Source organism: Anomalospiza imberbis, chromosome 5, assembly GCF_031753505.1.
Source record: "Anomalospiza imberbis isolate Cuckoo-Finch-1a 21T00152 chromosome 5, ASM3175350v1, whole genome shotgun sequence".
Taxonomy (NCBI): domain Eukaryota; kingdom Metazoa; phylum Chordata; class Aves; order Passeriformes; family Viduidae; genus Anomalospiza; species Anomalospiza imberbis.
The window spans coordinates 46,566,792-46,825,064 of NC_089685.1; the positions used below are offsets into that span (position 1 = coordinate 46,566,792).

The 258,273-nt window shown below is 42.6% G+C and overlaps 2 protein-coding genes and 1 long non-coding RNA gene across 12 annotated transcripts; all 3 read right to left on the minus strand.

Annotated features, from left to right (window-relative positions):
* Window positions 1-5,192: 5,192 nt before the first annotated feature.
* Window positions 5,193-138,050, minus strand: PRR5 (proline rich 5). Of its 9 annotated transcripts, none has more exons than XM_068190554.1 (10): window positions 136,379-138,050; window positions 66,277-66,415; window positions 54,577-54,690; window positions 46,284-46,364; window positions 40,671-40,719; window positions 39,956-40,013; window positions 34,757-34,848; window positions 32,797-32,937; window positions 9,090-9,228; window positions 5,193-6,348 (listed from the first exon to the last, which is right to left on the minus strand). In XM_068190554.1, the coding sequence occupies exons 3-10, from the start codon at window positions 54,678-54,680 to the stop codon at window positions 5,798-5,800; spliced, it is 1,215 nt and encodes a 404-aa protein (XP_068046655.1). In that variant the 5' UTR covers window positions 54,681-54,690; window positions 66,277-66,415; window positions 136,379-138,050; the 3' UTR covers window positions 5,193-5,797. The 9 variants fall into 9 exon arrangements, with proteins under 9 accessions (XP_068046655.1, XP_068046654.1, XP_068046661.1 ...); XM_068190553.1 differs by lacking the exon at window positions 136,379-138,050 and adding an exon at window positions 88,910-89,048; XM_068190560.1 differs by lacking the exon at window positions 136,379-138,050 and adding an exon at window positions 54,767-54,836 and having other exon boundaries at window positions 66,277-66,409.
* LOC137474166 (uncharacterized) lies at window positions 23,556-28,816 on the minus strand. The gene is made up of 3 exons (XR_010999209.1): window positions 28,447-28,816; window positions 25,271-25,335; window positions 23,556-23,729 (listed from the first exon to the last, which is right to left on the minus strand). It is a non-coding gene; the product is annotated as an uncharacterized lncRNA (long non-coding RNA).
* A 996-nt stretch (window positions 138,051-139,046) lies between the features above and the next one.
* ST8SIA1 (ST8 alpha-N-acetyl-neuraminide alpha-2,8-sialyltransferase 1) lies at window positions 139,047-243,397 on the minus strand. 2 transcript variants are annotated; one of them, XM_068190562.1, is made up of 5 exons: window positions 242,814-243,387; window positions 216,543-216,687; window positions 188,352-188,461; window positions 184,429-184,521; window positions 139,047-141,193 (listed from the first exon to the last, which is right to left on the minus strand). In XM_068190562.1, the coding sequence occupies exons 1-5, from the start codon at window positions 243,056-243,058 to the stop codon at window positions 140,707-140,709; spliced, it is 1,080 nt and encodes a 359-aa protein (XP_068046663.1). In that variant the 5' UTR covers window positions 243,059-243,387; the 3' UTR covers window positions 139,047-140,706. The 2 variants fall into 2 exon arrangements, with proteins under 2 accessions (XP_068046663.1, XP_068046664.1); XM_068190563.1 differs by lacking the exon at window positions 184,429-184,521 and having other exon boundaries at window positions 242,814-243,397.
* Between the last annotated feature and the right edge of the window lie 14,876 nt (window positions 243,398-258,273).

A 258,273-nucleotide genomic window follows, 5' to 3' on the forward strand; every position in this document is an offset into this window, starting at 1 on the left:
TCATCCATACCTGAACTAAAAACCATAAAATTAAAGAAGTAGACCATATACTTTATCATACACCAACTGCAAACAAAATAAAACAATACAAAAAATTATTTAAAACCACCTTAAAACCACTACATAAAAATACTTTCAAAAATTAAAATCTGCATCTAACAAAAGTCATCTAATAAATTAACATCCAAAACTCCAGCAGCCAAGCTGCCCCTACCAAATCTATATGTTTATATAATAAACAATTTTTTTAGTACAATAAACAAAAACAAAATCCCAATAATACAGATCAAAAGTCTATTAAAGAAACCTATTGAAATTAATTTTTCCTCAAATACAAACAAACCCATCCAATAAAGTTATCTTGACTCAAGAACCAAATTACATGTAAATAATACCAAAAAATAAAACAACACATTATAAACCACCAAAAAAATCTAATCTTGAAGAAAAGTGGAACAACAACAAAAAAAAATCAGTTTCTTACTTTTTTTTAAACTAACTTCTCACTTATTAGCTAGAACGAAAAATTTTGCCAGAACTGTAATTACTTTTCTTCTAAAACTCTTCAACTTTACTCCAATGCAAAAAAAAACAAACTACCACCAAAAAATCCCCACACTGCCGCCCAAAAACTGGGCAGAGAGATGATTCATTAGCCGGATTGATGAAGCCAAGTTTAACCATTTGTTTTTATGGCACAACTAGGCCAACAGCACAGCACCTGGGGGAGTTCACATCCACTTGTTTGTGGTATTCTGGGGCCACATAAAACATTTGAATCACTTTCTGGGGCTTCTCTCAATAGCTAGGGGAATTCAACCGCTTGGTATATTCTCAATCCCCCACAGGTCCCAGAGGTCATGCCAAAGAACAGGCAGAGCCTGAGGTCCTCCATGCTACATGGAAAGACTGGGATCCACCTTGGATACCTTCAGTGCTCTTCAGCACAAAATATATCTGTTTTCCTTTCAAAAGTGTACTTTTGACTTTGTGGAAAGGTGCAAACAAGACTACGACTGCAAACCGGGCATTTTGTTCTCCTGGAGAGCATGATGTCGAAGATTTATGTTTTATTAAAATGGCTACATATGTTCTTTGCAGCATTGCTGGCTCGATTGATACCTGGGTTTCTGTTCCCTGCCTCCAAATTCTGGTACTTTTCTCAAAGTGCTGGAATGACAGTTACACCTCTGCAGACCACAGCTCAAAAATAACACTAAAGAATTTCTGAAACCTTCATTTTTAAGATGTTCTTACAGCATATTATCCTAGTAAAGGGGCAATCCATACATCTCTAACCAGAACTAGAGACAGAGGTTTCAGTTATTTTCACATACTCACGAGTCTATTATGGCCTTAGGAGAAGTTGGCACACAGCTCTTCTGTTACCACACCTTGGAGGTTCAGATTTAGTCAAAAGCACCATTGAAACCAGTGTGCCAGGAGCTAACTGAATAATGAAAGTAATTTTCTCCATTTCTATGACAGAAAAGCCCTCTATTTGGACAGCATTATTTGCAGTCAATTATTCTGCTACTTCCAGCAGTGCTCCAGGGAGCTGTATTACTTCTTCACAGAGCTCAAGAGCTGTTCATTAGGTTGATCTCTTATAGTCTCCCAGTTCCTTTTGCTTGTGTAATGTTCACCCTGCAGCACCATATGACAGGAGCTTTAAGTGCTATCTGTTGCTCCATGTTACCCTCATAGGACTTTGGAACTCATCCCAGCCAGGGAAAGAACAGCTTTTGATTCTTGGATTAGGACATGAAGTACACTAAGTGCCACATTTTATCGTAACAGTGGGAGCATAAATAGGAATAACTGGCATACTCAGAATGCCACTTTAGGGCAAAGCTCAAGTGACACTGCCCTCTAGCAGGATTTGAAAAGTTCAAAGTCCATCACTTCATAAATGCATTTTGGCAAGAACCTTCACTATTCTCTTTGACATGTATTTCTCCTTTGTAATAACTCAGTGGTTTGTCTCTAGGACTTCCATATCCCTGACACACTTGCACTGGGATTACTAGCAGGAGGATCACAAATTTAGGTAGTCTCATATCTGTGCAGCATTTAAAGTCAAGGAACACTGGACTTGGCCAGTAAGACCATCATATCCAGTTTTACAATTTTCAATCATATCTGCCTACACCTTTTAACATAAACTTGAAAAAGAGACAAAAGTCCACCCTACCACTGTTGCAATAGGGAACTGAATTCTGATTTCGGACATTTTCATCCTGCTTGAGCAGGGTGGTTGTACCAGATGACCCCACTGGTGGGTCCCTTTTAACCTTAATCATTTTGTGATTTTCAGGGTCTTCAGAGCAAGCCTGCTGAGTTTATAATGTTTAATTTAAAAAGCTGGAAGTGTAGCTCGAACCCTGAAAGTCAAAATGCATTTATTCCTTACTTACTCATTACCCTCCGAAGAAGAGCTGCAGCTCAGCAGACAGAGAGGGACTTCTGTGAACACTGCATTTGTCACCTGTGACTAATTTAATTCAGCAAGCTCTAAACCACCGCCATTACATTACATTACATTACGTTACATTACATTATATTACATTACATTACAAACCATTACAGCATCATCAGGGCAACTTATATTAACTGAAGCCAACTGACAGCCTCTTCATCCTAAAGAGGACAAATATAAGCCTTTTACTTCAGCTCAGCAGAACTCATAGTTCATCCTAACAAGAGGTAATGAATCCCAGCAGGTGTCAGTGAACCCAAGCTCTTAAAATACTCATTTAACCCTACCTCAGCTGGTAATCAAAGTTTTGAGGGTGAGGCTAGGCTGAATTTCTCTTTTCTGTCCTTCTCTGGAGTAGTCCTATGAAGTGGCCTTGGACTCTATCTTCTCAAGAGCCTAAGTGCTGCTAATGAAAACCTCTAGGAGATTTTACTCATGCTGCTGCTAGAGCTGTGACTTTGAAGACCTCACTCTTAAGAGCTAGAAATGTACAAGCTAATTGGATGTGCTGGGCTGTGATGCCCCAAAACCCCAGGACAGCCAGTTCCCCTAACAGTGCATGTGAGAAGGTGAAGTGAACCCATGCCAGGCTGCCTGTCTTGGACAAGTGGAAACACTGAAGATAAGGCTATTTCCTTCTTGAGGCTTTCTGAAGTGGCTGTTAGGAAAATTTCTCTTATGCAGTCATTCTCTTGAACCCAGTCTCTTAATAACCTTCTAAAACAAACTGAGGAGGATTTTTATTCACTATCTCCATGTGTGCAAGGTAGGAAAAGTTAGTTAATTGCCAGCATACCAGAGGATTCCATCAGAGGAATCCTCTACACCAAGGTCTTCCATCAGAGCAGAAGGCACTAACCATGCAAAACCTCCAGTGGGAAGGATCCTAGCAGTCCTCTTCTCTCCTCCAGTGAAAGAAACTGTGCTTAAACATTCCCCAGTAATTAAATATGCTTATGACTCTTAAAACATTTAAAGTTCCTTAAGGGAAGAAGGTGTGTGGAGGCACTATATGATCCACTGTATTTGTTATGTTTGGGGTTATGTTATATTTTTATGTAATGGTTTGAACCTTATCTTTTCCTCCCTGCACTGTGTCCTTAGAACAAGGCTGTGGACACTCTTTTTCTCCAAATAAAATAATAGTTTAGGAAACAGAACAGTGTTTGTCAGAAAGAATGAGGGTAGAGACTGAGGGTGCCAGCACGCTGACTTGTACCACTTTAGGACACTTTAGGAAATCATCCCTCCTGTCAAATACTGGATCAAATTTCAGCAAGAGTTCCATTCTCTCCTGTGGTTTCCACAGGGCCAAATAAAGCAAGAGTTCCTTGAGATTGAGGGCTCATCATGCCCTCCAGCAAGGAGAGGATGGGAAAGACCCATCGATAGGAAATGGATAAACCTCAGATTGAGCAAGTTGCCAACATACTCTTGAATGTGCCGTGGAGCACAGCTGTGGGATTGTGTAGGTGTTGACATGGCCAGGGACAGACCAAATGGATGATCTGATAATCTGCAACTTAAATTTAGCTGCAATTCCAGAGGGATAGTCTGATAGCCTGCTTCCTAAGACATTTCATTTACTGGACTTCAAAGATCCCCCCAGGCACTGGAGTTGCTTTCTCTGAGGGTATATTGTGCCACACCTGCATTTCAGGCAGTTGGTGTTTAGTCCCCCCTCACTGATTCTGCCCCACATCTTCTGTTCCCTGGCTGAGGTGGGAGACTTGAGTGTAGAACCAATTCTTTATCTCTGCCTAAGAGAAGCTTCTAAGTATAATCTAACTTAAATGCCTGCCTGTAGGGCAGGCTGCACAGCTGAACTTGCCAAACATGGAGAAGCTAAACAGGCACCAAACCCTTGCCTCATTTCTGGGTGAGGCCCTCGGATAGCTTCTGAGCTTCTCAAATCTCTGCATTACAGGGAGTCTGCACATCTCTCCAGCAACTGAAATCTTGAGCAGGAAAGCAGGGTGGTAGCAAAAGACTGAGCTAACACATCGTGAAGCCAAAGGAAACTGAGTGTCAGAAGCACAGCTTTGAGTCTAGAAACATAATCAAAGCCTGGGGAAGACTGGCAAATGCTGGGGTCAGCAGTTTAAGTACAGAGCAAAGCTGGACAGTCCCTGAGCAAAGCACCAGGCACTGCCCAGACCAAACCAAAGACCAGTGTCTGCTGAGCAGCTCAGGAGACATCAACTGACTCCTTCCACCAAAGCACAGGCACAAAATGGAGTTGCCTTCACTGCAAAACCCCCTGATCAAAACTGTATTGTGCAGCAGGATTTCTGCTTCACCTTGGTATCACATGCACCAATCCTCTGCAAAACTACTGATCCAATTCCTACACCACTGTGTTACTGCAAGGGAAGAGCTGGGTGTGCTCAGGATAAGAAGAGCTGCAAGGTTCACACTTCCCAAAACCATAACTGACAGCAGATGCATTATGGCATTTCTGTAAGAATATAAATATATAATGAGGATTTCCCCTGAGAGGCCATATTTTCATTTATTTAGGAAACAAGTAAGTTGAAATATGATAGAATCTCTCCATACCACAGATGCTTCAGAAGTTGACAGTACAGATTTCTCAGAAGTGCCACATTCAGAGCAAATTAATTTCGGTCTTGAAAGCCAATTTTGAGACAACTCTCCCAGACACAAGGTACTGGCTGAGGAAACAGTGAAACAGAAAATGAGACACTAGGCATTGTGTGACATCAGGAAGCGTATTTCTGTTTATTTGCCTTTCTTCAAGAACTCTAAGTCACCATTAGGCAAAAGAGTGCATACAAGGATGTACAAGAAAAAGATTAAAAGAGACTTTTTTATTATTGTATTCTGTGGCATGAAAGCCCAAAGCCTTTTGTGTTTCTTTATTTGTTTTTTAAAGGACATGTTTCTACTCTGGCTGAGGTGTTACAGTTCAGAGAACAACCTACCATAACCACAACCTCTTTAGAAAATCAGAAGTGAGTAAAGCTATTTGCTGAGCTGTTTTCCTGAACAAACACTGCCAGCTGCACTAATAGTATTTTACCAGACACTTGTGAGTTTGTGAACTCCTAAGTTTATAAAGAAATATTAAATCCATCTGCAGGGTGACAGGGATGGGGAAAAGCAGTTGGAGATGCTTCCCCCTCAGCAGATTCCCACCTGCTATAAACAAACGGTGTTTGTTCAGTACAGCCACGATGACCTGGCAAATCTGCCTTAAATCTGTCCAGGCATGGATGGCTTGTCCAAAGTCTGACACACTGTCTTAGTAACTTTCATATATTATATAAAACCCCACAGTTTGTCTCCTAATATCCTTCACACAATGCTCTGTCTGTTCACATCCACATTGTATGCTGATGAATTGGAACAGCCTCGGCCAAAATCAATGAAAATGCCTTCAGAATCAGAGTCGATGGACTCCAAAATCTGATCCACTATGTTCTCAGGGCTGGAAGAGGGAACTGGAAGTAAGGAAGTGTCTCTGTCTAGCTCAAAAGACCTGTGCGGGTCGCCATTTGAGTGGAAGAGTCCTTTCTGTTGCTCAGCTGTGCTGAGTTTGCTGGCACACTGCACTGACCCAGTGCTGGGCCTCTCCTGGTCTCCTGGCAGTGAGCTTTTCATGATTGTCATGGAGCTCTTGGAACCGTTGTCCATGATGGTGGTAAGGTTGGAGTACCCCTGGAGCTCCAAGCAGGAGGTCATTTCTGAGACGGAGTGCCTTCGGATGCCGGTTCCGTTGGCAGCTATGCTCTCAGTTTCATACTCGGCCACCGGCGTCAGCAGTGGATTGTTGTAGCTCTTTGATCTCACCACGGGGTTCTTGGCAAGGATGTCACCCGACTTGGAACGTCTGAAGAACCGCTTCTCTGTAAACAAACATCCAGAGTAGTATCTGCAAAGTCTCCTATTATGGTACTAATAATTATGAGTGTTCAAAAGAAATGTGAAGTCCTGATTATTCATAAGCTTTTCTTGAATGAAACTTTTCTAGAAAAAACATTTTGCTGATTTTGTAGATTCACAGGCTTCAGATTTCCTACATTTCTTTAGCATACTGAAGACCCCAAAACTATCTTTACAAATAATAACTGAGATTCCCTTATATTCACACAACTTCACCAGCTGAAAAAAAAAACAGTAAATACAGTGAGAGAGGTGATAAACAGTTGTAAATACTTCCTTTAGACAAGAACAGAAAGTGCAATTCTGTTCTTTTTCAGGCTATAAATGTTTTTACTCATTTCTAGTAGCTGAATTGTAACTTTCCCATCCTCGGAAAATAAAGTCTCTTCAAATTTGGAGCATGAGGATTAAACCAGGCAGTTTTTCTACTAATTCTGGAATAACTTTCAAAGTTCAGAGACCAGATGGGGGAGACCACCAAGAGTGATTGAAAATGTTAACTAGAGGACAGTGCCCAGAGAAACCTCTTTTTGGGAGAGCAAATCTGCCTTAACTCCTGCAGTGATTGCCTGAATGCTGTTAACCAAGTGGGATTTTCCCAAAAAATAAGCAGCAGATGGCAGCAAGTGAGCAGAGAGCAGCCTCTCTGGCAGTAGTTTAGCATTGGAATGTCCTGGCAGTGTGAATAAAGTGGCCATCATGAGCAAAACTACCACCACTCAAACTCTGTGCAGGTCTCAGTGCTCAGATTCACTCCTGCTGTCAGAAGAAAAAGTGGTGTGAATAATAGGTCTCACTTTTGAAGCTTTCTTTCTGCTACTCTCACTTTGCCATCCCATGAAGGAGGCACAGCTGGACCAGGGGATCAAATTACTCTCTGGAAGTCAACTACAGCCACTGCAAATAAACTGTCTGCTTTAAATCAGGATGCTGGTATATGTTCCCTGCAATTGCAATTGCAAACTCTGCAATTTCCTATACATATTCCAATCTCTTAAAATTATGCTATTGTGCAATTATGTGCTTACCTGGACACAAATTCCAATTATAAGCTGTACTACTAAAAAAGCCAATTTCTGTATTTAGGATTGTATTTTGCAGCTGTGTCTGCCTCAGTAGTGAAATAATCTGATCCAAGTTCATTTTTTGACTTTTTCATTGTTAGGAGTTTAAGCTGGTACTCAGAAAAGGTTCCTAAGGCTATGAACTCTGGTAACAACATGCAACATGCTAGCAAAATAGTTGAAGAGAATTAGATGCATTAGTTTAAAAGAAGTAGCCACTTACACACTCAGCTCCCTTGGATCCAGGTTCAGTGATTACAGTGAGACCATTTCAGGAGTATTGCTGCATCTACAACCCAGACCGCAGCAAGAGGAAGTGCCCAGCCCACCAAAACCTTCCTTTCTTCTGTAATCATGTAATCAAGACATTTATTTGCTAACAATTTGTTTCACTGATGCTTTATTCTCTTTGGGTGCATTTTTTCTATCTTGACATACAAAACATTGTATTTAGAAAATGTCAGTTTGAGGGTCCATTTAAATGCTTGTGGCCTTTTAATGGCAAGCAATGAATACAAAGTGGTAATCCTGAACCATTTTCCATAAATAACCAGCCTCTATTTAGTCACATAAAACTCATTTGTTTCTTAAACATCTGCTGCAACACAACCATTTTGCCATTCAGCTCCAAGGGAAAATCAACTACTTTACTGACCACTGACAAGCAAACAGACTGAATTGTGTGCAGAGAAAACATGCAGTTGAACTTATCTTCCTTCCAGTCTGCTCTATTTAATCAGACCATCCCAGTATTTACAATAAAATATTAAGGTACTACCACATTTCATTTTTCATTTACACTGGTAGTAACCCCCTTGTATTTTCAACAGATTGCATTGCTATGTAGGATATTCTACCTTCATCCTGGCTAAATCTTGCCATCACGGAAGTCACCAAAGGCTTCAGAGCTCTAAGAATCAGAAATTAAGTTGGAGGGAACCCAAGCTGCTACCAGGCCAGCCCATGTTTCCCCCTTGCTCCTTTATGGATGCTGATGTACGTGACAGGTAAAAAATGTCTCAGCAGGAAAGATTCAATAATCTTCAGAGCAATTCATGTGAAATCAGAGATTTTTCCTTCCACGTAATATGAATTCTCCCTGCTATATAAGACCCATTCTGTATTTCTTATCTCCATCGGAATGGAGAACAGCTTATTACCTTCTACTCTGCAGAAAGCCTTTACATGCTTGAAGGCTTATGTGTTAGTCTTCTCTGAGACAAATTCCTACTCTCTTCCCTAATTTTAACAGCCTTGTATGATCTTTGTGTACTAATGAACACTAATGAAAATGAACTACTGAGTACTTTAGAAATGGCTTCTTGCTTCTTCCTCTCACTGTCCATAAAGCATCCTGTGTTAAAGCTCTCTTGTTAAAAGGTAGAATGGAAATGCTAAACACACTCTAGATTCATTTTACTGATATTTTTATTACTGAGCACTTTTATGATGATCTGTTTGCATCTTCTGCCACTGCAAGTTTCACTGTGACTCTGCACCTTGCATGGTCTTAGAAGAGAAGCCTGATGTGCTCATGTAATCACTGGCAGTCACCTCTTGTGCAAGCCCTGGGCCCTACATGGAGCAAGGTTTTGGGAAGTCCCCTGTGCTGTGCCAAATGGAGTCTGTGTTGTTCTTACCCAAGATACAGGCAGAGTGCATGAAGGGTCCGTCACTGGAATACAGACCGTACGTGCCCAAGTAAGGAGAAACAACTTTCTGGATCAGGGATTCCAGTTTCAAATAATCTTCAGAGACACCTTTTGATTCATGAACCCCCTGAAAAAGAGGAAATACCCAAGATGAGCACTGTCCCCTCCAATCACAAGGTCTCCTGGCTCACCAGGACAACCAGAGAAGGACAAGCATTTTCACTGAGTGAAAGCAAAGATGCCCTGCAATGTGATCCAGGTTTGCTGGTACAGCTGATTCCTCTTCTGTAAAGCCAAGAGATGTGAATCAGACCAGAGCTACTGCCAGGACATTTAAATCCAGGAAACTACATCCTACTTAGTGCACAGCATGCAGGGAAGGATAGAGGACATGATCTGTAGAGAGGAATTAAAAACATCCCTGGACTTTTTGCTATTGCAATCTTACAGTGACTTCCTGAATTATTGCATCTGGTACCACAAGGTGTCACTGCCATCTTGGCAATACCAACAGCATTAAGAAAAAGAAACTAAGACCCTCAGAAATATTTCTTCCAGGATATTTTCAACAACCAATATTTACAGTAAAGAAGTTTGTTCTCTTTCCATCTCCTGGCATCTATAATTTTCAAGGTAAAAGTCACATTATAATTAGCATGGTGAGAATCACCCACAGGCAAAATGTTTAGCCTTTAGCTGTCAACTCTGCACTTCCACCCACAAGCAGACTTGTTAGGCTGCAGAGGTGACAGAAGAGCCTTTGCAGAGTTGTATTCTCCCTTCAGCTTACAGTTGCAGAGTGTGTGCTCCTGTGTGGTCTGAGCAGAGCCCTGTACACTCTTGAGTAGGATACCTCTTGCAATATGGAGCAAATTCACATTTTCCACGTGCTCAACACATCATGCTGCAGAATTAAGATCCTAAATGCCATACTCAGCAAGAACTCTGCCAGAATTTAGGAGATTTCATAACGTGTTCCTGAGCTACTGTAAAAAGAAACTGATTGGGATGAAAACCTCTGGAGAGCAATATAAAGACCAGATGAGTAAAGTTGCAACACTTCCTTCAGCGTGTGAAAGGATCCTGACGTTCAGGATGTGTTCACAGCTCAGTATGACTCACCAGCCAGAGTCTAGAGGGACTCTCAGATGTGTTTCTGAATGGATGACTCTACCCCCTGGTTGCTGCACTGCCTCATAACTTGATAAAAGTTTATGAATGGAAAATGAATAATGGCTAACAGAGAATTCAAATTTGGACAGAATTTGAATTTGGACAGAGTTTAAATTCCAGTTCAGCAGGTTTTGAATAACAAATAACAATCTTTGCTGATGTGCTATGTCCTGAAAATCTTTGGGACAGCCACAAATACAAATTTGAACACAAAGGCATATCCAGTGGATCCAAAAGTTTGCAAACATCAGAGGAACAGCAGAATGAGCCCACAGTTATTCCACCAGGCAAAATTAACATTGGAATAATTCAGAAGACTTATTGAAGGTACACGTTTTATTTCCAAGTCATTACTGGCCTATTGAGATCTGTTCCAGGGCTTCTTGCTGGGATTTAGTCAAACCCTCAGAAAGGCAACACGCCTGCTACCTTACTACATATTTGCAAACCCATCATGAGCACATCAGGCAAAGGCCAGGGCTTAGGACATCCCGCATCAGGCTCCCACACTAAATACCTCTGGAACTGGTCTCCTAAACATGACATATATGAGTGACAGAAGCCAGTGATATTTAGCATTTCCCATACTCAGGCTTTGCTGTAGAGCTTTATTTACTTTTCTACCATTTTAGCATTTTTTATATTTGTGAAAGACAAGTAGCTAAATATCAGCTGTGGGTAAAGAACCCTGTTGTGTCACACGGTGGGGAACTGTGAGTTCTTTTAAAAATGGATGGTCTAGAACGAAATAGAGTGAACTGAGACAACGTCATATCTGTGAACTGTTTCTTGGTAACCAAAACCAAGAACAACAAGAAAAGAAGTTGCCCTACTAAAGAGGGCTACAAAAGACAGAGAAGGAGGAGGGAAAATGGAAAAGGAATGGGGGGAAAGAGAGAACGAGAGGGAGAGGGGAGACAGAGAGAGAAAGGGGCACTACCACCAGCAGGACGGAGTGGCTGTTGAGGTCCAGGCAGCGGGGTATGAGCTGTGTCTGCTGGAGAGCCTGCACAGCTCCCAGAGAGGCATGGCCCCACAGGCATGGCTCCCCTGCCATGGCCCCACAGGTGCGGCTCCCCTGCCACGGGCGGCCGGACACACCGTGAGTGCGTGGGCGCTGGGAATGGAGCTGCAGAACCCGGGACACGGTCACTGGCCGAATTGGAGGCAGGCAGGGCTGGACGCAGGTGCTCAGGCAGGGACACAGGGACAAAGCGGCAGGGCAGTGGCCAAGGACACAGGGAGGCAGGACAGACGTGAGGGCAAGCAAGTGCCAGCAGGGGCAGGAGAGCCAAAAGGCAGGCTGGAGACAGGGAAAAAAGGATAAAAAAGCATACTAGGGCCAGGTCAAAGGAGCAGACCTCAGCAGGCTCCTCAGCAGGAGCCAAAGCAAAACCACAAGACTCAAAAGGCCCCCAGACTCAAAAAGCCCCTGAGTCCCCAAGCCCCAAGAAAACAAGTCTGGAAAGGCCCCCAGAGCTGGTGATGCAGTTACTTTTATACCTCCTGGCCCCTCACCAAATCCACCTGCTGGCAGCAGACCACTGGCCCAGTCCAGCCTTCCACTGCGGTCCATGGGTGGAGACCTTTAGCCAGCTGATCGGAGAAGCATCTCTGGGGAGTGCTGTGTCTCCTGCTGTCCCATGTGAGCTCTGAAGTGGATGCCTTGCCAAGTCCCCCTAGAGACAAGGCTTTCGTCCATCTTCTACTAGTTGTCTCATGTACGTGGCACGTGTGCACCCTCTCCCCCACATGCCTCTGACAATCAGCGTGGAAACAAATCAAAACTAAATTGGCTCCTCACAAACCCCAGTAACTCACTAGTGCCACACTGCTCACAAACCTTCTCTTACCACCATCAGAACTGTATGAGTAACAGAAGTGTCCTTGCCTGGCGGCACCTTAACACTGTCTGATTTCCTATCAGCCTTCAGGTCTGAAGAGTTCTTTTGGTTTTGAATTGTATGTTCTGATGAACTCCTCAAAAGCCAGAGCTATATTCTGCATGGACAGCTGCTCTTGCAGGAATGCAAGGAGACTTCCAGCAGCTCTGCTGGGCTGGGATAGGCTCCTGTGGTAAGATGAGAGGATGGAGACTCGACCCCCAAGCTACAGCCACTGGGACAACTCTCCATCATGGGGCCAGGGAGCTGTGCAGGGCACAGACTCACCTCATCCTCAACACTGCTGTCCTGCAGCTGCTGTACCTGGAGAGCCCACTGGCTCTCTGTTCCTGAGAAACACTCTCTTCTCTCAAAAACCCAACTCCCTCACCACCTGCATCTGCTTCTTCTTCAGTCTTGCCCTCAACCTTCATTTCTGCTCTCTCAAAGCATCGTTAATCTCCACCTCTTTTTCATTACAGCATCTTTTAGTTGCCATCTTAGAGGTGTAGAGGCCACTGAATTCTACCATTACAGTGTAAAACCACTCAGTATTGACACAGCCTTCTATTAGTTTTAATCCTCAGTTCTGCATTCCAAGGGATACTTTTTAAAACATACTGAAAACTCATAAAATATGTGGTGTTCACTGGAGCCAGTGCTGACTTCTGCACTGTGCCTTGGCACAAAAACGCTCTATCACCTGTGACAGCTCTCCTGCATTGACCATTGTTCAAAGGTTGATGGAGCAACCTCCTTAAACCTTTTACTTGCTGTGGAGCTTCTGTCAGAGCAGGAGCATAACAGGGTGAAGATCGTGTCCTGACTCTGCGAAACACTGGTTGATACTCAATGACAAACATCCTCTGGGCCTCTATGTTACCAAATACAAGTACATGCCAAAGTTTAGCAAGGACAATTTCAGCTTTCCCAATCTAAACTTTCCATATGATGTAATGACACTGTCACTTATTTATTAATCACTCCAGCCCACGTAGCCTAGAAAAGTGTCTGCTGGCTCAGAGCAAGCTTCAGGAGCCTGGAAGAAGCTTGTTTTGATTTAGATGCCAGGCCCAAGACTGCGTTTGAACCCCTGTCTCCCCACCAGAGGTTTCTAACCCATCCCCTGTGCCACATGTGCAATGCCCTGTTTGCATAACACAAAATTCAGCAGAAAAGCACTTCTGATAGAAGCTTAAGAATGGAGGAAAGTATGTAAGTATTATAAATGTTTCATATATCTGTATGTAAAGATAGATAAGTAGATAGCTAAATATGTATAGACATCTGTACACCTATCTACATTGGTATCTATATGAAGTCCTTTTTAGACCCTTCCCCAAATTTGTAAGTGATTGGTGGTTATAGAGGCAAACAAAGTGAACTTTGAAGTTAAGCTAACTTGGATGGTTGTGTCACAACAGTTTCTGAGAAAATGATGACAGGATTTAAAAGTCACCAATAGTAATAATAATAATGATAATGAAGTATTTTGCTGTTATTTTGGCAGCTTATGCTTCTTGTTGTACTTACTGCTCGATGCCTTATTATTTCAGTATTTCACTATGAAGCAATAAAGCAAAAGTCATAAGGCTGGCTGCTTAGCTTACAAGAAGCTCTATCACAATTTGGAGAAAAAATAAAACTTGGAGCATTATCAGTAAAACAGAAATTCTACCCATATCTTTATTGCAATATTTGCTCTGCAGACCTGCAAAAACTTATTTTAAAAGATAACTGTGACCTTTCATGAACCCAATCTCATTTTAGCAGAAAAGTTTCAAGCTTTTCTGTGACTGTGACATGCATCTACTAAATTCCTTTCAAAGGCCTTGCCTGACCTATTTATTTTGCAATTGAGAGCCAAAATAGCTCAGTATCAAATATCTGCAAGCACCTTAGTACTTTTGGAAGAGTGGAACCGCTCAATCAAATCCTCACGCTGATCACACTGCTTCAAAATGCAACAAGGGTCACGTCATAATGTCTCCATTTGGAAAGGATTATAATGTAAAATTATGACAAGAGCCTGCCCTACTCTGAAGGCATGGGGATAATGGGGATTTGAGTCCTGAATATGTAACTACTGTCACAAATGGAAGACATCTATCAAGAACAGAGACATGCATTACTGCATGAGATACAGTACCCAAGTCCCAAACTTCATTAACCTTAATTAAATGGTTTTGAAACCAAAATTTTTCTGTAGTAGTTCAAATGCATTAAAAGGGCCCTATGCATGAATAGTTTTGATATGTAAACATGCAAGCACTCCCAGAAGGGCCACATCCTTGAAGACTACAGGTTATTTATGTATTTACTTTATGAAGACACTGCCCCATCTGCTGGATCAGCCATGCACACGGGCCCCACTGCTACTCTTGAGTGTGGCACTGGAATAAAACTTTTCTTGTATTTAGGAACAAAACCCCATAAGTCAAATCCACTATCATACCAGCAAGTAGGGATGCACCAAACTGCTCAGGTTTCCATCCCTGTTAATTCTGTAAACTGACCATGAACTCCTACTGAGCTTTTGAAGGGTACAAGGGCTTCTTGTGCAAGCACAAAGGAAAGAATAAATGAGTAAACAGGTATGTTCAGAAGAATAGGTGGGAGATTTGTATCTAAGCACATAAGGCCACAGCCTCCTTTTTCAATATGTACAATCATAGAATCAGAGAATGGTTTGGGTTGGAAGGGACCTCAAAGCTTATCTCATCCCATCCCCTGCAGGGACACCTTCCACTAGACTAGGTTGTTCCAAACCCCATCCAACCTGGCCTTGGACAATTCCATGGGTGGGGCAGCCACAGCTTCTTTGGGCAACCTGTGCTAGGGTCTCACCACTGAAACAGGGAAGAATTTCTTCTGTATATAGGATTTTTTTAAGCTTTAAAGTCCTAAAGCAGAGGCCACCTCAGACAGGCATTTACAGATGTAAAGAGTCCTTCTCAAAAATAACCTTAAAACATGTTCAATATTCATTAACCTTTTATATGCTGTGTTGGAACCCAGAATGTCCCTTGGACACTCTTGGATGTTCCGGGCCCAGGTCAGAAGCATTTGAGACCCTGGAATGCAGCCACAGACCCCTGTGGCTTTGAACTCGATCCATGGAACAATTTACCAACCTTGCAGGAAGAACAAGAAATCACAAAAGTTTAGATATTATAGTAGAAGTAGTCACAAAGTGAAGGGAAGAATTTTTGAGTGCTGTACAGGGGGGTTTTAGGCCTTGTACAGAGGGGTCTGAGTTTTGTACATGGGGGTCAGAGGTTCTAAGATGGAAGGATTTGAGTGTGCCCTGTCCTCTTTCTTTCTCCTTCCTAACCTCCATGTTCATGGTGATGTTGGCACTCACAGATTGGTTTAGAGTAGAAAGTCACTGTTCAATATAGGTGATAGGCATTGGGGAAAAACCATAAACATTTAACACGTAATGTATGATATGAAAGAGGGCACCAGCCCCCTGGGAGTCAGTGTGTGCCTTTGCCTGACTGCTGAACAGACCGCAGCAGCTCAGGCAGAAAATCTTTTAGATAATACACATTAAACTACCTTGAGACTGGACGACTGAAGACTACTGAGTCTTTCTTTGGAGGCACGGGTTGGAGGAGAGACTTTTCCATCTTTCAGGGTCACCCCAATCTGGGGGTGAGCCCTGTCAATGCTGTTCACCAAATATAGAGTGCTTTGAAGAATTTTTAATGAACACAAATTTTAACAAAAAATACTGCTAAGCCATTATTAACATTGTATCTATGCACAGGCTACCTGACTTGTACAGCTGCCAGAAACCTAAATGCTTCTGATAACATTTGCCACAATTTTCTTTAAATAAATGAATTTTTAAAAATCATCAAATGTCCTTGTTTTATTTTACCACGGAAACGAAATAAGCACAGTCACAAGTCTGCGCTTCTGTTTCCTATTACATTAATTTTTCCCACCCTATTCTTCCCTCAAAGCAGTGAACATGCAGGCAAGTAATCCTGCCATTGCTCCAACTCAGTGGAGGATACAAACCTGCCTGCAGCCTCTGTCCCTCTGCAACTACGTGGCCGTTGCTGCACCCAGGCTCTTTATTCACCATTACAACATAAATACTTTCTTTTTTTTCTTTTAAAAAGACACCTAACATTTCACCAGATGGCATCAGCACTTCCAAGTGACTGTAAACCAGGCTGCCCAAGCCCAGCCCATTGGGGAGCTGCTCTGACTGTGAGTCACAAAGGAATCCAGAAATTAATCACCTGCCTTATACCACTTCTCACCTGGTCTTGGCTACTTCCTTTCCTCAGGCTCTGGTAAGACACGCAGACATGATGCAATGCCCCAAAGACAATGACAGCCATGAAAAACTATTTAGGCTGCTGATAGTTTGGTCCATATCATTAGACAGTCGGACTGAATTAGGACACAGAATTTTAGGCTCCCCACACTCTTCTAAGCAGAGGTAGGGTGTGTTATGTTCCTGTCTTGTGGAAACCTGGCACATGGCAGAATGGGAGTTGGGTTTGTGCATCCTTTGCTGCTTATTCCTCTCCTTACCCCAAAAAACTGGACGTGAAGCTGCAAATCTTTTTACCTGTATTAGGGAACAAAGAGGTGGCAAATCCCCACCATTAATAGCCTGCACAGACAGACCAATAACGAAATACAACTGTACTGGGTTTGCATGGCAAAGCTTTGGTAGCAGGGTGGGGGGTACAGGGGTGGCTTCTGCAAGAAGCTGCTGGAAGCTTCCTCCATGTCTGGCAGAGACAGTCCCTGGCAGCTCCAAATATGAATGTGCTTCAGGACAAGGCTGAGCCAATTAGAAATGGTGGTGATGCCTCTGTGAGAATGTATTTCAGGAAAAAAAAAAGTTTTTGCACAGTTGTAATTGCAGCCAGAGAAGAGTGGAGTGAGAGTATGTGGGACGAACAACTCTGCAGAAACCAAGGTCAGTGAAGAAGCAGGGGAGGAGGTGTTCCAGGCACTGGAGCTGGGATTCCTCTGCAGCCCATGGCACAGGGCATGGTGAGGCAGCTGTGCCCCTGCAGCCCATGGAGATCCATGGGGGATGCAAAGATCCACCTGCAGCCTGTGGAGGAGACCCCTGCCAGAGCAGGGGGATGCCTGAGAGGAGGCTGTGACCCTGTGGGAGGCCTGTGGAAGGAGGGGCCCGTGCTGGAACAGCCTGTCCCTGAAAGACCTACCCATGGTAGGGTGATCCATGCTGCAGCAGTTTGATGGGAAGCGTTGCCCATGGGATAGACTCACACTGCAGCAGTTCACAGGGATCTGTTGCCTGTGAGATGGACCCATGCTGGAGAAGTTCATGGAGAACGGTCTCCCATGGGAGAGACCCCATGGTGCAGCAGGGGAGCGACTCCTTTCCTTGAGTAGCAGGAAAAACAGTGGGTGATGAACTGAGCATAACCCCCATTGCCTGTCTCCCTGCACAGCTGGGGTAGGAGGTAGAGCTGGGAAGGAAGGGTGTGGGAAGATGATGTTTTTTATGTTTTATGTTATTTCTCATTATCCTGCTCTGATTTTGTTAGCCATACATTCAATTAGTATGTCTAATTAGACTCTCTTTTGCCTGTGATAGTATTTGATGAGTGATCTCTCCTGGTCCTTATCTCAACCCTTTTTTTGTATTTTCTCTCCCCTGTCCAGCTGCAGAGATGAGTGATAAGAGAGGCTTTGGTGGGCGCCTTGCATCCAACCCACTACATGGGAGCCTGCTCCTGGATCATGGAGCAGCTTCTGCCCCACTGCTCTGGGAATTACAGCCTGTTCACAAGTACTTGCTAGCACAGCACTATGTAGAACAAAGATGAAATTTTCTTCTTAAGTACTTCTGGTAGCCACCAGCAGAAGAATGGTTTATTCACCACCCCATCCAGCTGCCTTGAGATGTTGGCAATTGGTGGGTTACACTGATGGAAAAGATATTTACCCTAAAAATCCTGCAATGCACTAGACCAGAGAACTAAGTACAGAACTCACAAGAGCTGGAGACAGAAGAGCTACAGCTAAAGCTATCACATCCTCTGGTCATCATGCACACCCTAAAGGATGTCTCATATATGGCAAGAGACCAGAAACAAGCCTGGCTGCTGGCTGTTCTTGCTACCCAGCTGATTTTCACTGATGTTTGCCTTACATAATTCCACTTCAGGGCCTTAGCTTGATTTCCATCTGGCCATCACTCTCTCATGCCTGATTCCTTCAGTTTTAAACCTCTGCTTCATCCTTTTGACATCTGCTGTTTTGTAATACCCCACACCCATCCCGAGCTCCTCTTTCAGTCCCTGGGCAAGACCCCTATCATCTGCTGAGCTCCTCTGCCACATAAGCCTCTCTGCATTCACCTTCACCAGAGGCTGCTTCAGTTCTGGCTGGACAGCTGCACACACATTGCCTCAAGTAACTTCTCACTCATCTGTGTATGAATATAATCATAAAACACTATTAATAAACACCCAAACTGCTTTTAATTGACCAGCAGTAACTCAGTGTTTTGCTCAGTACTTATAAAAAGGTCACAGTTCTGTGTTTCCCAGTTCTGACTAATAGTACCCACCACCTGTAACACCTAGAAATGGCAGTATTGCTCAGCTGCTTTTCACATCCCTCTTTAGCACAGGCTATTAAGAGACCATTTACCTAATAAATTATACATTGAAAAGTATCTCTAGGGTCTAAAGGTACCTTAAAAACTGGACACAATGGAGGAACTACTTCTGAAACTTGCAGATGTGCTAATTAAAGGCTGGAGCACTCACCTTGAGCTTTAACACTTCAGCTGATCAGCATGTGTACATGAGTAAGTATTGGTGCAAAGGATTGTCTTCTGCTTCAACTGACAAACTGCTGGACAGCTTTTAAATGAAAACATAAAAAAGAATAAAATAAAACATAAATAAAATCTGTACTCCTCCAGACTCAGGGGAACAAACAAACCAGACCTGGACCCAAACCCCAGGCCCTGCCAGTAACAGAAACAGCACTAAGAGACGCACAGCATGGCTTGGTGCTTAGGTTACCAGCTTCTGAACTCAGGAAAGAAAGGAGGAAAAGGCAAACTTCTGGATTATTTAACAAAGTAATTTCAGCAATAATCACTCTTGGTAAGTTAATGGAACAGAGGAGCAAAGTCCTCTGCCCACAGACAAGAAGTGACTGTGTATGGCTCAGCTCATGGCCACATAACACACTCTGGACCTCAGTCTGCTGGAGCATCCTCTGTATGGGGACATCAGGGGTAACCTTGATGGCTGGACTCACCCTTGTCTACCAACAAAATGCTGAAATAGTCCTGACCTGGTGGTATGTGAAAGGAAACACTGCCAGAAGCATTTACAGGATCAGTTATGAAAGCAAAGTGAGGTCCTGGCCTCATGTACTGCCCTGTTTTAACCACACAGGCAAACAACTAAGAAATGGAATTGTTTTCTGCTTAAGAGCAGCAAATTCCTTGGAGAAAAGGAAAACTCAATATGACAAAAAGAAACACTAAGGCAATGGTGATAATCTGACACATACTGGATAACAATCGTTGCCCAAACGCTCCCAGAAAAATGGAAAAGTGGAAATTAAAAGTCACAAGGCAGATGCAGAATAATATCCCTTGTGAAAATACATTATTCAGCCAACACTGGTGGCGGAGACTTTTGGTGCAGTGCAATCTGCACACCCTGGTGACCACATAAACAGCAAGATGTGCTGCTTGGCATAGCCAAAGAGAGAGCAGCAGCCTTGCTTGTGAGGCGTTTGGAAACCAGTGCCCTTACAAGTCAGGACTTGTTATCCCACTTTCACTGCATCACAACCTTCTGAACTTGAGTAACACAGACCAACCCTGCCTCAGGGCACACAAGAAATCACTATGGGGACGAGCTGGAGACAAATGGGTCACTAGTCCTTGCCACATGCATCACCAATGGCACAGTATATGCTCCCAGTTACACTGTGGGTCACATTCTGGATGGAGATCTGCAGTCCATCTTCCTTAGAAGAGACAGATGCACACACTTTACAGCCAATCATCCAATTTGCACTGATCTTCAAGACAAAATCACAGACTACTCACAGACAAACCTATGGCAACGAAGTTACGTTATGGTTTACTTAGTGGAGAAGAGGCCTCAGGAGTTGTCGCCAGCTATGTACAGCTTTTGTTTGCTCTACAGCACTGTTTCATTGTCTAACCCATCCAGCATATGCTCTGGACGAGACCACGGTGGTTCTTGGAGCAGCAAGCGTTGCCCAAGAGCTGAAGCCTTCCTCTAGCCCACAGCAGCTGTTCAGGAGCTGCTGCTCTTACTGCACCACAGAGCATTGTCCTGAAGTCTCCTGCTCACATGCCCTCCATCTTCAGTGGCCATGCACAGCACTCTAAGGAAAAGCTCAAAGATCTCGCTCTTATACCCACTGTAGGAACTCACACACAGGAAGGAGGACGTACTGGGCTCTCTCACCTCCAATGCCCACTTTGTTCCCAGGATGTCAGTCCTGCAGAGCAAATCCCGCAGTATTATACAAATTTATAAAGCAGTATTATACTCCATTTGTGTAGCAACATCTGGCCTCCATTTACACATGCACACAATGCAAACTGATGAGTAAACTCATGGAAGTATTAATGTGATAATGGATTCTTCTCAGCTTTGGTAACTTGACACAAAGGATAATGCAATGCATAGAAAACAGCCATGCCGTTTCAGACCTAAAAGTTAACTAAATTCAACATTTTCTTGCTAACAATGGTAGCAGGAGAAGTGCACAGGCAAAGAAAGGAAATAGGGCAAGCTCAGTGCAGGCTTTCTTAGAGGATATGCAGGTGCTTCTAGCGAACAGGGATGAAAAACATGCTGCATGGGACTTTGCAGTAGCCCTTAAGCATAAACAGTCTGCGCTAGAAATTATTTAACAATCAAGATTAAGATTGTCAATAACTGATAGAATAACTAATTTCCAGAAATAAAGAACCAACTTAGCTATTGAATCCTCTGAACAGAGGAGAGGATGGATCTCTTTGGTACTTTTGCAAAGTGCATTTCTTGTGTGGTTGCAGCTTCCCTATTTAGGAGTTGGGTGAATGCAGTTCTGAATCCTTCTGCTCAGTCACCCTCATATACAATGTTTCCTGATGTTCAGAGGACCTCCATTTGCTTCAGTTTGTACTCACTGACACGGAGCACCACTGAGAAGAGTTTGGTTCCATCTTCTTTACATTCTCTCTTCAAGTAATTTTAACTGGATGCCTATGAGAAATCTCTTCTCCATGCTGAACAGCCTCAGCTCTCTGAATTTCCTCCTGTCCCTTTACCACCTTCACAGTGCTTTGTTGGACTCTCTCAAGGAAGTCCATGTCTCTCCTGTCCTGAGGAGCCCAGAGCTGCACAAAGCACTCCAGATGTGGCCTCACAAGTGCAGAGCAGAGGGGCAGGATCACTTCCTTGACCTGCTGACAATACTTTGTCTAACGCAGCCCAGGATACCACTGGCCATCCTTGCAGCCAGGGCACACTGCTGGCACAAGTTCTATTAGTTCAAACAGGGCTCAGCATTTCTGGAGGACTCTACTTGAGAGCTTCAAGTCCCATAAAAGTGCTGAATAAACTCACTGTGAGGGATTACGAGATCAACTGATGCATTTTGGAGAGACAGCTGGATAATGAAATTCTCTGCATCCAAGTAAATGGGAGCAAGGGACAATGACTGAGAATTTAATGTACCTGCTCCTGCTAGTTCTAGCCCACTTGTCCATGTTTTCCAGGCTTTGTTTGCCTAGAAAACTTTGGGTACTTCCTCCTGGGTTTCCCTGATGACTCATGCTACTTTCATCCCAAGCAAACAACTCCAACATTTTTTACCCTTTAGGAAATAGATTCAAAACAGAATCAAAACTGCTTCAAGAAGGGACTAAATTTTGCTTTGATGAACCCTGTGTTGACTAAGCTGACATGATCTGCTGGAAGTCTGCGTGTCCCCTTCCCCATGGCAGTTCCTCTGCCACAATACAAAGGCAAAACAAGAAAATGTGCCTGGGCTGGGAAGAAACAGAAGCCACACCTTTGCAGCCTGGAACAAGCTTGAATAATGCAGTTTGCCCTCTGAGAGGGCTCTTTGAGCCAGGTGGAGGGGGATGAGAATTCACAATGGACTCACTTTTGGTAACCCTCTCATACTATATCATGTGTGCTTGCAAACAGGTATTACCTCATGGCAGAACGAGGTGGGAAAAGCAGGACTTGTACATCACACATTCTTATATGCCACAAGCCAGAAAAAACCCTGTTAGGTTAGTATTTTTATACCAGTTTACAACCACGGGAAGCTGTGCCCGATGCATTACACGTTCATTCCTAGGTATTGGTATCCTTTTTGCACATGCTGGACAGATGCAGCTGCATCACTCATGGTTGTACTGTTATGAGCCCTCGATAGCCTTGCCTCACATTATTTTTTCCTCTCCCCATTTTATCCTAAAGCACTGGCACATTGGTAAAGCCTGTACCTCTTGCTTTTCTTACAGCAACAGCAGTCACAGGAGGGAGAGGCAGAGGAGCTTGCCATTGCCATATTGACAGAAGTCAGCACTTCAGATCCATGTTACTGCCTCAGAAAGAAAGATCTTGACATATTTGCTTTAATCTCTAGCAAGTGCCAAATTATGTCAGTGTGTGAAGCTGCTCTGTCTCTTCCTTCCTTTCACTGGTGGCAATGAGGCACAGACAAAAGATAAGGAAGACAAAAGACCCAGCAGCCATGGTTTGTGTTCAGCTGGTGAGTTTTTCAAATGGCTTGGCTGCACAAGGATAGGCAGCAATAGGATTTTTCTTTCCCGAAAGAACCAAACACTAAAAGCAGGCTAGTCTTTGCCTGACCTACAGATATCCAATGTCTTATGTTTCTTTAAACTGTCATAAAACATTTTATATGGGACTGCAAAAGAAAAAGCAGAAGATAAGGACAAGTAAAAGATAATAAATTATTAAAAGTAAGGAACTTAACTTTGAGGCTTTAAATACAGTGCTTAGGATTCTGCAGAAGCTGAGCAGCCAGTTCATTAAATAAGACCCAACGAAAAGAATGGTATGCATTTCTTCCTTTTTTAAGTTTAGGGCTAGAGGTGTCCATTCCCACCTAAGTGATTCCCCTGGGCATAGGCCAGAGCAGTCTTATAAGCTCCTGTAACCTTCCAAGAACTGAACAAATTAATCAACATGAAGATAAGTGTATCTGAAGAGCTGTTTATGGAATACATTTGAGCTGGACTTAGTTTATCTGCATTCACAAATGCTTTAGGACTGTCACATTATACTCACAGGCAAATACACACATGCACGGAAAGGCATGTGCAGCCCCATGCAGAGATCACCTTAGTGATATGAGTTGCCAAAGAATAAGACGTAATGTTTAATGTCCAAGAGAATAAATCTTCTTATTTTTTTTTAGGCTCCCTCCTGAAGTTGTTGCTGATCTATACACTTAAGGCTCATCTAACATTGCTGGGGAATTGATGACTTTTAAGTCTGAGCATTCAAGACTTTTACCCAGCCTTGGGTGTTTTCTCATTTATTTTAAGAAAATCCATCTTATATTTATTTTCAGTCAGCTACTCAAAGAGAAAAAAGGAAGGCACAGCCCTCCCTCGGTGCATCCAAACTGTTTTGAAGAGACATCCAAGTAAAGCTTTTCAAGAGCCACAAACATTAACTTGACTGCTGTTACCCACTTGTGAGGATTTCTGACATTGCCTTTCAGTGACATTTCCCTTTTAAATTATTAATAAGCATCCTCTAAGGTGCTTCACCCTTCCAAGGTGACTGAATCTACTCCAAGAATTTTCTTCTTTTCTGAAATACACTTGAATAGATGGAGCAGACATGTCAGCTGCACCTTCTGTTTTTTTTTTTAAGTTTTACTATTTCTGGTAGCAACACCATTTTCATCACCAGTACTCATCCCTGTGAGCCAGAAAGCAGCAGATCATGTGTCTATCCTGACACTTTGCAGCTACTCTTGAGGAGGCTGAGCTTCCATCAGTCCCAGAACACATAAGTTTAGGAGTCCAGGAGCCTGGAAGCCTGGGTTGGAGGCAGCCCTCCTGGCTTGTTACAAAAGCTTTGCTGAAAGCAACACATTCCTACATAACATTTTAATTTCAATTAAAAAGTCTTTGCTAATTCAAAATACTTGGAAAGTAACTCATTTGATCTAGAGCGAATACCTTTTCTCAGCAACCTAATGTGTAGAGAAAGCAAAGAAATACTAGCATACAAAATCTGAGATTATAGCCAGTGCACTCCCCAAACAGAAACAGTCTGTGGATTAGGATTAGCCATCAGCAGTGGCTCTGAAGGGCTGACTTTGCTTCATCCATCACCTGCCCAGGATACGGCAACTCCACACTCTGGCAAAATTCAGAGTGTTCAGAATTCTTATAACAACCACAGAGAGCCACATGCAATGGAAACCAACAGATGCCCTGACCTATCTCTTGGCAATATGACTACTACTGAAACAATTTTTTTTTTCCCCTCTCAGTGCTGGCTAATGCTTTAATTTAACCCACATAATATCATATAGCCATGTCCAGGGAGCAAGTCTTCTCCTTGCTTCTGTTTTAAACATTATCAACATGGCTATTTGTACAACCATATTCTAGAGCTTTTCAGGCAACTATTGCCCAATTCCACCTCTAGCACACCTGCATTAACTTCATACAGCCTGGACATCTGTTCTCACACGTTCAGAGGAGAAACAATAGAAATATCCCACTGCTTGTTCCAAAGTTTTCTTCTCTTCAACTAAACAAGGCTCATGTGTGATACAGAAGGAATGAGGGAAGTATTTTCTTCTTGGAGCCCAACAATCAACCTACAACAAGAGGACAAGGAAGCCTCTAGGGGACTTCTGACCACTGAGGTCAGTGATATATTATTATTTTAACAGTCATAAAATCACTTTTATGTTATTTCTCTCCTTGCTTCCTTCCATTCCCTGTTTGTCCATCCAGATACATCTACTCTCTCATGTATCAGGCTGCACAATCTGTAGTGCAGAGACCATGTTTTCATTGTGTTTATACAGTGCTCAGTACAAGAAGACTCTTGTCTAGCAATGAAGGAGGCTTAGGGATACCTGGTGTCCAGTAACAAAAGCAGCTGACAACTCTTAGCTCTTCCTCAAAAGAAATTTCATTTGTTTTATGCAACAGCCACTCCAAGTACAACTGCATTTTGCAAAGCACTTTTCTGACAGATTTCAGCCAGGCTAAATGATGACTCTTCCTCTTGTCAGAGGAAGTATCCTTGGTTTTTCCTTTGCATTTGGATCAGAAAAGCACTAAAGCACAAGGCTCTGCCTAATGACCTCAAACCAGAGGCCTCTGGATCCACTCTCAAGAGCACGCTCCCTCTCTGTGTACCTGCTTTGTCCCACCACAGCTTCCACCCCCTTGACGGATGGTCATTCCCAGCCAAACCACAGCCATGGCCAGCCACTTTGATATCATGCCAAAGCCATAACTGAGAGCACTGGGCAGAACTGTCCACATAGCTGGCATGATCTGTCACATCACTGTAACCTCACGCTACAGAAGTTTTCCTGCCACTGCCATGTAGCTCACTGGTAACAGAAGATTCACAACAGATAAAGGTTTAAATCAAATAACATGATCTGAGCCCTGCTCTACTAACATGATTATCTCTTTACCTTTTAATTGCTTGTAATAATCAGGTAGTGTCACATTAATGAATTTCACAGTACATGTCACATATCACCTTGTTACATAGCTGTTTCTTCTGCATCTGCAACAAAATTAAGGGTAAGACTGTGAAATTACTCATAGAAGGCAATTAACAGTGTCTACTCACCATGGTAGAAAAGATACCTCCAAGAGACTCATTCCATCATTCCCCTATCTTTGGCTAATTACAACAAATTAGCCCTTTTTATTTCTGGAAGAAATACACCACAAAGCAGCTGCCCTTCGCGGAAGTCCCTGCGCCACCAGTGTAGTGTCACCATGGTGTACGCATGGGCTGCTGATTCTGGCACTGGCAACCAGAGACCAGGAAAATAGAAGCTTGGGGATGGGGGCTTTGTGGTATGCCAGAGAAGGCAGTTCCATACCTTTCACAGTTCTTTCTCTTCTCAGTGCACCTTCTGCAGAGTAGGCCGAAGCTAAGACATTTTATATAAATATTTTTGATCACCTTGTTAGCTTAAGTGGAAACTTAAGTCTTCCCATAACAATAAAATTCTATAGCATACAGAGAGAAACAGGCAAGCACCAAAACCCCAGGGATCACTCCCAAGGGAAAATTAAATTCAGTTAGGGATGAAGAGAGTCAGAAGGCAACATATTGGAAGGTAAAAGGACAAGGCAGCCAGCAAAATGATGGGAGAGGAAGCTGCGCTATCAGCAAGTACCAGTGTTCAAAACGCAGGGAGCACTGTGCAGCCCTTTCTCTGCCAGGAAAGGCCCATGAAGCAGAAGAATGAGCACATGGGCTGCCTGTCAGTCTCCTAGCAGGAAGCTTCTCTACTCACCTAGTGCCTGGACAGAAAGCTTTGGGCAGTAAGAAGGTAGAGGCATGGTGGCACCCGTTCAGGGACGAGCCAAGCTACAGCACACCCTGCCCTGGTTCAGTGCTGGGAACCGATGGTGACCTGGCTACAAAAACCACAGGAAAGATCATGTTTGCAACACTAGGAAATGACCCCATGCAGCTTTTCTGTTAGAAATCCCTTTTGACATTCTTCTTGTGAATAGTGCCTGGTGAATCCTACCTGGACATAATGGGACATGCTGCAGCAGTGACCCTGACCACAGGCTTGGCTGTCCCTGCTACCTGAATGGACACAGCTCGGTCATGGAGGGAAAATCTTTTGTGCCAGCAGTGTTTGCCAGTGCCAGGTGCTGGTAAACACTGCTCAGGGTGCTGGTGGTACCTGGGATGGCTCAAAGCTCTGTGGTCTGTGATAACAGTCAAAAAGTGCATGCCACCTCCTGAGGACCCCCACCTGTAGTGCCCTGGGCAATTCAAAAGCCACTATTCATTCCCTTGTGCCTTTGTCTACCTTGGGTCATTCAGGGAAATGAAAATACACTAACTGAATTGGGAACAGAAATCTGTTAAGATAAATTATGCTTAGGCCTCTGATGGAGAATTGAAGCATCATTAATTGCCTCCCTTCCTACTCCTTTAATTCTCACAATGAGTGTCCATACAGACTTCCAATGGGGTTTAATTAATCTTCCTTAAAGGTAGCTTAGTTTAACTTTCTTCTATGCCTCCTGCAGACAACTCATGAATTACAGTATTAAAGCACCCTGACTCAAAGGATTCTTGCACTGTGGGAACACTTCCTGCTCTGAGTTTTTCAACAGTTAAAATCTCTATGCTATCTTTTATGCCAGATTAATCTACTAGCCCAAATGGGTCCACAAAAGACATCTGTATAGATGGATGCAATTAGTTAAAATCTTCTCCTTCTCTTACTCAACAAAGTTATTGGGTCTGCAACGACATGCTAATTCAAGTTAAGAATGATTCTACCAATTTCACTCTATTTTGATAAGGATTAAGGATTTGCCTAACAATGTACTTGTACTGGTTTTAATAAACTGGTTTCATCACTAGAGGCAAATTCCAGGAGACATTTATTGTAGTTTAACCAACTCTACCTGAAGACATACCTTTGGTTAAGTAACCAGTATCCTTCACAGAACTGACTTACCTAATATGAGGTACTCTTAAAATGCACCATGACTGTAGTACCCAAAGGGAATCTGCACAGTGCAAACTGCCTTCAAAAATAACTGTGTTTAATTGGTATGGACAAAGTTATGGTTGTGTTCCGAAAAACCATCCTTCTGCTAAAGATGAGGGACAAGATGCACATTTAAATTACTATGACATGGTGTGCATGAGACAGGTTCACATAGATCAAAGGAAAACTGCATAATTTTATTATGTTGCTTTCCTGTTTTTCCAGTGCTTAAGTTTACAAAACTGGCAACACATGGTGTTGTCAAATATGTTGAGAGCTAGTTTTGGAGAGTACTCGATCTGAAAATAAAATCTCTTTTTAGGTGGCAATTGACTACCACTGTCCTTAGTTACAAAGAGGGTCCACGTGAGTGCACAACTGTTGAGGTCTGTGGTGCAGAAGCACAGGCTATGTTGCAGTTACTACTGAACAAGCCCCTGCCAGTCAGGAATGGTCAGGAGTAACCACCAGTGCTCCCCCACCTCTGCCCCTAGAGACACAACAACATGAAGAAACTCAAAATCAAATATGACAAGTACTCATCATCAGATGCTATGCCTTGTTAAAAATCCCAGCAATACAAATTCATTCCAGGATAACAAACCTGTGTCAATTTAACTTCTGGAAACTGCACTTGCTGATAGAGACAATAAATAAACTAGAAAAAAAGAGAATATTGCACAGAAGTAAACGTATCTACAAAATACTCTGAAGTGTGAATTTTGAGGGCCAGATTCCCAGGTTTGCATGTGTGAACACAAAGCAACAGAGGGCTCTTCCATTTGTATCCTGGCTGCAAGATTTCTTACCTGACTTTTCATGGGGCTGATGCAAATAACACAAACAAACCACCCTTTCACCAGGAAGGAAGAAAACATCCCAATTTATGCACAACCCAGATAAGTATAGGTTTTTGATACAGTGATTTATATTTAAATAAGGTCTACAATACATTTATTCATTGGTTTCCTCTTTATGTGTCTTCTAAACCAGGAACTCAGACAAAGGAAAAGAGAAATTAAAAGATGTGGAAACCTCACACCCACACCACTTTGTTCAACCTACTCTTCAGGTCTAAGAGACTTAGTAAGAAAACCTCCTAAAAGCAACCACCACTTGTGAAAACCTGTGGCCATAAAGAATTGACTACAACTAGCATCACAGTGTTACAGCATCTCTACAGCTGCAACTTTCTGATAGCAAAGGGTATTTTGTTTTTAACCACTATGCTGTTCTTAGTTTGATGTGTGGCAGCTGAGATGGAAAAACAGTACTCTCTGCATTTCACTTTCAGATCTTGCAATGTACTGTTCCACTCCTTTAAAATGGAAGGAACTTTGCAGAAATAACAAAAAGGTCACACTGGGCAGCTTATTTTGTCTTCCTCAACAGAGAGAGACAATGAGCTAGGGAGTTCAAATGAGGCACAGAGAGCCAAAGAGGAAACCACAGGTTTTATTTTTTTCTTCAGAGCTTGTATTTAGTGAGGCCTCATTCCCCAGCATGAGAGATACTGTGTTATGTTTTGTGAGGCTTCCTCCCTCAGCACAAGAGATACTGTGTTGTGCTCTTCTTGGTTTTTCAAATATGTCAGGTCCCCCTGAGAGATTCTGTGAATTCAAATAATCCTGACCTTAACTGAAAGATGCAGATGAACACTCTTTAATTCTTCTCTTTCAGCTTTCTCAGACCTCGGGAGAGATACCTGGAGATAAGATGCTCCAGTTTCAGCAGCCAGGGTGATCTCTGACACATACTTTGGGAAGCAAGTCGGATAGTGGTAGTTTTGCTTTTTTGGTTCAGGAAGTTCTTTTCTAAACTCTTCCTCTGCTTGCCCCTCTCCCTCTAGTACCCTCATTTAACGCAGACTTGAGCTCCTGTGCATCATTCAGTAAAGAAAAGCAGTTTTAGTTATTTTCCTTCCTTCATCCGTAACTCTGCTCTTGAACTCCCTGCAACTTAAACAGGAGCATCCTGGAGGCGCTTCAACTTGTGCTGCCTCTGAGCAGCCACAAAGGATTAACATTTCAGTTTGTGCTTTGTAACTGAGTCAGGCTATGCTGGCAACTCACAGTTTGAGTGAGTTTCAAGCTGTGATAAAACAACCACCGACTGCCAGAACAAGAATATCATTCCTCCCAGAGTTCTCTCTTTCCTGAAAGATTGCTGGTTTGTAATTCCAGCAGGTTACAGCACTGATGAGAAGTAGCTCTATTGAACTGAAGAACCCAAGTCTAATAATTAACCTGAGAACTGATCTTTGCTCTTTTAAATGGAGCAGTTCCATTTCCTCTTAAAAAAATTTCCCTTTCTGTCCAATAAGGAAAGTGTCTTCTCCTGACAAAGTAACAGAGCTTTTCCCCAATATCCTGAGAAGCTAAAACATAATACCAGATGCACCTTGCCTTAGTTCCCAAAGCTTTGCCACTTTAAGCCAGTCTAACAGAGTTGTGCATTTCAACCTCTGACATTACAACTGCTGTCTTAAAGAACATGAGCTATTCCTTAATCACATCACACAGCTGCATGAGGCTGTCAAGGACAGAAACCGGAAATCTCAGCACTAAGTTCAACACTTGGTCCAGATGCCATTACTGGCAACATCTTCTATCCATGGGAGTGTGCTCCAGTCACCAAGTTTCTTATGGAAGAGGTATTCACAGTGGTCACAAATCAGGATTAGACAACATCCCCATCAAGACACCATCTCTCAGTCCAGGAAATCAAAGCCCGCAAGACCACCATGTGCTCATTGGACAGCTGAATTGCTCTCTTCCAGTCCTATTAACAAATGGAGTTCAACTAAATAGAGAAAATTTCATTATGTCACTAATTTATAAAATTTGCTTTTGTTTAACATGACATTTGAATTCAGAAAAAAGTCTTTGCTCTGAATTCCAGCTACTGACTAACACCGCTAAGAATGCAAATAGCTAATTCCCAGATTTTCTTCTGACCTTTTCCCACAATTTCCATTAGGTTTTAAACCACAAGATTAGCAGAGCTATTGCCAAGAAAAGATTTTCACCATCCCCACCACACAACTGTAGACAAAGTATGCAGAAATCAACACCCAAGGGAAAATTCCCTCTCACTTGGTTATTGATTACCATTAACAGCATTGCAACAAGAATGGATTTGACCCTTTGCCCTAAACAGGCATTCACGGTGTTAAGACTTCAGGTTACTGAAGAAAGCAGATTTGCAAAGAAAAAATCAGGATGGTACTCAGTTGCCAGCTCACCACTGAATCCATTCAAAGCCAGATCCTGCTCACAGCCAACACAGACTCCCGAAAGTAATCACAAAAAGCTTGCAGACCTGTTAGCAACAATGCTGCTGAAGCCTGATTTAGAATGGGCAGTTTACCTAACACCTCAGAAGGGCTGAGGCCTAAAAACATCCCTGTGAAGAAGGTTTTTGCAATGGTATTGTCTCGTGTGGAGTCTCTGGTGTCTGCTAACACAGCTGGGTTCATGGCTCAATCACTGTCAATTCCTTGATGCTTCATTACACATTTAAGTCCACGCTCCAGCTTTTCCCTGAGGCTCCTCTCCTCTCCAGACACCAGTTTCCATGAGACTCCCATACTGCTGTCACTGTGTCACAATCAGCCAGCAGTTTCAAGAAGCTTCTGGAAGGTGGGGGCTATGAGAAGGGAGACAAGACCAAGTAGACATTCCTGTATGATAAGCACTTTTTTCTGAGACAATCAGGCTAAACACACCATTAAACACCCCAACAAATGGACACTGAGATAGCTGAGATATCACTGATTTCACTGAGAGGTGAAATCCCATTTCTTGACCCAGCAGACAGAATCTTACTCCTTTCCTCCATTTTCAAAATTGGCCTCATTAGATTCTCCTGCTCTTCAAAACAATTTCAGATACAGAGTTAATTCATACTGCAGTGAAGAGCAAAGAAACATTTATAAAAAAATCAGAAGCCATGAAAATATAAATTCCCTCACCCTTTAAAAATCCACCCCTGGTTGTCTCTTTCCCTTCTGCCTCATTCCTTTTCTCCACATCATACCTCAAGCTTTTATTTAATTAAGCAAATAAAAATATCTTAAAATAGCCTTTTGCCTGGATTTTCTCATTTTGTTTCTTCTACTACTACACACACACACACACACAGAGAAAAAATCTAACACTGAATTCAAATACCAGTATCTGGTCCTACTGTTTCTATATCACCAATTTTGATAGAATTTGGTTCCAGTGACCAAATATGACCATGATTCAACCATTGTTGTATTAATTGTATATTCACTTTGATGCAACTTCCAGATGTGAAGCTTCATATCCTGAACTGGTAATGCAGCAACATACAGCAACTAATGGAAATCATGTCATCACCACACACCTGTCAGCTTGCAAAACTTCATGTTTCAAGGCCTAGTTGCAAAACAAGTCTGTGCTCTCACACTCTCTGGATCTTATGGTATCTCTATAGTCCCTACTTTAAGATATTAGATAGTTTAATTATTACACTACAATTATTATATTATTTTATTATACCATTATATGTCACATTATTTATTATTATATTCTATTATTAGCTGTTCTATACTAGATGACATATTAATATAAAGTATATTATTATTATTATTATTATTATTATTATGCTATTGGATAATTCAGATATTAGGTTAATAAGATTTTTAGACACTAGACATTCAGATATTTGGATACTAGAATATTAGGATTTAGATATTATGACCACAGGAGCACAGAAGCTCTGGCATTCTGGGTAAGACATTTTCAATGAATGAGCAAAATCAGAGACTGTTTAAGAATACTTCAGCAATGCAGTACAGAAAGACAGGCTGAGAAAAGTAACCAATTTACCTGAAGTATTAACAGCATCTGAATAATAGAGGGTGGAACTCTGGCTCTGGAACGGGATAATGCATCTTCCAATTTGATATTGAGGGTAATAATATTCCTAAAATGCAGAAGAGCCAATTGCCGAACTGAGGGCTCCTTACCCTTGGAAACACAAAGAAAACAAGAGAGATTATAAGCAGTGTGAAAATGAGTTTCAAAGTTCTCTGTTCAAATTCCTTCCTCCACACCTGAGGGATTACAAGAATGGTAAACCTAAATGAAACACGAAGGAAACAACAAAGGACAGAGAGCAGCCCCCAAGTCTGCACAGTAAATTTGATTTGGCAGTAATGAACTCTACAGAAGGTGACTGTGTCTGACTGCATGGGGAGAGGATGAAGGGTTGGGGTGGGATGAGAGCTGGATGAGATATGAATATTTTGTATTTTAACAGTTCATCACAAATTAAATGTATCATGAGTTAAAAAAAAAAAAAAGGCAGGGCTGCAAATTGGTTGAATTTCCATAATTTGTAAGATTTTGAGTACTCCCTGTTTACTGTCTCCAAATTTGGCAGGAATCCTGACTCAGCCCACCTGTGGATCCTCCTCTCTGTACAGTGTGAGAGACTGCACTATAAAGCAGGAGCAGAGCTGAAGTTTCATACTTCATTTTCAAAGCCATCTGTCTTCGGCTCAGCAATACCTTCTCACTGAGGAGGACTCCCAGCTGAAGAATACAACTCCAGCTCTGTCTGCAGAGAATAACGGCGCCTGCCTCATGCAGAGCTGTGAAACTTTTCCTCTTTCTGGCATTAGGGGTTTTCCCTTGGGTATACTTGGCTGTACATATGGGAGGTTTGGTATTCAACTGGTGTTGACTTAGGTCTGGAATAAATAAGCCTGACCCAACCCATTCCTTTTCACTTCCTAAATTATTTAAACTGAAGTAAAGAAGGCCACAAATCTGCTTCAGTTGCTAATGAATAGAATTTACAAGACCACATAAGCATCAATTGAGCTTTTGGAAGAAATCTCAGAACACGAGCAATGAGATCTATTTGAATTTACATGGGACTTAGGATTCTTAAACCCTCAAGGTTCTTTTGGAAATTCAAGTAATTATTTCCATCTGATAGGGGATAAGACTTGTGTTACTAAAATATTTTCAAAGGCCTCAGAAACACAACAGAGTCTAAATTCAGACTTCATACCTGTAACTGTCTGAAGATGCCAATGGTAATATCATTATCATTTGGGCAGTCACTTTAGGCATAAAGTCCACTTGAAAAAAAGGGAGAAGGTTTCTGAATTTTCCCCAGATATATTCAGGCACTCAGTTCCCACTAAAATCTTGGTGTGTTCTGCTGTAGGCATCTATGACCAACTGTAAAGATCACTTGCACCTGTCTGGTACAGATTTCCTTGAGACTTCAGTGATAAACAATACTCTCTGGCTATCACTACACTAGAAGATCAAGTACCTATTGTGTATTTAAAATTACTGGAGTCAAAATCTGTGCTCATCAAACTCCATTGACTTTTGCTGTCCACTTACAATAGCACAGAATTTGATCTCAGAAATACAATTCCTTTTCAAAAGCAGAGATACTTCAAAGACAAGATTCACATTGCAGAGAAGGAAATGCATACATTTAAATCAACACAACTCCATTTATTTCACTGTGCAACACTTCAGTTTATCATTCATAACCTTTTTTGACTTTTAGTGTGATTGGCAGATGGACTAACCGGCCTCCCTGCACTCCACTTTTGTTTTCGAAGTTCCCCTTCATCTTTTCCACCTGAGCACTTCAAACCATTTGCATAAGTAACTTATTTGCATGACATGACTAAACAGAACAGCTACACTGGGCTGGCCCCAAGGAGAGAGACTTAAAGATTGCATCAATCTGCTGATGAACCTGTAAAGTTGCTTCTTCTAGTTTTTCAAGATTCTATGATAATAATTTTTTTTTTACCTGCACAGGATAGAAAATAGCCTGCAGCATGGGCAGGACATCACTGAAGAAAAAATCCCAGGTTTCAGCTAAGGTATCCAGTAGCTTCTGCCCTGCAAAAACAAAACAAACTAGTGAAGAGTTCTGGTTGTAAATTAGCTAGCTGCAAAAAGTAAAACATGCAGGAAACAATGTGAATCTGCTACTATATGCTAAGATGAATCACGAAGCAGCTGCTATTAGTAGTATGGAATTAGTTTTCCATAGTTGTGTATCAGATCCTTCCATATTTGTGTCTTTCCAGGTGACTCATCTAATGCTCTTAAATAAACTCAGAGAGTCTGAGGTTACTCAGGAAAACCCTGTGAAGAATGAAGAGTAATGGCCCAGGTTACATCTTCCTCTTGCAGTTATACTTGCTGGACAGGACTGTGGAGGAGAGGGGGAGGACACAGAGGGTTAAAAGTGGAAGTATTCCTGCAGAGGAACCTACCCAACTGTGCTCCCTCCTGCCTTTCAAGCTGCAGGGCAGGAGAGCAAACCACGCTCTGTGGAGATGCTCTGTAAAGCATCCTCTCAAACTGATCCCTTGAAGCTTTTCCACTGTTCCCTTTTCCACTTACACAGAAAAACTCACCCAAGTCCGTGGAAAACAAAAATCATGTTAGGGCTGTAATTTTTTTCGCTAACTTTCAAATAATGCAGTTAGAATTTGCTACGGGGTGAGTTCCCCATGGTCCTCACAATAAGGCCACCTCCATGTGCATTCCTTCCCAAGCTGCAGCCACCTGGAATCCTCCCCAGCAGAATCTGGAGAAGCTCGGGCCAGGCTGTACAACCAAGCTGGATACTGAGCTCCTCACAGAACATTTTATACAACACAGAGGCAAATGCAGGAGCCCAGATCCACAGAGGAAATCTGGTTCAATAGATGGGCTCTGGCTTCAGATACTTGCTCTCCAAAATGGCCCATATGACCTTGGACAAGCTCTTTACCATTCCTGTGACCCCAACCCAACTGTGAGAGGAGAACAATGCCACTGCACCTCCACCAGCAAGTGTTGTAAAGGAAAACACATCAGAGATTCTGACTTATTCAGATAAGACAATATGACTTACCAGGAAGCAAATTCAGTAGCAATCAACCAGTATTGCTACTGGTGTCAGAATGTGAAGCTATTCTTAATTTTTTTATTAGAGCATTACCCCAAGCCTCAGCTAGGGAGTATTTTGTCCAGAACTACACACATATCACAAATAAATTATGCATGAAAGCATTGACACTGCTAACTGCACTCAGAGTTAACCAACTGCCAATCTTTACTATTGGATACTTGATCCCCCTGCCTTTTTAAGGACATGATGAATAGCATCAGCTCTGGTGAATCTGCAACTCCTGAATTATTTCCATGTGCTTTAAGTGCTTTCAGTGATAGATGTGGATCATCATGCTATACTGCAGCTGCTGGCTTGTGGAACACACCAGGGTCTTATTTTCAGCACCACCAGGCAGGAGTTCTTTCTGTCCTGCACACTCATGCACAAGACTGAAAAGGGTGTTCTCTGTTTCCATTTTTAAAACATTTCTAAAAAAATCTGTTTTTCATTAGTTCTAATGAAATACAGCAGGGAACGAATTCCAAAAATTTCTAGCAGCTGTAACAGTAGTAGTAGTAGTAATAATAACAATGATAGCAGCAGTAGTAATAGTAATAATAAACATGTGCTGGATTTGGCTGGGATAAGTTTCTTCCCAGTAGCTGGTAGGGGCTGGAACAGTGCTGACAACACATGGATGTTTTAGTTATTGCTGAGCAGGGTGTGCACAGAGCCAAGGCATTTTCAGCCCCTCTCCCACCCCACCAGTGAGGGGCTGGGGGGACACAAGGAATTGGGAGACGACATTGCTGGGATAGCTTTTCCCAACAGGCCACAGGGACATCCCAGACTATATGGTGCCATGGTCAGCGTACAGAGCTGGGGGGAGACAGAGGAAGGTGGGACATTTGGAGTGACTGTGTTTGTCTTCTCAAGTCACCACGGTGAATCATGGAGCCTGACTTTCCTGGAATGGCTGAACACCTGCCTGCCCATGAAAAGTGGGGAATGAATGCTATTTTGCTTTGCTTGTGTGCATAATTTTTGCTTTATCTATTAACTTGTCACTATTTCAACACACCAGTTTTTTCACTTTTACCCTTCCAACTCTGCACCATTCCACGAGGAGAAGCGAGTGAATGGCTCCATGGGGAGGAGCTGCTGGCTGGGGTTAAATCACGAAAACAACCTTGCATTTTAACATCCAGTATTACTGTCTGAAATACCAAAGTGCTCCCAAGATATAAACTGGATCATGAAGGAGAAGCCCAACCACTACACCTTGAAGGCAGAGTTTTAGAGAGTTAAATTTAGTTTGATTTAAATTTAGTTCTAGTTCCCACAAGGTGAAGTTAAAAGCCCTTATAAATCTGGTCCTTTTCAAATCTTGCTGCTAGAATAGGATGAAGTTAATTACTCTGTTGAGGTAAACATGCCTTTACCATCATGCACTTATTCCATCTTGAGGGCAGCTTGTTTTGAGAGGTAATGAATTTCTGTACAGCAACTCAGAAAGGCTGCAAGTTGAATGACTTAGGTGGGAAGGCTTTTTATTAAGAGCTGTGGAAGAATTCCTATGATTTCTTGATGATAAGCATCTTTCACATGAAGGAATGTGACTTACATATGCTATCAAGGATAGATCCTTTTCTTACTGTCAGGCAAAGATCTCTACACTTAGTGTAAGCATTTGCTGGATTCCAGGAAACTGGGTTACTCTAAATGCTCATTTTTATGAAGCACAATATAGTCAATTTTGTACGGCATAAAAATGCATTTGGTACTTTTAACAGGGCTTCTAAAGGTTAATTAAAACTCATGAAAGAAAGATAAGAATAAATAGATATTAGGAAGAATTTCTTCCCTTTGAGGGTAGTGAGGCCCTGCCCCAGAGAAGCTGTGGCTGCCCCACCCTTGGAAGTGTCCAAGGCCAGGTTGGACAGGCCTTGGAGCAACCTGGTCTAGTGGAAAGTGTGCCTGCCCATGTCAAGTAGGTGGATCAGGATGATCTTTAAGGTCCCTTCCAACCCAAACTATGCTGTGATTCTGTGATTTCCAAAACATTCTGCAGGACAAAACCCCTCCAACGTGTGGTTTTTTTTTTTCCTCTTATTAAAACTTCAACACCAAGCAGAGACGGAAACTCAAACCATGGGATGGGGACAACCTGAGATTTGAGGGCAGGACTGCTGCTTCTGCAGACCCAGGAAGCAAGCCCTGCTCAGAATGGGAGCTCCAAGACTTCCATGCTTCCAGCTCTGTCTTGGGTGTTTTGAGAGCCACAGGGACACTGACTACAGGATGGACTCTGGGGCAGGGCTGCATTTGCTGCCAATAAACACAAATGCCAGCCTTGGAAACTCAAGTCCACCAGCAGCTCCCCAGGAAAGCTGTGTGTCAGAAACAGCTCTGCCTCTGAAACAGATGCCTGAATTACTGCTACCCTCCTGTGACTTGCCAGTTTTAGAGAGATAACATTTTCGATCATGGACTTGGAAAAAACATGACCAGCTTAATTCTCACCTTACCAGAATTTCTGACCATATCTTAAGGGGTAACCACAAAATGATACACTAAATCAAAAACCAAAGAGTTTAAAATCAGCAGCTTGCTGAAATTTGGTATTTCCTAAACATGGTCCTATATTTGAAAGCCCTTTAGTGGCCTCACATTTTAGGTTTTCATCTAAGCTTTGATCTCGAACACCAGCTATAGTATTTTTGATTTTGAAGCTGGTAATACTAGGGGGGGTAAAAGGATTGGATGTAGGTAGGTCTGTATCTCATTTGCTGATTTACTTATAAAACAACTTCTTTTGTGATTTACAAAGCAGCTATAAAGACCTTGCAATCCCTACAGCTCCCCTTGTGCTCTCCAAGCTGTTATTTTATATAACTGTGGAATTTGGTGTTCAGATTAAGGACTTTTGGTACTTTTTTTGTGGGCTTCGAGGTTTTTAATGTGATATTGGTTCTCTTTTTGCGATGTTCAGGGCTACTGTCTTTTCATCAGAAAAGCTTGATTCTATAACACCACCTTAATCTGATCAACTGTACTGTCAGTAATGAAAGGTCACATCCAGGATTTATAGATAGCTGAAAAACAGCTATCTCCAAGCTCCTGCTTAAGCAGTATATTTAGACTAAGTGACATTATAAAAGGAAAGATGCATTTCTTTGAAACTGCCTTCACTACCCAAAGATCTTTAGAATGTTTACACGGGCAATAATTCTTGAAGCTGTTATGAAACCATTTCACCATCTGAAGTACTGAATCACAGATTTAGGTTGGAAAAGACCTCCAAGATCATCACATCCAGCATGAACCCAGCACTGCCAAGGCCACCTCTAAGCCATGTCCCCAGGTGCCACACGTACATGACTTTTAAATACCTCCAGGGTTAGTGACTCCACCACTGCGCTGGGCAGCCATTCCAAGACCTGAACAACTCCTTTGGTGAAGAAATTTTTTTCTAACATGCAATCTAGACCTCCCCTGGCACAACTTGCATGCCAAATCTAGGACAAGACAGCATATTTAACAACACATCTAAATGCCACATAATAGCATAAGACCAAAATACTGGTGACTATAAAGTGACACACTGGGTGGAAGTTTATCCTTGATGTTACTTCCAGAGGTGGCACCTCCAGAAGGTGTAGACAGCTGAATGAAGCCTTGCATTTAAAATAAGACAGACAGTGCCTGACCTCATTTATGTCAGCGTGACTCCAGAATAACTCTTAAAACAAGGCTACAGCATTATTTTGGACTTAGATACTTAAACTAACTGGGATATTTGTGCTTAGTTTTCTGTTTATTACATATCTCAGTCTACTTTCACTTTTCCTGAGCAGGATGTAACTGAAGGAGAAGGAAGTGTCCTTGCTGGAGGCAATCCTTCCCTGACTCCCTCAATGCTGCTCTAGGCAATCACCTCCCCTGTATGAAGGTTAATGAGAGCACCAAGGCAGGACCCAACAATAGACCGTGGGAATGGATTGAGACATAATCCATAGTCCCAGGAAGATAGCAGAAAGCATTCCAGTGCCTCCAGAGTGCATTTGCTAAAACACCTGTGACATACTAAAATCCAAGTTACCGTGCTAAAATCCAAGTTACCTTCATAAAACCGGATCTTGTCCCTTAGGATCACCATGCCTTTTGTGAGCAGCTGATTCTGTAAATAAAATATAGACTACATTTACTCAATTCTGTACTTCTCTACAGCCATGATATTTCACATTTTGTTCATTCTTAACTTTAGACAGTGAAGGGGTCTTTTATTTTAAAAATTAATCATCAAAGAACTCTTGTGGTGTCCATCTTACTTAACTCACTCGGGACACTTGTGAAATGATGCTATAATCACCTGCTGTTTTTAGGACAAAGGATGTATTTTGTGCAGTACAAAGTGCTTCTTGAACTTCAAATGACTGACCTACAAAACACGCACTTAGAGAAGCAGAAAAAATATTGCTTCAACAGACAGTGATACTTAACTCCCAAAAGTTTTTCCTAGTAACTCTACTGCAATTAACTTCACTAGTTTACTCAAGGACTTCAATTTTAAGCTAAAAACCAATGTCTGAAACCTCAAGACAGCCAGCAGTGACCTACAGAAACACCGTGACAGGTTGGGCTTTCCCTATCTAACTATATGTATGTATATAAAATCCCAATCTCATTAATCCTTTCATTTCAAAACCACAGAGAAGTCAATGGACATCTCTGAATGGTTTCAAGGGTCTCCAGGTCATCATTTGGAGTGGGCAAAATTATTTTTCTCAGTAGCATAAAACAGAATTGGATTTAAATAAAGAAAACAAAGGCCTACCTGCAGATACTCAGTGAAAAATGATCCCAGTTCAGTTTTCAGTAACTGCCTGTATTAAAAAAAACAAGAAAAGAATCTGTGTAATCAGCAAATCACATTAGCTGTGCACTGCATGAATGAGGGGAAGTCACTAATAGCTAACTACTTTAGTATGAGCACAGAGACTGTCATTAATGACTAACTACAAAGACAGCGAACAGGGTCAACAATGTCAAGACTCAAACCAGCATTTTTGCGTGTTGAAAAATATTTGCTGTCATTTTAGATGCTTCAATTGCACATTTGAAAGGAAAACAAGATTCCATGAAAAGAGGATGCTTTCCATCCTACATCCACTCAGGAGACTGGACAGCTGAAGTTTCATATGGTTTCAATGAAAAGGCAGGGAGGAATTTAACAGTTTAGCTCTGCCTTTCATGATCCCTCTACACAAAAACCTACAAAGCAACCTCAGAGAGCAACTCTCATGAAAACTCCCAAGCAAAATAAAACTCCCACGAACTCTCAAATTCAGAAACTGAATTCAATTTGGTCCATAAGCCTGTTTGTATCCAGGTAAAATTCGCCACATGGCTAAAAAGGTGTGTTATTTAAATCTCACATGCTGGATGCTAGGTAGCTCTTCTCTTCATTCAGGTCACTATTTAGATGCATAAACAACAGCTCGGACCTCACAGAAATGCAGCCCCAGCTGGGTTTTCTGAACACATCTAAATCTCTTGAAAACCTGTCTGCGTGACCATGTCAGGTCCCATGAAGAAGTGATGTCAAGTCTGACTTAAAATCTAAACACTCACTTCAATTAGGGTAATTATGTGAATTACATATTCAATGGCATGTCATCTCTCCCTTTCTGTTATATCTTTAACTGACAACTGATAAATCAAATTATTTAACTATCAAATAATGAGACACCAAACCAAATCCAGCATATCCCAATATTCCAGGAAAGTCTACAGGACTTGATTCTGTTGTTTTTCCGACACATGCTTCAGCACAGCCTCTTGAGATCTCCTCCAAGTTCAGGGAAGAGAAGATGTCTGTCTTGAGGAGGCTGAAATATGGTATCTAGGTTTATTTATCCTTAAGCACACGTCACACTGACCTCACAGCTCTGGAAGGTCTAGGCAGAAATAAACAAAAAATAAACAGAAGGAAGGGCATTTTCAGATGCTCGTAAGCATCTATGTCCTTTTCAGCTAGAAACTTGATTAATTTGGACAAACTATTTATGGAGAAAAATTCTGAAAGCCAGCTGAGGCATTATCCACAGGTCTCCTGCTGTCAAGAAGAGCTGTTAGATCAGCAGCCCCCTCGGCATGTGGCTGCAGTATGTGGGAGAGGACAGCTCTGGCAGCGCCCTGAGATTCTGCCCTCAACAGTAACACTGACAAGCCCTTGGCAGGGGTTAAAACTCCCCTCACTCTAAGGCTGCTCAAGTTCCAGTGCCTTAAGAGAAGCCAAGGAGAACAAGGTTGTGACAGCCAAATTGTAGTGTGTTCACTCCAAGTGGAGATTTACTTCCAGTGAGGTGACTTTTTTCTAGATTACAAGTGATGACACCACAGGTTCATCATACTTTGAACATGGATAGACAGACCATTTTTAGGTTGCATTAACAAGAAAGTTGCAGATTTTAGTTTTCCTATGAAAGTGACAATTTATTCTCATGTATCTCTTTGCGCCACTGTTTCAAGAAAATACTGGTGCTTTATGCTGACAGATCTTGCTTAATTTTCTACCCTCTCCTCACACTAGCAGCTCCAGATGGATTCCGCACAGTCTTGAAGAGGTGATGTGCAACTACCTTCTCTTTTAGTATTTTAGGTTCTACTGATGAATTCTGGTATTTAGGTCAGGAAATAAAAATGTATGTTCTACTTATCCAATAGTCAGCTCTCTGAGAAAACAAGATCCCACCACAATTCCATTTTGTCAACTGAAATCAAACAACCAGCTTGTAGGTAGTTAGTTATATGCACTGGACTGCACCACACCAAGCCTCCACTAACGTCTCTGTTTACAGGGCAGAAGAACTGACAGCACAATTCATGCATCTTGCTTTTTGAATCCCTAATAATACAGATACTTCAAGCTACTTAATTAATTTCTAGTGAAAGTTCTACTGAGGCCCTCGGGCCAGATCAGAACACTGGTGTTTGATATTCTTTGTATATATTAATTTAAAAGAGATCCACAGCAAAACTGGATCCAAGACATTGCTTGTAATTTCTTTTTCATCCTTGCTTAATTTTCTTTAACAAAAACCAGTTAGGCTGTCAGATCCTAGATAATTTCAATTACTGACCAACCTTATCTAGACATGTGGACATCATGGTGGAATCCAGGTAAAAATCTGACTAAACCTAAAAGAGATCCCTGACCAGAGAGCAGATCTTATTTCAAGTACATCTGATTTTTAAAGCAGGCATTTTGCACTCATAAAGCTTCTCTGTCACTGATATCAGGTCTTCATTGCCTGTTAAACAACCTAATAAATTAAGATGAAAACATAAATTCCCTTAAAATGTGCTAAAATAGCTCCTGAGTTTTTCTTTTCCCTGATGCTGCTTCATTGGTTCATTTTAAAATTAACTCTTGCAACATTACTCAGAATGGAAAGTGTAACACTGCATAATAGATGTTAAATAAAGTTAAATGAAGCAAACAAGTGATTTGACTGGGTTTGAAGTCTGGCTGCCAAAGAGGAAATGCCACTAAAAATGTGCTTTGTTTGCATCACATCAGTATCCTGAAACTCAGAAAAGAGGCAGCTATAAATATGCATTAGCTTTAATACAGGACATCCAGCTTCCACTGTGTTTCCCTTTGCTTCTTTTTCTTCTTTGTTTTAAAAGTGGTCAAAATAAACACTTTGAAATGACATATGGTACATGAAATGAAAAAGGAGAAAACACTATTTGATTATTAATACTGCAGACATGGACCAAGGGAAAACTAAACAGTCCATATGTGCATGGAGATTTTTATTACTAGACTTTTGACTTAATCTCCTAATAAATCACCCAGTAAGGGCCCAGAAGAAGGAATGCACAGGTCACATATTGGTGACACTCCCAGTTGCTGGGACTTTACTGTGCTTCATCAACTTTAGCAGAGCAATTCAGGAGTTCCAGCAGTGTGAGAGAAACTCAACTCCCACACTGGTTTTATTGCAATAGGGATTCTGAGGGCTGTGTGTGTGATTCTGTATTTAAGGCCACTTTCTAATGCCACAGGAATGCAAGAATGGTGTCAAAAGGCATTGGTGCAAACAAGTGGCAGCTCTTATGAGCCAAACTTAAAAGGAAAGTAAATGGTACTGTACAGATTTGTACCCACTGATGTTTCCTTAAATAATCAGGGTTCAAAACCTCGACATGTGTGTTCAGGAGAAAATTTACATATTTTTTTGCATATATGTGACATATGGTAGTTGAATATACATGACATTCCTGAGTCAAAACGATGGTGTGCAAATATTGTTCAAATATTTACACTTGATCTGTGAGTCAACTTGGATATTCAGGGGTTTATTATGAAAAATATTCCAGAATCTGCTCCAATTAAAGTGGTAAAGTTAAATAACTTCTTTTAATGCCCTGTAACTATTCAAAAAAGTAACTAACTTATTCTAACCATTTACTTGAATGCTTCCACACTTGAATTCTGCCCAGTGGAAATAACGGACTTGCATCTCATTTTGTACTCATGGGAAAATGCATCTAAAACAATCATAAGGCAAGTATACACTTGTTCCCCTTCTGAGTCATGTTTATGTAGCAGGTATTTTTATACTCAATAATTACACTAACTCAATAAAAGTTATTTTGAAGTAAATAACAAAAGCAGTAAGACAGGTATTTTTGGCATGTGTCAAATCAGCAGTTTCATCATCAGCTCAGGTATGAGGTACCAGGCATTCTCCCTGAAGTGAGCTATCAGCCGAGATACCAACAAAGCAGCATTATCCCTACCCAAACAAAAAGAAATGGGCCTATCAAGTGGCTGCAAAGCCCTCCATAAAATGGGAAAAAAAAAAAATCAGTGTATTTCTAGTCAGCTTGCATGCTCAGCCACATGAGATGCTGCAATGAATTCAACTCAACTATGTTACCAAGCATCATCATGGTGCAGGGTTTATAGCCAAGTAAATTAAAGCAAAATTTGGGCACATTTCTATTTGTTGGTTTATACCAGATTATATTTGTCTGTCACATCAGCAGTAAATTTCTTCTCTTCTGTCCCTCATCAGCAGATGAATATATTAAGGGAAATGCATTGGGCCAAGAAATCTCAGTCCAGAAGCACCTTTTTTTGTCATTCAGATGAAGCTGAATAATCCTAAAGGCACTTATAATAATCACACTGATTAACCATTATTCCAGTAAGTAACTCAACATGATTGATGGATCATGCTAACTGACAGACATCCTAGAAAAGCTATTCTTTGTATGCCATTTTCTCACCTGCAATGTAAGAAATAACTGAAGAGTAAGTTTATTTTAACTTCAAGAAGAGCAAACACAGGCCCACTATCATCTGCCTGGACTTTTCTGAATATTTTCACAATTAAAGGAACCAGAATGGGCCAACTATCCCAGACTGGGAATCAAACAGGGACAGATAAACCCCGAATATCTACATATTCTGGGGAATATACTGGAGAGTCTGACTCCAGTGCCCAGACAGAGTAGCAATAAGCAGTAAGGGAAAGGGAATAACCAAAGATCATATCTGAAGACAGCTAAGGAATGTAATAAGGTGTCTGTCTTTTGTAAGTGCAGATTCTTTTCCACACTGGACAAATTTCTATAAGGAAATCCGCTACCTTGCTCTTGCCAGTGAGAGGGTTTGGTAAGTAATAAGAAGTGCTTAAAAAGTAGTAAAATGTGAAGTGCTGTAAATCCAGTTATCAGCTTATATCTTGGTAAGTTTTCTTTTCAACTGTAACGTAAAAAACTCAAATGGTAGGATTTTCACTTTTTTTTTAAAGGGAGAAAAGTTCCCATCATACACCTCACTGGCCTACAGTTAGTCTGCTGCAGGTAGTATCATCAGAATATGGGGAAAAATTGGAAACATTAACAGTGTTACCCAGGCCATAGTGTTCAACGGGACAGCTTTGTCACTTCACATATGTTCATGCTGTGGGGAAGGAGCAGTAGATCTAAGGGACCACCAGGTAGGACATCCTTCCTTGCCATGTCTCACTGAGTGCTTGCAAGCTTTACCTCCTCCATGGATGCAAGGGAAGCACCTGAGAGTGGCACCTCTGGAAATGGCATTATCACTGCCGTGCAATAGGACTGCATCACTAGAGAGGTCCAGGTTTTCCCTTCCTTAGTTTTAAACCAGCACATCAAGAGGGACTCTGAAATAAGCCCTACTGCTCAGGGCTGAATTCCTCCTGCAGAAAGAGGGATCAGCTGTCGCCCACAGTGAGGTGCTCACACGCAGCAGCAGCAGAGATTACTGAGGCAAAACGGACTGCGCTGGTCAAAACTGCCACTGGGAGAAAAACTGTAACGCTCTGCAGAAGCTGAGAAGTGTGAGGGCTGGCAAACAGAACTGAGCACCTGGCTGAGAACACCCTGCGGCCGAGTCTCTTACCTGACTCCTTCATTGAGGTTGTAAAGCTCATGGTCTGGGAGACCCTTACGCTGGAATACTGCTATCACTCCATTGTGGATACTGAAAGAGGACATGAAGAGTCATTAGTGCCCAGCAAGATTTGAGAAGGGTATCACCTCCACACTTATCCTAGCATTTCTGTCTAGACACTTCAGGACCTTTTAAAAGTCATAGGTGACTTCTGGTACTCTACCCATCCCAGATGCCTAAAAGGAAATGACTGCCTAGAAAATAGATAACATCTTTGAAAATCAGGTCCTTTTGATTTGTTCCAGCTCAGTGACTTCAACAGCTGCACATCTGAAATCAGTAATTTCAAAAACTTAGGCCAGTATTTTTAAGTACTTCAAGTATGTCAACTATAGCTTTTAACACACTCACATATTAAGTATATTTGAAGCATTTGAAAGTATAGTTTTTATCTCTATGGCTCAGTACAGAGACAATTAACAGCTTCCATTGCACTGGAGTCTGTGCAAGGCGGCAGCAATCATCTTTAGAACTCTGGAAAGCAGGACAAGGACCAGATCTGCCCATCCTGTACGTATGAGGGTGTGGGGTTGCTGTGCCTTGTGAAGAAGAGCTAAAGGCGGTTGGTATCTGGTATAAGGTCTCCAGGGGATTCCTGCTGGTGGAAGAAGAGCTTATCATAGAATCACAGGATGTCCTGGGTTGGAAAGGACCTAAAGATCATCCTGTCCCACCCCCTGCCATGGGTAGGGACACCTTCCATTAGAGCAGACTGCTCCAAGTCCCATCCAACTTGGCTTTGAATGCTTCCAGGGATGGGGCAGCCACAGCTTCTCTGGGGACCCCATGCCAGGGCCTCACCACCCTCACAGGGAGGAATTCCTTCCTAATATCCAATCTAAACCTACTCTCTGTCAGTTTGAAGACATTCCCCCTTTTCCTGTCACCACATGTCCTTGTAAAATGTCTCCCTCCTCCTTTCTTGTAGGCTCCGTTAAGGTGCTGAAGACTTGGTCAGCTCTGGCCTGACCAAGGGCCAGATCCAGCTGCACAGGGCTGCTCCCACTGCAAGGGGATGTCATTGCAGGAACTATGCCAGGCAGCAGCAGAGATTGCCTTGGGAATGCCAGTGTCCACATTAAACTTTCCCAGGCCCATGATAAGACAGCTCCTTTCAATGTTGGCTGGGAACAGAGGACTGGTTGGAAGGTGAACTCCACACTGTTCACTGAGAGATTCAAAATGCAGGCACACAATAGCAAAGAGATGCACTATCAGAAAAGCTCAGCCACCTTCATCTAAGGAAAAAGGAAACTAAAAGCAGCAGGTGAAGGGACTGGCTGTGGAGAAATACAGATGCAGACAGAAACGAGAACCATTATCCTCTTCTCTCTTTTGTTCCTTTGAAGACGTTTCCGAGGCCTTACACACAACTGCTGCCACAGCAGTCCCTCTTTCTCCTCTCCAACCACAAGCACAGACATACATTCACAATCTAACCCAAGATTATTTTGGCTGGCTCATACAGACACACTCAATTTATGATTACTTGAAAATCAGCAGATAAATGTCTCTGGTATAGAGTAAAGTGACTTGAGTATTTTAATATTATGAGTAATATGGGAAATAAGATCAATGTAGTGAATAAAACAGTCTTTTCACGCTCTTCTGATTCAGAAAGGAACTTTGCAATGTTCCCTGCCAGACTTCTGCAGGAAAGAAATATCTCTCCTAAAAGGCAACGTGCTCTCTCTCTTTCCCTCTGGCACCCCTTTCTAAATGAGGGAAGAGGTCTTCTCTCTCCAGCTTAACAGGTCCATTATTATTCCTCAAAGAAATAAGAGAGAGAAAGCTTTCTTAACCAGAATTAAAGGGGACAGGTTGTGAGCATTAAACTTGTTGTCTGTATAGTAGAACAGCATCTACATAAAACATCCTAGCAGTGAACTTTTAATCTGCCTGGGATCTCCCTTGCAGTGAGGGACAATATCCTTGTCTGGAAAACAAGTCTTGGCCTCATTAACTTGACCACCTGCCTTTCCTTCCCATCACAGGCAGCAGTGCTTGTATGGAGGGTGCAGGATATAGCCCCCTGCCTGCAGGTTATATGGGATGCTGTTGGTGGCCTCAGTTGGTATAAAGATAATGAAGTTTGCTTAAATCTTCTTAGTTACCTTAAGCTAATGAAAAAACCAAACCCAGACCTTCATTAAATCAATGGGTATCTATAACAAGTGATTGCTTAAAAAGAATTGGTCAGAATGGTTCAACCTTTTGGTGTAAAGAAAATCTGAGCTGTTGCTTACACATAGAAGTCCTGAAAGATGCTTGAGGCGGGTGGATCACTTTACCTGTGCCTGCAACCAGGCTTAAGTCAGTGATGTACATAATTAAACTTATATTGCAGTAGTTAACGTGAACTGAAAATGCCTTGTAAACTCCCTTCTGTAACTCTTTTATAACATGAGAGTTAATAATGTGTGCCCTCATGTACTAATATTACTGTGAACACCTTCTCTGTATTTGCTTTTTGTGTAAATGTGTGCACAGGAACATGGTACTGCAGGAAACAAAAAAGAGTCCAATAGAACCCAAAAAACTGCACAGAGCAGGCTCTCTGGAGAAGGGGAAATCAGGCTGTGATAACTGAAGAGCAGGTTTTTTGGGGGCTGCCTTTAGACAATGACAACAAAATGTCAGATGGCTCCAGCAATGAGCCATCCATCTAACCCATTAGTAGCCATTGTACTTACCCATCTCACGGTAGCTAGAGATTGCCAAAGAAAATTACCAGCAACCAAGGCAGCACTCACAGCCACAAAAATCAACTCAGCAGCCTAAGAAACTTCATCTCTTTCAAAAGACAACTCATTCCTCATTTGACTGAACCTCCAGAGGACGAGATGGCTCCAGCTGACCAAAACATGGTGAATGGCAGCTCCAGCACACACAGCACAGACTTTCCCCACCACTAGCTTCACCATGAAGGGAACTGGAAGGTGTAAATCCCTGGAGCACAGAGCTGGATGCTTGCTGATGGCATCCCCAGCCAGCCCAACAGGGGCAGGGTCAAGGTGGGCATGGTGGGGTGGATTATTCTAATTTTTGCATAGTATCAATCTATTATAGGCTACTGCCTACAGAGCTCAATACCACCAAAACATACATTTCTCCTGAGTTGCTATTTGTCCATCCAGACACCACTGTGGTGGGAGGCTGGCTCCCTCCAGTACCACCCATAACTGTTCTTTTACTGACATCTGGAAGCCAAGAAGGAAAAACTATCGCGATTAAAACAGTTTTCTGCCAGGTCAGAATCAGTTTGGCCACAGAGATGAGGAACAACTCCAAAGCTGTATTTGCAAGTCTTTTTAAGTCCTGATCTTCTGTGTGTTTCAACTGTGGCCACGACCCTCCCAGCCTGGCATTTCCTGGCAAAGCAGCAGGAATGGCCAGTGTCAATATCCCATAAACATCACACAGATAATTTTAGTTCTCTAAAGCAACCACTGCCTTTGTGTGCAAACATCATAGGTGAAAACATTGCTGTGATTTTTATGTAGTGTTTGCAAATTCTGCCCTTCCCAGAGCTCCAGGTGAAGTCCAGAAGAAAAAACAATGCTGTGTGAATAATCACATTCTCTGACTACCAGGCAGTTAAAACACAGTATATTCACTTTCAAAAGGGACTAAATTAGTTAGGGCAAATTTCTTCTGCACAGTTACATGAACAGCTAATTAACAATAATTAACCTGATATACTTGCATCAAAACCTTCTTGAAGACACCCTTGTTCTAGAGCAAAACGTGATTTTTCTGAATTAGTTTAATCCAATTGGGAAGAGCCAAATTTCAGCACAGCTTCAGTCCAGCTGCAACTCCACCAGCTTTCCATGAGGCCTTGACCCTTCCAACATAAGCCCGCAGATACTAGTTTACTTATGTTCCTGGAACTTCTACCCAAAGTAAAGCAACCTGCAAAGAGGGATAGCCTGCAATTAAGCACTTGGTCATACAAGTGAAAATAAGCTGCTCTGGAAAACTCCCTCTTCAAAGAGTTTGGAGGCATTGGTTCACTCACCTCACCAACTATGAACACTGCTCTTACACATCAAGAAATGGAGACAGACAGGTGAGAGGACTTCCCAGAGGTGTTACTAAGAGTCAGTATCTCTACAGACTATAGGATGAAGACGACTGGTTTCCTGCATTCAAGGAAGTCTAAGTTATTCTGGAGGGCTACTGAGAGCAGCAATTCCCTATTACTACCACCACCTTCTGTTCCTGTAGTCATGGCTGGAAAATGCTCCATGAGGAGCAGTGGTGGCTGGGCCAGTGGGAAGTCTCTTTCACTAGCCCTGTTCTCCCTCCCACCCTACAGTGAGATTCTGTCTGCTCCCCAAGCATACAGAGTGCCAAACACAGAGGGCTTCAAATAAAGGGTCAGGGGAAAAAAAGGTGATCCTCAGACAGGCAGAAATATTTTAAAATACTTCTAAATAAAAGCTTAATAATGGAAGAAAGAGAAAAATATGCTGATCTGGAATATCTTCTCCACTAGAAAAGTCTTCCTGTGATCTGAATAAACACTAATCTTAAATTAGGAGATGAAATATGGTTTTCATGGCTGTAAAAGTTATTTTATAGCAAGTTGTTTTGCTTCCTACAACCCTGTAAAAAATTAGCCCAGGCCATAAAATCCTTTCAGATATGGTATGTCTCCTCGGATTTACTGCTGATCTCACTAATGTCACAAGCAACTTACCTGTTTTCTTCACCTTTTCTTTGCTATCTCCTACACCTTCATGTCTCTGTGAATTTTCCATATTTTCTTACATCAAAGAGAGTCTAAGAGCCTTTGACTAGAGGCTTTCCCAGAGCACAACTCAGTAGCAGCTCCTGATTAGGCAGTCTGTGCTGGCTCAGTCAGAATGAAAACCCTGCCATGGATTTTATTTATCCATGGATTTTATTTATTTATGGGCCTGAGTGGGCCCCCTGACTTGTGAGCTCAAGATTAAAACCCCTGGGTTCCTCAGTCCAATTGGTTTAGTCAGCATTCAGCCCTCACTTTTTGCCTGAAGCAGAAATGGGGGCTTGGGGGGAGAACAAGAACTGAATACAGTGCTAGTGAAAAAATCTGAACTATTTTAATCCAATGGAAATTCTGTGAGCTGTAATGAAGTATATTGTTCCGCGGTGTTGCCATTGGTTGCTAGTTAACTGCACTGTCAGTGTTTTGCTGCACAGATCTGGGGTCCATGGGAAAGCAAGCTCTGAAAAAGCCATGATATAATGTCTCATTTGCCTAATAGCAGGCAGCAGCTTGGCACCAATTTCCCTTTGATGTCACAGTGCTGAGAAGTTTCACTGCATTTTAGTTCAGACGTGAAGGGAAGTCCTCAGGGAGGAAGTTACTTCCTTGCTACCGCAGTGCTACATTCCCCCAATAGGCTGAATTTGGCTCCTTCAGGTTGCCCTCCTCTGGTGTCTTAACGCAGAAAGAATTCTCAGGCATGAGTATTCAGCCTGAGCTGAGACTGGTGTGAAGGGGGCAGAGGTGGCAGAGGGGACATCACTGGACCACAGTGGGCACACACAGAACAAGTGCAGAAGGGCAGCCATGCATCCACCCCCTCCTCTGAAAATGCCCGCAGTGACAGAGCTGCTGTCCTGCAAAAGGCCCCACAAGCAGCACTTCAGCTTTTCAGTCCCTGGCATGGCCAGGGGCAGCATCCTTGCTCTGCCTCAAAGATCTGCCTTTCAGCGTGGGATCAGCCTGTTTGTGTGGGGCCGAACCTGCCGCGTGGTGCGCTTCAACTCTCCCCACTTCAGTTCTCACAAACTTCATTCAAAGCTTCTTTGAAAAGCAGATACACACATGCCACACCCAGGCACAGCTGCTAACATTAGGCAAGAAAACAGCAGACATTTAAATATAGAATAGCCAGCCTTGGTGAGAGGGGAGAGGTCTGCTGGTGCATCTTGACTTCCTTGATCAGCAAGCTCTTATGCTTACACAGAATGAAACAACACAAGCAATCATTTCATTTGGAAGGAAAAATATTCCTGTAAACCAAAGTATGCAAAGTGTCCTATGTTGGGTTGTTTCAATTTTGCAGGAGAAAAATAAAGAAATTCCACAGCCCAAAATTTTAAAAAGCCAGACCAGATTTCTGGTGAGTCACACTTTAGATGTCCAGGAACATTAGTGTCCCCAGGAGAGAGGAACACAGATTCCCTCAGGACTAGACCCTGCTATATATGTCAGGATGGGCATGCACTGGTTTATAGGCAGAAGGTACAACAGATAATTTCTTAATCTATCTAATTGCGTATCATTTAAGACCTGACCTTCCTCAGGATAAAGACCCAGTTTTACAGCCTGTAGAATATCTGACTTTCTTAACAGCAACAGATGATACAAGTCTTTCTGAGCCTGAAAGAAGAATTACCCTCACTCTTTCACTCCGAAGAAAGCCTTGCCCTGTGTAATAAGAAATCAAGGACCTTCCCTTTGCCCATGCAGTGTAACCAGCTCATATCTGCAGTACCTGCCACAGCTCTGGGCAGCTGTGAACACAGGCACACGATGCCCACTTGACCTGCACCTGCAGCACTACCCCACTAGTGCTCTCAGGTGTTTCAGGGGAGCATGACATCAAAAGGACAGCCTGGCAACCCACTCACTGGGAAAAGCCAGCCCAGGGGTGGAAAGCACGGTTAGGTCTGAGTTCATGCAAAGAAGTGACAGTATGACTCATGGACACCTAGTCAAGGAACAGGCAATGGGACAGTTGTGTTGGATGAAATGTGCAGATGTCCAGCTCATTGAGCTCCAAGCACTTTTGGCCAGAGCTATACCTGTCCTGTTGAAATGAAAAGTTATAAACTCTCGCTTGCTAGCAAACTCATCTCAACTAGGAAAATCCTCTAGTTTGAGTATCAGCAGCCCCAAGCCTGGAACTCTCTGCCTCCCAGCAAGCCAGGTGCCTGACCTGCTCTCCATTCACATTGGCCTCCATAGCTCCCTCCCAACATGCAAAACCTGGAAAAACTAACCTGTGCCAACAAAAGCTGTCAGCACACCATCACAGAAAGGCTCTAGGGACTCTATTCCATCACCTTGATCCCCTCCCAGGAGTCTTACTCCCCGCTGCTTCCCTTAGGGCTACTGGTCATATAAAGTCCCAACTGGCACAACTCAAGATGGCCCAATCTATCCTTTAACTACCACCACCATCCATCTGCACATCAGGTACAACTCAGGGTCATACAAACAGCATGATATTTGAAAAGAAACTCAGTCTCTTCTGTGATCAGCACAGTTTCAGAGTTTAGCACACTCTTGGCATTCAACAACTAATTCTTAATACAGACATGAAACCACAAATCGAGTGGTGAGAAGGACAGAAGATATAACATTTTATATATTTTATTTTTCTCAGAATTTTAGCAAATGTGTCTGTAGTTCACTGGTATTTTTCTTCCTACAGTTGTACCACCATACAATTATAAAATACTAAAGATCACACTTTCCAAGCTGTGATCCAGGAGGTGATATTTCATTTTCAAAAATGACCTAAGAATTTAATTCCTAATGGTTCAGAGACTTAGATTCATCTTTTAAGATTGTCACCAAAATGGACATTAAGATGCTTTCTGAATAGCTGAGCTAATTGATACATTCACAACATAATGTTTGCATAGGTTTTCATGTAAAACAGCCATAGAATTAAAATGTATAAATACAATAAAACAAACAATCAGGGCTTATTTTCCCTGTCCAAAGTGCAGGTGCTTGCATGTGTACATACCCACATGCACACATCTATTTGTACTAACATGAGTAAACTTAGTAGAGTTTGTCATAACTATATCAACTACCAGCAACATAGATAGGCAGATAAAAAGTATGTATTTTAATAGCTGTGCACATGTAATTTAAAAATAAATAATCTAAGCCAAATAAACCTTGAATGAGAATATCTAGATAGACACAAAGATACATTTGTAGCTGGACCCTATGAAACAAGTTGTTGTCTGTCACAAAGGCTGAAGGGAAGGCAGGGACGCCTCTTTGTTATGAGCCTTCAGAGAAAGATTAAGAGCACGGGGAAAAAAGGCACTCCTGTGTTTATCTGAGTGGGAGCTCCAGTGCGTGCACCAAGACAGCCTGTGAGCCTGCTGAGGTGGGAGCCAGGCAGCCCAGCCTGCAGCTCACAGAGCAGCCACTTGCACGTCAATCCCACGGCAGGAGCACGGGAAGACTGCCAGGAGCCAGCAGAGCACGAGACCTTACCTGTTCCAGGTAGCGTTGGAGCAGGCCCGGCGCTGCTGGGTCCCCCGCTCATCCAAGGCTGCCTGCTCTCTCTTGCCCAGATCACTGAGGCTGGGTGAACTCATGAACTTCAACCTGCGAAGAGTCCTCATGGTCAAATGTGTGTTTGCGTGTGGCAGCTACAGATACACCATCCTGTTTACACACATACACACGCAGCTGGAGCAGCGGCAGCAGCAGCAGTGCGAGCAGTTCCCTCCGTCTGCTGTTCAAAAAAGAAACTTAAAAAAAAAAGAAGAGAGAACCAGTCTCTACGGAGCACACCTCTGCCAGCAAGAAAACAAACCTTTAATCAGATCAACTCTGACGTCATCAACTGTGGTTAATAATTTCTCCAGTCCTTTCAAAAAATAAGTCAAACTTCTGGCTGCTGCTACAGCACATTGAAGGGGCCCCTTGTAACCACAGCAGCCCCAAGTGTGAAGGTTTCCCTTCGCCGTGGCCCCGGGCACCATGTCCCAGGAATCTCGCTCAGCGCTGCGGTGCTTCACCTGTCATAGGAACTGCTTGGCTCCCTCAGCAGCCTGGGGGTGCAGGGGGGCGGGTCTTGCAGCAGCATTTCCCAACCTCTCCCCCCCTCTTCCTGCACTCATAAATGGAAACAAAACTGGAGGGCAACAGACAGGAAAAAAAAAAACCAGAACACCAAACCTAAGTAACCAGCACTGACGCACTGAGACTTTATTGTGAAGTTTCATAAACTGCCCGTGCCCTGCCACGTTACAACATTGAATACTCGCACTCTCACTCATACATCCACATCCACACCCTCAGAGGCTGCTCTGGCTCAAAGCCTCACACAAAGGACTCGCAAGCAATATAACTGGGGAATGAAAGCAATGGTCTGGGGTTTAGCATTGGGAGGAATTTTTGGTGGCGCACAGAAGAACCAGATGTTTTGCCTTTCTCTGCCTTTTATTGGTTTTGTTTTATTTTTAAATTGCAGTAACAGCTGCACAACTTGGGGCATACTAAGTTTCTACAAAAGCCCCATGTGTCTTATCTTCAAAGGAAAAATCTCTCTCTGACTGCGGTGGTGGAGCTGAAGGATATGCTGCTGCAAGACTCCACCCCATGCTTAATTCACTGTCACTCACTTGCAGTTCTGTTTTAAATCCAGGAGTACTTGGCAGTCTTCTGGGATAGTTTGCAACAGACTGAGCCAGAACGTAAGAACAGCTCTTCTGTCGTCACTACAGCACTGATCTGCAAATACTCTGGTAAAAGCCACAAAGGCTCCTTGCAGAGTAACCTCACACTCAGTGCAAAGGGGCTGCAATAGAAGAACCTATCCTTTTTTTTTTCTTTTTTTTTTTTGTTTGGTTTTTTTTTTTTTGTTTGTTTTGTTTTCTTCCTGTTTTCTACTTACTCTTTTCATCTGTAATAGCCTATTGTCTAGATTCAGGCTATAACCAGATTTGTTGGTGTCCAAATAACAAGACAAAGCTTACATTACAGGGAAACTCAATTTCTCACAGAGAGCTCTGCCCCATGTGCATCATATACTGACGTGTTTTAGTAAAACACCAATTCCTCTCACTATTCAACCGAGGTCAGGTAAGTTTATTTCATATAAATATTTACTTCCAAAATTTGTATTTGGTGTTAGCTCCATGGGAACCAATTGCAGAACTACTTAGAGAAATAAATCTATTTTTACCTTGTGCCAGTTTTAGCCATAGTTGTTTTATCCAGCTGCTTGAATTAGCATTGTATTAATTGCCCTTCCCACAACAAAATTCGAAAGTATACAAACAAGCACCACAGTAGATGGCATATAACATTTCACTTTGGAAGGGACCTGCAGCCCCACAACTAACCTATGGACAAAGACATTACTATTCCCAGTCTCTTCTAGATGTTTAAATCCTTCAAACAAACAACAATCTATTATGCATATGGCAGCAAAAGGAAAACAAATACAACTATATATATATATATCTATATCTATCTATCTATCTATATATATATATATATATATATCCTTATTTTAAGGGATGAGACATCTTCTACAGCATACAAATGAGGGAGCAAACACAGCTCCAGCAGAACACTTCTTTATCCAAATGGGATGAAGGGCACTCCTTTTCTGTGGACAATATGGCTGGGGAGAGCAGGGGAACACAACTCAACCTAAGCTTCTGCTAAGGGCTCAGATAAAATGCTTGTCTGCCCTGTTAAGTGAAACAACTAGTTAGACAAACAAGGGGCAATGTAATTCCCTCTAATTTCATTTTCCACCTAGCTCAGTTGCTTTTCTGCTTCTCACTTGCTGTGAATTTGAAAGGTTTTGCAAAATGTTATTATACTGGATTAGATCTTTGGATTTTTTAACTCTTTGATTCCAGCTGTATGGTGAAATACTTACTACACCTGTAGAAGTCACTCTATTTATATGCCACCCCATCAATCTCAGTAAGCAGTACTAAACTCAGAGTCAATCCATGCACAAAAACACAGGTGAGCCAGCATTTCAATCTCCTGTAAAATTTTTAACAGGAGACAGGCTTTCTCTACACTCCTTTCTCCTTTTTATGATTTCACCTGACCAAATGTTGATTTATGATAAAATAAATAAATGATAAAATAAATTTATTTTATCTAAAATAATTTTCAACAAGGGCTACCTCCACCCATAATTGCAGAGTAATACTTCATATTTATACCATGCTGTGAGTCCACAGACATGCTTGACTTCATGTCATTCATTAACTTGACCTAAGCAGCTCTTGGGTATGAAGGGAGAAGATAAAATCTGCACTTCAGCATTACGAGTAAAGAGAGAGGTGGTGTGACTTGCCCAGGCCACCCCACAAGCAGGTGGCAGAGACATCAGGAGATCCTGGACCTGTGTTTCCCACTCCAGCAGAGGAACGAGTGGATCCTGCAGGGAATAGGCAGCTGGGGATTTCTGGGGCCCGGGAAGCCAGGGGGAGAGAACTCCTGGGAAGGGCTTGTGCTGAGCTGCGCTTCTGCAGCCCCTGCGGAAGAGCTCTCAATACAGTAGAGCACTGCTTCCAGAGCAGCTCCGCAGCACAGATTGCTCGCCACTGGCCACGGAGAGGGATGAGGGCACTGTCGGACTTCCTGGGAGGCAGGGGAGACTGGGGACTGGGGGGAGACCTCCCAAAGGCTCAATAAGGAGCACTACAAGCTTCTTAAACAGAACAACTGTACTCAGCACAATCACAGAGCTGAGACAGTAAAGTACTGGTAGGTTAATTCATTTAAACCCAGCATGCTGTACGTGGTACTACCACTATTTTGCTCATACAAAACCTGCAGCTCATAGCTTAAGTAGTTTAACCAGAGCTGCACAATCACATCAGTGAGGAAGGCACTGCCAGCCCTAGCTCCTTCTCTTCCCCTCCAACATTTCTCCGTGTAAAAACAGGCCTGTCTCTAATAGAAAGAATTCTTTGATCTGTGGGGCCCACATCCTGCGAGTGACTGCACAGCAAGTCCCAGAGGCACCAGAGTGCCAGAGCCATAGGGGAATTTCTGCTTACCTGGACTTACTTCTATCTCAAGGCCTAAGACAATATATAGGTAGATAAATACAGGCTGGAAATTGAAGAGGGTTTATGCTTTTACTAAAAAATTTTGTTAACATATAGATCCAGGACCTAGTATTAAACACTGCTTTTAAAATCACAAGGGTTACTCCACTGTTACCTCCAGATATGTCAGTTATGTCTGCAACATTCTGACTGGGACCTGTGGTTTAAAGACTGTATTGCTGTGCCTAGAAAACATTACAAAACAAAATCTGGGCAGTCATCCCCAAGCATACACTTGGTTTCAAAAGAATGAGATTTGCTGAAAAAAATAGAAGAAAAAGAAAGAACCATACATTTTATTTACTAATGTTATTTTTTACAGTTTAATTGTACTGTCTACTTCCAAGTTTCTTTTTGATCATGACGAGAGGGAAAAAGAAGCAAAAAGTAATGTTCTCAATGGGAAACATTAAAAAATTCACAATATATGAAATTCATAATAAACCTGTGACTGCTATGAGTCAGCATGTTTTAGACTACACCACTCTGCTACTGCAACAACAGATGAGCACTGCAATGGTATTGTGGGAAGATATAAACAGTAAGAGAATTCGCCATCTCAGTTTTATTCACCATTCAGAGCTTTGCCATGAAACAAAACAACTCAATAAATAAAAATTTTAATTGGAAAAGAAAAAAGCAGCCTACTACTTCACTTCATCTCCCAATCTCTTTTGGAGAAGAGACCAGAACTTCCTATAGTGATGCTGAGTGGTGTACACTTTGCAACCAAAGAAGAGAATGGTAAAGTGTCTCTGTGGCAGAAAGGAGTTAAAAATCTCCCTAGAAAAATGCATTTTAGTTTTTCATGAACTACACCACAAAACTTAGGGCATGCCTTGACACATGCCAAAGCTCAGGAATTAGTCTTCTGACAGAGCAGTGCAGCCTTCTTAAAGGCACAGCACATCCTGCCACGCCAGCAGATGAGGGCTGAGGCAGAAAGGAAGGAGATACAATCATCAGGAAAAAATAAAAAGAGCCAGGAGGAAATGAAGTTGTAAACCTTATTATTCATCAATTCCTTTGCTATAGTATCTACATAAAGCTCCTTTATCATCAGAAAACAAAGAATAAAGAGAGTAAAGAAAGTATGAAACTAAACAGGGTCTATTTACACCCTTCCTCCTCCATCCCACTGACTCTCCGCAACCTCTGGAGATAAAGGCATTCTTAAGGATGCCTTTTTGTTTATTGAGGTTAGTCCTAGGACACCCTTGGTTATGCTAGTCCTTTATCTTATTTCTGCCCTCACCACAGCCAAGCACTGATTTGTAAGAGAGGACCTGGCCTTACTTGGACATCTTCCCAACCTTTGGAACACCTCCTGTACTTCTGCATCCTGTGACCAACCATGTCTGCATGACCACAGCTGCCTTCCTCTGGACAGAGTAGGGCTTTCTGCCCCTTCACCTCCATGTGGGATTCACACATGGTATCTGTCTTTTAGGTTGTGACAAAGAAATGCTTGTGACAGTATCTCCTCCCTAAGCAATCACAACGTGACACCCAAGAAGAGCGCTTCGACTAGGGCTAGAAAGGGATGCTCTGCCCATGTTGCTACTTCTGCAGGTAATAGTCCACCCTGGAAAGCTTCAGACCTGACCTTCAGACAGCCCACAGCTGCTGCAGCACCACTGCCTGCCTCAGAGATAACACTGGCTTCTATCAAACATGGCCATCCATGCCATGGCAACCTGCAGACAAACAGGGCCTACTTCCTGGACCTTCCCTTCCACAAGTTTTTCAGTGTGAGGCAGAGCAGCCTGAGTGTGCCTAGGAGATTTTCTCAGCAGAGAGGCCTGCATCTGAGCAAAGAACCATCCAGACTGCAGCAACCATCCAATTCTATTTTCTTTCCACAGTCTGCTGATGGATGACATTTATTACCTGTACATTGAGCTCCTCACCTTGTTTCCTTCCTGCTTCTCCTTCACCCTTTGCTTTTGTACTCCCTCTTAGTTTTTTGTCTCTCTTGGCTAGCTAATGCTTTCTCAGGCAGTTTTTAAATATAAAGGGAAATGAAAATAGTTGGTACTAACACAATAGTTGCAAACCACTCTTCAGATGGCTCTCAGGGAATCAAGGCTTCAGTTCACCTGGTTGGACTGTGAGCTTTTCTTTACCCTTTTCACTTTGGGGATTCACACTGTTCTGCAGCCAACAAAACAGGGTCCTGAACTCAGATATAGACCCCAGTCCCCAGCATAATCTAACACAGGTTGTGAATAGAGCAATAACTGCTGAAAGCATCCATGAAATCCCACCCTCTTTGTCAGCAGTTTTTGGTTTTACAGAGCACAGCAATACAAGCAGTTCTTGAAATAGAGTAGACAGCTAAATCTTTTTTGTCTTGCTCTTCAGGATAAAGGCACTAGGAGAGAATTAGGACAGGAATAGGCCTTTTACACCCCCATCCAAAATATCAAGCTTTCCATGATAAATCAATTCTCCTGGCATGTAGTATTGCTCCTAATTATCTCTGTAAAGGTTCTGGGAATTAAAGACAGTGGTCCAAAAAAATGCAATGGTTCTGCTGGAGGAAGTAAGGACCAATGTTCTGGATTATATGACCTGTGGCATTACCTCCTTCCACTTACATGCCCCTAGGAAAGGAGATGGGGTTCTGAGTGCCAAATGTACCTGTTTCAGGTATTACTGTTGGCCACTCAGTGAAATAACAACCCATTGTAACCAGTGATTACTCCAAGACAAGCTCACAACTTTGCATTTAAACAGAAGTCAAATCTTAAATTTTGATTTAGAAAGCAAGGTCTCAAGAGTTCTGATCAATAAGTAAATAAAACATTTAAAATACTTTGTGCTCTTATTACAAGATCATGAGATAGTGGAAAATTAATCTTACAAACTAAATGAGCTCATAATACACATGATTTTTTGCCTTCCTGAGCTCTATGTCAATACTTTCCTAAATTGCCATCTTGCATAATTTTAATTGGCTCCCAGAACACCATGACCTTAATGCAGCAGCTACAGTATCTCAGTGCTGTCTTCTACAGTTATACATGGTACCATGCCTTCCAAATCTGTGAACCCTGAGAGATAAGAAGCATGTGCTGCACAGTGCTATTTTTCTTATATCTAAATATTTCTGATTCAAGGTCTTCCAAGAAGGCTGTGATTGCCTTGGAAGGTCACCAAGATAAAGAACCCACTGCAGCAACTCACTGAGTTTCTAATGAACTGCACTGGTGGGCAGCTGTTAGTTACAAGTAATATCCTGTCTTTCTCTCAAAGCCAGGATATTGCTTGTGCAATGTTCTCTCTGAGAATGGCTAGAAACATGAACTGTGCCTTAAGATTACTGTCCCCTCCTGTACCCAAGTCAGGAAAGTTACTTCAGACCTGAGCAATGCACAAGCCAGCTCTGCAAACTTGGGGAATCTTTGACTCTGGTGGTATTACACTGCTGTTATTTGCATGGTACTATATAGCTCTTTGGAACAAATCCTGTAGTCCTGCAAGAATCAACAAAAGCCTAGTGTTCAATACAAATGGATTCTTTCAGAAAATTCATCATTCTCCCTTTGTCTCACAAGGATATCTTTCTGAATGGAAAAATTGCCAGAGAGATTGAAAAGACAATCCAAAATTGCAGTACCTATCTGTGCACTTGGACTCTGCAGCACTTAGTGCGATGGAACTTTCATAGGAACTTAAAAATGGGGACTTTTTTCCATCCTTCACACACATATCCTTCACACTTTCTCATGATGAGACTGTCCCTTCAGACTGACATATTGGGCAGTGGAAAAAGCTAGAGTATAAAAAGCCTTAATTACACAGATTATTTTACACTTGTACCTTTAAATCTTCATTTCACCAGGTCAACAAGTCCAGTACTATGACCTCTCAAGTATGTATCACATTCTGAGTGTTTTCTCAGTATGCTCTGGGAAATAATTTATCTCAAAGGGCAGAGTGATGGAATTTTTAGACTCCACAGCACGATATGGAAGAACTCTTCACTGTCACTGCAGCTCATTAGCCAGTCTCAGTCTTCAATTGGACACAACATGATATCAACATCTGAGTTACCACACAGGTGGAATGTAATCCTCATCATTTAACTTTTGAAGGATTATTCAGACCTCAGTGATGTGACCTGTCCCCCTGGAGAAAATGGAAGAGGAATCAAAGGTACTACTTTTACCTTTCTTTATTACTGCAAAATTCAATGTAATAAAAGTAAGACTTAAGCTGTTATATGGTAGAATTATTTCACATAGTATTAACAGGTGGATCTATAGATAGAATATTTTGCTTGTACCTACACTTTACTACTGCCTGTATTCGTGAGATGGCAAATAAGTAAAAGGATGAAAACTGGAAACAGTTTGAATTACTTTCTTCCTTTTGATAAATTCTCCATAAGAGCTATGAAGAGAGACAAGACACTCATGACCACAGCAACAGCAGTGTAGTGGCCTGGGAGGACAGAACTGGAAGATGCATTTAAGACACTCTTGAGATAAAGTTCTGTCGTTCCAGTTTGGTCTTCCATTTTTTTTTAAGCTCATTCAGCTCTAGATACTAGAAAAGTACAGGAAAATTCAGATCTCATTCTGTAACTGCTGGAGAAAACTGGGCATATTCAGGGTGCAATGCATCCTTTAAAGGTTATTTCAGTCTGGTGAGGAAGGTCATGCTGGATATGTGCCTGTTCTCTCCACTGGCTATAAAGATATTATAATATGAGTAGTTCGTATATGGACATGATATTCCAAGCTGTACACACCTAAAATTAGACGACATGAATGTCATCCCCAAGATTTTTTTTTGCCTGATTGATCATAATACAAGTGCAAATAATCTGACATCCAATTAACAAATATTTAATTTCCTCAAGTACTTGCTCTGACCCTGGATGAAGAAATCTTCGAGAGCTATCACTGGTACAAGCTCAGCTTGTATTTCAAGTTGGGAGATATTAAATTAGTATTTCTAGGAGAATCTGCTGCTGAGAGGCATTGAGAGATTGAGAGGGGAAGGACAAAGGCTTTCATGAGACAGCCTCAACAGAAAGACTGGCTAAGAACACCTTCTGGCTAGGGAATCAAATGAAATTTTAGGAAGACTTCAGCTCACAGTTACACCCTCCAGCAGAGAACAATAATGGAACAGTAAATGAAAATAGTGCCAGATTCTCTTCTCTGTATTTGGAGGAGGTGAAAAGGGGAGCAAACAAAGAATCACAATTTTGCCAGGAATTTCCCATAATCCTAATTACTATAATAATGAGTGTTCCTCTGCTGTGACACAGTAAACCCTTCTAATCTCCTTTATTATCTCAACTCTCTCCTACTGACTTCTGTCTCCTCATGAGGACAGCAAATGTGTCACTTTGCCATTCCTGATTGGCACTGACATGCCAGTGCTTCTGCATATGCTGGATTTGAAACCTGTGACATTTCCATGAAATAACACAGGACACAACCAGAAAGTAACGTACAAACCTATGTACATATACTACCTATGTACAAGCATTTACTAAGGCTGTGGCCTGCAGATGTAAACTAATGGGGGCCTGAAGCCCTCAATGCCTGTTTTCTATGGCCCTGTTACAGTACAGCCATACTCCTAAGATCTTTAGATTATAGCATACCACAATGAAGAGCAAGTAATACTTGTGACTATAAAAATACATTGGAAAATGAAATTTGAATACAATAAAACTGTAAGCATTGCTAAAAGTTTACTATATTGCCAGCCAAGTAATGTATTTTTGCAAATAAAGAAACCCAAGTGGTTATAAAATACTGGGTTTGCAGTGGGAAGGCAGTGATTTTTCATAAGATGTTGATATTTCCAGTCAGCAAACACTCTGTCAAGGTGCTGGTAAGTTGCTCAAGGCATAATGTTTAATCATGTCTCCTCGCACGGTGGGAACTCTGATCTGACTGTCCATCACAGTAAGGTTACACATTACATGGCAATCTATAAACAGTGTATAATAGGTTAGTTTGCAAATGCTGCACTAAGAACAGAGGGCTTACACGTGTCTCTATTTATTCTGAGTTATTCAGAATACCAAGAATAAAAAGTTTTACAATGAACAAACCAAAGACGGGTTGTACACAGTGAATGTTTAAAATATTCCAGTGAAGCATGAAAGCAGCTTTTAGTTCTGCTGGCAGTGGCTGAATCTTCCTAGGAGTATTTGGAGTTGCAGCTGACAGAACTCATGTTTAGTAGCAGATTAATTGGTAGACTGTTAATTTACCTAAGAGCAGATGTGGGTATTTGTTTTAGGGAGGGTTGTAAAGTTCAGAAGCAGAAATTTTCTGGGTATGCTTGAAATAATGCAGGCAGAGATAGCAGGGATTTCCTGCCTGAGTAATTCTTCCCTCACCATTTCCAGATGAATAACTCCTGAAGAGAAAAGTGATGCCCATACTCCTCATGACTTGGGACTGTTAAGTTCCCATTGTACAATATCCCCTCTCTGCTACTGACATCCTTAACTCACGTGTCAGGGAATCCAGAATGGCAGTACCTAAACAGCACCCTCAAAATCCTAAGGGACAAGAAGTGCAGCACAAGTAAAAATGAGTGGGCTTATTTTCCCCTTAGTTTGAAACATCTGTGCCCAGTTTATAGCACAAGATAAATTCTGCTCTAGGCTTCAACCTTGCACACATCCCTGGAAGTGTTCAAGGCCAGGCTGGACACGGCTTGGAGCAACCTGCTCTAGTGGAATGTGGTCCTGCCCATGGCAGGGAGATTGGAACAAGATGACCCTTAAGGTCCCTTCCAACACGACACTGTGACTATGATTAGAGCCAAGCAAGGCTCTGGCAAACTGCAGTTTATAGGGGACCATTTACTCCTGCAGCCTGGGATGAGACCAAGTAACACCGTAGGAAAATGCAGCTATCACTGCAATAAAGTCCCACAGAACAGGAATTCCCACCATTCCCACGCCACACAGACTGGGAAGAAAGCATGCATTACTACCAAGGAAATTGAAATAAAAGTTTTCAAGAGCCAACTCTTTAGGAAAGACCTCATTCCTTAAGAAACACCCTTTAGAAAAGACTCCATTCCTTGAAAAACAAAGTAAAAAACCCGAAGCCATGGCAGAGGTTAGATTCTGCAGTTTAGTGATAAAGTAAATAAATCTGCATACGTGCAGAAAGAAAATTTTTTTGCAGGAGGAAATGGACAACTGTTTTCTGGGAAAATTTCTAAGTTGTTTCAAAAAAACCAAGAGTTCCTAAGTGTAATGATAATGTTAAAAGGAAAACAGAACAACATCAAAGACAGAGTAAGCACATTTACTTTCTCTTCACATAAATGCACTTGCACACCACCATACACACTCTCCTTTGATGACTAGCATTTAACAAAAGTGATTTCAACAAGTCATTAAAAATTTTTTTCTTCTAAAAACCTTGAATCTCAAACAAATCCAATTCTAACAATGAGTATTAAGAGTTTGGCCAGGCCCCCCTGCAGAAAAGCTGCAGCTGTGTAAGACATTGCTACAGCTCAGCTGTTCAGTGTCCCTTCTTGCCACACCCATATATAAATAAATCAATCATATATGGGTCATTTGAGAATCCCTTGTTGCTTTAGTGCACAGCCAGCCAGGGCAGCTAAATCTATTTCTGCAACACTGGCTGTGATCTTGGTGATCAGTAGCTGAATGCTCTTGTTCAGCATGAGGGCACTGTCGGGGGGTGACACCCCAGCTTTTCCATCACCCACTCTGGCTCTCCTCTTCAGGGCTTTTTTCCTCAAGGACATAAAGTTATTTAGAGGTTCCTCTCAGGCAGCAACAATTCAAGCAATTTTCTATATTGCTCGCTCACAATCCTAATTCAGCTCTAAATAGATTCCCAACTGAAAGTTCATGCATAGCATTTTTTGCGTTGCATTAAAGCTAGATGGATGCAGACTGACATGCACTGATGCTAAGGACTCCAAAGTACTGCACTATTATTCAGGTATTTTCCTGCGGCAGAAATTTTGGAGGAGAGATTTTAACCTTATGGAGTCCAACAAAATGAACTCTCCAGGTGTCTGAATTTGGAAACATTTTCCAGTTGGAATTAGTATTGAAGAAACATGTGCTTACCTGCTAAAGGAAGATGAAAACAGCACTGAATAGTAAACAGGGAAGACTCTGCAGCAGGTTTCCGAGAGTCAACATGAAAATTATTGACAGGCAATACAAACTGGTTGAAAAAAGTCAGGCCCTTGCAAAAAAGTCACCTCTGCAACAAAAGATGAACAAAAGAGCAGTATTGTAAATATTGCTATTCTACAATATATTTCAAGAGTGCACTAATAAACCCATATTGATACACACATAAGTAAAATAAGCACAATAGCCAGTGCTGCTCTACCTCACTGCTGACTCAAATATTTCTTCTTGCATATTTCCCGTTTCTGTTTTATTTTCTTCATGGAGAGCAATTCACTGGCACCAACATTAAAAGCTACACTTACCTCTAAAGAGGGCAAGAAAGCTTCCATGGGCACAGACAGTGCAAACAGTTCTGTGTCCCAACATTAAGGAGGTGACAGAAAAAGGTTTGAAATATGCTGCATGATCTACAGCAATCAGCTTTGGAGAGTAGATGTCCTGGAAGGCCCAAGTAAGATTTAAATGCATCATTTAGAAGTACTGGGAATTCTTTCTTTAGGGCTTCAAATGATGGGTACAATATCACTGCCTGCCCTGGGCTGGTCTTGAAGTGTCCCTCTGAGGTGACTATTAACACAGTTAACAACCCCAGAGCGGATAAATAGGTGAAGCACAGAATTAAGAATTATGTCATTTCTAACTCCAACATAAACACCTTCATAATTTAAAGATTATTTTTGCAAATAACTGGCCAATAAATATAGAACACTATTAGGAAAATAATAGACGTGTGTGTGTGTATATATACACACATACATACATATATATGTATATATATACATGCACATACATACATACATACACCATACACACAGATACACAGTAGTATTCACATGCATCCACATTCTCAGTACAGTTCTTCATGCCTTGCACTTTGCATAGTATTTAGTACCAACTCTAACACACTGCTAAATTTAACAAAAAATATGTATATGTCCTTTTTGGTTTAGTTCATCCAGGGTATAAATCACTCTGGCTTTTGTTTTGTGACATTTCATACTTACTTTCAAAGGATGTGACTGCATGTGTTTAAAAATATGCATTTTAAAGTTAATCTTTGCTGCACTTGAGAGAACAAAACAATCCCCTTATATTCCCCCTTTGTCTGCTTCACGAGTATCAGCTTCATTCTGTTACCCTTTATTTTAGGAGATCTTAGAGGTGTTAGCTTAAGTCAGAGTGTTGGGCAAGGTCAGTGCATTTTGCCTGCAATGCCTTCAGGAGCACAAACACAGCAGCTCAGCAGAGGGCTGCAGGACTGGAGAAATCACTCTCAGCTTGGAGGCTGCAGAGCCCTGGACTGGTGTCCTGAGCACCTGGGCCAAGGTCGGGAAAGCAACCTCTCAGCAGCATGCGGGAGATAACACATCAACAAAACCGACACGAGGGACCGTGGTGCAAAACCACAAGGTACAAACATCGTCACCCAGAGCAACAACAGTTCCTGTGGACACAGCTGGACATTGCAGGAGTGTATGAAAAACTGCTCTAATTTTATGAGAAATTCCGTTGATGTGCTGAGGCCCGAGCAGCAGGCCTCAGCCAGAGCTGACTTAAAAGATGGGCAAGATGTGGCTGACACCATCAGTATTATTTAGCTAAAAATACATGACTGAGACGCTGATGCTATCTGTTTAACACCAAACTGACTGCTTTAGAAACTTTCACATAACCTTGTGTAGTTCTCTGCAAGAAATCTAGCATTTTAAGAATCTTTCCCAACTGACATGAACAGAGACTTGGTTGTAGGGTATTTTATGGGAAACCCTCCCAGCCAAGGCAAGGGCCCTGGCCAAGCCCTGGTCCCTCCTGACTGGGAAGTGTGCCATCAGATCCAGGAGTTTCTGTGATAGAATACCATCAGGCCACTTGGACTTGCTGCTCTGCGCCTATAAACGCTGGACCCGCTTTTGGGGTGAATTTGGAGACCTCACCACTGTGGGTGGAAGCACTGTGTAGGATTTTCCCAATTGCCAGGAAGGGCTCTCCTGGACCTCGCTGTGAAACAGGGCTCCCCAGGGACTGTGGGCTCTGGATGATGGTGGAGTATTTAGGCAATTGGTGATGTATCTCTCTCAATCACTATCCTTTCTCTTGTATAGTAATGATTAGGTGCATTACCTTTCTCACTTTTGCTTGTTGCTAAAGCCAAGCCTGCAGTTTTACTGGATGTATCATTTTACTTTTGTGTTGCCTTAAAATTCGCAGTAAAATAAGACCATTCTTTCCATTGGTGTCTGTGTCCTTTAAATCGCCCCCATCGATTGGCAGAACACACCTCCTGATTTCTGACAGATATTATCAACAGAAAGCACAATATTAGGTAATTGGTTCTCAAAAAATGAAGTGTTTATGGGTATGAAAATTGTGTTTTGCTTGGAGAACTTGCTTTGACATTTCTATGCTAGCAGATTAAAAAAAAAATCCTCCATTTTGCCTATAATCAGTGATAATTTGATCAGCCAGCATAATAAACCTATATCATAATGCTACTCTTTAGGATTTAAGGGGGCCATTTCAGAATAAAATTCCACTGCCTTCTTTACTTAAACTGACCTAACATTGATGATTAAAGCTCAGCTATTCCATCAATACAAGGATGAAGTATGGTTTGGGATTTTTTTTTAATTTGTTGAAATACATTTATCTTGCCTTTATCTAACATTCAGTATATCTAAACTACTTATAGGTTCAGAAGAAAAAGAGAATGCCTAGAAAAACCCAACTCATGATGCTGTTGCATAGAAGTTTCAGGAGACTGTAATTACATATTCCTTTTTCCAGCGGAGCAACTGGTGCAGTCTTTGGCAGATAAAGCAAATGAAGATTTCATTTGTCATCAAGTATTGATACTATCCCTTAAACCAAGCATTTCCCAGAAGCGGAATTTCAGAACACACACTGCTGGCCTACTTTCCCACTCCAGGGATAGCAGCAACTCGAGGCTCTCAGAAGAATCCCTGCTAATGACCCAAAATTACCGTCAGGCTGGAGCTTTAGAGACCTCCTGACCAGCATGGAAAGAAACATGACTCCAGAGGTTTTTGGACTGTAAAGCTGTCACAAAATCCAGACTCATCTCAAACTGCTCTGAGCCACAGGGCAGTACAATTTCCAGGTAAATGCTACATGTGAGGCAGAGGAGGAAAATGTATAGTGTGCTTAATGATGTTGTTTGTGAATTTCTTCAAAACCAAAATGTTACTCCTGGCAGCCTGATTCTGTTGCATGTATTTTGTTGCATGTATTCTGACTTTCTTTTCTTTTGCATTAGTTACACTTAGTCTGCTTTTATATCTCTGAGGACATAAACTAATGAAGATCAAAACCTAAAGGAAATAATTCTCCTGAAAATTCTTTGTGCTACTCTTAAAAGATCAGCATTAGAAAATGTCACATTTAACTCTGGAGACAAAGAGAAAGCTAGAATGTACTAAAAACAAAAATGAAAATTTAAGGGGCTGATTACAGGATTAATACGGTCTAAAAGCATCAATATATCCCCCATCTTATCTCAGACTATCACTTTTTCAATACTCAAGGCTCCTACTTGAAAGCTCTCTTCACACTCACAGCTCCAGGAATTCATATTTAGAATCTCTCATTCTTCACTTCCCATAGACTGACTCTGAAACATTGAGGACTAACTGATCACAGGAACAATGATGCACAGATCCCTGCCAGCTGCCTACATGGGTGAGAGCGGTGATGCTCCACTTTGCATAGAGCACCAAGTGAACTGCCTTTCACAGCACCCCAAGCTGAATTCATATTCAGCTAAGTGAAAACACCTCGCAAGTGAAGCTTCCAAATGCAACTGCCAGCATTTTCACACTGTAAGCAGGCTGTGAATTTAATCCTGGAGGTAGAAGAGTATCACATTTTTCAAGGGGTGAGCTACAATTTAACAAAACAGATAAAAAAAAATCGTGATGGCAATGTTCCTCAAATTCATAAGTGTCTTTATAGAGTGAGATTTTAAAATCTTTCTGCACAGTCTTAACTCTGCCTTAATTAAAAACATAGAAAAATATTGAACAATTTCAGCAGGAAAAGACTAGAAAATACTATTCATAGTGTGCATAATTCAAAGTTAAATTCACCTTTGAGGTATTAGTGCCTTGGTATACAGGCTGCCCATTTGTAAGTCTCACATTAAAGTCAACATCCCACAGTGATTTCAATAAAACATTAAAGGTTCAGGTTAACTCAAGGAGAAGAGCTCTTGGATGGGTGAGTGCAGCATAACTACATAGTAAAAGTTCCTTTTGAACTCTCCATGAGCTCTTTCAGGACAAAACAGAAAAGTGTCTACTTTGCTTCCATTAAAGCACTTGAACTCATGAATTTTTGAAGTAGTGTTTAAAGGGTTTTAATGCTAAAGGATTCAGTGAGTGTAAATGAGGTCATTTTGCAAGAATTTTAGTCAAGAAGCCACTGGATCTCCTTTCCTGGCTCAGTCACTTCAGGAATCTCAGAGACAAAAACTGTCAACTGTCTTCCCCCTGAATTTGAAAACTGAACAAATCCTGGCAGCAGCCTGGCACTACCTCTGCAGCAACACTTCTCTGCCCACCAAAAAAAAAGCATTCCACTTCATCTTCCTTTGCTTTTGACTGAAATGCCAAATGCCAACATCAACATTTCTTACTGGCTTTCTTCCTTATTCCCAAGAACTGTAGGAGGTGGGAAAAGAAAATGGGAACATGTCAATTTGTCCTCCTTTTTATAAACAATTCCTGCACCGGGAGGGGTCCTGCTCAGAGTCTTCCTCACCCAATGAGCCCAGTGCTCAGCCTGTCTGCTGAGGTGTCAGACCCCATGTGGAAAACATCTTCAGGAATAGCAGCTTCCCGTTAAGAACAATAGCAACCCTATAAGGAGATTAAGACAGTGATGGGTCCTGGGCAACCTGGATTCACAGCCAGCCTAGAGAAACAAATCTCACCCTTCTCATCCAAGCCACTGCTCCTGGCACGGCCAGCAGCGAGCAAGCTTTGGAAGGAGCATGAGAAGAGGGGGAGAGAGGCATCTGACAGCAGGGCAGAGCCAAGAGTGACTTCCAGTGCAGCAGGAATTTACAGTCTGCATTGCAAAAAAGGAATTATTAAGTCATAACCCACAAACCCCCTTGATAACGTTATCTGTCTCTTCACACTTCTGTAGACTTTACTGAACACGCTCTAAGGATCACTGAGGTTATCAGGAACATCTCTACTCAGACCACCAGGCTTCTGGCACACCACCTTTCAGAAATTCACCTCTCACATGGCTCTATTTTCAGAGCAGAGCTGGGCTTACTTATTTCCATGGTGGGGATCACAGTCGATGCCAGCAATAGCACCAGACACAGGCATATGGAGAATATGTAGTGGAGTTTTACAAGAGATGCTCACAAGGTCCCAGTGGCAAACAAAAACTCTGAATGGATGGCAGGGATTGGGCGAAAGGAAAGGAAAGGAATGGAAAACATTGTAATTCTCAATTCCCAAGGCTACTATGACTACAGGGAAATTAAAAAAAAACAAAGGAAAAATAAAAAGAGTTCAATCCTTACATGGACTGCACTCTACCGTCATGAATCCTGAAAACAGAAGTAATTGTCACTTGCACTTAATAGTATTAGGGAAACAGGAAAAAAATTAATAAGAATATTAAGCAGGCAGTTCATCCTAAGCTCATTAGAGACGGCTTTCAAGTCTGCAAAGAGAAACTTAAGAAATGATGCCACTACTATCACTTCTGCCCCTCCTCCTGCCCTACCAAAGCAAGGATGGTCATGGGGCTGTGTTTTACTGTTGCTGTGTAAATCCAGCAGCTTTGCTGGTATCAGCTCTGCTGCCAAAGGAGGTGAAGCTTTGCTGAAGCTGCCAGATACAAGAGTAAGATAACTTTCTGCTCCAACAGCCTTGCAGATTTTGAAGAAAGGCAGCAAATAGCTGGGGGCAGCAACTTCTTATATTTCCTCTGACATTTCTACCACATTCTGAGACTCAGATTCTGACTCTGCATGAAATGGCAGCTGCTTAGTCAAAAGCTTCCCCAGGAAACCCAGAAATATGAGAACACAGTCTGCATCTGCTGCTGTTTTCAGAGCACACACTACTGCCTGAACCCCTTGAGAATAACAGAAGAAAAGGATATAGAAGAAGCTTTTGCCTCCTGTCCAGTGAGGATGATATGCCTGGACATCAGAGAACAAATTACCGTGGGAGGAGACAGAGCAGGTCTCTCAGCTCACAAAGTTGGGGTGGTGTGAGTATAGGCCTTGGACTTCTACAGAAGCTGCCAAGTTCATGGCTCCACTGATTCTCCATAACTGAAAGCAGGGAGAGGCTGGATAAGCCATGCACCAAAGTTAGGACTTGGTGTGCTGGAGGCAGTATGTAGGGAATGGTTAGGTGGGAAATAAACTAACAAAAAAAGAGGAGCGGAATAGAAGTAGCAGCAATTACAGGGCTATCATAAAAAGCACTTGGATTCAACTCAGCTATCTTTTTGTGCTCCTGCCATCACTAATTTATAGTCCCACACTGCAAATATATGTGATATAAAGCCTGCCATTCCATCATGACCCCTCTGAACAGTTCTAAGAGACACCCTGAGCCCCTAAACCATATTCAGATCTTCTGTAATGACTCAGTTGCAGAGCTATTCTCAGGGATTAACAACTGCCAGAATGGTCTTTCAGGCTCAGGAAGGGACACTTGCCCATGGCTCATCTCTGGAAAATCTTTATCATCATTAATAACTCCAGGAGAGGAGTATCCAAAATTGTGTTGTGCTGGATTTTTTTTTTTTTTAGGTTGGGTATACAAAGTATTCTTTTATGGATGTCAACAGTATTGGATCAGGACCCAGGTTGTCATGAGACCACCTCAAAGAGCCTGTAGTCTAGGAGAGGAGAAGCAAACCCCACATTCCTTGCCCTGGGTGAATCCCTCAGATACCTCCTGAGTGCCCAGCTGATATTTCAACAAAGGTATTTACAACCATTCACAAGACCACACTATACCTTGGGAATTTTTGTTTAGTTTTGTGTCTGTTACCTTGCAGTTCATGCTTGCCTGTTTTCCACAGCTCTTGATGCAAAGAGCATTTTCTTCACAATTAAAAGGAGAGCATCTTCCACAAATCCCTGGAACTGGGACTGTCAGAAACTGTGCAGCCCTGGGTAGCAGACAGACCCTGAACTAATGAAGCATTTAAACACATCCTTAACTAATTTTAAGCACAGTAGCAGTACCAGTGTACCTCCAATTGGCCATTCCCCTTTGTTTCTAAATAACCTATCAATGTTCCAAAACTGACTGTGCTGCAAAGACACGGGATTTGATCCAGAAAAAGCATGTGTGCTGAAATGTTTGGCTCCCACATGGTGTAAGTTTCTGAAGAGAAGTGTGAATCGACAGGGAGAGGATTCTTAAGGTTTTCGAGCAGCTTTGCCTCGAGGTAGATTTTGTGACCAGGCTATTTAGTAGTATTAATCTTCAGCTGTTTTGTTCATGATACAAGTCATTTGGCTGTCTGCACTGAGTGGAGAGACAGCAACCTATCAATGGCAGAGCAGCTGCACCACTCCAAGCAGACAGATGGCAAGGATACAGCTCAATTCTTTCCCCTCTTTATTTCCTATTTCCCTCCTATCATCTTATTTTATCCAACCCCCCTCTCCCCCCCAGTTCTTTCGGCAGGGGAAGGAGATCTACTTGGACCTCAGTGTGCTTAAAGAGCAAATTATGTTTTTGATCCAATTACTTCCCGAGTCTTCCTGAGTAGTAGCAATCTGTCCTCACCCCAGACAGAAAGCAACTGCTGTTGCACAGCTGGTCTGGCACCAGCAGTGCTGGAAGATGAATGGCAGGCAGGTGTGATGTCGGTTTGGCTCACGAGCTGCAAAGAAATCAAGGAAGAAATCCCTGCTTGTTGCAGAGGGAAGTGTGATTTGGAGCTATTCCTGCAGAGTGGCTGGTGGTTTAATCAGAGAAAAGCCTAATGGATGAGTCCACTAATTCTTGGATCGTGCCAGTTGGCACTGGGCCTTTATTGGAGAACTGAAGAAGGCTCTCAGATCCTCACTGGCATCTAGCTGCCATGGTTGTGGGCACACAAACACGAATGCCTCAGGATCATCTTGAGGGCAAGACTGGTATTAGATGAATTAAAGATAAACAACCTTACCACGAAAAGAAGGTAGTAAAATGAACACCAATTCATCAATACAAAGAACAACCTAGGACTTCTTCCCCATTCTCCTTCACTTGATAAAGCAGCAAATTACCTTGGACCACCCAACAGGTCGCCAGCTTGGCTGAAGTTCTATATATCTTCAAGCTTTTTAAAATAAAACCCTTTTCAGTCTGGGTGGTGGTGTCTTTTGCTTCTTCATTTTCATTTGCCAGGCTGGCCTCAGAGACTTTCACTGTCATACTGTCACTCCTACCAAAATTTTCAAGACCACTGAAATTTTCACACACAAATGGATGGATGAGTTTGTTTCCAACAAAAGAAGAGGTATGACCTCCTGAGAGAACACAGGCCTCCTGCTACTAACATGGCACTCTGTGAGCCTGTATGAAGGCACATGGACAAAAAAGAGACTCAGCCTCAAGCATCAGCCTCTCACCAGGCAAAACAGAGGCAAAGAGCTGATAGAAAAACAATACCATTTGGAGAGGAATGTAAAGGCGAACACTTTGCAGACTAACATGTTATCCAAGCTCACAGGAACCCTCCAGCACTGCCAGAACAGTTAAATAGATTTATCTAAACCAGTCAAAGCTTCTGCTTGGACACTGCCACCCTGTGCAAACAGATCCCTTAGTGGGTGCAAGCAGGAGGGTTAAAGCAGTCACTAGCCTGGGAATCCCTCCTGCTTGGCCAGAAGAGGAGCAGCCAGAGCAGAACTAGAACAGCCACCCTCACTGAAGCATCTCCTATCCATGGGTTAACCTGAGCTTTTTGATTTTACCTCAACTGGCTCTGTTCTGCTAAGCAGACACATGCAAGACTAACTGCTAACAAAGGGCCTCTCCAGAATTTAACTGGAAACAGTAGTTTGCAAAGTTGATAGCAGTGCAGCACCGTTGCTGTGCTTTCTCTGAGTCATCCATCAAAAGCCTCGATGCAAGTTTCTGATGGGGCAAGAAGAACACCAACCTATGAGCTTTTTAAACACTAGTTCCACTGCCCTATTGCAAGCAGGTGACAACACTATGCAAGTAGTAGAAGTCATTTAAAACCTGAACAAAACTGCTTCTTCAACAAAGATGATACTGAAGAGTTTTCAAGCTTCCATGAAAACAGAGGAAACACGAGAGATCTGATATGACAAGTAACTGAAGAACAACATGATTTAGATTTTAGATCCAGTGGCACAACCCAACCAGAAGATTTCGCTACATATGAAACCAAACTTTGGAAAATCTTACAAAATGACAATAGCAAAAATTAGGTGATAACTGAAGAGAAGGAAGAATCTGGGTATCAAGGCATACTGGGGAGCTTGTTGAATCTGTGATGGTGGACAATGCCAACCGGTAAGAGCTGTAACCTTCACAAAATGCTACCACTCAACCTCTGTTGAATTGGAGAGCACTGTTTCTCCACACCTTCCCAGCACGTCAGAGAACAGTGCTGGGAAGCTGCCAAGGGTCCAGGCAAAGCAAACTAAGAGGGGAAACTCCCCAAAAACTAACCCCAAACCTGAAAGATGCTCAAAAGCCTGCACAAACCTAAGCACCATTTCTTAGTCTTTTAATTCAGGGAAAACTCTCTCTGACCATCAAGGGCAATCACACATTGAAGGTGTGATTACACTCAGTAAAAATTAACTGCAAGTCAGGCAATTTTTTCCCCCAGACCTTATTGAGCAGGTTCCTAAGAATTTACCAAATAGCATAAAAGCAGTTGTATTGAAATAAGACATAAGAATCCTAAATCTTATTTCTTAGGGATTTTTTTTCATTATCCTCAAACTGTGGAACACTCACAGACCAAAATTCAACAGAGGCAGATGCTGTGGGAATGCAGCAAAACAAAAAAAAGATAATTAAGCATTAAGCAAAAATAGAAGCATGTGTTCTCCCAGGATACATTCTAGGCACAATCACTTATGGGTAACTAAAGAACAGTGAAAGTGTTTCCACAAAATCTCACAGCAGGAAGCCAGATGACTCAAAAACAAACCTGAAAACTCCTATATGCTTTCATTTTCAAACAACGAAGGAGAAAAAGACAAGATGTCACAAAAGGCTGGTGGACTCCACTTATGTCATACTGAGTCAGCATCTCACTAAATTTCAAAGATGTCACTGAGATGATGATAGGGCAGCAATTCCCAAGGAAAGATGGGCCAGATCCTTGATGCTACGTTCCCCACACAGGGTCAATGCAGCTTTTTTTACTCCTCAGCAGCACTTTGCTTAAAGGTAATTTAAAAATGAGTTCCATGCCTCAAAATTAATTTTGAAGCCTCAGAAGAAGCTGAAAGACTACTATGAATACTGTATGACTGCTATTAAATCCAAGGTTTTCCTTAAATTTGTTTACTCTATATACACACCAGAAATATCCTGATTTTGCCAAAATATTGATGGGATGATGTTTAGTAGCTCTCACCTGCTAATTAAAGGGCAGGAAAAGAGAGACCGTCTTTCTAAAAGGTTACATTTCTGTCATGACAGTGATGCTCAAAGAAATTAAAAAAAAAAACCAAAAAAAACTAGACAAACAAAAGGAGCCCTCAAAAGTAAGGACAAAATCAAAGTGAAGGGAACATTCCTCCCTCCCAGCCCTCCAAGTCCATTTTCTTCAGGGATGGAGCAGGCTTTCAAGAGCTGATTAAATATGCCACCTATCTAAGGTGGTGGGATTTGACCAGACATCTTCAAATTTTGCTAAAGAAAAAAATGCAAGAGCCCCTCTTGCTCTGTCTGTCCTACTACAGTAACAGAAACAGGCTGAGCTGGATCTGGCATGATATTAAAAAAAATCCAACAGAATTAAAGAGGGATGTAAGTGCACTTTATTTCCCTTCATAGTCATCTTCAAGCCTTGAAAACTTGGGTTAATCCCTCTTATACGTATTTGTTTCTAATCTTTACCAAATTTGACTTCCATCTTGGGACAAAGCTCAGAAAAAGGAGGCAGATAAAGGCTGGAAGAGAATGTGAAACCACCTGCAAAATGAGAGATTAACACAGATGCCTTTGTGCTCATGGAAAACATACAAAGAAATGTGACAGGGAGCCATGAAAGCACAGCTAACAGCAGACTGCAGGAGGCAGTAGGCAAACACACCGGAGGGAGTCAAGGATTTTTGATTCAGTAGAAAGCTCTGCTTGTTTCTGTTTGAGTACAAATATTCTCTGTGGAACCAGAGGACCTCCAGGCTTGGTATTCCCATAAGAGGAAAGCTCTTCCCTCAAGATGGCATTAGCTAGACTGGCTTCAGGCCCCAACACAAAGGCATTTTGGTGGCTGATCCAGAAATAACTGAAACAAAGGCCAGAACTTCTGTTCTCCACCAAAGGTGGTGGGTTGAATTGGTGAATTTTTAAACTCCTTTAGCTTCATGGTGACTTCAGACGACCCAGGTTTTCTTGGGAATCCTTTCTGCCCTTGTTTCCTGCTGCCACTGTCCCCCCACTGCACAACCTTGCTGGGACGAAGCATAAGCTGCATCCAGCTGTGCTGTGCCAGTATCCATCTTTCACTGAGGCACCAGAGAGCTGCACTGCACTTCACTTAGGTGAGGTACAGCAGGGCTGGCATTCTGCATCCTTCCTTAAGTTATTCCATGCATAAAAGATGTAGTAAATATTTCCCTGTATTTCTTCAGGCTTGCAGTATTTGCTCTTACTTTTAGTAGAAAGTAAAAGCTTTCAACATGACCTAGTACCTTAATTCACATGATTTTATCTTTAAGGCTGCTGCACAGTTCCATTTATTAAAATGAGCAAGAGACAAACATAACCCCAGAGAGTAATAGGTTTACTGTAGTAATTTACAGTTCTTACATGGAAGAAACTGAAATGTAATCAGAGAGGGTGGGGAAGAAGGAAGGATGGGAAGCAGGACAGTGCCATAACAGAGCTGTCAGTGCTGCAGGATTCAACTACAGCGCAAGACAGTGCTCTCGGCATGGAAAAGCTCCAAGGAAGAGGGCATATGGTGCTGCTGTACCTAAAAACTCGGTACTGAATAACTGGCACCTTTGGCTATTCTAAATGCACGGGCATCGCTCAGCTTCTCCACATTCACTGATTTCTTACCCATGTGCTCCTCTAGAATTCACCCAAGTCTGCAACAGGACAGTGCAAGCCCTGGGCCATCACACCCCCATAGAAGCTACAAGACATGAACACTGAGATCTGTTTGCATTAGGGCTGGAGTCACTATTCCCAGACATCTCCTGTCACCTCTCAAAGAGCCACAATCCATTTAACTTCCTTACAGTAAGGCAAAACCATCATAAATTAAGAACAAAACTAAATATTGGTCTCGGCAGGATCTGCAGCACTCACATCCTAGAGATTTCTCTTCCCAAGGTAGGAAGATAAGGGCTTTGCTGTAGTCAGCAAAAGAAAGTGTTTTTAAAGCATAATCAAAGCAAGTCTCTCTTAAACAGCTTCATATATCCCCTATGACTATGCAAATCCTAACTAAGGGCACCATCTTGCAGCACTTGATTCCAGCACAGCATACTGCGCTGCTCAGTGGTATGAACTGTCTTCAAATTCCACAAAATCCACTGTTCTTTATCAGCCTTTCTTTTTCCTGTTATTTATCAGCCTAATAAACCTGCTCCACTGCTGTCTCATTCATACAGGCAGGTGGGAGAATGTGCATCATAGCAGATGCTGGAGTTAAAAAAAAAAAAAAAACACTAGTAAGGGGGAACCAAAGCAAAGGCTTTTATTTGCTCATATCTGGGATCCTGGATGCATGCACAGAGCTCTGCAGCCAGCCAAAGCAGTAGCAATGACTACCTAAGTTCTCTCATGTCCCTCCAGGAGGTCTCCTAATCACTGTGGCCATCCCAAACCACAACCCGCCTCCAGACTATATGGGATCCCATAAGGAGCTGGGTCATACCCAAAGATCAGATCACTGCCCCAAGTTATGTAGATATTGTTCAGTAAGGCTTGTGGATAGAAAGACATTCTGAGCTCTTCAAGGCTCTAGAGGTTTTGCAAAACTCAGATGGATCGAGCAGGAATCCCAACAGATGTGGCCTTCACAGCTATGCAGCATTCTCCACATTCCCTATAGCAGTGTGAAGCAAGGAGCATCCAAGGGTATGTCCCAGAGTTAAAGCTGCATCCAACCTTCCCAGCAGCTGATGGGATCACCTCAGAGAGGCCATCCAGGGTCTGGCTGGACATGCCATCTCCTGGCTGAAAAGAATGGCAAGCCTCGAACACATTTTCCACCGGTTGTGTTGGTAGAAGAAACACATCATATAATGTGTGCTTCTGGAAGTCATATGCCACGTAATTCCACAAACAAGGTTACACTAGGCCCTAGGGAGGACACACTGCACACCCAGCAGAGTGGAGACCGCTGGTCCAAGAGTAGTGGCTCAGCTATCATGCTCAGTCTGTAAACACCGTATGTCTGCATGTTTATCCATGCACATGTGTGCCCCTGCATGGAAAACCAAAGGAAAAACAAAGAATGCTTAAGAAATGCTTAGGAAAAAGCCTAGCTAAGTTAACTGCTCTACCATCCACAAGCTCTGCCTCTGAAGCCCTGCTGCCCACAAAATCGCACTCCAGGCTCAAGTTGTCCAGGAGTTCAGCACGCTCCACACACAGGAGTCTGTGTTCAGCAATGCAATGATCTGCGATTTCAGTGTGCTTTTATAATTCTTCTAGCCATAACAGACTTTAGGACAAGAAATTAACCTTTCTAGTTTGACCATCTGTGGGAGAAGCAGGACACCCTCCTTCACAGGACTACACAATATTAGAGTATTTTAATTTTATAAGTGTGTTTCTTCTCCTGTTGTTTAACACTGTGAATGGAGAAGCTGTTGAAAGAAGGCAAGCAAACAAGAAGGCTAACAGGAGAGATACACAACTTCCAAGCATTTATCAGCCCATTGGCTTGAATGAGAGCAAAAGCAAGGCAGAGAAGAGAGGAAAGGGCATCACATTTTTGCCTATGCATGCAGATGATAGTCTTTATAAACTTAAATTCTTGCATCTTCCAACAAGCACAAGAATTCTTTTCAGCAACAATGGTGTTCCATTTTAATTATTTTTCCCCTAAGCTAGAGATTTACTTTCTAAATGCAGCTGAAGTGGCAACTGAGTGTCTGTGGAGGTCTGAGTACAAGGCAGTTAAGAAGAATTTCCCTCACATAGCCATAAAACAAAAGTGTTAATGTGCAAGGCAGGGAATGCACTTTGCTTTGTGTTTATACTCTGCCTAGCACAGGGTGGTCTTAGTGCCTTAGCCCAGGGGTTTAAAGGCAGAAAAAAAAAATCACCAATAAACAATAGATAGTAAGGCAGATAAATGAGGAACTGGAACTATTTCTTAAATAAGCATGACAAAGGCTAATAGAATTAGCATCTATGGGACTTTTCTTATGCTACAAAATAATTACGAAGGCCAGGATTAAAGTGTGAATGATCAAGAAACCTTCATGAGAATTCAGCAAAGATCTCAATGTATTCAGAGAGAAGTAATAGCTCTGCAATTCAGTTACATCTCTCATTAAGCATTGTTAAAATCTCCATGAAAGGGAAATGAAGTTAATTGAATTTAAATCAGCTAATAAATATTCTTTTACATACTCTTTTCCAAGAAAAAAAAAATTAAGAGAGATGATGCCAGAAGTGTATTACCAATGTTAAAAACAGCAAAAGAAAGAATTTACTGTACAATAAGCTAAGCATAAACCTTGTATCTTATTCATGGTTGGGATAATTCTTCAAATAAAATATTGAAGTAAACTGAGAAATGGTGACTGAAACACAGTATACACAATACATGGAAAAAATTTACCTTTTAACCTGGATTACTATTTTCTGTCTGTGTAACTGCAGACAATTCTAGTAGTCACACAAGCACACACTTAAGCCTGAGTATCTCCAGGAAATAGCTTAATAATGATAAATGAACTGAAGTCATGCAGAATAAAATAGAAAATCAACTCACACTGGAATTATACATGACAGAATTAATTTGGGGAGCATGCTGTAATGCCAAATTTGATTCATGCAAGCAAATCTCACTAATTTGGGCCAACATCTGGCTTCTTATCTGAACTTTGCAAGCTGCTTCTCAGTTACACAAAACTGGCTTGGACAATTTATAAGAATGAAGTCTTTCTCAAATTTTCCAATACTTTCTGTCATCAGGGATGCCAGAATTACCACAAGTATTTATTTTTCCTGGCACTATGAACTGGATTGATCCAGATTTCACTGATAGGTGTCCTGGTTTGAAGGCCAGGTATCTGCCGAGGAAGGTGGGAACCTTGGCATGGAAAATGTGACCCCCTTCCCACCAAATCATTTTAATTTTGAAGTTAAGGGGCTTTTAGGCAAAGAAACAGGAAAAGAAACAGCAGTTCCTTACTAGTATGTAGATAGTGTATAACAAGTGTATAATAGTGCACACAAACAGAACACAAACCCAGTCCCTGCCTTGTCTCGGCTGCAGGCACTTCCCCTGTGGCGCAGTTCCGGGCACGGCCAGCAGGGGCGCTGCTGGCTCACAGCCAGGCAGGGTGCAATGATTCCCCCGCGGCTGCAGGGGGCGCTGTGGCGAGAGCGCCGCCGCCTCTCTGCACGTGGGTAACGGCGGGCAGGCTGGAAAAGGGGCTTCCTTTGCCAGCCCACAGGGGCAGCCGGTCCCGGTGCCCCTCTGGATGGCGGGATGGGCTGGAGCAGGAACCTCGGAGCAGCGGCTGGAATGGCAGGGATGAGCCGACCCCAGAGCAGCAAATGAAATGTATCAGAAACTGCACAGCTGTGGCAGGAGCCGCGGGTGTCCCAGCAGGCAGGGCTGCTGGGTTACAGTGTAGTGAAAAACCCGGAGCAGCGGCAGAGAAGCGGCAGGGCTGGGCAGCGGCAGCCGGACTCTCGAACGCTGCAGAGAGAGGCTCCCTCAGAGGGGCTCGGGGTCCTGGGTTTTCCCCTGAGGCACCCAAGTGGATGGTGAAGGTCCTTTCTAGTGAGGTAGGGTGTTAATAAGGTCCCAGTCCAATGGCCACTCTTAGGGGCAAAGGCTCACTCATGGTAGAAGCAGTAAAAGACAGAGCTCCACGTTGGCAGCAAACTGAATTCTCCCCACAGCAACTGCAGACCGGCAGTCTCCCCTCCAGCCCAAGAGAGAGAGCTGAGCCCAGCCCCTCACCTCCCAGCCAAGATCTCTTATCTCTGCCCTTAGAAGAGAAAGCCCCTCAGCTACAAGAGGGCAGCCAGCTGCACCCTTCCCCCCTCCCAGGCCACTTCTTTTTCTCTCTATTAAGTACCATTTGTTACTGTCCCTTAGGCAACAGATGGGACAAAATTCCAGAAGAGAAAATAAAAAAAGAAAAGGAAAAATCCTAGCCTCCAACAATAGGATACACTACAGGATAATTTATACCAGGAACTTTATTTAGGAGCAGTGGGTTTTTTTTGTGCTGGTCCAAACAAATCATCTGATAACCCACTGACAGCAAGCAGTCTTTGCCTAGTCCTCCACAGCAAATATGAAAATATATTTTTAAAAAGTCCAAACACCACAAAATGCAGCAAAATGAACAAGCAAAACCATGCCAACAAAGTCACGGTAACCATCAGCGCAGCAGACAGGAGTGCACCGAGACTCTGCATTGAAGATCTTCGGGCCCATATTTTAAAAACTAATTGTTACTATAAACCTAAATCATACCTATGTCAACAACAGTGGGTATTCCTTTTAAAGGGAAATTAGAAGGCAAAATTTATTTACCTGATAATCGCCAAATCCAATCAGTTTACTGGTATTTCTCTAGATCAGGTTATAGTAGTTAATAAAGGAAAAGAGAAGTGGGCCTCCACTCTTCCTGGAGAGAGCCTTAACAGAGTATTTTACAGAAAGAAAAGTTAGTATTATGTTGAAAGGAAAAGCAGCAGGCTTTCGGAGGGGTTGGATGAGCACATCCAAGCTGGGAAGTCGCTTAACTTCTCTCAGCTTTCTGATTTCCTTTGCAACCAAGACAATGAAATCTCAGAACTTCTTTTCTTCTAAGTCTTCACTACAAATGGATGATGCAGGAAGTGAAAACCTTATTCCAAGTCACCAGATGAGGAACTTCTGTGACTCAAGTTACACTTAATTAAAAGAGGTTCATCCTCAAACCAGTGTTGTAAATGCTTGTCTGTGTATTACCTGCCTGCCCTTCAATAAACCATTCATGCTGGAGACACACAAACTGTCTCCAATTTTTAAAGCAGCCACTATGAATCAGAATAAACATATTCCTCCCTATCTATCAACAACATACCATCTTGGAGCCCTTATAACTCCACCAGTTCTGCAGGAAGAGCACATCTAATTTATATAAACTCTTAGTTTATTGTGGGATACCAGAAATTCAGTGGGGGAGAGATTGCCTGTCACAGCATCAAATCACCCAGGAGACATAGGTTATCATACACTGTACTTCTCAGTGGTCTAATCAGACTTTTCATGAACCGACCCACCTTGTACCTGAAGAGAGAAACAGAACAATATCATGACTGTGCAGTAACACGATAAAACCCAGAGCTGCACAACCCTCTGAAATGGCTCTTCACATTTTACCAACAAGTTGTGCCTGTTACTGGGCTTGGCAAAGAAAGAGGCAACTACTGTCCAACTCTTATCCATTAGGTTTTGTTTTTTTTTGCCAGTAATGGCTGAAACTTTAAACAGGAAAACACCTCAGGCCTGTTGCTTTCCAGTTTTTCTTTAAGAGGAGAATTCAGCATGGGTCCAAGAACATAAATTAACAAAGTCAATGCAAACCCAGTAATATTTCTAGCCCAGCCTGCTGTGCTCACCACTGGAGCACCTTCTATCACTTGCCTCCTCCCATATTCTCTCACCACATGATCAGAACAGAAATCAAGATGCTCCAATGTTTGTTTTACAGAATAACAGCAGCCAGCTATGCTCATGTATTTCCTGGATCAGAGGCTAAAGATGAAATGAGGCCTATTAATTCATCCATACAAATCCAAGCTACCAGGGAATGACTGCCCTTCCAGCAGACTGCAGAAGGGGGCTTAGCAGCCAGCTCTCAACAGAGGAGCTGACTTGGCAGACTGAAGAGTTTTGTTTCCAAAACCTCCACCCTAATCACCAGGCACAGCTCAGCCAGGGAAGATACGACTCCAAATGACCAGCCCTGCAGAACATTTTTCCCAGCTCTTTGTGAGTGTCACACAATACCAAACAACATTACCACCATTTTTCATAGATTATCTAGCTTCATTGCAAGCAGCTTTTCTTGATGTTCAAGCTACCTTCTCTTTTGCAGCCCATTATGTCTAATCACACCCTCTTGCAAAGGTTAAGAGATTATGTTTCTTGAGTAATCATACCTGAAATCAACAGAGTCTTTGCTTCTCAGATGATCTATATTAAGTATTTTTAATAATTCCTCAGAAATCAGTCACTTTGCTCTCCTAATCAACTCTTTCCATTCCCTCAGAAGGAAACCACCTTACAGTTATGCTAGGGAGCCAAATATGCATCCAGACTGCATAGGTAAAGCCTGTTATTCTTCCATTCAAAACTGGGATATCATGGACCACTGTGCTGTCCGTACAACTGCTGCACTGCAGCAGCCACAGCCAAGCACAGGCCCTTGATTTGTTCCAGCCCTGTGACTGCAGGTGCCCTTTCACACCCAATACACACATTAACCTACCAATCATTTTCTTCTCTCTTTCCAACCCTCAGTCTCCTCAGATTGTTCTGCATCGTTGGTGTGTCTGCACAGCGACAGTTTATTGCCAATAACTGCGGGCACACAGGTTTGACACATGAAAAGATAAAACTCACCCATCTCTTCTGATGCCCTTCATGGTTCCTTTCACATTCCTTCCCCAGTTGCCATCATCCTAGCTTCTATATCTCACTACTCCTAAGCAGAAACAGGTTTTACTCTTGTTCAGGAAATGCATCACCACATTTCCCAGAAGAGCTGCTACTTTGTCTGCTTGTACAAGCAACGTTAAGGTACCTCTGTGGTGATACCCAGTATCTTTGGGATCACAACTGTCCCCCTATCCACTCATCAGCCTCCCAGGCAGATTGAATTTCACCCTAAGCAACACAAAGGAGTATATTCTGCCCATCAGAGACTATCTGATGGGCAGAAAGGGATTTGCATTTTACCATTTCTGAGAGTTTTCAAGCTGTTGTAGGGTAATGTGACAGAAAGTAAACATCTTTCAAGTGAAAATATCTCAGAATAATTTACATCCCTTTTGTTTTCAGAACCAGCCTTCATTTCAGGTACATAATCATTAAAAGAAACAATCTTCAACTCAATTGTGTGAGCAGAGGAATGCCCAGCACCACTGTGTGGCGTTATCAGTTAGCTGTCAGGTTTCATTTAGCATTCTGCACTGGTCCTACAGCTTGGTTAGCCTGGAAATTTTAAATGCAAATGTATTTCCAGGATGACCTGAGAGAACACTATCAGAATTTTACCTCACATGACAGTTCCTTGCTCAGTTCCAATCAACTCCCTTTTCCTCATTCCCATATACACAGATTTGCTGCTACTAAAAAAAAAAGGCTTAAACAAGAAAAATTTTACATACTATTTTTTCCTGTTGAAAGACTTTCCCTCACTCTTCTGCTTAAAGAAACCTAAACCACAGCTTAAATAATGCTTTAAAATTGCTTAGAGCTCCAAACTGAGATACAGAGCTGGCAAGGAATTTCTTTAATAGCAGGGAATAAAAGCACCTATTTCAAATCATGTCCATACATTATTTTCCATCTTCCAAGGGCTAAATATGCACTAGCTATGACTCTTTTAGCAACACTTCAAACTCACCGGTCTTATCCTATGAATCTGGGGAAAAGCAAACACCATCAAGAGGATGTGCTGCCGGACAAGCATTTGTGATTTTGTTCTCTTCTTTGTGCTCAGTGTCAATGAGTCCCGGGCCACACATGTAGGCAGATAATCACCAGCTCTCATAATTCAGCAGTTCCTTGAGAGGCTGTGACAGGGCTATTGGAGAGGCAAATTTTTCACTGACCTTTTTATGAAGGCATTTATTGAGCAGTGACATTGAACCACTTCAAACAGTGTTAAATAATCAGAACCAGACCTAATGGTTCACCCTGGCACAGAGATGTTGCTGCCCACGTGTGAGACCAGCCACTCATGTAAATGGAGGCACAACCTCAACGCAACTCAGCAGTTTGTGCTGAACTACACGGGATCAGAACACATTCTAGAAATTACACTGCCTTCATGGTGCAGCAAAACATGCTCCAATTTTCACTTTAAAGAACAGCTTTTTGATTTGCATTTGTGATTTATTATCAAACACACAAAAAGTGATACTTTAAAGGAAAAGAAAGAAGTAGGCCACGTCAGCAAGCATGAATGATCTGAGCCTCCAGCTCTGGACCAATCTATCAAGCTGCAGTTAATACCAATATTTAACTCTCCCGTTGAAAGAGGAAATACTATTTTTAGCCATTACCTATTACTTTTGTTCAGAGATTAAGTGCCACATACTATTACTGTATTTACAGAGATGTTCATCAATCCCAACAGCTTCTACATTACAAAAAAAATTAATTAAAGTAATTTTACTGGCGTGCCTTATTGTGGCTAGATTTTACAACTGTAATTCTATCTGTTACACAAATTAAATGGAAGTGCCTCCAGAATGGAAGTGGTAGGAGTTCCGACTGCAACCCAAGGATCAGATTTTTTTAAGTGCTCAGGGTGTGATTTTCTTATGCACTGAAGATAGAGAATTTGGCTTACAATAGACACATTTCCCTCACTGTCTCCCAAAGTACTCTGGATATAAAAGTTTGAATACTGAAAAGAAAGACCTGAAAATCTAGCAATTAACTCTGGAACCTAAATACAAGCTAGGAGTATTCAAAATCTGGCTATGTCTTGGGTGATGAGTAAGTACTTCTGGAAATTCCTCTTACACTCTGTCTGCTCTGCAATGTCTTTTTTACTGAGTTCCACTGGGACTGTGTCTTAATTCCATATTCCTTCCAGAGTTTTCCCCTAATTAGATTATTAATAAGAAACAGTGTGATGAAGCATGAAGTCACTCAATCAACGATGTATGTTATATATATGAAATCCCTGTCAATACATATTTCATAATAAGCCACTTATCACTAGTCTACCACAGAGGAAATAGATTTATACACTGTATTCACCTGACTCCTAGAATTAAGTTTTAGCTCTGCTTTGGCTGTGGGAGAAGTTACAGAAAAAGAACAGTTTTGCCAGGCTGTACCGCAGTTCTACATTAAACTACATACGAGACAAGTGGGTCCATTATTCTATAGCTGGCCTATAGTGAACTATTCCTTTAATTAAAGTTCTAAGAAAGCTGCCTAATCATCACCTAATAATCGTCTTTTCCTAAGAGCTAACAGGTGCAACAGACAGAAGAAATTACAAGAATTTATTTTAAATGAAACATCAAAATTTAGCTTTAGACCTATCTCCTATTATTCATCAACGTCCTAGTAAATACAAAACCTAATTTTCTCCTGCAATTTACCAAGACTTGCTTACAAGCATGTCAGCTAGAAATGATAAGCATTAGGAAAGCTAAACAATTTCCTTTAATCTTTTTTAAAGGCTGTTCACTCTTGTTGCTTCTGCAATATCAAAACACAGGCACACATCCAGCTTAATGCATTCCTAAAGAACACGAAGACACCCGACCTTTACCAATGATCACTTACGAGCTGCCAAAACTAACAGCGACCGCACACACACACACGCACTGAAAGGGACAAGCCCATCTCCTGCATGAGCCATCGGAGACTGTGCATTTCAAGGTGGAAACATGCAAAATCATTCTGCAAAAAATATTTTACTCATGCATGGAGGTCTTACTTGCGTAAATAAAGCTTACAGCAGTCAGACCACAGGAATCACATTTACAGCCAAGTCCAGTTACCTGAGATCGCTATTGCAGACTGGAAGAGAAGGAGAGCAGTGTCTGCACAAACGCTGAATACTCAGGGAGTAAAACCTGCGACCCCGAGCTCCAGCATTCCCAGGGACCTTCCGAAAGACAGCCAGGGCTGTGTCTCACCGCAGCTCACAGCCATGAACAAAGCCAGGAGCCCCCGCGCCCACGGCTCCCACCGAGAGCCCCCGACCTTCCGCTGCCGCCCGGCCCGGGGGGTGCTCGGAGCCGCTCCCCGAGCCGCCGGCATCGCAGCCCACGTCCGCCCGGCGGGGGCCGAGCACAGACCTACGCCCCCTTCGCCCAGCTCTCCGCGGCGAGCCCCGGTTCGATGGACCGGGCGGCGGCATCACCCGCTTCCCCCGGACCGCACGACCCCCACTCACCGCGCCCGAGCCCGGACGGCGCCCCCGAGGGAAGAGCTGGAGGCGAGGCCCGGCCCGGCGGGTCGGGGGGCTGAGGGGCCACGAGCCCTCCCTGAGCTCCGCCCGGGCAGCGGCTGGCGCACAATGCGCGGCCGCGGAGCCCCGCCGGCGGGGCGGGGACGGGCGGGGCGGGGGGCGGCCCCGCCGGGCGGAACCTGGCTGTAAACCAGGACCTCAGAGCGCTGAACCCGCCCAAGCCCAGCCCGGCCGGGCCGCCGGGGGCACCCCTCAGCCCCGGAGTGGATCGCGGCGGGTGCTGCGCCACGGCCGGCGCGGCGCCCCTGGGCTTGCCGTGCGGCCCTCGGTTTGTCCTGCGGAACAAGCCCCGCCAATGGGCCCTTCCCTGCTCCAGCCACAGAGAAACAAGGGAGCAGCGGCCAGGCAGCTACACAGACACAAGAAAGGTGCAGGTGGTAGGCAGCAGCGCATTCACGCGTGTCAAGAAGAAATGATGCTGCTCCAGGTGCTCCAGTGCTGGAGGAGCTGGAAGGCCACTAGGAAGCATCACACCTTCGTCCACTGGCACACAGACCCGGCTATGCAGCGGTCCTGGCGAGGGTTTTGCTGGGACACGCAGTGCAGCGTGGGACTGGCCGGATTGTGCTTCACGGCCCCTGTATCATCCCAAACCGGTGGTTTTGTCGGGGCTGGAAGGGCTAGTTTTGATCTGAGGTATGAGATTTTAAGTACACCTTGCAAGGGTTACACCTTGCAAAGGGAGTTTTATAACTCAATTTCACCTTGACTTTAAGCCACATCAAATCATAGCTTGGTTAGGATATCTGGCAGGCACTGGTCTCATACCTCCTTCAGCTGACCTGCTTGAGGGAATGACAGTGCCAATAAGCAAGTTCAAATGACAGCTGTGTTTGCATGTTACTGCCACTACATCACATCACAGTACCATGGATTTCAACCTACACAGTCTTAGGGACTGCTCATGCTTCATAGTCTTCCAGTGGAAGTGGACATCACCATTTACTGAAACTATTTGATCCAGTTCGCATTCCAAGTAGAATGACTTTAAATGGTGACGGTATATGAAGGAACCTAATGGAGGAGAAATAAGGATCACATAAAGGATTCCTCTTTGGCAATGTTTAGGGCAAATTATTACACTTTAAAAGCAATTGTTATCTATTTCTTGAATGCAAAGAAAACAGCAGCAGTGTTTGAGTTGTTATTGGGTCATCATATATACCTGCCAAATTCATTAAGTCTTTCATGATTAAATGGTGAAACAACCAAGTTCATGACTAAGTAGTACAAGAGTCATATAAGCCATAAAGCTACAATCCAGCATAAAAGTAAGGCATGGTTTTTCACAAGCTAAAGTGACCCAGAAATCTGAGAAAGACAACTTTGCCCTTCCAAATCTTTGGTGGAGGAATGAGAGGAACTTCCCTAGTTGCCCTTGTCCCTGAATGCAAGGAAGAGTTAATCTTAGAATTGAGGAGCAGTTTCTTCTCCAAATCTGGCATTTTTTTCAAACAGCAGGTCCCTGGGACAAACTGAAGCCTGTGGAAGACACATTTTCGTCACTGTCTGTTTTAAGTTGTCTCTGTTTTATAAAATCTAAACCAAATTATTAAAACACAATTATGTATCATGCAAAGGAATCTGAGTTGGATCTTTGACCCAAGTGTTACAGAATCACTATTGGGCCATACTTTTTTGGTAGGGACGGGTATCTGAACTTGTCATCAGAAGCCCCAAATACGTTCATTTACAAAGCAAAAAATTCACAGGTTACATTCTCTCTGGAAGTTTTCCAAAAGCTTTGCTTTAAAAACTACAAGTAAACAAAAACCCAAGAGAAATTAGAACTTGCAATGAACTTCAGTGATGACTACAGGATCATAGCTAGAGCTGAATGAGCTCTGTACTTCTCCACAGCTCCGCTGGCTTCCATCAAAACTAGCATGGGCACTAAACTTCTGTTAGGAACGTCTTATGGGATCAGAGCTTCGCTTTGCTGGATTAATTTGTGATTATGCTAGGTAAGTGAAATACCACCCCAATATGGTATCTTGATGTGAGAAATATTTAGTTTTCACAGCAGGAAAAAACACCAAAGATTTCAAATAAATCTTGGTGTCAGATGGAGTCACATCAGTCAGAATACTTTGCTACCAGTCACATGAATCCAGCTGCATTAGAAAAAAAAAATCATCACTAGCAACATCTTCCTGCTTGGGTCTAATCTGCGTACTTACACTTCTTGCTAGTGTAAGTGCAAGAGATGATGGGCAGAGTTTAGTACAGCAGAACTACACTGGAAACAGTTCTAACATGGAGAATATATTTCAGAGAAAGCATAAACTGATTTTATTGCTCCCTGTCAGTTCCACACAGATATAGGTGCATCAGGAAGCAGACTAGGAGTGCAATAAACTTTAGTCAGCCCCAGTTCCCAGGACAGCAAAACTGCCTGGTGGAGAGTTATCTGTACATAGGAACCAAGCATTAATTCTTCCCCTGCCAACCATGTTAATGACCAGGGCAGCCTGAGTGGCAGCAGTAAAGTCCAAGGTGAGCAGTGAGAACATCTGTAGAAGTCATACTGGGCTGGGCTGCCAAGCTCAAGGCACGTCTTTAAGAAAGAGTTTGTAGGGCTTTGGGCAATGAAGAGTGATAGCTGGTAGTGCATTTTTGTGTCCTCAGCAGTTCCCAATTATCAAAACAAAAGCAAACCTCTTGCCTCCTGAAGTAAAAGCTGCATAACAAAGTTGTGGATGGGAGGAAATTCACACCAGAACAAGCACAGGAAGCCACAGAGCTGCAGGAAGGACAAGTTAATGGAAAAAGGCTGACGTCCTGGTACTGGGTAAAGGTTGTGGAAGAGTGTGATCTCACACTGTGGAAGAATATGACTGCCACAGTGGCCTTGGTTTAGCTTTAGCATGCCCACTCCAGGCAACTTCATTCCACAGGTATTACTGGAGGTAGATATTTCCCTCCATCTGCAAGAACAAAAACTGACTACCAGTCATCTTTTTAAACTCTTGAAGTAAAAGCAGAGACAGCTCAGTTTTCACCAGCTGGTTACAATTAATATAAGGCCAGATTTACTTTATTGGACACAGTTACAGTGTTTGTGTGCACACTTGTTCTACATGTCCCTACTGTTGCATCTAGGCATTGTTATCAGGGAAGTTGAAGATGGGAAGCTCAAGTGTCAAGACGAACTATAAACACAACATTTTAAATAGGGCTTATAGTACAAAAGTACAGTCACAATGAGTGGAAAAGGGAACCCACCGAGGCAACCAAGGCAGAAGTGATTAAATAGTTTTCTCAACTGTAGGACTCCCGAGATAAAAACCTCTAACTTCTAGTTCTTAATGGAGCTGTAGGCCTTTAGTTTCCTCCATAACTGAATAGTTTAGAAGTTGGATGCTTCTCTCAGGCTTCTTCCCTCCTCTAACCACAAAGTAATTAATACCTTAGCATGGAAGGATTTCTGTTGTTTCTTGGCTAGTGAAACTGTTCACCACAGAAGTTTTTTTTTTGTTTTGTTTTTCGTTTGAAAAGGACAAATCTCTGATTAAGGATGCCTTCTGGCAACTCTGTCTTGGTTTTTGCCATCAGCCAAAGATAATACAATTATTTAGGAATAGAGTGGAATTTTGATTTACAAAGGGATAATAATTTGTTTTTCTCTAGTGTATTTTATCCAAGAGTACCAAATGCTTCACTAATGTTAATTAATTGATTCTGTCATAGCATCTAGCTGAGATGTTGATAACTATTTTACAAAATAGCTGCAATAGCTAAAACATCAAAATGAATGGTTACAAACATCAAAATGAAGGTTACTTATAATAAAAGAGGTGGTATGAACTGCTGAAGGGCATGTAGCAAATCAGTGATGTACCACGGATGTGTCTGAGACATCCTATATCGCATCTCCTATTGCTTCTCAGAGGTTCAAGAACTTTCCAGCATCAAGGTATCTCCAGGTGTCCTGGTAAGTTAAGCATAAGTACAGCAGTAGATGGCTGCCACCACAGCTTCAGCACAAACAGGTTTGAACATTAGAACCACTTTTTGTTTTGGAGTTGTTTTGCCAACACTGGAGGATATATGAAATAAGCCAGAAGTTTCAGCTTGACAGCAGGAAAGGAGAAGAAACTATAGTTCAGCTGACATTTCAAAACCCAGCATCTTTGACGATGCAATTCAGTGCAGTGTCAGCCTGAGCAAAACTCCTTGTAACAGCACTGTAGTACTCTGCAGAGATGTTGGTTGGGATCTCTGCTCTTTCTGTACATAGCGCTGCTTCACCCACTCAGTGAAGTCTGGCAGGGGCCCACAGCCACAAAACCACCATCCCAGACAGGAGATCAGTATGAACCACAGTGGGGAGAGAGAACCTCCCGTGTTCGAGCTTGTCTAAACTAACTGGCATTGGGTAATTTTTGAGTGAAGCGTTCTTTAAGAAGATCTGAAATTTTTGATCCCAGTCAGTGAGTCTGCCTTGAGAATACACAATGCACCTGAGGGCTGAAAATGCTTGTCCAGAATGCCAGGGACCCAAAGTCCTGCTGTGATTCAACTGCTGGATTTACAGGCAGGTCTCACACAGTGTCTGTAGGAACAAAACTACAACAGTGATTGGCTGCTTGAGGGAGGATCCATCTCTGACTTTTCTTTGCAACTATTAATTTTAGTGGAAATTGTTCCCTATGAACTGGGCAAAGAAACAGGCTCTTTCCCTGTGACCTTCCTGTTGGACATGAGAAAACTGCACAGTGACAGTGTGAATCCTGTGAGTCCCTAGCACAAGATCTACCAGCAAAAGGAATCTACCAAAGAAGCTATTGCTACCCTCTCACCCCATTCCCATCCATACTGGCAGGACCTGTGGAGAGAAGGACACTTTTCCTCATCCTGCAGTAGGGCTGCACATACCTCTGCCCCCTTGTCCTTTCATTTCCCAAACCTCCCACATTGTGCCTGCCTCTCCCTGGTGAGCAGGTATTGGGACTCTGCCAGCCAGGACACTGTCTCAAGACCTCCTCAAAAGCAGAGAAGCTCTAATAAGAACTAATAAACCAAAACCAACCAACCAATCGACTGAACAACAACAAAAGAAACCAAATCAAAACAAACAAAAGATAATAATTTGAATTTTGAAGTCTTGCCAGAGGTAAAAGCTGTTTCTGCAGTGTTCTGCTGCACATACTGATGCAGGTAGTTTTTTGCCATCATGCTCTTGCCCTTCCAAATCAGGTCCAGATTTGGAATTGCTTATAGGATTTCTCTGGGCATCTTTCTAAGATTTGAGCTGATTAATAAATTTGGACTGCTGTGGCCTTGCTGCTAAGGGTTGCCACATTTCATGCCAGTGTTAGCTACATTTCCCTGATTACAAAAAGGGATTCTTACATCTCATATCATTAAAAGTTTAAGTGCTAGTGGTGTCTTTGGCTAAAGAGCCCACATGCATAATTTGCAGGGATTTCAACTTTCTACAAAAATACTTTAATTTTAATATTTTTCATTTTATATTTTTGATTTGTTTTTTGAACAATTTGTTTATTGCTGTTGAGACTCTTCCTTAAGGGAATCTGTTTTCTTTTTTAAGTACTGTTTTTAATACCCTGAAGAACAAACCTACAGTAGCCCTATATAATAGATTTTAAATACTAATAGCAGTACACTAGTAATGGTGTAGGCAATGATAATATCTTCTTTAAAATCCATTCACCAAAATTACCTCAATAAATAACATTATTACTCTGATACTAGACTAAAAGTAATGTAATCATAAATCCTTGCATATTTGCTGTTGGTTTAAACAATTCTTTTAAAAAATTACCATAAAAGATCTAAAGTTTCTGTAAGACTTCAACAGTATATCCCATATATTTGTCTTTGAACAGACACTACTTTTTCCAAACTAAAAAAAACAGTGTTTGATCTCTCAATGTATCCAGACATACTGCTCCCATAATAACTGGCTGCCCAGAACTGTTCAGATCTGTTCTACCTCATTTATCCTTTGGCTAACACTTGTTTGCAGCAGCACCTGTAGCTGACCTTTTTCCAACAGCAAATATAAGTCATATATTTGAAGGTTAGAAGTTTTTTGAGCTTAAGCTGCTGGCTCCATAAAGCAGTGAGGCATCAACACAGACACCTTGGAACAACCCCCTGTGAGGGAGAGGAGCAATAATGGAAGACACAGAAAATTCCAGCTGTTCATGAACAGTACTTCCTTCAGGAAGGAGCTGAAGACTTGGGAAGAAAGTCAAACGTCAGTAGGTAGCTTAATACTCCATCAAGATCCAAAGTGTGTAGGTTTTATATTTTCAGAAGGCCAAGTCATATCCATGCAGATAAGTACATACCTAGATAGGAATGTAGCATTCCTGCCTAAAGGACAACTTTGCCGTCATGAACAACTCAGCTTCCTGGTCAAAACATCAGGACATCTGCAAAGAACAGCTCTGTGTGAGAGAAGCATCCTTGATGGTGAAGCAAGGTACTGTTAATAAGGCATTTTTTTGTGCTGATATCCTGAGAAGTTCAAAGAAATTTAAAAGACCAAAATGCTTATCAGTACAGAAAAATGAACAACCTATTCAAATAACTGAAGGAAAGACCTGTGTGTCATCAGAAATGCTGCCTGTGTAATTTGATTTCATTGGAGAAGGCCTTTGCTCCATAATATGACCATTATCCAGCAGCCAAAACATACGCAATTATAAGTATAACCTTCCTGCTCTTATCTAATCTGGGTTTTTCAACCTCCTTTTAGCTTTGCAATTGAAGCATCTTCCAAGTGACTGACTCTGCAGCCTCCTACATGCTGAATGAAACCCATCTGCCAGGAGGATGGCTTTTGTGCTTGTACCTTTGGGTGGACACCTGAAAATCACAGACATTCAGGAACCCCCAAGGAAAGAAGTGAAAGGTACTGATTTTAAAAGCTGCCCTCGAGGAGCAGCTGGAAGTTTGCTGCATGGAGCATCCAAGATAAATGAGGCAGAAAAGCATCCCAAGAGCAACAGCCAGAGATGAATGAGGTGGGTGGGAGCAACTGTAGGGCATTTGCTGTCTCCTACCTTCTCCCATGGTGGGAATCCTGCACCTAGGCCTCAGGCATATGTTGTACCTGCCATTCACACAAAAGCAAGGTGTGTTCTAAAGACTCGTTAGAGCTTCTTTCCTCTGTACTAGAGATGTTATCTATGCCACATGCTGCTCTAATACCTTTGTTTAATGAATAATATGTAGGGGACGATTCCATGATGTAGAAGACTGGTTAGAACAGCTACAAATCCACTGAAGAGTTTGAAAGTGATTTGTATAATATTTTTCAAGTTCAGCTGTGTATTACTAATGTTGATTTTTTTTTTTCTGTGGGAAGTACCTATTTTCTCTTTACTGTGGTTCTTTCTCACGGTGTAAGATTGTTTGTGCCCCAAGGGATACCAGTGGAACAGAGATGGAGAGGAGAAAAGCCATACAAGGAAAGGTTCACACACTTAATGTGACCACTTCTCCAAGCACTTGCCAGTGCCCTCTACCCCTTAGGACAGAGGAAAGCATAACCCACCCCAAAATATTGCAAAATGAGAAGAAACATTCTGGGGACGCTGGTTCTCAGTGTTTGAGGTGTACAATACGTGATGAAGGAGATCATTAGGTGTCAACTGCTGTGCAAAGATCAAGGTCCTCAGAGCAGATCTGCAGAGACCAGGCACAAAGGATGGAAAAGCACTTAATCTTTATGGTGAGCTGATGATTCAGTCCCACAATTTTCCAAAAATTTTGGTAGCAGGAGAACAAAACGTCATTTACTACTAAAAATTATTGTCAATGCAGTCAGATTGCTAATTCATTTTATGAAAACCACCAGATTGTGTGATGGAATTGCAGACTAGACCTAGCTTTTATACAAATCTGTTGACCTTTTCTTTCACAGGGAGTTCCTCAAAGACAAGCTAGAAGGTGTGCAAATTTAGTCTTCCCTACACCAAAAACCTGACTTGTTGTCTTTTTAGATCAGACAATGACAAGTGTTCTAGGAGTCACTTGGACAGAGGAATAATTTAAGAAGTTTATAAACAAATCCCTATCAATTGTGTCCTAGAAAAGCAGACCATTGCTCTCAGGCTGTCTTTTAGGGGTTTTTGGTGGGTTGCAGCTATGCACACTCAGTTCTCTAAGACATTTTCTCTTACATAAGCAGAGCTTGGAGTGTGCTCATGGCTTTGCTCAGCAGCCTTTCATTTCCCCACTATGCTGCAAATTGCTGCTTTGCAGCTGCTTCCTCTGGTTTACCCCAGGACACAAATCTCTCTCTTGCTTGGCCAGATTCAATTGCTCCCTATGGGAAGGAGTACCCTTTCTTTTTTCAGAGACCTCTTTACATATCTACTCTCCTCTTACAGAGAGATAACCTACAAAGCAAGCACAATCAAAATGCATACTGTCTGTCACACATAACTGTCAATCTTAGTCAGCACATGACAATAATATTTGTTACTGGTCACCACGTGATCCGGTGACATGACATGACTTTCCAGCCTTTGCTTGTGGCAGCTTCCAGGACCAGCATAAGCACCTAGAAACTCACTTTCCAGCCTCATTAATACCCATAGGCAGGCCAGAGGGGTGTGTGCAGAGGGGATCAGCCACCAAGGCTACAGGGCAGGAACAATTGATATGCTACAGATGAAGATAAAAAGAGAGGACATCATCAGATCCTCCCACAAGCTAGACTTGATGCATCTGAAAAGAAATTTGCAGCATCCCAAACTTGGAAAAAGGGCATTTCTAAAGAAAGCCACTTGCTTTGACAGTATTTTAGGGGTGGGTGTTAGATTTAGAGTGTTGAGACGTTGAATTTGTCAAAAGACTGGGGAGATGCTTCAGCCAAGAAGCCCCAAATATCTGTTGGGAACAGACTCCTTTTTCAGATCTGATGGAAGCTATCAAAGGAGTCAACTTTAAAATGGTATCACCATATCTGCTGCCAGTAAAAGTTCTGGGAGTTTGCTATAAAACTAAAACTAGACTTACTCTATTAGATCTTATTTTCTGCCACAGTGGGCATCAGATAGGGCTGCAGAATCACACAATAGCACAATCCTCATTTTTTCAGGAGGTTCCATAAATGTATAGTCAGTCATTGTGTGTGTATGTGCTGTGCATGCCAAAATAATTGTCAGCAAAAGCTTGATGACTGAAGAAGTAAAGAACAATCACTTCCTTGTTCTGCTAGCAGTTCAGGATTTCAGTACTTCACATTTTTTTCCAGAAAGCACCTTTATTTAACTTATGCTGTACTTGTGCATGAGAAAATAATTGCTACACAGGAATCCACATCTCAACTATACTATGGAGGTCTCTGGAGCACCACCATGATAACTGCAAAGTGGGTAGAAGCTGTTCCACTTGCACAAGCACTGTGTTGTCTGATGACCAGAGTAGTCAGGAATTGTCTCATCTGTTGTCCCCATTAAAAAAAAACAAAAACCAAAAAAAAAAAAAAAAAAAAAAAACAAAAAAAAAACCAAAAAAAAACCAAAAACAAAAAAACCCCACCATTGTCCATAAAAAGATCTTTCTGCCCAGGGGAAAAAGTTCATGCTCAGCCCCAGCACTGCAGTTTCTGCAAGGTGCCCTTAAAGGAGCAGGAAGATACCAGAACCCATCAATGCTCCCCCAGCAGTCAAGAGTCTTTCCACACTGAGGAGGCTCCTTCTGCAGTCCATGCAGAGAGAGTGTTACAACCATGTGTAAGCCAGGCAAGGTCAGCAACATCTTAAGAGAAGCCCCTGAAGCAGCCAGGCAAAAGCTGCCCAGTTCCCTGGGATGGTGTTTGATGACAGAGACACTGTAGGAAAAAGCCTATGGATTCTTGCAGGAAAAGTCTTCACACCACAGTACTACCTCCACAAGCCGTCTCTTCTCAAAATTTATTTCTGCTGCACAGGCACATTATTAATGCAGGCAGTAAGCTCCTGGGACTACCAAAGTGCTGTCACCTTCTCCCTCTCTGCTCATTTAATCCACTGTGCCTCCTGTGGGCGTGCAGCTTTCCAGTAGGAGGGCTTGTGGCTGTATTTTTAAAGATGCAGTTAACTAACTGTCTACAGGCCCAGAGCAAGAAGCCCTGTAACTAAATGAAGACCATTCATTACAGGAAGTGGACGCATCCAAAACTGGCTGAAACCAGGGGCTTCTGTGAGTTCCACCCATCTTGCCAGGTTTTTCCCCCAAAACCACTAAATTAATTAAGAAAGTAAGGCAAAAAGCCTCAGCAGCACACATACCACACTGCAGAAAATTATTCCTCGCTCAGCCAAAAAAGGAAAGTGAGTAAAACAATGCAAGTAATTTATATAATTCCACTTGCTTTTCAAAGGGCTGTGTTAGCATGCTACAATTACTCATTTTTAACTGTATCTCACTACTGTTATGGATTCTGTGAGCTGTCTGGCTGAGGCACCGCTGGACCATGATATCCTCCCCAGCCCTGCAGAGACCTTTCACAAAATCTCATTACAATGTGTATAACTTTTGTAATAAAAGAAATTGCTTATCCACAATGGCATTACAGCTGGAACAATGAGCTGGGGGAATCCTGTGTGGAAAAGCACTGGCTCAGCTCTCACAACATCCAAATTCAGCATTTTCTATCAGGTGGCCACAAAACATGGAGACACAAGGTAAAGTTTGTACTCTCAGAACTTCCTCAACCTACCATACTGTGAGCATCAAGGTATCAGTATTAGCCCCCATGACAGGGATAACACTAGGGAAGAACAAAACACTTGAACAAAGAAGAAAATGGCCTTGAAAAACCTTTCTCTTAATCTTGCCATATATTCGTTAAGTCATGCAGGTACAATTAAGCACACCTCTGGGCAAGCACGTGGACCCAGAAGATTGTCAAATCCTGTCGAATTTCAGTGAAACCAACAGTGGAGAACATACACACCCTTTTGAACCCATTTTCACTTCTGAAACAGTGTTAAATAGCCCCACTGTAAACAAAAGTTCTCTTTTCCTGAACTACCTGGGCAGTAGATCACAACCTGTGTTATGCGAAGGGTAGCAGATATTTAATTTTCCTCCACACAGCAGTCTTGCATATCACTCACGGGTATTTCTACTCCTTCATCTGGACTTTGGGTGAGCACCCTCTAATGAGCCCCTCTGCTAATGCCGTGTAGTTGTCAGGCACACATGAAAGAACTGATCAAAATCTTAGATTTCTTCTTGAGCTTTAACTGATGTTTTCCTTAATTAGAGCATTCTTTTGTTTTTTAATTCCTTTTTCCAAATGTCAAAGCTGGTTGCTTCAAAGGATCATTTCAGTCACCCTTGCAAGAAGAGAGAAAATTGCTTAGAAAGATTAAAGGGAGCATGAGAGAGGGAGGTGCAGACTGACAGCACAGAACAAAATATTTAATGAATGCCTGATCCTATTCTCCCCACAGTGACTCCGCAGAGGAAACGGAGAGAACAAATAAGATTTTTGCATCTTAGACACAATCATGACAATATATCAGAATAGTAAATGCAACTTTTGTGACATTCATGAGAGATCTTTTGTGAAGTACCTCTACTCCAGTAAGGTAGATCCTGGCAGTTCCCTACACAGGTATCATATTGCTGATACTCATTCCAGCTCAGAAGAGCTTCAGAAAAGCCAATTTTAACTCTTCATTCTCAGTTCTTTTCTTCTTTCTCACAGCAAATTAACTCAAGCAGGATAGGCCTTAAATCACAACACATCATTTTCTAAACACACACCACATAATGTATTAAAGCTTTCAGATAGAAATGTACTGTTTGACGAATTTCTGGTATTTTCATGCTCTGCAGTAGTTCCAGTGGGTTTCTGTTGTAGTGCACATTGATAGAGAAATGTGTACATGTAGAAGAATTCAGAAGAATGAAGTCCAGCTGCATTATTGTGCACATATAAAAAATATTATTCTTGCTTCATCCTAGGCTATAGTGAATATCTGTTGGCTGTTTTTAACAGCCAAAGCTGTGGACCTGATGTTTCAAACAGTCTGTAAATACAAACCTACTGACTTCAGTAGGTCTTCTGCATTGGAATAAGAATATCTTTCACAGCACTGCACTATTCCATGCAGCCATATCCAGAAAGGAAAATTCACACCAGCTTCCTCAAGCATTCAGCTTAAGCTGCTTCCCTATTTGGAGTAATGCTTATGCTGCCTATGCAGCTCATAAGTAACAGAGGCTGCATTTTCCGGTGGGGAAGGGATGACTCAAAAACGGACTTTTTGTGCCAAAAGCAGCCAATTTGATTAAACTTTCCTAAAAATGCTCAGCTTAAGTGCTGTGAAAGACCAGGAAACTTTAAGGCACTAAACAGACCCAGACAGCTCCTCATTCTTGTAGGAAAAACCTACCCACTTCTAAAAATCTTCTTAGAAAAACATACCTGCATTGTATGAGTCTAAGAACCATGGATATTTCTAGTCTAAGTCTGGTATTTTCCAAATACACAGACTTCGGGAAAAGACAAATTCAATAGCAAAGATGAAAAGACTCAAAGATTATGGTCTCTCAACTTTCCCCTTTCCCATTTACAAGCCAGCAGTTTATCTGCCCATGACCACATTTCAAAGAAGCCAAAATAAAGCATAAGGATGAAATGTGTGACTTCAGGACTGGAAAGCCTGTCCTCATTCCATCACAAAAGTTAAGTACTTGAGCAGACCTGATAGTGATCTAACAATCCCCAGCAGAGGAGACCTGTGATACAAAATGGATAATTAACCTAGTAGCAAATAGTTCTACAAAATGCATTAATTGGAAGTTGAAAAAGTTCATAGCTAGATTAAAGATCTCTTTTTTTGAGGTACCACGCCATTAAAATGGTGACCAATGAGGGAACTACTACACTAGCCTCACTTCCCATGTCCAGCTCTGCAGTGACCTAAACACACTCCAACCCCAGACATACAGCTGTCATGTTTGACTTAGTTACCTCTTTGGATGCATTACAGGTGTAAACATATGTGTGCAGTCATATAGGTACATACTCAAAAATGCCACCTGAACCTTGCAAGACTACTGCTTTTCCTGGCTCTAGCCAAGAAATACATGGTCTAGACAAAGTAATAAACCTCATAACCATCCTTGCCTCGTTTCCTTGCTCTCTCTTGTTCTTTAGCTGGGACCAGGGATCTCCTATTCAAACAGTTTCTTTTGACCCTTTGTTCTTCTTTTTCACCTGAGTATTCAGATCCTCCAGCATGATGAGTGGCAAAAGCCTCAACCCAGGGAACTGTTATTTTGTTCAATTTATTGTCTATTGACAATAGACAATAAATTCCTGATTGACCCCAAATTCCTGATCGTTAATTGAGGTCAATAATTTGACGGGAAAGAGTACAAATACTAGAGACCTTTTTTAAGGTTAGGCATTGTAGCAATCTGAACGTAAATCTATTACACATTTCACACCTTGCTCCTGTCGCCTAGTTCACCTAGTGTTATAATACCTGCTGCAGACTCTGCACCTTAGTCCTGTAAAACACACAAGCAAGAACATCATACCGGTATAAACTACTCATTAAACCTTAGCATAAAACATACAAACTTTGTTCCAAGATTAGTGTAACTACAATGGATACTAATATGTCTGTAAGCCCAAGAGGGCTTTGTCCAGGGCCCAAGGGGGTGATGAACACTGTTCATTTGATAAGCATGAGCCTTTCCCATTTTGGGGAGTAAAATGATGCATAGAGGGGTGCAGCTCTCCTGGAGCTTCCTGTAGCATTAACTGAGATCTCACCTTGTCCCATCACTTGCAATTCCTTAACCCTCACCTTGAATTCTGCAGGGCTTTTCCTCTTACTTCATCAAACCCACTCCCTCTTCATAAATCTACAGAAGTCCCTACAAAAATACTAAAAATGCAAAATATTTTCTTGCATTTACAACTCCAAGCAAAGAAGAAGTTGAAGAGAGCAGCTATGGTGTTCCAGGCAATTCTGGGCAAAAGATGAAGACAGATTCCTGACTGGGATTCCTAACATATATCTAATCTTTACATCTCTTTGGCCTCAGAAAGAGTTGTGTAGAATGTACAGGATAGTTTGCAAATTTTTTTTCCTTCTGCTAGTCTGAGGATATGATGCTCATCACAAACTGAAAAAAAATTAGATGGGAGAAGCTGCTTAGATTATTGAAGTATTAACTGTGGATGTGAAAAAAGAGGCCTCTTGCTGCCAAAAATCAGGCTACAAGACCTTAGGCCATCTGCAGCCAGGGTGGAAATTCTAATGATATCACAATGAAATAATAATTTGCTCCATATTTACCTGCTTTTCTCTCTCTTAAAGAAGGAGACAAGTAAACAGTGAGGGCAGTGGGCTTCAGAAATGATTTCCTAACACAAATAAATAAGTACATAAATAAATCTTCATGCTTGAAAACTCAAATGCAACAGACAAGAAAGCAATTAAGGTATTTGTCCTTAGCCTTCCCCACAGCAAAGAAGGCAGAAACACTGCTGCATTTCTTTACTTGGCATGCCCATATGGCAAGTGACAATCCTAAATCTCTGCCACACTTACTAGTTCTTTACATGTGCCAGGTTTTGCTTTTCACTCTATTCACAGACATTCTCTGAGGCAGCCCTCTTTCAGACAAATTTGCAGATGAAAGAAACAGGATATATATTTTTAAGAGACCTACATCACTTCATGCAGGGGCCCTCCAAACTTTTCTAAGTCAATGCATTCTTCATCTAAGCTGTTTATCATTAGATTATGCAAAAAAACCCAAACTGAGAAAAGAAAATAAGAAATACGATCATGAATGGGAATACTGATATTGACCTGCTTGCAGAGTTGAACTGTTCATGTCTTGGGATGCCGACATGACCTGAGGACATGCCTCCTTACCTGAAGAGGGGCAAGTTTGAGATAAATGAAATCTAGATAGCAATAAAAATACTGGCTGATACAAAACCTTCAAAAATTCCAAAAGAAAGGATTACTTTTTACAAAATGAAGAAAGTCTTACGCTCCCTGTTCAAAATTAAAATTATAAAAGATACATTTTTCATACAATGAGCTCTCCAAAAGAAATGGCATACACTTTACACAATCTTTCCTTTTATTATCTACTTGTATCTTTGACTTAAACTTGCATTCTGGAAAATGTTATTACAAGGAAGTAATAATTACATTAGTTACTTGTTATTAATTCTTTTTCCATATTCTATTCTCCTATTCAAGGATTTTGGACTAACTCAGCAATGTAAAACTCAGGTACAAATCTTTGTATCAACACCCAGTAAAGACAAGGCTGCAAAAGCTGCAGAAGGGATTTGGTGAGCAGTTATGAACCGCAGAGCCAGTGCTCTAAATTGAATTCAGTTTGTGAAATATTTGGAAGCCAGAAGGGGAACAAAAACCAAAAAACCACAGTCAGGGAGGATTATTTTGGAATGCAATGCAGTAACTGTGATAGTCAACCTATTTTCAATTATAAATTCCTTAAGATGTCTCATATTTCTTGTCCTATTTACAGCAGAGCAGTCATCATGCTACTAGGTATCAACAATACCTAAATGATGAGCATGAAATTAAAGCAATGAGTAAAGAGTGAAAACTGGAATAACAACTGTAATCACAAAGAAATAAAAAATGAAATAACTGTAGCTAGGTTGTCAGGGACAACTCAAAGACAAGAATATCTCCCATGTAAAATGCCAACATGTTTTAAAAGGAAGGAGCTTTAACACACTATGAAATTGAAACGATTAAACAGATTAATTTTTCACAGTAATATATAATGGCTGAGGAAAAGCAACTCTGATAGGCCTTAGTTTGTCAAGGTGAATAGGGATGCCTTTATGCATATACTCACCAATACACGTATTCTGAAGGTTTGTGAACTGCAGTCTGTGATCCAAACCTGTATTCATTTGGCTGCTACTCTGAGCTCCAACACACCTATAAAATACACTAATAGAGACTGTGACTTATAATAAAAATATTAAATACCTCGATTTGGGTCACAGAAATAATGGTTATAATAAATTCTTATTATTGATGATAAATTTCCATGCCATTCATTTATAAATAGAAATATATAATTATGGATCCAGTGCATTTCAGAATAGTTGCATTAAAAGTAAACTGCTACATCTGTTTTATGAGTGACCTGCATACAATAAATGCAGGGGTTTTTTTTATTTAAAAAACCCAACTTTCTATATATAAATGCCTTTTTCTTTTCAGACTGATTTTTCTGATCATTATTGCTGACACAAGCACATTCTGAAAACTCCTATATAAAGCACAAAGGCACCCTGACAATAGACACCCATAGGTACCTGATAAATTCCACATGATTATCTAGTCTGTTCCTTGCATTCATTATTGCTGATTTGCACTGGAGATTTCCATCTGTCCAAAGTTAGAGTGCTGAAGAAAGCAGAGATTTTATCCACTTTTCTAAAAAAAAAAAAAAAAAAAAAAAAAAAAAAAAAAAAAAAAAAAAAGGAAAAAACAAGAAAGTCTCGTAACAGGCATTCATGAATAACTGAAGTTTACTGCCTTGGCTGAAATTCAGATGATTTCTGAATGGGCAGCCTGCCTCCATCCCACACAATGATGATGTCATTTTCTGCAAACCCACTCCTTGACTTGCCTAGCCCTAGCTAGCCCTCCCTTCTCTTGCATTGCCTTTCGTACACATCTCCTGCCTTGATCTGCCTCCTCCTTTCTTCCCATGCTTCGCCTTCCTTCCCCTTGACTTGCTTTGTCTTTTCTACCCCTCCCTTGCCTTACCTTGTTACCCATTCCCTGCCTTGACTCACCTGCCTCTTTGCTGCCCAGCTTTGCTTTGCCCAGCCCTTCCTGTCCCTGCCTGGCCTGGCCCTCACTGCACTTACCTGCCTGTGCCCAGCCTTACCTATGATTTCTGGGCCTTCTCTCACCTACCACCCCACTTGTGTTCCCCCCATGGCTGTGCCTTCCCTACCTCTCCCATGGCTTACCTGGAGTTGCCCGCGCTTCGATTGCAGCGCTTGGCCTGCAGAAGCAAAACAAGGCAAGGCAAAGGGCAGCAAGCAAGGCAAGGGGCAGTGGGCAAAGCAAAGCAAAGCAGCGCAGCTGTAGGCAGGGCAGGGCAAGGGAGATGTAGGCAAGGGAAGGCAAAGCAAGGTAGCAAGGAAAAACCAGGCAATGGTACTGAAGGCCAGGTACTGACTCAGAGTCATTTAATGATGAGGTACCATGGGCAGGTAAACTACAGCAAGAGATTTCTTGTAGTTCCCCTCTTTGCCAAATAAAACAACTTTGGTTGTGCACATTATGCGGTCTTAGTGGGTTTCATGGCTTTTCCTAAAAGGCAGTTCTATGGGCTAGAGCTGTTGAGGTGGCAAGGCAAGAGCCAAGCTGTTGAGCTTTTTGTCCTGGTACCTTTACAGTCTGAGCAGCCTCAGGTGCTGTTCAGTTTAGATCCTCACTCTGCGAGACTAAAGGATTACGATGAGATACACAGAGCTGAGAAGGAAAGCACAGGTGCCAGGGGGTGTGCTGCTAGCTCTTTGGGTGCAGCTGAAGTTGTGAGCAGCAAGAGCTTTCTCAGCTGGCACTTTAGTGAGCTCTGTTTGTGCCTGATGTTTTCAAGTTTGTAGCCAGACTCTGCGAGAGCGAAAAGATTTCCTAGGGCAAAGCAGTTCGTATTGCCGTTTGAGCGTGGTGCAAATAGGAGCGAGTCCGTGGAAGGTCAGCGAAAATTTGTCCTGGCGCAGCGGATTGGAGAGCAGTGACATTTTCAGCCTGGCTCTTCAGCACGTGGGGTGTTTCCGAGCTGGGCTCGGTGCGTTCCCTTCTTTTGCGAGGAGACATCGCCGTCGTGTGGTGGCTCTGATGAGCGCTGACAGTGCCCGGGGAAAAGACACGCGCTCTCCCGGCCCGGCCCCGTTCGTGCGGGAGCTGTGCGGGGCGGAGCTCCGCTGTGCATGCTGGCTCTCGGAGACTGACAGCACGGGCTCCTGCATGCGGCGGGGAAGGAAGAGGAATCCTTGCCTTGCTGGCTGTGCAGTTTGTAGGCTGCCAAAGCAAAAGCAACTTCCAGCACGGCCTCCTTCTTTTAGAACCTTTTCTGTGGGAGCAGCTGCTCAACAGGTAACTCACAGCTACTGAGCTGCATCCTTTCCCTCAAGCACTATGTACCACTCTACCCTCTCACGCTCAGCTGATCTTGAACCCCTTCAAAACATCCAGCAGTTGCTTGCAAAGAAAAAGTCCAACAACAAAAAGCCAGTGCTGGGGTTCATTCTCCCCTTGCAGGCTGTAAACTAGACCAAACTGCACTTTCCTTCTCAACTATGCAGAGAGCATCACCCCCTTCTCTCACATTAGCAGAGTCCACTGCTTAAGCTATGTGTTTCCAGCTGAGGACTGCAGGTCCATCAGTCATAAAAGCAGCTCCCAAACTATCCAAACGCTTCAGAAGGGAGGGTTGGCAGCTCTCTCACATTCTCTCATCCACAAGTCTCACACTGCATCCATCACATTAACAGAGCAGTCCACAAGCTGGAAAAATAATCCTTCAGAACAACACCAAATATATATTCTTGACCTATGCAGCTGAGATCTGGCAAAATCCCAGCCTCCTTGTTCTTACAAATCCAAGAGAACAGTCACAGGTTCCAAACAATTCCTAATACAAAGACATGGGGACCGTAAAGTCTGAGAGTCCTTCAAAAGTGACTGGGAAAAAGCTTTCTCCCTGTTAGATTTATAATCTGGAAAGGCATTACAAAATTCCTTTTTCTCCAATAAATTCCACATCCTCTTTTAGCTTTCTGATTGATCCACAGGAAGAATCCGTGTTGTCTAAGTGCTACGCCTGAGCTCAAACACCGTTTCCAAACATGATGTGAAGTAGTGAGTGGAGAATTGTGGGAAATGCCCATTGAAAAACAACCTGTAAAATTTTCCATAGATGAGGTAGATATGAAAGAAATCCACAGACTTCAGAGAACCATAGAATGGTTTGGGTTAGAAAGGACCTTTAAGATCACCTCGTTCCACTAGATCAGGTTGCTCTGAGTCCCATCCAACCTGGCCTTGAACACTTCCAGGGATGGGGCAGCCACAGCTGCTCTGGGCAACCTCACAGGGAAGAAGTTAATCCCAATATTCAAACTTACTCTCTGTCAGTTTGAACCCATTCTCCCTTGTCTTGTCAGTCCAGGCCCTTGTAAATAGTCTCTCTTCATTTATCCTGTAGGATATCTTCAGGTACAGGAAGGCCATAATTAGGTCATCCCAAAACTTCTCTTCTCAAGGCTCCTCCAGCATTCCTTGCTAGCAAATGCTCGAGAAAAAGGAAGGTTTAGGTAAACATTTATTGCTCTGACAGCTCTCAGCCATGTTTTTGTCTGAAACCTAGTTTTTTAATCAATGTGTTTAATCCTTTTGCTCATCATTTTAATTAAAGGATTCACGCAGAGAACATTTATTTTGAAGGGATTTAAACAAGATTCTGTGCAATGCTGGAGAATGGATACCCAGAAGGTAAAATAATGTTGCTCAGTATGGCCCTTAACTCAGACTCCTGAGTTTGTAGCCTAGCTCACTAACCTCCAATAAATATCTTGGGAGACTGCAGCATGTCCTGCTATTACAGAGCAACACCAAGAGGGATCTGCATCCTAGTTTCAGCTGGGATGGAGTGAGTTTTCTTCCCAGGAGTTGGGGCAGTGCTGAGGTTTGGATTTAGAATGGGAATAACATTGATAACACACTGATGTTTTGGTTGTTGCTAGGTAGTGCTTACCCTAAATCAAGGATTTCCTGGTTTCTCATGGTCTGTCAGTGTACAAAAAACTGGGACAGATGAACCAAACTGGCCAAATGGATATTCCATAGCAGCATATAAACTGGGAGATGGCCATGAGCTGCTCGAGAATGGGCTGGGTGGGGGAGTGGTGTTTATTCCTATCTTAGGTTTTATTCCTTTCTTTCTCTTGTTTTCCTTAATAATTATTTTTACTTTGTTCCAGCTATTAAACTGTTCTTACTTTTGCCTTTTTTTTCCTTTTTCTTTTTTTATTTTTCTCATCTCACCCCACCAGATCAGTGTGGGGGAAGTAAGGAACTGGTACTTAGTTGCTGTTGCCACAAGAATCTGCTGAGCAGTTCTCCTAATCTTGTCTTCTTCTTGGCATTCCTGAAAGGACCAGTGTGGAAGCCTGCACGCAAACATGTTGACATTTCAGTTTTGTTTTCTCATTGAATAAAATAATAGCTGCATCTGGTGTATAATTATTGTAAATGCAGGTGAACCTGGCGGGAAGAAATGATGATGTCCAACTCCAGTTCAGAAGGCTGAATGATTTCTTTATTATAACTATACTTAAATACATTAATATACTATTTAAAGGAGATACTAAAACTACAAACCTACTTTTCTAACTACTATATCTCACTCACAACTCGTGACCCTCTTGCTAGAGTCCAGACACAGGTGGATTTGATTAACCATGAGGCTCAAGCAATCCTCACCACAATCCAATCAAGTAATCACCCCAGTAAACAATTCTCCAAACACATTCCACATGAGAAAAAAAAAGAAGCAGAAATAGAAATTGTTTTCTCTTTCTTCTCTCTGTGCTCGTCTACGAAAAAATCCTGAGAGAGAGAAGAATATGCCTGCCACATATAATTATGACATTTAGAATTCACTTTGCACCAATCTTGTGTTTCTCTCTTATGACATGGGTGAAGTGGAAAATCATAGTGTATGGATTTTGAAGCCCCAGCTCTGATTTACACATTGCTCTAAGGTAGGAATTAACGCTCTTCTCTGCTGCAGCCTCTTGGTGGCAACATCATAAGGCAACATTTCTGAAAGTGTACCAAAGGCCACATTTTCCTATGTTTTGTGTTAGGTAGAAATTCCCCCTGGCAAGTCTGGAAAAAGAGGTAGTGTCTGGAAAAGTTTAACTCCAAAATCCAAAGAAACTCACCTTTTCTATTTAGTCATGAGGACCCCTTTCCTTCTGCTCCCACCTTCCCAGCACTGACACCAGTGCCTGGCTTTAACCACATACGCACTATTCCAAAGGAGTTCTGAAGGAATCCCAAGTCCTCAGACCTCCTGGGCAGCTGTGCCAGACAAGGAGCAGTGTCCAAGTCAGAGCAGGCAATCATTTTGTACCGAAGTGCAGGCTCTCAGCCCGTGCAGAAGGTGAATGCCAGCGTTAAATGCTAACAGACCGCTGTGCTGACAAAGGCTGCATTCAGTCACCGGAGTCCACACAGTAATATTTAGGGGCTTGATTACTGGTTCCAGTGACCTCTGCCTGAGAGGCTGAAGAGCTGCAGCAATTACTGAATCTCCTGTACATTACAAAGGAATTTCTATTTGACAAGTGATCTTCACTTGACAAATCATTTTCCAGCACAGTAGGAGGTTAAATCTGTTGCCAGCTAACTCAGCTCCTACACGACTTTCCTTGCGGTTGTACAGGCACTTTCACGACTCTTTGCTGCCCCTTAGAAGAAAAGTGCATTCATGGAGCGTGACAACTTAGGGACTTCAGTTCCTGACAGGTTTTACCAGCCTATTCCTGCTGTGGCATTTGCATTTAGTTGAAACAGTGAATTGCTATTGAACAGCATTGAACAGGAAGTATTACCAGCTTTTCCAAAGAAAAATGAACACTCAGGCAGGCAATTTTTCCTTCTGTATTCCAGGGTATGGCACACAGACATATAAATTGACTGCAAATCCAAAAAAGAAGCTTAACAGAAAACATAAGCTAATATAAGTAGCTAAATAGAAGTAAATTTTCTTTTTATGTTTTTTCCAGAAAGACACTAAGTTTATAATTTAGTTAGGAGTTAGTACCTCCTTCTCATTCCTTTCACAACCAAGCCCATTCTAGGATTCTATGATCAAATTTTGAAATAACCTGATGCAGTCATTATATTCCACCTGTTCTAAGTCTTAGAAAAGTTTAAAAAAATAAGAATAAATTTCTCACACTTCTGCAGCTCAGATTCCTATTGCCTAAACTTGCATAATATAACATGGAAGATTCTTTAAGTTAAATCAAAATAATTAAAACTATGATTAAGCAATAATTTCACTGTAACATTAAATATACTTTCCTGCAGTGAGAATGATTCATCTGTTCTGTAATTTTTTTTCTTTTTTAGTAGTTTGTTCTATCACTAAATTAGACCTACAGCTTAGAGCCTGTAATGCACTGTGAGGCAAATCTGGGCCGTTGAAAGCAAGATTTATATGCTTAATAATTAGATATCTCTCTTCCCTTGCTTTAATTTAGTTTAGGAGACAACTCATATTTTGGTGTCAGAGTAATTGAATCATTACTTCTATTTTAGAAAAAGCCAGTTCTTGCAAAGGAACACACTGATCATAAGGGTGGCACAGTGTCTATCCAGGGGGTTATTTTTACTTGCTAATTCCATATCCCAGTGCAGCTGTGCCTTTACACCAAGGACACATCAGCAACACATGGATCCCACCTACTGCTATTTCATCATGTGTCACCTCACCTGTTCCTTCTCTTTTAGGCACCAAGAAGCCCCAGTAGTACTGAAAATGCACCAGGTCTCCCAGTAAAAATGAATTTGGCACACCAGTCCTAGCACGGCTTGGTTTCAGCTGTGGCCAAATGAACAATGAAGTTGCCAAAAGAAAGCAGTGTGGGGATATGGGAGCAATGTGGAGCTACTCCACCAGAAAAGCTTGCTGGGACTCTAAATGAAGTCCATATAGACAGCAACAGGAGATGGGGGTGGGGAAAACCCATCAGTCATATTTTTTTAACAGTAATCTCACTCCAGTTTCTAAAGAAAGAAGAAATTATCTCAGCTCTTGTGTCGGGGTTTAGGTTTCATCCCAACTGGCAACTACAACCCACAGAGCTACGTGCTTGTTCCCACACCAGTGGGGTCAGGAAGAGTTGCAAGAGTAACCTATGGGTTGAGATAAAGACAGTTTAATGGGTTAAGCAAAAGCTGTGGACAGAAGCAAAACAAAACGAGGAATTAATTCACTAGTTCCCATGGGCAGGCAGGTGTTCAGCCATCCCCAGAAGAGCAGGGCTCCATACAAGCTGAATAACATTAATAGAAAGCACTATTGAGCTGAAATTGTCTTTTAGGAGCACAGAAACTCAGGAGAAGTGATACTAAAGAGCATCAAACACGTCTTTGAAGGGGAGGGTGTGTGAGGAAACTCCTTCACGAGGTTTTTGGTGGGAAGTACTAAAGAGGTGCAAGATTTCACCATGCAGAGAAAAGAGAAAAAGGAATGGGGAAGTGGTCCCAAAAAAGTGGGCCCAAAAAATAGGGGTTTTTTCCTATTTTTTTTAAACTGAAAACAATGTCAGCAGATTATAGTTCTATCCCCTAGCTCAGGTCCCCTGTAATTTCCCACTGAAGCATCCTGGAGTCCTTATGATCCATGCCAGCCCACTCTTGCACGCCTGGCTTGCTGCAATACAGCAGGTGTACGTTTCATCTGCCCAAAATATTCAGCTATCAGAGATGTGAAGACTTCTGGCAGTCAACTGCAATTTTCCCCTCTGATCACCAGACCTTCAGTTTTGTTTGTAATAGCAAAATCACAAGTGATTAATTCTTGATGAATTTATATTTGTCCATGAAAACAGAGACTGATTGGGTGGAGGTTGTGTCCTGAATCAGCCAAGCTAAAATCATCTGAACCAACAGGTCCATTTTCCTTCAGTCCTGGATGTTTTCCCCTGACATGTAAATTCTGATGCTACGCTTTCCCTAAAGATGAGCTTTCATAAGCATTTTTTTATTTGGAAAATGTGATTCAGAAAAATAACATTTTATTAGAATTCGTGTATATTCCCCATGCAGTGGGAATAACACCAGCATGGGGAATTTCAAGTTTGTTGAGTGGTATTAGTTAAATGCTTGATATGTTTCCCAAGAATGTTTTTCACTTGAAAAGACAATTAATTTGTGCCTGTTGTTCACATCTTCAAGTGTTTGCTCTGCACAACAGCAAAACATCTGCATTGCTCTAGGCCAAACTAATATGAATTACCAAAAGAATTGTAATTTACCCATTTATACAATTGCTGTCAATGGTTTGACAGCTGAAAAAGTTCCCTGCTTTTTAATTACCCCTGTAGTCAGTCTTGCCCAGCTGACTAATTGCTCCATAAATTATGGGTTTTCCATGAAGGTTCACACTGCATGGAAAAGAGGCAGCACTGAATAGAGCTTGATTAGCCAAAAGGTAATAGCCAAGTGTTCCCCATGGGGACAATCAAATTAACTAAGTCAACATGTGTCTTTTTGTTTCATCACTGATTATAGGAATATACCTTGACTCTGTGTGTGTGAACATAGAAAATCTGGGGCAGATTGTCCAATAGATACTAAAAGCATATAGAACTGCTTGTGCTGCTTTGGAATGTGCAACTACTGTGGCTTCACAAACCAAATCTAAATTTAAATTGAAAAATAAACCTGCTCAGAGCAATGGTCTATATTTTTGCTTAGTATCTTGATGAGCTTTTAAGTCTAGGCTTAATCTGTGGAAAAATGCTGCACTCTAAACATACCCATTAAACCTGATTTGACATATGACATCTATAAGAATATTAAGCTATCACCATATAAAAATTAATTATAAACAATATGAAGAAGGAAAGAAATAAAAACTTTTTCCTGAATTGATGTAATTAAATTCTAGCCTTCTGTCAGGATAAAATGCAGACAGTAATTGTTCCTTCTCTATTAATTCTGCATTAATACTGGTACAAATGCTTTGGGAATATTACAAGCTGCTTTGCTGCCCACATTTCAAGAAAGTGAAAAAGTAGAAGACTGAGAAGAACAATCTGGGAATTGTTGAAGTACTACAAACATTCTGCAGAGTCTTGAGGAGCTTGCATTTAAATATAGTGAGGCAGCAAGGGCATGATGATTGTAGGTCTACAGATACTTCTGGGAAGGAAAACAAGTGCAAGTACAGCTTTCTGCAACCTAGCAGGGAGGCACAAGAAGATCCAGGGACCTTTCTATGAACTCAGATGGCTTCAGAGTAGAAATGAGGTGCACAGAGTTCCTCTACAGGAACCCTGTAGCTGCTAATATTAACAATATTAACAATTTTACTCAATCTCTTCTTTTCATGAACGGCTTTAGCCTATTTAGCCTTACCTTTAGCCTACTCTTTATCACAACTCAAACCCAGTTTTCTCAGTAAGTGTGATCATGGCCACACAGCTCTGCTGACCCAAACTGGGGAAGTTTTGGTTCTGCTGGGAGAACATCTTATTTTTGATGGCTCTGGGGAAGGTGGGGGAAAAAGCTCTACATAATAAAGGATATTACAAGCCCCATAAAGCAGGACTTTTCAGTGGTCATTACAAGAGTTTCTCTGGTGTAGGTTCCAGATGCTTCAGTCCTGGAGAGGCAGGGAACCATCTCAGCACAGGGTGCTAAGAACACTGAGGAGGCTAACACGTAGGTGTTAAAAAATCATTAAGTTCATTTACCTCTCTAGTAGGCAGCAAATCAATAACTCAAGGAAGGTGTGAACTGTGCTGCTGAGGGAAAGAGAACACTGACCTGTTCTGTGAAGCCTCTACAAAGAGTCTGGCCTTCCAGTGAGAAAATTTAATTGATCTTTCTCCTCAAACAGAGCCAAACTATTGACACACCCCCTCCACCTCAGGTGACACCACTAAAAACATTTGTCCTCAGAATCACAGCTTCCCAAGATGAGGTGTGAGACCATTTCTGTGACCCTGGAATAATTACTGAGTGAAATTACTGACAGGGGCTTTGCAGGGCAGCAGCTGGGGAAGCAGCAGAAACACCCCACAACCAGGTGATAATTTTGCTTTCAGCTGCTGAGGCATCACAGCCAGTTCAACACTGGTGAAGGTGCTGTGTAAACCACTCATTAATTTTTATCCCAGCACTGACCAATGGTTTGGAAAAGCAAGAACATAATTTTCCTCCATTGGGTAATTGTCTCTTTAGGAAGACATTAGTAAGAATAATTCTAATAAAGTTTGTGGGACTATTCCAAAGAATTCAGTCATATCCTTGGGAAAATGTTCAAGCTCTCTTAAAATATTAAGGGAGAGTAAATAGTATATAAAATTTAGAGAGAGTAAGGTGCCCAAGTTCTTAACTTGTCAGTTAATTCTGAAAAATAGGTTAGATTGATACATGGGTTGAATCACAGTTCCTGAGACAGAGCATCTGTAAGATATTTTTTACAAGTAAACATTGTTTCCAAGTCATCCTGCCTCTACAGATATAAAAGAGAAACATTTCTGCAAGCTTCCTTGATGATCTGCTGTCCCATATTTTGTACACAGCCTCCTGCTTATTACATTTCTGATCTAATTGAAATGTATTAATTTATTTTTCAGTATTACCGGATGACACAGACAGGCAGGATTTACAACCTTGAGCATTCAGAAATCCCCAGAGGAGAGAAATCCACCTCTTCTGCTATTTACAGATACAGCAAAGAAACCCAAGAACTATAAAATGAACTGTAAAACTTTCTTGGCAGATTTCTGAAGACAGAATAATGTAGTACTTCACTAAATCCAAAATTCCCTCTCTGCAGGGAGTGCAGAAGGAGTCAGGAAGACTGGCACCACAAAGGGACCCGCTGATGTAGGCACACAGGAGTGTGCAGGCTGAAAGCAGCAGATTTTGCTACCAGCACTGGGAAAAGGGGAGATGCAACTTCCCTGTGGAACAAATTGTGAGGCTGGAAAAATGTCACTTGGCATAGCTATGGCAACTATTTATTAATTGCTGTAAGGAGCAAAAAGGGTGTCCTGACTTCGTGCATCTCAGCAAAACATTGACAGTGGAAATGGTGTAGGTCTGCTGGAGAAAATCCTCTATGCCTACACCTGAATTTCAGGATGACAGTCAGGGGACGGCCTTACTTTCCCCCAGACTTCTTTCCAAACAGCACACAATGAAGAAGAAGAGATTCAAGCACCTGTGTGGGAGGTTGTCTTATCAGACAAGATAAAATGCATGTGTCAAATGGGTCTGGAAATGAAACCAAATCCTCTCCATCTTAGGTCTTGAGGCAGAAAAAGAAGTGAGGAATTAGGGGGGTATGGGTGGAGGGGGATGGGCAGGGAGAAAAGAGATGAATGTCAAGACTCTAGGGAGCTGTAAAAATTTATCGTCTTGAAAGTTGTCTCTTGGCGACAGAACAGAGCAGAGCATGTGGAGGTAGGGTGTGTAACCAGTAATACCTACCCCTGTTTGTTAGAAACTAAGAACTAGGTGCTTGTCTGATCCTACCAGTCCATGGCAGGGGTAGAGATGATCTTTAAAGGTCCCTTTCCACCCAGGCCATTCCATGATTCTCTTTGCCCGTATGTTGTGCTTACTACACACGTACAACACGAGGAGGACACTAAATACCTTCCTGTTCAGGGAACGCCAACAGAACAAGCCCTGGGACCCCTGACTGCTTTCAGAGGGCCCCTGTACCACATTTAGAGCCACTCTACTGGCTCTGTCACAAGGCCACTGTCACATATTTAGAACCACTTTTAGGGGAGAGAGTAGAAAAAATGCTTCAGAAAGCTGTTGCTGTGTGGATTCTGTTCCACAGCTCCTGTGAGAAAGATAAAATTTCAGTCTCATCAGAGTAACCTTCCAGTAGCCAACAGTAACCAAAAGCGAGTTGGATCTGGGGGTAATTTTGATTTCACTCATCTACGTTGAGGCTACACTAAAAGAAAGCTTATACCATTGTTTTCTCTCCTTCTGCCAGCCCAACACAACCAAGGAAAAAATCACAAAGGCTTAATTGCCCTTTTAAAGAACAAAGCCCTGCCACTCACACACATGCATTTCAGGACTCCTTCAGAACAAAGGCAGGTGCTCCAACTGACCCTTTTCTGTTCCTACCACAGTCCCATGTGAGGTGATTTTTACTGGCAGAAGATTCTGATGTTGGCAGATGCTCCCCTCAAAGCTCTGTTCACCCTGGCAAAGATCTCCACTGCTCTGGTGTGGGAACAGGGTGGCTGACACATCCTGAGAGCCGTGACAGGGCTCGCCACCTTGGAACAAAATCTGGACACTTTGCACCCAGTCTGTGCTCTAAACAGCTGAAAATAAATAAAAGTACCTGGTCAAGCACAAAAGCCATGTTTGGCTTCAGATCAGCAAAACTCATCCCTTTTGCAACATGGGAGGGCAGTGTTTCCTTGGGAGCATCGCGGCTGTGGGGAAATCCAGCTGCAGATAACCTGGAGGTGAAGAGATGTGGAGATATATTATTTTTATGCTAGGAACCATTTCACTTAATTAAAGATGGCAACTACTTTAGGAAGGAGGCAAATTGCAATTTTGGTCACAAATAAATCATCCCAGTAGTGTCCATAGCTGGACAGTCATGACATGGATGTTGTGAACAGAACAGCAGTGGACAGACTCAGCTTCTCGGCTGCCTTTGGACCAGCACACCAGGGCTGCTATCCTGGAATTTTAACAGAAGAGAGGGGAAAAAAAGTTAGAAATATGAGCTGCATCTGAAGTACATAAAAAGAGGAAAAAATAATAAACCACAAATTAAAGAGTCATATCTACATAAAAGATAGGTTGCAAAGTGTCAAACTAAATCAAATATAGATAAAGACAGATTATCTTGGCTGCACAGCAGTGTGACTTTTAGAGAGAAAATGAGTGCAGAGAGTTTTCAGCTTTTCTTTCACTTCCTTAAAAGTTTGATAAAATCAGGCAAAATAATTCACTTCCATGGATGTTCCCCCAATATTCTCATGGAAATAGAACATTCTGCTACATGTTTTACTCTGTTTTCAGAAAAATATTTCAGAGGAACTCAAATTTATGTGTTGTTTTCAACAGTTTGACATTTCCAAGCCAGTCACTAGGAAACAATTCCCAGCACAAGAGCTTCTCTGTCTTTGAGCCAGTCTCAAGCTGCAGTTCCTGTCCTACCCTGTCCTGGGGCAGGACCTTTAAAAGCTGCTAAAATCGCTTGTTTTCTCACATGGGTAAGGCATGGGGGATGTGGATAAGCTCTGACTGACTCACCTCAAACTGAGTGAATCCAGGTGCTGTTCTTCATGCCCAGCCTTGGTGTCTGAGGGGGAAGAGCAGGAAGCACTGAAGGATCTCTCCACCTTGTCTCTAATTCCCCTGGAGCTGCCAATGGACTGATGCGCACAGGGGCAAGGGAGCTGAGCCTGCTGCAGTGCACCCAGGTCTCAGCAAGGCATATTTCTGCATTTTGTCAGCTCTAATGCTTCTATTGAGAGACCTGCCAAAATTGGGGTGACCTAATTGTGGCCTTCCAGTGCCTGAAGGGAGCCTACAGGACAGATGGAGAGTAGTTCCAGGGTCTGGAGTGACAGGACAAGGGGAATGGCTTCAAAATGAGATTAGATTGGATATTAGGAGGAAATTTTTCCTTTTAAGGGTGGTGAGTCACTGGAACATGTTGCCCAGAGAAGCTGTGGATACCCCATCCCTGGAAGTGCTCAAGGCCAGGCTGGATGGGGCTCTGAGCTACCCGGTCTGGTGGAGGGTGTCCCTGCCCATGTCAGGGGCTTGGAACAAGATGATCTTTTAGGTCCCTTCCAACCCAGCATCATTCTATGATCCTATGATATACCACAGACCATAGTACTAATGGGTTTTTTGATTTGAGGTAGAAGATATAAAGAGATATTCTTCATCTTCTATAAAGAGAAAGCCCACAAGCCATGAGAAGCCCATGCTTGGGAGTCTGGGTTCCCACCTGTGCAAATCCTGAGTCAGCCCTCATGGCTGATAATTGTGGTGCTCCACATCTTATCGTGGGGATGTCAAAAGTCAATCTTAGAAACTAAAAATAAGAAAACTCCAACCAATCTATTGCTTCTTCCTCCCACGCAGACCCAAAACTACTTCACCTCATTTTATAAATGGCCCTGTTCCCAAGTCCAGATCCAGAAGACTATGAGAGCTTTGCAGATGCCTTTGGTTCACTTTTGTCTACCATAGCTAGTGACAATCTCAAGTTTCTTGAGATTTGCAAAGCTAAATGTATTATCCATTTCCAAAACCTTCTTTGAACAGATGGACCCAGAGACTACACCTATACCAATAAATTATGCCCAGTGATTCCCTTGAGTCAGTCTTGCCCACATCTATAATTAGTATAAACTTTTGCCCAGAACAAGAGCCTGGTACACAATGTGCTTTTGGGAATGGTTCCTGGATTATCCTAACTTCTAAACTGTGCCTGGAAAACATTTGGGAGACCCCCAGCTGACACAGGCATGGGAAACATGCTGACAGCTTCCCCGTGTAAGTGGTTGCGTTTCTGTCCCTGGGAGCCAGCCCAGACACTGAGGAGTTTACTGGAAGGGATGCAGCCATAAAGTCTTGGGCAGTGACAAACCATGGATCATAACTCATCCTCACTTCTCCAGCATGGGAATCCACAGAGGACAGCCCAAACCACCAGGAGTGTTACATTACACTCAGAACATCTCCTGCTGAAGTGAATGCTCTTACTGCTGCCATCAGGTCATCGTGAGACACAAAACAGCCTCACAGGTAATTAGACAAAAAGCTTTGTGCATGGCCCCCTGAGTGCTATACAAACTCCTCCCTACCAGTATTCAGGTGTCCACCAGTGTCAATAGCTGTGAATGATGGTTCCATTAAACACTTCCACAGGATTTGCCCTCCTAGGCCCCCGAGTTTGCTGGTTAACTCACCTCCTGCAGAACGACAGGAGAGCTCTGCAAGGGATATTTGCTTCTTTCAGGAAATCAAAACAAGAAGTCATCTCCAGAGCCAGCTGTAATTTTTGGTAAGTTTGCAAGGATCAATTTTTGCAAGTTTAAGAGCCTGTCCAAGAGCAGCTCTGCTCTTAAAAAGCATAAAGCAGACAGCTGCTGAAGACCAGGACCCAGAAATGCTGCAGGCTAAATTTGGGGACTTCCCAGAATTTAGCTAAACTACCACTGGTTGTGTTTGAAAATCCAGACTGTAATCTTCAGTTGTCATAACAAAAATCAAGATTAGATATTTTGCATTCAGATTCTCACATCTGAAAAATGAGATGTCTACAGAGTATCCAGTAACTTCCAGCTCTAAACTCTCCTAAGGATTTCTATGTCAGATGTACTTCTCCAATGCTGCTCTGGTAGCACTTGACTACAATTTAATCTTCCTCTGGAAGTCTGCCTTTGAATGGGTGAATATACATTAACCCTTTATGAACAATGATCTGAGTCAGACAGGAATTTTAAAGGCTTGGAGGGATGTTGATAATTCCTAACAATTTTAACAGAAATGTATACTAGTGGTATATAGAAAGATTTTTCTATATTTATTTCTGGGCAGTTTTATTTCTGCTCTTCTCAAGCCAAACTGAAAAAGAGTTTCTAAAGTTTTTAATTCCATCTCCTTGAGATTTTTAGTGAACTGAGCTTGAACTCCTCTTACATTTTTATTAATGCTGTGTAATTTTTCTGGAAATCCTGCTACTCTTCCCTTTAAATTCAGATCATCTGCCCACAAGTTTTTTAACACAGAATTGAACTTTTCCCCTTACACATCCATCTGAAATCAGAAAAGTCTGGTTCATATTCTGTTTCATTAATTGCATGGCAAAAGACTTATGAATTATTGAAAATGGATTAAAACATGAACACATTCCTTGTAATCACATTATATCTTGAAACAGATTTCAACAATCATTTCTTAATGAGAAGCAGAAGGGAAGAGAAAATATTTTCTGGCAAGTTATGAAATAGTAAACACCCTGTTCTGTAATCAAACTGGAAAAAGTGGAACCTATTCCTTCATGTGAGGAACATTTCCACCAACATAGTTGGCCCTGTATTAGTCCATTATTAAGGAAAAACATATGTGCATGTCTACATGTAGCAGGCAGGTTTGATAAGATATTTTTTAAAAGAGGATAAAAAGAAAACAAAAATAAGAAAAGAAACATGGATCTAAAGATCTTGCCTGAACTGTTTCCCTCCTGGCAGAGCACTGCTGATACAATGTCCACACAAGGCTCTTGCTCTGTGGAATGGACCAGTGACACGAACCTGTCCAAGCAAGCCCCATCACTGGTTACTCAGTTATTCAACAATTGAAAAAGAAACTACTACCTAGCTTGAACTTGAACCAAACACAGAGTATTCTAATCCAGAAAACCAGCCAGCTGAGACAACAAAAAAAGGATGCAAAGTCAACCAGTTTTAGTTACTAGACTCGCAGAACTCTTTTCTATTTACACCCCTCTGACTCAATTCCCTGTAGTGCAGATACCTTCTCAAACTTTACCTATTGACCAAATCTATCCCACTATCAATTTTACACTGGAAAACAAGCAAAAAAAGCTAACAGGATGCTAAGTAGCATCAGCAAGGACATGACCAGCAGAGATATAAAAGTCATTGTCCCACTCAGTGTTTGTCAGGTCATGCCTGGAATATCATGTCCAGTTTTGGTTCCCACTACACAAAAATGATATGGACAGTCTGGAGAGGGTCCAGAGCAGGGCACAAAGATGATCAAAGGGTTGGGAAGCTGCTACATGAGGAAAGGCTGAGAGAAATAGATTTCTACAGCCTTGAGAGAAGAATGCTTAGGGGAGACCTTAGGACCACATTCCAGTATTTAAAGGATGGCTACAACGAAGGTGGAGACTCTCTTTTTACAAGGAGCCACATGGAAAAGATGAGGGGCAATGAGGACAAGTTACATGTATGGAGATTCCTATTAGACACAAGAGGAAACTTTTTCACAGTTAGGTCTGTCATCCCTTGCAGTTATGTCCCCAGGGACGTGGTGGATTCATTAACACTAAACATGTATAAGATTCATCAGGACAAAGGGCTGGGCCATCTTATCTAGGCCATGCTTTTACCAAAGAGACTGGACCAGATGATCTTTGACACATCACAGACATTGCCTGTGATACCAAACAACAACCCCACCCTGCTCCACAGGTTTGTGCTGCTATCAGTAAACCCTCAACATGGCCAGCCTGTGCCAGATATTTGTGGAAGAGTTTGCATAATATTTATTTCCATTTTCTAGGTACATTTGTTTTGAGCCCTGCCGGGTGCCAGCAGCATTTGCAGAATTAAGCCATGAGGATCTATGAACTCAGAACTGCACATGCTTTTATAAAAATTAAGTTTCCTAACAGGCTTAGGCAGTAGATAATACCCATCTGAGTTATGGATAGATACCAGTATTTGTCAGAAGGATGATGTTGGCATCATCTTCAAACACACTTTTTCAGTAGTATTGGTTTTCTGTACTCCTTTTCCTCTTTTGAACTTTTTTTTTTTTTTTTGCCAGACAGGATTTTCTTCTTTTTATGCTGAATAAATAGTTATTTATGCCTCTTTTATATTCAATGTGGTTGTCATGAGCTTTCTAGAGTTCAGACCATCAAAATACACAGAGATGAAAAAGTATTTGCTTCCTCCAGGCTACTTTTAGGATTTTTTCCCTACAGCATCTGCCTTAATCTGTCAAAGGTCTTTAATGTGGAGTGGCAGCTTTAGCAATGCCTCTAGGGATCTGAGTGGGAACAAGTTTGGGGCTTAGAGGATGTCTCAGACTGGGGGGAGTGAGCAGGGAACACCACAAAGGGCAGGGCCCTAAAGGGAAGTAGAAGTCTGAGGACTAAAAAAGGAGCAAAAGGTAGGAGATGAAATGGAAGAAAAGAAGAAGAAATGCAAAGTACTCAAAAAATTGGGAAAGGTGATAGTTCTGAGAGGGCTTGGCCACGGGGGGTAGAAGCTGGAAGGCAAATGGAAACCAGCCCTCACCCATCATGACCCAATCCCACAGAAACATGAAGGGAGATACTCCAGCTTCCCATTTTCAGCCACCCTCCCACTGTCCCACCAGCTGAGGACACATATACCCTCAGCGCTGCCTGGTTGTCCTCCTCCATGTCAGTCAGAACATTTGTACTTGGAAAAGCCAACAGTGAGATTTTCTTGGGCTATTGAACAGCCCCAGTGAAGAAACAGCAGCAGTCTCACTATGGAACTTGTTGCCAAGCTGGCAGGGATCAAAGGAAGTACTCACAGTTTGAAGAATCATTTCAGTTGGAAGGACCTTTAAAGGCCATTTGGCCCAACCCCAACATCAGATGTTGATGGCAGAGGTACAACTGACACCAAAGAAGGCCTGAAGCATCAGCTCTTTATTGTCCTCCAGCCCAGCCTTCTATACCCCTGATGCTGATGCACTGCACCTGTGTGCCCTCTGTTCCCTCTGGGGTTGGGCACCTGGGCACTCCATGGCTCCTTCCCTTCAATGCTGCTCACCTGTCCTGCACAGCTGGGGCCAGTTAGGGATGAGGCTGGGCCACAGCCCCACTCCCAGTCACCACTAACCCTGTGCCTACAAGATGCAGCATTCCAGATGCTGATTCAATTACTCAATTACATGGGAAAATTCCCTGTCTCAGCCTCCTGGCCACACCACATGGTCACTGGCCATGGCAAGTCTGCATTATTGGCTTGATACCCAATTTGCTGCCCTCCCAAGCCCTCTTGCCACAGGAACTGTCCCTCATAAACACCATTGCCCTTGCCATTTTCCTATTAGACGTGAGCTCTGAGGACACCTGATAACTCTAATAATTATCCATCCCAACAGCTGATAATTCCAAGAGCTAAACCACAGCTGACAGGCCACGTGCAATCTAAGCCCAAAGTGTTGTGCCATTTAATGGACCTAAGGCCATGGTGTTGTCACTCACGATCTCCTTTTGTTGTCATGTTTTTGTCACACTTTCCCCACCCCCAGACATGTCTGGTGTGCCGCCAAAGCTGGGATCTCTCACTTAGCATTTGTTAGCAGCCGGCTGGTGCCCCCATGGCAATGAGTGGTGGATTTGGAGATGGGGAGTGTGAGGAAGGCAAAGCACCTGATCTACATGGATGGGTTATAAATTGCACGGATGGATTATAAATTTGTTAAATTGCTTTTCTGAACTGTTGAAGCCTTCAAATGAAATTTTCGTTGTAATAACTTGACTGAAACAACTTCTGTGAGACTTTTCTGAAAGGGACTCTGAAAAACACATTAAGTCAAGATAAAAACACTCCATTATGGCACAAGGTTGTTACAAGACAATGCAACTGAACTATTTTGAACTTTGTCTTCTCTCTCACATGCATATTTTCAGTTTCATCTCCTGACTGGAAAATCTCACACTCGCTTGATTTTCAAGTACTTTGTTTTATTTTAGAATACTTTTTAAATTTAAACACCACACAGAGCCTGATGGTAATTCAGCATACACAGTTGTATTTTATTTTTAGTATCATGGCAGATAATTTTTATAACAGGGATTCTGAATAGCTTTTCCGCATCATCTATAATGTTTTTTGGTAGTAAGCCTGCAAAACACAGTAAAAAAAAATTCCTTTTCAGGAAAGTACTCTATGTCTCATGAAATATTTTTGCATAATAACATGGGTATAGATTAATTGCACCTGGTTGATCTGCATGTATCACCACTTGTAATTCTAAAGAGTGAATACAAAGTCCCAAGAAACTGATGCATAAATCCTGCCTGAAAATTATCTAGAATCTTTTGTTAATGGTATTGACTTTTTCTTTGGCAGTATATACAGGTACTTGATTTTTTTAAAACATTTTGTAAGATCTATGCAATGCTGGTACTGGTTAAAAAAACTCTGTTTTTTTATCAGTTATGGGTACATAATGTAGGAAAAATACAAAGTGGTTGAACTGAAATCAAAATATTGAAAATACTACAGTGATATTTTTGAGAACTGGATCAAAATTTTTGAGACAAGGACAGAGTCTAAACCACATTACAATCTTACCCCTATTAAATACCTACAAAATAAAAGAAGTCTGTAGCAGAGTGGACCAGAGTAAATGATTCCGCCTCCCAGTATCTTTTGAGATAATTAAATGAGTTCTTTTTCTTCTTTACAAAAGGGGCCCATGCAGACCTTTTCATGGAAAGTAGTTAAGTCTGAACGTTCTTTCTTAAAATTATCCAGATATTCAAAGGGGTTGCATTTAAATCCCTCTTTAGTAAGAAGTCTACTTCAGGTGTCTGACGCCTTCTCACCAAACCCCAGGATATATATGTGCACGTATATATACACACACATATATATGTATACAGAAATTAAATAGAACAATTAGATTAAAGAAAACAGAAAAATGTTCTACTTTTAAATTTTAATTTCATCTGCTTAGCCCACCAGACTTGCAGTCCTTCCCTGAGGTTCTCAGGGAAGAGGGTAAAAGCTGGAGATGAGTAAGGCCTGATTTGACAACCGCTGAAAACAGTGAAAAGAAACCTTGTAATTGAGATTGCATGGAATTCTAAGCCTTTTATCTCAGAAAGAAAGAAGGAGGACCAGAAAAGACTGCAGAGAAGAGTGAAGAGCAACAGGGATAATAATGACAGCTGCTGGATGGCTTTCATCAAAAGCAGTGAGTAAATGGGGAGTCCTGTCTGGAGGAGACACAAGGCCTTTGTATTGATAGATGGAGGAAAAGCCACACTACATGATGGGAAGTCTAATTACCCAGCTGACTGGACAATACAGGAGGATATTTCATGAAGTAGCAGTTTAATTGAGATGGACATATGCAGTACCTCATGGTTGAGGCACACTTGAAATATTGTCTAAGCAGATAAGGCAACACAAAATGTCATGGTGACCTGGGACCAGTGTTCAACTGGAGGAACTTCTGGGCAGGGCAGCTTGTTTCTTTCGAGTCTCCAATTCTCTTTGCCACAATTTTTGAAGTATGTTAAGAATATTTTACCTTAATATCTGAGAGACTGCAAAGAACTGATCCTTGTCGAAAAAAGTACAACTTGACATTAAGTGGTTGATCAATTTGAGGGGGTAAGGAGGAAATCTGCAGTAGAAAATCACAAAGTAAGGTTTTTGTCCCAAGTCCCACATGCCTTCTGGAAAATCTTCTTCTTGAAGTTGTTACTCATGTTACATGCAATTTCTGTGCTCATTAGGAAGACAGCACGTGCTGCCTGATGAGGCTGAAATCTCATTGTTGCTGAACAGGCTCAAGCAAAATGTCACAGCCAGCTAATAGATCCTGGTGTGCCTGATGCATCAACTCCACAAAACCTCTCAACCTCTCAGAGTTAGGCAAAATTGCACCAGATGGCAATCTCTCCATTAACTCATCCACACCACTGCAGCTGTCTCTGCCAGCTGACCTTCACATTTTGGAGTGTATTTTCTACAACACACCCAGATCAAACAATAGGAGATGTGCAGCACTTTTGCTAAAATGCCACGAAGGGATGAACTGGAAAAGCACATCAGTGAAACAGATACTTAAAGCCAAAAAGTAACAGCCACACCAGGCTGTCCAAGTTGGGTACGTCATTGCGTGCTGGAAATCTGGATGGAAGAGGATTTAAAGCGGGATACCAAGAGAATTTTCTGCATTGGATGTGCTTCTCTTGTCCTTCCCTATGACATTCAAGCATCTCCTGTCAAAGCCAGATGGAAGGAATTCTAAGGCCCTGATACTGACAACATTTTACCTTTTCACAGAATATTTTCCTACAAGGAATGAATATCAGTGTGCCAAGGCTAAAGGGTCAGGAAGAAGAGGCACACAGCTAAACAAAAATACCCGGGATCAGTGGTGTAACTAAGGAAGGATTCCTTTCCAGAAGGAAAAACTGCAAGACATCACTTTCAAGTAGCATTTCACCAGCTCTAAGTGCAATGTACCTTCAAGGACTTGGATATTTGACCGGGTTTCCCACACTCCAAGGCAATTTTGCCTCCACAAGGAAGCACCCACAGAGAGAGCCTGCACAGAAGTGGAAAGCTCCCCTGGCAGGAGTTGTCAGAGGCAGGGAGTTCTCATTTTCTGAGCCCTCACTGACATCTGACCCTCCTTGCAAAAGGAAGTAATCTAGAGAATCACCTTGATAGAGATGGTATATTAAAAAAAAAAAAAAAGAAACATTAACAGAGAAGAATGAGGAGCTCTCATTTAATCACTGTGTAGCAACATGCATTTAGAGAAAGGCAACGAATGTGTGACAGAGCCAAGGAAAGCTAAGGCACAATCTGAGGATTTCTAGCATAAATATAATCACTGGCATATCATCCTTGACTGGCTTCAGCAATTTTTATCTGCCCACATCTGAGTAAACTGGAAGTTAAATGGACTCTAACTCATCTTGAAACACAGGTTTTTGAAAAAGAACCACCACAGCTGAAGGAAAGCTGTCTGTCTTCCCCTCTTACCTCAGCAGAGACCACATTTGCTATGGATAATCCTTCCAATAAAATGATAGCAGAGATGTTTGCTTTTTGGTACCTACCAGGCTGAGGAATCTTGCTCCAGCTGTCCCTGCAGTGGCCAGGATCATCTGCCCCTTTATCCTCGTTGTTTTTAAAGGGGGCTGAGGTGGGGAGGTTTAAAATGTAAAGAGGAACAGGAAATTGCCTTGATTGTTTGGACATACAGGGTTAGAGAGCGAGAAACAGAGAAGAAAAAGAAGCCCTGCAAATACTCTTTTCATTTCTTAAAATGGCAATATTTATTTATTAAGATAATTAATTTCAAATAATGAATAACATAATAGTTAACTCTGAAAAACTTCATCAAAATTAAATGAAACAATGAGCCTGTCCCTTCTGATCATGCTCATTAAGATTCTGCAGCTATGAAAAAAGGCATGGGCTACTATAAAATCATTATTTGTTTCCATCCACTTGCACAAACATTATAAATAAGACTTTCCTTATAAAAATCACAGAAGATGCTTGTGGCACATTTTGTAAAATGCAACTAGAAAAAGACAAGATACTCTTAATAAATAATACATTCAATAACAAAGCAATTTTTGCTATTAAGAGACATCTAGACTTTTTGTCACCATGAAACCACCTGAAAAAGGGACATTCTTCAAAGAAGCACTACACAGTACTTGAAAAGTGAACAAATTCTACTGACATAATAATAGAAAATACATTATTGCAGGGCAAAGAAAGAGATTCCCTTAGTCCTTGAGTAGCGTTGGCTGACAGCAAACATTTGCTACATTGGAGAGTGAATTAGATCGAAGCCCTAATCACAAGACTAAGAACAATAGCACACTTTGGGATGTTTAACACACTCCACACAAGTACCTTTGCCCCTGAGCATGCCAAAAAACCAATGATTTGAGATTTCACCCAAGTGCTCCTGTCATTTAGACACGATATCCAGCCTCTAAAGCTTACACATCAAAAATAAGACAATAAATATTACATGCTGGGCACTGGAGGCAAAACAAATTCATGGAATTATGCAATGTCAGAGGCATAAGGGTTTGCTTATTTACTTTAAAATCACCTCAAGACATCGAACTACCACATTACCACCACATTTTTTCAAGAAACTGGGCAAGAGAAGAAAGAATGTTAATAAAAGTACTAGAATTTAACAGCTAACATTGACATCCCACATCATATGGCTCCTTTGGGAAAATTGTGTGAGAGAGCAAAAATGGCAACTGTGCCCAGTTCCTAAAGAACCAAGAGAAACCCTGTGTCTGTCCTGCCAGGGCTTTGCATACAGCAGTCCTGTAAACCACAGACTGATCCCGAATCAGCTTGTTTTATCCGAACACTGAGCTCCCTCCCAACACCCGTTGAAGTTTTGGCAGCACCACAGATCCAAGCACCACTTCCCTGAGCACTGCTCAGGGAAGCCTTGCCCCTTCTCACAGCCAGAGTCAGCGACAGAGCAGGAGCTCTGAGATGGGCAGATGGTAGCTCAGGGAAGGTGACAGCCAGCACCTTGCAACTACAGGGAGAAGCCAAGAGAAGCTTTCAAGCAGTGCTTCCTGGGCTGCTTGCCTTCAGATAACATACTCTGCTCCCAGGGTAAAACACCAGGGACTTGGGACAACCCCAGTGATATTCCCTGGTCCCCTGGCTGGGCAGATATTCAGGACAGCTGCAACTCCAACAAATATTGGTGCCTTGTGAAATCATTGACTTCTCGTGAATACCTTCGTGAGGTAAACGCAAAATTAACAATTTTGAAAAGCTTTTGCCCAGCCCATTTCTGTTCTGGTCAAGCACAAAACTTCGCATGGCTGTGCCTACAAGAAATGGAAGGGATTTCTCAGAGTTTTAGTTTGCACTCCAGCTTCTAGCCGTAAGCAGCAAAATATAACAAACCACAGTCACTTATCTCCTGGCACAGGCACACACTATTGGATGCAGGATGAGGGCAGGAAACACGTGGCGTGGCATCACCAGTGAGCCTGACTGATCTCCCAGCCAGTGCAGCCCCATGAGCCTGTGCCTGGGAGTAGATCAGATGTGCTGGAAATACAAACAGATTGTCCCTCACAGTGCTGGAAAGAAGCAGATTTAACTTCAGGAACAGAGCAGTTTGTTTATTACTATCCTAATGGTAAGGGCCATTCTACCAAATCCAAGTCTGAGAAGGAACAGCAGTCAAAAGGGGATGTGGTTCACTGCAAAACCCGCTAGAAGTATTGTCTTTCCACTTCTCTTTTCAGTATTTTTACACTACAGAGCTCATACTACTAATCCATCTCAGGGAGACAACATTCACATAAAAAGACATGCAAGTTTTTACATTCATCACCATCCACATGCTACATTTCACAGTTCATTAGCAGAGCAATGTACCACTCTAGAAAAACATCACAGCAAGGCACCTTTCATTTCCTTGGTGTCTTTGTTTGCTTGCTTTTCTCTGGAGCGTTCAGAAATAGTCAGATGGAAACAGCATTAACACAGGCTAAACCCAAGTGTCTGGTATGTGTAAGAAACAAAAAAGTTTACAAGTCCTTTTAACTTCCACGAGACCTAAAATTAAAAATACTTGTATTGGTGCCAAATGTTTTTATTATTTGGGGTTAGGGTTAGCTTTAAGTTCCACTTTGGAGAAGGTCCAGAGATTCCTCATGTTACCCAGCCCAAGAGGACTGGACACATCTGCCCTGCTCCAGTCTGGAGACTGGGTCTGTGTTAAATGGTGGGACAGTTACCCTTGCAAGCTAAGTGGAGAGGACCATTCAAAGTCCTAACTACTCTCACTCAAGCCAGGGTTGCTGGCAGGGAACCCTGAATTCACTGCTCCCAAGTTAAGAGACCTCTCTCCTGAAACAACTGGAAAAGAGTGACTGATAAAAATCAGGATTATGTTATTTAAATGGTTCTTTTGTGCCTGTTATATGCACAGTTGTTTACCATAGGACAGATTTGGTCCCAAAATTTGCATGTAGCTTTAGTCCAAAATGCATCCAAAAGCTCTTCATAAGAACAATTTGAATATGTGAAAATTTGGTCTGGTAAGTTTTGCCTCTAGATAAAGATCAGGCCTGTGCCCATGGGGCTGTAATTCCAAACATAATATTTGATCACAGTAAGGATGACTGAACATATTGAAAAGCAAATTTCAGACACAATTTCAGCCTTACAAGAAAAAGTCCATGATTTGTCTGGTATAGTTTCACAAAACAGAATGGACTCTCAATTTCCTAGTAGCTGAAAAATAATTAACACTGGTTGTTGTTCTTATGTAGATCAGAGTGAAAGAATTATTAAGGATTAGGTTGAAATTTGAAAGCAAACTCAAATTCTACATCAGGTAGCTTTCAAAAGGCCCATTGAACTTTGAATATATCTTTGACATTCTCACCTCATGGTTATGGAACTGGGCCTGGATAAAAGGAACTGTTCATACTACCTATATCTCTAGTTATTCTTTAAATAATAGCTGGCTGTATGATACAGGGGTCTGGTTAAATATGGAGTAGAGACTAGACAAGGTAGAGTCTTGTTAGTCTCAAAAAATGGGGGGAAATGATGCCAAATTGATTTTTGCCTTTTTCCTTTTATATATACTCTCTGTATTCTTTATTATATATATTCCCTGGATTTTCTCTATTTGTAGTTATGCAGCCTGTTATTGTATTCTAGCTAGTTTCCCCAGTATATTTCCCTGCCCTGATGGGCAGAAAGGCAAAACACTTCCAAGGCCCCTGTCCTATCTTGGTTCTCCCTAGGAAGCAAGGCTGAGACCAGCTCTTCAAGATATATTTTTATAAACAAAGTTTAGTTCCCATCTAAGAAGAGGTGGGGGGGGCAGGATTCAGAGAGGATTGGACTGAGGGAAATTGCTTCACCACTTATGTCTCTAATTGGTGATTTTTCTCAATTATGCTAATTTGAAAAACTTATAAAACTGTATTCAGCCCGTGGGGGGAGGTGTGGGCATTTTGTGGACATTTTTCATGTCTGCCCCTGGAAGCCTCCAATAAATACCAGCCTTTATAATACCTCCTATACTAACATTATCTCCAAAGTGTGTTGTTTTCTTTCTAGGTTCTTTAAGGCATCAGTATCACCATGGCAGTTACAGGCCCTTAAGGGGAAAACTCCTTGTTTTTAACTGAAGTCGAAAGCCATTTTTGAAATCAACCTCTATTTTATCGACACCTGATTGAGTATGAGTGCATAAGATACACCAAAGAGTCAAAATGTAACTATGTTCAATTTAGGATAAAACCCAAAGACACTTGACAGTTTCATAAACTGGGGTTTATGCAAGTCAAAAAATCTTTCAGTTTTTAAAGAGGAAGATAATTTGTTGAGATTTCATCACTGAAAACATAAGTACTGTTATGAAAAGAAAATATTGTGCCCAACAGAAAAAAAGCATAAGACCAACTTTTTTAAGAAAACTAGCATTTGACATTAGAATAATGCCTTAGACATAAATTGTCATTTTAAAAAACAAGAGAGAAGAAAGAAATATTTCTTCCTTGCAAACAATATCAGAAAAGAAGAATTGCAGTTGAAAAACAGAGGGAAAAGATAATCCCATTCCTTCAAAAAATTTTAACAAAATTTGATGCGTGGAAACACTCGCAGACATCAGATCCATCAAGAATAATAAATTACTTGAGGATATCTAATTCCCAGTTACAGCCAGTGAATGGTGAAGCTTTCCAGTGTAGAAAAATCCTTTTTCATTTTCACTTGGCTCATCCAATGCACTTGACAAATGGAGCAGCTCATGGATCACTTCCATGAGACAAGGACATGACACAGATCATGACTGGATTTCAATCTGTGATGCCTTCGTGTGGCAGAAGTTTGAAATGCAGTGAGGTATGTGCCTCACAAAAACAACCAACAAACAGCATAAACTGCTCAAGGTCTATACTTGTGGGGAAAAAAATTGGTAGATTACAGAATAGATTACAGAATTATGATACTTTGACTTAGTATCATAATCTGACAGTGCTTTAAAATAATTTCAGATTTTCATAGGATGAATTCCCTCAGGTTTGAGAGCAGTCAACTAGTTAAAATCCAGGCAATTCTATTGATTTGATTGAGTCAGAGCAGTAAAAGAGAGCAGAGAATCTGGTTTATAAATTGAAGGGTGTGGCTGAGAGGAGAAAACCTTTTCTCTTTATAAATGCACAGCTTTTCTCTTTCCTGCAATCCAGGTGTTCCCTGAACATAATGTTCCTATTGCACTTCCTAACAATGGTGGAGGATTTTAACACAAAAGCATAAATTCACTCAGATAAAAAGGGTACTTCATTTGCTTGTTTTCACTGTTCAAAACAGATAAACTAAATAAAATTTCTGGGATTTTTTTTCACTTTAATTCCCAAGCATGCATTAATCTGAGCTAAAAGTAATCTCCATTCACCTAACAGAGAAATCACCACAGGAAGAAAGACTTCAAAACTCTGGGATAAGTAGTAGTTTCCACTACTTCATTTAATTGTGAATTAATAGAGTAACTAGTACTAGGAGGATATAAAATGCTGCATACAAATATTGATAAACCTCAAGTGGTTTTTGCCTCTCTGTTAATTTTTTAGGTTTAGGGCCAGAGGAAAGTTCAGTGTAGTGCAGAGAAAATGTTAAGCAACTGGTGAACAGAGCAAGTTTCACCCCAGCACAAGAAGATCTGAGGGAAAGAGAAGCTAAAGAATAAAGACCTAATGTCAATTAACAACTTTGGCTTCCAAGCATTTAAACCTATGCTTCCATCCCTTTACCAGAAATACTGTGTCCTTTTGTTCATTCATCTCCTTTCTGATCTTTGCCTACTTCTTTGGCCACCACTACTAAATGGCAGCACATAAGCAGTCAGAGTTTTCAGAAGAGCTGAATCTGTCCTGGGCTTGCTTTTTTTTCTTTTTTTTTGGACTATATTTGGAGTATAACTTTTTTGTTGTTTCTTTGGTGTGTTTTTTTTTTTTTTTTTTGTTTTGTTTTTTTTTTTTTTTTTATGGGGTTTCTTTAGTCTGTGGACATGGGAAAACCTAGAAGTGGAAGCTTTGCAGAAGTACAGACTTCAATACAAAGTTGGAAGTGCAGAATAAGTTGGAAACCAGGGAAAACTCCCATATCTTTTAACATAATTTCTTTAGTTATTAGTGCATTTTAGGAGAAAAAAAAAATAGGGGATTTTTTCACATGTAAAGTTTTTGCAATTTTTTTTCTTCTAAATGATTTGAAAGTAATTATTCAAGACAGTAAGCAGCATCTGAGCTTTAAACTTCAGGCTGTTTTGTGTATATTTATGTAACTGTGTGCCTATCTATTATTTAGGGAGTCTCCAGAGACCTCTGAAAAGGCCAAGAGCCCTGATTGACTTTTTGTTCCATTTTCAATGCAAGGTGACATGCACAAACAAGGAAAAAAATCTCCTGTTTCTGCCTTTGCATGGAACAGTTATTGGAAATGCTTATGGAGTGGAGTTTATGCTTATGCTTATGGGAGTTTAAAGAGCACTGAAAGCTGACCTAGTCTAGTATTACCTCAACGGGGATTTGATTATTGATAGAAATAAAACCACAGTGATTTCTGCACTCTGCAGCATAAGGCAGTCACCTTCCAGTGACCTCCTCTTATGTGCAAGTCTCACACTCACGTAAGATCGCTTTTGGATAGTCAGATAAAATTATTTTTATGTATGTGGTTTTTAACAGGCCAAATGCTGCAGTGACCAAATGATAATACACTAAAGGACATAATTCCCAGGTTATTTCCATGCTCCTTGTAGCTTTCAATACAAAGCCCAGGCCTTCAAAAGCAGTCAACACGTGACTGACCTGTAGGATCAGAGTCCTTGAAGGGCCCTCACAGAATGAAGAAATATCACTCCACAGTGGGAGACATCAAGAAGGCAGAGCTGTGGCTAAAAGATTTTTTTTTCCTGTCAGTGCAGCACACTCTGTAACATCTGCCCAAACTCTACAGCTCAAGAGGCAGCACTCAACTCAGGTGCTTAAAGGAGTCCTGCCAGCCTACTCCAAACCAGCATTTTCCTGAAAACTGGACATCTTCTGGCTCTTTTACTCAGCATATGATGGGTACCCAAATAGAAACTTGTGTTCCTGATAAAGGAGGGTTTATTTTCAGCACGTGGAGGGTTTATTAAAAAAAATAAATTCAAGCATTTCCTATAAGAACACACGCACAGAAGAAAAAATAAGTTGTGATTATGGCAATTTTGCAGAATACCAAAAACTTTGTTGGAGATATCTGAGTAGAGACTCAAATTGGTGTCTCAGTACTCCAGATGATGCATTTATTTTCAGTGAAGAATTTTCATTTACTATCAAGATAATCACCCCATAACAAAGCTTCCTGCAGAAGGAAGATTCCTTAAGTTCTTGGTAAAAATTCAGCTTGAAATGTAATACAGTTCTGTAATTGTTTCCTTCCAATTAATAGAAAATTATGCAACTCATCTCTGCTATGGGTCCCATCTGACTAAAACAATTAATTGAATATACAATTAGAAATCAGAAGGAAGTGTCCAAAAGGTCCTCCAATGTTTTTTTGAACACCATCTTTTTCATAAACCCAGAGAACAATTACTAGTGGCGCTGCTTTCTTAAACTCACTCTGGATTCACTCACAGGAGTTAAATCCAGGATAAAGTGGGAAAAGAAGGGTTTATCTTGGAAGATGAAGGCATCAAATAACACAGTAAATTCCACATGGTCGGTGTGCTAAAGGTTCCCTTGCTTTAGAGGGTCCCAGACAGGATAAATATGCAGGTCAGCAGAAAGCTGACCCTCTCCACAGCAGAGGGAGTACACAGCCAATAATTAAAGATGCAGCTTTATTAGGCCTTCCTGAGACTTGCCAGGGATTTCAAGTGCTGCTAGGAGCAGGCTGGTCTCCAAAGGGATGAGCTACCACCATTTCCAGCAAGCCCAGCACTCCTGCCTGTGAAGCAGGACAGGGCTTACCATGCCATGGGTAATGACCTGGGATCATGAGCTGGTCATGGAGCTGCATTGCCTGGAACTGAGCCCAGGCATGGGGGCACTGCTGGGCACTGGGCAAAGCCACAGCAGTGGCTACAGGAACAATCAGCCTTTTCCACCAGGGAAAAAGCTCCAGCTCCTGCTATGTCCTGCACAGCTGGGCCTCACAGCCACAGCTGGAGTGCTTTCACAGTCCTGCTGAGAACTCAGAATGGCCAAAAGAAGCCTGAATCTGGCAGTGCCTCTCTCCTGGTTGCATCAAACCAAGCATTTCCAATTAGCAACACATTTTTTCCCCCCACCATAACAGCTGAAAAGCAGAGTGAAATTCATTCTAAAGCACTTGCATTAAGCTGGAGAGGCTGAATACACCCGGGCTCGGCCTGCTGCAATGAAAATTGATGAAAATGAATAATCAGAGAGGAATGAGTAGCTGTTTAAGTTCTCACTGCTGCCAAAAAATATTAGCCAGGGAGAATAGTTAAGCCTCCTGTTGGCTCCTTGCATTCCACTTACGGAAACGAGCTTGCTAATATTTAACACAAAGAACTCTAAGTCTTTTACTAATTGTTCTGTTCAGAAACTACAAAAAAGTCAAACATATGATAGATTCCAAGAGATAAAATATGGGCAATTCAAGGGAACAGGTATTATTTTACAACAATTGCCTTGAAAAACACATCCTTCTATCCTCTTTCTGTTCTCCAGTGAGGGAACTACCAACACCTGTCCAGAGCCTTATTTTTTACTTTGAGCTCTCGGTGGATACGTCAACAGTTTAAAAGAAAAAAGCTTGATCAAACTACAAAACATATTAGCTGCCTTATGGCAGGGTTTTTAAAAATCACACTTCTATCCCCAAAGGGAATAGTTGTCTGGAAGGATAGGGAAGAGAGATCCTTTAGGATGATGGTTTGGGGCAGAAATAGAAGTCCACATTAAGAGGAGGTGTCACTGCACTCTAGGACAGCTACAGTACCCAGAAAACCCCTCAAACAATCATGGAGATGGGGAATAGGCATTTCTGGACAAAGCCTGATGAATTTTACTTACTTGGAAGAATCAGCTAATGGAAACTCCCCCATGTGAGCTTTTGAAGGAGGCCATGATTCACGACAGCAGCTGGTTAGTCCATTTTATATCGGTGTTTTGATGGGAGTGGCAGGAAAGAACAGCTTGTCCTTCCTATAACCTGGACTTCTTCCAATACTTACCAATCTATTAAGCTGAAGAAGAGTCAGAGAGGCAGCAAATGGTGAGATTGCCGTCACCTCCTTAATTTTCCTCACTTCTAGAGAAAAAGTTCCCTTACACCTTAATTACAGGCCAGGGTGAGCCCAATACTAGGTTCGTATTCATGAAGCTGTTTCCAGGAGTGGTTTTCTATAACTACCACATTTCAGGACATTAAGTTTCAAAAAGCAGATACTTTGCTTAGTTTCAGCTCTCACAGAGGTGTTAATGCAGCTGCCTAGAAAACAACATGAATTTTGAGGAAAATAACAAAAAGATGAAAGTAGTCAAGTCAAAAAAACAGCCAATATTTCCATATTCTGTAAAACTTCAGCTGTAACAGAGGCTTAGACCTCTGACTTTAGTAGCTGCCTCACACCAAACTTGTTATCTTCATTCCAGCAAAAATATAAAAATACGACATTCATGAGCAAGAGTTCTTAGCACTGTAACAAAGTCTGTGCCAAAATTAGAGATGTTTTTATTCTCATGAGCACGCCTCCCACTCCCTTCTCTAGGATTTTGCTGGTTTCTGTTTTGCTTCTCTGATCTAGAAAGAGCTCCAAGAGGCTTCCCAATCAACAAGGAGGAAAAGTTTTACATAGTTGTGTCACAAGTTCAAAAATTGGTCTTGATTTCATCAAGAACATATACAGCCCCAAAAAGATTGTATCAAGAGGGATTTCAGTGCATACTTTTCTTGTAAAGGTATTTAATTTATTCTCCTTAAAAACATGGGACAATGATTCCTAGCAGGCAGAGCAACATTCCAGCACTTCTGTCCCTTGTCAGCTCTATGATAAAATTAAGAACTATGAATATTAAGAAATCATTTGGCCAGCTTGAACCAGTTTTTATTGAAGATGAACAGCAGTAGCTTTCAACCTGGCAGATTTGTGCGGCTTTAGCTACACTAGCAGGGAAACTCAGGGACTGGCAGTGGAAATAGAGGTGCTGCAAGAGGGAATTTCACTAACAAATATTAAGATTTCAAAAACCTTCACTAAAAATACAGCAACACAAGCAATGACTTCCCTCCTGAAGATGGATAAATTCTCAGGCCCTTCCATGCCATGCCGTATTTGATATCAGTGATCCTACACATGGATTGCCCTCCTCTGAGACATCCACAAGGCAAGCTCCACACTCCACATGGATGGAGAGCCTTCACTCCAATATTTTCTCAGGTAACAGCCACTCTTGTGTTCCCAGCTACTTAATTTTGTCTTTTTGAGTGCTCTTGCCATGAAAGACTTGCAGTGCTCTCCCACATCCCTTTTTACCTGCTGGGCAAAAGGCTGATTGCTGGCCAGTGTTTCCACAGACTGACAAGCTAAACGAGATTTTGCCTCTCAAAGGTGGCATTTATTTTTGTTTCTCTCCTTTTCTCAACTGCCAGTTTTCTAGAAGTTATAGAAAATTGTTTACCCTTGAAGCCATTACTTCCTCATCAAATATGGTTGCTTTTGTACTGTGTGTACCATACTCACTGTACGTAGGTGTGAACAGAGGCAGAACTATAGATTTCTCCAGCATCAGCCACACATCATACACAGCCAGGGTCTCTCCTGCCCTGGTAATTCCTTAGAAGGTATCTCCTAGCAAACATCAGCACTGCAGACACCAGAAGGGACTCACAAAGGCCTCAGGTTCAGTCCTACAGAGGTGGGGAATACAACACCTCCAGATATCCAGGGCACTGGTTGTAAAGCCAGACATTAAGAAACACTGGACAGAGTTTTCCTACAAAAACACTTGTTCTTCTAACCCAATTATTTTCCCAACACACAGAACAAACAATTACCAAGGGGTTGGAGAGCTGTACGAGAGGTTCAGAAGTGAATTCCTAAGTAAAACCACCAAAAGATGACCAGCAAAGAGGCAGTTCCCCCTTACTCTCCTTGTTCCCTCCTGCCCTCAAGGAAATTCTGGCATCCTGCTGATGTGCCATCATATTCCAATTGTTGTTTTCACAGATAATGTAATCTATAAAGCACTAAAAAGTGCAAACTTGATGCACCCAATAAAAACCATATAGGCACCTCTTAGTCTCCAAGAAAGGCAGCTCAGTCAAATTCTGCTGTAACAAGCAGCAAGGAAAATATTTTACTTTCAAATCTTTCCTCACCGAGTCCCCACATCATAGATAATGCACTAATGAAACTGAATTATCAGTGATATTCCATCAATGTGCTGACTGTACTTTTAATGAAAACATGGACAAAGATAACATGGGCTATGAGGTACATTCAGATTCTATCAGAACAATAGCTAGAACACTCCAAAATCTCCACATTACCCTTTAGCATTGCCCTGTAATCCTACAAAACAGTGCCCACTTTATGCTTGGAATATCCATATTCCAAAAGAAAATTTTTATTATGAAACATAGGTTTGAAAAGAAAAACATGACTATTTTTCCCCAGTTTCCTACACAGAGAGTTGAACTATTAATATTTAAAGAAGAGCCATGGATTTCACTTTAAAAAAAAAATTATTTATATCTATAGAACTTGCAGCTGGTAGTCTACAAGGAGAGACTTTATCAACACTTGAGAAGTCACATCCCCCAAAATACTCGAACTTTGGAGCTAGAACAGCAGAGGAAGTTGTTGAGGAAAGTTGATGACAGTTTTGTTGTTCCACCTTCACTAGATTTTCAGTAATAAGGTAATAAGAAAGAGAACTCTGATCTGGGTTTTTCAAGCTAATGGTAGTAACATCTTGCAGCTTAAACTGCACTGGAGACTGAGCTGGGATTCTCCTCTTGTCCTCCAGTGCTAAACCAAAGCAAACAAACAAAATGATTTCTCATTTCCACAGTGAGAGGACCATCTGCTGCCCAAGTAATAACCCAAAATAAAACAGTCCTTCAGGCACTGTGCACACTGACAGAATTCACCACTGCGAGCAGGGCTGCCTTGCATCAGGCATGCCCTTCTCTTTTTTCCTTTTTCTTGCTGGCTGTGCAGCTTTTAGGTGCTCCCAAAGGCTGTTTTATTTCCCAGACTCTCTTTAAGCAGAGACAATCTCGTGTGAGAAGTACAAGTCTTTAAGGCTTACGTTACAATCCAAGCAGAAGAGCAAGTCGCACACAGAGAAACAATTTTCAAAGCTTTGACTAATTTTAAATGACACTTACATTCATTTCTGCAATTTTCCTGCTGTAAGCACATGAAGAACCTCATTCTACATTCTACTGAACCCCTCAAATACCCTCAACAGTCCATGAACATCTGGAGTCCAAATGAATACAGAATTAATCCCTAAGGCTGGACAGAAAAACAGGTCAGGAATCATCCCTGCTATGAAAGCCACTGCGGAAATCTTGCAGCGGGTCACTGAAATCAGGCTGCACTTCACTGCTGGTTTTGTAACGTGTTTTCTTTTCAGACCAATTTGCCTTAATCAGCACTTGCCCACAGTACAGCACTGGCATAGCTGTAAGTGCAATGACCTGAACCATCCTGATAATACCTACAACACACAGGTCTATCCATCCCCAGTAGCAAGGCATTCCTATGACATTCTAACCAGATCTTAGCACCTTCACTCTCCCAAGAGTCTTCAGAGGAGCTGACGGTACTCAGCTCCTTGGGCTTTTAAGCCCTTCCTTTTCCTTCCTCGGGGGAGGGGGCAACACATCAAAAATAAAAGGAATAAAAGGAAAAGAAACAAAGAGTCAATGACACACACATGCTGTCCTACACACACACACACCCAAACAGAGGAAAAAAAGCAAGGAAAAAGGAAAGTTCTACAGGGTGCTGATCTGGAATGAAATGGAATTTGGAAGAGATAGTCATATTTGGCACTGTCAGCAGAAGCTTATGAGTAGCCCGGTGACTCTCTGAGCCTTAATGCCCTTTTTACACTTGTCACTTAAAAACATCCCTGGAAAGTTCAGCTGTGCTGCTTCTGACATTTTTTTCCCACCGCTGCTGAATGGACTTGATGGAGAGATACACTTCATCCTCTCCCAGTTCCATAAAGCACTAAACAATAAGGACATATTCCATTTGGCCTTCAAGTAGCATTTTTATGGTCCATGCAGATCCCTTTAAAAATAACCAACATAAAACAGAGCTCTCTGTTGGAGAGCATGGAAATTAAAAACTATTGATCTCCCGAACTGACTCTTATGATCCTCAGGCTGAAGGCTGGGTTAGAGGGTCCTCACATGGTTCTAGCTGCATTCTCAGTACACCGCTTTTGTGAAGGAACCAGAGCTGCAGAAACTCCTCTGGCATGGCATGGAACCCCGAGTCAGGCAGGACATTGTCATAGTAGTGATGGCTGATGAACTTCCCGTGCAGGTCCACCGAGAAGGGCCAAAAACCGTAAATTGTCACCTCCTCACACAGCCCGAGGGCAGCGCTGACCAGGAAGAGTCCTGTGGAAAGGCGCTTGGCATGGATACCTTTGCTCTTCCAGAACTTGCCGATGTCCCGCAGGAAGTTGGGGTTGGCAAAGAGGACTGCCTGCTTGGCACCAAAATCCTCCAGGGTGTAGTAGACACGCAAGGAGGGTCCTGTCCCCGTTTTCATGGAGAAGGCTGGCATGTAGATGTAGCTGTGGTTGTAGACCTTCACGCTGTCCACAAAGGCTTTTCGGGACCACAGCAGATTCTGGAACCTGGAAAATCACAAGGGAAAATGAGCTGGTCACACGTGGGTTTTCCCAGATCTTTCATAATCCACCTAAGGGCTGCTCCTCATACCCATATTTAAAATTCACTGCACACCTTTTCCGAGCCCAGAGAAAGTCCAGACAAACTTCTGGCTGTCTGACACTGCCTGTCTTTTGAAAACAGACACCTGAATAGACAGTTGAGAACTATCTGGTATCCTGCTAACTCCAAAACCTTTCTGATTTCATCTTCTTTAAAAAAACCAAATGAACTCTGACAACATTCCATAAGACTCAATCCTTTTTAGCAGTATTTTTCATCTGTCCAAAAACCAACTTAGATTTTTCAGGTATGGGAATCTATAAAAGAAATTTTCAAATCTGTTCTTGTTCCTAAAGGCAGACTAAAATAAGAAGCCAAGTTAGATTAGGAGAGCAAGGTATATGTACAGATTATTTCTTTGATATCAAAACAGCACGTTACAATTTGTTTAACTGTCAATAGCTATTTGCGGATGGCTTGTTTATTTCTGATGTTTGACTGACAAACTGCTCCACAACCAGTCTCATGGGCTATAAACTTTCCTTGCCATACCCCAGAGGTGGGGTTTCCTCCCCACCTTTATCACTTGACAATGTCAAAAGCCTTCAGAGTGCGAAGCTCACTACACTAAAAACCACTTTTGCCCTTTCACTGCAGCTAGGCTGCTCCCCTGAATGTGATCCCTCATTTTTTCCTCAGCTCCCAAATGCCCATGTTGCTGCCTTGTCTCCCTGTGTCCTGCAGCCAAAGCAGATGTGTCATGACTAATTCCCTAGTCACACACCAGAAGAGTTAGAACAAGAAAGTTAAGAGCCAGAGTACTGTTGGTTTTTTTTTTCCTTTCTGTTGTGCAGGCAGAAATAGGGATAATAATATGTTTTTAAATGGTTATAAAGAGGTCAATTTTATGTATAAACCTCTTTGAACTATAACAAGAATGACACAAACAGGTTTAAACAGAATGCCAGATGACCTCAAGAAGTATTAAACAAAATTTCAGCTGAGATGATTAAAAACAAAAAAAACCCAAACAGCTTCAACAGCACTAGAATATCTCATAATATATGCCAGGTCTTTTTATAGTCTTGTTTTGGCAAAAAAAAACCCCAAAAAACCTTGACATATTCTTGATAAATTGAAAGGTTTAAGACATTTTTAAAATTAATATTTGGTCTTTCAGTTGGCTACAAGGTAAGGTTCTTGCAAAACTTCCTGCACATTGTATTAGAATGAAGCTGTTTTTAGTTTCAAATCTGAAGTCTGTCTGGCTCTTCATTGCTTCTCTGCTCTGCAGATCTGCTCCTACTGCATGGTGCTATTTGCTAATGGAGACAGAGCCACTGGCTTCCAAGAAAGACATCAATTCAACCCCAAACTACAAAAAAAACCCCCAGTAATTCATAACTTATTGTATTTGGCATTCTCTTCTGTAGAACCAGCCAAGACACAGTTTAGTGTAGAAGGCCAGCCAAGACCAAGGTGCCTTGGCAGCAATTCATTGTCTGCCTGTACCTCTTCACATGGGCCTCTCCCTCCATCACGATCAGACCTATGACTGCTCCCCAAAATTAGCTTTACCAGCCTCTCTTCCCAAGGAGTAGCAGGACAACCTGCAGATTACCAGGTACATGAGTTGGCTCCATCCTACCAAGCTTATTTTGTTTCCATCAGGACAGGGGAAAAAGGGGAAGAGGAAAAAACAAAAAAGAAACTTCAAGTTTAATTCTTTCAATATTCACCTAAGTGCTCAGACCCCCAGTACCCAAACATTGTTCTAATATCCCTAATCACTTTTGAAAGGCCAAGAGCACTTCCTAAGGCCAAGAGCAGGCTTTCAGTCCCCTTTCTGTCACTGGGCATTGCAGGCTCAAACTTCCTTCCACAGTAAAGGGGTGTTGAGCAAACACCTTGATGTTGTGCGTCCTTGCACCTTGGCTGAGGAGGGGCCAGAGGCACCTTCACTGTCACTCCTGAAGCACCACATCCTTTCCCACTTAAAACTAGTCCACAAATTTTACTTCAGAGGGCAAATAGTTGTGGTTATTCTAAACCTGCATTTTCTAGCAAATTTACCATTCTTAGAAAAGCCCCACGCAGCTCAGGATGAACACATTAAAACTCCTCAGCCTCACAGGGCCAGAGACTGTCTCTGAATATTCATTTGCTATGATTGCCACAATGTTTGCAATTCTTCTTGATAAATCCCCCCAGATGCCTTAAAGTAACAGGAAGTGAAGAGCAGTGCCGTGAGACCAGTGCATGAGAGGGACTCCATGCAGAAGGGACAGCAGCATTCATCACCCTGCTGCAAACTGTCCTTTAGGAACATCATCACCTCCTGGAAACCCATGCCTCGTTCCAGTGGTCTGGATGGCGGTGCTGTGGGCATCCTGCCCAGTTCAGCAGGTGAACATTATACCGGTGGCCAGGAGCCCATGGAGAAACATAAAACATGCTGATTACGGCTGGGCTGACAGTCCAACAGCCAAAAAGCTGCTGCCCATCTTGAGCACCTCATGAGGGGAGATATAAGAAACAAATGAAAATTTCTGTTACCAATTTGTAAAAATGGGAGCACTCTCCAGCATTCTGATACTTCACAGGCTGGACAGAAGCTGAGAAATCTGGGGACAAATTCTGTGCATCAGCAAGTTTCTAGAGCTGGTGCTGGAAGCCCAAGTGTGTTTTTCTTTGACTCCCAATCCAGACAGGGAGTCCTGCAGGCTTTGAAGGTAGTACAGCACACCCATCCCAGCAGGCAGCGAGAAGGCCACTCCATGCTTGACAGAGAGACCAGGAAGGCTTCTCCCTTGAGGCTTTGTAGTGCCCACAGGAGCACGAAGGTGTTTGTCTCCTGCATGTCCTGGCACGGGCACCGCCAGCCTGGTGCAGCCCTTGCCTCCACATGGGCACAAATGCCTTCCCTTGTGCCAATCCTCACCCAGAATGCGGAGCTCCTGGTTCCTGGTTAGTGCTGGCCTCTTCTGAGCATTCAGTCCTCTCAGTGGCACAACCCAGGAGCTGTGCAGCTCCACCACACACACAGCCTCCAAAGAAATGCATCAAATGATCTAGAGCTTTGCACAAGAGTGCATCTCAGGCGATGTTATCTCCCCAGCACAGCTTGGAGCAAGAAATGGCTGAACTGCTGTCAGGGTCCTGCCCTGCCCTTCTGCAGTCAAGCTCACACAAACATGTGGTGAGTTGCTAGCATCTGGATAAAACTGGAGCTGGAATCTTCCAAGCCCTGAGCACCTGGAGACTCCACAAGCAGCTTGGGAATCTGTAATGATTCCCATGAGGGGAATCTCATGCCCAGAGAGGCACGAGAGACTGTGAACCCTGGTGAAAACAGATCACAGCAGGTCCAGCCCAGATGCTTCCATTTCCACTGCACTCATCAGAGGACAGTGAGCAACTCAGATCATCAGCACCACATTCTTCTGTCAGGTTCCTAGGAAGGATCAACTTAAACCCAGCAACTTTCAGCAGCATGTGGAGGCAGAGCTGCACAGATATCACAGAAATAATTTCCTTGCTAGCAGCTGGAGAATTCCCTCAAATGCTCTGCTCTACTTTTCCAGAGAGAAATATTAATCCAAGAGAAAACTGCCATGACACATTGTCGTAAGAGAACAACCGAAGACTTAAGAACATTCAGTGTTTTGGGTTTTGGTTTTAATCTGTTTTTAATGTTCCTATTGATGTCCTTTAGCAGATATTCAGGACTGGGCTGGTACTGAGAGACAGTTCTCAATAACCACAAAGAATTTGCTGCAGTGACATTGAGCTAACCTTCTTGCAGATAATTATGGCAGCATTCCCTTGCATCTTGGTTTCTTTTTGATCTCCCCAGAGAGTCGCTATCTCATGCCTGTGACGATATCCCAGGCACAGACTCTGTTGGCATCTGCAAAGTCACAGGTTCAGCATCCTGGATTACTTGGGAGTTGACTTATCAGAGGGGAAAAATAATATTACATAATGAGGGAAACAGCTCAGATGCCAAAGAAATAGTGTATTATTTTAAAATTATGACAGATAGAGCTCAAGGGAATAGAGCAGAAGGTGTAAAGACTTATGTTTGTTATGTCCCTATGACAAACAATAACCTCACAAAAACTATTTAGATAATTTGATGTCAGCATTAGCCAAGAATGATTTAGCAATTTGCTGCAGCTGTTCGACTCTGCCTACAGCTGGGGTCACAGGAAGTCAGCTTGCAAACACACATCTGAGCCTCCTCTGCTGTGACAGAGTGGTTGTACTGCACTTATTTCTCAAGAGTGCTTTTCAAACAGCAATGTCCTCCTTTATGCCCTGTGCTCTCACTCATATCCAGCTCCTCTTGATGATGTGCCCCTCTGGGGCTTGTGCAGACACTCTTACTGACACACAGGCCGTGTCCCAATTAACAAATTGTTTCCATGTGCTCATTCCACATGTGGGCACTTCTAGCATGCTTTAGGTGCAAGGTAGACCTTCTACTTCTCCACACAGGAAGCCAGAATTGAGCGCTAAAAGCACTATAGATGGACCCCATTTCTTATTTTATCCCATATTTCCCAACAAACCACTGTTTACTCACCTTAAGGACAACTACTTGACTTAAGAATCAATTTTAATCCCACTAAAGTCAATGGCAAAACCAACTCAGATCCCCAGTGTTCTGTCTGACCTCATTTCAAACACCTTCAGCAGGAGGGATTCTCTCCTGCTCTCACTCTGGGTCCCTCCACAGGCACCACAGGTCACCCAGCTGAGAGCTTGTGGCATGAGTGGGGTGATGCTATTCCCATATTTTCCTTCCCCTTTGCCTTTCTTCCCTGTTGGCTCTTTATGGACCAGATGCTTGCTCCTCTCAGGGGTGACTGACTCCCATACTCACTCCAGCTCATCCCTTCCATGCATCCTGCAGCCTGCTGAGACCCCACACTGCTTCTTCTTATGGACAGGGGCTTCTACAGCCCTGTTCTTCTCCCTGTCCTCTCTGATACCAATAATTAAAGACAAATTTGCCTCATTCTCCTTTTCATAAAACTTTTGAATGGTGTTTTCCAATACAGGGATTCTAGGTACTTCCACCATCATCTTTAAATAGCCAAAAGCATGGGAGAACACTCTTTCAAGTGACTTTCTGGGCTAATCTGTTTATTTATGAATCACTGTCCTTAGCACATGACCTTCACAATAATTTGATGCATTCAGAAGGTCCAGTGAGACATGACAGAACTATGTTTTAATCCCCATGAAGAAGTAGGCTCCTTTTCTGACCGAATTAAGCATTAATTAGAACTTTTTAAAAACCTCCACCCATTCCTCTGTGGCCCTGGAAATACTAGATACAGTGCCAAGGGAGAGCTGACTTTTTCAATGGAACACAGAGCCAGCTATCCTGTGCAGCAAAACAATGAAACATTAAAATCAGTGTTCACTGGTATTTTGGGACTGTGTGTGATCCTTATTCTGCCAACTCAAATGAAAATGTGCTTCAAATAGCTACTCTTTCCAAAACCAGCAGAGGTAAACATCAGTCCTTTCTGTTATCTGACAGCTTGGATCTTAGCTTTCAGAAGATGAGCTGCTCATCTTAGTCTGACTCTTTGAAAATTGTGGCTACTGTAGTCACACACAGGTGGAAATAATAAAAAAGGATAGGCAGAGCAGCATGGCTGTAAATTACTTGTATTGTTAAAATTGCTGCCTGGTGTTTCTAAGTCTTCTGAATATTTCCAAACTCTTGCAGCTGGAAGTCAGGAAGATGGGAAAGTAGGAGAAGCAATGAAATCAGCTAGGCAAAACCCCAAACAACACAGAACTAAGTCTGCTATCTTTGGCATTGGATTTCACTGGACTGCATGCCAGAGAGAGCTGAGCAGAAACATAACCAGATTACACATTTCCTCAGATTTTAATGGAAAAAGAATCACAAAAAAGCCCAGACAGAGACTTCAGGAGATTTGCTTTGGATTAAGACTGTGTCCCTAAGACTGCTGTGTCTTTGGGACAGCAACAAAACAGAGAATGATCTCCTGGATCTTTCACTCAAATACATTCCAGGCACAGGTCCCTGTGGATCACTGCCCACAGGAGCACTGCATAAACACAAGGCTAATAGCATTACACCTTCCTGATTGTGCTGGTCTCGTGTGCTTTGTCACCCAAACATAAAATCTTCCAAGTGACAGCAGTTATGAAAGACCTATTCACAGCTGAAAACACTTTTGCTGAGTCTTTGAGTTCTTTCTTTAACGTCATGACATCCTTCAAACATTAATAATTTGCAAATATCAGTGAAGGTGACATTCAACTACATCCTCTCTTCAGACTCTTGGAGCCCTCTCCAAAAAAAAAAAACTGGAAAGAGAGAGGAAAACAGCAATGTTTGAATGTGTATTCTTTTTAAATGTGCTGTCTGCTACAGAAGTTATAGACTGAAGGAAATAATTTAAAACAGTAAATGCTTCAACAGGGATTATAGCAAAAACTGTAACTAGGATGTGCTCTCTTCAGTATGTAAGCACCCTTTTTAAACATTAGCACATGAATCACTGGTGCTGAGACCATGCCACAGCTGCAGCACAAATCCTTCTTAAAAACTGTCAACTAGAAGCTTGGTAAGAAGATCAGAAATTCAGAGCCCATAGGAATGTGTGGTGAGTCTAAAATATTTGAAATGGGGTAAAACAAATTCACACAACAAGTTCTCTGTATTTTTTCTGTTAGCTGCTCCCACTGGGCAACCTCCCTTTGCACTCCTAAGGGGACAAGCATTGCAACTGAGCAATGAACTAGTGGCCAGCAGAGTATAAACAGTGGAGGTGACAAATTGATCTGGATCCAAACACGAGGCTGAAATTATAGAGAAAATAGAGAAACAAACAGTTGTCTGACAGACAAGGAAGTCCCTTCCAGTCCTTGGCACACAAAAGTTCAGGCCATTTGTAAAATTCCTGGAAATAAGCCAGGGGAATTCAAACCAGCCCAAGGATTGCAGCTGTAGACCTTCAGAACAAAAGGTTTTCCTGCCATCTAATACCAATTTACAGCCGTCCTGGTGCTGTTCAGTCAAGCCTGGAAGCATTAGATGCTCCTCAAGGCTTCCAGCAGGGTCCAAGGTGTGTTAATTGCTGTACGTTGGATCTTTGAAAGAGCCTTCTTTCCCTTCTGCAACTGACACACAGACCCTTAAGGAAGACTAGAAACAAAACCAGTATATTTTCAACTGCACATCCAAGTATTTTCAGCTCTGATTTCCTGATACTGGTGTAGGTTGTCAAAGAAGTAACCCCAGTGAATCTTACTTCAAAATATCTGCCTAATCTGTTATCTTTTGCATCCTCCTAACCAATTATTTTACCAATACTTTCCCTCTTACTTAATGATTGCATCAATGCCTTTGTCCAAAACCTTTTAAAAATTAAAATATACTCTATCTACTGGCTATCCACATGCACCTATTCAAAGAACCCCCAAAGTTTTGCAAGAGCACATACATTTATTCAGGTGTTCACTAATACTACCTTTTACTGTAGTCTCCACCAAATCAGCTGGAAGAGATATCAGGTTTATAGATACAGTTGAGCTATTTTTAATTTGGACTGTTTTAAAGCACTGATCCCATTTCTAACACCCTCCAGTCTTCAATTACCAAGGCAGTTTTCAGTGAGGAAGTACACACACTGCTCTTCTTTCATGGGTGAGCCCAGTTCTGCCTACAAATTCACATCCATCCTGTATCTATACCTTAAATTCACTTAAAATTATCTCAGTCTCAGCCTGATGAGCCTCCCCATGGGCACAGGGGATGATCTCAGTGTCTACCACAGTGAGCAAAAATGCAAATAATTCATACAGCCTCCCTTTCATACCTGTTTTCTATAGCTGGCCATCAACTAACCACACACACATAGGTTGGGGTGGGTGTTTTCTGCTTCTTTTTGGCTTGTGTAGTTGCTGGAAAGAGGCTGTAGCACTAGGCTTTCATCTCTCTGATTAGTTGGTCTTTTTGTACCTGCCACATAGATAAAATATTTCATCAGCCAGAGTTTATTATAGATTCAATTTCCTCTGGAAACAGCTCCAGATTTTGGTAGGATGTTTCTCTGTTTCCACTGATCACCTTTTTCTCTGTTCTTTAGTGATGTCTTTTAGAACTTCCTGCTACCTCTTCTTAAGGCTTAACAGATGCTTCTGGAACTTTGTCCTGTATGATACCCTTAGAAAAGTCCATTTTTTTGGGTACATCATCCAGATGCATTTTCTAAGATGCTTCTTGGTGCTTAAGGCTGAGAATACCACTTAAACTTCTTTTCAACACAATCAAACTGCCAAGGTTTCCCCGCAACTCTTACAGCAGCCTGTACTCAATTTCGATTAGCTACAACAATCTTGACCAAAATAATAGAATAGAATCAAAGTACAGATAGCTGAAATATGCTGGAGCTTTTTCTAATATCTTCAACTATTTTGATATCCGTGCAAGTTCTAGTTCCTACACCTTTTTACCCTTCGCTAACTTCATTTAAAGGAGACAAAGTGTAAAATAAGTAAAAAGCAAACTTTTTTCCTAAGGCAGCAGGAAAGAACTGCTATTTGCTAGGACAAAATGATGCTTTTGAAAGCCATTGAGTACTTTAGAGCCCTCTGTGCACTGCCTAAGGAAAGTGGAGCAGAACATATAATTCCCTATTTCTTTTAGTTTCCAAATGCCAGTGAAGATTCAGTGGCAGAGATATTCATATTATTTAGGAGCAACTTGGTAATTGTGGTTGGTGGTTTCCCCTATCACACATCTAAAGATTCTATGGCTCTTCTTTTTTATATAATGTGCCATAACTCAGATGTGGCCCCACCTCCTCACAATCTGAAACACCATGCAAAAATACCTTTCTCCTTTTTGCTCTCTACCTCAGGGAATAGTCAATCCCAATGAATTGTCAGAACTGGATGGAGCTTGACTCCAGAAGACACCATTGACACTTCTTTCAGATTCAGGCAGCACAAAAATAAGCTTCTTTTCTTTAATGCTCGGGGCATTTAATCCTGAATTGCAGTAGAAATTCTATCAAAAGACTTCTGAAAATCACATTAATACTAAATAAGTGCCACGTGCCTTATGTGATTACAATAAACACCAAAGATACAAACACAGATTAAGCCACTGTTTTGAAGTATTACTGACTAATCAAACAGGAACAAAAGCTACCATTAGTGCCTTGGCTCCCTGAAGCAGTAGTAACATATTACCTAAAAAAAAAATGTGGATGTGGACCTAAAAGCCAGCTAAGGGTATTTTTGAGGGAGGAGGGAGGTATGGCCTGGCGTCTACAGCACAGGACACAGGAAAAGAGAATACATTAAGGGCACCTGTTAGAGAAGGCCAAAGTATTTTTTCAGACGACTCCAAATTGTAGATTTCAAAGTAGCTATAAATGTCAGCAGCTGTCTGTCAGCAGCTCCAAAGAACCTGAGGCTGGCCATGAATCAGTGGAACAGTCACAGCCATAAACTGCCCTTTGAGGAATCAGTCACACTCTCAGAATAATTCCAGACAGTGGAATGATCATTCAGGGATGGTTCCTTACAGATCTTTGTATCCCCAGCTCAGCACACATATTCCTAAAGCAGCAACTCAAACAGCACAAGTGGTGAAATCCAGCTCCATGTTTTCACACACCAGGGCCAGAATAATTTTTCTGGTGATGTGCAACACTGGGAAGCTCTTGCTGAGGTTTACATCCACAGGCTTTACCCAGATAATGATATGAAAAACAAACACAGTTTTTAATAAGTGACATATCTTTATCTGAATTTGTCTCAGGGCCAGAATTTCCCTTCCTTAGTCTGCTGCTCCAGCAGACTAAGCCCCAGTGCACAGTGCTGCTCTGCTTCACCAGGCTAGGCAGTAACCTTACACGCTCCAGTAAATCCAGCACTTTGCTTGCAATACCAACTACTCTTTAGACTAGTCTTACTTGCTCTAAAAATCAGACCATTTTTTCTACTTTCCCCCACATCTGCATTTTTATGTTAAAAATGACCACCCTAAGGAGCGCTGTCAAATATGACAAATCCTTTACTTTGAATATACTTTGACATGGAGAAATAATGCAAACATAAAGATCCCGTCTGGAGTCTTCAAATTGACAGAATTCCCCCAGTATCCGTGGATTTACACCAGCTTTCGTCAAATTGGGGTATAGCTCAGTCTTGATGATATCAAATGCCAGACAGTGAAAGTTCCAGGAACCACCAGCACGCTGCATTATTCAAGAAGCACACTGTGAACATACAAGTAAAGACAATGACATCATCTGGATGCACAAGGCTACGGAGATGATTCACCCAGCATAATCATTTGCATTCCTGAACCAGGTTTAATGTACCAGGGAAAATGAGGGATGGCAGTGACTGTGCTGGAGCATGAAGTGAGAAAAATAAACAGAGCACCAATGCTCTGGCAAAATCAGTCCTGTGTGCTGCGTTCCAGAAGCCATTCCCAGTCCCATTTCCAGCTTAATGGGCCTAGGAGCACGCAGTGGAAAGCAAAACAATTTGCATGAGAGCATGCTAGTGTGCCTAAGGGATTTCCTTTCCCAAAGCCAGTCTGCAGAAGCACTTCAGCCCACACACACCACCTCGCTCCTGGCTGGATTTTCCCAATGCCACCTCTGCACTCCCAGGTGCTGGAGCAGCAGGTACGAAGGGGCAGGTGGTGACCTAGTTCAGCTGCAGAAACCCAAGGTCCCCTGGGTAAGCCCAGCAGCTGGAGCTTTTCCAGCACCATCTAACTCCAATTGTTCGGGAACAGGTCTTTGAAGGTAGCACCACCTACAGATTTCCCCAAGAGTCAGGGAACAAAGGATCACCTGGATTTAGGGCTTCTGCTAGGGCTGGGTCAGGGATACATGTTCTGGCAGAGCTGAGATGCTGCAAGAGAACCCAAGGAGGAGCAGAGAAGATGCAAAAAGCTCCTTGGAAATCCTGTACTGTCAGCGTTCTAAAGAGATGCTGACTTCAGAAGGTTCTTAATGAGCTTCCAGCAGTCCTGAAATGCTTCGTAATGTCCTGTAACTACCACAAAATCTGGGATAAAAAAAATCAAATGCTAGACCGCCAGATGCTGAAAAAAAATAATATGAGCGGAAGAAATCGGGAATATCACCAATGTCCTCTTGCCTCTAAACTATGATGATATTTGCTATATAAAAAGCTCACAGATGATCTTATGCAGCTATCTCTTGCTATATTGCAAAATGTATGAGTATATTCACAATTCACACTCTTGACATGGAGAAAAACTTCTTGCTCAGCCTAGAGGCAGAGAGCATTTTCCTTACAAAGTCAAACGTACAGACAACTGAGTGCAGCCACACCATCTTCACTCTAAACCTTGCGCTAAAAATCCTTCCTGAGAGAACAGCAAGAACTTATGCAAGCTCCCATTTTCAGGACAACAAGTTTTGTACAGACTTCCCGTATAACAGCTAGGGACACAGTGCTGTGATACTGTGAAGAACTGATTGTCCCCTTTCCATTCAGAAGGACCTCAAGGCCAGCAGTAGGGCTGGATTCCCAATGGCTCCAGATACTGGCTGCAGGAAAAGAGCCAGGGCGAGCCCAGCTCAGGATGGGTCGGGGCAGAGCAGGGCTGAGCTGTCAGTTCAGGGAGGGAGGACCCAAGGAAGGACAGGAACTCAGTGCCTCCCTTTGAAGGGTCACAGCAATGTATTCCTCACGCTCACAAGAGGGAATGGAGTCTTGTGTAATACCTTTTACAGCACAGTCTGTGCAGTGTCCACAGTTTTTTACTTTATTTTTACATTTATGCTGACTATAGTGCTATAGACTTTCACATGCTTTCAACTTCCACATGCATACAAGTTCCCAGTAAAATATCCTGCTTGTCATCCTCCTGAGTTTTATTTCCTTTGGGAAAGCTCCAAGATTCAAGTAGCCACCTTCTGATTTACTGTCCTGAATTGGGAAAAAAAACCCTCTACTTTCTTCTGCAGCATTCTGACACTTGAGAGCATGTTATATTTTCAGATATAATTAGCAATCCATCCCCTCCACATAAATAACTCATAAAAAAACATCATTGCCATGTTTGAAAACCAATGATGATGAAGAATAAAATTCTGGGATCACAATATTCAAACCCACATTCAAACAAGTTATGTTACCAGCTCAACATTTCTAAATATACAGCAATATTTTCAAAAATGTTCCCAAATAACTTAAAAAACAATTTGCAATAAAAAGCTCCCTATTTACATTTCTTCAACATTATCCCTGAGCATTCACAGCTAAGCTGTAACTTAACAAGAAATCCAGTATGTAAGAATAGCTTATTACAAGCATAATGGAAGAAGTTACTTCCTCATTTTCCTTCCAAATCCTCCTATTTCAGTGCCATGAAACTTTTAAGCATCTGCACTGCTGTTTGCATGTTTGAAAGATTAGTGACTGTCCTTAGTGAAGTACACTTTAGCTAAAAAAAAAAAATCAAGAGAGAATTTTGCTAAGGGTTTTTCTCCTAGGAAAATTCTCCACGTGATTCACATGTCAGGAATTAGCTACAGAAGTAAATAAAATCTCTCCAATCTATTTTTCCATCTTCATTTATTCTCAAAGTTCCCTGAAACAGTTATATTTTTTTAAATGCTACTAAAAGAAAATGCAGAGATTCATGTCCTAGTTTTTATTCATTCTGGAGCAATTTTTCTGCCACGAGAGCCACGTTATTCTCTGCCCTGCTGAATTGCACTGTACATCCTGACAGCTTGGTTTGCCCCACCCTGCTTTATCTTTCAGCAGTACCATTTGGTTCTCTTTCAGCACAATGACAGCTTTTGGTAGGTTTCTGTTTCCTCTTCCAACAAACAAGCTATTGTGGGAAAAGGATTAAACCAAGATGATGAATTCCAGTGGATCAGCTTTAACCTACCAAATTGCTCCTTATATCTTGAAAACCACTGTCCTTTCTACACTTACTCTTTCAAATCAGGAATGGAAAAAGCATCGTTGCCAGAGGCGACCCACCCTCCCCCCCCCCAAAAAAAAGGGGGGACAGGAAGTAGAAATTAAGTATTAAAGTGGCATATTTATCATTTAATTAACTAATTCTGTAGAAATTCTTGCCTGTAGTGCGTTCCAGACCTGATGGCAGAAAACTGCTATGAAAAACTGATTAAAACAAACTTCCTCAAAAAGAGAGTGGCTAAAATTAATAGGGAAGCCATCTATGCCATTTATTATGATACCCAAATAAACCAGCCAGAACTAATTTCAATCATTCAACTTTTCACCAAAAACTACATCTCAAAGAGGGCTCTTATCATGATCTGCAATAAACAAAATCATTTGCTGACCTGGAATCTGACACACTTATTTTTGTGTTTTTACTTGGATCTATTTTATATTTGCTTCTAGACTTTCAGTTATCACCACTGCAGACCATTTAGAAAAAGTAAAAATCAACTAATTTTTTCAATTGCAAAAAATACTCTCCTGAGAAGAACCTGTAAACTGCTTTTGAAAAACACAAAAATAGTAAATTTTATTTTTCAGTGAATAAATTATTCTTCTGAAAAATGTACCCCAAAACTCAAAACACCTTTAGAATTGGATTTTGCTGTATTAATACTGGAGCAAATCATACACACATCTGGGATGATCAGTGTATAAACAGAGAATGTTAATGAGCAAACAGTCCTGGTAACCCTTGAACTGATGAACCCAGATGGAAGCCCACCCGTGCTGACTCTGACAGGGTACACACAGAGACAGCCTCCCAAGTATGTTGTATTTTCAATGAAACCAAGTGAAAAAACACTGCATCAACTCCATGTCTCATCAGCTCAACTGGAGATCCAAAAGAGCTCTAATGAGAGCAAGGGAAAACAGCCAGAAGCAGTCATTAAAATGCAAGTAGAAATAAACAGCTCAGAGATGGTGAAATGTGGAAAATGCCAACATAGTCTAGAAACAGATGCCATCAAAGAAAAGAGACCTCTTTCAAACAAAAGGGTCTGATCCCACACAGAGTCCCTAAAGAAACTCCTGTTGACTTCAGCATACAGGAACACACAGCACAAATCAAACAGGATACAAATTTTCTGCAAGGGAAGCTGTTATTTGATGAAAGAGGACTTACAATCCAGCTGCATCATTATCATAGCAAGAAACTCACCGGGATGAAGTTATCTAAATCTAACAAAGATTAACTCAGCATCACCCTCATATAGATCCCAGATGCACTTTTGAGACGATATATATCACCTTACCTTGAGGCACTGTATTTATCCTTGTAAATTCAAGGGATGACAGATGGGTCTATTAGGCACCAGCAGTGCACCCTGAACATGTTATGACAAGTAATCTGCTTACAAGCAAGGAATAATCCCTTCTCTAATGCCAGGATCTTACACTGAACGTGCTGCTTAGACAACAAAATCATTGATAACAAAGAAGTCTGCTTTATTTCTGCAAGTGCAAACACTGACTACATCCAAATCCCTGAAGTGCTGAGGCTGCACCTCCTGCTGAAGGATGGTGATCACTGGATGTGGTTACACACCCAAACTGGGACTGGGGAAGTGTGTGTGGCACAGGAACAATGGATGGAAACTTCTGCCTGGGCAATGCTGCTGATGTCATGTCTGACTCCAGTGGAGTCACTCCAGCATTTTCCTCATTTAGGGCACAACTGCCAATTACCCCAGCAGCAGCATTTTGAAACGTGCACTCTCAGGGGAAGGAGTAAAGGAAAGGAAGAGGGATGTTTTTCAAGCCTTTTAGAGTCAACAGCAGTCCAGCAGCCTCAGCTAAACCCCGTGCAAGAAACGAGCCACAGTCCCTGAAGGATGACCACTCAAAAAACTTCCTTGGCCTTTAAATGCTGATGCCCATAAATAAATAATGAAAGGACACGTGTGGAGATGTCTGTCATGCAGGAGAAAATGGAACGATGAAAACAATTTCCCCACAGTTCAGGGAAAACACTGCAGCTGCAATTGTGGATAAAAACAAAGCCCCAGCAGCACAGCCTGAAAATCTGCTTGTACAGCACAAGTGCAGGTGGCCAAAGACCAGGTTTAAGAGTGTCTGACCATTTTTTAACTCCCCAAGGCAATGTCTTGCCTAGCAGATGGCCCAGCCTTTTGCCTTTTCATAGTTAACACATTTCTTGAGCTGTTTAACTTCCCTCGCTCTCCAAGAAAATTGCACTGTGCAAAATCACCTTGAAATACTATTTCACCTTGAAATACTTTGAGCAAGTTCTGAAATGAGGTGGCTGCATGGACTTCCATCAGCCAGCAGATGCTAACTAGTCACACTGTTCATCATGCCCTCATTGCAAACCTGGGGTTGCAAGATAATAAGACAAACAAAAGGCAGAGACAAAAATCATGCAAAGGCTATGTAGATCACCCAGGAACAGGCTGAGGTCAAAGTCATAGAAGGATGCTTTGAGAAGTGCAGCCTGAAAACAGAGGAAGAAAACTCCCAATAAAACATTTAAAGACAATTCTGTGGAAAGAAATGTTTAAGCTAGCAATGTGCAAACGACAAGGGAGTCACAGATTGAGTTTAGTTTATGAGAGGGTGAAAAGGACAAAGGTGACCTAAAGTGACACAGGTTTATATGGAAATATAAACACCTTTCAAAAATCTCTCCGTTCCCTTCTCCAGGCTATGATTCCTCCCCAAAGGAACAGAGTTTTCATGCTTTGCTAACATCCGTTAGCAAAATCTTTCCTCTCTTTTCTTAACTGAAGCCTCAGAGAATATGAGGCAGCTCAGATGTTTTTATGCTCTTTTATGACCTAGCAAAAACAAAAGCCAAAGGCGTGGCGAACTCTAAACCCTATAAAATTCTGCAACTGCAGAGACATGTGAAAAACCACATTTTTAGGAGACTTTGCAAAGTACTTTTCATACTAGAGGTTCTCCACCAGGTCAGGTGTGAGCAGGACAGTTTTAGCCAGGGTGTGGATCTGCTGTGTTTGTGTCCATACTGTCATAATGTGGTTTAATGATCAAAGATGGGGACCTGGCCCAGCCTGCATTTTTATACATTCTCTGCTCCCATTAATCTCTTGGAAATTGCTGCCTGGATGGTCAGAAGAAAAAAAGACAGGTGAGGAGGAAGGAAATGTATGGCTTCTTGTGGGATGTGCTCAGCTCCCCAGAGGAGGGGCCCATACAGTCACAAGGAAGAGATGCCAAAGGAAATGCAGGCAACGAAGCCTCTGAGGAAGGGCACAGTGTTTAAACACTGCACGTGGAAAAGGAGATTAACCAGGAAGAGGTAATGAGTGACCGACAGGCCATCACCAAAGAAAGAACAAGGCAACTGGAAGAGCAAACAACAGGAGCAGCAGAGCTTGCAGGCTCATTGCATTGTTGTTAAATTATTTGAAGGGCAGAAACAAAGAAAAAAAAAATCAGTCTGTTTCTTACAGGCAGTGAGTGGGACTCAGTGCCATGTAGACACACTCTGTCATCCAACATCCATGCTGCTCTCCCTGGAACCACCAGGTTCCTGCTAAGAGCAGAGTTTAGCAAGGAGTGAAAACGTCCTTTGGAGGACCTGAAGTTCCCTCTGCCCCATCAGTGGGAGCAGCTACAACTGCAAGTGCAGGCTATTTGCCTGACCTGCCCCCTCACACTGGAGGGAAACCAAGCAAGCCAAAACTTGAGAGAGAGACAATCTCCCATCAGGTCCATCCTGCAGAGCCTTCCTGAACAGTTTTAATGGCACAGTAACAATTCATCACCCCTTTGGTCCAGCCACTCTCTCTCCACAGCACAAAACCTTGCAATACCTTCACTGTGACCAACTGCAAGGGCTTTCCCTCAGCAAAGGCCAGGCAGGCTCAGGACATCCTCTGGCATTAGGCTGGTGAGGACAACATCTTTGTAGCTAGGTTGATGAGTACATACTGATTTTTGGTAGTTTGCTAGTAGTTTCAGGTTTTGATGAGGAGCAGCCACACAGGCTGCTCCCGTTTCCCATATCAAATCTTTTAGATTAATCTGCAGAGTGCTGAAACTCGCACCTGCATCCATGTTCAAACAGATGATAGGGCTTGTGGAGGTTTAAAATTCTGGAACATCCATTGCAGAGGAAAGCTCTGGGGAAGAAAAAGCAAGCCTAGCCATTACCTCAGATGCCTAATTCTGCAAGACTTGGATTTATAAATACATAAATGCATACTTTGATTTAAATTCTCACATCTCATTCAGTGGTAAATGGACGTTGCAACCATGACAGCAAGAGCATTTATTCTGCTTACGGGAACCCTAGCAAAGTAGTAATTAAACTGAGGCAGCTCAGTAACATGCTTCCTTCCCCACAAACCTCTCCAGAAGACCCTTGTCAATTGATTTAGTATAAAGCATAAAGTAAAATCTCATAATGTTTCCTGATAAATTATTTTGTAGCGAGTTGTGTTGGTTTTGGAGGGCCTGGTATTGGGTAGCAGGGGGGCCACTGAAGTGGCTCCTGTGAGAAGCCGCTGGAAGCTTCCACCACATCCAGCAGAGCCAATCCCTGATGGCTCTGAGGATGGACATATTGCTGGCCAAGGCTGGGCCAGTTAGGGTGATTGGCAATGCCTCTGTGATAACAGATTTAAGAAGAAAATCAAAAGAAAGTGGGACATAGCTTTTTTCTCACCAAAGAAGAGGAGGAGGTGAGAACATGTGAGGAAAACAACCTGGAGACACCAAGGTCAGTGCAGAAGGAGGGGCAGGAGGTGCTCCAGGGGCTGGAGACAAGATTCCTCTGCAGCCATGGTGAGACCAGGCTGGGGCAGCTGAGCCCCTGCAGCCCCTGGGGATCCACAAGGGATGCAGAGATCCACCCACAGCCCATGGGGATCCACAAGGGATGCAGAGATCCACCCACAGCCCATGGGGATCCATGGGGGATGCAGAGATCCACCCAGAGCCCATGGCAGAGGTGCCCACACCAGAGCAGGTGGATGCCTGGAGGAGGCTGTGCTCCAGTGGGAGACCCATTGGAGAGTCTGGGCCCTTGCTTCCAGGCTGGAGCAGCCTGTCCTTGGAGGACTGCACCCCATGCAACAGCCACCCACACCCGAGCAATTCTGGGAGGGCTGTGTGTTCATGGGAGGGACTCATGTCACAGCAGTTTTGGGAGCACTGCTGCTCGTGAGAGTGGAGCCACGCTGGAGAAGTTCAGGGAAAACTGTCTCCATTGGAAGGGACTCCATGGCTTCACAGGGGAAGGACTCTTCTTCCTTTCCCTGAGCAATGAAAGAACTTGGGTGATGAACTGACCAAACCCCCACACCCTGTCCCTTCTGCTGTCAGTGGGAAGGAGGGAGGAGTTGGGGGAAGAAAAGTTGTTTTTAGGGGCTTATTTTACTTCTCATTATCCTCCTCTGACTTTGTCAGTAATAAATTCACCTTTGTATCTTTAAGTTGAGCCTGTTCTGCCCCTTGGAGTGTTTTCTCCTTGTGCTTAATCTCCTATTTTCCCCCTCCTTCTTTATCTCCTATTGCCTTTCTTCCTCACTTCCCAGCTGTCACATGAACTCTCAGATGTCACCACAAGACCATTTTCCAAGACTTCCTTTTTTTATTTTTTGACATCCTCCACAGTAGAGTAATGCACAGGTGGCTTTTACCACAGAAATGATGCACAGCAACATGCAGTGTTTGTATGCTGCCTGCCTGGAAACAAGACTTCAGTGAACAACAAGGAGCTGCCTTACTCCCTGTGGAGCCAAGGGCATTCCTACCCTTGCTTCCCAGGAAGCAATGCCTGGCAGGAGCTAAAACCTACTCTTGGAACTAAGTCCAAACTCCGTGAGGAAATAAGCTTTGATCATCTTTGGGATTTCAAACCACAGCTTTCACTCTCAGATCTCTTGAGCACTCATTTATTGGCCTTCTTTCATTTAATTTGCACTGAGACCGAGGAGAAGTAAGTGCAGAACACTGCACAGCATGTAAAGGCCAAGCAGCTCTAATGCTTTTCACCCTTATCATTGAACTGTTGCATAAAATATTTCTTTCCTGAAGGTACATCTACACCAGAAGCAAGGCAGACACACCATCCCTTTCTTTGTGACTGCTAAATGTACCAGACTTCTTACTCTGGCCTAGGACTGCGGGAAGAAAGGGCTGCTTGTAACAGAGGAGGAGATAAACAAGGACCCTGAGCCATGTTTCAGTCCTGCAAGCACAATGAACCAGGTGTTTGTCCCAGCTTATTAGGGCAATTAAAAAAATTACATTTTCTTTTTTTGTGAATGAGAGAACATTTTTGGTTATCTGGAAAGAAAGCTCTTGATATTGAAAATAGCTTTTTTCCTATCCATTTTTAGCTGGCATGGCTGTTGTGTAATTCAGGGATCAACTTCCCCCTTTTGCTGATTTAAAAAAAGCTTTACTGTAAGCTCTCCCTCATTCCATGCCAGAGAACTCTTAGAAACATCATCTAAGCTTCTGCAGTGCTGAGGCAAACAGGCTGATGCCACTTGACTGAAAAACTTATCCTCTCTGTAGAGCATTCAAAATTGTGGGCTGTAATGTTCCCTCCAGATGCCACAGCGTGGCCTAATCCATCTGTCTTTCCATCACTCCCTGAACAACTTGAAATTCCCCCCACAAATCACTGCTGACTTCTCACTTTTAAATGCACTTCAGGGGTGATTCTTCTTAAAACCCAGGGGTTATGATGCTGGCAAATGTGACAGACTCAGAGCTCCACAAGAACAGCCCTCCCAGGTCTGATGTGCGACTGCGAGGACAAGACCAAAGGATGTCTCTTTAAAAGAGGTTACAGGTCACAGTGGAAAGCTAAACAGAGACAGCTGGAGGGATTTTCAAAATTGCTAGAGGCTCTGACTCACATTCATTCTAAGATTATACAAAATGACCTGCTCTCCCAAGTGTTTGTTCTCACCTCATGCTAGGGGTTACAAACTTCAAGGAAAACCAGGAAAATGAAACTTGTGAAGGCTGGTTCAACCCAAAGCTCTGCCACACTTGGAGATGAATTGAGCTATGGAACATGCACCGAATTCCACAGATTCCATCTCAAATCAGCAGCAAGTAGCCAGCAATGAGGCACTTCAATCCATGTACAGCACTAGGTAAATAAATACACACGTGAGGCATAAGGCCATAGTGTGTCTGTGGAAAGGGGCCAGAAATTCAAAGGCTACCTGAAGAATAATCATTCTGAGATATTTTCATCAACTAGTGTAAAAATACTTTTTCTGAGAAAATGATTAATCCCCCCTAAATTAGTTGATTATCTTTTAATCAGAATTTTTTTAAACATCAAAAGTTAAAGACTTAAAATCTTACTCATTAGCTCAATTTTAAATAATTAGAATTATAACAGGAAAAAGTATTATCTAATTTCAGAGCAGAACTGAGCAACCAGCTGGTGGAGATTAGGATCTTCTAATGTCCTACAGGGAGGATAAAAATTCTTGTTTCACTTCTGCTAGAACAGGGTGAAAGAGGAGGTAAGCAGTGCTGCCACACTTGAGCTGTCTGTCTGTCCAGCTCAGCCACCAGCTCTTGGGCTTCACATGTAGGCTCAGAGCCTACAATTGCCAGGTGCTACTTTCAGTTCTCAGTAAAAGGTCAGCTAAAAGATTTGTATTTTTCCCCTCACATTTTGACCAGGTTAAGCTGTTCTCACTAACAGTGAAGCTGTGAAGCTGCACCCATGCTGGACATTTACATCCAAGGAAAGGTAAAGGAGCTTTTCCTCATACTCAGACTGCTCCAAGTGTCCCCTGGCAAGAACAAAATGAAGCAGCAGGAAATTCAAGATGGGATAACAGAGTCCTTTTTTTTTATAACACACTGTGCTGCCACACACGTTACTGACTGGCTGATTCCCTGAGAAAGGAATGTTGGTGTTTTGGTGGCCAAAAGCACACTGCTGGTTTATGGGAAGTCACCATAATGTAAGATTACAAAATACGAGGCAGCCTTCCCTGCTAGCCACCATAAAAATATCCAATCACACTGTCTAAAGAAATCACATTAATTCAAAGGCATAGGCACTGGAAAACATACAGCGAGTGAGAGGCTTTTGGAAATACTAAGGTTTCTATCAATGTTAATCATTGCCAGAAAGGCTGTCTTAGTCATTCTGTAGTTCATCATTGAATAAAACAAGAAATTACAATTTCAGGTAATAACCAGTAGCTTCTGGTTCCTATTAAGTTCAGTTTTCCTACAAAACAAACCCAAATTCTGCCTTTAATTACAGAATTGCAAATCCAGAGTAACTGATTTGGGAGATAGAACACCATGACAAGAATAAAAGGCTTTAAAATAAAGTTTGTCTAAGAGTTTGATTTGGGGTTTTTCTGCTTGCTGACCTTAACTGATGGGAATTAGCAACATTTTTCACGGGCCCTTCTCTTCCAAATCTTGAGATGCATATATATAATTAGCAAACATTGTTCACCAGGTAAAGCAGCTTCTCCCGTCTTTGAGAGACTGGAGATGATTGGTTTTGGAGGAGGGCTAAGACAGTTCAAACTACTCCTTTTAATACACTTGGCCAAAAACACAAATAATGCTGGAGTGTAGGATTTTTGTAATAAAAATTTTCCCAATGACACCTATTTTTCTGAAAAATACACAGAAATTATCACCCTGCATTTTAAAGCAGTACAGACTTGTTTATGTAATAGATTTCTGTAATAATTTGTATTTGGCTGTGGACAGCTGGAAAACAGGTAATTTAAATGGTAAAGGAAATGAGGAATCTCTCTCTAATTAAGGGCTATGGTATGAAAAGGACTTATGAATTGCTAATTTAAATAACCAGCCTTAGTTCAGTGCTACCTCCATCACAAAGGAAGGGTGCAGTAAAAAATACAAGTACCTCCCAAGTGAGGTAAATCTGGTCCTCCAGAAGTGCTGCACACACCTCAGTTTTGAGGAAGAGCAAAGGCAGCTCCCAACACTGCCACTCCTGGATTCCAAACAAAGCCTGTTGTTTGTAGGGCACTCTGCCCCACTCAGGCACAAGGGATGTCATTAAGTTCTGCTGGGGGAGCACAAAGGCACAAGCTGAGCTTTGGCAGCTGAGAGAGAGCAATTGCAAAACTGTAGCTGTTCAGATGGCAAGAATTAGTGTAGCTCCCCTGGCTTCCCTAGAATGATATGGCTGTAATGCAGCAGCTGAGGATGTTATCCATTATCTGTAACTCCAGCTGTGCCTGCATGGCTAATCCAGCCAGATCTTTGAGACAAGGCTTACACAGCATGAAGCACGCTGCTTAATATATCATTTATCAAGAAGAGACTCGTAGATGAATTCTGCATCAACTCATGACTCAGAGCTAAGTGAATATGGCAGAGCAAATAAACCAAGATCAGAGTTAACAGGAGGGCTACTAAGTGATCCAAAGCCCACTGAGTGATCCATGTGCACATCAAAAAGTCATTGGAATTATTTAATTGTTGAAATGACCCGTGTTGTGCAATTTGAAAGCAGTTTGTTATGAGCACTGAACACTCCATATTCAAGCTGTTCTCATTCAAAGTCCACAGCTGCTGCAAGATGGGAGATAGTTGATGAATTCCTACCTTTTTAAACAGTTTACTTATAAAATTCTTTATTCAGCCACCCTTCCCCCCACCTCCTTTATTTACCCTAAAATTCAGGGCAAATTTAAAGCAAATACTTTAAAAATAAATCTTATCTCTTGTGAGCAAGTGTGCAAAGGGAGGGAAAAATCTAGGCTGGAAGCAGCTTTTCTCAGCAAGTGGAAGGATATGCACAGGAAACCAGCGACAACATAGGCCTGGCTCTGTTAGTAAGCCACCATTCGGAAAGCTGTCCCTCCATCATGTCCTCTTTCTTGAGGCTGCTGCTGCCAGAGCAGCTTGCATTTACCGCTCACAGCCTATGCATGCAGCCTGTGTCACTGTGCATGGCTCACAACTTCTGGCAAACTGCACTAGAGGAAAAGGCAAAGTCCCTTATGAGCCATTCCCAGACATGCTTGCCAAGAGGCTGCAGGAGGGTGCTCATGGTCTGTCAGCAGTACAGAGGGAACAGGTGCCTTCCTAAGGGCACACATCAGCCCCATACATTATCCTGGCCAGCTGTCCTGCAGCACTGACAGTGTTCAGCTTCCCTCCACACAGATCTGAAGTTACATCTTCTGTGAGGGAAGGGGAAAACACAATGCAAGAAAGGGGAGAGGCAGATCTGGGGTTTAAATCTTCCTTATCTGCCAGCATCCCCATCCCCTGCCTCCAAGCTCTTCCTGCACCATGTCTGTGCCTGCCAGTGCACCCCACTCCTCCCTGGTTTCAGCAGCAGCAATTTTCACTCTCTTGGGCTGGGAAGGAGTCACTTGGCTCAGACTTTGCTGATGGACCAGCTATCCCCCATCTCCTCCACTGAAAGTGAGACTGGACAGAAGGTCTCCAAAGGCTGGATTCAGCCCCCATGCACACCCTCAGTCAGACAACGTTGCTTTACACTGAAGGGCAGAATAAACGGTTGAATAAAGCGTAAACCAGAAAATGGGAAATGGATTGCCGAATAGTCCAGTTCAACTTAGGAACTTCACACTGTTTAAAAAGGCAAAACCAGTCTCAATTCAGTTCTAAGCAGACATTCTTTGAGGTCTAACCAAGGTCATCAGGAGCTCCACACCTACTCAAAGAACCACCCCCCCTTCTTTGCCAGTAGCATTACAGCCAATTTCTCAAACAAATGATCGAAAGCAAAAGATCTCTGCTGACATCTGAAAGTTAGCACACAACATAAACCTTGCTTCCCAGTTTCTGCCCTTGACCACTGGAATGTTGCTGCCACTACTAACACTGAGTGTCCTCCAGGGAATGAGAAGCCTTTATGAATACTGCAAGATAAATAAAATTAATATGAAAACTCTGTTTCAGGGCTTCTCATACCGCTAAACATTATCTAAACATTGCCAGCAGAGCCTCAGTAGAGCTACCTGAAGACAACATAACACAATTTGGAAGCTGTCAAACATGAATTCCCTTCATGTTAAGAAGGAATCAGTCCCTTAAAAGGCAGTTCACTCTACAGGACAAAATTTTCCTTTGCAACTGCTAAGCACACACAGGATAAAAAAACCCATTGATAACTCACACCCACTTTATTCCAAGTAAATAATTTAAAATAATCAATCACCACCACTATTATTTTCTTTTTTTTTTTTTCTTTGGGATCCCAGGACTGTTGCTAATGGTGGTTATTTAAGGCTTCAAATCACAGAGACCTATTTTCATGCAAGGTTGCAAAGGGCAAAATGAGAGGAAGGGCAAACAGTACTGCAGAACTTAGCTGACCCAGCAACATCCAGGAACACTGACAAACATAAAAGGAGGATGTTGAAGGTGCTTCTCTGCTGTGGCTCCCCAGTGATTGTAGAGAACTAACAGAAAGAGACATGTCCCTGATGGGCATCACTGGCTCCTAGGAAATTAGGATGCTCAGGTCCTGCCACCCCATGCCAGAGGAAAATTCCTTGGACAGTAAGTTTGTCACTTGATGTGCACTTCTGCACCTGAGGAAAAAGCATCAGAGATGAGAGCCAAACACTGCAATACCCTGACAATGTGTGAACAGCAATTAGCAACTCTGTGGACAGAAACAGATTTTCTGGCAGGTCGCATTAATCTCTTTATGCAGATTTAATACTAATGAAAGAAACTGTGTGAGTGGGCAAGAACATGAAGTCGTCTTCACATGAGGTAACTTGGCAAACATCTCTGATCAAAGACCAAGCAAAAAACCGGGGATATGCTGCTCTGGGCTTCACTGGCTCACTGCTGGACTGTGACAGCTCCCTCATGTTTCTACTGTGCTGTCTGAGAATGAGGGACAGGGGTATTTTTCCCACCTCCCTAAATGTATCTCTGCACCAGTCTATAAACAGCAGCATAACTTACAAAAAAAAGCACCTCCTAAAGTGGGAGATGCAATCTCTTAAACCACACCCCACAAACAAACCTTTTGGTCCCTGCTCTCCATTACAGAGCCAGCAGCCAGAAGCCCTTCCCAAAGGCCAACTCAAACCTTGCCCTGTGCTGTCACACATGCCCTCATCCCAAAAGCTCCACAGCTTTTCTGAAGATTCCTTCCTACCTGACACAGAAGGGTGAGATTCAGTGGTCATTCCCTGTGAGGCTGATTGGGACAGGGCAGGAGTGGACTCCAGCCAGGAGACAGCTGGGAAGGAGCTGCATTTCTGAAGTGCCTCTGTTTTCCTCAACGTTATCCAGGCCCCTTTGTGCCAATATCAACACCTGGATTTAGAGCTGCTCTACCTCCAAGCACCTGCTGGTCCATGCCTGCATCCCGCAGGGGGATGACCTGAGAACAGAACACAACCAGGACTCCTGGGATACCCATCTGTTTGGCACATCCCTGCTAGGTTCCAGCTGGGCCACCCCAGAGTAAACTGAGCTTACCAGATCCTTGTAGGGTTGATGGGAAGAGCCTGAGCAGAGGATAAGGTGCCCCTCTCCTGGAATGAGCCCTTCAGAGACCAATGAGCTCTGCTGGCTAACACAGCTGTGCTTTACATCCATGAAAGCCCTTGCATCTGTACACGCAGCATGTTCATATTCTGATCAGCACAGAAGCTCCACCTTTGACTCAGATTTACAAGGCTTTCCCCAGGCTATTCATCCCTCCTATCTTCCACAAATAACTGCAGCACCGACGCTAGGTCTTCACTGTATTTAACTGGCAACCTCATATACATATATAAGAGTCAATTTGTGTCTTGTGTTACAAAGCCCAGGTCTCACAAAAGTGATCACTGCAACTGCCATAAAAGAATGGTGTGTTTGGTTGCAGGGCTTTTTAAAATTTTGTTTTATAAGTCAATTGCAGTCTTAAAAAATTAAGCTTAACTTATTGTTTTCTCCCCATTGCTACTGCTCAACAAGCCCATTGTCAGGATACATGGGCTTGTATCTGGCTACTTCTTGGATTGCCTTCTTCCCCCAACGCTAGTCTGGCATAACCATAATAGAAGGTGGGACAGATTGGTCAGGAATATCTGAAAAGCAACTCTCTGCCATATCAAGAGCAAGTTTAATTAGCCCAATGAATCTAAGAATCACACCCCTTACCTCAGAGTTTACGTAGATCTTTCAGTTACTGAGCTGACCTTTATAAAAAGAAAAAACTGAGTCATGTTCCATAGGTTTATCCAATTACTCTATTTTGTTTTTTATTCTTTTTGAAAGTCTTTACTGTCGTCATTGGGAGTGAGTAGAAAAGTGCTATGTCTACAGACCAGATTTCAAGTTTTTTCTAAAAACTGCTGAAGCAATACATGGGCTGCCAGGACTGGGTGGTCCTGCTTGAGCAGAGGCTCATTTCCAGGGTCCCTCACAATTTATGCCGTTCCATAATTTTGTGTATCCTCCTCAAGCTTAGCTTTACAAAAAGATTTCAACCCAAACCTGCCAAGGTGGCAGCTGCTTTCACTGTGTATTTGCAGCACTGCCAAGACTTGGTAAGTCATCTCAGCAATGCAAATCTCCAGAGAGTAAGATGAATTTTACAAATTACGTGCTTAGATGTGGGGATTTAAAAGTCTACCTACAGTGTTTAACCAGTCTCTGCCTGGAATGGGGCTGAAAAAGGTAACATTAGATGAGTCCCTCTTACTTGGACAGTAAATACAACCATCTGGTGTAAGTCTACATTACTGATTTACAGCACTTCATTACTGGATAGTGCAGGAGAGCAGAGACTGAAGCTGGTAAGAGAACAGAATGAGGAAGGAAATCTTGACTGAAGTTTTAATGAGCCATGATCTTTTAAACCACAGGATGAACTTTTGCCATGGAAACAGTGACAGGCTCAGCTCTCTGTTCTAACACTGTGCCTCATATCAGTGTTATTCAGTGCCAATCTGTTGTATGAAACAGGCAGGGCACTGAAAAATTCAGCTAAGAGTATTCTGAATACAAATTCAGCACTGCTACTAATTAGAAATGCTGCTCTGGGCATAAACCCAGGCAGAAACACTCTCTTGTTTGTAAAGAAGGCCTGCCAATAGTAGCAGAAGTAATAATTACCACATAAGAATCCACACCCTCCCATAATATAATAGAATAAATTAATTAGAAATGTAATAATACACATATTTTTAGAGAATCATAGAATGGTTTCAGTTGGAAGGGACCTTGAAGGTCATCTGTTTCCAACCCCACTGCAATGGGCAGGGACACTTTCCACTAGACCAGGCTGACATTTTGCACATTGTTTGCTATCCCTGTAGGAAAAGCAAAAAAGGTAGGGAAGTCACAGTGGAACATTCTAGTCTGAAAAATGAATTTATTTTTCCTTCAAAATACAAAGTATCCATATCCCCTTAGGTAAGCCAGTTATAGGGGCTGTGTCTTGGTTTGAAAAGACAGGAGTCTGTGAAGGAAGGCAAAAGCCTCCTGTGAAATGGAAAAGGTAAACCCCCTCCTTCCGAATTATCACAATTTCAGAATTAAAAGGGCTCTCAGGCAAAGATATGAGAATGGGAATAACTGTTTTTTACTAGGAAGGAAAAAAACCTAAATAACAATGCAATTTAGCACAAGCAAAAAACAACCACTGGCAGAGTGAGAAAAACCTGACACCCTGAGAAGTCAGGGTGTTGATAGTAGTCCAGCCAGATGGTGGCTGCTCCTCCTGGAGCGGCAATCTGCAGAAGGGTGTAGGTCCTTTCTGAAGATGCGGCGGAGGAGCAGCTGGGCCTGGTTCCTGATTCCTCTGGGAAATCCGGTGAAGAAGGCTGTCTGTTGTCTCAGAAATGCTTGTTTTATGGGGCAGGGATCCTTGGCTCCTCCCTCTGGGTGGAGCATCTCACAATGCGATGATGTAACTAGTCTTACCAGCCACAGTGAGTAATTCAATAGCCCATTAACAGGAGTTTATCTTCCTGGCAGTGTCATTGTTCTTGAAAGAGATAAGAAAAACTGCCTAACTCCCAACAGATGGCAAAAATAGAATACATGCTTATTTTACAAGCCAGGACATTATCCACCCCTTATTCTATTTCCATCTGTGTCACAATGAAATCTTATACTCAGTTCTCACTTAAGACCAGGTTTCCCTGTGGTACACAACGGGTTTCCCCATCTTTCTGCATTACCCACCAAGTGTAACCAGGTCCTTGAGCAAAAACAATCCCACGGATGCGTTTGTCTCTGCCTGAGGTGGGATTAATCCAAACAGTTTTCCCTAAAATACCCTTCATATGTACCACAGGGACTTTATCTCCATCTACTGTGTGCAAGGGTTCAGATTGGGCAGGGCCAGCTCGATTGATGGATCCTCGGGTGTTGACCATCCAGGTTGCTTTTGCCAGGTTATTTTCCCAGTTTCTAAATGTTCCCCCACCAAGTGCCTTCAGGGTAGTCTTAAGGAGTCTGTTGCACCGTTCAACTTTGCCGGCAGCTGGAGCATGATAGGGGATATGATATATCCATTCGATACCATGTTCTCTGGCCCAGGTGTTGATAAGGCCGTTCTTGAAATGGGTGCCATTGTCAGATTCAATTCTCTCAGGTGTGCCATGTCTCCACAGGACTTGCTTTTCCAGGCCTAAGATGGTGTTCCGGGCAGTGGCATGAGGTACAGGGTAGGTCTCTAGCCATCCAGTGGTGGCTTCCACCATGGTCAGCACGTAGCGCTTGCCTTGGCGTGTCTGGGGCAGTGTGATGTAGTCAATCTGCCAGGCCTCCCCATACTTGTACTTGGACCACCGCCCCCCATACCACAGGGGCTTTACCCGCTTGGCCTGTTTGATGGCAGCACATGTCTCACAGTCGTGGATAACCTGAGAAATACTGTCCATGGTTAGATCCACCCCTCGGTCTCGTGCCCACTTGTAGGTGGCATCTCTGCCCTGATGACCCGAGGCATCGTGAGCCCATCGAGCCAGGAACAACTCCCCCTTATGGTGCCAATTTAAGTCTATCTTTGACACTTCTATTTTCGCTGCCTGATCTACCTGCTCGTTGTTTTGGTGTTCCTCATTAGCCCGACTTTTGGGGACATGGGCATCTACATGACGGACTTTCACTGTTAGTTTCTCCACCCGAGAGGCAATGTCTTTCCATATATCAGCAGCCCAAATTGGTTTTCCTTTACGTTGCCAGTTGGCTTTCCTCCACCTTCCCAGCCAGCCCCATAGAGCATTGGCTACCATCCATGAATCAGTATAAAGGTAGAGCTTTGGCCACCTCTCCCTTTCAGCAATGTCCAGGGCCAGCTGAACGGCCTTGAGTTCAGCAAGTTGGCTCGATCCACCTTCTCCTTCGGTAGCTTGTGCAACTTGTCGTGTGGGGCTCCATACGGCTGCTTTCCACTTCCGGTTCATCCCTACGATGCGACAAGAACCGTCAGTGAAACGAGCGTAACGTGTTTCCTCTGCTGATAGTTGGTTATAGGGTGGAGCTTCTTCAGCTCTTGTCGCTTGTACCTGCTCCTCATTGTCAGTGAGACTAAAGTTTTCACCTTCTGGCCAGTTCGTAATTATCTCTAAAATCCCAGGGCGATTCGGGTTTCCAATACGGGCGCGCTGTGTGATGAGAGCAATCCATTTGCTCCATGTGGCGTCGGTGGCGTGGTGGGTAGTAGGAACTTTTCCTTTGAACATCCACCCCAGCACTGGTAGTCGGGGTGCCAGGAGGAGTTGTGCTTCCGTGCCAATCACCTCCGAGGCGGCTTGAACTCCTTCATAGGCAGCCAAGATTTCCTTCTCTGTTGGGGTGTAGTTGGCTTCGGACCCTTTGAAACTTCGGCTCCAGAATCCCAATGGTCGACCTCGAGTCTCACCAGGCACCTTCTGCCAAAGGCTCCAGGACAGGCCATTGTTCCCGGCTGCAGAGTAGAGCACATTCTTGACCTCTGGTCCCGTTCTGACTGGGCCAAGGGCTACAGCATGAGCGATCTCCTGCTTGATCTGGGTGAAGGCTTGTTGCTGCTCAGGGCCCCAGTGGAAATCGTTCTTTTTGCGGGTAACCAGGTAAAGAGGGCTCACAATCTGGCTATACTCGGGAATGTGCATCCTCCAAAAACCTATGGCACCTAAGAAAGCTTGTGTTTCCTTCTTGCTGGTTGGTGGGGACATAGCGGTGATCTTGTTGATGACCTCAGTGGGAATCTGGCGCCGTCCGTCTTGCCATTTCACTCCCAGGAACTGGATTTCTCGGGCAGGTCCCTTGACTTTGCTTTTCTTGATGGCGAAGCCAGCTTCTAGCAGTATCTGGATGATCCTCTTACCTTTCTCAAACACTTCTGCCGCTGTGCTCCCCCACACAATGATATCATCAATGTACTGCAGGTGTTCTGGAGCCTCACCCTTTTCTAGCGCAGTCTGGATCAGTCCATGGCAGATAGTGGGACTGTGTTTCCACCCCTGGGGTAGTCGGTTCCAGGAGTACTGCACGCCCCTCCAGGTGAAAGCAAACTGAGGCCTGCATTCTGCTGCCAGAGGAATGGAAAAAAACGCATTAGCAATATCAATAGTGGCATACCACTTCGCTGCCTTGGACTCCAGCTCGTACTGGAGTTCCAGCATATCCGGTACAGCGGCGCTCAGCGGTGGAGTCACTTCATTTAAGACACGATAGTCCACAGTCAATCTCCATTCTCCGTCAGATTTGCGCACAGGCCAGATGGGGCTGTTGAAGGGTGAGTGCGTTTTGCTAACCACCCCCTGGCTCTCCAACTCACGAATCATCCTGTGGATGGGGATCACGGCATCTCGATCCGTCCGATACTGCCGGCGGTGCACTGTTGAGGTCGCAATTGGCACGAGTTGCTCTTCTACCCTCAGGAGTCCTACTGCAGACGGGTTTTCTGACAGTCCAGGCAAGGTGTTCAATTGCTTGATGTCCTCTGCCTTTACAGCAGCTATGCCAAAAGCCCACCTGAGTCCCTTCGGGTCTTTGCAATAGCCGTTCCGGAGGAAGTCTATGCCCAGAATACACGGGGCCTCTGGGCCAGTCACAATAGGATGTTTCTGCCACTCCTTCCCAGTCAGGCTCACCTCGGCTTCCACCAGGGTCAATTGCTGTGATCCCCCTGTCACACCAGCAATGGAAACAGGCTCTGCCCCCACATGTCCCGATGGTATCAGGGTACACTGTGCACCAGTATCAACTAAGGCATCGTATTTTTGTGGCTCTGATGTGCCAGGCCATCGGATCCACACCGTCCAGAAGATCCGGTTTTCCCGTGCCTCTCCCTGGCTAGAGGCAGGGCCCCTCTAACACTGGTTATTATTCCTCTCCTGGGTATACATACTAGAGGTCCCTTCAAGGGGATCTGACAGATTGTACCCAAAAGCTTGGTCATGGGAGGTTGAGGCTACCTTCACTTTGGTGGAACTCCCCCGGTTAGAGTTTCCCTCCTTGAGTTGACAGACCCGTGCTGCCAGGACAGAAGTGGGTTTCCCATCCCACCTCCCCATGTCTTCCCCGTGGTCACGCAGGAAGAACCACAGATTAGCCCTTGGGGTGTACCCTCTCTCTCTAGCTGGGGAATGTTGGGGTCTGACTTTGGGGCCTGTGACTCGTATGGGTGCTGCATTAACCTTCCTCATTTCTTCCCTCATCTCTTCTTTGAACTCCTTAATCACAGCTGAGATATGAGCCTGCATTGGGCCATTAATCATACTCTCATAATTCCTAAGTTTGTTGGCAACAGAGCCCACTGTCTCTCGGTTAGTGTCAGCATCAATTGTTGCAATGAAAGTGGTGTACTGAGATGGCCCAAGATTTGCCAGACTCCACAGCATTTGCCCTGTGCACCTGACCTTGTCGGGGTCATTATTATGTTGTCCATCCCTCCCAAAGAGTACCTCTAATACTGCCACTTCCCTCAGCTGTTGGATCCCTTCCTCCAGGGTCTTCCAGCGCATTCTATGGTGGTGCTCCTGCATTCTCTCCCTGTGGACAAACCTCTCTCTGACACTCATTAAAAACCGCTCCCAGAGAGAAAGGGATCCTGGCTCCCTTACAAAAATCTGATTCATACCTGAGTCCTGGGTTAAGGGTCCCAAGTTCCTTGCCTCACCACCGTCCAGCTGCACGCCTGTACTCATAAGGTCCCAGACCCGGAGTAACCAGGTAGTATAAGCCTCACGCCCTCGTCGCACAATGTCTTTGTGCAGATTACGGAGACTTTCGTACGTCAGGGACTCGGTGATGATTGCAACCTCTGGCTCCCCTGTGGGTTGTGAGGGCCCTCCCCTATCTGGGTGCTCTGCTTTCATCTTAGACCTCCTTGTTTCTACCGGGGCAACTGCTGCTGGCTGTGACTGCCTTTGTGGTTCAGCTGGAACCTGGACAGTTGTAACATTTGTGGGTTCCACAGCTGTACTATTAGACTGTCCCTCTTCAAGGCAAAGGGCAGGTTTCTCACCAGCTGGTGAAATGCACTCCTTCAGCATCTCTTGCATCTCCTGCATCTCCTTAACCAGCACCCTCACCCAATCTGGGTGGTTCGTTTCTGAGGCAGGCTCTGGGGCAGGGGCAGGCTCTGGAGCAGCAGCATTTCCAGTCTCTAGGGTAGTGTCAGTCTCTGCAGCAGCATCTTTAGTCTCTGGTGTAGGTGTCAGGGTAGTTATCCAGGTTAATCTTCTCTTATCTCTGAGTGCTAAACATAACAGGCATATCAGCAACACCACCCATTGTATGATATCATTAGCACTTAGAGTGGATCTTAACCCTTCGAAAACTGGTGGAGCAGACCCAAAAAGATGGTTAAAAGGTTGGGAGAAAGTTTCCCCCCGTGTCATTTCCTCACAGTAGGTACCATTATTAAAGTAACTCCAAAAACATGCAGTTAGTGTGTGATAGCTCTGAATCCATGTTCCTGCCATCCAGAGGAAATTAAAGATCCATGAATCCTTCACCCAGAGGACAAACTTGATAACAGACACAGTAGCCTTAGTTATAGGACCCATATTTAGATAAGGGCCTGTAAATGGGAAGTATACACTTGCGACCACATGCCACCCAAACCGGGGAAAACTAGACCACATGGTGGTACTTAAAAATTAAATTACCTAAGAACTGTTAATCCCTTTTTTTCTCAATGCCCTCGAGCCCCACGTTGGGCGCCAAAATCTGTCTTGGTTTGAAAAGACAGGAGTCTGTGAAGGAAGGCAAAAGCCTCCTGTGAAATGGAAAAGGTAAACCCCCTCCTTCCGAATTATCACAATTTCAGAATTAAAAGGGCTCTCAGGCAAAGATATGAGAATGGGAATAACTGTTTTTTACTAGGAAGGAAAAAAACCTAAATAACAATGCAATTTAGCACAAGCAAAAAACAACCACTGGCAGAGTGAGAAAAACCTGACACCCTGAGAAGTCAGGGTGTTGATAGTAGTCCAGCCAGATGGTGGCTGCTCCTCCTGGAGCGGCAATCTGCAGAAGGGTGTAGGTCCTTTCTGAAGATGCGGCGGAGGAGCAGCTGGGCCTGGTTCCTGATTCCTCTGGGAAATCCGGTGAAGAAGGCTGTCTGTTGTCTCAGAAATGCTTGTTTTATGGGGCAGGGATCCTTGGCTCCTCCCTCTGGGTGGAGCATCTCACAATGCGATGATGTAACTAGTCTTACCAGCCACAGTGAGTAATTCAATAGCCCATTAACAGGAGTTTATCTTCCTGGCAGTGTCATTGTTCTTGAAAGAGATAAGAAAAACTGCCTAACTCCCAACAGATGGCAAAAATAGAATACATGCTTATTTTACAAGCCAGGACAGGCTGGCACAAGGTAAAAGCAATAGTAAGTGAAGTTAATGATGTTAAAAACAATAGTAAGATTTCCGGTACAAAAATCTCATAAAGTAGCTAAAATTTCTTATTTTAAGACACTTGAGAAATCTCTTGTGTATTGTTTCAAAACTCATGTGAAACAGACCCTTCACTTTAGTGTGCAATTTGACTTAAAGGGTTAGAACCGTAAGGGTCTGATTTTAGCACCCGTCCTGCCTCAGTGAGAAGTGCACAAGTGATCCAAATGCACAGACAGCTGCCAAAATCAGCAATGCCAAATCTTACAACTCTGTGTCCACACACCAAGGGAGAGTGTTAAAATTACTCTACTGGAGACCTTTTCTAGTCCCACTTTACAGCTCCATCTTTTATTAGCTGTTAATAACACAGTTCAACATTGCAAGCTGTCCACACACTCTGATCTGGCTTTGTATTCTAATTTTTCAAATTTAAACTCATGGAAACCTGAGCTTATTTTATGATTATTCCCCAGATATTCAGGCTTTAATTAACGCAAGTAAATGCACTGAAAACTTTCAGTCTCACAGGGATGACAAAATTGACAGGAAGAAAAGCTCAGATCAACACGCCATCTCTTGAAATGTCCTGTGTGGAATTCATGAGAAGTCTTTGTGGTTATTCTTAGTCAGAAAACAGAACCAGAAATTAAAATAAGAGTCTTCCTTGTTTACAAATAATCACAACAGCCTCTCACATCCCATGCTAAAGTGCAGACATCTCTGCTGTGTGTTTTCTCCATTGACATTTGGGAGAACTGAGACACACCAGGAGCACCACAGATAGCAGGACTTCTTTCTTCACTAAGCTGGCTCCCCTGACACCACCAACCCACCTTTTGAGGTCCTCCTGCCCTCTTGCAGAGGAATTCCTGCTGTTAAGCTCTCTAGAGGAAGATGCAGATGAACTGATGTCCCTTTAGGCCACACACTGCAGGTTTATTTGAATCTCTCTACAGCACAGCTTTCCCTGAGCCCCAGGGAAACCATCAGAGCAACACCCTGCAATCACAACTCACCGTCTTGGCTGCTCAGAGACCACCTTCAGAAATTCAACTAACTCAGAAGAGAAAAGCAAAGATTTTGGGTAAAAAACCTCCAAAACCTGTTTGTCCTTTTCTCCCTGTTATGTCATGTTGAAATGTTGGCTCCCATACACATATTCTACCCATTTTGCATTTACACAGCCACCTAATTGTTCATTCTGTCAGCCTGCATAAAGTGAACCAGACATCTAGACAATAAAACCAGAACATTTCCTCCAGAGACCTCTTAATGAGCAGTAATAAGCCTGTGGGTAGAGCTGCTCAACACTTACTTCTCCCACTTGCCTGTCTCAAAGTTGAAGAACACATTCTAGAATGGTCAGAACTAAGCTGTTTACAAGGATTCTCATGGAACATAAATCAATCAGGATCAGCAACTCACAACCTTCTGAGACAGACTTGGAAATTTGGCTGTCATATCTTGCACACCTTGGCTTTGAAAATAGGTTTTCATCCCTGACAATACTTCTCTCTCAATGATGGTGCCATTTAACTTCTTTGTTACCTCCTAGGAAGGGCCTTCTGAGCATGGAGATATTTCTTCAATGTTTAACCATTTCCACCCTCTTTCTGCAGACTAAACTAAGTCAGAATAACTGATTTCTTCTGCCCTGACTTCCCCTACACCACACCCTGACAGAATCACAGAATCATTAAGGTCTGAAAAGTCCTCTTGGATAATCAAATCCAGCCATCAACCACCACCATTATCACTATTAAACCATGTCCTCAAGTGCCATATCCACATATTTTTTTTAACACTTTCAGGGATGGTGACTCCTCATTGCTATCTGTTCCAGTGTTTTAAAACCCTTTCAGTGAAAAAAATATTTCCTAGTATCTAATTTAAGCCTCTCCTAAGGCATTGTTTTGGGATTTTTTGCCGTCTCTTAAGAACATGTGGAAAAAAGTCCCAAAAATTCTTCCTTTGTGGTTTTGATATTGCTCTATTTATTTATAAACTCCTGAAAAAACCTTTCTCAAGATCCATCTACCTTCTGGTTTACCTAAAAATCCCTGAAGTTTATGAAGCACTACAGTGATTTACACTGGAGAGTCTATTCCCCTAAAGGACTCCACATGAGTATTTCTCTTTCCATTCATCCTTTCCTTCAGCATCTATTCCAAGTGCTACTTAAAATTAATTCAGCCTTCTCAGGTGCTCATCTCATTCTCAGCAGTCCCCAGCTGTTTAATGAGAAAACAGACCCTAATTAATCCATCTGACTCTGACATATGTGCCTTAACCTAAAGCTTTTGGTCTGCTATCCATAAGGATAGCTTCTACACTCCTAAGCCCATCTCCTGAATATGCAGGTTTTCTTGGAAGTTTATGGGATCACAGGGCTGCAGATGCTGCAAAACTGTGGAAGTTATTTAGAGACAGGAACAAAAGAAAAAGTGGGAATGTCACAATCTGGCAGATTACAGAGAAGTAGCCATTTTCTGTGTTCTCATTATTTGCAGTCATTCAGATTGCAGAATGCCTTGTATCTCCATTTAGAAGAAAAAAATATATATTTGCTTTTCAATCAGTATCTGAAAATATCCAAGAGATGCAATACTGCTAAAACCATCTAAGTTAACATTAAAGACTGTAAAGAAAGACTGGTTACCTAAACATGGATTAGGCACTTAAAAACCTTTGGAGAAGTTACTCTGAAAAAACCTGGGTTATCCATACAAGACACTAAAGTATTCCAATGACTTTGTAGATACTAGTCACATACTTGAATATAAGGTACTTGATTACCTATTCTACATATTGGTATTTGGATTTAGAAGCTCTCATATCAAGTCCTACTGCAGGAATAGAAGGATGAAAAAAACCTCATGTTAATTAAAATAATTATTTGCTCAGGGACATATATAGCTTTCCCATTTCACAGACCTAATAATGCAAAATCAGACAGCTGGTTGTCTCTCTGTTTGGTAGTGCTGGCAGACTCTTGGACACAGTGGTCTGAAGAAAACACCAGGAGGTGGGAAAGGGGTGAGGAATGAAAAGGAACAGTCTTCCTGCCATAGATTGCCAAGAAAATGAAAATGTGTGAGACAACGTGTTAATGAATATCCCCACAGATGAGCAAGCACTGGTGATTTTGGTAAGGCAAAGATTTTTCAATTAAAATGTCATTCACAATGGAGATAACGACTATTATCATCAAAATCCCAGACAAGAAACTTACAAATGCATATGTAAAGTAATGCATCCTATTCCTCTCCAATCCTACAATAAACACACAGTAGAATTGCAATTTGAGGATATTTCAATCACAAATCCAAATGGATTATTTTAATCATGGTATCTTCTATCTCTACTTTGCGACAACTACTAATAAAACATTTATTTTCAAGAAAAAGCATCAAACCATGATGTCATGAGATCTCATAATTTCCCATTTCATCTCCACATCAAATTGCCCTTTATATGACTGTAAGATGGAGACTTCTGTAGGTTGTCTGGGAAGTTCTTCCTAACATCTAGCACTTGCTTTCACTGATGAGGTATCATCCCTAAGGGTACCCTCAGAAAATGCTCACTGTTCTCCTCAATCTTTCCTTCTCCCAGATTAAATACCTTTTCCTCCAAGTTCCCATTTCCCTAACCCAAAATTTCACCCCACTGCAACAGCACCTGACCTTTCTCTTTGGAGCCAATTGTGAGACACCTCCAAACCCACCAGTCCTTGCCTTAGGGCTGAGGGTTCCTGGATCTCCTTCTTCCTGCTTACTGCTCTATCTTGTGGTTAAGAGAGTAAAAGCCCCTGATTTAAATGGGGTCAAAGCATGGCTATAATAACAACAAACCTTCCAATCTCAGCAGGACTTTTTTCCAACTCCAGTTATTTCTGTTCATTAGCTAAGAAAACACAAAAGCAAACCAGGAATTCTGGAATTTTTCTTTCCTGGCTCTGCCTTTGGCCTGGCGGTAGCACTCGGCAAGTCCCCTCCACCCCCACCATTTTGCTTTCTTTTCTGTTCAAACAAGGACAAAAACAGATGTTCCACAAAAAGAGAAAGTAAGGCAACATTTATAAATGTAAATGTTTTTAAAGAAACTTTGCATTAGAGGAGGGGAAAGAATTGATTACCAACAAATGGGGCTTCAAGCAACCCCCATATACAAAAGAGTTTATCACAGTCTTGCCTCCTAAGAAGTACTGCCCAGAAATATCATCCCCTTGCTGTTGGCACAGACGTTCAGAGACTCTTGTAGAAGAACATAAAATGTGAATTAAAATAATTATTCTTATCACTTTGGACTTCTTATCAATTAAATAATCTGAAATATATTTAGATACCAGGAATGAAAAAGAAACCTCTATATGAAGTGTTTAAAATCTGTTGACTAATTGACTTTACAGGGAAAGATCTTCCCATCACTTGACTTGTACAGAAAGGAAAAGATAAGCACCAAGGGTTTTCCTTCAAGAATATATTTTATGGGTGGTTCCTACCTTTCTTTTTCTGATCTTTTGCAATTACCAAACAACAATGTAACTACCTAGGAACAGACTATGTCGTTTTTACATGGAGACACACTGCAGAGGAATCTCATGAAACATTTTCATGAGTGTAAGCAACAGGCATAATACTGTACATTTGTTTGATCAAAGATGAAGGAAGCTTTATCAAGTTAAATCATTGCTTCAATTCCATCTTTTTATTCCTAGTAGTCTAAGTCAGTTGGATTCAGAGATGTCTTCAGGACTGAATCCAGGAATATTAGCTGCCTTTAAAATATAGGGGACACTGGAAAGCAAATTTAAGCCCACTCAAAATCCATGGGAACCTAATAAACAGCAGTGATATTTAAATGGCATTTCCAAGCTGAGAGGCAGAATCATTGCATTTGTTAGTCTTTCGTTTCATTCCTTCATCATGGTTTAGTGCAAGACACTGGATGCAGCAAACACTTGTCAAATATCACAGAGATCAAAAAGGTGAATTAATTTACTGAAAGGAAAATGTTCCCATTCAGTGGTGAAGTTCATACTTCCACACAGGCCATGGACACACAGCTCATGGATAAAATACTCCCCTGTAGCAGAATTTCTGAGAGAAAGAGGACACGATCTGTATGTTTAGAGTGAAGGTGGAGCTACCCCAGCCTAGGCCTCGGATGTGGGCCTCGGTGAGGCCTTGAAGCCCGTGGCGCAGTCAGAAATAAGTGTGTGGCGCAGTCAGAAATTATGTTAAGGTATAACACAATGTACTGAGCTATCTAGGTGTGAATTAGTATAGGTCTGCGGTGTGAAACTTCAGCCACCTTAAGACAAAGACAAACAATATTTGCTTGCCAGTGAGAGTGTGCTCACGATTGTAAACTATCTGGAAGTGTATATAAACTGCTATCGTATAAACAATAAACGGAGAAGGTATGATTAACCACATTGGTTCGGATCTGCGTTTGGTCCCGTCCAGCTCACCTTCTTTTTATAAGTCCCTGATTCACTCCCCAAAAAATATCAGCTGGTATGAAACTCCCTGAATGCTTGGAAACATCTATTTGGAGTATTACATCCATGTGTTGGATGATGTAAGTGTGCATAGGTTAGACAGATCAGACATGGCATTAGAAAGGAGCACTGCTGCAGACAGCATCTGTTTACAGATTTAATTAGAAGCTTAGACAAATTATTATTGAATGACATTTGCAAGAGTTGCTGAAGATAAGAAATTCATAAAATTGGCTTCTCCTAAACAGCCCAGATCCAGTGACTTTAGAAACAGATGATAATCCACATCCACAAATTCTTTGTATTTCCTAGTTAAAAATCTTATACCATTGGTCACAAATCAGCACTGTCTCTTAAGCATTTTTATGTTCACTGACTCGTCCCTCTCCACAGATGTAGACGAGGGTTCAGAATATGGAAACAACCTCTGTAAGTGACATAACCTTGCTGGTTTTTCCCAGAGTCTTCAGAATGGCTGTAGACACACCAGAGGTACTGCTACTCCACTGCCTCTTTCCTAGGAGGGACTTAGAGCAGCTAGACTTGGAAAGAAAATAAAACCCAGACAAATATAAAATAATCTTCTGCCTACAAAGCAGTTCCCTGCAGATGAAGCCAAGCTGAGCAGGATGGTAGGGGAATGAACTGGAAACATCAAAGATGTAGGACTGCAGTCCCACAGCAATACTCAGAATTAGAGGATGGGAGAGGTCACCTTGGCCCCAGGAGCAGCTTTATGCAACATTTCAATCCCAAGTGCAACCTTGACAGAAAAGTTATGTTTTGAATGCAAAGTGGAAAAAGGAGTTTCACACAGGAGTGAAGGACTGTGAGTTCCAATATTAACTGAAGAGAGACATCTGTGAAAAGTTTTAGACAAAAAAAGAAACTGGGACAGTCAAAACATATCCTCTTACACTGGAAAATTTCTACCACAGTACTTTTGTTGTCAGTTCTCCTGTATGACACTAATTGAAGTTATTTTATTACAGCTATTATCTATATTTTATTATATAGAAAGCCAAATGAGCAGGACATTCAAAGGGTAGGACATTCAAACCCAAATGAGAACAGAGCAAAATATTTCACAAGTGAAAACTGTACTACCTATCAGAACAGTGGAGCCATGACTGACACTGAAGAAGGCTGCAGCACCTGCCTTTCTTGTCCTTCAGCCCAGCCTTCTATACCCCTGATGCTGATGCACTGCACCTGTGTGCTCTCTGTTCCCTCTGGGGTTGGTCAGGGCACCTGGGCACTCCATGGCTCCTTCCCTTCAATGCTGCTCACCTGTCCTGCACAGCTGGGGCCAGTTAGGGATGAGGCTGGGCCACAGCCCCACTCCCAGTCACCACTAACCCTGTGCCTACACTACCTGCACAGTCTCATTCCCTGCTGAAAACAGAGAAGGAACTTGATCTCTAAGTTTTGCAAAAAGCAATGTTTAGAAGATATTTTTAAAGTCAAGGGACTCCTAGATTAAAACTGTGACTCTTCCACCCTAAGGTGCTAAATAGATAGGGAAATGGAGGTATGTCTGCAATAACTACTGCCAACAATTTTATTTTTCAAAGGCACTAATTCTGGTTTTAGAACCATACAGAAAATTGCTTTCACGTCCCTGGTATGAAAACTTTGCCCTTCTCAATATCACCATAAATTATCTGGAAAGGGTAAATCTTTTAGAAACCATGAATGGTGTTGCAGGACCAAGTCACTAAACCTGCCACAAGACACTTGAGAGATAATTGAGGTGTCAAGCCTCATCAATATCAACATGCTTCAAGTAAGGACAAGAGGAGAGGGGAAGAATACCAATGAATAATCCCATTATGTGATGCTAGAAAACTCACAGCTTAGAAACAGATACAGTCACAAATATTAATGTCTTCAAATTTCAAAGTCTGGATGAATAAGTAACCTTAATTGCTAAAAAGCTTCTTTCCATAGGAGTGATTTTTTTTTTCTATTTTAACTTTCAAGATATAACCTTTATTTCCCCATTCTAACTTAACACATAGGAGATAAAATAATTACTTTAGGCAGCACACAGGAAACATCAGTCAATTATTTAAAAAAAAAATTAAAAATTAAAATGTTTCTTCCTGACCAGGCAGAGGAAGCAAAGCCTCAAAGGAGGCTTCTGCCAATTTTCAGTGCTATGAATTTGTTCCCTGTGTCATTCTCAGTTACTGGTTGTGTATATCCCCCTAATCAATACACATGCACATACATTCCACAATACTCTCTCATCCAAGGTCTTGCATCACAGTAACTGTCCACTCACTTTGAAAACTGACATAAATCACAATCTTGTTTCCGTTCTCTCTTTTTTCCCATTTCCCACCCCCCTCCACTCCTCCTTGAGATATCCACCCCTCACAAGTAGCACTTTGCTCTCTCCATCTGCTTCTTCAACCATCTCCTCTTGCTGGAGACTCCACAGTCTCCTCCAAGCATCACTAAAACTCTTTCCCTTTTCTGTTCAAAAATAGTAACTACAGTCAGCTTTCTACTCCAGACCATGAATGGAGGGGAAGGTGCAAAACTAACATGCCTGTGTTAAATAATCCTTTGAAAACTCTAAAACCCTCTGAAAGGTTGTGTTTCACGCTGCTTCTCTTCATTTCATCCCAAATGCCATAGCCAAACTGATCTTTCCTTGATGGGATGTTCTGGCCATTTCATTCCACTTCATAAATCAAGTAGCCATCTATGTACCACAGCATTTTCAGATTCTCTGTCTTCAGATCCACTGCCCAGAGTAACTCCCTGGTTTTGCCTGGCACCTGGTGCCATCCCCTGCCAGTTCTGCTTGGTTTGCTTTGATCTCATCCCACAAGCATTTCTGTGCCTTCCCCTACTCAAGCACTCTCTGCCTGCAATCAACTCTTGAAGTTCACAGTTATTATTATTACTCCATTTCCCTCTTGCTTGTCCTCTCTGTTCTACTCTGTCAAAGACTATAATCTCTTCCACACACTAAACTACAGAACCCTTCAATGCCTGAAAGAGAGGAAAAATATTACATTTAAATACCATCAAACATCCATTTCCAAGCCAGTGCCTTTCTTTTTAAAGCACCTGGCTTTCTACCATGCATTTAATTTCCATGCTTTGCTTCTTTTCACAATTCTTCACCTGCCAGTACTCATATTATACATTTCTTCATGACTAAAAATTTCCTGCTCATCCCCTGGGTTCATATTTTTTCTCTTGTGTTTTCCAATGAACATGGCCAGTTACTACCATATCTTGTTCTACCTGAGAACAACCTACCTCATTCCAGAGGATAAACAAAGAACACAACAAAATTCAGGAAGACAAAATCAGAGAGATAGCACTGACATTTTTTTCCCCACTCTCATCAGCAACTGACATTTGGAAAATTTCCACCAACTCTAATAAACAACACAAATCTGTCCCAGTTTCCTAAGAATGCAAACACCCTGCCAAGCAGTTCCATCCTAACCCCTTTTATACTCTGTAACTCAGTATCAAACAAATAATGCAAAGGCAGTGAGGACTCAGAGGTTTTCTGTGCTGAAACAAAGAGAAACCCAAATCAGCATCTTCATTATCTGTGGGATGCAGCAGCCAGCTGGCCTGACCAGCAGAGCAGTCTGAGGCACTCATCAACATGTACCTCCCTTAGCTCTCCTGCTTACACTGAAAGGATCAGAGGTTTAGCCTTTAATTATTTCACCTAACACCAAACCACTGCCTATTGCACCTTTTCCAGATCTCCCTCCAGGATCAGATTATTAGGAACACAACTCTGATGCATTAATTTCTGTAACACAGATGAAGCATTTTTCTTTTTGTGTACCCCCAACCAGAAAAGGAAAAATCTGCTCTCTACCTTTTCTGAATTATACTGGGATTTGCAGTCACCAGTTGGGTTTTGGATCCAACGTCCTTGCTGTATTCACTGGAGAGAGGAGGAAGGTTGCACCTGCACACAAAGACAGTCAAGATTTTAGATGACATTCAGGACTGATAGGCTTCAGAAAATGTAAAAATTATGTATTACTGGACCAGGCTACAATTGCTCCCTACTGTACCACAGCTATAAGCATTTTTGTACCAGATTGTGGGGAAATAGAGAAACAAAACCTCTTGCAGAGATGAGATCACTGTAACTGCTAAGGAAAACCAAAGACAGGCACTTGACATTTCTGACAGGCTGAAAGGCTGTGGAAGAGGCTGTTACTACCTACAGAAGAACTTTTTTTTAAAACCCAAACTCTTTAAAAGTTCTGGTTTTCACTCTGTTTTGTCTTGTTTACCAGTATCAGGCTTCAGAGGGATAATACCACTCTGTGGTATTACAGGCATTATAACTGGCATTTTTAATATTACACTGTGAGGTACCATCATCTTATAGAATTTACTGAGGAAACACAGAGAGAAAAAATCAGGTGGTTTTTTAGATACATGTGTCTCGGTTCTGCTCACAATCTTGTTCTGGTGGGCAGGGTGATGATGGAATAAAGCCAAAGCAATTGAGCAAATTTACTTTGAGAAGCAGAAATCAAGACTCAGTAAACCAGAAGTAGAGGGAAACATCCACACAGTGAACAGTCCTAAAAGCTCCTTTGTAAAGACCTAGGAGAAGCAGGAAGGTGCAGGAGATAAAGATGCAGATACATTCAAACAGTATCCAAGCATGTGCACTGCCCCAAAAATTAGTCAGGAGAAATCTACTCAATACATAAAAATTGCACTAAAAGCTGGTTTCCAAACACTATTAATTTCAAATTTCTCCTTTAAAACATGACATGAAGAGTATTTGGAATGCTTAAAAGGCAAAAACGAAACCATGATTCTCAAAGATAAGCAGAATTTGGAATTTTTTTCAGAGAAAGGCTTTTAGGTGTTTATGTTGTTGGGGTTTGGGGTTTTCTCTCTGCAGTTTTTTTAAGTCAAAAAAACCCAACCAACCAACCCAAAACCAACTAACAACAAAACAACAACAACAAAAAACCAATCAAAACCACAGTGGTGCTATATCAGCCTCTATCTGCATATAAACACCAGCTCTCAAAACCTTAAATTCTCATCATCAAGAAATGCCAAGGAAAAAGACAGCAATGTCCTAACTACAAGGAACATAGATGAATTAAATCACATTCACCAAGAAATACAAAGTTTCCAGGAACATTTTCTCATTTCCATGACTGTGTTTGTTAAGATGTGTACAATGTATTGAGATTTCAGTCATGAAACAGCTTCTAGTTCACTCTGCCACAAATTCAGAGAAGCTAGAGAAATTCAAAAGAAGACAGAAAAAAAATAATCAAAATAAGAGATTTCAGAAACTGCAATAATTGATAGGAAGGGGAACGGGAAAGGCCAGAAGCATAGGGAAATTTTAATTCTCAGACATAAATTATAAAATCTTAACAAGAAAAAATCCCTAAAATACATGTCAAACAAATATTTGTGAAGGAAGATTTATAGCTGATTTGCCCTAGGGTAAGAGAGGTGGCATAATATCTCTGGCAGATCACAATTTAATGCTCTCTGATTTGAGTAAACACAAGCTCATAGGGCATGCTTTTAAAAAACCATTTTTGGTTCAAGTTGATTTGAAAGCACTATGAAGGACTAAGACCTCACCCTAGTTTTTATCACCTCAGCATCTAGAAAATAACAATTCTTTCATAAGCCAGTCACAGATGCATTATTTAAACACATCATCAGTAAGTCTGATTCCCACCTTACAGTTCAGGAAACATTAAGCAATGGCCTGAGTATCCACAGGAAACTGCAGGAAATCTGTTACTTGACCTTCCCCATTATTTTCTTGGATTGGTTAGCAGAGTGCTGAGTGTTCTGCAGGTGAGGAACACACTGAAGCACAAGACTCATAGTAAGAAACTTTATTTTTCATTCTCTTACTGTTATATCTGGTACTGAGAAGTAAGTACATGAAAAATAGAGTTAAAGACATGGCTTAGGACTACCACCCAACACTTCTCTCAAAATAAGCATTAGCAGGTAGGGAGCGGGGAGAAACTTTTTTTTTTTTCTTAGGAATAAGAACTCGAAACTTGGAAAATCAGAAGAAAAGCCCATTACAACCACAATACTGAAACATGTAGACCATATGCACCTTTCTCATTGCATATGCAGCTTGCTGTGCCTTAGGGGCTGAAAACTGCTGCTCTTTTCATCTCTGTGTTGAACAACTGTGTTTGTAGAAGATGCTCAGCAACCAGATGAGTTTAAACTCATTAAATAACCTTAGCAATTACAACATATGACTGCAGCCATCTTCTCTCACATGACAAAGCTTATGGAATAATACATAAGTGAAATCAAAATTCACATGAAGGGAATTAACAAACAAGGGCGAAACCCGGCAGGACATTTCACACTGCAGAAATACTTTGAAGATATTACACAAATTTCTTTTCAAAAAAATGGAAAGAGTTATGGAAATCACCATTGCATTCCTTCTCTCTCAGCTCTCAGATTATAGATATGAGATTTAGGAAAGATCAACTAAATTTTCCATAATCAAAGCAAGCTCTGTCCATATAATGATTGCTTTACCCTCTCTGCGGAGAAATAGGGTTTTATGATCAAGCTAAAATCGCTGCTGTTATGTTGCGGGTTTTTTTAGGTTTTTTTTTTTTTTTTTTTTTTTTAAACTTCTGTTTTTGTAACTGGTTGCTCCTACGGCATTTTAATTTCTATAAAATGTAGAATCAAGAAACTGCATACACGCTGCAGTTTCTTGTATTTAGTCTATGGAACACTTAAGGAGTTTTGCAGTAATGGCAATCAGAGTGCTGCTCTCCCACTGTGCTTTACATCTTCTCTTCTGTAAGCACTCCAGGTATACATTTCCCTTTGCCTTTAAGCTGTTCTGTTTCTTTGCATTAACAGGCATTTAATAATGTAGGCATTTTTGGTCTTTGCAAACCAGAAATTACAGGAATGGTTTGGAGCAAATTTGTATAGTTTTATAATAAGCCATCAGGATCGAATAAGGAGACTTGTTACAGTGGGTGTTCATTATGTATCCATCGGAAACCCAAAGAAACGCCAATTCTCGTCTCTTTTGGAGCATTCCTCCAGTTTCTTCTCCACAATGTTTCTCTTGTTCATGTTTATCAGGGAGGAACTAGTTTCTGTCTTTCTTCCTTAAGGATCGCAGACCTAGAAAGTGCCAAATTTAATCACAAAAGCAGTAGCTGGTTCAACATCCCTCCTGATAGGTTCTTGTAAATTAAGGAAGGCTGGAGGGAAAGGAAATCTGAAGAATCACAAAAACCTCACATCAAGGGAAGAAGTATGGCCTTTCCTCAGACAGCCACAGTTCAGTCTTGAGGGAAAAAAAACGAAGACTTTGGCTTGTAGCAACTCAAGCCTTGCCCCTTACATCAGCCCATACTTGTTCTGAGTTCCATGGGTTGCACAGATGGCATTTAGTTTCAGAGGAGAGAGCACAGAGCAGGATGAAGCACCCTGGCTACCACTGCATAAATGATGAGAAAAGCAGCTCCTCAGCACCTCCCTGAGACACTGCACAAGCCCTCACAGCTTTACTGACCAGCACACTGTCCCCTCACCCCGTATCCCCTTGCAGAACCAAGCCAAAAACTCCTATTTTGCCTCTCCTCACACTTAGACCCAAACTGCTTTGTGAAGCATCCTGCAAAGGCAGGGCAACAAGGCAAATGATCGTTGATTAATGCCAACTGAACAGCTTTGAAAAGCTGAGGCTTAGCAGGTGGAAGGGGGGATAATGTGTCATTAAGGTTTCTGTCTTACCGCATGACAAAATCTGCTTGATCTATTTGTTTGCCGCAGCCACTCTTTTTCAGGATCCCACCGTTTCCCACCACGGAACATTTCTTCAGTGGCAGCTGGAAGGGAGTAGCCTAGCAACACAAAACAAGACCAGTTTTACAGAGAACACAAACATCTTTGTAGCAGCCACTCTTGGAGAACCCAGGGAGGTGTTAGGGCTCAAAGTGACAGAAAGAAAAAAGGAGAATTTGGAGTGAAGGAAAAAAAAAATACAGAAATTAGCTGGTAAGTGCATGTAGAACCAGTCTGACCCCCACTCCCCAAACCAGGATGCAACAAACGTGATACAGAAGATGATTTTCTGCAAAACCAAAACTGCCTGGTCCTGATGCAGAACTGGCCCAAGTCAGGCAGTTCACAAGCCTTCCAGACAAGCTGCAAGGACACAGGGAAAACAAGACAACCAGGAAAACAGGAAAAACATAATCCTTGAGAGTGATCTTCCTGAGTTGATATACAAAAGACACCTCTGAGGAAGGAAGAAAGGAAGGAACAGGGAATGCTGTGATGACAGAAGTGTACTGACAATCTGGAGTCACCTGGCTCTCTTCATGGCTGTGTTGCTGAAACAGGTCAATCCAGAGCCTTAGGCCAAGATATTTGGAGCTTGACAGCAGCTCCTTAAACAGGCAGTGGCCCAGACACATTAAAAATTAGTATTAGCATAAATTAAAATTAGAATGGGGCCATTTTAGCTGAGGAGCTCTTGTAGCTGCTCAACAGGGCATGAAAGTGCAAGTCAAATGGTCATGGGATCCCGTGCACCAAACACAGTAATAGATTTGATCTGCATAGTCCTCATTCCAGAGGATCTCAAAATATGGATGGGACATGTTCCTGTTAGCCCCAAGCCTCTTGTGAGCTTGGGGCAGTCATGTAAGCAGCACTTCAGATTAGCCCAGGATATGGAAAAAAAAGGTGGTGAAGAGACATGTGAATTTAGAGCAGTGTGATTTAGTTACAGAATGTGATTTGTCTACAATACAAGAGTTAATATTCTCCTCACAAAAAAAAAAATGTGCAGGGATTTTTATTTATCAAACCTGTCAAAGCCTGACTTTACAGCAGAGACAGGAGTTACTGCACAGGCCTCAGAGCACACGGATGCCAGGGAGAGAGGATGCAGCAGCACAGAACAATTCTCTCTGGGTGGCCTCACTTGCATGTACAGAGCAACATCTGCCATTGCATCATATATTCACCAGGCACTGCAATACAGGACATGGTCCAGAAAGCAGAGCCGGGATTCCAGCACAGACTCTGCATTTTTTAGAATTTATTCCTGCTGTCTTATTTCTCTTCTTCCTAGGTTTACTTGCTTTGTCTACCTTTCTCTGCAAACTAGACTCCATTCAGCTTGCATAAAGTCACAACCTGATTTTTAATGAAAAAAACTAACCCTGGATTAAGACAGGTTTAAGCAGAAAAGTAAATTTTAGTGTCCTGAGAGCCAGCCATGGTTAGGAATGTAGTGACAGCACAGCAGAGCAATACTGAATATGCAGCTGCATTCTTGTCCTGCACCTGCCTTCTCAAGAAGATTTTTTTAACTTACACGTACTGAACCAGGAACATATCTTGAGATTCAAAGGACATGTCATCTCTGAGATGACCCTGATCAAGTGAGAACTCACATTCTCTGTAAAGGCATGGGGGTGGGAAGCAGAGGAAATGCAGACTAGATGTGCTCTATAAATAACAGTACCTTTCCTAAAGACACATCAAAGCTCCCTCCAAGACAGCTGGTTATACAAGGCTGTGCCAAACTGCAAAGGCAGCAGACATTAACTTTTGCTTTTAAGAGTAGTGGGCACTGTCACATAAATTCTGTGCCTTTAGACCACCCAAACAGACATTTAGTACTTGTTAAATGCTTCCAAATTCTGTGAATTGCAAACAGCCTTTAATATTGCTTGAGATGACTTGCTGTGCTTCAAGGGAGGATTATTTCCTGTTCTGCTCAGAGATGATAATACCAGTTCTCGTTTGCATGTGTACTTTGGTTTTCAAAAGCTGATGAAGTTTTGTAACTCTTGTCCTCCTGTTATCCTGAACAGAGGCTTGCTACCTAGTGTGTACAGAAAATTCTCACACCAACATGAGGTAGTTCTATTTTTTATTTTACTTTGTACAAAGTAGGAAGCATGGTGGGAACCCACACTTTGTGTAAATAGACACAGTTTCTGCATTTTAACAAACAATGGCATCAACATACATAGATTCCAAATTACACTATTTTTTTCATTAATCAAACCCTTATTTACTACCTATATCTCTTGCTTATCATTCTAATTCTTCTTCCCCCCATTTACTGCTTAGTCCTGTTAACTTCACTCCTGGTGGCTCTTGTCCAAACAGGCTATTCATTTCAGAATAGCACTCCCTTTCCCTTAAAACAAAGGATTAGCCAAGCCTATACATTTCCACAATTTTCACAATGCAACTACTCAATCACACCTGCCAAGGTATAGTTACTGATTAACAACAAAATAATTCCCAAGTTTGGATCACATCTTGGACTAGGTATCACTTCATAAAGTCTAAGAAGCAAAAGAACAAGATCAGGGCTGACAGGGTGACGTGAAGAAGCCAAAGGAAAGCAGAAGGGGCAGATTGTAGCATCATGGTGGTTGTCCCTCTGCCTAACCTGTGAAGATCCACTTGCTCTATGCACACAGGAGGAAAACCAGTCTGAACACAGCTCTTGGTGGAAAGCCACCATGCCCACACTTTTACCTCCCTCAGCAAAGTCCTGAAGAGTCAGGACATGGCACGGACATCAGAGTCCACACACCACCCTTTAGCTTAAAATGTTCAATGGCCTGTTTTCCAGAAGACCACGCTTTTAAACTTTCTACAGGCATTAAGCAAAAGGCAAAGTTCCAGTGCCATTACCAGCATGTAGAGGGGTGCAAAGTACAAAGGATTAACTGTCTCTGTTGCTTGGTGGCATTTCAGGTGCTTTGAGCTTAAAGCACTTGGGATGACCTGATAGAACCCTGCATTTGTTATCTTGCACATGACTTTGTTTCAGACATTCAGCTCACAGATCTGTGTTCTTGCTGAGACTGCAGGGACATTCCAAGAGCTCTTTGTCCAAATAAACACAAAACTGTCTGCTCACACAAAACTGATACAAGTCCTAGACTCAAGTGTTGCCCATAAGCAACTATGAAATATATGGCTTTTTTTTTCTCTCTCCACAAAACCTGCTACTGCCTTCCTTCTTTACCTTCCACATCACACCACTTGGCTAGGCAAATTATCAGTTCATAGTTGACAGTGTGTAAATTCTCACATTAAAGGGACCCAGCTGTCATTTATGCTAAATGGTCACAAAAAGCTCAGCTGTTTTTCTCCTTAGAATTCAAAGCTAGCCTAATAAATGCTGGCTTTAGGCAGGATAGTTGTAACAAAAGCATTTCCACTAATATTAGCTTCCTGAAACTCAGTTGTCAACACATATGTTATTCCCTTCATTCATAAAATTTTTATGAATGGCCAGAGTCTTGTGGGTGGACTGGAAAAAAAACAGCCTCAGTTTATTTAGTCTAATAGAAAAAATGTACCAGAAAACCACCAACTTATCCCAATTATTGAGCAATATATTACCATAGAACTTACAAATACTTTTAAATAGTATATCTTACATATTGGAAATAAGCAGGAATTGCATAAGGCATTTTTAAAAAGATATCTCCCAACAAAACCAGAGACAGGAAGACCCTATTGTCTCATTTTCCCCTTTATTAAACAATGAAACTCTACTGACAATCAGTGAAGTGTTCCAGTTCATATTCATGTAAACAAAAGAAGAACCTGCACATCCCCCTGCAAATTCAATGACAAATAAGCACACACAGCAATAGATTAAAACTCCCAATTGAATATGGGACTAATTTAACACAGCATCTCTCAAGCAATGCACTGATTAAGTTTCATCATTCATCTAAGTAGAAATATATCATTGTCATCAGTTAAAAGAACATTACACATACTAACAAAAATAATTTTCGCTAATGCTACTCTAAATCACTTTGATTCAATTGTTAGGTTGTTAATGCACTAATTTTTTGCCCACTCACTGCCAAAGACTTTAATCAGAAACCAGGGTCTTAACTGGGAAAACTCCAGTATTCAGCCTCTGCTTTAATGCTGAAGATCCAAAAATCATTGAAAACGCTGAGAACATAAATTAGAATAATTTATCTTTTAACAAGCCTTTTGAATTTGAAAGAGATGCTGTAATTTTGCTGTCTCTTTTGAGAAGGCAGCATCCTGATGAGAAGGGTGAGGTTGTGGTGAATTTCCTAAGGAGCCAGCTAGACCATGAGAGTGCCAGTGCCTTTTCACGCTGCCAGATGCTGCAGGGTGGCAGCAGCTCCTTCTCCATTGTTTGCAGGTCATGTTTGGTCTGACAGCCCTTTGTGCTGCCTGCAGAGCTGCGAGACACGACAGCTTGGCCACAAAAACCCAGCAGGGCCAGGGAAGGCACGTCCCAACAGGGAAAGGGGGGGCCCTGGTTCTTCCCATTTCCTTCACTCCTTTCCAGCCAGCTGCCAATTCCATCCTATCCAGGTGCAGGAGCCCAGAGCAAGGAGTGACCCAGGGACAGCAAGGTAACAGGCACAGGATCACAGAATGGTTTGGCTTGGGAGGGACCTTAGAGATCATCCTGTTCCAACACCTCTGGGCAGGGACACCTGCCACTAGACCAGGGTGTTCAGAGCCCCATCCAAACCTACCTGGCCTTGAATGCTTCCAGGGATGGGGAACCCACAACTTCTCTGGGCAGCCTGTTCCACTGCCTCACTACCCTCACAGAAATACATCTCAAATTCCACATGTCTAGTCTAAACCTACGCTCTCTCACTGGAACAGGTGGGACTCCAAATGTGATTATTACAAGAAGAAATGGTGGCAGTGACTATGAAAGAAGATAAAGAAGAGATCCCACACTGGACCTCTACCTTCTTCAGTTGATTTTGGCACTGCTGGCTGGAACATGTTAAAACCTGAAGCTGAGTGTTTGTACCAAAGAGAAGCTGTCCAGGTGGGACAAGCTCCTCTGTAGGTCCCCATATCTCAGCCATGACAGCGGTGTCTTTATTCAGCCCTGAGGTGGAATTCACATTCAAGCTTATGCAAACTTTGTGCTCTCCACAAATATGTGCTTTAAGCAGTATTGTTTTTCACAAGATTAGAACCTCAGGAACTATTTACACAGGAACACAGGCTACAAAAGAACACTTGGAAGACCAAATGCATTGCTGTGCTGCTGCAGGAAAAGCTCTGCTAGCCAAAAGGATCCATGAACTGCAGAGAAGCCACACGCTAAAGAGAGAACACTTTGCAACATTATTCACATAAACCACGGAGCAGCAGTGACTAAGCTGGCAGTCACTTTTAGTTCCAGCTGTACTTTAAGTAGGAACTTCAAAATAGTGCGATCTTTAACAGCTTTCTACCCAGCATGATGTCACTGCAAGGGAGCACTTGCCTGGAATTAAAAGAACGTTTCAAATTGCTGATGTGACATTTAATTCAATAGAGTCAGCCTCCATACAGCCAGGACAGCACAGTGTGGGGATTATGGAAAAAATAAACCAAAAAAAGCACATTTGTAGATTGGAACAGACTATTGACTGTATATCATAGACTCTATTTTAAACAATGAGTGCTCTGGCAATGTCAAGGGTGTTCTCCCTGACAAGACAAAAAGAATAAATAGGTGAGAAATTCCAAAGGTCTGCAAGATTTCAGGATCCAAACTTTAGGACCTGCAATGCATTAGGACCCCAAATTTTGGATTAAAAATCATAAAAAGAAAATATCATTCGGTGATATTGTGGGGGTGGGGAGGGTTTCTCTTATTCCAAGAGATGTTACAGCTTCCAAGTTTCCACAATTTGGAAGCCTCAAGCAGAACTTATGTTGCCTCCTAAATGGCTGCATTTAAGTCTTATGTGTAGTCATCCAGTCCCATGTAAATGGTAGAAAATGGAAAAATAGTGTACAAATTTCCTGAGGAACAGCCTGACCAGAATCCATAAACAACTGCCTCTGTTGGCTCCCCTTACCCCCTTCTCATACTCTTGAGTGACTCCTTTGATTTCCTCTGTTTAAATCCTGTGTGATAAGGCTAAACCTCGAGTCACAGGGAAAGCACTGAACTCTTCCAACATCCACAGGAAAACTCAGCAAATCCTTCCTTTTTCCTGAGCTCCTGACAGCACCAGATGCCACGAGGAGGACACCAGCATCCTCTGGGTGCGATTGCCAGCCCTGCCCACACCTTTGGAGGCAGGGGCACAGGAGCCTCCCTCTCACTGCAGCTGGCTCAGGTTAAAGGCAGGCACTGTCCAGCCTTTACACAGCCTCCCAGATCATTGGCACCAGGTGGCAGAAAGACACGTAGGAACAGCAGGTATTCCAGCACTTACTTCCCTGTTTCTCAATCTGCTCCAAGTCTGAACAGAAAAGAAAAAGCTGTGTATCAACCTCTGAACACCAAGGTTGCTTTAATAAAATGCTCCAAAGCTTAAGCCAAAAAAAGTGCACCAAAACCTTTTCTAGTTGTGACTGTGTGTTGCATGGAAACAAGGATGAACACAAATCATCACTTCTGGGCAGAAAACTACATTTTTAATGTCCTGCAAATCTATTAAACAACACAAGCAGTTATCTTATGACAGTTTAACAACTTTTCTTGCAGGTCTGGGAAAAGGCAGTATAAACTTCAAAGCAGTTAATCTCCTGCCTTGCAGTGCACAATATCCTGGCTGAGCAAGTTACTCTCTGCAGGCACACAGTAACTCTCATGCACAAAAGCCTTTGTTGAAGTAAATAACTGTTACATTCCAGGTAGAGAAACGAAGACAAAACCAAATAATATGACTGCCAAATGATGAAATCCTCCAAACCTTGCCTGTACTTTCTCCCCCAGTGATTTCCAGATGCACAGGCAGAAACCAAAAGAGAATAGGGAAAATTGCAGGGTATCTGCTTACTTATGTCTGGTGTAGGAATAAGCAAAGAATGTTGAACTGTTCTCTTGTGGCAGTGTGGGACAACACACAGTCAGCAAGGAAGATATCTGGAGATTTTGCAAGACCAACAGTTACTCAGGAACAGCGAGAAACTGTTGCTCAGTTTACTTTTCCCAGTTTAACAAAAGGTTTATCAATAATTTCATGTTCCTCAAAATCTTATAAGCAAGACACAGAATATGCAATAAATAAGGCTAGTTTCAGCTTATAAAAAATAAAAAGGGCTTCCAATCCTACTTGCAGAAAGGACAATAACACTTATAGAAAGGAATGGATCTCTGAATTCCTGATCCCATTGATATGAATAAGCAGGTACAGCAGAGGTAATCGATCAACTTATTTAGGCATCAAAATATGGATTTAGTTATCATGGGAGGTATCAAAGTAGCAACACACTTCCATTTTGACAGTACCTCAGACAGTGAACCTCCGCAAGGAAAAGATCCTCTCATCAACAAGTGATCCTTGCCTTTCTGTTACCTCTGAATAGTTCAGATGAATCACTGACATCTTTTGAGATTCACTGGTTAAAAGGACATCAAAGACAAGTAGCAAGGACTGAGCTGTCCAGGAAATTTTCAATTAGAGTTTGAGTAGAGTTTAAACACTGATGTTGGTTTCTCAGCAGCATGGAAAGACTGCTTATGTTAATACTTGCACACTTCCATTTTTTTCTCCTCTATTAATGAGAAAAATTAAGCCTTTAAGAAAGTTTCATTTACCTTATAGACAAGGAAGGAAAACATAACTTTTAAAACAAATTCCAGACTTTGAAAACTCCAAGTTTTACCACAGATATGGAGGTTATTTAACAATGTATCAACCTGCATCATACATCTCTAGTCTGTCCTTGACGCAGAAAACTGTATGGCACATGATCTGCCTGATGTAACTAACAAGACATGAAAAGCTGACACACAAGACTTGAAAAGCAAATTACAGCACACCAAGATAACACCACAAAGACTTTCAAGGACTGCACATCAGGCAATGGTACAGGTCGGCATTTAGAACACTTTCTTCAGGGCAGTCTTTCTGCAGAGAAGTAGAGCCAAGGTTAGAAGCCCTTGCTGGAAAGTCAGAAAGGAGGTCAGCAGCATCAAAGGATTTACACATAATGAGTGACTACCAACGTGTTTAAAAAGCCATGCTTACCAAATAAGGAAGCAATTAGAGAGAAGTGTAGTGCAATGCAATGTCATGTCTAAAGGTTATGAAAACAGAAGTTTAGAAGGCTAAGGAGGTATGGGGGAATAACTACTGCAATTACAGAACCAATGAAGTTTCCATTAGCTATTTATTTTTCTGGTAATGAAAACAAAATGCTTTAAAATGTATTTTCACATAGGGGCATGAGAATAATTAATGAATAACTTATCATAACTGATTTGAATGAACAGCAGTTACTTCCACATCAATAATAAAACACTTAGCAACATAAGATTAAATGGGGGAAAGTGCCATTTCATTATATAAGGATATAGCTTCCCTAAAAAGTAATCAGAAAATGTCATTTTTTTTGCAAGCTTACACGAAGCCTTGTCCAGAGAAGAGCAATACAGCTGGAGAAGGGTCTGGAGCACAAGTCCTGTGAGGAGCAGCTGAGGGAGCTGGGGGTGTTTAGCCTGGAGAAAGGAGGCTCAGGGGGAGCCTTCTGACTCTTCACAAGTACCTGAAAGCAGGATGTAGCCAGGTGGGGGTTGGGCTCTGCTCCAGGTAATAAGCAACTTGAGGAAGTGGCCTCAAGCTGTGCCAGGGAAGGTTCAGGCTGGGCATCAGGATGAATTTCTTCACTGAAGGGTTTGCCAGGCACTAGAATGGGCTGCCCAGGCAGGTGGGGGAATCACCATCCTTAGGAGTGTCCAAGAGACACCTGGATGTGGCACTCAGTACTCTGGTCTAGCTGACAAGATGGAAATCATTCAAAGATTGGAATCTATGCTCCTGGAGGTATTTTCCAACCTAAACGATCCTGTGATTCTGTGACAGTACTTTTGGGGCTCACTCCCTTGCTGAGAGTGCAGCCAAACAGTGCAGGCCTGAGGGACCCAACCCAAGACCAAGACTGCATAGTTGCGCATTAGGATCTGAAATCTGACTTCACACAAAGGCCTTTCCTCACTGACTCGGCGCTTCCCTTGCTTTCAGAACCAGAGAATTCACATGATCCAGCGCACCTCCTGCTCCAGCCAGGGCCACCTGGTCACTCCCTGAGTGCTGTTTCTTATGTGTCAGGACCCTGGACAGCTCTGGGATCCTCTGGGGCCCGGCTCTCCCTGCCAGGTGTAGCTGCATCCCCCGAGGAAAGAGCCTAACGCAAATGCTGTGCCACCCTCTGCTCGAGGCTGCAATTTAGAGAAGACAACGAAACGTTTCAATAAACTGCAACTCTCTTCTGCCAGCTGAACAAACAACCATGAAAATAAAGTTCCAGATTGAATTTCTCCACGGAAAGGTGGTTAAGCATTGGAATGGACTGCCCAGGGAGGTAGGTGGTGGAGTCACCATTCCTGCAGGTGTTCAAGAAATGACTCGGTGCTATGTTTGAATTGACAAGGTGCTGATTGGTCAAAGGTTGGACTTGATGACCTTGGAAGTCTTTTCCAACCTTAATGATCCCATGGTTCAGTGAAATCACAGCTGCTAGGACATCATATTATTTTGTTATTTTTAAGGTATTGTCAGACCCAGCAAGCAGGTTTTGAGCTTCCTATCAAGCTAAAACCAATTTTATTTTTCACTTAAAGCAATTCCCAAAACTGCTGCAAATCCAGGGCAAACTAGTGAACATCCAGAGCAGCAGGAAGCTGTTAACACAATGGGAATGGATTGAATATTGCCTGAGTAATAAGCACTACATAACAGCAAGCTCCTTGAGCCTAGAGCCTTTCCCTCCACTTTGTTTTTGGGGCCTACTTCAGCCCCAGTTTAATGGCCAGGCTGAGGAGGGATTTTCCTATCAGCAAACATTTGAGCCTTGTGACCCAGAAGAGGATGGGGTAAAAGAGCAAACAGCTTGGAGTGTACCAGCAGGGAATAGCTGAGTCCGCAGCAGGGATGAGAAGTCATTAATTAGACTCATGTTGAACCCACTCTCAGTACTTGCTAACATATAACACTAACACTCAAACATGATGGCTGCAGTTTCCATGCAGCATTTCCAAAGACATCCTTAGGCCAGACTTGTTTCTCTGGCTGAGAAAATTGCTCCATTCTGCCTCTTATACTCACTCTGCTGCTTTACTTTTCATCCTTTTACCAAGATATGCAATACAAGAACGGTCATAACCTTTCACCTTTTGAAAGCTGAGTTGTCTGTTTTTGATACTCCCCAAAATTAAGCTTCTAAATTTTCCTTTAGCTTTCTTTATTCACATGTTGGAATCTCATGGAAGACAGCACAGGTTGGTTGTCGGCTTTTGATAAGAGATATATAAAATCATAGAATGGCCTGGGCTGAAAAAGACCTTAAAGGTCATCTTGTTTCAACACTTTTCACTAGCCCAGGTTACTCGGAGCCCCATCCAACCTGGCTTTGAACTCTTCCAGGGATGGGGCATCCACCCCTTCTCTGGGCACCCTCTGCCAGGGCCTCACCCCCTCAGAGTGAAGACTTTCTTCCTAATATCCAATGTAAACCTACTCTCTGTTAGCTGGAAGCCATTCCCTCCTGTCCTGTCACTACATGTAACTGTGTCCCTGGGTTACATCTTCCCACAGGATCGTTAGGGTTTTTTTTAGCGCTCTCTAAGTCAATTACAGAGAGATATTCAAGAGTTGTTGCTCTCCACACATCTAGATAGCCTTTAAAGGGCAGGCAAAAATGATTGCAGAATGACTTTTTGACTGTTGTACAGTATCTTCTTTCTCAATATTCTTTCTCCAGCCAAAAAAATTCACACTTAGAGAAAGTGTTTTTTTCCCCTAGGCATAGAATCTCTTATAATACGACCTGTAATTAGAAAGTCAGATTGGGTTATTTTCTCTTTTTTGTATCACTAGTAAAGATACTACACAAGTGGACCACCTAGTCCTTCCATTTTTGTCTTGCTCCTCTGACAATGCCATTCATGATGCCTAGAAACAGCAGATAATAGACCATCCCACTGCTAACAACCAAGTCAGCAACAATATGGTGCTCCTTTTTTCCCAGTAAATAAGATCTTAGTGACTCTAGAATATGCAGAGAACAAGCAGATTAAACAGATTCCTTTTAACAGCACCCTCCTTGTAGTCTTACATTTTTGTACCTTTCAACATAGCCCTGTACTCTTTTCACCACAAACAAATGGGACTCTCTCTTGGACTGCCAGAGCCTACCTATCCTCTTCTTTATCATTCAGCTTCTCCTTTTTGTCAGCAAAGCAATGGCACATTTGGGTGTTTCATGTTAGAGTTAAATCCCAAAGAGAAACCTTACTAAAGCTACTGAGTTTCATTGAGCTTTTGTGTGAAAATCTTAGAGGCCGGTGAAGTTTGTAATCTTTCACAAATCAAATCAAGATTCAACTGAAAAGTTTAGGGATATTAATAAGTTAATGGCCTACATTTTTCATTCATGAAATAGTTTAGTGGCAAAGCTTCCACTCAAGCAGTGAGAATTTTCAAGGTTTCATTAAGCCTGAAGAGGACACTTGTAGATACAACTGACTGGCAGACTCTGCACTCCAAATATTCCAGTGAAGAGGAGGTTGTTTTACAGCACTTTGCTAAAGATAAATTAGCAATGATTCTACATCAGAATTCAAAATGGGCAAGTCTTTCACAGCGAGTTTGGCAAAGTGGTGGGTCACAGGCTACACGGTTTTGTTTAAATCACTTCTCCCACTCCTGCTTAAAATTCAGAGATCCAAACTCAATACATCAAAAAAATGCAAGAGCTCCACTGAACTTGCAGTAATTCACATGTACCAGGACTCCACACAGAATGAGCACAAACCAACAAGCACAAACCCCACGTGTGTCAGAGCAGGAGCTCCACTGTGTCAGTCTGCCAGGGGTGGAAATTAAACATTCCCTCAGGAATTTCCCTCTCCAGCCCCACATACTGTGAATGCCTTGTGTGGTCCAGGGAACAGCTCCTCAGTTTCGTATATTGGGTGAGTAAAAGGTGAAAAAATCCCCCTTCCAAGAGCATTGCATAGGAGGATCCAAGCTTCCAGGCAGCCAGCACTCAGCACTTCTCCCTTTCTCCCAGCTGTCACACACAGCCTATTCCAAAAATGAAGGCACACAGGCAGACAGACAAAAGAAAGGTGTTTTGTTTTTTTTTTTGTCTGCCTGTGACAGAACAGGTTGCTATGAAGGACAGACATCTAAGGCAAAAGCTCACACCGTAGTCAGATAGAACCCCCCTAACATGTTAGTTCCTAACATGAAGCATGTGTTCATATGAAGAAATATCAAGCCCTAACATGGAGAGTTTTAAACAGAGATTTCCTTGGTAGATAGAATATTTTCAGTTACTTCCAAAGTGCTGAATGATGTAACGGTATATTCCCATGTATCACACACATACATCTACAAAGAGAGGTTACAGCAACAAAAATGCAATTAGAGACCATAACAGCAATAAACAGAGAAAACAACAAACTCCAAACATGAATGAAAAAAATACTGCCATGATTTTGTAATAAATACATGAGAAGAGCAAGTGCTCAGTGCTGACCCAGCAGATGAGGTAATAGCCTACACAGCTGATTGGACAACCCTGAATTCATTTTTTCTAAACACTGTTTTAATTTATATCCATTTTCACAGCCACAGCGGTGCCTTAAAGAACCTAAAGCACAAGAGTAAAGCTCAGTCATTCAATTAACAGCCCAAGCAGCTGTGAGGATAGAAATTAAACTTATTTTCTCCATTAAAATCTGTAATTTCTACAGTGAATTTTAAATTTGAGATAGTCTATGTATGAATTTCAAATGGAGGATAATTTAGGCTAGTATTTCTTCTCAGCATTCTGACTGCAATCCAGATGTGTGGTATGTTTAATTTCTGTTTTGACTGTTCACGGCTTTCCATGATTTGGCCTGGGATATGATCTCTGGGATATGGTCACTCTGAGCACAGAATTCCAAACCCCAGAGAACCTACAGGCTGCAACACAGCCTCAACCGCATCTGCTTTATTTTCTGTTGCTTCCCTCAAATCAAAGTTTCCCTCCTCCATCCAAATGAAACGACTGCAAGTCCCAAAAGAGTGGGAAGAATATCAAAGTACAGCGTAAATTGCTCTTAACACACCAGCAAAGTAAAAAAATTTCACTCAGCTCATCATTTTTGCAGTGACAGCTTTTTTATCCCTCGAATAAGTAGCTAGACATCCACTCAAGGCAAAACAAAGACATAGCAATCAGAAGACGAATTTTAACGTAAAACCTGCGGTTTTTAAATTTACTCTGACAGGACTTCAGAGTGCGCTGCAAATTAAGCGGTAGTTAGGCATATGTTAGTGAAAGGAAGAAGACTCAAAGCATAATTTCAGAGAAAATGCTTTTTGAAAGACCATGAATTCTCGTGGAAAGGCTACTCAAAGCCAAACATGTATCTCGCAGATTTTTGCAAGTTGCACTATACTTAGCTTCTTTGAAAGCACAACAGGGTATTAACATATTTGCCAGAAGATGGAAGAAACTTCCTAAATTTACAGGGAAAAGGGCTATGAAATGACTGACTTGGATTGCTACCAAATCAGGAATCCTGCACAACTTACATTTTCCATATTTATTCAAGTTTTAAGGTGATTTCAAAAATGAACTCCACCTGACCTGCTAAGGGGTTATTTAACAAAATAATTTTCCAGGGTTCCAAAACCGTGCTCTGTAGAGCATTAAAATAATATCAAACTGACTTGAAAATTCCACAGACAAATGTCATCACAATATGCTGACTGAGAACGGAACCAGGGTATTTCTGTCATCTGAAAAGACCAAAACAGTACAAAGAAAATGGAGGGAGCGAAGGAAAACATAATAACACAATAATTTAGGATGGAAGAGACCTCCAAGGTCATCAAGTGCAACCTTTGAGCCATCACCAGAGCTTGTCAACTAACCCAGGGCACTGAGTGTCACATCCAGCTGTTTCTTGAACACCTGCAGGGCTGTGACTCCACCACGCTCTTTACCATCTCAGGTCCTTTCACCACTAAATTCTACTGGATAAGACTAGAAGCAGCTGTGGCTTAGATCAGGCTAATACAGAATGTACCAAATCCTCATACAGGCACTTAAAACCTCAAAGAACTGTACACTTTTTCCTTCAGATACGGCAAATCAAACCTATAATGCCCACCATATAACCTAATTCCACTGGAGTTCTGCTCTAGGTTACAGATTCACAGCCTGGCTGAAGAAGGAATCCCTGCAGTGGTCACCTGGTCCCACCTCCCTGCTCAAGCAGGACCATGCCAGAGCCCACAGCACAAGGTGGTGTCCCAATGGCTCTGGGATATCACCACTGAGGGGGCTCCACAGCCTCCCTGGACAGTCCTGGTCACTGCACAGGGAGGAAGTTCTTACATTCAGGTGGAACTTCCTGGGCATCAGTTCCTGCCCATTCCTCTTCCCATTGCTGGGCCCTGCTCTGAGCCCTCCCAGCAGACAGGGACAGACAGGGTGAGGACCCCTCTCAGATGGGGCTCCTCTCGAGGCTGGACAGCCCCAGCTCCCTCAGCCTCTCCTCATCAGAGAAATGCTCCAGTCCCTAAATCATCTTTGTTGCCCTCCAGGAGCACCATGTCTCTCCTGTCAAGAGGAGCCCAGAGCTGGACACAGCACTGAGGTGACCCTCACCAGGGCTGAGCAGAGGGGCAGCATCACTCCCTGACCTGTTGGCACTGCTCTTCCCAATGCACCCCAAGACACCATTGCCTTTCTTCTCCTCCATTGCCTGTCCTCCTCCTGGACAGCCTTTGGTGCACCAGGACCCCAGGTCCTTCTCTGCTGAGCTGCTTTCCAGCAGGCCATCCCCAGCCTGTGCTGGTGCTGGGGTTGCTCCTCCCCAGGTGCAGGAGTCTGCATTTGCCTTTGTTGGATTTTATACAGCTGTTCCCTGCCCATCCCTCCAGCCTGTTGAGGTCCTTCTGAAGGGCTGGGGATCTCCTCCCAGCTTTGTGTCACCAGTGTACATGCAGAGTAAGCAAACTCGGGTTCTGCTCATCCCTCAGGTAACTGCTTGCTACCCCAACCACAGAAGAGAAGTAAAACCTGTCTGCTAGGATCTGCAGAGGAGTGCCCTGCAAGAGACAAGCATATAGTTTTTATAAAAGCACCTTGTTTTTATTAAAAAATGCTACCTCTTCTGACATTGTTTGTTTTATCTGTGTTCCTATACCTTCAAAGCCACAACAGAGCTTTCAGAATAACATGAGACCAGTATTTCAGTTTTACTACAGGGAGAAAAAAAGCCATCTAGACAACAAAAGAATAGGCAGCAGCAAAGCAACTGCAGCTCCTGCCTGACACCAGTGATGAGCAAATAATTTTACAGTTCAGAAACTGACCATGATAACAGGTTCTTGTCTAGAACCCTTTGAATTTCACTCTAGGTGTGCAGATTACTCTAGTATTGGGCTAATGGAGTAGTACTTCCATGGAAGCAGGCTGTCTGTCTTTGTGCAGGATTCCTATGCCCACAGCAGGATAAAGCAGAGGTGCCAGAAGTGTTACACTTTGGGAAACAGGAGCAAAATGGGCTCTGTGCTCCTCACCTGCATCCCTACAGTGATTCTGTCTCCGAGGTCTGTGCTAAGCTGCAGGGACTGCACACAGCAGCCCAGAAAGCACTGCTGGGGAGTCAAGTGATCCTCTAACTGTGAGTAAAAGGCCAGCTAGAAAGACATATTGATGAAGATTGAAGAACGGCAGCAATATGTGGGGAGACCTGGGGGCTACCCTAGGGGGGAGTGCAGAGACAAAAGTGTGGTGAGAAAAGCAGGATAAAGAACTGAAGCAGCAGACCAGGGAGCTGTCATCATTCTCCACCAGAGAAGGGGACACTGATCCAAAAGAATACTGAGGGTAGCAGATGTCTTTGACAAAAACCAGCACAAAAGTACACTAGAATGAGAGAGTTTTGAAAAAATAATGATTTCCTCTCACCCTCTTACCTATAACAGAATTAACCACAAATATACCTTTAGGAGAATGTATATGCTAGTTCACCTTACTTCTGTATTACCAAAACACCTGTTGCTATCAACAAAAGATGTATTTACTGTTGTTCTACAATTTTACTCCCTCTCAGTCAGACATCAGCTCCAAGTTCAGCTCAGGCATGGAAAGATCCAACTGACAGGCCAGAGTTTTGCTCTTGCAGATTTAAAGACCAAGTGTCTATTAGGACAACTTCTGTAATCATGACCTCAGTGAGGTCTCTTGGCAAATCAGGTTTGATATTGATCTGTCTTTTGCATTGTTATCTCCATGGAGAAGTAAGGGTAGCAGAGTCATGTAGAACATTAGCCCTTGACAAATGTATGACAAAAACCCAATTCAGCTGGTGACACTATTTTGGAGCAGGGCAACTTAGAGTCCAATCTGCTTTTCTGCAGCTGGAGATGCTCTGAAGGCATGAAAACATAGCTCCTCAGTGGGAGGATAAAACTAAATGGGATATGAAAAGAAGCAGCTCTGCTGAATAAAAAGGGTAGCATTTTTGCAAGTTCACATATCTGTAAATATCTCTGCGTTAAATGACTTGACAGAGCTGTTCCACCAGATGCCCTGCACTGCAGCTCCCCTCAGCCCCCATCAGTCCAGAGTGGGTACCAGACATCACAATGAGGTGCCTGCCACGGTGAGCTGGCATCTCAGGTTTCCTTACCCTGGGCCAATATTACCCTCAACAAGAGCTGGCAGAGACAATCAAGTGCAGTGCTCCATAAAGCAGAGAGCCAGCAGTGTTCACAGGAAGGGGAAAGAGAAAATACAGCAGGGACATAGTTATTGACATGCATTTTACAAACCAAATGAGTGTGAAAATCAAGTTTACATGGTTAGCAAGAGTAATATTGCATGGAGGTAACTGGCAAATCAAACTTCAGAGGAAAAGGGGAACAGGAATAATGGGAAAAAGGCCAAAAGCTTATATTTAAAAGAATAAAACCAGGTGTTATATCTTGCACAGCTAAATACTGTGAATGAGGAGTTCCTTGCAGGATCAAGATGCTAATAATGAAGCAAGAAGGATCTAATTTACATTGAAGTAGACCCATGCTGAACACTTTCTAACTTTGCCTCTACATTTTTTACCTCTGATGAACAAAGACCCTTTGAAAGCACAAAAAGCAAGTTTCTGGTCTACTAGGAAATGTTATTTATTTTGTAGGCTTCACATAACAGCAGGCTTCAGAAAAGTACTCAGCCTTACAAGTGCTCAGTGGGAGTACATATCAAACTTTAGAGAGAAACCAACATTGCTAATTATCACTAGATAGGTTTTTTTCTACAGCTTCCTTATCTCTCAGATGGTCTATTCTCAAACAAACAGATAGTCAATATGAAATTCACAAAACATAGGGACTACCTTGGCACCATAACAACAATCTGGTGTAAATGCACACCTGAACGGGGTAGTATCTGATCATATCTCAAGAAAATAACATAGAATCAGAGAATAGTTTGGGTTGGAAAGGACCTTAAAGATTATCAACTTCCAAGCCCCTGCCATGGGCAGGGACACTTTCCAGTAGACCAGGCTGCTCAGAGCCCCATCCTTAAATAGTTCCAGGGATGGGATATGCAGAACTTCTCTGTTTCAGTGCCTCACCTCCCTCATGGTAAAGAATTTTTTCCTAATATCCCATCCAAACCCACTCTCTGTCAGTGTGAAGCCACTCCCCTTGTCCTATCAATCCAGGCCCTCGTAAATAGTCTCCTTCCACCTTTTTTTGTAGGCTCTTTTCAGGCACTGGAAGGCCACCATGAAGTCACCCCAAAGCCTTCCCTTCTCCAGGCTGAACAATCCCAATTCTCCCTGCTTTCCTCACAGCAGAGCTGCTCCATGCCTGTAATCAACTTTGGTGTTTCTCCTCTGCACTCAATCCAACAGGTCCATGTCCTTGCCATGAAGGAATCCTCCTTCAGTCAGACTAGACAAAGAGAACTCATTCACTACCTAAAAACATTGGCTAATAAAGGCTGAGAAACTGGGGAACAGGAAAAGAAGGTATTTATTTGTTATCCAAGAAGCCACAATACCAAAATTATGAGTCCTTAGCAGAACTGCACTCAGCAAAAGGTTACAGGACTAAATCCTGGCTGTGCTGAAGTCAGCTGGGACACTTCTGTTGACTCAGAAGTATCCAGGCTTCACTTCCCCTATTTGACCACATATTTTATTACTCATTTTGCCACCACAGTTCTTTCTGTGGGAAAAAGGGATTTTGCAGTATTTCTTCCCCAAAACTCTACCTGAGGAAACCCTCATTTTAATTTTCTCCAGAGGTCTTCAGGCATAGATTTACCTGTGCAATAACACCATGCATTGAATTTGAACAACCATGAAGTGCCTGAGGGAACTGTTATAAAGAGCATCATATTCATACAAAAATTATTTCTCTGTGGCTTTCTCATTTTGACTGGCAGAATACTGGATCACAGTACAGATCTCTGTAGCCTTTGCTTTTATTGTCTTCTTTCACCTAAACTGTCTCCTATTGAGCCCAGTTTCATCACTTCAATTTGCAGCATTGCTCCACAGTACCAAGCTACACTGTGCATAGAATAATCGGCAACACTAAATACAAGCTTGTTCAAGCAGAAAGGTGACATTAAGCTCTGCTTTGGAGTATTTGGTACTGATGTGTTGTACCATTCCAAAGGATAAATCTGAGAATATATCTCTGAGGGCACCACACAGTTAATTAGCACATATTTTCCTTACAGACCATTAGAAAAAACAAAAATATTCAGAGTTAAAAAAACCTCAACTATTTGAGTAAAAGACTTGTGGTTGTTCAGCCTAGAGAAAAAGACTGTGGGGAGACTTGATAGCAGTCATATGTGGAAAAGAGAAGGAAAAAACATCTCAACTTATAGCCAGGGGGAATTTCAAGTTACATGTCAGGAAATGTATTCTGTGTATAAGGGCAGCAACTTACTAGATTGGACAGCCTAGTGGGTTGTGGAATTTCCATGAGGAAGCTATAAAAATTACTAGGTAAATATTTCTGAAAACCATGAAAGATGGTAGACTTAGATTAGATGTTAAAAAGAAATGGATCCTGGAACAGGATACTCAGAGAAGCTGTGGCTGCCTCACCCTGCCAGTGTTCAAGGCCAGACTGGAGGGGCTCTGAACAACCAGGTCTGGCGGCAGGTGCCCCTGCCCATGAGGCATGAGGCGATTGTTAAGATTCTTTCCAACCCAAACCGTTCCAATGTGCTGGCAGAGCTGCCAGCCATAGGGCAGAGGGCGCTGAGCATCTCCTGCAGACAATGGCTTGGCACAGGTTTCACTGTGATTCCACAGGAACTGGTGCTGCCTTGTGTTTTGGTGCAGTACTGCCTTGTTGTTGGGGTTTGACACTGGCCAAACACCAGGCACCCACAGCAGCCACTCACTTGCCCTCCCCTGCCACAGCTGGGCAGAGGAGAGAAAAAAATTAATGAAGGGTTAATGAGTTGAGCTTAAGCCATGGTCTTGGACTTCAAACCATCTGCAAAGCCAGGTGTGTTTTTATGAAAATTGCTCTTCTCCACAACATACCCAGACTGGCACTGCCAACAGCCCCCAGCCCCAAATGCCCATGGTTGCCAGAAATCTCTAGGACAGTCTTTGAAAAAGAAATTATAGAAGAAAAAAAGACCATTTCTGCACTGAAAAGAACTATTTCTTTCTGCACTTGGGATTCACAGTTATTTTACACAAGTCCAAATTCACTGGGCCATTAAATGTCAAATGTTGGCTCAGTTCATACCAGTACTTTCAGTTTCCTTACCTTTGCCTGCCACTACAGACCATCCCTTTGGATAGCACATTCCAAAGTCACCTCAGGTTGGTAGTGACTGGCCAGTAGACAATCTACAGCACAGATTTAATTGCCAAATTTCTCCTTAAATTACACCGAAAGAGTATTAAGCTTTGTAGATCAAGAAGGAGAAAGCAGCCTGGATTCCTGGTCTGAGCAAGCTGCACATCCAGGATTTATGCAGTGCATCCTGATGGAAGAAAGACACTACTGCATTATTTTCCCTGTGTCCAAAATGCCACTTGGAAACCAGTGCCTCCTGCATGGGAATCATACAGGTGATAAAAGTAGTTCCAGCAGAGAACCACAGCCCTTTCCCTCCATGTCACATCAGATGATAAGGACTCTAAATCAATAATGCCTGGCTACATTTAGTCAATTTCTGAACTGTAATGCAGCAGAGCTCTCATTACAGGTACAGCTGGGCTTACACTCCCCCCTAAACAAGAAGACAAAGGATTTCTTGAAAGTCACTACATAATCTTCCCTGACTTTGTCCAAGCCTGCAGAGTCCACTGAGCCACACTTCCATCTGCGTTTAGGAATAGGTGGGAGAAGGGAGACCTGCACCTCTACTACACAATAAATACCTTCTGAACGTAGCCTGGTATCCTGCTATAGTCCAGTAAAATTTACATGAGCTATATCAAGAAACCAAATGCCAGCACAAAAAAAAAAAAAAAAATCTAGCATTCCATAAATTCATACTCATTATTCTGCCAGGTGGTAAGAGCTGAGTACAAAATGGACCCAAACCTAAGCTTCAAATACACCAGTACGAGTATTAAACCTATTTTAAGGAGTATCTTACCAAAAAAGCCAGCCACTGCAGAGAGAAAAATTTATGTAATGTGTTGATCACTGAATAATTCAAATATATAGTCACATATATAGTAAAACATCTTTAAATTGAAAAAGATGAATTTAAATAACAAAATTCATAAATAAAATAAAGGCCAAGAGGTGGACAGCATATAAAGGATAAAGCTTTCTCAGGAAGCAAAGGTTGCATGGCACCTGTAGGTAGAAGTCTTGGTATAGAAACAAGTTCACTGCCAGAAAAACCTCTGCACAGAAGAACAATCTCCTTTTAGTATCTTATCAGGTATATACAACTACAATAAAACAAATAAAGCAAACCTAACGGTGTTGCCTTTGGGCAGACTAGAATCCACCCTTATTTCTATTTTTACACCCCCAGCCAGGCAGCTCATATGCCCTGAAGTCACTTATAGCCATCACAAGTCTGGTGTCCCTGTATCTTCCCATCTGCGCCCACTTGCTTTAATTATTCTTTTCTTGCAACAGTTCCTGCTTCTAAAGCAGCAAGTTTATGTCCTCATAAAGCAGATGAACATTGACAAAAAAGCCTATAAAATTATCAGGGCCTCTGTGTCCCTCTTTGCTTGCACTTCCCACTTCCTCTTTTGAGTTCAGCCTATTTGCTCTGTACTTTGCAGTCTCACAGCATAACATCTGTAGTTGTGACTATTCAGTAGTGTAAAAATGATCCTTCAGGGTGAACATTTCAGTTGTGCAGCCAATGAGCAGAAACATGAGCTCCTGTATTACCTAGGAAAGAGAGTGATGGATGCTCAGTCACTCTGGATTTGAAGCACAGAGGCTGAGTCAGGGCAGCCCATCCTCTCTCTGCCTGTGGGCCAAACTGACACTTGGCAGCCAGATCCAGTCCTTCCCTTTCTCTGTTACATTTGGAAAGGTCAGCATCTCTTTATGTGTTTGCACCAACAGAGACAAAGCCTGTTTGGCCTTGCATTATTGCAGATAAACCCCACAAACACCAGGCTCACCCCAGGCAGCCTGGCTGGAGACATTCAGTGAGCCAGGCTGACCAAAGCCCACACCAACAGGGGACAGAAAGCAGCTCCTTGGTCCCACTCAGCTCACCTCCACAAGGGCACGTTGCCCTTCCTTCATTTAATTACTTCAAACTAGACTCGTTCCAGCTCAAGTTTCCCAGCACAAATTGGATTTTCACCATCAGGTATGTCTGCACCTTGTCTCCAGGGAGCAGTTTCACAAACTGTGGCCCTTGCTTAGCTGGCCAGCCAGAGCAGAGGATGCTCTGTTACAGCTTTCCTAACACAGCACTCAAACTGGTCCAATTATACAGCTCTTAATTAGTCAGGATGGAATCATAGTGAAAGTAGGGGTTTCTCTTAACTTTAATATTAAGACACATTTTTGTTTGGATCACCCTGATGCCAATGGCTAAAGATTATCCAGGACTGAAGGTGTTGCCTTAAGTTTTAGCTTTCATATTATCCAGATAGTGTTCTGCATTCTGAACTTCATATGAAGTGTTAGCAGCTCTCCGCACAGCTCAGTCATACAAAACAATCCTTTTCCAGCCCAGACCAAGGACACCGCTGCAGCTTCAGGCCCAAAAGTGCAAACAGCAGGGAACTGAGGAGAGCAAACTGGGAGGATGGGGCTGCGTAACCTGGAGCTGCAATTGGACGATGAACCCCAAAATAGAAATGGACCAAAACCTATAAAAGTGTGAAAACTCATGACTCAGAGTTCATCTTGGGTGTACCCTCAGCCAGGCTCCTGTACTGCCCAAGGTGAGGCCTTTTGATAAATCCCTACTTTATTCCTTTAACTCTGTCCAGCCTCTGTTGTAGGCAGCCTCTCAAGGCACCAAAGGGAGGAATCATGCTCCAAAAGAGCACAATTTATCAGGTCTCTACAGACACTATTGCATGTCCCAGTTTACGAAAAGCACTGTATAATAAAATTGCTTGAATAATAAAAAAAATCAGTTGCTTTCCCAAAACACAATTTATATTTTGCAGTATTTAAATACCTCTTCGTCTTTTAGTATACAATGTTTTCCACACTTCCAATAACTAATGTTTATCACATTTTCATTTTGAGTCAATATATGTAGTCCAAATCAAGAACAGAGTTTGCATATTAATGTAGGCATAGGGAGCAGGAAAAAAAATGAAGAAAAAAAAGGGACCAAAAGGGAAAGCATCAAGAAATTTCCCCAAATCCTACCTAATACAACTCAAAGGCACACAGGGAGGTACTATTTAGGCAGCAGAATTAATGGAAATAGAAATTAAAGCTGCTTGTAAGAATGTCTGTAGACCTAAAGTTTACATCCATATCCAAGGCATCTAGAAAAACTATCACAAATGACAGCCAGTATTTCACTGTATTTCTCCAAGCAGTTCTTAATTACAGAGCATTACTGAGAATAGAGTACACTGCTAGCAAAAAATTAACAAAGAACATCCAAAATCAACAGCAGGGGCAGTAATTCCTGCCTGCAGCCATCAGATCCTGGCCCACATTGCCTCAGGTGGTTTCCCATTTTACACACAGCTTTTGGATCACCTGGGTCTACAATCAGTCCAACAAAACAGAGTGTTTGCCCTGAGGAAGGTAACACTGTCCTCCTAGAGGGGTTGACTTTCCTTACACAGCTCCAGCTCTCCATTCCAGCCTGGATCTGCACAGCAGCTCCAGCCAACCTGTCCCAGAGCCCACACCTCACCTTCTGCTGGAACCAAAGGGCCCTTGCCTTCCCCAGGATGGTTTTCCTGTTATTCTCAGCATGCAAAAAGGGAAAAAGCCTGCAGATTCTACACCAGACTCCCTTTCCACACCTGCTTTTTTTCCCCCTGAAATAATTACAAATTATTCTACTCGCTGCAGGCTGTAACTGTAAGAGCAGGGAATTTGCCTTGAAACAGCACCAGCAGGACGACAAAATCTCTGCCTAAACAAAAGATGATGTGAGCAACCAAGAAAAACCAAATAAGCTCCCAAAATTTAACAGGTACCCTGAATGAAAAGAACAAATCACACAGCACAATCACTGTTACCCAACACACCATTCAGAAAATGCAGAAGATGTCAGAGAATGTCTCCATTTTACACTTACAATTAGAACAACTTATTCTGTGCCTTTATATTAATGGTGGGAATTGAAACTTTAAACAAATATTTGCATTATATGTGTTATTTGGAAAATATAATCTTTCTCCTGATCACAAAGTACCCAAAAACAGATGCCACATTTCCCAATTTTCTTTTGTGGCTGGCAGTTATTTCCTTTGGATTTCTCCAACACCATTTGTGATGATTATTGATGAGAAGCTCAGTGCAAGCAGCCACTCTTGTAACTGACAGCTTCTGCAAGTGAAACTTTACAAGGGATTTGAGAAGCTGAAGAACCATATTCTAGTAATTTAAAATAATTTACTGGTACCAAAAGTGTCTAACTGCTTAAGAGAAATACAATGAAACCAGAACAAATTTTTCAATTAATAACTTTATTTTGCCAGATTAAAAAGTTAAACTTTTAACTTCTGAAATGTCTTTTGAAATGTATTCATTCATCTACCCTCAGAACAATACATAGAGTGAAAAGTTACATTTGATTTAACTGGGGTTTTTAACCTCTTGGGGGATGGAGAAAGGTGACCTCAGAGATTTACCTCAGTTCTTCCTTGCTACAGGCTTTTGCCAACAAGCACCAAAAAATCAGATACTTGCACAAAAAACTAACTATTGGGGTGAGCAGTTTTTTCCTCTCTAATGCTAAAGATAGTCTGAAATTTGTTTTTAAAACTCTGAAGATGACAAAGATAGCATGGAGTAAAAAAAAAAAAAAAAAAAACACCACTTGAAACTGGGGCTTGGTGCATTCTCCAACCCCAAGGCAGCTGAGTGGTGGTTCATGCTTGTCACACGTGGTTTTGAGCTGCATCCCAGCTGCTCCTGGGGTTACACCCCGCTTCCCCAGAGCAGCTAAAGACACCTGCAGGACCCTCTGGAGCCTGGCCTCACCATCCCAGCCCTGCCTGAGCCCAGGCCGTGGGAAGGGTCTGTCTATGTCTGTCTGCCTGTGCCACCAGCCTGTGGGAAGGGTCTGTCCGTCTGTGCCACCAGGGACTGCAGCCCTGGGCTCTCAGCAGCACACAGCTCCGTCCTGCTCAATCAAGGCCACAGTGGGGACAAGATGACTCCCGAGTCACCCGGGAGCTTTAGTGGCCAGCCTGGCTGCTCCTGGCTGCGAGCACTGACCGGCTTCTCTGCAGGGGAGAGATGGTGCAGTCAGTGCAACAGCTCATTCCTGCTCCCAAAGTCTTCAATTCTCAACATCAGGGGCTAAAACACAGAGGGGCACACTAAGAGGAGCTGCTTCCAGCATCTGCAGTTACTAGTTCATGCAAAATCCTGCCACATCAAATTTTGTCCTCATAAACTGAAATGGAGCACTGAATGACTATTTCCACATAAAAGCTTTTCTCTTTTGCAAATTTCTCCCTTGGTGGTTCAAATACTTGAAAAAAGAAAAGGACTAATATAATCATTCAAAGTCTAAGGAAAAAAGAGGCAGCAACAAAGCTGATAAAAAGAAACCCCAACAGCTGAAGTATTACATTAAAAAAAAAGCTAAAATGAAATGCTGTAACACCACCAAAACCTTTTAACCTTTTCACATCAAAGAAAAATTGAAAAACAAATGAAGTGATACTAAATTTATATTTTCATGAAATAGCATTTTTAGTGGAAAAGCACTCTGTCATAAAATGTTGACCCAGCTAAAAGAATTTTATCTACAGACTGCTCAGAAAAAAAATTATTCTATTTTATATTGCTCACATTCAGAAATAAGTGACATTTTACATATTAACTTTGGACATATTTCTTTTTGTATAACATGATATACAGCAAGTTCCCTATTTAGCTTTGAGTTACATTATCCTATAAGTTAGTCACTGGTTCAGGACTGAGCAATCTGCAATCACCAAATTGCTCAAGCCCAGCAATGTGGATGGAGCCATTTTTATTTATTACAGAGGAATTTTTTTTTTATTATGTCAACATAGATGTGGCCCTTTACATTCCTGTTATATCCCCATGGCATTTCAGAGTATTAACCATATTTTGCTAATTGTTTTAAATTTCTCTATACTTTTGAAAGGAATATTCATCTTCAGGAAAATTGCTTGCAAGCAAGCTAATAATAGACACCACTCTTCAAAGAAGGAGCCTGAAAAATTTAGGCAAGTACTTCTCTTGAAACAAAGAGAAGTAGAAAAATTAATTTTAAAATTCACTGCAAAGAAATCCACCTTGGCTTTTAAGCCTACCAGGATTTAGTCTGATAAAGGCCTACAAAATTCCTCTGGTCAAAATGCATGGGAATAACACATCAAATTAGAGGCAGTGGTACTTGCAAGGAAAGAAGGAGCAGTAGTGAGCAGCACTTGTCAGAAACAAACTGCCCATCACCTCATTAAAGGGACAGCATTCCCGGGTTGGAACACAATGAAAATTCCCCTTTTCCACCACCAACCCTACAGCAGCATCCACCTATCTTCCTCTGCAGCCTACTCCTCAGCCTGGCAAGCCTCAGGACACTGAAGTCCCAGCTGCTTAGCCCATGTTGTCCTCCAGGAGCTTCTCTCTTCAGAACTTCCCAGATCTTTCCTCTTTACTGATAAACTTTAAGGACAGGTCTTAGGGTCCTGGGGACCAGTGCAATTGCAGAGACCCTGATTTCTCTCTAACCTCTGTGAAGGAGGCCATCCAGCAAGCTGCTCTGTGCTGTGAGGGGAGGCAGGACACCTCTGTGGCCAAGCAGAGTGCTTGGTCTTAATCAAGAAAAACCTCAAATCTGAAATCCCAAACCCAGAGTGACCTCCCTCTGCCAGCCCAGGTGGGGCTTTCCTGAAACCTTGGACAAGACACACACACTCTGAGCGCCTGCTGCTGCATCTTTGTGGTACAAAGTTCTGCCAAGGATCCTGGTGTTCTCCAATGAACAGTGCAATAGAGCAGCAACAAATCACACCAGTCATCATGAACAAAACTTACAGCCACTGCTCTGCAGCACGTCATGAACTCTCCATCAGTCTCCACAAGTTCAGTCCAGCTGGGACACCCCTTCCCAGCTGTACTGCAGGAAAAGCCCACTAGCCAGGCAGGTTTCAGCATCTGCTTGTTTGCTGAGCTAGGGGCAGGCTGAGAGGGGCAGAGGTCCATCATCCAGCCCATGGCAGCAGGGACAAGTGACAAGATCGAGGACCTGGCACCCTGAGCAAGGCTCAGCTCTAACAGAGCTCCTCTGGGTCATGCCAACACAGACATCTCCTCTGCCCCACACTGCAGCTCCCTCTCACTCCTTCTCCATCAAACTAAACTTATTCAAAGTAGTAACTCTGGTTTTGACATCTAAATACTACTAAAAAAAAACCCCTAAAACTTCTTTGTTTCATTTGTGGGATGAAGTTAGCAAGTAAGAACTCTACTACACATATAACTGAAACAGCAACAAATAAGAAGCCCTGTGTGAATGACTCAACACTGGGAGGCTGAATAAATCCCTATACCTTGAATTTGACAGGTTAAAGTAGCAGGTAAATCAATTAATACAGCCAGAAGTTCAGCTTTAAGTGTGTAGCCACATAAAATATTTGTGTTCAACATACAGAATTCAATATAACAAATTCACTATTTAGTATCAGTTCCTGTATTAATTAAAAATACAAGAAGCAGCCTAGATCAGTATTACAAATTGCCAGCTCTCAAAAACCCTGTACTTGACCCAAAGCACCTTTGACAGACATTAACCAACCACTTCCAACATTCAAAAACACAGCAAGAATCAACAAAGTCAAGCTGCTGGCTCCTCTTATTGGGCTTCCATTGTTTGCCACCAATAAATTTCATTAACTGGGAAGTAACTGGGGACATCTTCACACAAAGCTCTGTCCCATCCTGGCTACACAGGTCTGAATTGAAGCCATTGCAGGTGAGGGATCAGGCTCAGAGTGACTGCAACCCCTGACTGAAATGCAGAAATCACCCTCTTGAAATAGCCAGAGCCAAACTCTTTAGAAATCAATACAGGTGACCCAATTTTCATCCCTTGTGTACATTCCAAAAAGCAGCCAGGGAAGTTTTAACATTCACACAACCAAAATTTTCAGAATGTGGAAGTAAAAAAGCAGACGCTGTTTGGTATTGAGAAATGAAGATACAATTTCTAGACGACCCTTTAGCCTATTTATACTAATTTGAATCATGTTACCATTTAGTATTTTAATACTTAAAATGAAAACAAAGCATGGTTACTAACCTGTGGGAAGAGAGAGTAAGTTGCATTGTCAATTGTGACAGAATATAAAAATTCCCCGTCAAACCAGAGGTTCTTTCCCATGGGGGAGTTCATCTTTGTCATAGCAAAGAGCTGCCCAGGGTCACAGCATTCTTCCAGCAGCTTCCTAGAGAAGGGAACAAAAGAGTAAGGGCTATTAATTGGAGCCTTGTCACACCTTTGTTAATCATCACCCCTCACATCTGTGTTCCTGCTGCCCTCCCAAGCCACACTTCCCAGCCAGCAGATGAACCATGGCACTCTTTTTTTTGCTTACAGAAGAGCCAGAAAACCTGCTTTTATTTCAGAAAATCTTAGAAATAGACAGAAAAAAATTTGATCTGAGTTTCCATTCAGACTGACACAGAAACAAAACCAAGATTCAGCAAAAGAAACTTCATCCTATACAGCCCATTTTAATGGGTATAAAACTTGTCTCCATCACATGCAGAAATCAGATAAGCTCCTTTGAAAATTCAATCCAAGGTGCATAAATATTCAGTATCAAATGTTATTTATTAAGAGCAGGCCTCCTAAAACACTACAGTTCCATAGTTAGGTATGGAAATGTTGGCACCTCACTTCAGTTACTTCATGTCCTTGTGCTACATTCCCAGGAGTATTAGAGCCTGCTTCCTAACTGAAGGGCAGCTTGAGTCATCCCAGTATGATGGATATATATAGAGAGTGGCTACACTTGTTAGTGTCCCTGCTGAAACTCCATATCCTCTTACTCCCTCATGTACCAAAAATACTTCTCAGCCTGAGTAGAAATTGGAGAGTTGGTAAGGTGGTTGAAGGTTATCCTGAAAATTCTGTACCACAGCAAACTCAGCAATTAATATCCTATAACACAGAATGATGGAAAACTCTAAAGGTCCAGAATATCCTGTATTTCCAAAGCCTACATGGCCCTAGGAAGGGTGACACTCATAGATGTACATAAAACACACACTGCCAAACTCCATCACTACAGTGTAATATTATGTTATCATATACATTCCCCATATATTCAAAAGGTAATCCCAAAGACACCGGAACCATTTCCAGTGGCTGCACAGGAGCTGTAAGTAGAAAAACCTCAATTATTAGTGACTACTAAAATGATTGATATAACTGTTCTTCTCTCTAAAAAATGAGATTTTATTCAAAACCATAAGGTTATCCACAAAAATTTATATTTAAGCATTTTTTGAAGTTTTACTGCTACTTTTCATCTTTTTAAATTGGTATTTGAACACGTTATTTTTCCCTATCAAAAATTTATTTTGCCATAAGTTCATAATTTTCTGCAAATGTGTATTATTTTTCAGACATACTTCAACTGAAGTAACAATAAGATCCCAGCAACAACATCCCTCAGAATGTGGTAGAATCCACAAGGCTGGAGATCCTCAAGACACAAGAGGACAAGCTGCTGCACATTCCCATCTGGGTCTGACTCCCACAAAAGGCTGGAAGAGGTGATCATCTGAGGCCCCTTCCCAGCCTGGCCGGTCTGTGGCTCTGGAGCTGACTGCTGGAGCTGCTTTATGTCCTCTGAGCAGGACACAGCAACGTGCCAGCCAGAGCAGCAATTCCCATTCCAAGAACACCAATGGCTTCCTCCACAACCACCAAGGAAAGGCTTCACATCACCCTCCTGCTGACACCCAAAAATGGCCTTCACCACAGAACTGTGAAAAACAAATTACAGGAAATTTGAAATCTCTCACTGAATAACCTTTGCAAAACAGTGTAGAACAGGCATGGAATACTGTTGCAAACACAAGATTTGACAGTGGAGATTTTTTTGGCTGTCCACAAACCAGTTTGCAGATTTTGGAAAACTATTTCTCTCTCTCAAGTGGGAAGAAAATAATTCTGCATATTTTTCTATCCCCACAGCAAAAAACATAAATTAATTAAATCCCCTCTTTCAAAAAAACATAAATTAATCCAAGATCAGCTGGAGCTATTTGTTACAAAACCGTATAACACAATTAAAATTTTCCAGTGAAATTCTGCTTCTCACATCTCCTCTGGAAGTCTGGTCTGAGCAAAAAGCACAAAGAACCCCCCCAAATAACTTAGTGGGAAATTATCAAGGGAATGTTTTACATTAATTAATCTTTTCTTAGCCAGGGTAGACTGAAGAGCTAAGGAACAGCTCTTTGTACAAGTCCCACCCTATTTATTAGGCGAGATACACATCTCTACTCCTTCCCATCCCCAAAAACACCTCCTTCCAACTCCCGTGGAATGCTTCATTAATAAACCTATTATGAAAAGCAGTAGGGGTCTCCTGGAAGGGCCACAAATAGGCAGGCCATTCATTCAAGAATGAAGCTGTGTGTATGAACATAAAAATCCTGTGCACTCATGTGTGCTCTCCATCAGAAGAGAATAATTTATTAAAAGTTTCTTTCTGATCCAAATCCCAAAGTCACAAAGCAAGAAAAGCTTCATAGGAAAATGTTCATTGAAAAGCAGAATGGATTCAAATACAAACCTATAGCAGGATACTTTGCAGGATCAGAGACACGACTTTCTGCTGAGCTCGATTAAAATGTACAGCATAAATGTTATTATAGAATTTGAAGAACTGCAGCAGCTTTCAGCCAGCAATCTCAGCTCACTGCAAGCATTCCTTCACTTGCAGGACAAACAAACAATATGCTTTTGAGTCACAGTTCTCTCCAGTTCAGGGAAAACCTGTATGTGAGAGGACTTAATATTGGGATTGAAAAGGCAATGGGGGCCCGCAGATACAAGAGCACTTAGAAGACAAATCCCTACTTGTGAGAGAAGCAGGAGAAATGTTCCTTGGAGAATCTCACCTGAAGCCCCTCAGATTTCAGCTGTAATTGGGCACCAGGCAGGTCATTAAGCAAAAGGCAGCCTCAGCACTGAGGTCTTAACCTGAATTCATTCACAAAACTTTAATAAAACTCCCAAACTACTTATTCTTCAACTTAAGGTAACAACCTTTGCAGTCTGATTTCAGCTTGCGGACAGTTAATGCTTAATTGCACCCTGGTTTGACTCAAGTCCCAGTCAATAGTGACACAGGAGCTATTTTTAACATCCCAAATGCAGCAGATATAGTATCTAAAATTCCATGGCACGGGTTGTCAGCCTGGAGGTCACAGCTCTTTAGCTGTCTCTTCTCTGCAGATGGGGGGTCCTGCCTCCCCAGCTAGGCACCATTTCTCCAGCTGCCTTGGGATGCTGTCCTGCATGGAGCCTGTAAGCACCACCAGCACTGTGCAAGGCAGGGGGAGCAAAGTTCTTCCTCTCAGCTTTTCCCTTTTAAATCCATGCAAGTGAGATGTACTGCCTTCATGTGAAAAAGACCAGATTGATGGGGAACCACCTGGGCAGCAGCATGAGGAAGGCACCTTCACAAAGATTCTACAGGAAAGCAGTGGAGTCACCTTGGCTGGAAGTGTTCAAAAACAAGGATGATCCACAGCAGAGCACATGGATGGGCAAAGGATAGAAGAGACTACAGCTTGATGCTGCTCCTGCAGGTCCCAGCAAATGCCAACAGTGAACAAGGGCATTGATTCAACCATTGCACAAAAACCTTAACATGTGACTTATTTCATAACAGTATGGCTTTAATGGAGCAGTAAAATAATGACCGAGGCTCACATCCAAGTCTGAGACAAAAATAATTTGTGAAGTGAGTTGCTTTAGTCAGACTCTACTCAGCTGCCTGGATTTAGGTGGCATCATGCTAACCTTTATCTGGTGACTGCAAAGCAGAGCAGGATCTGACAGCACAGCCTGACACAAACCTTCCCTTTACGTGGCAGTTCCCATCTGCCTCAACTTCCCTTGGTTTGCTTTGGGATCAAATGACTCTGAAGGCCCAGAAAAAAAAAAGTATCTGGCTTAGGAGTTTTGGTTGGTGTCAAGATGAAACCATCGGGCTTCACTCACAGGCAGGGTTTTGTGGAGCTGCTGGAATTCAGAGCAGAGGTGGTTGCTTGGGTTCACTAGGGAAGAGTTGCACAGATCCATTTCACTGGAATTTATTAATTGTTTCCATCTACATACTCCCCAGCAGAGGCAGGAAGACCTACCAAGGGCCTCGTGCAGTCCTCAACTAAATCAACACCTATTTCCCAGCATGTTCATCCCCTACTGGAAATACTTCACGGACTAAAGTCAATAGTGGCTCTGAAGCACATCTGGCTTGACCACTTCTAACAGTCTCAAAATCTAATCCTGAAATTCTCCTCATTATGTCTTTGGTGTAATGTTTCCAGAAGAGTAACACATCCCCATGTTTTTGCAAGAAGTTTTGGTGGCAGGGGAGAAGCAAAAATCACTGCTTAATAACATCTTGGTGTATTGTCTTTAGAAACTCTGATCAGAGTCTGACTTTTTGGCACTTCAGGCTTTGGCTGTTTTTAAAATTATTTTTCCTCCCTCCTTTAAGAGATCCTTAAAGGAGGCTGCTGAAATTTCAACCTCCCCTTTGATGGTCAAAAACGTTGGAGTTTCCTGGATTTCTTGCTATGAACAAAGCTTTTTACTCTTTCCAAAATTCCTGTGGCTATTATCTCCTTTTCAAGACCCACCCCTAAATATTTCATTCTAAATAAAGCCTGGAAATATTATTTCTAGGGTAGCTATCCCCTGCTAACTCCAGGGACAAACTGACCTCTCGTTATTCATGCATCCCACGCCATCCAAGAACAGACCAAAAATCTAGGCTTATATCCCATCTCCCAGAGTAGGCAGCAACCAGTGCCTGCAGCTGTAAGAGTCCTCTCAAACACCACATAATAACCATTTCTCTGGCCATTTTTCGCTCCAAGCTGACAGTCCAGGAATTTTATGGCCCTATAGAATTCTACAAAGCCATTCAGTAACAGTAAAATCACTGGTTCTGCTACAGTCAGTGAGCTTGGAGCTGCAGCTGACATTTGGCTTCTCAATATTCTGTGAAAACATTGTTGGGTTTGGTCACACGTTGAATTTCTCTTACCTAAAATTCTCTTTCCCTAAAAAGCCCAATCAAATCCTTGCAACTGGGGATTAGCTTGAAGAATTCACTGATGCTTTGAGGTTTTCATGGTGTTTAAAGCACCTTAGTACTCCAGGCATACCACCCCACTCAAGATTAAATTGAAAATGATCCTCAGCACAACTGTTAGGGAATGTGATCTTAAAACCTCCCTCCTAAGAAAAATCACCAGGACAAGTACCAAATGAATAAAAGAATGGCCAGTGCAAATGCTCTTGATATCCACAAAAGCACACCATATTGGGATTTTGGGACAACAGTCACAGTTGAAGCTCTAGCTAAAATTAAGACCTTTGCCAAGTACAGCAGCTAAAACAAGAATACATCGCTGTGCAAAGGTTCTCTTCTGAAAACACCCAGTTACCACAGCTTGAAGAATAGGTCTAAATACAATGAAAAAGAAATATGAAAAGAGTCGATAGCACAGAGCAGAACAGAGATAATCTGATTTACTCACCAGCCAAGGTCTCTGCAATATGGTAAGATTTCACAAAGACTGAAGTCATGACCGTATTCCTCCTCACATTCATTATTATACTGTTTCTTGAGGTGAAGCTTTCAGTCTGTTTCAATGCCACCTGCAGCAATTTCTGGTGTCTGGACTTTACAAGGATCATGCACTATTTCCCCAACTTCCTCAAGAGAGGAAAGTTATCAGGACAGCAGAAAGGCTGCAGACAGTAAATCATGCCTGGCACTGCAACCTGCATGAAAGGAATGAGGTTGCATTGCAGAGACCACAGGCCAAGGACAATTCATGAAAAACATCTTCATTAGCTTAGCAACAGAGCTGCTGTGACTTTAAGAAATTAAACTACAGATTAATGATAACTTGCTACAAGTTGCCAAATTAATAGTAGGGGAGGAAACTATGAAATAAAGAACTTGCATCTTTTCTGCATCATCGGTATCTTTTTAGAATTTTTTCCAGGTTTTTTTGAGGTGCCCAAAAGGGGAAAAAAGTATTTTATTTAACATGAGAATATAGTTTTCACTACCTACTTTGATTTATCCAGAGAATATTTGGGTTTTCATTACCCATTTTAAAATCACTGATCTGGTGCTACCCACGCAGTACAGTTCACAAGTTCTGTTTCCCAGACTGCAAAAGAAATATAAAACTGTTTTTCCATCCTGTGGGATGATATGGTTACTCTATCCTTGCTGCCTTTGAACAACCAAACCCTGCTGCCTTCCAAAAGGTAAAATCTGAGCTGTCAGTCACTGCAGCACCTTATCCTCATCTCTGATTTGTTAAACTCTCTTTTTTTTTAAATATACAAGAGATACATTTTTCTTCCAGACACATTCAAAGTGTAATAGAAAATGGGAGATTTGACTTTGATTGTACATTTAGGCACATTTAGATTGGAGAAATACAGATGAGGCTAAAATTTGCCAGAGACTACCTTTTTGATTAAACAATGTTTGTGAACTAGAAGAAACCAGGATATAAAGCTGAGAGAATTGGGATTTTTCAGCCTGGAGAAGTGAAGGCTTTGGCATGACCTAATTATGGCCTTCCAGTGCCTGAAGAGAACCTATAGGAATGATCGAGAGAGAATTCACAAGGGTCTGGAGTGACAGGACAAGGGGAATGGCTTCACACTGAGAGTGGGTTTGGATTTGGATTAATTTTGGGATTAAGTTCTTCCCTGTGAGGGTGGTGAGGCCCTGGCACAGGCAGTCCTGTGGCTGCCCCACCCCTGGAAGTGTCCAAGGCCAAGCTGGATGGGGCTCTGAGCTACCTGGGCTAGTGGAAGGTGCCATCGCAGGGGAGCAAAGTGAGATGATCTTTAAGGTTTCCTCCAACCCAGGCCATTCCATGACTCTGTAACTGAGTCTGTAACTGAATAAAAGTCTACCAGATCACCTGACAAGCTCTTAGTTTACCTTTTCTCCTGCCAATTCTTTTACTTAAATATGGAGCAGCTTTGATCTGAAAAGCTACTGCAACACAGAATTGTCCACTTCCTCTCAGAGAAACACATTTTGATTCATGCAAACTTGTCTAAAATTCCTATGCACAAAGCCTGCTTGCAAGCTTTGAAATACAAATTATAAAGGTATGAATTCTAGATTATGAATTCTAGGACTTGGTCAGATGAAGTTTTTTCAAGACTCTCATATCACATGTATTATACAAATTGTGATTAGCAATAGCAAATATACCCAAGTTATTAATGCAGTAAAATCTACTGGAATGCAGGATGTCTCTGAGCTGCCTGTATTGCTCCCAACCACATACCAGCAGCTGCCTGTACCTGCTCCCAACCTGTGTCCAGGAGACACAGCAGCAGGGACTTGACATCTCACCTGGGAACTGCAATGAACAGCCACAGTCTCTGGGGAATTGAGGAGCCTGAGCGTGGGCTCAAGAGATGTTCCTGGGCGGCAGACAGAAGCTTCCCACAAGGCTGAAATCCCGTGGCACCGTGCCTTTGCTCTGCTAATGCCACCAGCAGCAGCCCCCAAATGCAGCTGTGCCAGAGGAGACACACGGCTCATCTCATGCACAGCACTTAAAACCCAAATGGGGGCCACTCCAAGCCCTCCTCACAGAGACCACACCTTTTAGGGAGGGCTTCATCTCAGACAACACCAACCTCCTTGCTGATGACCGTGAAGGAGCAGCTGCCTTAGATGAACACCTCTACGCTTGACAGCGTTATTCCACACCATGCAGCCAGGCCAGCTGCTCCAGATCCCCAGAAGTCAGTGGAGGCTTCTGCAGCAAAGGGGAGCTCTGAGAAAGGGACTGCAGCTCGTGTGCATGTCTGCAGCACCCCATGGAAGGATCCTGCCTGCCAGCAGCCCCATGTGATGGTTTTTCACCTCTGCTCACACATCCCTCACAGTGCCACGAAGATAACTGGAACAGCTGCACTGATGGAGATTTTGTCACAGAGAATTCAGAGGCAAAGGGAGCAGGGCAGGGGACAAGATTAATTGCTACATGTGCTGTCCTTTTTTTTTTTTTTTAATCTTATAAACATGGCAGGAGGAGAGCAGTTTTTGCAGATATGAGGTAAAATTAATGACCAGCTGTCTTGCAGAACAGCAGAACCATCAACTGAGACACAAAGGTACACTACATGAAGTGCTGCTGCAGGAGGGAAAAATTAATTGTTCTCACCACTTCCTCCTTCCTTCCAATAAAATTGCTGCTTGCTTTGTGCCACCATAAGCACAGAGAAATATCCGGCCTCAACAAGGGCACAGGGTGGCTGTTTTCTTTCAGGAGGAGACTCACTAAAAATTAATTGAGCAGCTCCAATCTTACATTTGAGCTTGCATTATCTAAAGTGTTGATAGGTCCCACCTGGATCTAAGCAGTCAATTATCACACCACAGTGACTTCTCCACCTGCTTCTGTAAGCCAGATAAAAGCCCTGTAAGTAATGCTCCTTGCAAAAGGGCCCCTATGCTCCAATCCAAAACAGTCCATAGAGTGCTTTTCACTAATTTGATCAGTTCAGTCATGCCCCTTGATAAAAAAGGTGAACTAGACAAAAAGAAAACAAAAAATTCCTTCATTACACAGATTTCCTAAAAGTTGAGACAACAGAAATTAAAAGAACACTTTGACACTTGTCACCCCGAGTGGTTTTTAATGCAAAAACTGGATGTGACCTGGCAGCCATTGCCTGTACATGTGACAGAGACAAGAATATGTAAAACTTCCACAGGAAAAGGCATGAAAAACCAATATATTTTCAAAGGCATATGAAAGTGCACATCTGGAGAAAAGTTTTAACTCATCAAAGGTGGATGAATAAATCTGAAGGAACAGACTGAAGGAAGCCCAGATTTGAAAAGAAGCTTGTTCCTCTCATTTCTCAGAAACTACTTCCCACATCTCATAACTCTCAATTGTTCAGGCAGTGGGATGAGTTTGCCTGGTTGGGAAGCATCCATCTGATGCCTAGCAGCCAGCAGGATGAGCTGATCAGTCAACAAAATAGGAAACCTTGGGCTTGACCTCTCTCTTTTATCCAGTTTTTCATTAAACTGGTAGGAACTCACTACCCTTAAGACTTCTGTTCTTCTGTTTCATTTGGATGAAACCTGCCAGTGAGAGAAATTTCTCAAAGTGAGTGGGTTATGATTTGAGATTTCAGTTATATCACATTTCCTACTGCCTGAAAAGGCAAAAATTATCCATAAATGGCAAATAATGCCTTGCTTTAGCTTCCTTGAAAACAGACACGGACAAAACAGTGTGCTCTTTGTTGCTTCTGTTCACCCAGAATTATACAGCAGTTAAGCTGTAATAGTCTGATTTTGGATGAAAGCCAGGATTTAATGCATCACCAAGCACTGACACTAGACTTCACTTACAGCCCAAGCTGCTGCAACCTCCAACATCACTTCTGCCAACAGCTGACCACCAGCTGCCTGGGGACCCAGAGATGTTTCTGAGCAGAGTTCAGGGGTCCTTCTGAGTGCTGATGGCTTCCAACAGATAAATTATCACAGTAAAATTAGCACAGATAAAAACAGAGCCATTTATCTGAAACACACCTTGAACTTGAAATTTCTCTACTTGCAGGTACAACCTCAGTGTTTGAAATTTTGCTGATGTGTTTTAAACCTTGCCTGAGTACTAGGTGCTATAAAATCAGCTTTACTGATGCAAACACTTCGCTAAAGGCACTAAGTAGATTAAAATAAAGCAAAGACTTATCTAAACTGGAACCTCTTTTTATCAGAAACTCCAATTCCCAGTCTTTTTAAGTCTCTTTTGATGAAGCCACAGGAAAAAAAAAGTTACATGGTAGTAATTTTGCACTCATATTGAATTCCATCATAGTTGGATTATTTTGCCTCTTTACAGACGTACTGAAAAGGAGGTAAGATCTCACCAGCTCTGGGTTGAAATGAGTCTGTTCTTACAGGGAAGATCAGCTGAGATGCTTTCACAAATCACCGCTAGACACCTCTCCCAAGAACAAGAGGCCACATACCCTGTTTGTCTTCACACCTTTCTCTCCTGTAGGCCCAATGAAACCCAAAAATCAAGTTTATTGATGAGCATCAAGGACTCTGTTATGATGAAACAAAAGCAGAAGCAAATGCTGGATCACAGAATTTCTTTTTGACAGCTGTGTGCTGTATTAATTGATTTTAGATGGTCAAAGCTCCATTCTGCACTCAGGAAAGTGATTTTTTTTTTTCTTTCTGAACATATGTCAGTAACAAACAGTGCCTTACTCCTGCTAGCACCACATCAGAAAGGACAAAATGCTGGTGCAGAAGTAATCTTTTGCCATTTGGTCTCAACAGTGTTGCCAGCTTACCAACAACTCTGTAAAATGCCTCTTGTGATTACCTAAAACATTCTCAAACCTCCTCTCTGTCCAGTGCTCCCTATGTCAAAGAAACACCAGGAGTCTCTAACAGGAGGTAGGGAAGAGTCCAGGAGCCATTTCCTGAGTTTCCCCCCACATCATCTCATTTCTGAGCCGCTCCACTCCTTCACTGGCTCCCTGACCCGAGCCAAGTCCCTCTGTTCAGTCACAGCACCACAAGCATCCACCTGGAATCCTGGGGTACAAAACACTGGGATGCCCTGCACTGGACTTCAGCAGCAGGGCTCTAAGCACTCCTTTTGCATCTAAACATGCAATCCACATTTCTATTACTTAATAAAGGACATGCTGAGGCTTATCATCTGAGCTATTCCAGACCTAAAAAAAGATGGCAGAACTTCCCCCAACCAAAAGAGTTTTCCAGTGTAAAAGAGTTTTCCAGTGTAATCAAAGAACATAAACCTGGCTTTCACTACAAATATTCACGTGGTGCTGAAAGTAGGGTTTCCAAAACTCACCCTTCCAAAGCACCCAGAAGTTCACAGGCACCACTACAGCTTGTGAGGGCTCTGAAACAGTCCTTATATAGCATAAATTAAATAATCCAAACAGCTCCAGCCATCAAGGTCATCACTTATTTACAACTTTCAACCCGTTGCACACTGTTTTGCCATTATCATTTAGCAAGTGACATTTGGCAGCACTCACTACAAACAGGGAGTTTCATAACACACCACAATGTTTGGTGGGTCTGGGGTGGGGAGGTTTCCTGTGCAGGCACAGGAAGCACAGAGGCAGCAGCACAAGAAGAAAATAGAACTGGCAGTGAAAAAGAAGAGGTGAAAAAGAAAGAGACAGGAAGCATGTTTGAGTCTATCCTAATCTAAGCAGTTTGCTGTGACTAAATCAGGAATGCACAAACCCCACTACCCAGAGCAATCAAACAGCTTCCTAGGGGATAAACATGATTTATGTACTAAGTTCTTACAGGCCTGAAGTCCTGGCAGAAAATGTAATTTATCCAACTTCCCCCTCTGCCCAATCTGGTGGCCTTTAACAAGCTAACTCTCCATGTGAGGTTAGAAATCCTAAAAGCCTGTCAAACTCAAACCACATATTACTACACGTTATGACTCATACCCATCTTGCCAAGATGTTTTCTTTTGTATCCACTTGTCCTGCCTCTGCCATCTGTCAGACCTGCCCCCAGCTATACAATCACATCTCCCCAGCACAGGCACCAGAGGGTGGGTCTGGGAAACCCTGGACTTCCAAGTGCTGTGGAACAGCTACAGGAAATGCTCCTGGCAGAAATCAAGTCTGGAGCTTTACCTTCCCCTCCTCTTTCTGACTGAGTTTCCCATCCTTTACAGACTTCTTTATTCTGAGAAGAACACAGTTACAGGATCCATTAGAGTAAAGGTAGTAAACAGGAGACCTGTTGCTGTTCAGGGAGCTGCCAAGCATACTACAACAAAGCAAAACATGCCACCTTGAAATGCCTGCAAGAGTTACATATATTGCAACACTGTGAAAGTCTAAATTAAAGCCAAGCCTGAAGAGTTTGACATATACAGCCACACATATCGCAGGAAACTATTTTGGGTTGAAGTACTGTTGAATTCCTTAGTTTAATTAGCTGCCATGCTCTAGATTTCACAGACTACCCGTAATCCAAAGAAATCTAAAAATTAAAAATACTTGAACTAGGTTCTGAAAAGATCTGAGGGAGGAATTTATAAACCAGCTCTTTCCAACGAGACATAAAACTGACAGCCATGCAGTCTCTCAGGGTAGTGCATCCAACCTGAATTTGCTTCCAGCCAGGAATCCACACCCGTAATTCCTGAAGAACGAGGCACAGTCCTGGGGACAGAAACCTCCTTTAAGAGACTCAAGGAAATCCCTGGATCACAGACTCTGGGTCCACTGGGAGACTTGTCTCTATCTCCCTGACACCCACAGGAAGGGCAACACAGAGTGATGCAAGCAACCTGGAAGATTTCTGGAGTGTGTCAGGGATCTTTTTTGGTACAGGTACTGATAGGTCAGCTGACAGCTGGAACCACTACTCACTAACAAGAAAGCCCTGACTGGGGATAGATAATCAATAAAACCACTGGCCCATGAAACACTGCATTCCCCTCATCCTGAGGGGAGTGAGGAAGGAAGGAAGGTGGCAGATTCCCTAGTTTATTGGTTGATCTTGAACTCATCAGTTTTCACTGGAAGAAGCTCATAACCCTTCAGGAACATTGTGGAAACAAGAATCTCACAGCCCCAAGAGATGGCCACCTTGGACATTCTCTTTTCTGACCCCTTTGTCCCCAGCTTCTCAGGGCAGCTATGAACTGACTGAATCTGTGGTTTTCCTTCCTGCTACTGAGTTAAAAAAAAAAAAAAAAAAAGTGCCCTATCGGGAAGATACATATCAGTCTCTTGACCTGCATGAGCAGACTCCCACGTTCACGCCTACAGGATGTGCACTACACAGAAGTTAACCCAACATGTTTTTTTCTTTGGCTGAGCCTCAGCTCCCAGGCCTGATACAGCTGATTCGAAAGCATCCAACCAGCTGGGCAGTCCAGCTGCCACCTTTTTAGGTCTCAAATTCATCTTGAAAATTCATCTTGCAGCTCAAGAATGCATGACAAGTTACAGAGCTCTACTGAATCACGACCAGTTGGCCTATGCTACTCATTTCAAGAAACTTATGCAGTGAATTATTCAGAAAAAAAGGGAACAGTTCAGAAGCAGCAACTGAACAATTTTAGAAAGCAATAATTGAGTTTCACAGCAATTAAACTGTTTACTACAGGGTTGAAGATGAGCTGTTTAGTTTTCAACAGCATGGTGACATTTTGTTTTCTGGTACAACGTCAAAATCTAAAAATCAACTAGATAAAGTAAATTAGTACAAAAAGGGTGTATGAGTCAAAGAAGAAACACATTTTTAAAAAGTGATTAAGCAGCAATCTAAGAACAAGACAAATATTTAAGAACTAACTATTCAAGAACACCTGCACTTCCTTAATTAAGCATAATGAAGGAATTGATTGTTTATGTAAGCTCCAAGAACATGGAAGGTTGTTGTTAAACAGTAATTTGGAATGAGGTGTTAAAACTAAGTTAGTGAAGGCTGAATGAAGTCTCAAAATGCTAAGAGCCTGAGACATTGTTTTATTTGGGAGATCACAGTACTGCTGTATTTTTTGCATGACTTTTCTGCAGCATTTGGTGCCAGTCCTTGATAGAGATGGGAAACTAACTGAAAGGGCCTGATATAGTAATTAGTCACACTAAAGACATTTCTGTGTTTTTATGCACTGCAATAAAAATCCACTCTCAACTAATTTGTGCTGCACACCTCTCACAGATCTCCTGCAGATCCCCACAGGATTCCTACAACCATTGGGAAGCAAGCATGTTTGGGGCAGAAGCTGCATGACAGAAATGCTGCAGAAGAGAGAATGACAGCACCCAAGACCCAGGATCTCACTGCTCTGCTCTCTGCCTCCTGCACAGCAAGATCACTCTGGAGAGATGCTGGCACTTCACACCCTCATGTCTAGAAGCTCCCTCCCCCCCCCCAACAAACCCCTCACCTCCCCACAGCTGGGGAACCAAAGGGAACCTCCGAAGCTTGGAACCAAAACTGGCCAAGTGCATGTGGCCAAGGAGTTCTGCTGTAGCTGAATACCCCCAGAGCAGTGAAGCCGGGAGCTCTGAGTACACATTATGTATGCATCTATTTAATGCCAACAGCGTGTATGATCCTACTGGAACATACAGTGAGAAGTCATCTCATCAGAAATGCAATGGATGGCATCCAGACAGAACCAAGCATGCCTTTGTTCCAACATCTCACCCCAAAACCATAGTAACCAACCCCATTTTGAGATATGAGGAGTCAAGGAATTGCCTGCTGTAATTAATCATCCCTCAGCCTGAGCTGCTGGTGCCCCAAAGGAAAAGCTAACCCTCAGCAAACAAAGTTCATTAGATGAACAGCCTATGGACTGTCTAGTTGGCAAAATGCAATCAGAGAATGAAAAAAACAGAGCAGCAAATGTTGTTTTCCTGTCTTTTTGCTAACCATATGGACATTTTCCCTACCACAGCTCTTAAGTAGGACAGGTACCAGAGATAGCTGCAGTGAGTGGGCTGTACTCCACATATTTCATCACTCCACTTCCAAATCTCACCACTTCAACAGTCATCTCTAGAGCAAAATGATTCTCCTCTCTTGTGGCATGAAAATGCCCTCTCCTGTTATGGTTTCATGGTCTCTCTTATACCTCTGGCCATTGAAACTGGACCCTCAATTTACTCAAGTGATCCACTTCCATCCGATACTTAAGCTTCTTCACGGAAATTATAATTTACTTCATGCTGTTTTAATTAATTGTTACTTCCTTGGGTAATCTTGCTTAACCAACAGAGCGGTCCTTAAATTGTCCACTTCACTGAATGTTTTACCCTTACTTGATTGCTTTTTCTGATTTAGCCACATCCTTGTTCTCAAATTTCCTATCTATGGCCTTGCTCCACTATTCTGCTTCACATAAATGTTCCTTTATTTTATTCTCTGCTTTTTATGTTTCTTCTTCTTCAGTGCGCCTGCTGCTACAAACTCCTTGTCTCTATTGTATTAAGCCCTCTATCAATCTTCCATCTCCCTTCCAACCTCCCAAGGCTTCTCCATCTCACCACTTTCCCTCCTGCCCTCCAAGAGCATTTTCCTCCCTTCTGGAGCACTCCACTCCGCAATCCTTTCTTTTCAGCTGATAGGAGGGCTCTGGCACTTCTCCCAGGAGAAAATTCAGCTTTTAAATAAGAGTGCATGAAGGAAGGCACCCTGCTCCTGAGAGCAGCACCTGCTGCCTCTCACTCCACACTCCTGTCACTGGGGACAGAAGAAGCTGAGGGATCTGGGACACAACCAGAACCTAATTTGCACCACTATTTATAGAACATATTTCTCTTTGAAGGGGGAAGAGCTGCTGGCGACAGCTGAGGTAGTTCTGGGTACAATCCGAAGCATTAAGGCAATCCTTTTCCAAAACACCAGGGCACAAGTTCTTCTGGAGCTGGCATGCCTGTGATCTCACCTGTAAATTCCCACGGGACAAGAGGCACAGCCACCACCTCCAGGCAGGGAGGGATGAGGGCAACACTAGGGAAAGGAGGGAAAACTCCCAGGGGTGCCTCCCTACCCCTCTTTTCAGAGGTGTATCAGCTTGCTGAGGGAAAGCATTAGCCCAGAGGACCCAGACTGCTCTTCACGGTGAGTTAGCTTTCTGAAGGTTTATGGTCTTTCATAGTATCAGCATTTAAAAGCTGCTGCTAAAAAGAGCAAGCAAAAATCCTAAACATCCTTCAGGAAATTTATCCAAGATATCTACCCAGTATGAGGATAAAAGTAAAAATTCACTAAACAAATCATTCAACCTACATAGTCCTGCAACGAGGCATCTTAAGACAGGAATTTTGCCTGAAAGTTGGTTTTAAAATACTTTTAAAATCATGTTTATGGCTCAGCCACTTTTCCAGTGTGTTTTGGGAGATCTTCCTCTGCAATACATTCAGCCCATTCACTTTAGACCCAAAAAGGTGATGATGAAATGACAATGCCTGGCTATTTCTTCCTTAAACTTGTTTAAAGCTAGTCTGTTCTTAGCAGTTATGCAGGTTTTTGAGAAATACCTCTACACTGGCAGCAATTCACAAGTGGAAACAACTTCTCAGGACTTTGGGGTTTCTTTTTAATTTCTCTAAGGCAAAACAAGTTACTGATCTTAAATGGAAAGGAGTAAGAGTCTCACCAGGCAGACTGCAGAGCCACATGATACATCACCTGAAACCAAAGGATGAAGCTGAAAGTTCTCTGGGAGAGAACTGATTAAGCTCTAAAGTGCTGAGAAAGCTCACAATCATCGAGGGTGAGCCCTGATTTCAATGACAGATGCTGCTCATGTCCTCCTGGTTATGCCACAGAGAAGAGCCCAGCAGCCCATTTCCCCCACACCAGCAGAGGTAATTTGGCTTTGCTCTGTGATGCAGGTCTGCTGTTCTGCAGCAGATGAGGAAAACTGAATTTGTAAAACCAACTCAACATTTTCCCACAGATCAGGGTGGGCAAAAACAACAAACTCAACCCTCTTAGTACAAGACTTTCAGTAGAAATGGCCTGTTAGACAAGTGAAGAACAGAACAGTTTGTTTGTGAGAGAAACAGTTTCTAAATGAGAGACAGCATCAGAGACCCAAGGCAAAAATAAACATGTTCTCAGATTCTGGACCCATTAGCATTTACTGAACTACAGTAAATAAGTGTTTTCCACTTGTTCTGTTTTCTAAACAGATCTATCAAAACACACAATTCCTCTACTGATATTTTAACTTCCTTGTTGCTGTTACCATTTGTGGATCAGAAAGCTTGAGCAGCACACTGCCATTCCCTTCTGGATACACTTAAAGGCAATGGCTGAAACAGGATAGGAAGAGTAACTGTCCCATGTGAATGTTCACTGCTTCATCCAGCTGGGCACACATAAACCTGGAGATGTTCAGCACTTGTCCATAAGGCTCAGCAAGTGTGTTTGTGCTGGATGCTTGCTGGCTGCCAAGAAAAAATGTTCAGTAATATGACCTATGAAGAAGGAGTGCCCAGATTGGTTTTGTTTCTCTTATTCCCTTCACTGTTGCAGTTTCCTTAATTAAAAATGCATCTAATTATAGGCTGATATGTAATTCTCACTATAGCAATCCCTAGCACTTAAACTGCGAGTCAAGCCCCCAAAATGATGATTAAGCATAGAAATGAGGCATCTGAACTACTACAACCCACACTGAATTTTTACTTGCCTTTTGGGGACCAAGCCACCATTCACATTTACAGCACTTCCCTGCAGTTACGAGGGCTAAAACACTCAGTTTCATTTCTATCCCATGAAAGCAAGACTGTCACAAATTCACCTGATTGCAGGAGCTGGCACAGCTCTTACAAGGGTGGGCATTCTCCAAGTTATATTAAGTGGCCCTAGCCTCAAAATGCATAGTTCAGCATCCTTTCCTGCTTTGCTCTGAGGGAACAACGAGCATCACCAAGCCAGGAGAAATTCTGCAGGTGGGCATGCCCTGGCCTGCAGGGCCTCAGAGCTCCAGAGCCTGAAAACAGCTGGAATCCTGGTCCCTAGCAGAAGGTGTCCTCCTCATAATCCTGAATTAAGATCATCACAGCGATAAACCTTAAACTCCTCTCTGTGTAACTGAGGCATAGTGGTATATATATGAACTTTCTGAGAACTTACAGGTGAGCTATCTGCTCTACAGACTTACAGACCAAAGTGTCTCAACCCATTTCTTAATTATATCATAAAAATTATAGAGGTCTACAAGCAAATAAAAATTAAATGCAGTATTTATCTCAAAATTACTTTTCAAATTAATCTCTAAGCAAGCTGTAGACAGTGTTCACTTCATCATTCCCATTCTCATCTGATCCAAAGCATTCCACTGCTCCTACCTCATGAACATTGCATCTCCTTTCTATCCCATGTTACAGCCACACCCTAAAGAAATTAATTCTCTTGCTTTTTACATGGCCATTAAGTACTAAATAGCACAACACAGGAGACTGCAAAGAATCTGAACCTCACCCAGACAAATAAGAAGGAGTTGCCTGAATGGAGAGCAGTAAATCACCCACAACAGCAAGAGCAATCTCAAGACTGCATTCCAATTAGGAATGTCTGCTGCAGCACTCGCTACTGTTGTCTCAGTTGTGACAGAGCTCACAGGTGGAGCAGCAGTAGCAAATGACAATTTCACCAGTAGCTGACAATTCACTCTTTATACAGTAAGCAACTCTGAGCTACTATCCAGGAACAGGGATTCATATCCCTAGTGAATGCTACACATGCAATAAAGAGGACTTCTATCCTCTCTGAAATAGATAAACACCTCAGTGGAAGTCACAGAAAGAAGAAAAATACTAAAACAAATGCATTGCACACTTCACAAGTACCAAGCTGGTACCCCAGGTTCCAGCAGCAGCAAGAGCCAGCACAAGTATTGGGTCATCCCTCCAGGGAATATTCACAGAGCCTGTCACTTACCCAGGGAGTCCTTTCTTGGAAAGACAGTGGAGCCACTGTGGAACCAACACCCAAGAAGGCTTCAAGGGTCTGCAGCTCTTTGTTGTCCTTCAGCCCAGCCTTCTATACCCCTGATGCTGAGGCACTGCACCTGTGTGCCCTCTGTTCCCTCTGGGGTTGGTCAGGGCACCTGGGCACTCCATGGCTCCTTCCCTTCAGTGCTGCTCACCTGTCCTGCACAGCTGGGGCCAGTTAGGGATGAGGCTGGGCCACAGCCCCACTCCCAGTCACCACAAACTCTGTGCCTACAACATTCCTTCACATGAAAAACTGCACTAACACATGGGAAACCCACCCCATTCATCAAAATTCCTCATCTGCGTAGCTGGGAACTCACTGCACGTATTCTTGGAAGGAAAATCCTTCAGAGCACAGAATGTCTCTCTGCAAGCTTATGGCACTGTAAAAATAATAATTTCTGGACAATGATAATTATTCACAGAATTCCCAACCAGCACCAGCAGTGACCTAGACCTGAAGTTCAGTTACTAGAGATAACCATACCATGTACATAGCTTCCTTAATTCCCTTTATAATTCTGTTTCCTTTGCAGTACACAAGCACATGGGGAACCAAACCTGGTGTCCCCTACAGTTAGAAGCAGGAGCACTGAAGCCCAGATGAGTCACCCGACAGTCTTCATCCCATTTGCCATTAGACCTAAATCTTACTGAATCACAGGCATCAGTCAGAGAGCTTTGGGTTCAGCATCACCCACTCACTGCACATTTCCAGCTTTTTGGACTGGTTTCCTCAACTCTCCCGGTATTTCTGAGCACTGCCCACAGCAGAGCATCCCTCATCACCCTGCCCTGAGACACCAGCACACCGCAGGACCAACAGCAACAGCAGAACGAGGGAACCTCCAAACACTGAGGCAGATGGAACAGAATTCCCAGAACTGACATTTGGCCAAGATGGACCACATAGGAAAATACTAAAATCATTTCACTGGAGAAAAATAATTATGTGTTGTTTGTTTGTCTTCCATCTCTGACAGGAAATTCAAAGCTGATATTTCTCTATTACAGCAACGACCACTCCTGGCATTCCAGAAATACACAGAGCAAGTTTTTCCCACAAGAAAGCAAGAAAAATAGCTGATGATCTGTTTTTCCAGCACTCCGTAAAATATAGGAGAGCTATAGAGCAACTCTTAAATTAAAGCTGGTGGTGCTTCCTCGGAGCAGAGGCAAATAAGTAAAGTCTTTATCTTGCTAATATGTGAAGGCAAAGTCTGCAATTTACCTAGAAAGCCTGATAGCCTGGAACATCAAGGATGCAAAACAACAGATTCCCTGATCATCAGTGGGAGCTGCAAGACTCTGGAGAAGGGTATTGTTAGTTCAGATGGGGAAGGAGAAACAGGAATAAATAATTTCACACGAGTTCTTTGTATCACTGCTGTGAACATTAATTGGATGATTATCAAAGGAGCCACTCCAATAGTCTGGGGCTCCCCTTAAAGCTGAGTAGGGCCTCAAGCAGCTCAAGAATGGGAACAGACTGAAGAAGAGGTGGAGGGGAAAAAAGAAGGAAAAAATATAAACACAATGGTTGTTCAGGAAATGTTCAAAATGCTCTCAGCAAACATGAAAGACATAAAAAATGTTAACCATTTTTATTCAGCTGTTCCCAGCAGCTTTAAATCCTCACTATAGCCACATCTCCATTTGAAAAGAGCATCTCTATACCAAGAAATTAAGGAGGGCATTTTCCAACAAATGGAACAGAAGTCAAAATAAAAGTCTGTTGATGTAATGCAATAGCAACAAAACTCCCACAGCATTCTGCAAGCCATAAAATATTGTATAACAATCTAATTTCATAACTTCCACCTTTATCCCAAATGGAGCAGTGGGAAAGTGACCTCCAGAATCCTGGTGAAAGCCAGGATTTAGTTCTCCACAATTTAATTCACCTTGTTAAAATTTTTGAATACCACCAATGTCAAGGCAATGGGCACAGCTTCTTCATGAAGCTCAGAGCTTCTGTAGCAAATACTTCACAGAAAAAAAACCCCACTTTGGCAGGGTCCAGGGACTTACCAGTGCCTTGTCCCACCCCATCTGCTGTTTATCTAATCAGGTTAAATTCCAAGACCTGGGAGAAGAATCTCTGGTCTTCTGTACGCAAAAATCGTGACATGACAAAAGTTGATTCTACACTGAGGTTTACAAACACTATTTAGCTTGGGTTAATGTGCTTCAGTCTGAATTTAACTGTGTGCAGCTATGTTAAAATCATTTAGCATCAGGAGCAATTTCCTTGCATTTTGGGAACCCCATGCAGCATACAGAAAAAGATTAACGTATACCCAGGGATTTAAAATTTAAGTTTTTTTTGGGTGCTCAGAAAACTGTTAACAACAGAAGACTGCAGTCCAAACAGCTTCCTCATTTCAGTGAGGTTCATCCACACTGGGGAAAGACAAATTCTAAAGGGTGAAAGACAATTCATTTTCCATGCATTTACCAACTAGCAACTAGCCTCAAAAATAGGAATTTTCATATATGTCACTGAACACATGTCAAATGGTAGCAACACTCTTGGCTGCTCTGAAGATGAAAATTACAACAAGAGGAATAAATCACTCATTGCTCCATTGTATGGATGATTCAGTGCCCACAGCACAGCACAGAAAGGGAAAATCTAAATGGGAAAATCCATACATCCAGCAGTGTCTGGTGTGTACATACCAGACTTTCGGGGCCCCAGCTGGGTAACCTAAATTCCAGCAAAGTCTCTGCTCCTCCTGCTCCCCAGTGCCTGGCTTTGGGCCTTTGGCTGCTCCCAGCTAAAAGGAAAAGAGCCTCAGAGAGCTGGCTACATCCTCCCATATATACTGGCAGACTGGAGTTTTTACAAATCCAAAGGAAAGCAGCAATCCAACACTGTGCAAGATACTAGGGATCTCAGCAGTCTGTTTCATCTGTAAGAAAATGCTACTTAGGGTCAAGGAAGGAGGAGAGCAGGAGCTGGAACTCAGGAATTTAAATCAATTCCTATCTTGCCAGCACATCTCTCATCTGCAAAGACACTGTGAGCTAACTCAGATAACTATTTCTCATTGTTTTCATGTCATTCAGGTATCCACCTTGAAGATATGGAGCCAAGCCTCTCTACAGCTTGTTTTCTTCATCACAGCCTCCAAATAATGACATGCAATAAGCACATTTCTTTCCTCTCACCTTTAACCTGCTCTTCAAAATTGTACCTCTTCACCAAAACGACTTCTCATCTCAGCTGGAAACCACAAATTGCCAATACTCCATTTATCACCAATGAAGCAAATACAACAGCAACAACAACAAAATCAAGTAAAATGTTGATGAAAACACAGCCAGGCACTAACAACACCTACCAAGGACAGAAAAATGAACGAGATTTGGCTCAACACATGGACATATCCATTAGTTTCAGGGCAGGGCTTCTCAGGGCATAAAGATAGAACTAACCTAAAGCAGCATCTCCCAGGTCTACTCCTAGCTCTGTTCTTCATATGCATCTAGGGAAAGCAGGAATAATTCTGTATCTGGTGAAGCTGTTTAAGAAGGGCCAAACTCTTATTTAAAGTCAACCTGAGCAATACAAAGTTTAATCTCAGATTTGCCTTGAAATAGCCCAATGAGGATCCCAAAACTCATGCAATTTGCAGTGCTGTCATAAAAAGAGAAGGTAAAAAAGCCATCTGAACTAAGGAAAACCTTGCTGACTCAGCAATAGCATCTGTCATAACCAGCTGGGGAAGTGACCTGAGATTCCAGCTCTGTGTTCATGCAATCCAGGATGAGCAGTGATGTGCACGGGGGGATGCTCCTCCTGTGCTTGCACTCCAGGTACAGGCAGGGACAGCTGGCAGAGAGCAGCTGACAAGAGGCAGTTCCAGTGGGTAAAGCCCCTCTGGCACCTGGGAACAGAGCAGGGCTTCTGCAAGGCACATAAAACCTGCACAGTCTGTGCACATCCCCACTGCAAACACCAGAGCCTGGATATTCTGTCCAATCCAGCCACTGACCCTGCTGTGTGATTTCAGGGCAGCAGCCTCTCTGCTCTGTCCATGGAAAATGGACAAGAGGACAAATCTGGTGGAAAGGAGTGGAGAAGCCACCAGCCAAGGTGAGCAGAGCCAGTTTGGCTGTGTCAGAGGGGACATCACTGGAGAGCAAAGATAAGTTGTAGCAGATGCTCTGGAGTGGAGTCAGGTCATGAACAGTGAGTTCACAGGGGACATTTGCCACCAGTTTAACCAAGTCACCCCCAGAATAATCCCTGGTGAGCTTTCAGCATCACACAAAACCGAAGCAGCAGAGTCAAGAACACAGCTAAATATCAGTGAAGCCATTCTGGTGTCTTGCAGGGACTGTCCCATCTCCTCCTGAAGAACCTCTAAGGCACTAACCATCATCCAGCCCCTTCAGTGGGACTCCTGGCAGTCCAAAACCCACTGCTCCCCACAGCATACCCACTCCCTAGAGGAGCTCCACCCTCCACAAACAAATGAAAGAAGTGTCACATAAACACACAGTGCTTGGGATTCGTGGCTGTATGGAGCTTGTAAGGCAGATAAAAAGATCCAGTTCTGCCTTTAATGAATTGCAGTATTTTAAATAAAATCGTTCTAAAGTATTAAGGTATGTAATTTACTTTAGCAAATAACAGACAAGTAAAAACACTTTTGCCTAAATAATCTCAGCAGTGCTAGGCTCTAAAAAAACCCCTAAGCAATCTGTAAAAACAATTAGGGCTCAATAACATTAACTACCTCAGAGGATGACAAACCATTATATTGTAGGCAGATTAGACACATTAGCTATTAGTGGCTCTAATGATGGTCTTACTCCTATTTTGACCACTTTGCAGCTCAAAATTAAGCAGTTTTACCAACTGACTGACAATATTCAGCATTTGACAGACAGGAGATGCTTTCACCCTATAACTACCCTGAACCTCTAGTGTCTTGAAATTTAAAGGCATCCATGGCTAATTATGCAGGTATTTATATTTGAAAAGCAGTTCTGGAAATTCATTCAAACACAAAAGCTCCATCGAATCATTCCACAAGAACCAGGCCAGTCTAGGTTCTTGCATAACCAAGAGCAGGGGGTCAGATCTTTCCATAAGGTTTCTGGCTGTACAGAGAGGAAAAGGAAGCAGCAGGAGATTGAGGAGTTACCAGCACTTGGTTGCCAGGGTTCAACCCAAATTACCCTGATGGTTTTGTTGAACTTCCTAAATCACTTAGTGAAGTTGTTCTTGGTCCAGGTACAGAAGGCAAAGGGAGAAGGAAGAGTCTTTCTGAGGTTTGAAAAATATGATTTAATCAAATTAATTACCCAACATCCACTTCAGCAATAGGAGTCTGGTGAGTTTACAGGAGGAGAAAGTTCCAAACCTACCAGGAGTTTGCTCTGTGTAGCAGGAACCTGACTATACAATCCCGCAAATGACTATTACACAAAGCAGTACTGGATTTTTAGCCCAGATTAATTCCAATTTATGCTTCAAACTGAGTGAAACCAAAATTATCTGTTAAACAGGATGTGGCAGGAGGGCTAGGGAGAACAGCAATTAATATTGTCCTTAAATAATATTTTATTAATAATACATTAAAGCACACTTAATATTAGACTATTATGGAAAGCCATATTACTTGAAAGTTCACATGCAGGTTTTCTGTGAAGCTCTATCCCTCCTTTCCCATTCCAACAGAGACTGACATTCTCTGGAATTTTCCAGCAGAAAGTTAAATTTGGAGGTTTTACAGCTGGCTTGCTTAGGGACAGCAGGACCAGAGCAAAGAGTTTCTGTTCACCTCAAATATACAGCAGCTTGCCTGACATGGGCTTCAAAATCTTCTATCATGAAGAGAAGCAAATTAAAGCAGCAAAAATAGAGTTCTACTTCACAAGTGTTGGAATAATACAGTTTACTATAGTCACTACATATCTCCAGCATGCAATTTCTCTTAAAAACTACTTTTAAAGCAGATTGATTTAAGTTCATCATATTTAGTGCTGTACCAACTCATCAAGAGGCTCAGACAAGAAACAACAGCTCCTTTTATTGCATGAGACTCTCTTCAATAGCATCTCTGAGATAATCACTATGCTTAGAGAGTAGAAAAACATATGGGCAAGTGGAATAGCTGATAAGCCACACAGAGTTTTTGTTACTAAACCATGTGGTGCAAATGGTCTAAAACTGTTTTGTAAACTGAAACTGCAGCAGCACCACCAATCTTCAAACAACATTTGGTTTACTAACATGACAACTAACAGACCAAACTCTTTCCTACATAACCTGTGCGGTAATTTTTTAAAAAGCTGGATTCATCTACCCCCAAAAATGGGGGTCTTTGGTGCACAAGATCAAGATTAACTAATAGTCAAGAAGATCATCGTAGCTTCTAGTGTTAGTTAAGTGCTTTAGGAGAGGGATCCTGCATCTGTACCTTATTGCTATAATAACTGCTATAATAATGCTAATATTCTGTATTAAAGAGAGGACTTCTTCCAGGCCTGCCTAATGAGATGGTATCAACACATTCCTGCTTATCACCCATCATTGCTCATATTTCCTCCAGGCTTTGGGGGCTAACCAACAAAGGTGCATTTCGAGAACTGTAAGGTTTCTGTTATCCCAGCAGACAAGATAGTAAGCTTGATATTAACATCAGCTCCAGTTCATGACAAAGGCGAATACATTCAGAAAATACTGAAGAACTTGAAATAAAACTGTACGCCCCTTAAAAACAAACAAAAATATTTTAAAAAGAGAAAATAAGTCCTTTGAATTTTGGATCTGATTCATTGTACTAAAGAGGGTTTTTCTGGAGGCAGTTTGATTACCACTTACTCTGATCTTTAATTTGCCAGTTGGAGGACAGGGAGAAAAAAAAAATCCAGCTTCCCTCCGGGAAAGGGAGGGAAATCTGCCTCTCTTCCAATTGCATTTTACCCAAACATGTGAGAAATTTTTGAGGGCATGCAAGTCTCCACCGCAGACGCTTTTAAGGGAGAGTGATTAAAAAATCCTGCCCACCGCAGGGACCCGGTCGGTGTTCCACCGCTCGCAGCTGTGGTGGCTCGGCTGCAACATTCCCTCTCTCCTGCGCAGCTGGGCAAGGCGAAATGGGCCCCAAGGACTATCGCCATTTCCCAGCCACGTCAAAAGCAGAGCGGAGAGAAAAGGTGCCTTTTCACGTGGCTTCTATAATAAACCGCAGAGAGCCAAGGAGCAGCGCGGAGCCTCCCGAGGCTGCTCGGAGCGGGCGCGCTGACACGGATGCACATCCGCGCAAACCCTCCCGGCGCATCCCGGGAGCCCCGGAGCCGGGCTCTCTCCGGCAGCCCCCGGAGCGGGGAAGCCGGGCCAGCAGCCCCGGGCTTTGTTAGCAGCCACGGGCGCTGCCGGTGCCTCTGACATCCGCCAAGCGAGAAGCATCCCATTGTGCAGGCGACCGCCGCACCCTCGGAAACCTCACCGCCCTCACAAAGGTGTCCCTGCGGGGATAAGCCTCCATCCCCCGCACCGAGCCCCTTCTCCTCCCCGCAGCCAACGCAGCCACCCCAAGAAAAGTTTTGCTGGGCAGAAGGGGCCCTGCTCGCCTGCCGCCCGCTGTGACAGAACAAAGGGTCGGGGAGGAAAGAATAAAGTTTGGGGCTCGGCGGGGCAGGGAGCGCGCCCGGGCGGGCTCTGGGCCGCGGGCTGGCGGTCCCCGCTACCCGTCCCCGCTGCCCTTGGGCGGCGCACGGCGGTACCTGAACAGGGCGACCGCAGTCTGGTTCCTCCTCCACGCCTTGCCCTGCTGCAGCAGCACCCCCTGCACGATTTCCTTCTCGTCGGGCAGCCGGTACACGGGGAACACGTAGAGCCAGCAGAGGACGAAGACGCCCAGGGCGCTGGCGCCCACGGGCAGGCGAGTACGCGGCCACTTCCACACCAGCCCCGCCATCCTCCTCCTGTTCCCGCAGCGCCGCCGCGGCTCCGGGCCGCGCTCCGACATCAGGCCCGCGCCATGCGGAGCCGCGGACGGGGGGCCCGGCCCGGCCCGGCTCGGCTCGGCCCGGCCCGTTTCAGCTCCGCTCAGCCCCGCCGCCACCCGCCGCCATCGCCGCCGGGGGAGCGGGGCTGCTGCTGCCGCTGCGCCGCGGCTCGCTCCTCTCTCGGCGGCGGTGGCGGCTGCCGCCCTTCCTCACAGTCATTTGGTCCCTCGCGTTCCCCGCCAGATGATGCTCCGCCGCTCCCCGCCCTCCCTCCGCCTCCTGCCGAGCCCCTCGCTGAGGACCGACCCGGTAAATTTCCACCCCGCCCCGGCCGCGGGGTGCTCCGGCCTCGCTGCCCGGCCCGCAGCCGCCGGGGGAGGGAGGGAGGGATGGAGAGCGCGGAGACCTCGCTGCTGCGGGGCTCCGCTCCGCCGCCACGCCCGCCCCGCCTCGCCGCGGGCTCCGAGCGGAGGGAGGAACGCAGGCTGGCAGGCAGGGAGGTCCCGCTCCGGTTTCGCTGCCGGCTCCCACCGACTCGCTCTCCCTCTCTTTCCCCTCCTTCCCTCCCGGCGCCTGGCTCTCTTCCCCGGCAGAGGCCGCACAGTCTCCAACGCGCTCTGGCGGGCACCGGTCCCTTGTCCGCCGGTGTCCGTCCCGTCCTGTCCTCCCTCCCTCGCCGCGACTCCCCCAGAGCCGCCCCGAACGCTTCGTACCTGCCCCGGCTTCAAGCCGAGAGCCCCGGAGCCGCGATCGCCGGGTCCTCCCAGTCAAAGCGCATCCCGCACGAAGGATATCCTACAAAAGTACACGGAACCATCTGCGGGTTAAGGTCCTCTGGGGAGAACGTGGCAAACCTCCCGGCACGGCAAACCCAAAAGCAGAGCGTGCCCCTGCCAGCAGCACCGATTCCGAGCAGCAGCAGCTGTTACAAGGGGCGGCTGAGGGCACTTGCTCTCTTCAGCCTGGAGGAGAGGAGATTAGGGGGACACCTCGCAATTGTTCTGAGCTTCCGGGTGAGGGGAAGCAGAGGGGCAAGCACCGATCTCATCTCCGTGGTGACCCCTGAAAAGACCCGAGGGAATGACATGAAGCTGTGCCAGGGGAGGTTTGGACTGGATATTAGGAAAAGGTTCTTCACCTAGATGGTGGTGGGCACTGTAACAGGCTCCCCGGGGAAGTGCTCATGGTATCAACCCTGACAAAGTTCAAGAAGCATTTGGACAGCACTCTCAGGCACACGGTGCATTCTTGGGGTTGTCCTGAGCAGGAGTTGGATTTCGATGATCCTTTTGGGTTTCTTCCAGTTCGGATATTCTATGATTTCCTGTGTCCACCACGGCGGCTGGGTCTGTGAGGAGAGCACAGCCAGGGTCACACCCCCGGCGGGAGTGTGGGCGGTCGGTGGTGCTCCAGCCCTCGGGGGCTGCTGCTGCAGAGAGTTGGTACAGAAGACGCCCACAGAGCAAGGAGCGGCAGCATGACCCTTGCACATCTATGGCAGAGCCCAGCTCAGGCTTCCCACTGGGAATTCATCTGCACACCAGGATGAGGGTGCCACTTGCACAGCCCTCAGCCCGCCTCAATCACCAGTGTTGTCGTTTCATGCCAGCAGAGTGACCCCAGCAGTAGAAAGCAGCTCTCTGATAATCAGGTAGGCTGAAACATGGGAGACACCTTCAACTCCTCTCAGTATCTCAGTGGCAGATCCTACTTTCAGAGCCCACTCTCTAGTCCCTGGCACAAAAGGCAGATTGAGCTCAGGCTGGTACCATCCATTTGTGTTCACCATCTCCAGACACACCTTTCAGACCCACTGAGAACCACTGCAGAGTACCACATAACCTGAGTTAGTAGCCAGCTGCTTTCCAGACTTTCAGCACATGGAGTCTTGGCTATTTTGGGGAAACTTTGGGGGCTGAGTAGTAATTAAGGGAATTAAGGGGTAATTGGGTGAAGGAAAGAAATCAAGAAGAAAGTTTGATACAGTTAGTTTGGTATCTCCTGGCCCTAAGGAGCATACAATACCATAAATAATAGCTGGGTGTTTCAACAGTGTTTTTAGCTAAAGATCCCCACATGCTTAGTTCTCAGTGAAAAAATAAACCTAGAAATCTCAATACACTTTCAGTGCTTGAGAGAAGGAATAATATTCTCATTCACAGCATGTTGCTGTGTAGAAATATACACTGACAAAGAGAACATTTACTTCATGATGTCTAATGAACATAAAAATGTCAGAAACATGTAATTGCAGAAGAAATATTATTTTCATTCATATCTGATATGCTACAGTTGTCTGGAGTGTTATAGGTGTTCTCTAATGACAAAAATGGGAAAAGAAACTGAGCAAGGCATTTTGGTTAACTTCTAGGAAAAAAATATTTAGAGCCAGGTAAATATTTTCATTCTGTTGAGGAAATTATTTACCAACAGCAGAATAAACCAGAATCTGTACAGTCATGTCTATTAAAAACAAACAGAACCTTTCAGTCTCTGGAGACTAATTCAAAACATAGTTAGCTAGAGCCATTCAAAGTAAAACAAAAAAAAGTGATTGAAAAAAAGGAACAGAACTGTATCCCAAATTAAATCCTGACTCTTAGCTCACCTTTGGCTGAGAAGAGACAGACTAGAGGCTCTGTATTGCGTGGGAAACGAGAAAGTGGAAAAGAACAAGAGAAAGCAGGAATGACATTTTCTTTCAATGCGCAAACTGCTTGCAATGAATTAAGTTAAAGTACACCCAATATACACAAGATCTTGGGATATATTTTAATTGTGATCCTGTGAGATATTCCTAAGCATTTCCTCCCTTGTTTTCTAAGTCCATTTCAGCATGAAGCCCCCAGGCAGACTGCTGACAGCTCTGGTGCCAGGGCAGGAGCTCCATCACCCTGTCCTGCCTGCCGCCCCCAAGGAGCCAGCGGAGCAGCACAGACACGAGGCAGAGCTTGCTGTGCTGCCGCTGAAGATGCCTGGCCTGGCTCTACTACTGCACAGGTGGGAATTGCAGACACACCAGGAGGAGCTCAAAGCCAGGTCTGTTACTCTGTGCAGTGTCTTCACTTGCTGTCCTTTTCCCCTGGCAGTGAGCCCCGAAGAGCAGCACACCACTCCTTTCTGCTGGCACTAACAGCTGAGTGTGGACAATAAACAGGAGGTAAGAATAAACTGACAGAAATGAACCTTGCTTACAACCAAATAGCCTGAAATACTTCAGTGACACTTTGCAATTGTTGAGAAGATACAGAGATGTCGTGATCAACAATCCATAACTTTAAATTGAAGCAGAAAAATGATATTCAGGCATGACTGCACTCTGTTGAACTCCATTTTAGTGAGAATTGATAGTGAGTTGAACCTCACCTCCATTACTTGGTTCCAAGTGAGATCCCGGCCAAAAGGGCCAGGTGATCCTGGGCAGGGTCTGTCCACTACAGCAAAGGAAAAAAAAAAAAAAAAAAATTTGTTCTGAGAGATGCCTATGCTGTGGTTTTCTCGGTTCCCCCCAAAACGCACCAGCAGGATCCCCTGCGTTCCCTGCTGCGTTCCTCCACTGCCCCTGCGGGTGGAGCTGACACTCTGCTCAAACAACACCTTTCCCCAGCCACAGAATCCAGGTTTTCTTCTTCCCCTTGCTCCCAGCCCAAAACACTCGCGAAGATTAGAACCACATCCTTCAAAATATCCAGCTTTCGCCTGCTTTCATTTGAAGTATCGTGTACTCCTACAGGCATCCCCTGTACCTCGTCTTTGCACTCTCTCAGCTCTCTCACTTCCAAAATAACAGGGAATTTCCCTCCACTTCAGCATCCCACACACTTTCTGTTCTGCAGAATTTAGCAGAGGAGTTGCACTGGCATCAGTTTTCAGGGTATGGCACCCTTTTAGTTGATGAAAATGCCACCATGCCATATACCTGACAAGTCCATTATCTTCCCAATGCACTCAGTTACCACCTGACTAAAATTCCTTGCTCTGTACTGTGCCCTCTGTTCTGCAAGTATTTCATGCTTTGTTAGTAGAGTCTATATGAAAATTGGATTTTATTTTTCAAGGGAAAACGAAGCTGAAGGAAAAATAAGGTCTCTGTGTGGAACCCCAGCCCTTATTTCCCACTGCCATAAATAATCGGTGCTCCTTTGGTATGGATTTTTTTGAGACCCAATGTACAACACAGAAATATTCAGAAATCTTCACCTGCGTGGACTGTTATTGTAGGCCAGCCTTTTGTGGTGTCACCTGTGAACAGGCTGATTTTTCTGAATTCCTTCTGTTCACACAAATCTAAAACTGGCATCCGAATCTCCCCCTGTATGACCAGCACAAACACTGAACTGTATGAATGGATGCACAGTTGCACTGTTGGCAAATTCCCATTATGTCTCTCCCTATCAGAATTTACTCTGCAGCTCTGTTGAAACCACCCACAAATGTATATTCTCACTGATAAAGCATTTTAAGCTCCTAAACAGACACTTTCTTATAATCCTGTTAAAGGGGAGAATTGTAACTACAATATCAAATTAATTCCTGCAAAGTCCTGGTGTCCAAAAGCTAATCAGTTTTCACCTGGCTTGTACCAGTTGTACCAGTCCTCTGAAAAAGCATTCCAGTTCTGGCATGTTTTCCCCTCAGCTGCCATGCTGTAATAGGACCATTACTGTGACAACATCTACAGTCATCCTTCCAGCTGCACAGAGGAGTCAGAATGCACAAGAATGAAGCATAAAATGGGGGGAAATTACTTACTGATGAAAGACAGAGCCCATTCTCTAAAACTGAGAACCTCTTCTATGAGCAGTGTTGAAAGGACTTTCAAAACATCTTTTTACACCAACAGTGATGTTGGCTGGTAAAAAGGTGGAACAGTGAAATGAGTGAAAACATGCAGGAGTAATTGACAAGGAATGTGTCAAGGCATTTGCCACAGGTACTTTGCTTTTTGGTTCTGCATGGAAAGAAGGTTTTCTCATAAAATGGAATTTTATGTGTTCCTACACAGGCAATTTTTACAAACTTACCATCACTGCTGTACATTACTGAAGCATCTCCAGGGAAGGCATAAAAGCCAGACTTCTGTTCTACTGCACTGGCTTCAGAGTGCCTCTTTAGCGTGTTTTAATGCACATAAAAATGCCCATGTGAGATGTGGGTGGGCACCAGTAAGGTGAAGATAAGTAAGTACTTGGAAATTCTGGGTGAAATTCCTACCTGTGCAGCTCTATGAGTTTGTGCTCACTGTTAACAGGAGCGAGCTATGCTGGAGGTAATGGGCTTACTCACAAAAACAGCCACCTAGAAGGGTAAGGGACTTGCTGGGTCAGTATCAATTAAGTTCTGTTCAGCCTAGAGAAGAGAAGGTTGCATGAAGACCTCATGGCAGCCTTCCTGTATCTGAAAAGGCCTAAAAAGAAGCTGAAGAGGGACTCTTCGTCAGGAACTGTAGTGGTGGGAAAAGGGGGAATGGGTTCAGACTCAAAGAGGGGGGAAATTAGGTTAGATTTACAGAAGAAATTCTTTACTGAGAGGGTGGGCAGGCCCTGGCACAGCTGCCCAGAGAAGCTGTGGCTACCCCTGGATCCCTGGGAGTGTCCAAGGCCAGGTTGGATGGGGCTCTGAGCAACCTGGGCTAGTGGAAGGTGTCCCTGCCCATGGCAGGGGGTGGGATGATCCTTTAGGCTCTTCCAACCCAAACTATTCTATGACTTTGTGTATTAGAACTGACATGCCAAAGATATTGTGGCTGGAAGGTCCTATTGTATAATGCACAATTTGTGAAGGAATGAAATGCATATAAAAGGCACAATAGAACATGCACACCCACATGCACAGAGACTACAAGCACATCTCTGAAGCAATCAGGCTCTTCCCTTGTAAGTACAGTTCCTTTTCCTCGGGAACTCAAACACATTCTGACCTCATGTCTGACATTTGCTGAAGTTTTAATTTGAGCAGTTGCTGTCAGGAAGCCATTATTCATAATTTAGTGTTGGTTAAGAATCCTGTTTGTGAGAAGTTTATGTCTGATATAGAGGGGGACATAATAAATTTGGTCTCACAATAAGTAATCCCTCTAGACCAGGATGAAGTGGGTAGAAGAAAAGCAGAAGAGAGGAAAAAAACTTGTTGATGTTGTTGCTGTATCTTCTCTTCTTATCACAAATGATCCTTGGTTCTGACTAAGGAGAAACTTGAATTTGTGTGAGGCATCAGGAGATACCTCCACTGCTGAGAATTAATAGCAGATCTAGATGATGGGATTTGTTCAGCTGCCCACCCTGGAAAAGCTGACAGAGAAAAGGATGAAGCAAGAAAAGAGGATGCAGAAATGTGTTTAAAGACAACTTTCACCGAGTGTGGCTGAAATCCTCAAAGCCTGGACAGACAAAAAAGAAGCCTCACAAACACTCTGGCTGTTGGTGGCCTCCTCTGGCAAACACTCAGACCCTGAGCATAGGCTACTGCTCTGAAGGGTGCAGGATGATGGGCAAAACCAGATCCAGCATCCACAGGGAAAATGGAAATCTGACTTAAAATTGAGCAAAAAACCAAGCCTGCAGTGATGGGAAATGAAACAGCCTGGCCAGATGGAGGCTTCAGGCACAGAACAAGCGCAGAGCGCTGAGCTCTGGGCAGAGATTGGCAGCTTTGCATTGGCCAGATTTTCCATTAACCCAGACAGCAAAGGCAAAAGTTACTGGCCTCATAACAGCCTTTCCAAACATGTTGACTGACATACAGTTGTGTGCAGCAGCAATATGCACACAGCAACATTGGTGTACTGGAACCAGAACCAGGACCTCCTTGCAGTTTAATTAGGCCCCGGAAGTGATTTTAAACTTCTGGCAATAAGTTGTTATTACCCTTATCTCCATTTAACAGAGAAAACAGAGACAGAGACTTGAAAATATTTGACTGATGACCGAGGTAGATTTGTAAGAGACTTCTTCAAGCCTAGTGCAGTGCCGTGGGACACACATTCCAGGGAAATTCAGCTGTGATTCAAATTGTTGGATGCACCAACAGCTAATATTAGTGAAGTGCTTCAAGATCATCATGATTTTCTTTTTATGGCCTCCAAATTTAAGCAGCATCACTTCATTGGGGCCCAGGCAGTAAATATAAAGTTTGGTTTATGGGCAAACAAGAGTGAAAATTTATTCTGTCTTTTCACAAATATAATTAAGATGGAAGCAAGGCTCGACACAGAAATGTCCACCAAAGGACAGAGATGAAACTGAAAACAGCTGGAGTATTATTTTTCATGCTGGGTGATAATGCAAACTGCAAATGAAGGAAGAGGGAAATACCGTGTGACTGAGTGTGGTTTCCAAGGGAAAGCAGCCTCCCACAGGGATTTGCAGTTATCGCACAAAGACAGCATTGACACCATGGCTAAAAACTCCAGAAATGCAGGACCAGGGACCAACCTGCACATTCTTCTGCTGAAATTCAGCCATGCTTTGCATCCCAGACCACAACAGCTCTTTCACAGTTGTCAAATAATGAGATCCCACCATGGACTGCAGACACACAGACATCTTTAGCTGTGGCACTTCGTCATTCTTATTTTTCTCAAGGTACTTACTCAGATCTGAATCCCTTTGAAAAGATTTGAGGGGCTGTGCTTTCACTCTGAGATTAGCCCTATAAACCATTTGAAAGGCAGGGAAATACCAATTTTCTCTCTCAAGAAGAAACCCAGGAGATGGATGGCTTTGTCTTACAAAATGCCACACTGCGACACGTGTCAGGCAGAGAAGTTTCACAAGTCATTAATTCAGCCAGCTGGTGGGAGAGAGTCTAAGAGACAACATAAACTGGCTGGGAAGATAAATATCAACAAAGCCCTTTTATTTGGAGACTCAACATACCTTTCCAACTGCCTATTCACTTTGTGGGTAATATGACATCATACGTTTACTACATCTTGCATTGTTGCACAAAGAACAACCTTTTGAGAGGGTAACAGAAAATTGCCAGTGTATCAGAAATTCAGCAAAGAACAAAATCTTTGATGTGCAAATAATCAGTCACCTGGTAGCAGGTGTAATTCTACCATCATTAACATGATTTCTGCTGAACTGGAGGGGTCAAAATATACCTTGCTGTGTAAAATAACCAGTCTGAATTGAGATAACACATTATTGAGTGCCATTCAAAAATCAGTTATTAAAATAAAGTCCTTACTTGCACAGCATGATGACTTTTGCAGACTTGAAAACTCAAACAAACATGTTTGGAAATGTTGGGAAAAACACACAGTGAAGTGCCATGCAGTGCTTTGAAACAGCTTTGGAATGTAGGCCACTTAACCAAACTACAGGAAACCACCAAGGTCCTTCATGTTAGGACATGAGGAAGCTGCAAACTGTAGTAAAAGCTATTATTTTAGTCACTGTAATCACAAACTGAGAGAAAAAGAAAGACATATCTCTTTCTAGAGTTGGATATCTCTCTTTCTAGAGTGGATATCTCTTTCTAGAGTTGTCTTCAGAGAGGAAATGGAAATGAAAACATTATCTGTGGATCCCCAAACTGGAGCTGCCTGGACTCTGCAGAGTATAAAGGAGAAGGAGCCCGTCACTTCAAGAGAAGAGAGCCCACGATTTGCAGGATGGAGGGTGGATTTCTCTAAGCTGACCCTGCATTCTCCAGATGCTTGCCTTCAACTTCTAGGTTTGAGCTGGGTTTAGATTTGGCTTCTGTTTCTGGGTGATGAGTGTAAACAGGAGTTCACACGTCCTGCCGTGCTGGCTGGGTGGTGCCTGCCTGGGATGTCAGCCCACCTCACCACCAACCTTCTGCTCCCAAACAGGAGGGAAAAGTCTGTCAGGGAGCTTCTATGGCAACGTGCTGGGCTGCCAGGGTGCTCTCCCCAAGCCAGGGGTGATGATTTCCAGCAGCTGGTGCCAGCTGTGGGTGGAACGTGCCCCTGGAAGGGCCTAAGGAAGCTCAAAGTCCACATCCCAGGGGCCTGAGCAAAGGAAGGGTGTGAGGGAGGCTCCAGGCTCCAGGTTCAGAGCCCAGTTTGGTCCTGCAGTCCCAGCTGTCACAGCTCTGTGACAGGAAGCTGTACCTGACATTGGGGTGTCCCACCAGGAGCACAGGGAGCATTTCCAGAGGGTGATACCACCAAGCACCAGTGTGGATATCAACTTCCCTCCCTTGGAAGCGAGGGAGAGGGTAAGGAGGTGTTTTAGTAGGATAATGCGCTCACATGCCCGGGATTTGTGGCAAACTTGAAAGCCTCACTTCAACAGCAAAAAGAAAACACAACTCTGCCCACATGTAGCTCCACACTGTAGATGGAGCTGTCAAAATACTTCCCACAGCTGAGACCTGGAGGACAGGCAAACACTCTGTTGCTGCCAAGACCATTACTGGAACAAATAATGTGCTGTGTTTTGCAGTTACAATAATTACAAACATCAAACTTCCTGCAAACATCTTGAATTTCTTTTCCTTCCACAGATTTTCCAAACTGTAAATGTTGAATAAGCAGATAACGCCTCAGATGGAAATCTGGGAGCTTTGTTGGCATCTGTTTGTAGTTCTACAAGGATAAGTTGGTTTATGGAGGCTGAAGAGGAGATGAATGTGGAAGGACAGCCGGGTAAATCTGCAAGTGATGTTTTTCATCAGCACAGAACTGATGGAACAAAGGATGTTCTGTCATTGGGTCAGAGGCTTTATGATTGCTGGGTTTGGAGCATGGATAAGGGCTACAGACAGGCAAAATTTCAGCCCTAGGATTTAGCTATAGCCTTTGCTGTTCTGCCTTGGGTGCCATCTAGATTAATTCAAAAACCATATTTTTCCTGCGTGACACATATCTCGGGAGCAGATTCCTGTGGGTTTTCAGTCAGTGTATGTCCAAACAGTGTCTCCAAAATTTTGGGTGATGAGTTCAAAATATTCTTATGCCCAGTTCCAGTGATTCATTTTGTGGTTATCCAATATGAAATGCCCTCAGGTGTCAGATTTCCAGAGGGGTTAAATACTTACAACTCAAATGATTCAGTAGCTCTAAAATACTGTTATAAAACCGTAGGAAGATCATATTAAACCTAGAGAAATTCAGCAAGACATTTCTGAGCTAACTACCCATCATCCCTTCTAATAAAGAAAGGATCTTTTAGACCAACTTCAACCAAGTGTATTACCTAATTTCACAGGGAACTGAAACATTTGTCACAATGTGGGAAAAAATGGGGAGCATTTAGAGGTGAAGTTGGTTTTCAGTGTGTCTGTTAAGATTTTCTTTCCCCTGATTGTTAACCTGAGAGCACTTGAGCACTGTACAGCAGTATCATAGGTTTTTCTCAGAGGATAGAAGTTTTTTTTTCTTATAGGATAGAAGGGTTTTTTTTTCCTCATAGGCTAGAAGCTTTTTCTCATAGGATAGAAATTAACCCAAACGTAAGTTTAAATATTAAAAAAATAACATGAATACCATGATATCAGCCACTCACTGTTTTATTGGCTTCTGTGTTACCTCTATGTCAGACCAGAGTTTGATATCCAATGTCCCCAATTCTGCACCCTGATTTTCAGGAGCAGCAGGTTTTGTCCTTGTTTCTCTGCAAGCTGTCCAGTTGTGCCCCTTGACTTCTTGCTGGGTCACCTCCGAGCATTAACTAGAATTTTCCAACAGTTAAAACCCCATGAAATCAAATACACACATTTGCATCTTTAGGTAGGAATCCCCACAGCACAAATATGTTTGCACTGCTCATTTATGTTTGTGATTATGTACATTCAGAAACAACAGAAATATATTTGAAAGAATCACAGAATGGCTTGGGCTGGAAGAGACCTTTACCATCATCCAGTTCCACCCCCCTGCCGTGGCAGGGACACCTTCCACTGTCCCAGGGTGCTCCAAGCCCCATCCAGCCTGGTCTTGGACACTTCCAGGGATCCAGGGGCAGCCACAGCTTCTCTGGGCAGCTGTGCCAGGGCCTTCCCTCACAGAGAAGGATTTCATCCCAACAGCCCATCCAAAGCTACTCTCTGTCAGTGTGAAGCCATTCCCCTGTCCTGTCACCCTTGTGAATAGTCCCTCTCCATCCTGCAGGCTCCCCTCAGGTACTGGAGGGACACAAAGAGCTCACCCCAAAGCTGCCTCTTCTCCGGGCTGAGCTCTCCCAGCAGAGCTGCTCCATCACCTTGGTGCCTCCTCTGGGCTCTCTCCAGCAGCTCCAGCTCCTCCTCTGCTGGGATCCAGGGCTGGATGCAGCCCTGCAGGTGAGGTCTCACCGAGGGGAGCAGAGGGGCAGAACCCCCTCCCTTGATAAACTGGAAAGCTAAGGAAGTAAATGGATTTTGTGAATCCTGCCTCATCCATATAAGACCAAGAGTTAATTTTCTGAAGTTTCCTCAATCCCAGAAATTGTAATTTTCCAGTCTGTTCTAGAAATTTGAAGGTTTTCAGCTGAGATGTCAATACTCAGAAGTTGTATCAGCACATGGGTGTTTCCCCTCTTCATTCCAGTCACACATACTTCTATTCTTTGCATGACTGCATTTTTTTCACAAATTCTGACTGTTGTGAGGCTTCAGGTGCTTTCAGTTCCCTCATTTTAGCAACTGAAGATTTTTTTTGGACATGACACCAGAGAACAGTCAAAAAATATTTGAATTTCCTGTCATTAAGGTAGTTGGGGCTAATTAAATATGAGATTTTCTTACTGGAAAAGTAAGCATAGCTGGTAAAATGCATAGAAGTAAAATTTAATTTAATTTGATTTCTTGTCATCTCCACACATCATATTTTCCTTTTCTCTTGCTGCTTCACTCCCACCTATTCTCATAATCTGCAAAATACTTTAGTCTGAGATATTTCCTGTGTGTTAACTGCATTTCATTGGCTGCCAATTCAGTTTTCTGTTTCTGCACTTGCATTTGTATTTAGGAAACATGATGAAAATTAATATTATAATTATACCATTCAAGCAAATCATATGAATTAAATCTGTGTCTAGCCAGCCAAAAATATCCGTGGTTGTCATCGTAGTGTGGATTTTTTCCTTCTCCAGCAGCATCATAAGACAGTGTTGTGGTTTAACCCCAGCCAGCAGCTGAGTACCAGAGTGCCCCATCCCTCTGGTAACTCTAACCCAGATGAAACCTGGGCACACAGAGGAAAAAACTGCTTCCTGTGTTATTCCATGGGCAAGGACTCCATAAAGGAAGAGCAACACCCAAACTCTTTTCCTTTTTAAGCACCATCTTTTAACTTTCTCACCAAATATTTATTCTGATTTCCCTAAAGCTCTTACAGAACTGTGCCACTGTTCATCTTGAACAAACTTCTACCCAAACAAGGCACTAAACCCATGCACCTTCTTTTGTATTTGCCCAGTTGCAATACCCTTTTTAGCTAAACCTGAACATTCTTGTGTTCCAGCGCCACAGGAAGGCATCTCCTATTTCCTTAGAAGGTCTACATTGTGCTGTAGCTTCTACACTGGTGTTTCATTGACTGGCCTCGAACTGTGCTCCTCAATTCTGCCCAAAAGACTCACTGAGGGCTTCAAAGGCAGCCAAGAGATCACTCTGCCAGGATCCAGCACACTTGCCCAGCTTGCAGAAGGTATTTGGAACCATTGGCTGTGCAACTTCGTACTAGAATGAGCTGCAAATAAATTCATGAAGCACTGTTGGTATCTTCCCCAGAGCAGCTGTTTGTTATCAAACAAACCCATGCTTAACCCACCAAATCCATTGATCACTTGGCCTCTAATGTCAGACTTCCTAATGGCTGGGGCAACTGCTTTGAGAAGTCTCACATCATTTCCTGTCAAATTTGTCTCTAAAGTACAGCCAGGGTGCTTGAGAGAGCAGCTGCTTGTCCCACACACCTTTTTAATTGCAGAAACTAAAGACTTTGTGGTTCATTAAATTCAATGAGACAATGTATTGTTTTATTGCAGAATATCAGGTAAAATCAATCAGGTTAAATTTGAATTATTGCTTGCGCTGGGATCTGAGCAAGTTTCTGTCCAGGCTAATTTCACATTCCCAATTAGTTTGGACTGATTTAATTGCTGGAGTACAGACGCCTTTTATGTCAGAGGGGCCTGCTTGGATTTTTTAAAGTCTAAACTCTCTGATGAGTTCAGACATCATGTTTACTTCCTTTCTTCCAAGGAAGTAAACAACAACTTCAATGAATTTGATGCCACTCCAATTACATTATTAAAATAATGTCAGTTTATTTGTAGGACAGGTGACTGTAAAAAGCAGTATCTATGTGTTGAAGGTTAGGATTTTTCCTTTGTCAGTTGCACAACTGACATACATAAAGTAGAAGTGACAATTTTGCGACTGCGGTTAAAAACCAGGTCTGTCACTTCTGGAATAATAATTGGAGAAGAATTAAAATTTCTAGATAAGAAAGCTCCTCTGTGTCTAAAGAAGCATACTAGAGGAAGCTGTGACATTCAAACAGCTAGAAATGAAAAGATGGCATTAATGCTTCCATTAAACGGAAAAGTATTAAATCCATTAAATCCAAAAGCAACCACCACCCCTCAAAAGGAAAATAATCAAAACCAGCTACCTTAGTGTACTACTTCAGATATTGCATGCTGAATACTCATGACTTTTTGTGCCAGCCCAAGACCTTCTGAAGTTATTCACATTCTGCCATTAGCTTCAAAGGGAGACAAGATTTGCTTTGCAAAACAATCAAGAACTGCAGCTATTTACAGGCAAATTAATTCATGGCAGCTTTGGTTGCAACAGCTACAGAAATCAGCAAGATGATTTAACTGTGTTAGTGATGTGTTCTGGTAAGGGCCAAATTCACACACATCAAATATAAAGGATAATTAACCCCCAAAATATCCAAATTACAGGATCATAGAATGGTTTGGGTTGGAACAGCTTTAGAAGTTCATTTGTTGGGAGGAGAGGGGAGGAGTTGAGGAGGTTGGTTGGTGCACGTTGGGAGTGGACACCTTCCACCAGCCCAGGCTGCTCTGAGCTACACCCAACCTCACCTTAAAACCTTCCAGGGATGGGGCAGCCACAGCTTCCATGGGCTGCCTCTGCCAGGGCCTCACCATCCTCACAGGGAGGAATTTCTTCTCAATATCCCATCCAAACCCACCCTCTGTCAGTGTGAAGCCATTCCCCTTGTTCTGTCACTCCAGGCCCTCATAAATTATCTCTCTCCACCTTTCTTGTAGGCTTTGTTTGGGCACTGGAAGGCCACCAAGGTCACCCCTCCTCTGGGCTCTCTGCAGCAGCTCCAGCTCCTCCTGTGCTGGCCCAGCCCTGCAGGGGGGTCTCAGCAGAGGGCTAGAACCCCCTGCCCTGCTGCCCATGGGGCTTTGGATGCAGCCCAGGACACAATTTTCAGCCCAGGGCACAGAGAAGGCTGGAACATGCTACTCAAAAAAGATTCCTCTGAGCAGAATGGGGGTGGGACATCTTTAGTACATCCAGCTTACACATCTACCCAATGCACATACATTAAGACAGTGAATTTTATAAAGATATTTATTGTGCAAGAATGATTTTCATGCTCATTTACAATGAAATAATTAGTTTTAACAAATAATCATGCCATTGCTTAATTTCATCATTAAACAGAGTATTTACATTCAAGTTTACATCTTTGTTCAAGTTCCATGTACAATGTTGTCAGAATTAAGCAAGAATGCATCTTTGAAGCAAAGTTTTTTTGTTGTGTTTTTTTTTTTTTTTTACAATAGAGTATCACCACCTTTCAGACTTTTACTGGAAATGACGAATTTCCTGTCTTTGCAGTACCCTTATTTCCCAGCTACAGCACTGGAAAAGAACAAAAAAACACAGTGGAACCAGTGTCACACACATAAATCAACCTCCAATTAGCCAGGCATTTAAACAGGAAGGAGGCTGCAGAATAACCTCTGCACAATTGATTTTTGGGGGACTGTTTAGGTCATCCTTGAAACAGATCCTGCTTTAAGAAAATGAACCTCAGAACAATTCTTTCACAAAGTCTTAAATAACAAAAAGACCTGCTTTGTCAATACTGAAGTGACCATCTTGTACTAGCACCAGACACACCCTGAACTTTTTATTGTGTTCTGGGGTTTTTTGTCCCTCCAGAGGGATGCCCAGGATCGCAGCATTGTGGTCTGGCAGCTTTTAAAAAACAATAAAAAAACAAAAAAAACACCACCCCCAGCTCCCAAATATAAAAACAACAACAAAATAAGAAAAAAAAAAAACT

Coding starts and splice junctions, on each gene's coding strand:
- ST8SIA1 (XM_068190562.1), bottom strand. CDS start 243,058: ATGTCGGAGCGCGGCCCGGAGCCGCGGCGGCGCTGCGGGAACAGGAGG. Junction 216,688..242,813: donor ACTGCGGTCGCCCTGTTCAG/GTACCGCCGTGC, acceptor TCCCTTCTCTAG/GAAGCTGCTGGAAGAATGCT. Junction 188,462..216,542: donor CTTACTCTCTCTTCCCACAG/GTTAGTAACCAT, acceptor TTGTGTTGCTAG/GCTACTCCCTTCCAGCTGCC.
- PRR5 (XM_068190552.1), bottom strand. CDS start 54,707: ATGAGGACTCTTCGCAGGTTGAAGTTCATGAGTTCACCCAGCCTCAGT. Junction 40,720..46,283: donor AACCTCAATGAAGGAGTCAG/GTAAGAGACTCG, acceptor TTTTTAATACAG/GCAGTTACTGAAAACTGAAC. Junction 6,349..9,089: donor GCACTCTGCCTGTATCTTGG/GTAAGAACAACA, acceptor GTTTGTTTACAG/AGAAGCGGTTCTTCAGACGT.